At 36.5% G+C, this 238,213-nt stretch overlaps 2 protein-coding genes and 2 long non-coding RNA genes across 18 annotated transcripts; 1 reads left to right on the forward strand and 3 right to left on the reverse strand.

Annotated features, from left to right (window-relative positions):
• Positions 1-5,589: 5,589 nt before the first annotated feature.
• Positions 5,590-26,827, reverse strand: LOC112661034 (uncharacterized). Its single transcript, XM_049099600.1, has 6 exons — positions 26,392-26,827; positions 25,302-25,400; positions 15,585-15,608; positions 14,148-14,257; positions 6,514-6,914; positions 5,590-5,791 (listed from the first exon to the last, which is right to left on the reverse strand). Exons 1-5 carry the CDS (start codon positions 26,825-26,827, stop codon positions 6,687-6,689), a joined length of 897 nt encoding a protein of 298 aa, XP_048955557.1. The 3' UTR covers positions 5,590-5,791; positions 6,514-6,686.
• On the forward strand, positions 26,659-216,054 carry ANKRD28 (ankyrin repeat domain 28). 14 transcript variants are annotated; one of them, XM_049099578.1, is made up of 31 exons: positions 26,659-26,852; positions 32,196-32,249; positions 32,633-32,759; positions 82,053-82,125; positions 109,093-109,176; positions 137,799-137,877; positions 150,650-150,720; positions 156,883-157,083; positions 158,416-158,503; positions 164,794-164,936; positions 167,657-167,869; positions 173,424-173,502; positions 174,424-174,538; positions 175,635-175,717; positions 177,551-177,614; positions 179,410-179,478; positions 181,402-181,542; positions 189,448-189,559; positions 190,490-190,516; positions 190,933-191,007; positions 193,809-194,010; positions 197,267-197,354; positions 197,598-197,715; positions 198,278-198,497; positions 203,611-203,698; positions 203,788-203,871; positions 204,521-204,666; positions 205,526-205,608; positions 206,073-206,155; positions 207,196-207,287; positions 212,775-216,054. In XM_049099578.1, the coding sequence occupies exons 3-31, from the start codon at positions 32,713-32,715 to the stop codon at positions 213,059-213,061; spliced, it is 3,255 nt and encodes a 1,084-aa protein (XP_048955535.1). In that variant the 5' UTR covers positions 26,659-26,852; positions 32,196-32,249; positions 32,633-32,712; the 3' UTR covers positions 213,062-216,054. The 14 variants fall into 14 exon arrangements, with proteins under 14 accessions (XP_048955535.1, XP_048955536.1, XP_025304890.1 ...); XM_049099579.1 differs by having other exon boundaries at positions 32,656-32,759; XM_025449105.3 differs by lacking the exons at positions 32,196-32,249; positions 32,633-32,759 and adding an exon at positions 37,507-37,614.
• Positions 87,372-111,693, reverse strand: LOC112661190 (uncharacterized). 2 transcript variants are annotated; one of them, XR_003137491.3, is made up of 3 exons: positions 111,486-111,693; positions 89,900-89,995; positions 87,372-88,654 (listed from the first exon to the last, which is right to left on the reverse strand). It is a non-coding gene; the product is annotated as an uncharacterized LOC112661190 (long non-coding RNA). The 2 variants fall into 2 exon arrangements; XR_003137490.3 differs by lacking the exon at positions 111,486-111,693 and adding an exon at positions 92,861-93,118.
• Positions 117,773-140,044, reverse strand: LOC112661192 (uncharacterized). Its single transcript, XR_003137492.3, has 6 exons — positions 139,864-140,044; positions 135,639-135,731; positions 135,378-135,543; positions 130,277-130,372; positions 127,677-127,715; positions 117,773-120,678 (listed from the first exon to the last, which is right to left on the reverse strand). It is a non-coding gene; the product is annotated as an uncharacterized LOC112661192 (long non-coding RNA).
• Positions 216,055-238,213: the final 22,159 nt, after the last annotated feature.

A 238,213-nucleotide genomic window follows, 5' to 3' on the forward strand; every position in this document is an offset into this window, starting at 1 on the left:
GTAAATGTTAGGGAAAAAAATAGTAAATGTTAGGGAATAAAACAAAAACATGTTGTTCATCAAGCATTATCATAAACACACACACACACACACACACACACACACACACAAAGCATAAGAATCACCAGAGAAACAAAGGAACTTGAGAACTGAAGATCATTTCAGAGACGGACAAATCAGGAATGGCAAACATTTAGCATGGATGCCTCAACTTTCCCAGCTGGTGCCCGTAGCAGACATCATCAATCCATCACTACATTCTTCTGCTGAGTCTGAATAGAGCTTCAGAGTTCTCGGTTCTCTAGAAACTACTACTGTTTTAGATAAGGCTCTTTAGTTACAAGTAATAGAAACCAGTTTGAGCCACCTTGAGCAAATAAGGAAATTCATAGAAGCATACAAGTGTGCCCTAAAGGAGGCACAAGAATCAGCTAGGCCTCAGGAACCAGAAAGCAAGCAAGACTCTGTCCCTTATCTTGGTGTGTTTCTGCCTGTTTGTTTCAGTTTTGCTCTCTGCTGTCAGGCTTTCTTTGTATCTCTAATCTGCTTGAGGTCACGTGGCCACTCAGAGCACCCATGTTTACTTATTCCAATTACAGCCTCCTACAGTGAGGGTATCTGAATCTTGGCATCAAATTCCTAAGGAAGAAATTCTGACTGACTGTGCTTGTGTCAGGGTCCGATCAGCCCTAATCTAAAAGGAAGTGACAGCGCTCAAAATGGCTATGGACCTAGTGTCCACTCCTGAGGAAGGGGGAGCAGTTCTCAGAGAGCACAGGAATGGCTCACAGCCCGAGCAGAAACTCAGATATGTGTTCCATTGCTATTATCAATCAACAGGCAGTGGCATAAGAGATGAAACATACTTTCTCCTTAGGGTCTAGATCAGAGTAGACCAATAGAACTTCTGTTGATAATGGACATGTTCTATATCTGCACTCTCAGATGTGATAGCCACTCACCACATGTGTGCTGTCAAGTACTTGAAATGCATCTGAGGGACTAAATTTTTAATCTTATTTATTTTTTTATTTAAATATATATATATGTATATATATATATACATATATATATATATACCAAGTGGCTATCCTACAAGGCAGTGTAGTTTAAAAATAAGGAATCTGAGCTCCCAGACCACATAGCTAGTTCATAACATAACTGGGAACTGAAAGCTTGCTTTCTTCTATCTTTTAAAATTTTCCATTCTCGGGGATCCCTGGGTGGCTCAGCGGTTTAGCGCCTGCCTTTGGCCCAGGGTGCGATCCTGGAGTCCCGGGATTGAAACCCGCGTTGGGCTCCTGGCATGGAGCCTGCTTCTCCCTCCTCCTGTGTCTCTGCCTTTCTCTTTCTCTCTCTCTCTCTGTGTCTATCATAAATAAATAAATCTTAAACATTTTTTTTCCATTCTCTTTTCATTGGAATTGAGGAATCTGCATAAAGATTTTCCCAGATAATTCAAGTTTGCCATTTTAAATGTCTATACTTAACCATTCTTTGATGTAAAGCTTTCTGAGACATATTGCACACTTCTCTGCCTTGTAAAAAAGCCATGTGGCCATAATTGTAGACTTTTCTTAATAACACAAAGTGTGAACCTCAGTTGTCATCTTGGGTAACAATAAGGAGGCCCTCAATAAGAAGCCTGAAGTGAAGCTTACAGGGCTGTCTTCTCCACACTTAACGGCTCTACAGCTGGAAGTGATTTGGCTGTTTCCTCTCTCCTTGTCGCATCTTGATGGGGTAGCTTCTGACAGCATCCCACATCCCTTCACTAGCTCAGCAATGAACCAAGTACAGGAACTCGATCCATTAGTTAGCTTAATTTCACCCACGGTTCTAAACCATTAGGCCTAAGGAAGTTTCACAACTGAATCACATACACAGGGTTTCGTATAAAATCTTCAACAATACACAGTTTTTCTCTTACAGGTCTATAATGATGTGAATCTCATGAAAGCTGATTGCAGGATAAATGGTATGATGTTTTATTTTACCTTAATTGTGCCACCCTGAATGTGTCAGTATGGCCATGTGTATGGTACCAAGGCAGGATAGAATTGTGCACAAAATATTTCAAGACATGAGACTGAAACTAGGTGTGGATTATTTTAGATTACTTTCCTGGGATCTTTTTCCACAGTGTATTTTCAGGTCATGGAATAGCAACAGTTTTATAAATCTTTTTGAAAATGTTCAAAAGCCAAAGTGAATTCTAAGAATACTAAGAGAAATAATAATAAATTCATTTCCATATTCTCTACTTATAGAGGGGCCAGACTTGCAGTAATTGTATCTATTCAAAACATATCTGAGAGCATGGGAGCCAGAAAGGGCTCAAAGCAAAGGGAATAGTTGTCACAAAGCCCATGCACTAGAGCCCCTGACCTGTAGCCAGGAGAAACAAAACACTCTGATGGCCTTAAGCCTAGGTCTCATGCTCTACTCCTGGTGCCCAGACTGAGGGTGTGTGAGAAGGGTGGTTCAGAAGAAAATCTGAGGGGCGCCTTGATGGCTCAGTCGGTTAAGTGTCGGGCTCAGGTCATGATCTCAGGGTCCTGGGATCGAGCCCTGCATCAGACTCTGTGCTCAGCGGGCAGTCTGCTTGAGGATTCTCTCTGTCCTTTCCTGTGCCCCTCCCCCTGTTCCATTTCTCTCAAATAAATTAATAAATAAATCTTTAGAAGGAAATCTGGGCTCTGCTTCCTGGACCACCAAAAGCCGACATGGCTGTGCACTCTGTTCACCATCTCTGGAGAGAATATGAACCATTTTAGAAAGATTTCCCTTACACAATTAAAATGTTGGCTTTTTTGGCATCTGTAAGGGTAGCATTCAGTTATCTGAAAAAGTTGTTTATGTAGAGGCACCACCACCAGACAGGTGCTCTGCATTTTTCACTTGGTCTTCTGAAACAGCTTGAGGATTTGCTCAAGGGAAGCACTCATTTTGCCTATATGCTGCTTTACAAAATAACTTCACTAACGCTTTCTTCGTTTCATTAGTTATTTATAGTCAAGTTTTGATTATCCACTAGGCAGGTTCCTGGCACCGTTTTCAGCCCTCTGTTTGCCTTTCTCACCTCCCACTGACACACACTTCTGCAGCTTGTAGCAACTTAGAATTTCCCCTGAGTCACAGCTCCTCTACTGCCATTGCCAGCTCAGCCACCCCTCCCCCAGCGAGTCTACGAACCCAAACAGCTACCTGCCTCTCCTTAACCTTTCCCAAGAACCGGATGAGGTCACCAGAGAAGACTCTGGGCTCCCTGAGCAGCATACAGAGAGCCTCAGAGCTTAGGCAAAGGCTGGAGAAGGGTCACTAACCGGGGTGGGGCGGGGCCATCCAATAGCTTCTCATCTCACTTCACAGCGTGGCATCATTTTGTTTGAAGTGTTATGTATTCCAAAGACATGTGACACACCCTCCCCTCCTCAAATTCCACATGAGTACAAAAACAAATTCCTAAGTTGCATCAGAATATTATTTCTTTTCTATCTGCACGTTGGGCCTCAGTGCAAGTGGCATTGGCTGGGGGATAGCTTCTGGGTCTCCTGGCTGCTGAGCCAGAGCTGTTTCCAATGCTACCTTAGAGCAGTGGTTCTCAATCTTGTAATTCTGATGCCTAGGCCTCAGCTCCAGAGCTTCTGATTTTATCTGGTCTGAGGTTAGGCCTGAGCATTGGGCTTTCAAACATCTCCCAAGTGATTCTAATGTGCAACCAAGGCTGAGAACCACTGGCTTAGAGCCTCCCTTGGTTCGTAGTGATTATGGATGCACCTCTTCAGTTGCACAACTGTGGCTCCACTTGTTTCGAATAAATGTTTGACTAAGAAGGGGAGAAGATGTACACACACATAGAACGATTCAGGAGTTAGTGTACACTGCCAGAGTCAAAATTTAATTCACTCATTCAGTCAAAAAATATTTTTTGGAAGCTGCTAGTAGAATGGGTAGATGCAAAAATGCAGGATAAAGTCACTAACCCCTGGGATATAACAGCTCCCTAGAAGAAGCTTTTGGACATGTTCTCTGGACTCCCAGAATCCCCTACAGGGACAGTCAATTCTAGCCCTCCCTCCTTCCTGGTTTATGCCCAGTTACTGACTCATAATTCCCCTGCATTTGCACCTGATTTGACTGAACATCTATAATCCTGGTGCCTATAGTCTCTTGTTGCCCTGCAGAGTGCAGTTGCTTGAATTATGACAGTTATCTCTGCTAATAAAGTTCACTTTTTTACTGCAGAGTTATAAATACATATGCAGCTTGCATATTCGAGGAGGCATGTGGGAGGAAACGCTGAGCTGTGGGGCCCTTCTAGAACAGAAGCCACTCCCTGGCACCTGCACATACATAACTTTCCTGATACACCCCCCCCCCCAACACCTCACAAAGGCTTTCTTCAGGGCTTTCTTTTAAAAAGGATTTACTGTAAGCAACCCTGGTGAGAAGATCAGAAATTAGCATCCTTGACATTTGCATTCCTTTCTCGGCCCCCAAATGGATTCACACCCATCAGCTTCCCTCTTCCCAGGGGGAAATTGGTCCCACAGTCTCTGAGGAACTGGAATGGCGTTAACTGGGTTGTAAAGTGACAGCCAAATGGGAATTAGGAAGAAGGGCAGCAGGAAGGGGGGGATGGCCGATCTTGTATATTTGAATTGTGCAAATAAGTTCACTAAATCTAGGATATGCTCAGGGTGCTCATGAGGAATATAAAGAAGCAGTGGACAAATAAATCTGGCCTGTTATCTGAAGGAGAAGAGCTAATGGAGGAATTTTCTAAAAGGAGCTTTAACTTTTTCCTGAATGCAGTAACACTATACATTATCAATCAGCTGACTATAATTTTACAATTTAGCCTAGAATTTGAACTGTTTGCAGGAGATTGTACCTGTGGGTAATAATAGGTATGTATGGTGAATGTTATATAGCATATTTCTTTAAAATTTGCAGTGAGCTACTTTGGTAATATTTGCAAAGTAAATTACGATTATGTTGGGACACAGCATGGAGCAGTCACTGCTGGTTGTCTAACCAACAGTTTTCCCTTACTTTCCTTGCTAGTCAAGTATTGGTTTGCAAGGGAGGCAGCTGGGTTTCAATCCTCCCCCACGTGACAGGTTGAGAGTGACATTACCCTAGCCCCAGGATCAAAGGAAAGAGGATTGGCCTCAGCCAATCTCAGTGTCCCATTCCCCTTGCGGGAGCTACTTTAAGGGTGGGTATGCTGGATTGTCCGCTGCCAGCATGGACCCCTATTTTCCTTTAAGTCTATGACCCATGCTGTCCAGAATCTGTGCATTCCAGGACATTGTGCACAAGAGGACCTCAGGTCAGGATTTGCAAAGAGGGTGGTGTTATTCTTCTAGAGATGGTTGTAGCTGTATATGTGGGCAGATGAGAGAGTCCCAGCAGCTTCGTAGCACAAATTTGAGGAACTACACACTTAGGTGTTTGAGGCTAAGGGTTGCTTAGGGTCAACTCCTCTGATCTAAATTTAAGAATAGAGTTTCTGGACTCTGCTCCCCTCATTCTCCCAGGAGTTATGTATGCCCCCAAGTTCTACGGTGAGCCCATTAGAGCCAGAATACATAGAGTGGCTTCTTTATTTTTCTGTCCCGAACCCTGACTGATACAGTGGCAGGGGTCCAGTTGCGGCCAACAGGGTGAGGGCTTTTCTTTCCTCCTGAGAAGTAGACTATAGAAGAGACAGCCCCTATCTGCCTCTGGATGACGTGGCATTTGGATGTGATGCCTGGTACAGCTGTCACCATCTGCTGCCAGCCTGAAATAGAGCCAATATGCAAGTAAAAGGAGAGCCAAGAGAAATGCCCAGCAAGACGGCTGAAGTCCTGACGCACCTGCAGCCAAAGGGCTTCTAATTGGTGCAGACTTCTTTAAGGAAGCAAATGTTAAGATAATTTGACAGCAGCTGCCATGTTTTCTGAGGATGAGGCATTATATGGTGATTTACACCTGTTCTCCATTCTTTTCTTATAGTCTTCCTACACACCAGGCAAATGAATACATAGGTGGTCTCTGTCTCAAATGCATCACTCACCTTTAAAATATCTATATGAATTATTGGTTTGCATTGGCAGATGTGTCTACAATATTACTGCACTTTTTATTTTTTTCAAACTCCAGTTATACTTTAAAATAGGCTTACATTGCCAAGGCATTAGTACAATCCTATCATTTTGAATTTCTTCTTGTTTTAGCCATATACAGGGAGTCCTCACTTTGCATGGTAGTGCAGGAGTATAAAAATGGCCATGCAACCTGAAACTGTACAAAGCCATTTTAATAATTAACAGGAAAAATTACACCTACAAAAAATCTTTTTTTCCAAAATATTAAAAACTTAGTTTCATTTACAAATATATGGAGATATTTTAAAAATAATAAGTTACATTTATTTAATAGTTACTTAAAATAATAGAAATATTAATTAAATGTTTTACTTCTTTGAAAAATTTTATCAAGAGTACTCTGAACAGTGCTTACCTTCAGAATGTCTTTTCTCTGCCTTGGCAAATTGTCATATCCGTTCTAAGTTTAGATCTGCTTCCAACATTTTATCCTTTACCCGTACAGTGAAATACCCTTGAGAGTTCCTTTAATGTGAAAATGTTGCCAGTACCACTTCCTCGGAGACATCCTCCTTTTTGTTGCACCACTCATTGATGATAGATTTGCCTTCTGGCTGCGTACCTAAGTTTCTTGAATAGCTGCAGGATCAACATTCTCACTATAGAAATATATGTTATTTGCAACTCAATCGTGATATAGGAACTATTATTACTATAATCGTTGTGAATTCCATATGGAAACTTCCTGGTGAGTTCTAAATCAGTTATAGTGGTAGAACTTGAAGAGAACTGTCTATAAACCTTGGGAGTTTGCCTCTGGAAAAGCAAAAAAAAAAAAAGTGTTATATGAATTCTCCCATCCTACTGACTTCCTAAAATGCTGTTGTTCTTTTCCCTCTTGTATCCACAAGGAATTGTTTGGGTAAGAACCTATCTACTCTTCTGGAAAAAAGAAAAGAAGGGTGTGAAGTCAAGTTTTTACCTGAGGAAAGCCAACTAGGCACAAAGGAAATTCATTTTGTAAAGTCATTATCCATACAGGCTAGCAATCATTAGAGTCTTCCGGGTTGAGTGGCAGGACCTGCCTGGATCAATGTGTTAAAAAGGACTTTGAGACTATGTCTAGGTTCAACAGAGAAGAGTATTGCAATTGATTACCAATGTCTGTCACAGTTAAGGAAGAAGACAGTTAAAGGCACATGCTCAGGCCATTCCTAATCTAGGGGCTCCCTCTTAGTAAGGTCAGATATTCAAGTTTTCCAGCATATAAAAATGTATTTGATACCTCAGGGATGGACCTGTGACAACCAAATCATTAAGAAAGTGATATACAAATCAGAAAGTTTATTGACTTGATTTAGAAAGAAAATTATGAACGTGCACCTATTATTAAATGGGAACTTGAATGGTATAATAAAGGAACTTGACCTTTGGAGTCAGGCAGACCTAGTTTTGCGCCAACGCTGCAACTCTCTCTCTCCACTTACATAGCTCCTTTATGGTATTCTGTTGATAAGGACATTGATGCTGTTTCTGGGGCAGTAGGGAAAAAATGTCCTGGTTAATTGACTATGTCTAAAACAGTCACAATGGGAAAGTGGGAATGGCTATTATTGATACATATTGTTATATATTCTAGTTTTTTTTTTAAGATTTTATTTATTTATTCATGAGAGACACAGAAAGAGAGGCAGAGACACAGGCAGAGGCAGAAGCAGGCTCCATGCAAGGATCAAGTTGTGAAACTTGATCCCAGACCCTCAGGATCACGCCCTAAGCCAAAGGCAGACGCTCAACCACTGAGCCACCCAGGCATCCCTAAATGTTTTTGACAATGAAATGCATGCTCTCCCAATAAGAAAGTCTATTTTCTAGAATTGAAAAACTGCTTTGTGAACAAGGATATAAAAGATGATTGCTGCATGATTTGTGTGGCTAGTATCACTGAACCATCTTCACAGTATAAACACAAATGACATAAACATAAGTAAGAAACGACTGGTTCGTTGTACTGGACACCCACTCTTCTGCTCAGAGCTGGAGAAAAAAATGGTCACATTTTGTATCTTATCCATCCTCCATTTTATATATACCTTATAGACCAGCGATGACTGATACAAATATAATGCAGGCCATTAATGTGAACCACATAGGTTATTTTACATTTTCTAATAGTCATATGAAAAAGGTGAAGAGAAATTAACACATTTTTACACAAACTCTGCCAGTTTTATTACCCATATACCTTATGCTGCATACCCTCACTTTCAGAGGGTAATTTTTATATTTAACTATTGTGGTTTCTCTGGCCAAGGAAGTATCTCAGAGGAGATGGTTGGGGGGCCGGTCCCTCCAAACCTTAGACCTCTCTAGTTTGCATGTACTGCTGCTTGGTAGACAGCAGCTGCCTAGCCTGGCACTTGTGGTTCTCTTTGTGGGACACTGGTCTCTCCAGAACCACGACTGTCAGGCCCTCAGCCAAGTTAAACTATTTTTCTACCTTGGATTCTTTTGAAATTTCTCCTATAATCATAATTTTTTTTTAACTTGGAGAAAGGAACAGGATTCTTTTACTTCTTTGAGCTGCATTTCTGGAACCCTTACTGCTTTTCTCTAAACCAGTAGTTCCCATGCTTGAGTGAGCATCAGCATCACCAGGAGGGTTTGTTAAATTATTGGCCCAGCTCAAGTTTCAGATTCAGTAGGTCTGAGGTGGGACTGAATCATTTGCATTGCTAAAAGTTCCCAGGGGTTGGCAATGCTGCTGGTCCAGGGACCACACTTTGAGAACCACTAACAAGTATCTTCCATGTCTGTGGAAGAAGGAGATGAAAAGCTTTGAGTTTTTGAAACTGAATTTTGGCAAGTGAAAAGCATTAGGTTACATCTTGCCTCCAAAATAAGTCAACTCCAATTCTGAAGCAGCATCTTAGCATGCTCTAACACCCTTTCTAATATTTTTTTCCCCCAATCTTCTGCTAGAGGCAAAGCAACCACACATCTGACTCTGAAAGACCTCTGTTACAGCCCTCTATTGTTCCCAGGTGTGGTAAGCATCTCGGCATGCATGTTGGCAGTCATGTGCAGCATGGCTGGAGACTTCTTTGGACTAGTAGAATCCTTTCCCTAACACTAGGACCCCTCATAAAAGTCTTTGGCCCAAAGAGTATTGAATGATTGAGTGAATAAATGATATATGTTTGGAAAACAATAAGGGGACTATTCACGTGCTAGTTAAAATTTTCCTAAGTATCAGAGACAACGATACAAAAAGTTGTTAAAAACCAAAACTAAGGGGATCCCTGGGTGGCACAGCGGTTTAGAGCCTGCCTTTGGCCCAGGGTGCGATCCTGGAGGCCCCGGGATCGAATCCCATGTCGGGCTCCCGGTGCATGGAGCCTGCTTCTCCCTCTGCCTGTGTCTCTGCCTCTCTCTCTGTGTGTGTGTGTGTGACTATCATAAATAAATAAAAATTAAAAATATATATATTAAAAAAAACAAAAACAAAACTAAGGATAGCCTGGTTGACTCAGCGGTTTAGTGCCGCCTTTGGCCTAGGGTGTGATCCTGGGGACCCGGGATCGAGTCCCACTTCGGGCTCCCTGCATGGAGCATGCTTCTCCCTCTGCCTGTGTCTCTGCTTCTCTCTCTTGTCTGTGTCTCTCATGAATAAATAAATAAAATCTTAAAAAAAAAAAAACTAAACTAAAACAACAGAAACATTTGTACCTCCTGAGAACTCATTATAACTTTCATATCACTTACATGATGTCAATTACATACAGTTCTAGATACCTATCATGGTGTTACAGACAAGGCTTCCATTTGACATAGATACTGTTACTTGGAGTGATGGACCTAATGTGTGTTATTATGAAGAAAATGGATTCAGTACCCTTAAACACTCAGTTTCAGAAGGCTTTTTTTTTAAACTTCTTATTTTGGGAAGTGTCAGATATATAACAATGGACCTTCATGAACCAATTGTCTAGACTCAATAAGGATCAACTCTTGGTCAATCTTGTTTAATCTGTAACTTCACCCACTTCAAAATACATGTAATTCTTTTGAAACAACTCCCAGTGTCATATTAGAGCATGAATGAAAAGTTTTAGTGTGTATCTCTAATTTATGAAGATTATTTTAAGAACTTAGTGACACTATCATTATCATATTTAAATAATAAATTCTTAACATCGCCAAGTATTTAACTAGTGTTCAAATTTTCCCATTGCCTCATTAATTTTTTTCAGTTTGTTTACTCAAACAACTTGTAGTCAAGTTGTATTGTTGTATTCAGAATACAAATAGGTTCATAAATTGTCATTGGCTGATGTGTACTTAAGTCACTCTTTTACATCACTAGGTTCTCATTCTTTCCCTTTTGGATTTAAAAATATTTTTGTTGTTGTTGAAGAAACTGGGTTGGTTGCTCTATAAATTTTCCTACAGTTTGGAGTTTGCAGATTATATTCCTATTGTACCTTATTCTCCCTTTATATGTAATAATTTCCCTTTATATGTAATAATTTCTTCCAAAAAGTTTATATTTTATCTTTTCATTAAAAAAATAGTTAAAAAGTGGCATACTTTACACACTTTTCTTCTGCCTTGCTATTTTTCATTCAACTTTATATGCTGGTGATCACTCCACTATACTTTACAGAGGAATCTCTCATTCCTTTTTTTTTTTTAATAGCTGTATATTACTCCACCATGTGGATGTTACATAACTTATTCAACCAGTCCCCTACTGGTAGACAATTGATGTGTGTGAAGTTTGTTGCTACTACAAATAGTGGGGCAACGAATAGCTAATACTTGTCTTTTTTTTTTTTTTTTTTTTTTTTGCCTGGGTATCTTTGGAATAGATTCCCAGACAGGAAACTGCTGAGACAAAGGATAACTATGATTATTTTTATATATAATTTTGTTAGAAATTGCAGAAGCTCTGCTTTTAAATGCAATGTGTTTCTAGAAGTTTTGCTATAAAATGAATCCTGAAACATCCTATTTTAGTTATCTATTTCTACATAACAGATAACCCCCACAAGTAGTGGCTTAAAACAACATCATTTATTATTTCTCATGATTGTGCAGTTTGGGTGAGACTCCATTTGCTTGGCTGGGACAGCTTGTCTGGCACTGGAGAATCCATGTGATTTTATTCACGTTTCATGCCTCAGCTGTAGGGGCTAGGACAGTGGGATACTGGCCGGGCTTCTTTCTTTCCAAGTGGTCTCACATTATCCAGAATTCCAAGCTTTATAAGCATGGTGTCTAAATCCCAAGACAGTAAAACTGGAAATTCCAAATTCTCCTAAGGTGTAGGTCCAGACTCATATGATATTATTTCTGCAATCTGCAGGCCAAAGCAAGCCTCATGGCTTTCCAGATTCAGAGAAGGGAAACAAACCCCATGGCCCATTGGGAGGAAAAATATTCATATATAACATTGAAAGCAATTATTAATGGCTATCTTTCAGGCAATCTACCACAGGTCCCAACTGCATATATGCATTATATAAACCAAAAACCCATACCCTATTCTTTTTTTTTTTTTTAAGATTCCATTCATTTATTCATGAGAGACACAGAGAGGCAGAGACATAGGCAGAGGGAGAAGCAAGCTCCATGTGAGGAGCCTGATGTGGGACTTGACCTCAGGACCCTGGGATCACAACCTGAGCCAAATGCAGACGCTCAACCACTGAGCCACCAGGACCCCCATACCCTATTCTTATCTACTTCAGCATCAGCAGAATCTGTGGAAAGAGTCCATAAAGGTGGTGAGAACTGAAACACCACTTTATGCTGCAGTGTTAAGTGTGGGTGATGGTAAAGCTCAAGGGAATCCAAAAGGGAGATAACATCTATCAAGGAAAAGGGAGATAGTTTTGCTTTGAGGTGCCTGATCATCCATCCAGCACATAAATCTGTCAGCAGCTATTGTATCCTTTTATTCTGTTAGTGTTTACTCAAGAACATTGTTCTAGGTTCAAAGAGTACAGTGGTGAACATAACACACAAGGTCCTAGCTCTTGTAGTACTTTTTTCTGGATAGGAAAATGCAGAACATGGCAAGGGAGAGAAAGATATATAAGAGAATATCATGCACTCAAAGAAGTCACAATGTATAGTAGTTTAAAGTGGGGATAAGTAATTATGACCTAGCTAGAACCAGAGATAATGGAAAGACAAATACAACATTGTATAAGTGGAGGGAAACAAACACAGAGTACCTGTTCTGCATAAATAGCTATAATATCAGCAGGACTGACTGCAGAGGTATAGGCAATACTGAGGAAAGGAGGGGTTCAGAGGAAATTAGAGGAAAGGAGGGATCATGGTGGCCTGGAGAGGTCAGGGAACACTATAAATGGAAGGGGGCATAGTGGGGACCAGAGCCCTCTTTTGTGTATCTGATGACAAACTGGGAAGTCCTAGGGGTTGTTGTGTGATTAAAAGTCCTCACCAAGATGGCTTTACTCCTCTCACTACTTGCTAAGAGAAAGACAAAATGGGGTTTTAAGACTGATTGATCTGGTAGATAATGCAGTTCTGTATAAAATATCATATTATTCAAAGGCCAAAACTGGAGTCCTATGAAAGATGTTTAAGGTGTAGTCCTTGGCTGTCATATCTTCATGTTCTCCCTTGGTGATCTCATTCAGCTACGTGGCTTTACATAGTATCTAAATGCCAATGACTCACAAAAGGATATCTTCAGCTCTGACATCTTGCCATACTCACATATCAACTGTTTAATCTACATACTCATTTGGAAGTCTGATAAGCTTCACATGGCCAAAATGGAATGCTTGATTTTTCCCTGGAAAAACTCTGCTACTCCCCTAATTTCCCTATAAGTTAGTGGTACCACCAGTACCAAGTAACTTAAGCCAAAACTTTGGAGTCTGTCTTGACTCCTCTTCCTTTCTAACACTCCACATCCAACTCATCAGCTTGTCCTGATTCTACCTTCAGAATGGATCTCAAATTCAACTACTCTATGCTTCTTCCCTGACACCAAGCCACCATCAAGCCTCATGTCCTAACCTATCTCTTGCCTCCTCTTATGCTCCCCTCATTCTATCAACACAGAGGCCGGAGTAAACTTTTAAAAAGTGAAGTCATATAATATCTCTGATTAAAACCCTCCAACGGCTTGCCACAGCAATTAAATTAAAATTTAAACCCCTAGCCTTGGCTTACAAGGCCCTATATTATTCTAGCCCTGACTTTTGCTTCAGCCTCATCTTCTGTTACACTGTCCCACCCTTCCAGCTCTCCAGCCACAATGGCCTTCTTTATGTTTCTCAAACATGCTGAGCTTTTAGCTTTCTTGGGAATTTTACACTGCTCTTTCCCTACTCTCTTCTTTGCATGGCTGAAAACTCTTCGCTTTTTTAGGTCCTAGCTCAGATGGCACCTCCTTCAAGATACCTCTCCTGACAATCCTATTTAAAGGAACCCACAGTTAAAATTCACTAATCAAGACACAGAGAGAATAATGATGAATAATGTAACAAAGTATTAGCTCTTCTGATACTTATATTCTAAATAGAGAGAATACAAAACATGGTAAGGGATAAATCATTATTCTCTATAGCATTGATCATACTTGAAAAATATCTTATTCATCTTCCTATTTATGTCCATACCTCATTACAATCAGTATATCTTAACAAAGGGAGGTAGGACAGAGCTATTAGCTGTCTTGTTCTCCACAGTATTTCCAGCTTTTATTATGGTGCTTAACATCTAGTGGATCTCAATGAATATTTGTTAACTATATAACTGAATGAACTTATATTAAAAATTATATAAGTAACAATATGGTTATAAAGGAAGAGCTTGTTATAGAGGAAAAACTGTTTATATCCCCTTTATTCAAATTATATCCTTCTAAATCTTGACTTCCAATCCCACCCTAACATTGTGCTGATGTCAAGGGTTATTGGACCCATTCATTACATTTGCCACCAGGGAAATGCATGTCAGTCTAATTACTCCAGTGTGACATACATTTCCTAGAGGGCAACATACCTCTTTGCTTCCTGTAAAACTGTGTTCTTTCAGGGCTGTGTTAAATGTTGGTGCTTCAGTTATGGTTTCTGATAGTCCTTTCTTTGTTCTTTGACATACGCAATCATGACCTAACCAGAATTAAATAGAGATAATGGAAAGACAAACACAACTTTGTGTAAGTGAAAGGAAACAAACACAGATTAGGGCATCTACTCTGTACCCTGTACGATCTAACACAAACAATGAACCTGACTTAACAGTCTGATGCTGGACAAATTATATAGTCTTTCATGGTTCAACTTCCTCTTTCTGTAACATCTGGATAATGGTACTTATTCTTCCTAACTTCCTTGTGAAATGTGTATTGTTTTATATCATAGAATTACAGAATGTTAGGCCCTCAGGTATCTTGGGAATCATCTAATCCATATCCAAATGTGGAAACTGAAGCCTGGTGAAGGCAAGTGATTTATCTAAGCTCGCGGCTAGCTATTGGAATGGCTGGAACTAGAACTCAGATCTTCTGACCCTTAGACCAGTGTTGTTTTGGTCTTACCATATTGCAATGTTTGCTGTTGCTTAGCTTTTCATGGGTGTCTGTATTGCCTTCAAGTTAGCTTATGTAATTCTTGAGGATCATGCTAATTTGTTTCTCTCACAGTGCTTATTTGATCATATATAAATATCTATTAAAAAAGCAATAGTCTGTACGTAGCACTTGCCACCCTTCCTGTCATAATCATCTGTAACTGTCTAGTTGCTTCCCCTCATTCATTGAAAATTTTAGCACCCAACTCACTTGTTCTTTCCATGTGACCGTTATTCTTGGTGATTTCAGCAAGCTCACAAATGAACCATATGACACTTGACCACTTAGTTTACTGAACTCCTCACCTCCAATGAGATTTTTCTCTACCTCATGTCAGCTATCCATTCTTATGCTCATATATTGTAATGTAAATCTTGATTTTTAAGCAGTCCATTGTTTGACTACTGTCCCTCATCTTCTAGTTCGCTTATCATAATATCCCAACTCCAACCATTCTTCAACCAAATTAGGAACTCTGATCCTTTGGCCCTATCTGTGTTTCACTGTTTTTTCCTCTCCTCACTCTTTCTTCTTCATCCAGTCTAGAATCCCTGGTCCATCATTGTAATCAGTCCTTTATGTACATCCACAACTCCATTGCCACTTTCTTTCTCCATCACTTGCCTGGAAAAACTCCAGTCCTTGTTAAAGCCAACTGTCTACCTATCTTGTCCCCATACCCAAGCAGTGGAACAAACCTGATTAAAACAGTCATAACTTGTGCTATTTAAATTTAGGATTATAAATTAGAGGAGGGCCCTCAGCAGTGCCCAGTAATTCTTCATTTCCTTAGTTAACCCTCTCTCATTCTCCTAGACTTTGTTTATTTAAATCACACATTCTTAATACCCAATCTTCACTCTTACCTGATATTGTCACCCACTGATATACTGCGGAAAAAAATAAAATTAAGTGAAAGAGAGCAACTGGCTCTTTTCCAATCTTATCTTCCCCCATTTCCCCAACCTCCACACTGTAAATGAATGAACTGTCCATGCTATTAAGACTAAACTCTCTGTTGAGAGATAGTTCTCCATGTGTCTCTTATATCTGTTTCGATTCAGACTATCTCATCAAGGATATTTGTAGAGTGAATAGCCTTGGAAGATAGAGATAGTGTCTTCCTTTGGAACAAATAGTAGGAGTATAGTGAAGCTTACTGTCCATTATAATAAAAATAATGTCTTTCTCTGGAGCAAAGGACAGGCATATTTACTGCCCAATGTAAAAGATTCAGGTTCACTAAGCTCAGATTTCCTTACTTGTAATGCAACCCACTGCACATGCAGGCATTACCTGGCCCTCTTCCTACATTGCTCCGTGGGAATGGAGGTTCAGGAAATTTTTTTTTTTTTTTTTTTTTTTAAATTTTTATTTATTTATGATAGTCACAGAGAGAGAGAGAGGCAGAGACACAGGCAGAGGGAGAAGCAGGCTCCATGCACCGGGAGCCTGACGTGGGATTCGATCCCGGGTCTCCAGGATCGCGCCCTGGGCCAAAGGCAGGCGCCAAACCGCTGCGCCACCCAGGGATCCCGAGGTTCAGGAAATTGATGCAATAAAATTCTGATCTCTGGCTACTGCTATTGCTGTGAGAAATGAAATCCTTGGTCTCTGACCCAGGCATCTCATGTTTTCTGCCAGCATCCATGAAATTATGACAGGCTAACTTAGCATACATGTTAGATAAAATCTCAGACATTTCAGAGTTCTTGACACTTTCTACTTCTGAATTGCATCTCATTTCCTCTTGCCTTTTCAAGGACTTTGCTCCTACAGGTATCTGTTCTCTCTTTTGCATTGTCAATTTTTCCCTTTCAACTCTATCACTCCCCAGCCTATACAGGTGATGTAATATCTACCACCTTAAAAGACAAAAACAGCTCCCCTTAGGCTTCTCATTTCTCTTCATCTACTGTTCTATTTCTCTCCTGCCTTTTAAAATAAGACACCTTGAAAAAGTCGTCTTTATTCATTTTCTCCACCTCTTCACTTTTCATTCTCTTCTAACTCATTCCAATCAGATTTATTTTTTTTAAGATTGTCTTTACTTAAGAGGGGGAGCACAAGCAGGGGGAGCAGCAGAGGGAGAGGGAGAATCGGGCTCCCTGCTCAGCAGGGACCTGGGATCATGACCTGAGCTGAAGGCAGACATTTAACCGGCTGAACCACCCAGGCACCCCTCCAATCAGATTTTTAGTTATGCCATTTTTCTGAAACCCTTCCGAAAGTTGTCATCAACCTCCATATGGTGTAATCCAATGATCCTAAAAAATCCAATTTCTCTTTCTATTGGACCTAGCAGAAATCAACCAGTTGACCACTCTCTTTCTTGAAATACATTCTCGAGGGGCACCTGGGTGGCTCAGTCAGTTAAGTGTCTGCTCTCTGTTCGGGTCATGATCCCAGGGTCCTGGGATTGAGCTCTGCATCAGGCTCTCTGCTTCTCCCTCTCCTTCTGCCTGCACTCAGCCTACTTGTGGTCTCTTTCTCTGCCAAATTAGAAAAAGAAAAAAAAAAAAAGGAAGAAAAAGATAAATACATTCTTGGTTTTGATTTTTCTTATCCCACTCAATATCCTTTGCTGGTTCTTCCTACTCTACAGAGAAGATTATGTGGGTTTTGTCCTTCATTCCATTAATATAATACATTAATTGATCTTCAGATGTTAAACTAACTCTGTATTCCTGAAATAAATCCAACTTGGGAATGATATATTCTTCTTTTTTAAAGTTGCTTAATTCAATTTGGTAATATTTTGTTAAGGATTTTTATATCTTTGTTCATAAGGGATATTGTTCTGCAGGCTTTTCCTGTGATGTCTTTGTCTGTCTTTGGAATCAGGGTAGTACTGGCCTCCTAAAATAAGTTGGGAAGTGTTCTTTTTCTCAAAGAATTTGTGAAGGATTGGTCTTATTTTTTCTTTAAATATTTGATAGAATTCACTAGGGACACCATCTGGGCCTGGCTTTTGTTTGTGAGATTTTAAATTACTAGTTCAGTATCTTTTCTTGTCAAAGGTTTATGCAGATATTTTGTTTCTTGAGTCAGTTTTGGTTGTGTACCTCTAGGAATCATTCCATTTTATCTAAGTTGGTTGATTTATTGGCATTCAGTTGTTGGTAATATTCCCTTATAATTCTTTTAATTTCTACAGAGTTGGTAGTGATATCCATTCCTTCATGATTTTAGTAATTAGTGTCTTTTATTTTCTTGGTTAGTCTAGGCAAGGGTTTGGTCAATTTTATCGATGTTTTCAAAGAATCAACTTTTTAAAAAGTTTTCTCTATTGTTTTTCTGCTATAATATTTATTATTTCATTCCTTCTGTTTGCTTTGTGTTTAGCTTGCTTTTTGCTTTCTAGTTTCTTAATGTGGAATCCTAGGTATTTGATTTTTCAAAATTTTATATAGGCATCTAGAGTTATATATTTCTCTCTCAGCATTGCTTTTTACTTTTTTTAGAGACAGAAGCAAGAGGGTATGTATGTGCAAGTGACAGGAGTGGCAGAGGGAGAGAATCTTCATGTAGACTCTTTGCTGAGTGTGGAGCCCCACTCAGGGCTTGATTCCACAACCCATGAGATCACAACCCCAGCAGAAACCAAGAGTCAGTCATGCAACTGATTAAGCCACTCAGGTGCCCATAAGCACTACTTTAGATGCATGCCATGAATTCTGATTAATTTCCCTTGTGATTTCTTCTTTGACTCATCAGTTATTTAGAAATGTATTGCTTAATTTCCAACTATTTGGTGTTTTCTCAGTTATCTTTCTGTTATAGATCTTTAATTCCATTGTCACAGGACATATTTTATGTAATTTCAATTTTTAATCTTCTGTATTTTATTGGAACTTATGTTGAGCTATAGTATATGGTATATCCTGGAGAACATTCCATATGCACTTAAAAAGAAACGTGTATGCTGCAGTTTTGGTGTGGTATGTTTTATTAATATTAATTAAGACAAGTTGTTCGACAGTGTTCTTAAAGTCTTCTTTAATTGTTCTATCAACTGTTGAAAGTGGGATGTTGAAATCTCTATTATTGTCTAGTTCTCTTCATTTTTGCATCATACATTTTGGGAGTTGGTTCTTTGATGTATAGATAACTATTATATCTTCTAGATGCATCGACCACTTATCAAAAATGTTTCCAGTAATATTTGTCTTAAAGTTTGTCTGATATTAATATAGCTATTCTAGGCCTCTTATTATTATGTTTGCATGCTATGCTTTTTCCATTCTTTATTTTTAATCTACTTTATTTTTGAATTCAGGTGTGTCTCTTGTAGGCCTATGACACAGAGTTGGATTTTGCTGTTTTATTCTGTCTGACAGTATTTGCCTTTTGAATAGCATGTTTGGTCCAATTATACTTAATGTACTTAATGATATAATCTGAATTTCTTTTGCTATTTTGATAGTTATTTTCTTTTTTTTTTTTTTTTTTTTTTTTTTTTTTTTTTTAAAAAGATTTTTAATTTATTTATTCATGAGAGAGAGAGAGAGAGAGAGAGAGGCAGAGACACAGGCAGAGGGAGAAGCAGGCTCCATGCACCGGGAGCCTGACGTGGGATTCGATCCCGGGTCTCCAGGATCGCGCCCTGGGCCAAAGGCAGGCGCTAAACCGCTGCGCCACCCAGGGATCCCTGATAGTTATTTTCTATGTGTCTCATATCTTTTTTATTTTTAAAGATTTATTCATGAGAGACACAGAGAGAAGCAGAGACAGAGGGAGAGGGAGAAGCAGGCTCCACGCAGGGAGCCCAATGTGGGACTCAATCCTGGGACTCCAGGATCACACCCTGAGCTGAAGGCAGACACTCAACCGTTGAGCCATCCAGGCGTCCCGATGTGTCTCATATCTTTTTTTTTCTTTTTTCTTTTTTTTTTTTTAGAGAGAGAGAGACTTCAAACATGCATGAGTGGGGGAAGGAGGGGGAAAGAAAGAATCTTAAACAGGTTCCACACCCAGTACAGAGCCCAACTCGGGGATTGATCTCATGACCCTGAGTCATGACCTGAGCTGAAGCCAAGAGTTGGTTGCTGAACTGACTGAGCCACCCAGATGCCCCAATGTGTCTCATATCCTTTTTATTCAGTGAACTCATGAAATCATGAAGTACTAATATATTTGGAAACAACTCAAACAATTTCTCACTGAACAAAATATGCAGAGTATAGAAAAATAGAAGAAACAACTCATACTTTTGTCATTCAAACACAACTTTAATAGTTATATTTTTCCAGTCTTTAAAAATTTTTTCTATTCAGATTTTTGCTTGTTTACATAGTTTATATATTATTCAATTACATATCTTTAGCTTATGCAGTCTATTACATTCATTTCCTATGTATTTCAGCCACAGAGCAGCCATCACCAACAGAGAGATATTCAAAGCAGTTAAGCAGAAACCACTTTGGAAGAGCTTTTGACCAAATGAAATGGTTCTGAATGGCCTTGTTGAAATAACTACACTTGTCAAAAACTGGATATATAAGAGGGTTGGTTTGGAAGACAAGATATCTGAGAGGCACCTGGTGCATCAAGAGTCTTGGTTATACACTTGGTTTTTAACTTTCTACTTTGTGAAACAAAACAAAGGCAAGGCATCTTCTCTTGTACATTTGGTAAAATTCACTTGTAAATGGCTGGACTAAGTTTCTTGGAGGAATAGTATAGACTATTTTTTTACTATTGATTATGGGTTTTATGTGTGTATACATATATATAATCTCATGTGATATTAAGCTTATTGATTCCTTGGCATTCTAACCTTTCATCTACTTGTCTGTTAGTTTTTGATGATGCATTTATCAATTTCTCTATGTAGTTCTATCAAACTTCACTCTGTGGTTGAGTGCACTTAAGTTTATGATTGTATCATGACTGTAGGTTGTCTTGGTGGATAGTTACTTTATCAATCCTTGTTTTAAATTGTTATGTTGGATATTAATGTTATTAGATGACAATTTTTTGGTTAGTATTTTCTTGGTAGTTTAAAAAATTGCCTTCCTCCAAATGTTTTGGTGATATATTCTAACCATATACTTGCAAATAGCACGTGACTGGGTTTATTTCTTTATTTTTAAAAAGTTTTTTATTTATTCATGAGAGACACAGAGAGAGGGAGGCAGAGGGAGAAGCAGGCTCCATGCAGGGAGCCTGACGTGGGACTTGATCTCGGGTCTCCAGGATCATGCCATGGGCTGAAGGTGGCACTAAACCGCTGAGTCACCTGGGCTGCCCTGGGTTTCTTTAAAAATCCATCCTAAATGTGTTTTCTGTGTCGTTGTTTTTTAATAATGTAAACCATTTATATTTATTGTGATTAATAACACTTGGACTTCTCTCTAGAATCTTGTTTTCTATTTATACTTTTAATTTCCTTTTTTTCCTTCTTTTTTTGCCTGCTAATCCAGTGACTAAGTTTTCTCTAGGTTATTTTTTCCCCCTCTATCAATCTGAAGTTAGGCATTCTAGTTCCCTAATTTTGGTGAATACCACCCTTCAATGTTTAATATGTATACCAGTAGCAGACTCTGTCATTTCAAGGCTGCCATAATCTTTTAAATAGCCTTTTTATATTTAGGATAATTCCTGGTTATACATCTCACCTTCCGGTATAAAATTCAGAACTCAGATTTCCTGCCTCCATTACAACCAGGATGCAAGCCTATGACATAAGCTCTGCTAACCAGAAGCACCTGTGGAAACGTGAGGACTGAGTATACAAGCTCTGCACACAGCTTTTATTTTGCTGGTGCAGGGGTAAAGATAGAGGTATCTAGTCTGTAAAGGTGGGAGTGGTTGCAAGATCAAAGTTCTGACACAGAATTGGCCTTGATGCTGATAGCAGGAACAGATGAAGAAAAACTGAGCTCATGGCATTTGGTGCTTGTTGGGAATAACAGCAGTTTATCATGTCAGTTCTGTTGTATGGTTTAAGGCAATTTTTCTAGCACCTTAACCCAAGCTGGTTTGTTTGTTTGTTTAGCTTACCCAATAACCCTGGAGCTGCTGAATGTCAATTTAAGAAATTCTTGCTTGGAATCTCTTGTTTGCAACAAAGAATTTTAACCAATATAATAACCTGTCAAAGTCTATAATTAAAGTGTATATCACTTCTTCTGAGTAAATCAAGCCTTTAATTCAGAACTCCCTTCTGCCATCATCTACCATATTTTTAAGGGCTAATTATTTTATGTTTGAGAGAGAGAAAGAGAGAGAGGAGGGGCAGACGGAGAGAGAGACTCTTAAGCAGGCTCCATGCCCAACAATAGAGCCTGACTCAGTGCTCAATATCACCACCCTGATCATGACCTGAGCCAAAATCAAGAGCCAGATGTTCGGCAATGAGAGTCATCCAAGCACCCCATTAAGGGCTCATATTTTAATTTCATCTGGTTTTAAACTTCCAAAATACTGGTACATAAAAAAATATTACTGACTTAGACTAGCTGAGATTTTGCTAACTTATTTGTTAATTCTTCCTTCTCCCATCTTATTCCTTTTGGGTTTGACTTTTTTCTTATTGGAGCAAATTCCTTAGTATGTCTTTTAATGAAAACCTGTGAGGGGATCCCTGGGTGGTGCAGCGGTTTGGCGCCTCCCTTTGGCCCAGGGCGCGATCCTGGAGACCCGGGATCGAATCCCACATCAGGCTCCCGGTGCATGGAGCCTGCTTCTCCCTCTGCCTATGTCTCTGCGCCTCTCTCTCTCTCTGTGACTATCATAAATAAAAAAAATTAAAAAAAAAAAAAACCTGTGAGTATTAAGTTCAAAAATGTGTTTATTTTTTTCTTCCTCCTGAAAGATAGTTTAGCTAGGTATAGAATTCTAGTTTCTCTGTTATAGACTCTCCATATTTGAAGATAGTTTCCATTGTCTTCTGTCATTTATTGTTGCTTATAAATCCGACAGGTGGGCAGCCCTGGTGGTGCAGTGGTTTACGCCACCTGCAGCCCAGGGTGTGATCCTGGAGACCCGGGATCGAGTCCCACGTCGGGCGTCTTGCGTGGATCTTCTTCTCCCTCTGCCTGTGTCTCTGCCTCTCTCTCTCTGAATGAATAAATGAATAAATCTTAAAAAAAAAAAATCCAACAGGTCATTCCTGTCAAAATGACTGTCATTCCTTTTAGGATAATTTGACTTTTCTCAGTGGTAACTTTTAACATTTTCCTACTGCATTTGGTATTCTGTAATTTCACTCCTGTGTACAGGTCTCAGTTTTAGAAATTTATTCTGCTTGAGCCTCAGCATTTTCCTTTGATTTGATAACTCACATTTTTCTTCAGGTCTGAAGAATTCTCACACATTATCTCCTTGAATATTGTCTCTCCTTCATACTCTATTTTTTCTCCACTAGAAACTCTTTTTTTTTTTTTTTTTAGAAACTCTTTTAGATGTACATTGGGTCTTCTATTTCTATCCTCTAGGTTTCTGAACTTATCTTGCTGCTTTAGCAGCTTATTATATGCATTTCTGTGTATTTCAGTCTCTTCATAAAAATCATTTTTATAATATAAGGATTATCTGGCTCAAAAGTCGCCAGTAGTGTTATTTCTTACCATATTAGTTACTTGCCTGGCTTTCAAGGCTCTCATGCATCCATGCTCTGACATTAGGTAGGTAACTATGGGCAAACCACTTCTCTGGGCCCCGGTTTCCCAACACAAAAAGATTAATAAAGTTATTGAAAAACTTGAATGAGGTGAAGCACTTAAGATGCTGACAAGTGCCCAACACATAGCAATATCCTATATACAATTTAGTGTGGTTGCCCCTCTCAACACAATTTCCCCAGTGGTCACATCTGTATGACATCTTTCGTCCTACCATTTTATACATGAATTCTGAATGGAAGCTGTTAAAAGTTCTAAGATCTTGCTTCTTTCATTGTAATGATTGGCTGAAGCATGGTCAGATGAGTTTAACTCAACTGATTAGTCATTCCCTGAGACTTAAAATTTGAAGTTCCTTTATGACAGCAGAATACTCAAATTGTGAGTAGAGTTGCTAGCTGTAGTCAGAGGGAATGAAAATGACATTGAGAAAAGGCAGAGAGAGGGGAATGAGTGGGGGGAGAGAGATTACTGACACGACTCAAGTTCGTGGTCTCATTAGCATTGATGTATGGAACTTTTTGATACTATGGATTCCTTTAATATTTGAATATTTTATAACAGGGAAAAATAACTTTATAATAAAGATTGTGAAAGAGTTCATCAGAATTTGAACATGAATCTTACTTCATTTTATTGCTCAATTATATAGATTTTTTATTTCTACTTTCCAGAATGATTGTTTTCCCATCTCCAGCTATGGAAAAGTAGCTGTAACATTGTATTTGAATGGTCCCACAGAGTTCCCACAGCCTTTCATATCATTATCTTATTTGGTGTGAGATGAGTAGGCCAGGTAATGTTCTGCTTAGTTTTTACAAATCATGAAATTAGGATTCAAGTTACCTATTATTGTTCAGGATGGAGAAGGGTGAGAATTGAGCTAGGTATTGAGCGTTCTCTATCAGGAGAACTCAGAGCTTACTATTTGCAAGGGTGTCAGAGACAGTGTATTGTAAAATATTTTCATCAATTACTGTTAATTAGGATTTCAGAAGGGCTCTGAAAAGTTTCATTAGCTCAATCATAAAACCTATTAAAATGCACTCAATCCACAATTTAAATTCATACTCTCAAATGTACTTGAGGTTTCCCAAAAGTTAATCTTTGCCATGTTCTGAATCAAGTTCCTGTTGTGCTTTTAAACTCTAGAACATTAACCTTGAGAAGATATTATTGGGGGCGGAGTAGAGGAGAACGGGGTATATTAATTCCTGCCTAGACATCCATAGTGCTTAACAGGTTCATGTACAAATGAGGGTAAATTCCTGCAACCCTTGACTAAGATAAAACTCTGTGTTGGATATGGAACATGGGTAATTATTTACAAAGGTGACTTGTAATCACAAAGTACTCTAGCAATATTATCACAACACCTTTGTTTTGGGGAACTCAAATGCTTTTACAACTTCATGCATTCACCCTCACTGAACTGACAAGGAGAGGCTGGATGACAAATATCTGCTGAAGTTGTTGGAAGTAAAGAGGAGTGAGGTACTGAAGATAATGCAAATCAAGAACAGTGTAGCTTCCTCTTTAGCCTCAGCGTGGTTACCTGTTACGAGAACCTTTCCTTTTCAAGTGGCAAACATAATTTATGAGGATTGTTAATTTCAGGTAAGATTGTTAATTTTAGGTAAATTTTGCTTTTATGGAATCAAGACATTGGTACGTTAAAGACTATTGGAAGGATCATACTATTAGTTAACCAGCAGTGTTTTTCATTTTGCACACTGACATTGGCATTTTTTATGGGGCTAAAAGATAAGCTTTTTGTTTTAAGCACAGCATCGTAATAAACTGACCGTCCTGGCATAGGTCCCCTTTTCTCCTGCCATTAAACTCAAATCGATCCTCTAAATAAAGTCTGTCCCGAGAGACACAATTGATGTAGGGAAAAGGGGACGTTTTTAAACCGAGCCTGACGTCACACGTTTGTGCTTTAACCATCTGTACCTTTTATTAACCAGGGGCTGGAGCCGCCCAGGCGGACAGACACAGGCGCACAACAGCCTTCTCCCACACAAGCCTGGAATGGTAACAGTGTGCGGCTGCCTTAGAAAGAAAAGCCGTTTCAGAACTGTGGGGTGGCATGGGTGTGTGTGTGTGTGTGTGTGTGTGTGTGTGTGTGGCAGGGTGAGGGAATCATTTCTTCTCCATCCGAGGATGCTATTTATTGGAAATCCAGCACATCTTTTGTTTTTTAAATTGATTTCTCTCGAGTGGGAGGTAAAACCCTTCAGATGCGAAAGAAGAAAGGAGGGGAAAAAAACAAAAAAAGCAAGTCGGGCAGGAGGATTTTGGAGAACTGCAGCCTTGCCTCGGATTGGGACTACAGGCAAGAGAAAGACTCCGGCGTCCACAACCTGTTTGGCTGCAAAGATGCCGCCGTTCCGCCCGGAGTGCAGCATCGCTCCCCCCTCCGCCCCCCCCCCCCCCGGCCCGGTGGCTGCCCCCGGGAGCGCAGCGGCCCCCCGCGTCACCTCTCACACCCTGCGGCGACGAGTCCAAGCGGGTCCGGAGGGGCGTGCGCTGGGGAGGACGCGCGCGGCCGGGGCAGTCCGCGCCCCCCCGCGGCCCCCGCCTCGCCCCTCCTCCCCCGGCCCACGGGCGCAGTCTCACTCTCCTTGCACGTGCGCGCCCGGTTCGCCCCGGTCCCCTCGCCGCTCCCGGGAAGGCGGCGGCCCCCAGGTGCCCACCTCTCACGCCCCTCCCGGCCCCTCACCCGGCTCTTCCATCCTCCTCGCGCTGAGGAGAGTCCGCGCCGCACCTCCACGTGCGAACCCGGGGCCGTTACCCCGCGTCCCGACGCCCCCCCGCCCCCGCCCCCGCCCGGGCTCCGCCCACCGCGCCCCGGGCGCGCGCCCCGGACTACCTGGCCGCCCCTCCCCCTGCCGGGCTCGGCTCCCCGCCCGCCTCCCCCGCCCGGCGCGCGCCAGCTCGCAGCCCACCCCTCGCCGCTTCCTTCTCTCCGCCCCCTCCCTCTCCAGGAGGGTGGGGGGGCGCGGACGGGCGCGGCGGCGTGGCCAATGGGCGCTCGGCTTACTCTGGCCTCTCCCCCGCGCGGCCGCCAATCGCGGCGGGCGGTGGTGGTAATATTGTGGAGTGGAGTTTGGATGCCGCCGCTGCCGCGGGCTGGAACGGCGCGGCCGCGGGGGCTGCCGGCGTATTTCGGGAAGGGGGCGTGAGGAGGCGGCGGCGGCGGCGGCGGCGGGCGGAGGCAGCTGAGAGAGAAAGAGAAAGAAAGGGAAGGAGAGGGCGGGGGAGTACCCGGGGGAGGCGGGACCGACCGGGCTCCTCACCTCTCGGCGGCGGCGGCGGCGGCGGGCGGCCGGGGAGGCGGCACCGCCCCCTGCCCGCGGACTCCTCGGCGCAGCCGGCCGCCGACCCGCTCGCTGCCCCCCCCCCCCCGCCCCGGGGCAGCGGCCGAAGCTACGGGGGCGGAAGCGGCGGGCCGGGGCGGCGGTGGAGGCGACCGCCATGGCGTTCCTCAAACTCCGTGACCAGGTAGGTGAGGGGCGGCGGGCGGCGGGGCGGGATCGCGCCGCCCGGGGAGGGAGGAAGGAAGGGAGGGAGGGAGGGCGGGCCGGCGCTGTGGGCCGCCTGGGCGCCCGCTCGGCGGGGTGCTGCCCCGGGCACGGGCGCGCGGAGGCCGGGCGGGGGCCGCGAGCGACCGGCCTGTCAGCGGAGCCGCCGCCGGCTGAAGCCCACGTGCGGCCGGGGGGCTCGCGGGCGTCTCCGGTCGCCGCCGCGTGAGGGGCGGGTCCCGCGCTGGCCGCCTGGGCGCCCGCGGCCGGCGCCCTGCCGGGTCGGCGCCTCCTCTCTCCTGCCAGGTGAGGCTCGGGCCTAACAGGTGGCTTCCCGCTGCTGGGCGGGAGCGGTGCTGGCGGCCGTGACCTCAGGTCACGACCTTGCAGCCGGGTGGATTGAGGCGCTCTCTCCCCGGGTTAAAGGCGGTTGCTTCTGCTTCGGGACGAGTTAATTCAACCTGCAAGTTCCCAGACTTGTTTTCTGTTGCTTTCTCGCGCCCCATTTTGGTTACTTTTCTTGACTTTGGAAGAGCTGGTCAGAGAATACTTGAAGTGCCGAAAAGAGTGCCAGTTGTCTCTTTTGGACTGAAAACAATTGTGTCTAGGAACGAAACCGCAGCTGTATCAGAATGATTTGTACGTGGAAAGATGGATAACAAGGCTTTCGGGCGATGCAGAGGCTTTCAGAAATTTGAATCCCTTCTTTAAGGAAAGGGAAATCAACGTGTGGAATTTACCGAGTGGCGGTGTTACAGTGCTGAGAATTTATTTTTGCCATTTTTTTAAACAGATTTAAAATCTGTTTTAAAAAATCGGGCAGATTTGAGGGGAAAGTAATTGGCATATATTGGGGAAACTATTCTTAAAGCGAATACCCCTTTTGCAAAAACTGGGGAAAAACTTGAGATGTCTTTTTCTTTTTTTTTTTTTAAACATCGTCTATTAGTGAATATGGTGCTTTAAATTCTGAATCTTGGTATCATCAATTCTCTCATTTCATGAGTGAATTTTATGTTTGATGTTTAGGCCATTGGCTTGACTTGTTTATCATTAGTTATCAAGAAAGTTTTAGCTGTTAACATCCTCAGGAATGAATTGAAAAACCCTGCTGTTCACTGAAGTTTATACATTGTATTTCAAATGATAGAACCGCATTGTTCAGTATGATAGCCACTAGCTTACATGTGGCAACTTAAATTTTAACAATTAAAATTAAATAAAAAGTTCACTTAGTCTTTTTTTTTTTTTTTTAATTGAGTCTTGTAGCCACATTTCAAGTGCTTGGTAGCCACGTGTTATTGACTATGGTATTAGCACAAATACAGAACATTTATATCAGAAAGTTCTGTGGGACAGGACTGTTAAAAGACAAGTAGAACATAGCTAATTCTTGCTAATTCCTGTATAGTCAACTCACTTTATACTCTTAAAGGTGTAAAACTCAAGATCAAGTCTTTAATCTTTACCAAACTAATGGCACTTTGCGTTTCCAGAAGTCACAGTTGAGGTAATGATTGATTTTTGTTTTGTTTCTAGTCCTGCACATTTGAAAAAGTAATTTTTGCAATTTGGATCATAGTGTGCATTAGGAATTTGGTGAACTTTCTGGAGACTATCCCATTTTATTCACCACCAGGTTTAAACCGAAACAAGATTATGTTTTTCTTGGACATAAAATCCAATTGCACCTTTGCATTTGTGTATTTAGGAATTGCAATTATAAAGCAATTGGGATGCTACTCCAGTTTTATGTAGTACCTATTAATACTCCGGTGGTGATGATCTATAAAATGTCACCTGTAAACTTAAGGATACTTGGGCAAGTTAAGTGGCAGTGGCTCAGAGGGGGAAGAACATTGAAGCTTACCTCTAAACTACTAATTGACTCGTCTGGTTTCTCTTTTGGAAGACTTTGAGAAATGAATTTGGTTTGCCTATTTCAGAGGGATTAGCTGGTTTAGAAGTTGTCTTGTATGTTGATATTTTATTGGCTATTTGAAATGATAGTAAAAATGAAATGGAATACAAATACTATTTTAATCTTTCCTATCTACGGAAAAAGGACTTCAGCAAGGTGATTTTATTTGGAGGAAAGGAGGAGAAGGATAAAGATGCAGAATTTTAAAGCTAGAAGGTCCTTGATGTAGTATTTAATTCAATCTTCATTTTACAATTGGGATAAGAAATAGTTCAAGCTACTTTTTTTCTGTTATTGCTATATTCAGATTGTATTTTGTTTTCTTTTAGCTCTGTAAATATAGCCTAATACGTAGAACCTACTAATGGGTAGGAGTCGTTCTTTGTGCACATAAGCATCAGGTGGGTTCTAAGTTGTTTAAACATAAAATCAGTGAATAAATAAAGCAATTTGTTTTCATATCCAGTAATCTGGGAAGGCAGCTTTCCCCCTTTTTGTGGCAACACCTTAATAAGGGGGTAAGGACAGGATTGAGTTTTCAATTGGAAATAAATCTAATTGCACCTTTGCATTCATGAATTGCAGTTAGGAGTGTAATCGTGATGCTGCTCTGATTTGATATAATATCAGTACTCAGTGTAGTGGTAATAATGTGAAATGTCATCTGTAAACTTGAGGACACTTAGGCAAGGACTCGGACTAGGGCACTACTTTTTGTTAGTAGATGAAAATAATTTTTAATTGTAAATGAAGTGAAAATAATTTGTTTTCTATTTGTAGGACTAGAAACATGAACTTTTCCCTCAAATTTTCCCCCACAATAAAGTGTCTAGACAGCATGGATCTCTGACAAGTGTAGGTTTTATTCAGTAGGTATCACTGTGCAGACTTTTGTCCTTGCATTTAGTGAAAATGTCATATGTGATTACATTTAAATTTTAAAAATTTTATTTATTTTCTAGTTTTATTGAGATATTGACATAGAACATATGTAAGGATAAGGTGTAAGTATAATGATGATTTGATTCATGTATATAATGCAAAATGATAATCACACTAAGGTTAATTGACACTACCAGGGGCACCTGGGTAACTTACTTGTTTGTGTCCGACTCTTGATTTTGGCTCAGGTCTTGATCTCAGGTTTGTGGGATTGAGCCCTGCATTGGGCTCTGTGCTTAGTGCAGAGTCTGCTTGTCCTTCTCCTTCAGCTCCTCCCTCTGCTTACCTGCATGCAGGCACTCTCTGTTTCTAAAATAAATAACTTAAAAAAAAGAAGTTGACACTACCATCTCTCACACAATTACTTTGTGTGTGTGTGTGTAGATAACATTTAAAATCTACTTTTTTTTAACAACTTTGAAGTGTGTGTGTGTGTGTGTATATATATATATATATAAAATTCAGTATTACTAATTATAGTTAGCATGCTGTACATTAGATCCCTGGAACTTATTCGTAGCTGGAAATTTGTAACTTTTGGCCAGTTGCATAATTACATTTTAATTTATCAGCAGTGATTCATAGTATGCTCTAATAAGAAAGAGAAGACTGTTTAGAAAGAGTGTTTAGGATGTGTAAGTAACGAACTCACAACTGGGAAGTGGAATGGCAACTGACAATTGGCTTTAGTATCTAGAAGACAGTAGCGAGTAATGGAGATTGTGGCAGATAGGAGCAGATTTGTTAGTTGCTGCTTAGCTCCAGGATATTGTTGCTGTGCAGGTGTGCCTAGTATTTTTAGAATTCCAGGTTTTTTTTTAGGAAGCTAGAGATCCAGATAGTTATGAGAAATCTCTCTATAAATTGAGAGATTTGGCAAGTTGGGAGTTAAACCATTGATAAAAACTTAAAGCTATAATTTTACAAATGGTTTGGTAGGGGACCAGTTTGTAATCACAAGTATAGCTCAGCTTCAGAAAACAAACTGCAAAATAAGATTTCTATTTTGTCTTTTTTTTTTTTTTAAGATATTTATTTGAGAGAGAGAGATAGAGAATGCTCATGTCTGAGTTAGGGGGATGCACAGAGGGAGAGTCTCAAGCAGACTCCCCACTGAGCTCTACAAAGGGTTCAATCTCAGGACCCTGAGCCGAAATCAAGAGTCAGAGAGGCCTACCTGACTGAGCCACCCAGACATTCCAAAATTCCTATCTTAAAAGAACACTTTTCTTTCAGATAGTCAAATGGCCATAAACTTTAAAAAATTGAGATATAAAAAAATTAAGATATAATTTACATACCATAAAAGTAATCTTTTTAAAGTGTACAATTCAAGCCAAAGCAAACTTGAGAAAGAAGAGCAAAGCTAGAGGTATCACAATCCCAGATTTCAAATTATACTACAGAGCTATAATATACTACAGAGCTATAATAATCAAAACAGTATGGTACTGGCACAACAGTAGACATATAGATCAATGGAACAGAATAGAGAGGCCAGTAATAAACACATGTTTATTTGGTCAATTAATGACAAAGGAGGCAAGAATATACAATGGGGAAAAGACCATCTGTTCAGTAAATGGTACTGGAAAAACTAGATTAAGTATATGCAAAAGAGTGAAACTTGACCACTCTCTAACATCATATGCAAAAATAAACTCAATAGATTAAAGACGTAAATGTGAGACCTGAAACTGTAAAACTAGAAGACAACATAGGCATAGTATATTTTTCTAGATATGTCTCCTTAAGCAAAGGAAACAAAAACAAAAGTAAAATATTGGGATTACCCCAAAATAGAAAGCTTTTGCACAGTGAAGGAAGCCATCAACAAAAAAGACAGTCTACTGAGTAAGAGAAAATATTTTCAAATGATCTGATAAGGGGTTAGTACCTAAAATATGTGAAGAATTTACACAACTCAGCACTCGGGGGGCTGGGGTTAATAATCTGATTAAAAGATAGGCAGAAGACATTTTCCAAATAAGGCATACAGATGGCTAACAGACACATGAAAAGATGCTCGGTATCACTCATCATCAGGGAAATGCAATAAGAAACAGTGAGATATCACCTAACACCTGTCAGAATGGCTAGAATCAAAAAGAAAAGAAATAAGTGTTGGTGAGGATGTGGAGAAAAAGGAACCCTGGTGTACTGTTGGTGGGAATATAAATTGGTGCAGCCATTGTGAGAAACAGTATATAGGTTCTTCAAAAAATTAAAAATAGGAAAACCATACAATCCAGTAATGCTACTGAATGTTTACCCAAAGAAAATGAAAATGCTAATTCAAAAGGGAATATGCACCATTTATTTCAGCAGTATTTACAATAGCTGAGATATTGAAGCAACTATCAGGTGAATAAAGATGTGTGTCTCTCTCTCTCTCTCTCTCTCTCTCTCTCTCTCTCATTCTCTCGTGCGCGCACACACACGCACTGGAATATTCATCAGCCATGAAAAGGACAAGATCTTGCCACTTTTGACAACATGGACGTACCTTAGAAGGTATTATGCTAAATAAGTCAACAGAAGACAGATACCGTATGATTTCACTTGCATGTGGAATCTAAAGCAACCAACCCCAAAAAGCTGAAACAGTCCCATAAATAACTGTTGGTTGCCTGAAGGGAGGGGAGTGGAGGATGGGCAAGGGGATGAAGGAAGGAAGAGGAACAAACTTCCACTTATGGAATGAATAAATCACAGGGATTTTGTTTCAGCATGAGGTATATAGTCAGGAGTATTGTAATAACAGTGTATGATGACAGGTGGTAGCTACACTTGTAATTGTAGCATAATGGATAGAGTTGTTGAATTGCTGTATTGTACACCTGAAATCAGTGTAACATAGTCAGCTATACTTCGTTTTTTTTTTTTTTTTTTTAAAGATTTATTTATTTGTTTATGATAGAGAGAGAGGGGCAGAGACACAGGCAGAGGGAGAAGCAGGCTCCTTGCTGGGAGCCTGATGTGGAACTTGATCCCGGGACTCCAGGATCTCGCCCTGGACCAAAGGTAGGTGCTAAACCGCTGAGCCACGCAGGGATCCCCTATACTTCGGTCTTAAAAAAATTCAATAAATAACACCTCCAGAAATGTGTAGTTCAGTAGTTAGTATATTCACAAACTTGTGCAACCATTATAACTATGTAATATAACTATGTAATTCCAAAACATTTCTATCCTTTCAAAAAGCAATTAGCAGTCACTCCCCATTTTCCCTCTCCCCACCCAGCCCCTGGAAAGTACTAATCTATTCTCTGTCTCTATGAAATTGCCTATTCTGGATATTCACATAAATAGAATTATTCAATATGTGACTTTTTACATCTGACTTCTTTCACTTAGTGTAATATTGTTAAGGTTCATATATTCCTGTAGCATGAATTAATCAGTTGGTCATAAACTTTATATCATGTTTAAGAGTTTCTTTTAAAGAAATTTCTATACTTTTATGCTGTTTCATTGCTTTTTGCAGTGTGCAAATGTATAATCTATTTCTGCCTCTATTTTCTGAGTTTTTTTATTTGTTTATTTTTAAAGATTTTATTTACTCATGAGAGAGAGAGAGAGAGAGAGAGAGAGAGAGAGGGGCAGAGACACAGGCAGAGGGAGAAGCAGGCTCCATGCAGGGAGTCCAATGTGGGACTTGATCCAGGGACTCTGGGATCACGGCCTGGGCCAAAGGCAGATGCTCAACCGCTGAGCCACCCAAGTGTCCCTCTGAGTTTGTTTTAAAACTGAAGTTTTAGACTTTGCATTAGTACTAGAGGATAGTTTTTACATTTGGGTCATTTTTGTATAGGAGCTGCCTTTGTGTTCTCTTCTGGGGTCATTGGGTAAGGATTCTTGATATGTTGAATAATATATTTTTTTTTTGAACAGGGTTAGCGTATATCAACAAGTAGCTATTGAATAGGTGACAATAATTTGACTATTTTGGATAGTTAGTAAGCTCTCACTTGATTAAGTGTCCAGTAAGGATAGAGTGTTATTTGACTTTTCAGGAGAAAAATAGATGATCCTTGAAAAACCTTAAAATTAGGGACACAGAATATGTGAAATATATATATGAAATGCCTGAAAAACACTTATGCTCAGATATTCAGTTACTGTATATTGAGTCCCCTTGCTTTGTGCTGTAGACTGTGGGCACACCTCATTGGTGTGTGTAGTTGGAAAGGTTGGGAGATTAGCAAAATTAACAGTGACTACATTTTGAAGTACTTTAAATATAAGGCTTAGAAGTTTGGACTTGATTGGAAGGTGCTGGGAAGTTGTCATAGGTGGGCTTTCTTAATCTAGGGTCTGTGAAGGGCTTTCTGAAGGAAAGTGCATACATGTGTACTTAAGAGGCCTCATAATTTCTACTAGGTCCTCTGACAAGTCCATGATACTTAAAAGTTAAATAACCACTACATTATAGTTTTAGAAGAGTGAATTACAGAGGACAAACAGGAACACCTGAGACCAGTTAGGTGGCTACTGCTATAATTCAGAACATATGTAAAACATTTTAGTGCAAGCCAAGTACATTAAGTACTAAGAAGTTTGAATGGGAATGAGTACATCTCTAAAGGATCCACAAAGCTATATTAATGGCTCACTTAAGTGTAAAACTAAGAGTGTCATATCTACTGACAGTTGACAGTTTTTTTTTTTTGTTGCATAGTCCCAGTAGGGTAAATTATTATTATTATTTTTTAAGATTTTATTTATTTATTCATGAGAGACACAAAGGGAGAGAGAGGCAGAGACACAGGCAGAGGGAGAAGCAGGCTCCATGCAGGGAGCCTGACGCGGGACTTGATCTTGGGACTCCAGGATCAGCCCTGGGCTGGAGGCAGGCTCTAAACTGCTGAGCCACCCAGGGATCCCCGCAGTAGGGTAAATTAAATATGAGAATACAATTAAACATTGATAATTCAAGTAGTTAGATTTGATTTATATTAGGTTTTCCAGCATTTTATCTTATTTCCTTTTTATTTTTCATTCTAATGTAAAATTTATATTCAGTGAATGCACCTCCTGTGGGTTGAAGTGAGATACTCCTGGAGAAAGTTTTGTGCCTGGAGAGAATAGTTTAGGGTTAAGTCTTTTTGTTCTGGACAATGTATTCTGTGGATAATTTACATTAAACATACACAGTGATAATCATAGAATTATACAGTACTTCTCATTCAAAGCAAAAATTAATGAAATATTCAGTTACTAAACCAGTAATGTTTTAAAGTGTAACAGTACATTGTACATAATGATTAAAGTTCTCAAGGACTTCAAGTTTAATTTCTACTCCTACTCTCCAGTCCCAGTTCTTAGTTAAGTGATTCATCCACCTTCTTTATGTGATACTGATTTTTTAAAAAAGGATTCTTCTGTGTGTATACTGATTGGCATGCAAAACTAAGTCTGAATAGAATTACTCCCACAACTTTAGTGGAAAGTTCACTTTTGCCTAGTAAATTTAAATTCAAATTCTTAATTGGTGATGGTTTTCTTATTTATTATAGACTTAAAGGTATGTCTTTTCTACTCTTAAGGATTGAAGGCCACAGATAATATTAAAACATACAGCATGGGACAGTTAAAATACTTAAGGAAAATCAGGAAGCAGTTGCTTATGAAACATATACTTGTTCCAGAGCCTAGAGTGAGAGTTATTATGATGCAGTACTACATTTAACTTTATTTCTTGTTACCTAAGGTACCAACCCCCCACCCCCCAACTTTGTATCTTGTAATAGGAAGTATAAATTAGTCTGGAGAGGCAACCTTTTCTCTTGTATAAGTTTCTGGATTAAAAAGTTTGATAGCTGTTTCTTTTTTAAAGAGCTTTGCTGTGATCTAATTAACAGACCAATTTAAGTTATACAGTTCAATGGTTTTTAGTATATTCATAGAGATGTATGAGTGTCACCTCAATCAATTTTAGATCATTTATCATGGTGAAAAGAAACCTCTTACCCCTAAACCCTCATCATTCCTAGCCCTAAACAACTACTAATTTATTTTGTTTCTATTTATTTGCCTGTTTTATGCAGTATGTTTGCAAGGCTCATTTGTACTATAGTGTGTATCAATATTTTTATTGCTGAATAATATTACATTGTATCATACCACATTTTATCTGTTCATTCAACAGTTTATAGGCATTTGGATTATTTTGACTTTTTGGCTACTCTGAATAATGCTGCTATGAACATTTGTGTAAAAGTTTTTGTGTGGACATAAGTTTTCATTTCTCTTGGGTACTTAGGAGTAGACTAGTTGGGTTATATGGAAACTCTTTATTTAGCCTTATAAGGAACTGCCAGTCAGTTTTCCAGAGTGGCTCTATTATTTCCAGAGTGGCTCTATTATTTTACTTCCCCACTGGCGGTACATGAAGGTTCCAGTTTCTCCACATCCTCAGTAACACTCTCTTTTTTTTCATTGTTGTCATCCTGGTGTGTGTAAAGTGGTATCTCCTTGTGCTTTTGATTTGCATTTCCCTAATGACTAATAGTGTTCAGCCTCTTTTTATCAGATCCTTTGCCTATTTTTTAAATTGGGCTCTTTGTCTTTTCATTATTGGGTTGTAGTGCTTTATATATTTTAAATGCCAGTCTCTTAGAAGATACATGATTTGCAAAAAATGTATTCCATTCTGTAGGTTGTCTTTCTACCTTTTTTTTTTTTTTTTAAGATTTTATTTATTCATGAGGAGGGGTGTGGGGGGAGAAGCAGGCTCCATGCAGGAAGCCCAATGTGGGACTCTATCCCGGGATTCCAGGATCACGCGCTGGGCCGAAGGCAGGCGCTAAGGCAGGCCCTAAACCGGCTGAGGCACTCAGGGATCCCCCCTACCTTCTTGTTAGTATTCTTTGAAGGACAAAACTTTTAATTATGGAGTCCAATTTGTCAGTGATTCATAGGATTTTGACTAGGGGGGCTAGGTGGATAGGACATGCAAGAAGAGGAGTTGACTTGAGAATGAGATGAATTCAGTTTTGGAAATATTGAGGTCCCAGTGGGACAGTTAATTGGAAAAATTATTACAGGAGGCAGTTAAATGAGAGGCGGGGCTTAGAGAAATGTGTTTTTCATGGTAATTGAGGTGAATGAGGTCATTTAATGAGATAAGTTCTTGGCCAAGGAGAATATAATGGAGAATATGGAATGGGTGGAGGAAAGGAAGCATGAGAAACTACCAGAGTTAAGAAAAAAGCATGGGGAGACTACTATCACAGGCCAGTAGACTGAAGAATTTCCCAAGTTCTACCTATACTGTGCTCTTCTAGACACAAAGGCTCAAGTTTTTCAGCACCTTTTAGCTTTCTTTTTATCCAGCACACTGTTAAAAACTTTCTGTGGAAATGTTTTTCCTTGCCCCAATTTCTTTATTTTCTAAGCCAATAATTCCTAAGTTGGGCATACATTGAAATCAGTTGGCCAGCTTTAATACAGGATTTTGGGGTCCTATTAGATATGCTGAATGAGGATTACCTGGGGTAGTGTCCCAGAATCTGTATTTGAAAACCTCGTAAGGTAAAGAGTGGTTTGCTCTTTACCAAGCTTGTTTACTTTTTTTCTTGGATCCCAACTAACTTATTTTCCAGCCCCTCTTGCATTTGGGGATGGCCCATATGATTGAGATCTGGCTATAGGAAATTAAGCAGAAGTGTTGAGTGTTTCTTCAGCCCTGGCAAATACAAACCTTCCTTGAACAATCCTTTCTTCTCTCTTCTCCTCTCTCCTGCTGGCTGGGTGTTGTCTGCCAAAGCAACTTTGGAAATGATGGGTCCAAGAGAGCTGAACTTCTGTCAGCCTGGGTCATCTCCAGCCTCTTCATGCCCACAGCTGATCATTAACATGGATTTTTGGACTTCATGTAAGCATGAAATAAAAATAAACTATTATGTCACACTTTGGGATATATCTATTATAACATCCATTGTTACTTTAATCCACATAGCTCCTTAGTTTATTGTCCAAATTCTGTTTTGGGATCATCCATTGCCTGTGGTTTCTACTATTTTATATTTTAAAACTCATTTATATGGTAAGTTAGTCTTCAGCTGTTAACCTCCAGACCTTATACCTAAATAATGTGTTTTCTTTGTAAAAATTTTCATGGAAATGATTATAATTAACATCCTGATTATTTTATTATATAACACTTATGTGCCTGCTACCTGCTGGTCCTCAATACTAGGGGTATACCTGTGTATAAAACATGATCACTGTCTTCTAGTGTGGGATAAGATGGAATTAGATAAGGGCAGTTATCTTATGTGTGCTTTGAGAGCATCAAGGGAGAAATGGCTGATTGAACCCAATGGTGGAATTGGGGGGGGGGGTCCTTGAAATTTTTTTTATTTTATTTTTTTTTGAAGTTTATTTTAATGGGATTTTATTTACCCATGTTCCTTTTATAATTTTGTTTTCTTTCCTCCTCGATGTATAAGAGCCATATATAGTCTCTATAAAATATTTTTAGAGGAGCAAAAAGTACAAGTGCATTTCTTGTAGATTTGTGTACATGTGGGTATTTTGTTTGAGTGTATATTTTTTCTTAATCTCTACTACCAAGAAAGAATAGAATGCTTTATTTAGAAGAATTTGCAGATCTTAGTCCTAATGCAGATTATATTGTTAAACATTTACTTTCATTAAAGTCTTTTGTTGTTTGTTTTGTTTTTAAATAAGTATTACATGTTCTCTTTTTTTCCTTTCGAGGGAATTTTCTGATTAGAAATGGTGAAAGGCAGAATGGACCTGCCTACTATTAGTATTGTATTCTTACTAGTGTAAATTAGGAAAAAGTCAGATAATTCAAACAGGACTTTGAAAGACTGTGTGTGTGTGTGTGTGTGTGTGTGTGTATGTGTTAATAGGTAAACAATAGTCTTCTATATTGACTAGTTCTCTGAATGGTGAGAGGCTTCCTCCACTTTTTTTTTTTTTTCCTCCTCCACTTTTTAAAAGCTTACAGGCTGGTCAGTGTGTAGTTCCAGAGTGTCACATTGGGTCTTGCCAAGAGTGAGGAGAGTGTCCCTAGGAGAACTAAAGACAGCTAGGCAAGCGATAACCACATCCTGAAGGAAAGGAGTTGAATTTGATGGTTGAAAACAGCTGACTTTCAAGGGATGTAAAAGCAAACTGCAGCATCAGGAGTGAGCAGTGGAGTTGAAACCAGGTGAATAGGTCAGATTAGCAAGTGTAGTGTTTGTCAGGTAGATCCAGTAAGTAGCCTAATCCAGGATATAGGCAGGTGGTTAGAAACTAGCGTGTCTTTGAGGGCTTGAATGATTTGTATAGAGAACATATCTGGAATCAAGAGACTTTAGGGATGCCTGGGTGGGTCAGCTGTTGAGCATCTGCCTTCAGCTCAGGGTGTGATCCCAGTCTGGGGATCCAGGGGATCGAGTCCAGCATCGGGCTCCCTGCGAGGAGCCTGCTTCTTCCTCTGTCTATGTCTCTGCCTCTCTCTGTGTCTCTTATGAATAAATAAATAAAATCTTAAAAGAAGAGAGAGACTTGAATAGATGAGGTCAAGGGGCTGTAACCTTTCAGACCTTCTCATTTGACACCATAGCAGGGACAGTGAGAAGGAACCTGGTTGGAATATTTCCCATTTTATAAACTAGTTAAGAAGTGTAAATGAAATACAGTATAGATGTACTATAGAAAGGTTTTGGAAGATTTTGTATATGTTAATCCAACTCATTTAACAATGAACAACTTCTCTATTTTAATGAAAGACAATAAATTGTTTTAAATATAGTCTATTAGTAAAACAAGTTATTCTTCTTTTACTATAAAGCTGAATTTCTACATAACACCTTCACTTAAGTTTAGATAACTGCTTAACTATTATAGATGGTCAGTAACACGGATTATTTTGGATGTCTTGGTGCAATATTGGTTTTAGAAGCTCTTATGTTTTGGCTATGGAATTAATGCTTTTGAAATGTCACTAATTGCCTTGTTTGTATTTTCTTTTCCTTATATAGCAATTTCTAGCTTCTAAGACTTCTCTTGGACTATAAGATTCTATTATGAAATCACATGAACTTTTACCTACTCACCTTGTAGTTTCTTCAGCATCTTGGAGCTACAGTTTATTTTTTATTTTTAAAGATTTTATTGATTTATTTATGAGAGAGAGAGAGAGAGAGGCAGAGACAGGCAGAGGGAGAAGCAGGCTCCATGCAGGGAGCCTGACGTGGGACTTGATCTTGGGTCTCCAGGATCACCCCCTGGGTCGAAGGTGGCACTAAACCGCTGAGCCACCCGGGCTGCCCGGAGCTACAGTTTTGAACATGAAATTTTTCTCTGACCACAGCTTCTTTCATTGCTAGTTCTCCCGCTTTCTCACCCACAGTGAACCTGAGCTTTGCTGTATTGGAACCAACTTTACGTAGTCTGCTAGGTCCAATTTGGCCACAAACTGGCCTCTTGAGAAGCCTTGACCTTCCGATTTGAGCATTACTGGTTAGGGTGGTATTTTGTGAAGCACGGGACAACTTTTACTACTGGTGTTTTTCTTGAGATATTTTTTGTGGGTGACCTATCACTAGATGTTGACTGATACTTCCTTGCCTCCAGTCCAGATCCTGAGTAGAACTCGGTATTTAAGCTTTCATTTCTGCTTTTCCACCTAGCTATCTGCTTTCTTTTAGTGCTTTGATCCAACCTCTTGAGCCTCTGCTCCTGTCTTACACAATCTCTTCCCCTTCTTCTCAATCTTCTGCCTTTTGCTACTTGTCCATTTTCCCACTCTCACACGCTTCTCAGACTGGACCCTTTTTCTCCTCAGCAAGCCTGGTTTTTTTAGTGGGAACTTTCCCCTGCAAGTCCTTCCCTTAGCGCTCTCATGTCAGTCTTATATCCTTTCCTCTCTGCTCTCTACTCTTATCTTTAGCCCTGACACTACCCTTTAAGCTTATAGCTCCAGACTTTTCTGCAGTTTTGTCAGGCAAAGAAGCAAATGACTCAAAGAAAAATCTTAAGTAAATAAGAGTGGATATCACCATATATGAATATGGCAAACAGTTACGATAATCTTAATTGAATGTCTGAAATGGTAGAGCATGTGTTTATATTTTATTTATGTATTCATGGGAGACACAGAGAAGCAGAGACATAGGCAGAGGGAGAAGCAGGCTCCCTGTGGGGAGCCTGATGTGGAACTTGATCCCTTGGACCCAGGGATCATGCCCTGAGCCAAAGGCAGAAGCTCAACCACTGAGCCACCCAGGCCTCCCAAGTATGTGCTTGTAATTGTGGCTCATTGATTGATCACCTTTGTGACTTTGGGCCAGTTACTTCACTTAAGTTTGAGTTTTCTCATAAAGGGAAATAATAGTGTCTATCTCACAGATTTGATGAATTAAATGAGTGTATAAAACCTCTGATACATAGTTAGCCCTAGTTAAATGATAGCTATTATTGTACTGAAAATGACTGGCTTGAGAGATCTCGGCAGCTACTAAATCTACCACTGTTTTACTGTGTGATCTTGGACAAAGAAACTAAATCTGAGCCTGAGGTTGGTTGGTTGGTTTTAACATCTTTTTAAAGATATAATTAACATAGCACAAAATATACCCATTTAAAATAAACAAAGGAGTTTCTTTTTTTAAAGTAAATTCAGAGTTACGCAGCCATCACTACAGTCTAATTTTTTTTTTTAACATTTTTGTCACTGAGAAAGAAGTCCCATATCCAACAGTCACCTCATTCCTCCTAAATCCAACTCCCCCAGCCTGCCTTTCCCTTAGCCTTAGGCAACCACTAATCTGCATTTGCTTATTGTGGACACTTCATATAAATGGAATCATAAAATATGTAATCTCTTATGACTGGCTTCTTTGACTTACAGGGCTTCTTCAGAGGTTCATTTATTCTGTAGTAGGTATCAGAACTTCATTTCTTTTTATTGCTATATTGGGTTATTTCCACTTTCTGAATAAAATAAAATGGGCATAGAGCTATCTTCATTGAATTGTGAGAATGTTGATAAAGTGCCTATTATGTAGTAGCTGTTCAATAAATGATCACTCACTCAAACAGTTTAAACTCCTATATTCCCTTGACTTTCTCAGTCAACCTATAGATTACTTCTACAATATTTATTCTCCTGTTTCAGCTCTGGGACCACTGGAAATTGGTGAAGGAAGTAATGAAACCAAGTTGAATATACTTCAGTTTTTTGATGTCTAACTTCACTTGCACCCTCAAGGCTACTTAATCCTTATCATTCCTCTTCTGTATCTATTAATCTTTAATTTCTGCCTTCTCTATTTTAACAGGTAGTTGTATCTCCTAATTGACTGAAAAAGAGAAGTCTACCTACCCATTAAGCTTTCTTATTGATCTCCTTCCTTATTGCAGATAATTTATTTCTATACTTTGCTTTTTTCCTTGATCTTATTTTATTTTGATTGAGAGAAATGAAGATATATATTCATATATATATGAATATATATATAAAATATATATATGTATATTTTTAAAGATTTTATTTATTTACTCATGAGAGACAGATACAGGCAGAGGGAGAAACAGGCTCCATGCAGGGAGCCCGACGCGGACTTGATCCCAGGTCTCCAGGATCACGCCCTGGGCTGAAGGCAGCACTAAACCGCTGAGCCACCGGGGCTGCCCGAGAAAGAATATATATTTTCTTAGAGCATTTTCTGCTGTAATCCTAATCATAGTTTCATCTGAGATTTAGATGTATTTCTTATTTTTATTTTCTCATATTTTTGCTTTTCTATTCCTGCTCTCACACATTGTTATATATTGGTGTCTGGATGGACACTACTTATTAATCAAGATTCTAATACTCAGAGTGGGCAAAACCAGGTAAGCAACACCCCCTGTAGGACTCAACCTTAACAAGGCTGATTTCGGTTTGGGTATGCATGTATTACAATATAACTTTTAAAATATTGCTTACTTTAGTGTAAAGTAGTAAATCAAGTTCATTTGAGTTGAAATTTTTTCATTAGAATAGAAAAAACATTTTCTTTTTTGTTGTGTTATGTTAAGGCTAAGCATATGTAATATTAAAAAAAAGTATCCTTTTATTATTATTCCTGGAGACAGAAATCTGATTCACCCTTCAGGTAGTCTTCTCTCTGAACTAAATTGATTCTAAAATATGCTAAATATTCTAAAATATATATTTTTTAATTCCTGCAAATGTTTTTATTTTAAACTCTTAGATGAAATTAGCCACGCTATGCTACTCCACAGAAAGTAAACCTATGCATCTACACTCATAGAAAGAGTCTCTTCCTGGGGCGGGGGGTGGGGGGGTGGCAGGCGGGTGGGAGACGGGAGACTGTCTACAAAGGACAGTGTACAGTGAGTGACAGGAGGGGGCGCCAGACAAAGTGTCCTGCCCTTGTGTTTGTAAACATGATTAGATTCTCATAAATCACTGCACATGCAGAAACATTTGTCAGAAATGAGTATACGTCTACATGTTTTTACAGCATGACCCTGATGACCCAAGTGTGAGCAAGTTCCACTCTCACTATGTGCCTGACCACTGGTGTTTAACAGCACATAACCCTTCTGGGAGCAGGAGGTCAGAAAACTAAAGTCAGTTGGTGATGCTACCTTAGAGGAGCCGACAGGAGAGGCCCACATCACTGTACGTGAACGAGCAGCACAAAAAGCTTACATTCCTGTGTCCATCCTGTCAGAAGATCTTTCTTTTTATCCAGTTCAGTTCTCTCCAGCTATAATTCAGTCATTTTTTTTTAAACATTTTATTTATTTATTTATAGAGACACACAGAGAGAGAGAGAGGCAGAGACACAGGCAGAGGGAGAAGCAGGCTCCATGCAGGGAGCCCGACGTGGGACTCGATCCCAGATCTCTGGGATCACGCCCTGGGCTGGAGGCGGCGCTAAGCCCGCTGAGCCACCAGGGCTGCCCTATAATTCAGTCACTTTCCATTGCTTTGTCTACAGTAAGGATCCTGTATAGTTGATCAACCTTTCAACTTGGATTCAGGGAGCTAGTACTTGATTAGAGCAGTGGTGCCTTCTTTTCTTTAATGGTTTATTAAGGTATAATTTACATACCATAAAATTTATCTGTTTTAAGAGCACACTTCAATTATTTTAGTAAATTTAAAGGGTTTGGCTCCCAGCAGCACCACCCTCCGGTTTTAGAAGATTTGTCACCTAAAAAGATACCTATTTTGGAAAACCTCAGTTCTCCTCCTATGTGTTGCTCTCTTATTGTCACATTACTACCATACTCATCACACTTCTACACCAGATGGGTATCCTACAATTCAATTCAATTATGACATGTTGACCATAGGTTAAGGGCTTAGTCCTATGAGAATGCCCCCTCCCCCCCTTCTCTGTAGATGCTAGTTGCAAGTCCAGGTGCTTCTGACTGGCTGTAAATCAGAAGTTCCCAAATAATTTGCTAGAATGGCTCACAGAACTCAAACATTTTATTAACTATATTACTAGTTTAGTACAAAAGGATGTAACTAGGGAACAGCCAGATGGACGAGATGCATAGGGCAGGGTATGGAGCCTTCATGTCTCAGGGTGTGCCACTTTCCCCAAATCTTCCTGTCTTTACCAACATAGAAGCTTTCTGAACCCCATTCTTTTGGGTTTCTGTGGAGGTTTCATTACATGGGCACAACTGATTAAATCATTGGTCATTGGTGGTTGAACTCAATTTCCAGACCCTGAAGTCAAGAGTAGGGGTGGGGATGGGGGTGGGACTGAACGTTACAACTGTCTAATCACCTTGGATGGTTAACTTTGGGTGGGGGGTGGGGTCCCAAAAGTTAGCTCATTAACTTAACAAAAGACACTTAATGGCTCAGTTCCTAAGAAGTTCTAAGGATTTTAGGAGCTCTGTGCCAGAAAAGGAGAATGAAGATGAAATATATATATATATATATATATTTTAAATGTTTTTTTTATTTATTCATGAAAGACACACAGAGAGAGAGAGAGAGAGAGGCAGAGACATAGTCAGAGGGAGAAGCAGGCTCCATGCAGGGAGCCCCTTGCCGGTCTCGGTGCTGAGACTCTGGGATCATGCCCCGAGCTGAAGGCAGACACTCAACCATGAGTCACCCAGGTGTCCCCAAATATATATTTCTTATTAAAAATCACAATATCTCAATACCTCATGCCCATTTTGCAGTCACTTCTCATTTGCTCCAGGTGATAATAGTCTGTTTCCATGATGTGGCTTTTAGACCTTTTATGTAAACAGAATTGTATGATCATTTTGTCTGGCATCTTTCATTTTGAGGTTCATCCATGTTGTAGCATGTATATTCTTTATTGCTCAGTAGTAATTCATTGTATGGCTATACTACAATATTTTGTTTATCCAATTACCAGTTAGAAATTTGAATTGTTTTCAATTTCTGGCTATTATGAATAAAGTTGCAATGAATATTCATATGTAAATCTTTGTATAGACATATGTTTCCATTTTTGGGGAAGATTTATAGAAGTGGAATTGTGGGTCATATTGTAAAGTTTATGTTTAATGTTTTAAGAAGAGTCAAACTGTATAATCCCTATTGCATATTGCTGGATTTGGCTTGCTAATATTTTGTTGAGAGTTTTTATATCTTTATTCGTTGATAATGAGGATAATGTTGGCTTCATAAAATGAATTAAGAAGTGTTCTCTATTTTTTAGAAGAGTGTGAAGGATTAGTATTGTTTCTTCTTTAAATATTTGATAGAATTGAGCTGTGAAGCTATGTAGGCAAGGACTTTTCTTTGTGGTAAGCTTTTAAATTGCTAATTCAGTGTTTTCACTTGTTATAGGTCTATTCAAATTTTTAATTTTCTTTTGAGTTTTAGTAATTGTGTCTTTTAAGGAATTTGTTCATTTAATCTGATTTGTTGGCATAAAGATGTTCACAGTATTCCTTTATAAAACTTTTAATTTCTCTGAGGTTGATAGTGATGTACCCCTTTTCATTTCCAATTTTGGAAATTTGTCTTCATTCTTTTTTTCCCTCAAAGACCATTTTGTTGGTCTTTTCAAAGAACCAAGTTTTAGTTTTGATTTTTCCCTATTTTTCTTTTTTTAATGGTATTGATTCCCCTCTAATATTTATAACTTATTTCCTTCTGCTTGCTTTGGGTTTAGTGTTCCTTTTTTTAACTTCTTAAGATAGAAGCTTACTCAAGGTCTTTCTTATATTGCTGCATGCAACCATAAATTTCCCTTTAAGCACTGTGTTAGCTATCCTCTAAGTTTTGATGTATTTTATTTTTGTTTTCATTCAGTTTAGAATATATTCTAAGTTCTCTTGATACTTTGTCTTTGACCTATAGGTTATTTAGAAGTGTCTTTAATAACCAGACATTTGTGGATTTCCCAATTTTTAAAAAATTTAATTCCATTGTTATTGAGGAACATTTCTTGTATTCTTTGTATCATATCTGTCATTTCATTTTTCTTTTTTTCTCCACATTAAAAACATTTTTTTTTAATGCATTTGAGAGAAAGAGAACCTGCGAGAGCAGAGCAGGGGGAAGTCAGAAAGAGAGGGAGAAGCAGACTCCCGGTTGAGCAGGGTACCTGATACAGAGCTCCATCCTGGGACTCCAGGATCGTGACCTGAGCCCAAGGCAGATGCTTAACAACTGAGCCACCCAGGAGCATTTTTTAAAAAAGATTCTACTTATTCATATGAGAGAGAGAAAGAGAGAGAGAACATGAGCAGGAGGAAGGGCAGAGGGAGAGGGAGAGGCAAACTCCCTGTTGGGCATAGAGCCTGATATGGGATCCCAGGTCCAGTGATCATAACCTGAGCCAAAGTCAGGTGCTTAACTGACTGAGCTACCCATGCACCCCTTCCCTGCATTTTTATAACAATTTAGCTTAAGAAATTCAGCATTGTTTTTTGAATTATTATCCGTACCAGAATGAGTAAGATATATACTTTTATTTAAAAAAATTTTATTATTGAAGCATAGTTGACATATAGTGTTTTATTAGTTTCAGATACACAGCATTGTGACTTAAGAGTTCTATACATAACTCCAGGCTTACCATGTGCGGTGTGGCCACCCATCTGTCACCATACAACATTATTCCAGTGTTACTGACTATATTCCCTGTACTGTATTTTTCTCATCTTTGTGACTTCTTTTATAACTAGAAGTTGGTAGCTCTTAATCCTCTTTGCCAATTTTGCCCATCCCCCCCATTCCCTTCACCTTTGGCATCCACCAGTTCTCTATATTCATGAATATTTCTGTTTTTTTGTTTGAGATTCCACATACAATGAAATTATAGCTTTCTCTGATTTATTTGACTTAGTTAACACACTCTAGGTCTGGTCTGTGTTGTTGGAAATGACAAGATCTCATTCCTTTACGGCTGAGTAATATTCCATTTTATGTATACATTATATCTTTATCCATTCTTCTATCAGTAGACACTTAGGTTACTTCCATATCTTGGCTATTATAAAGCAGCAGTAAACACAGGGGTGCATATTTCTTTTCAGATTAATATTTCATTTTTGGAGTAATGGAATCCTATGGTATTTCTATTTTAATTTTTGAGGAATCTCCATCCTCTTTTCCACAGTGGCTGTACCAATTTACATTTCTACTGGTAGTGCATGAGGGTTCACTTTTTTCCCACATCCTTGACAATACTTGCTGTTTCTTGTCTTTTTGATACTAGCCATTCTGACTGTTATGAGATGATATCTCATTGTGGTTTTAATTTTCATTTCAGTTCTTTTAAGATTTGTTTTATGGCCTAGCATATGTTGTATTGTAGAGAATATTCCATGCATATTTGAGAAAATGTGAATTTTGCTGTTGCTGGGTAGAATCTTCTACATGTGTCAGTGAGATCAAGTTGGGTAATGTTTAAATTCAGTATTGTGACTGATTTCCTGTTTACTTTGTTCTATCCATTATTGAGGGTGGCATGTTGAAGTTTCTTATTAATATATAATTGCCTGTTTTTCCCTTCATTTCTTTCATTTATTGCTTCCCTTATTTTGGGTGGTTTTGTTAGGTATGTTTTTATTCATTATATCTTCCTGTTGAATTGATGTTTTTAATACCCTCTTTGTCTTGAGTAATTTTTTTTTTTTACTTAAAGTCTATTTTGTCAGATATTTATAAAACTACTTCAGTTCTCTGATGTTATTGTTTACATGTTATATCTTTTTCCATCGTTTCAACCAGTTTGTGCCTTTGAATTTAAAGTGTCTCTTGTAGATAGCACATAGTTGGGTATGCTTTTTTATCCAGTCCAACAAATAGGTCTCTTTGATGGACTCTTTAATCTTTTCCTGTTTGATACTATTTTTGAAATGGTTAAGTTTGCATCTCCCATTTGCTTTTTGGTTTTTGTACATCTCATGTCTTTTTTTGTTCCTCTGTTCTTTTTTTACCTTTTGTATTTTCTTTTTACCATTTAAAATCTTCAACTTTTTAAAATTATGCTTTGTGTTTGCTCTAGGGATTACATTATCCATCAGAATTTATCATGGTCTAGTCCAGATTAATACTAATAATGCTCCAGTAGAGCTCCATTTCTTTCTCTCTCCTTTGTGCTATTATTTTTATGTATATTCATTTATGTAATAAACCCAACAGTATAGTATTTTAATTATTGCTTTAAACAAACCGCTTTACATTGCTTAAGCAATGCGTGTCTTTTTATTTTTATTTTTATTTTTTTTGAGAGAGGGAGAGGTGCAAGTGTGAGGTGAGGGTTGAGGAGGGAGGGGCCGAGGCAGGGGGAAAGGGAGAGAGAGAATGTTATGCAGGCTCCATGCCCAGCAAGGAGCCAACATTGAGTTCAGTCCCACAACCCTGAGATCATGACCTGAGCTGAAATCAAGAGTTGGATGCTTAACTGACTGAGCCACCCAGGCACCCCAACAATGTATGTCTTTTAAAGAAAAGAAGAAAGGAGAAAACAGTCTTTTGTATAAACCCAATGTGTTTATCATTTCCAATCCCTGATTCTTCTTGTGGATTTGAGTTACCTTCTGGTGTCATCATTTCCTTCCTCCAGTGTAATTTCATTCCCTCTTTCCTTTTTTGTGCTATTATTGTCGTTTATATTATGTCTTTTTGTTACAAGCCTAACAATACAATTTTATAAGTGTTTTATGCAATTACTTTTAAATCAAGAGAAGTGCAAAAAAAATCTCTTTATTGGCATTTTTCTGTTATAATTATCTTTGCCAGTATTATTTTTTCATATAAATTCCAGTTACTCTTATTGCTTCTTTTCATCCTGAATAACTTCCTTTAGTATTTGGCTTACACCTGTATCTTTCAAAGAATACATGTTAGGATTAGTGAGCCCTCTCCCATCTTTTCAATTGGGAATTCACATGCCTTATGATTCTTACACATTGTTATTAGTTGAGTGAGGATTGAGGGTTGGCAGGAAATAGGGCTGGGGTGGGTAGTTTGTCAGGGCCAATTCCTAGAGTATTTTGTGTTCTTAGCCATGGTATTTGAACTTTATAGCTGTGGGGAGCAACCACTGGAAGATTTTATAGAGTTCTGTTATCAAATTTGAGCCTTGAGGAAAGGACTTTGCAAAGACTGGACTCTGAATGCTTGTTAGAGATAGCACTGACATACTCCAGGCTCTAAGAGGAAGGTAAATCTGCCTTTTCCTCTGGCATTCCTTCTTCGTTCTTTTGAGCAATTAAACACTGTTTATATTCGAATAGTTACTTCCTTGCAGGCATAAAATATTTATGGATTTGTGACAGAGTGATATATAGTTTGTAGAGTGGAAACCATGCCAGTGGCCTATGAAGTTTGTGAAACAGTTTGAGAACCACTGTTGCAGGATGAACAGATTGCTTACCACTTGTGTATATGGAATGGAGTGTATATTGAAACATACAAACATCTGGCCCCATGTAACCTTTTTTTTTTTTTTTTTTCCTCTTTTTATTCTTAAAGGCTGGGTGTACGTAGGCCAACTTCTTACTAGTTTTCATATGACAGAGAAGTGTTTGATCTTTTTCTTATTTGGAACTTTTTTTTAACATAGGAAGGATACACACACACAACCTCAATATATATGGTTTTATTTTATACTTGTTAGGAAAAACTAAAGAGCAGAAAACTTATTTATTCTAGGTTTTTGCTACCAGCTCTTTCCAGAAGTATGAAATAAAAGGAAAAATATGTCCATCTCCAGTCTTGTCAGATTCTATTGTAAACTGTCCTTGTCATTGTCAACTTGTCAGTGTTTTTACCTTTGAGTAATTTCTGTGGTAAATGACCTTGTTCCTCGACTACTCTCAGTAAGTGCCTGCAGTTGGTTTTATGAATGCAGGAACTCATCTTTTTCCTTATTCATAAAACCATTAAACTCTTCAATTTTCAAGGGTTTAACATAGTGTTTTCACTTAACTGATGGAAGTTAGAATTGAAGCTGTGAGGAAACTTGTCTTGAGCTTAAAATTTCCCAAAGAGTAAGGGCCACAGCAATGCCCGGCACCAATCACATAACAAGGAATTTAGGCATATTATGTTAAGCTTTCTAAATACTAGCATGGAAAAACAACCATGTTTACCTAGCACATTCAGTACTTTGGTAATATCTCTACTAATACTGGTGAGAATACAGGAAATTGGTCCCGTTATACAGTTTGATTTCCCTATAGCACTTTCTGAAGTAATTCTATTTGTCTACATTTATGGTCTGTCTCTCTCTACTGGAATATGAGCTCAAAGAAGGGTAAGAATCATGTCTCATTTACTGTGGTATCCCCATCACCTGTAATCATGCTTACATGTGGTGGGCGTTCAGATAATTGCTGGATTCTAATTAGGTGTATTGGAAATGGGATGCTGGTACCTGTATTTTGAAAGAGAACGTCCCAAAGTTGAGAAATACTAGCATGTCTTCCTTCTCTGGGTGCAGTCATGTGTGTAAGGTACATATGTATCTTGACTGAAAGATCATTGTTAGAGGCTTCCTTCACTCTTAAAATCAGAAACCTGTGGTTGAGTTCCCCTAGAAGGAAGAATTTAGTTCAGTATTATTTTCCAAGTATTGTTTGTAGGTAAGACTCAGAATGGACAGTTGCTTTCCATCATCAAGTAATTTAGGAGAGGTGAGAAGATAGTACAAAAATGGAGGGGAAAGGCAAGGACTGGTTTCCTAGGTGATTTTTCTCTAAAACAGTGATTCTCAGTGGCAGGGTGGGGATATTACAATGATTGGAGACATTTTTGGTTGTTATAATAGGGGAGAGGAAAGGATACTCATGGCATCTACTGGATAGAGGCCAGAGTACTGCCAAGTGTCCTACAATGAACAGGACATCTACCTCCCAACAAAGAATCATCTATTCTGAAATGTCAGTATTGCAGAGTTTGAGAAGCCATTCACTTAACAGGCTCTTTGGAGAAAGCATTGGTAGTTAACTTGGAGTTTGGCAGTTAGGGATCCATGGAGCCTGCATGTGTATACACCCACATGTGCATACCAGGTTTTGGCTCTGGACAAAACTGAAAGTCTTGTGTAGAGAAATTTATAGGTGTGGAATTGGCTTCTATATACTTAGGAGTTTGATTGTAACTAACCTAGTTTGAGAGGTCCCTAAGACCACTCTTAGATTCTGTAATTTTCTAGAAAGACTCATAGAGGGCAGCCCCGGTGGCGCAGCGGTTTGGCACCGCCTGCAGCCCGGGGCATGATCCTGGAGACCTGGGATCGAATCCCACGTCGGGCTCCCTGCATGGAGCCTGCTTCTCCCTCTGCCTGTGTCTCTGCCTCTCTCTCTGTGTTGCTCATGAATAAATAAATAAAATATTTTTTAAAAAAGAAAGACTCATAGAACTCAGCAGAGCCTCTTATATTCATGGTAATGGTTTATTACAGTGAAAGGATACAGGTTAAAACCAGGAATGGGAAGAGGTCTGTAGAGCAGAATCCAGAAGAGTTCCAGATAAAAACTTGCGGTTGTTCTCTCCCAGGGAAGTTAAGCGGACAGTGTTTATTTTTCCCAGAAGAGTGTATGACAACCTGTGTGGAGTATTGCCAATTAGGAGTACTGCCATCCCATCTGAGCCTTGTGGCCCAGGGCTTTTATTGGGGGTCAGTCACATAGTCTCCAGTCCTTTAAGAGGACAAGCTGATACTGCATGGCCTAAAGCCTTCACAATAAATCACATTATTAATCTATGTGGCCGAAGGTCCCCAGGTAAATAGAGACATTTTTGCCAAGCAGAACATTTCAAAGACTTAAAGGTTACCTTCTAGAAGTTGGAGAAAGGCCAAATCTTTCTTTGCAAGGTTAAGCCTTGACTGTACATATTGGGCCTGCTGTTTTTTTCTTTCTTGGAAACCATTATCTGAGTGATTCTTATAGGCTAGTTTAGGATGTTCTGTTATTGATCAATAGTTTATACCCAAATCTTGTATCTTAGAGACCTTTTGGTACAAATAAATCAGTGGTTCTCCAAGTGTGCTTTGTGAGCCCTTGAGAGTCTGTGAGATCAAAGCTATTCTCAAAATAACAGTAAAATATTATATGCCCCTTTATTTTGTTAATATTTGCACTAATGGTACAAAAGTAATGAGTAAAAAAAAAAAAGTAATGAGTAAAACTGATACCTTTTTAGGAATCTCAGCAGTGGCAGCGGACTGGCTAGCAGTCTGTATCCTTAACTGGGTTGCACATGCAGTAAAAAAAAAAAAAATTCCCATTTCCCTTAAGAATGTTTTTAAGTATAAATTTTATTATGAATTTGAATCATGAGCATTTGTATGATAAAGTGAGTATGTACTGCACAGGAAAAGCATTTCGTGAGGAAGTTGCCAGCTGAACTAGGCTTTTTATTTTTATTTTTTTTCAATGAAAGACTTTTTACTTGAAAGAGCAACTGATAAACTATGGTTTTTCAGACTTGGATATTTGGCAAATATTTTCTTGAAAAGGAACAAAATAACTTGTCATTTTGAGGAAAGCAGCTGTCAATATTTGTTACTAATTATAAAAATTGAAATATCCAGAAGGAAATCAGAATTTGAGAAAATCTGTGTTGTTTACCTTGAGTTTAGCAGCATCACAGTGCTTACAAGACTTGTGACAATATTGGTAGTGATATTAGTTAAGTGTGGACTTTTTTGATATTGTATATGTTGAAATGTGTTGGAAGACCTGAATAACTACACGAACCAGTATTTTCTTAAGGACTGATTCACAGTGTTATAAAAACACTCATGGATAAGTGATACATTCAAAGTGCATAGATTTCTGTGTGAAAAAGTATGAAAAGTTTATTGATAGTTTTGTATTCCACATTGCAACTAGTCTTTGAGAGATACCACTTGACAAGTTTTGATGTAGTATTGAAGGAAGATATCCACAATTATCTGAAAAGGCTTTTAAAATATGCTACTATTTTCTGTTTATGAGAAACATAGTTATGCGTGCAGATTTTTTCATATGCGTGGATCAGTATAATTTATCATAGCAGATTGAATGCAGAAGCAGCTATGAGACTCCAGCTATTTTCTATTAAGTTAGTCATTAAAGTGATTTGTAAAAATGTAAAACAGTGCCACTCCTCCCACTGATTTTTAAAACTTGTTTTCAGGGCAGCCCGTGTGGCTCAGCGGTTTAGCACCGCCTTCAGCCTAGGGTGTGATCCTGGAGTCCCGGGATCAAGTCCCACGTCGGGCTCCCTTTGTGGAGCCTGCTTCTCTCTCTGCCTGTGTCTCTGCCTCTCTCTCTCTCTCTCTCTCTCTTTCTCTCTCTCTGTGTGTCTCTCATGAATAAATAAATAAATCTTAGAAAAAAAAACTTTTTCATAAAGCTTTTTATATTGATATGTAATATATTAAGTGAATTAAAATAAGATGTAAACAATTTCTCAGTTTTAATTTTGAGTATAGTAGACATCAACATAAATAACCATCACGAACAAAACTCTTCCGGGTCCTCAACAATTTAAAAGTGTAAAGGGGTCCAGAGACCAAAATTTTTTGAAAACATGGCTTCCTGAGATTCATCCCACAGATATCGTTGAACCTAAATTTGTGTCTCTTGTAGGATTAGGCGACCAGAGGCTAGAAGATTTAAATTCCTTGGGCTCAGTGGAAAGTTCTGGCTTTTTATTTTGATCTGAGTATATTTTTTAATGTATAAAATACATAGTATTTATAGTGGTTAAATTTTGACTACTTATGGCTAAAGTATTATTTCTAGATTGAACGTGTAGAGAATTATATCTGGAAGAATGACAAGAATTGCAGGCAATGGTAAATAAATTATTTTCTAGAAGTTTCTGGGCAAATGAAAAAGCATTATTGTATGAGAGTCTTAGAGAATCAGATATGTTTAGCAAACGCTTTACATACCCATAAAAAGGGGTTATGATAGGATAATTTTAATTATTGACATGTACTGTAGCTTTATCTAACCCTAAAGAAAAAAATAGGATTTCTGTTTTTTATAAACACTAAAAATAGCTCTGGGTTGAGTGAATTGTTGGTAGTTACGTTGGATGTAATTTCAGGCAACATTTAGGAGAACTTTAACTAAAAGTGATTTAGAGGGAAAGAGACTTTCCACAGATATTTTTTAACCTATACAACATTAATCAGGATTACCTTGATTTAGATTCCTGGCCTTAATTAAACCTTTGTAGAGAGCATTTTGCTTGTCTTTAGGTAAGGCTTTGAGAAATATCTGCAAAGTTATGTACACAGTGAGGTGTGCAAAGCTGTAGAAGATTCAGAAGAAATTAGGAAAATTTGTCAGGAGTCAAGTTAAAAACATAAAGGCAATGAATTCTTCCCCCTAGATAGAAATATTTTTGTTAAGCTGATTTTATAAATATAATTTTTTATATATAGCTTTCATCTATGGTGGATTTATGACCCCTAATCACTTCATAGAGGGGATTAAGAACTAGAATATTAGGAAAAGACCATAATTTTTTTTTCTCAAGTCCTAGTACAAATAATACTTAGCATTGATATTTGTATACTTGGATGTTTTTCACTAAGTGTGAGGAAGTTCTGTCTTTAGAAAATCTTGCCTTTAGAAAAGATTTTTTTTCTAATCACCAGTGTACTTTTTGGGAAACAGTAGATACAGTTATCTTTTTAAATTCCATGTTAACATTTTATACTCTACTGTTCTCATTTTAAATCAAATGACTTATACTTACATTTCCTATTCTATCTAAATAGAGACATGAGATATTTAGGGCCACAGATCTTCATAAATTTTGTGTGTGTGTGTGTGTGTGTGTGTGTGTGTGTGTGATAGAACCCATCAGAATACTGTTTTACCTCAGGTGTTAAAAAAATTATCACTCTAGGAGATCCCTGGGTGGTTTAGCGGTTTAGTGCCACCTTCAGCTCCAGGGTGTGACCCTGGAGTCCTGGGATTGAGTCCCCCATCGGGCTCCCTGCATGGAGCCTGCTTCTCCCTCTGCCTGTGTCTCTGCCTCTCTCTCTCTCTGTCTCTCATGAATAAATAAAATCTTTAAAAAAAAAATTATCACTCTAAAAGTAAAAAAGTATATATATTATCCTGGGATGCCTGGGTGGCTCAGTCAGTTGGGTATCTGACTCTTGATTTTGGCTTAGGTCATGGTCTCAGGGTCATGTGATCACCCAGGCTCCAGGCTCTGTGCTGGGGGTGGAGCCTGCTTGGGATTCTCTCTCTCTCCCTCTGCCTCCCACCCCCCGCTCTTGTGCCCCTTCTCTCTCTTCTAAATGAAAAAAAAATATATGTACACACATATATAAATATGTAATTCTAAATCTAGATTATTTATATAAAAACAAAAAATTATTTTTATTAGTTTTTATTGTGGTAAAATGTACATACATAAAAATTATCATTTTAACCATTTTTAAGGTGTACAATCCATTGACATCAAATACTTTCACATTGTTGTGCAGCCATCATCACCATCTATTTCCACTTTTTAAAATCTTTACAAAATGAAACTACATACACATTGAATGTTAACTTTTCATTCCCTTCATCCCCCAACCCCTGACAAATAGAAGTTTGTCAAAAAATTCTCTATTCTTTTCTGATTGACCTATTTAGTATCATATCTTCAAGGCCCATCCATGTTGTAGAATGTGTTGAAATATCTTTATTTTTTAAGGCTGAACAATATTTTAGTGTATATATGTGCCACATTGCTTATCAATTAATCCATCTGGACACCTTGGTTGCTTCCCAAGTGTTCTTTTGGCTCTTGTAAATAATACTGGTATGAACTTGTGCATATAAAGATGTTTCATTTCCTGCCTTCAGTTCTTTTTGGGTATATCCACAGAACTGTAATTGCTATACTATATGGAAATTCTCTTAATATTTGAGGAAACACCATAATCTATGTATTAATGGCTGTGCCATTTAACATTCTTACCAGCAATGCCCAAGAGTTTATTTTTCTCTGCATCCTTGTCAGCATCTAATATATTCTGGATATTAACTCCTTATCAGATACATAATTTGGAAATACATTCTTCCATTCAGTAGATTGCTTTTTCACTCCATTAATAGTGTCTTTTCATGTACAAAAGTTTGATTGAATTTATTTTTTCTTTTGTTATGTGTACTTTTGTCATTGCCAAATCCAACATCATGAAGTTTTTCCCTTGTTTTCTTCTAAGAGGTGTTTTTTTTTTTTTTTTTTTTAAATTAAAAAAAAAATTAGCTCCTGTGTTTAGGTCTTTGATCTATTTTGAATTAATTTTTGTGTATGGTGTGAGGTATGGGTCCAACTTCATTCTTTAACTTGTGGTTATGCAGTTTTCCCAACATCATTTGTTGAAAAAAGACTATTCTTTTCTCTATTGAATGCTCTTGGCATTGGCACCCTTGTTTAAATCATTTGATCACATATGTATGGAAGGGTTTATTTCTGGGCTCCGTTCTGTTCTATTGGTCTGTGTGTCTGTCTTTATGGCCAGTTCCATACAGTTTTGATTACCGTGGCTTTGTAAGTTTTGAAATCGGGAAATGTGAAACCTCCAAATTTGTTCTTTTTTTCAAGATTATTTTGGCTATTCAGAGAACCTCGTGATTCCGTATGAATTTTAGAATGGATGTTTTTAATTTATAAAAAACAGTGTTGGGATTTTGATAGGTATTATATTGAATCTATAGATTGCTCTATGCAGGTAAGGGCATTTTAACAGTATTAAGTATTCCAGTCCATGAACACAGAATATCATTCTATTTATTTGTGTTGTCTTTAATTTTTTTCAGCAGTGTTAGTTTTCAGTGTACAGATCTTTTGCCTCTTTAGTTTATTCCCAAGTGTTTCTTTTTTTTTTTTTTAAAGATTTTATTTATTTATTCAGAGAGAGAGAGAGAGAGAGACACACACACAGGCAGGCTCCCATGCAGGGAGCCTGACGTGGGACTCGATCCTGGGTCTCTGGAATCATGTCCTGGACTGAAGGCGCACTAAACCGCTGAGCCACACGGGCTGCCCTATTCCCAAGTATTTCATTCTTTTGATGTTGCTGTAAATGGAATTGTTCTTTTCATTTCCTTTTTGGATTGTTTGTTGTTAGTGTGTAAAAAAATAACTAATTTTTGCATTTTGATTTTGCATCCTGCAACTTTGCTGAATTCATTTATCAGTTCTAATAATTGTGTTTGTGTGTGTGTGTGTGTGTGTGTGTGTGTAATCTTTGGGTTTTTCTACCTGTAGGGTCATGTTGTGTGTGAACAGAGCTAATTTTACTTCCTTTCCAATTGGGATGCTTTTTCTTGTCTATTTTAACTGATGGAGAAATTAAGTGAGAAATGGTATTAGTTGATTTAGAAGTTTATTTATCCAAAGACTTACTATGGAAAATGTACCTTGAAACTTTTACATGTTGTTCCATGGAAAGGTGTGGGGCTTTTATTTACAAAGTGATAAAGACCATCTATATTGCAAAGAAAATTAACTCTGTAGATATAAAATGGGGTTTATTTTGGTTTGGTTTTGCTTTGTTTTGCTGTCTCAAAGAAAGCCTAATCACAGATTGTTTTCTTCTAGCTCTTGACCTTGCACACATCTTTTGTGTTTTTTGCTTGCTTTTAAAGATAACTAATTATCATCTAATTATTCTTTGGATTTTTTTGTGTTGTTAAAGATATTTGTGTAAGAGATGCCTGTAACTGACATTATAGATATATATAAAATGTGAAGTTATTAAAAACACATAGTACACTGGAAATAAACTTTAATCATCTAGGTAAAATCTTAGATAAAAGAACTGAGGCCTGGAGATGATGTTAACTTGCACAAGTTTGTACAGTTATATAGTGCTAGGACTAAAACCTTTTTGGTGATTTTTCTCTCATTCTGTCTACCAGAACCTTTGATTACTGCAACAGCCTTTAACTGTCTTTCTGGACTTTAGACTCTTCCTTTAATTTATTTTGGCTACTGGATCCAGAGCATGTTTCTAAAATATAAATATTTGATTAGTCATGTTAGTGTGTATTTTTCACTTACTAGCCATTATCTTCAGGATAATATTAGCATTAAATACAGCTATTACATGTGTTAGTCTATTATATGTGTTGTCTGATTTAATTCTTTAAATAGTCCTTTGCTATTAATTATTCTAGTTTTATAGATGAAGAAGCTGAGACCAGGACCTAAATGCAGGACTGTCTGATTTCAAAGTTTATGTTCCTAGGCACTATATTCTGCTACTTAAGTAGGATGTTCAAGGTACTTTGTATTGTGATTCTTAACCACTTTTCTAGTGTTTGGTTGTCATTTTTTTTTAAAGATTTATTTATTTATTTATTCAAGAGAGACACAGAGAGAGGCAGAGACATAGGCAGAGGGAGAAGCGGGCTTCCTGTGGGGAGCCCGATTTGGAATTCGATCCCAGGGCGTCAGGATCACAACCTGAGCCAAAGGCAGACACTCAATCGCTGAGCCACCCAGGCACCTCATGGTTGACATTTTTTTTTAAGTATTTTTTTAAAATTTTTATTTATTTATGATAGCCTCAGAGAGAGAGAGAGAGAGGCAAAGACACAGGCAGAGGGAGAAGCAGGCTCCATGCACCTGGAGCCCGACGTGGGATTCGATCCCGGGTCTCCAGGATCGTGCCCTGGGCCAAAGGCAGGCGCCAAACCGCTGCGCCACCCAGGGATCCCCATGGTTGACATTTTTAACTGTAAGTTTCTTGAGGGCAGAGATCATGTCCCAGACCAAGCAGTTGCATAATACATAGTAGGTAATTGGTAAATGTTGAATAGATTTTAAGCAATGAGTGAACAGCACAGGAGAGTGAAAATAGCCCAATGTAGGAAGACAGAAATATTACCTTGGAAGGAAAAGATTCCTCTGATTGACCATGTGCATCAAAGGTCATTCTGGGATTAAAGTGAAATTGTGAGAGGTAACAGAATGAGGGAATTGAAATCCAGGGAGATGATTAAAAGTAGCAAGTATTTGGGCACCTGGATGGCTCAGTCAGTTAAGCATCTGCCTTCAGTTCAGGTCATGATCCCAGGGTTCTTGGATCTAGCCCCATGTCAGGCTCCCTAGCTCATTGGGGAGTTTGCTGATCCCTCCTACCCCCTCCCCATGCTCATGTGTACTCACTCTGGTGCTCTCTCTCAAATAAATGAATAAAATCTTAAAATAGCAAATATTTGTTCTTGACTTACATGAATTGTATCATTGGGTTTTAAAAATTTGAAAATTATCTGACTTAATGTTTTCAGGTCTTATGGAGTTAGGACAGAAGTGCCTAAAGACGAGAGACAAGGAAAGGTTACTCCCATTTTTCGCTAAGCAGAAGAAAGAAGATTATAGAACTTGATGTGGCTTTCAAGTGAGATTCTAGAATAAATTATTTAAAGAGTTACTTGTTTTCAGGGAAGGTGAAGCACTAATTATTAAAAATTAGCCTAAATTCATTGAGTCTAACTCTTTCTAGTTGTATATGAAACTTGCTGTCTGAAATGGATTACAAGAGATTTAAAGCATACTCATCAAATTTGCTGATAGATACGGGAGGGATAGTGCATTAGCAGGGATGGACTAGATTTTGCTGTAGTAATGCCCAAATCTCAGTAGCTTAAAAATAAGAGATTTATTTATTGCTTATAGTACATGTCCATTCTCATGTCAGCAGGGTACTCTGCTTTGTGTTGTCCTCATTCAGGAACCCAGGCTGGAGTTTTAAACTTCCGGAACATTACTTATATTTGTGGTAGGAGAAAGGGAACCTGATGAATTACTTATCAGCCCTCAAAGCCTTCTGTTGTATCACTTAAACTCATATTTAATTGATCCAAACAAGTTATATGACTATATCTAATTTGGATATTGGGTCAGTAGGGAAATGTAATTCTAACATCAGTTGGAAGGAGGAGACCCAGAAATAATGGCTGAACGTCAGTATTGACTAAGGTGAATGAAGATTTTCAATGACAGATTAAGGAGCTAAAAGGGTTGATTGTGATAGGCTAATGTGAATAGGTAAATCAAAGGGAAATTGAATAGGGAGAAATGTAAGATCCTGTCTGTCTATCCAAAAAACTAATTCCAATAACATATTTTTGATGGAGGGTGGGATGTGGTGGGTACATGTTGCTGGCTTATCAGCACACGTGACGGAAAAGTATAGTGGTTGGTGCAAGGAAAATGACACGGAGGCCTCAATTCTGACTATTCTGCACGTGAATTATCACATTTATGGCAATAGGTGCATGTTCAGAGGGGAAATGCACTGAATTTGAATACACTGAAAATTGAATATATGAATAAGGCAAATAGGAGTGTATAACTGGGAAAACTATCCTATCCTAGATGGGGAAATGGGGGACATCATGACTGCCTCAAATATTTGGAGGTATGCAGGAGAACTTTTATCATATGTCAGACTAAGAACTAGTGGGTGAAAGCTACTGGAAGAGATTTCAGCTCAGTGTAAAGAAGAATTTTCCTAGTTTAAAGATAGCATAGGATACTCCTTCCTAGAGATAAGCATCAGATTCTCCTGAATTTCTATGATGCTTAATGACGGAAGAATGCCTGTTATATGCCAAGAACTTTCATAAACATTATTAAATCAATGAGTAGGTAAATGTTTAGGTAATTATTTGTAACTTTGCTGGTGAAAAAAAGTAAAATTTAATGAATTAGCTAATAAACCATTTCTACCTTTATGCCTTATTACATATTGGAACTATACTAGGAACTTTATGAATTTTTTTCTAAGCCTTCAGTCTCATTTTATAGATGAGGAAATGAATTCAGAGATTATAACTTGCCCACGTTTATTGCTGGCTACTTGATGAAGTAAGAATTTTAACCAAGATCTCCTTGATTTCCAGAACTGCTTTTTCACTATCCCACTGCAGTAGTTACCTTGTTGTCCATATCTACCATGTTTATGTCTAGGGGGGCCAGTGCTCCCTTACTTTTGAATTCTATTACTCCATCTTTCTGTACTTCTCCACATGGTTCTAATGGGACTTCCTAGAGGTCTCCACTACTTGGTCACCCCCTACCTCCCTTCACATAGGCCAGTCAGCATTCCCTGGGAATTTTTAACTGAAACCAGAGAAGAGAATCATCCTTGTGTGGTGATAGATGTAGAAAGATCTAGTACTTGAGTGCTTCCCACGTCTGTGGTTGCCACTGTTTAAAGGAAGCTGGACTGCACTGAGAGAATGAGGTCTACTGCCTGACAAGCTAGTGTGGCTGTGTGTGTGGTTCCAGTTGTTCCCAATGGCCATCTGCGTTCCTTTCCTTGCCGTGATTTAGTTATTCCACCCTTCTCAACTACGTGAGAAATCCCTAGTAGCTTTAAACAATTCCTCTTTTGCAGGAGTAGAAAGGATTGAGTAGGACCTTGAACAGTACTGGTTACTTTTGACAGATGAGATGTGGCTCTGGGGGTGGCTATGTGCTGGGGAAACCTTCTGACAGGGAAGGAATTAACCATTGAAGAAGACAGTCACATGAGTGGCTCTTGAAGATGCAGTTTTTGTATATTATGTAGATGTTGAGGAAACGTGGGATTGTTAACAATGGTGATTTTTTTCAGAATTAATTTGTTAAAAGCCATTTAACCAAATGTAGCCTGTGGTATACTGAAATCTTACAACAAAAAGCTCTCCTAGTTGAGTAGTATTTGGAGTCCTGGCCCCTTCCTCTTTTCTGTCCCCTTTATGGCTACTCATATCTCAACTTCGATATGATCCAGAAAGATTTTTTTTTTACCTCCCAAAGTCTACTTTTCCATATTGGTTCTGAAAGACGAGGGACACAGCAGCTACTGTAGGGATTGGTGAAGGAAGTAAAGGAAGATGGGGAAGGGATTTATTTTTGTTTATTAAGTACTTAAAGTGTAGTGAGTACTTTATATGAATTTGGGGCAAGTGATATTATTCCTATTACGGTTAAGGGCATTCAGGCCCAAAGAGGTTGCATGACTGTACCAAGGTCATAGGGCTAATCCTAGATCTATTCTAACTCTAAAACTTGACCATTTCATGTAACTGTTAGAGAGTGAGTAGTTGTGCAGTCGTTCATGTATGTAAGTCAAAGATCAGAGTTAGTTGCATCTGACTTCATCTAATAAAAGATGAAGGCAGGGCAAAGTTAGGAGCAGGAACAAAAGAGGAAAAATTGTTCTATAAAGGACTAACGAGAAGAAACACAAAAATTGATGATAGGCAATATTGATAACTAACTGAGGAAAAATGGTTCTATAAAGGACTAATGAGAAGAAACACAAAAATTGATGATAGACAATATTGATAACTAACTGGATTATGTTCAGTGATACCCAGAAAAGGTATATATAGCTCCATTCTACCACTGAACAAAGTGCTCTATCAAAGTCATAATACCTACACCTTTGCCTTTAAAAATGAATGATTTTCAAAAAGTGCGAATTTTTCTCCACTTCAGAGTTAACAGGAACAAACTGTCTTTCCTTTTCCCAAGTGGATTTAAAAGACGTGTGGAGTTTCTGAAGGGGGATGACCTTGGCATTACAAACTGAAAAGGAACTCTATAAGCATTCAGTAGAGCTGAGGGTAAAGAAAGTACATTGTTTTCTCCCTTCTTCCTTCCTTTTTTTTTTTTGGTTTTTTGGAGTAAGTCTCTCTTAGGTAGTTGATGCTGATAAGCAGACAATCCTGAGAGAAACTAGTGTTCAGCTCTAAAACTTTCATTACCTTACTATTTAAACAAACAAAAAACCCCTATACATATAAATGGCTGCTGGGGCTTAGCATGTTTTTGGCAATTTCATATGGTGTTTGTTCGGAGTTCTAGGGTCTTGCTGCAGTGCTTTGTGATTGGAATTGGAGTGGTGACCTGGTGGACCTCTAGGGCTGCATTCTCTTATCCAGAGCTGGGTCTGTTTGACTTGTCGTCATTCTATACATTCTCATGAATGTGTGTGAAGGCATAGGCATACACATGTGTATTAGATGAAATCATCTGAAATCTTAATTTCGGTGAAAGGATACTCTCAGATTCAAGTTATGTATATCATAACATTGCTGTTATAGTAAACTTAACTCATTATCTTGTATTCTTACATGTCTTTTTGGAATTTACAATATTTTTGCCTATAATTTTGTTTGGATCCAACGTTAATGACTATTGAAGCCTGTGTCTGGAATTATTTTCAGTTAACGATTAGAGATGATGAATTTTAGACTTTGTTTATAAGCTCCTAGCTTTGTGTGATACACAGACAGTAAAAATGACAAGTTTGGTGCAGGTTGACAGGGATGTCTTTGGTACATTGTGTTAGTAATACAGACATAGTAATAATACTGTGAATCAGATTTAATAATAGAAATGCAGAGCTTCTGAATAGAGGTTCCTTATGCTTTGATTTTTACTAAATAATTTTATAGAAAGGCAACATAAGTTCCTAACTACAAGGTGATGTAATTGAACTTGAATTTATAAGACAGTCTAAAAATCAAGCTCCTATCAGGGGCTTCTTTTATTTTCTGCCTTTGGTTTAGTGTAGTATAGGAGATCCAGGGAAATGACTTAAAGGCATACCAGTCTTTCATAACTGTGTGAAGAGCTCTCTGGTCCTAATTCATATGCATACATAGATTTCTTTCCTTCCATGTTCATGGTTTTAGCTCATGCTTCTGTCCTATCTTATTTGGATTGATATAGTATAGTAGTTCTCTGACCAGTGTACCCTTTTCCAGTCTTATCCCTTTTCAGTTCAGTTTTTTCTTTGTTTTGTTTCTTAAGTTCCACATGAGTGGAAGAAATCCTGAGGTATTTGTCTTTCTCTGAATGTTGTACTTCACTTAGCGTTATACTCTCTGATCCATCCATGTTGTTGCAAATGACATTTTATTCCTTTTTATGGCTGAATAGTATTCCATTATGTACATATATCACATCTTTATTCATTTATCTATCAGTGGGCTGCTTCCATAGTTTGACTGTTGTAAATAATGCTGCAGTAAACATAGGGGTGCATGTGCATCCTTTTGAATTAGTGTTTTTTATTTGGGGGTTAAATACCCAGTAGTGCAATCACTGGAACATAGGTAGTTCTATTTTTAATTTTTTGAGGACCTTCCGTACTGTTTTCCACAGTGGGTACACCAGTTTGCATTCCCATCAACAAACTACGAGGGTTCCTTTTTCTCTACATCCTCACCAACACTTGTTTCTTGTGTTTTTGATTTTAGCCATTCTGACAGGTGTGAAGTGATATCTCATTGTAGCTTTGGTTTCCATTACCCTGGTGATGAGTGATGTTGAGCATCTATTCATATGTCTTCTGTCCATCTGGATGTTTTCTTTGGAGAAATGAATGTTTATGTTTTCTGCTGAGGTTTTAATTGGATTATTTGAGGTTTTTTGGTGTGTGGTTACATAAGTTCTTCGTATATTTTGGATGCTAAACCTTTATTAGATATGTCATTTGCAAATATCTTCTCCTATTCAGTAGGTTACCTTTTAGTTTAATTGATTCTTTGCTGTGCAGAAAGAAGCTGCTGCTGCCTTTTTTTTTTTTTTTTAATTTTTTTTATGTAGTCCCAGTAGTCTATTTGTGCTTTTGTTTTCCTTGCTTCAGGAGACATCCCTAAAAAAATGTTGCTATGGCCAATGTCAGAGAGATTATTGCTTGTGCTCTCTTCTAGGATTTTTATGGTTTCAGGTCTCACATTTAGGGCCTCTTAATCCTTTTGAGTTTATTTTTATGTAGTTGGAAAGTGGTCCAGTTTCATTCTTTTACATGTAGCTGTCCAGTTTTCTCAACACCATTTTTTTGAAGAGACCGTCTTTCTCCCACTTTGTATTCTTGTCTCCTTTGTTGAGGATGAATTGACCTTTATAATCATGGGTTTATTTCTGGGCATTCTGTTTTGTTCTATTGATCTGTTTTTGTGCCAGTACCATCCATGCATACTGTTTTGATTACTACAGGTTTGTAGTATGTCTTGAAGTCTGGGATTGTGACACCTCTATTGTTTTGTTCTTTTCAAGACTGCTTTGGCTATTTGGGGTCTTTGGTGGTTCCATACAAATTTTAGGATTATTTGTTCTAGTTCTGTGAAAAATGCTGTTGGTATTTTGATAGGGATTGCTTTAAATCTGTAGATTGCTTTGGGTAGTATGGACATGAGCATGAAGTATCTTTCCATTTGTTTGTGTTGCCTTGATTTTCTTTTAGCATTGTTTTATAGTTTTCAGAGTATAGATCTTTCACCTCTTTGGATAAGTATATTCCTAGGTATTTTATTATTTTGGTACAAATGTAAATGAGTTTGTTTTCTCAATTTCTCTTTCTGCTACTTCATTGTTAGTGTATAGAATGCAATGGATTTCTGTATACTGATTTTGTATCCTCCAACTTTACCAAATTCATTGATCAGTTATAGTGTTTTGGTGGAGTTTAGGTTTTTTACCTATAGTGTCATGTCATTTGCAAATAGTGAAAGTTTTACTTCTTCCTTACCAATTTGGTGCCTTTTATTTCTTTTAGTTGTCTGATTACTGTGGTTACAACTTCCAGTACTATGTTGAATAAAGGTGGTGAGACTGGACATCCTTGTCTTATTCTTGATCTTAGGGGAGAAGCTCTCAGTTTTTCATCATTGAGGATAATGTTAGCTGTGGGGTTTTCCATATATGGCCTTTCTTTTTTTTTTTTTTTTTTTTTTTTTTTTTTATATATGGCCTTTCTTATGTTGAGATATGTCTCCTCTAAATCTACTTTTCAGAGTTTCTGTCACAAATGGATGTTGTACTTTGTCAAATGCTTTTTCTGCATCTGTTGAAATGATCATATGGTTTTATCCTTTCTCTTGTTGATATGATGTATCACATTGATTTGTGAATATTGAACCACCCTTGCATCCCAGTAATAAATCCTACTTAATCATGGTGAATGATTTTTTTAATGTATCGTGGGATTCAGTATGGTTATATTTTATTGATGCCTTTGCATCTGTGTTCATCAGAGATACTGGCCTACAGATTTATTTTGTGGTGTCTCTCTGGTTTTGGTATCAGAGTAATGCTGGCCTCACAGAATGAGTTTGGAAACTTTTATTTTTGGAAAAGTTTGAGAAGAATAAGTAATGAGTCTTTCTTAAATGTTTGGTAGAATTCACCTGTGAAGCCACCTGGTCCTAGACTTCTGTTTATTGGGAATTTTTTGATTATTCAATTTCATTGCTGGTAATTTTTAAATTTTCTGTTTATTTTTCAGTTTTGGGAGGTTATATGCTTCTAGAAATTTATCCATTTTTTCTAGATTGTACAGTTTGTTGGATATAATTTTTCATAATATTCTTATAATCCTTTATATTTCTGTGGTGTCAGTTGTTTCATTTCTGACTTTGATTTCCTCCCCCCCCCTTCTGATGTGTCTGGCTAATGATTTATCAGTTTTGTTGGTCTTTTCAGTAAATTAGCTCCTGGTTTCATTGATTTGTGAGAATGATCTTTCTTTTTTTTCTTTTTTCTTTTTTTATTTATTTATGATAGTCCCACAGAGAGAGAGAGAGAGAGAGAGAGAGAGAGGCAGAGACATAGGCAGAGGGAGAAGCAGGCTCCATGCACCGGGAGCCCAATGTGGGATTCGATCCCAGGTCTCCAGGATCGTGCCCTGGGCCAAAGGCAGGCGCCAAACCGCTGCGCCACCCAGGGATCCCGAGAATGATCTTTCTTAATAATTTTTTAATTAGATTTTAGAATTAGACAATATTTTTAATTTGAATGTAATTTTCAGACACAGTATAAAATAAAATTCAATAGAAATTTAAATACCTACCACAAGGAATAAACAGATATTAATACTTTACCGTATTTCCTATATGTCTCTTTAAGGCTGATTTGTAAGTATATATATAGCAGGAGCCGCATTCCCATTTTTCCTTGGATATTTGCCTTGAAAGTTTAACATTTATACTGTGTTTACATATCCATAAACTATATGCTATCATTTTTGTGTTTTCTAAACTTTGAAATGGTATATGTGTCCTTTGCAACACTCTTTAAAAACTTTATGTGTTGATACTTTTGTTATAATCACTGTATTCCTCATACAAATAAATAGTCTATTTCCTTAATTCTGCCATTAGGTAGTTTCCAGTTTTGAGCAAAAAAATAGTGCTACACTAGATGTTCTGGTATGTCTCCTTACTGTGTACATATCAAAGTTTCTCTGAGATTGATGTGGGGAAGTAGACTTACTGGACCATAGCATATATACATGTTCACCTTTACTGTGTGATTTTTATTTTCTCCCAAGTGGTTATACCAATTATATTGTCTCTTTACTCTCAAACCTTTTTAAAAAGTTTCTACTTATTTGAGAGAGAGAGAGAGAGAGAAAGAGACAGTGTGCAAGAGAGTGAGCATGAGTGGAGTGCAGGGGCAGAGGGAGAGGGAGAAGCAGGATGCTGGGATCATGACCTGAGACGAAGGCAGACACTTAACTGACTGAGCCACCTAGGCACCCCTCAAATTTTTAATAGTTGTTTCAGTTTTGTTTTTACAGCTTGATGGGTGTGAAGTAATATTTTGTTTTAATTTATATTTCTCAAGTTCATAGTAAGATTGAATACATGTTCACATTTTTGACCAATTGGAATTTTTTGCATGAGTTGCCCATTTTGTTTTTCTTTTTTTCACAGTGCAGGTCGTGTGTGTGTGTATGTTCACTATGAATTTTATTGGTTTTACTCTATAAACATCCAGATAATATTGCTAGTCTTTTCACTTTGTTTACGAGGTCTTATTCAGAGCTTCTAAATTGCAGTATAATCCTACTTACCAATATTTTATGTTCGTTTTCTCCTTTCTTGTATAAGAAACTCATCAAGGTCCTAAAAGTATTTAGTTTCTTATTAAAATTTGCAGTTTCTGGGGTAGCCCTGGTGGCTCAGCAGTTTAGCGCCGCATTTGCCTGGGGAGTGATCCTGGAGTCCCGGGATCGAGTCCCACGTCAGGCTCCCTGCGTGGAGCCTGCTTCTCCCTCTGCCTGTGTTTCTGCCTCTCTCTCTGTCTATCATGAATAAATAAAATCTTAAAAAAAAAGTTTGCAGTTTCTTTACCCACTTAGTTTTCTGACCCACCTGGAATATTACTTTTGTGTATAAGATTCCATTTTTTTTCCAAAATAGACTTTTCCTTACCCTTTGGTTTTCTATATATATTTTAAAAAATTTCAAGACCCCATGAAAGTTGAGTTTAATCTATATTCCATTGAAATTATGGATTTAATTTGGAAAATTGACATTGTACAATACTGAGTCTGGAAAAAGTAGATGATTCTCATGTAGCAGCTACTCAGACTTATGCCTGTTGTCTGCCCAAGCATATTTTCACAGTTGCCATCAAACAATAATAGCTCTTCCTTCTCTGCACTAAACCTTGCATGAGTGTTCCTCATAGGCAGATGCTATCCTTAAATAATTTGGGGGAAAGGGATTCTGGGAAATGTAGTTCCAGATTTATGTCCTGTGATGCATAGGAGACTATAGAAGGGGGTATTGATGATGCAGATTTTACAATACACAAGCCAAGCAAGCATAAATAAATGTGTTCTTATTTCTCTCCTCTTCTTGACATACAAGGGGGTTTTGATTGTTTTATACTGCCCCCCTGCCCCCGCAACTGACTTGTTTTGGAGATCTATTTCAATGGGATGTACATTTATAATTTTGCTAGCTATTGTCCTGCTGAGGTTGTATGAATTTCTATTTCTACCCATAGTCTGTCACTTTCTATTTTGTATCCTGCTCTCCTATTAAAAATATTGTTTTACCTTCATTTGGTAAACTCCTTATTGTTTAAACACTGTGAAGTTGGGGGATCCCTGGGTGGCTCAGCGGTTTAGTGCCTGCCTTCAGCTCAGGGCCTGATCCTGGAGTTCTGGGATCGAGTCCCACATCAGGCCCCCTGCATGGAGCCTGCTTCTCCCTCTGCCTGTGTCACTGCCTGTCTCTGTGTGTGTCTCTCATGAATAAATAAATAAAATCTTTAAAAAAAAAAAAAACACTGTGAAGTCTTCCTGGCAGAAGTGATAATCTGATGGTATGCATGTACGTGTACATACTCAGTTCATCTTACTCTATTATACTAGGATATTTGTGCTTTCTCTGTGATAAATGTGATATTTCATTTTTTATAAAAATTTTCTCTGTGCCCATTTGTAGACATAGCCTTTTTTTAGTTATAATTGTATATCCTTTTATCATAAACATGTTGGGTATGTGTTTGTCTCCTTTACTAAACTATAGCCCTTTAGAACAATGCTGTGTTACTTCTTTGTTGGCAGCATCTAGCATATAGTAACAATTCAGTAACTACTGGAATGAATAATACATAATTCTAAACAGGGTATATGCAGCTTAATGACCTTTTTGTATTTAGCACAGTATATTATACTAGATGCTTTACATACATGAACATGACTCATTAAAACCATTGTTTAATCTTTTTGCTATTGAGTTGTATGAATATTTTATATATTCTGGGTACTAGACTCTTATACATAATTTGCAAATAGTTTTTCATTCTTTGGGGACATTTTCTCAATTCTTAAAATAGTGTCCTTTGATGCACAAAAGTTTTAATTTTGGTAAAGTCCAATTTGTCAATTTTTCATTGTTGCCTAGCTCTTGGTGTCATATCTAAGAAATCCTTGCCAAATCCAAGGTGATGTAATTTACTTGAAAATTTTGCCTAAATGCACATGGAACATTCTCCAGAATAGATCACATACTGGGTCACAAATCAGTCCTCAAAAAGTACAAAAAGATTGAGATCAGACCATGCATATTTTCAGACCACAGTGCTATGAAACTTGAAGTCAACCACAAAAATTTTGGAGAGACTACAAATACATGAAGGTTTAAGAACATTCTACAGGGGATCCCTGGGTGGCGCAGCGGTTTGGCGCCTGCCTTTGGCCCAGGGCGCGATCCTGGAGACCCGGGATCGACTCCCACGTCGGGCTCCCGGTGCATGGAGCCTGCTTCTCCCTCTGCCTGTGTCTCTGCCTCTCTCTCTCTCTCTCTCTCTCTCTCTGTGTGTGTGACTATCATAAAAATAAATAAATAAATAAAAAATAAATTAATTATTGTATTTCATTAAACCACAAACCAGTGACAAATAATAAAGTCCCAGGAAAATTTCCTATTTAAATAAAAAAAAAAAAAGAACATTCTACAGAAGAATGAATGGGTTAATTGGGAAATTAAAGAAGAAATTAGAAAACCTACATGGAAGCAAATGAAAATGAAAATATGAAGTCCAAAACCTCTGGGCTGCAGTAAAGGCAGACCTAGGATGGAAGTATATTGCAATACAGGTTCAATATTCACAAATTAATAATGTAATACACCACAGTAACAAAAGAAAGGCTAAGAGCCATAGGATCCTCTCTATAAATGCAGAGAATGCATTTGACAAAATAAAGCATCCGTTCTTGACAAAAACCCTCAGCAAATAGGGATAGCTAGAACATACCTCAACATCGTAAAGACCATATGGGGAAAAACTGGGAGCTTTTCTGCTATAGTCAAGGACAAGACAAGGATGTCCACTCTTACCATTACTATTTAACATAATACTAGAAGTCTTAGCCTCAGCAATCAAACAGAAAAAGAAATAAATGGTGTCTAGATTGGCAAGGAAGAAGTCAAACTGTCACTATTTGCAGATGACATGATATTCTGTAGAAAACTTGAAAGATTCCATCAAGAAATTACTAGCACTAATACGTGAATTCAGCAGAGTTGCAGGATATAAAATCAGTCAGTGTACAGGAATCTTTTGCACTTCTATACACCAATAACAAAGCAACAGAAAAAGAAATCAAGGAATCAGTCCCATTTGCAGTGGTACCCAAAACCATAAGATAGCTAGTAATAAACGTAACCAAAGAAGTAAAAAGATCTGTACTCCAAAGTATAGAACACTTATGAAAGAAATTGAAGAGGACCCCTCAAAAATGGAAAAGCATTCCATGCTCATAGAGTGGAAGAACAAACGTGGTTAAAATGTCTCTACTGCCCAAAGCAATCTACACATTTAACGCAATCCCTATCCAAATACCATCAGCATTTCACAGAACAAACGATCCTAAAATTTGTATAGAACCACAAAAGACCCCAAATAGGGATCCCTGGGTGGCGCAGCGGTTTGGCGCTTGCCTTTGGCCCAGGGCGCGATCCTGGAGACCCGGGATCGAGTCCCGCGTCGGGCTCCCGGTGCATGGAGCCTGCTTCTCCCTCTGCCTGTGTCTCTGCCTCTCTCTCTCTCACTGCGTGCCTATCATAAAAAAAAAAAAAAAACCCAAATAGCCAGAGCAATCCTGAAAAAGAAAAACACAACTGGAGGCATCACAATTCTGGATTTCAAGCTATATTACAGAGCGGTAGTCATCAAGACAGTATGGTGCTGGCACAGAAATAGTCACATAGATCAGTAGAACAGAATGGGAAATCCAGAAATTGACCCACAATAGTCAACTAATCTTTGATGGAGCAGGAAGGAATATCTAATGGGAAAAAGACAGTCTCCTTAACAAATGGTGTTGGGCAAACTGGACACCAACGTGCAGAAGAATGAAACTGGACCACTTTCTTATACCATACACAAAAATAAATTCAAAGTGGATGAAAGACCTAAATATGAAACAGGAAGCCATCAAAATCCTAGAGGAGAATAAGGTAACAACCCCTTTGACCTCAGTGGCAGCCTCTTACTAGACACATCACTAAAGGCAAGGGGAGCAAAAGTAAAAATGAACTTTTGGAACTTCATCAAGATAAAAGCTTCTGCACAGCAAAGGAAACAGTCAACAAAACTAAAAAGCAGCATATGGAATAGGAGAAGATATTGCACACAACATATCTGATAGAATTTGTGTCCAAAATCTATGAAGAACTTATCAAGCTCAACACCCCAAAAATAAATAATCCACTTAAGAAATGGGCAGAATACCTGAATAGACACTTTTCCAGAGAAGACATCCAGATGGCTAACAGACACATGAAAAGATGCTCATCATCACTCATCATCAGGGAAGTTCAAAACCATAGTAAGATGGTTACCTATGGTAACCACCTCACCTATGTCAGAATGGCTAAAATTAACAACACAAGAAACGACAGGCGTTGGTGAGCATGCAGAGAAAGGGGAACCCTCTTGCACTGTTGATGAGAATGCAAACTGATACAGCCACTCTGTAGAACTGTTTAGGGGCTCCTCAAAAATTAAAAATAGAACTCTCCTACTATCCAGCAATTGTACTACTTAGGTATTTACCCAAAGGATAAAGAAATAGATTCAAAGGGCTATGTGCACCCTGATATGTATAGCAGCATTATCAACAATAGCCAAACTATGAAGAGAGCCCGAATGTCCACTGACTGATGAATGAGTAAAGAAGTGGTATATAAGTAAATAAATATGTATACAAACAGTGGAATATTAGTCATCAAAAAGAATGAAATCTTGCTATTTGCAATGATGTGGATGGAGCTAGTGTTTTAGATTAAGTGAAATAAGTCAGCTAGAGAAAGATAAATACCGTATGATCTCACTCATGTGGAATTTAAGAAACAAAATAGATAAACATATGGTAAGAAGGGAAGAAGATTAAAAGAGAGAGAGGGAAACAAACCATAATAGAGACCTCTAACGATGGAGAACAAACAGGGTTGATGGAGGGAAGTGGGTGGAGGATGAGCTAGATGGGTGATCAGTATTCAGAAGGGCACTTATGAGCACTGAGTGTTGTATGTAAATTATGAGTTCCTAAATTCTCCTAAAACCAATATTGCACTCTATGTTAACTAACTAGAATTTAAATAAAATTTTTAAAAAATAAAATTTTCTCTAGGAGTTTTATAGTATTAGCTCTTACATTTAGGTCTTTAATCTTTTTTGAATGTCATGAGGTAAGGGTCCAATTTCATTCCTCTGCATGTGGATCCAGTTGTCTCAACACTGAGTTTTGAAGAAACTATTCTTTTCCATTGAATAGGCTTAGCATACCTTATCCAAATTACCGGACCACAGATATGTGGGTTTGTTTCACACTCTCAATTAAATTCTACTGACCTATGTATTTGTCCTTATGTTAGTACCATACGGTTTTGATTACTGTAGTTTTGTAATAAGATTTGAAACTGTGAACTGTGAATTTTTTGTGGTCTTGTGCACAAAGAATGTTTTGACTATTCTGGTCCCTTGTATTTCTATGTGAACTTTATAATCAGCTTTTCTATTTCTGCAAAAAGAAAAAAAGCTGTTGTGAGTTTGATAGTAACGGCATTGAGTCTGTAGATCACTTAAGGTATTAAGTCTTCCAGTCCATTAATACGGAAGTATTCCCATTTATTTAAGATTTCTTTAATTTTTTTCAACACTGTTTTGCATACACTTTAAATTTATTTTAAAGTATTTTGTTTTTGATGCTATTGTAAATGAAATTATGTTTTAAATTTTGGATTGTTCATTGCTAGTGTATGGAAAGAACTGATTTTTTTGTGAGTTCATCTTATATTCTCTGACTTTGCTGAAATTGTTCATAATTTTGACAGGTGTTGGTTTCTTTCTTTTTTTGAGATTCTTTAGGATTTTGTGTATATAAGATCATACCCTCTACAAATAAGAGATAGTTTTACTTCTTTTCAATTTGTATGCTTTTTATTACTTTTTCTGTTGAGTTAATCTGGCTAGAACTTCCAGTGTAGGGTTAAATATAGGTGGCAAAAGTGGGTGTCCCTCTCTTGTTCCTGATCTTAGGAGAAAAGCATTGAGTCTTTCAGCATTAACTATGATGCTAGTAGTGGCTTTTTCATAAGCACTCTTTATCATGTCAGGGAACTTCCAGTTTGCAGTTTGTTGAGTAATTTTATCATGAAAGCATGTTGGGATTTTGTCAAATACTTTTTCTCTGGGTAAGTTGAGATTATTGTGTGGCTTTTTCCCTTCATCTGTTAATTTGGTATATTCATAGATTTTTTTTTTTTCTTTTTGATGTTTACCATGCTTACAATCTTGGGATAGATTACATTTGGTCTTGGTTTAGAGTCCTTTTATTTTCTTTCTCCTTTCTCCTTTCTCCTTTTTTTTTTTTTTTTTTTTTTTTTTTTTTTTTTTGGTTTAGAGTCCTTTTAATATGCTCCTGGATTTGGTTTGCTAGTATTTTGCTGAAGATTTTTGTATCTATATTCATAAGAAATAATTGGCTTATAGTTTGTTTTTCCTTGTTATGTCTTTTTCTAGTTTTGGTGTCATGGTAATGCCTCAATGAATGTGGATTCCCAGTTGTCTGTGTGTTGAAGAAAGTATGCATGTGTTCCCTACCTTTCTATTTGAGAAGGATCCATGTTAATTCTTTAAATGTTTGGTAAGCTTAATCAGGGAAGCCTTGTAGTCCTGGGCTTTTCTTTGTTGGAGGGTTTTTGGTTACTGATACAATCTCTGTGTGTTTAGTAAGTCTGTTTAGAGTTTGTTTCTTCCCCCAATTCCCTTACTGTAGCTGTATTCCTTTATTATAGGTCAGTGTTATTTTCTTCCTTACTCCTGTAGATTTTATGATTATATAACCAAGAATCTCTCTTACTCCCCACATGTATACAATAGTATACTAGAAAAACTGTTGTGTATCATAATTATTCCATCTCCAGTATAGAGTTCATTTCCCATAAGTACTTAGAGTTTTTTCATTACTCTGGTTGTCCTAGTATTTTACTGTCCAATACCGAGTTCCCTGTTGACATCTAGGTCATTTCTCATCTTTTGCTAATGCAAACAATGCTACAGTGAATTAACCACCTACTACAGTGCAATTCTGTAGACTTCACAGGTTCACTTGGTCCTCCAAAAGACTCTTGACTTCACAGACACTACTTAAAACTCTAGGTTTCCCAGGCTACCCATGGCTTCTAACTAACTGGCTATAAATTTGGGGCTTCCCACCACCCCCTCCGGTTTAATAATTTGCTAGAACGATTCTCAGAATGCAGGAGAATGCTGTACTTATAATTATAGTCTTCTTATAGAGATCTGAACCTGAAAAAGGGAGAGACGTGTAAGATGAGGCCTGAGAGGGTCCCAAACTCAAAAGTTTCTATATCCTCAGGACATGTCACCCTCCTAGCATGTTGATGCTTAACCAAGTTTCAATGTCAAGATTTTTTATTGAGGATTCAGTTGATAGGTATGATAGGTTGAATCATTTTTAATATGATTAAACTCAATTTTTAGCCCTGTTCCTCTACCTAGAGGTCAGGTGGTCCGGTTAATATGACTTGGCTAATAGCCTCAACCCTCTTAGCACACGATTGTTCTTTTCAGCCTGGCCAACCTCAGTCAAACAATTGAGGGGTCTACCATGAGTTACCTTATTAGCATAAACCCAGATACGGTCTGAAGGGCTTACTGGTAATAACAAGGACACTTATATCACCCAGGAAATTGATAGGTTTTATAAGCTCTCTGGTACCCAGGACAAAAGACAAGACAAATTTTTTATTATTTAGCAGTTTACGTATATCTCTGTTCATGTGCAAATGTATCAACTAAAAGGGAAATTTTTCTTCCTCTTCCCCCTCTTCTCCCCGACTTTCACATGATTTAATAATCAAAACCAAATAAAGTTATTCTTGAGAGGTTTTTCTCCCACTTTGAGTCCCATGAATAAAACTTGTGCAACCCACTCCCAACAAATAACCATGCTTTTCTCCGTATCCTTCATATTTCTCTGTGCAAATGTCTTTTTCCTTATATATAGCCTACATATAGAGACTCCAATGTAACTTGCTTTTTTTCACTTAAAAATAAGGAAATACATATCCAAAATATATCAGTAGAATGAATATGCATTCACAGTTTGGCTAGATATTGACAGATTGCTCTCCCACAGATTGTATTAATACATTATCTCAGTCTAGAACCTGATAGTTTCAGACTTCTTGATCTTTGCCAGTTTGAGAGATGAACAGTGGTTTATACATGTAGCTTTAATATGAATTTCTGTTACAAAGTTGAGCATCTGTATATGTTTTCACATTTGTGCTCCTTTTCTATGAATTGTTTCTATTCTTTGCCAATTTATTAGTGGAATTTTTTTCCTTTTTCTTATGTTTGTCATTTGTTTTACTTTGTGGCTACATTTTTTTCAGTACAGAAATTTAATGGTTTTAAATGGTTAGATTTATGAATTTTTATGGCTTTCTAAATTTTTGTGTCTTCCCTTTTAGATGATTTTAATAAAAGTATTGTTTTTTTGTTTTTTGTTTTTGTTTTTTGTTTTTGTTTTTTTTTTAGTACTTTTATACTTTTTCTCTATTTTTACTAAGATGTAATTTAGCAGTGTGCCTGGGTGGCTCAGTTGGTTAACCGTCTGCCTTTGGCTTAGGTCATGATCCCAGGGTCCTGGGATTAAGCTCCCTGTTCAGTGGGGAGTCTGCTTGTCCTTCTCCCTCTGCACCTGCACCCTGTTCAGGCTCTGTCTCTCTTAAATAAATAAAATCTTTTTTAAAATGTATAATTTAGCTGTGGTAAAATTTATCCTTTTTTGTGATATCTTAACAAATGCATTTAATGACTACCACAATCGAGATTTAAAACACTTCCATCATCCCTAAAAATTCATTTGTGCTCTTTTGTATTCATCTCCTCCTGAGGTACCCAGCTCCTGACTACTTACCTCTTCTCTGTCCTTAAGATTTTGCATTTGCAGAATGTCATAAGAAATTGAATCATTCAGTATGTAGCCTTTCACTTGGCATAATGCATTTAAGATTTACCCATGCTGTTGGTGTATTCAAGTCATCAGTTGGTTCCTTTTTTATTACTGAATCATTTTCTAGTATATGAATTTACCACAGCTTATTTATCCATTCTCTAGTTGAGGAATGTTTGGCTTATTTCCAAGTTTTAGAGGTTATGAATAAAGCCAATATAACTGTTCATATACAAGACTTTTTGTGAGCATAAATTTTTATTTTATTGGGTTCATACCTAGGAATAGAATTGCTGAATTACATGTTAATTATATATATGACTATAAGCAACTGGCAAATAATTTTCCAAAATGGCTGTACCATTTTGCATTCCCACCAGTAATGTATGAGAATTACTCTGCATCTTCTCCAGCATTCAGTATTGTCAGTTTTTTTTTAAAGAAAAAAAAGTCGTTTTACTAGGTGTGTTATAGTACCTCATTGTGCTTTAATTTGCATTTTCCTAGTGAGTAATGTCTGTATATTGGCTTTCTTGAACTGTCAAACTGTTTACGTCTTTTGCCCATTTAAAAAATTGGGCTTTTCTATTACTTATTATAGGAGTTCTTTATTTTGGATAGAAGCCTTTGTTATAGATCTGATTTGTAAGTATTTTCTCAGAATGTGGTTTATATTTTCATTCTTTTAATGATCTTTTTCAAAGAGTAGAAATCCTTTATTTTGATGAATTTTAATCCATATTTTATCTCTGGATTGTACTTTTGATATTGTCTCTAAGACATCTTTGCATCTTTTGTCCTGTGTTTTCTTCTAGAAATTCTGTAGGTTCAGATTGTATGTTTAGATCTGTGATCTATTTTTCAGTCATTTATTGTGTTTGATATTAGCTAGAAGTGTAAGTTTGTTGTTTTTTTTCCTTGTCAGTGGATTTTCAGGTTGTTCCAGATCATTTATTGGGAAGATTATTTTTTCTCTGTTGACTTGCTTTTGCACCTTTGTCAAAGATCACTTGATCATGTCATCTATTTCTGGACTCTTCTATTCCATTTCATCAGATCTGTATGTCTCTCTTGCACTGTCTTGATTACTGTAGCTTTCTAGTAGTGTGAATCCTCCAACTTTAAATATTGTTTTGGTTCTTCTTTATAAATTTTACTCTTCCATATAAATTTTTAGATCAGTGTATTCTTTTCTGCAAATGCCAAAGGTACTTTGATTGGGATTGCATTGAGTCTGTGAATTAAATATGGAAAAATTGACATCTTAACAATATTGAGCCTTTGAATGCATGAACGTGATACCTCCATTTAGGGCTTTTATTTCCTTCAGCAATATTCTATAGTTTTTAGCATGGATACTCTGCATATATTTTGTTAAGTTTATATCAGTATGTCAGTTTCTGGGGTGCTGCTACAAATGCTATACTTCTAAAGTTTTTATTTACAGTTCACTGATAGTATGTACAAATATAATTGTATTTCACAACTTTGCTAAAATTACTAAATACGAAAACGTTTTCAGAGATTCTGTGGCATTTTCCACATAGATAATCATGTTGTGTGCTAATACAGGCAGTTTTCTTTCTTTCTGAGGTGTATGCCTTATTATTTCTTCTCATAGCCCTATTGCAGTGGCTAGGACTTCCAATATGATATTGAGTAGAATTGGTGAGAGCAAACATACCTGCCTTGGTTCCCCTTAGAGAAATCAGTCAGTAGTTTCCTAGTACTTTTATAGTTCTTTTAACACAAACATTTCAATATAGTGATGGCATAGCAAAGGAATCCTATTACTTTTTTTCAGATGGCTTCCAGTTTTCCTGATATCATTCATTAACTAAATGTACCATATGTATGTATGTCTGTGCCTCAACACATGAACTTTAATCAGGGCACTTACTGCATTGCTTTGCTGTTTACTTTTTACTTCTTTTTCTCTCTCAATAGAAGATGAACATTTTGGGGGAATAAAAAATGGTGCCTACCCTCAAGGAACTTATCTTGTGAATAATTGGTATTATATTGGACCATTTGAAATTGCCAATATTATTATTTTTTAAAGATTTTACTTAGAAAAAAAAAGATTTTACTTAGAGTGTGCATGTGAGAGCGCACAAGTAGGGGGAGAGGGCAGAGGCAGAGGGAGAAGCAGGCTTCCTGCTGATCAGGGTTAGGGTTAGGGTTAGGGAGCTCAACAGGGGGCTCCATCCCAGGACCCTGGCAGCATGACCTGAGGTGAAAGCTAGACGCTTAACCAACTGATCCACCCAGTGGATCCTGCCAGTATTAATTTCTAGCCTGTAAAATCTTATATCAACTTGGGACCAATACAGAAAAACAAGAAAAGAAAATGAAAACTGTGTTCTGCTTTCAAGGCCTAATTATCAGTGTGAGAAATGTTCGTGCATGAGAAGTTGTTCATCACTGTTGTGTGCGTATAAGTGAAGCCATGGAACTGGATATACTGATGTAAATGGGATACAACCACTGCCCTTGAAGGAGATTCTCTCTGGAAGACAGGATCTTTACAACATTTAGATATGTTTAATTCTGTGATGGATCTGTCAATATATGCACAAATTTAATCTCAGTTGGAATCTACTTGTAATCTTAGCTCCATATGTCTCAGTATCTTGGACTACAAAAGACTTTGGTAGTGATTTGTGTAAGTTACTGAGAAGGCTAACACACTTTTGTATGTGATGATTTTATGTGAAAAAATACTCTGTACATTGTTCAGTTTAATGTGACATTACTTCAATCACCTGGTATCTTGTAGATTTCCTTTTGAAATAACTTGATGTTTTAAAAGAAGAAAGATGGGATCCCTGGGTGGCGCAGTGGTTTAGCGCCTGCCTTTGGCCCAGGGCGCGATCCTGGAGACCCAGGATCGAATCCCACGTCGGGCTCCCAGTGCATGGAGCCTGCTTCTCCCTCTGCCTGTGTCTCTGCCTCTCTCTCTCTCTGTGTGTGTGTGTGTGTGTGTGTGACTATCATAAATTAAAAAAAAAAAATAAAAAAAAGAAGAAAGACATTAAAGAAATCATAATATAAAAAATAAAACTATTGAATTTCCCTACTCCAATTTTTTGTGTTTGGGTACATTATATGTGGAGGGGAACTATAATATTTTTGTATTATATATACAAAAATATTGTATTGACTCTTAAGCTGGTCTTTCACTACTTTGTATTCCAAGTCTGGAAAAAGGAATATATAAGAGACTGTATGTAAGCTTCATGAAGTCAGAAACTGTTTTCTCTTGTTCACTGTTGTATTCTTTGCAGTTAGCACATAAGTAGTTATTAACAAATGATTATTGTTATTCCTGGTGGGGAGGAGGCCAAGCTAGTTGGATTTGATTACAGTAAGAAAATGTAATTTTTACATGAAATATGTTGATTTTAGTACAGATGAAAGTTATTATAATCACATGGTGCTTGATAAGCATCGGGAGAGTTGTAGTTGTTTAGGCAATTAAATTGTATTGGTAAATATATAGTAACAGAGACTTTTAATCATTCAGGAATTTGCTTATGGTATCATTTTGTGCTTTGACTATTAACAAGATTAAAATATACCATTAAAACCTATAAAGTACCATGTATTCATTTGAAACTCTTGTTTAAAATACATGATTCAGAAAAGATTATCTTTGTGTTAGTAATAATCAATGGATAGAAGTACCCAGGAAATTTACTTTTTTGTATTTACTGCCACCAAATGGCAAATTAATAATACTACTATATCTATTAAATTAATACTGTAAGAAGACATTCTAAAGGTAATGTCCCTTTAGTATTGTTCTGACAAGGTTAATTCGTTCATAAAGAATTTTGACAAGAGAAAAAAAACAAATTTTAATATGTTTAGAACTGTACCTGACCTTCTACCAGAGTAGATAGGCTGGTTTCTATCTTCTTTAACATACAGGAAAGACATAGTGCAAATCACTATGACAAAGATGATAAAAACTGATAACTCAGCCTTAATAAGAAAAGTATTTGAGAAAATACTTTTATACAGGAATTTCTGACATTTATTTTGTCTAGGTTATTGTACCTGAGATTGATGGCTCCAGATTATTTTAGGTCTAATTTTATTTATTTGAAGATAAGCCATTTTATTAAAATTACTGGGATATTATCCTGGAAAAATTATTATGAGAGTAGAAAAACAAAACAAAACAGAAACAAATGTTCAGTTTTTAGGAAGTTGGTTAAATACAATAAGATATTACTTTTGGGGATCCCTGGGTGGTGCAGTGGTTTGGCGCCTGCCTTTGGCCCAGGGTGCAATCCTGGAGACCCGGGATCGAATCCCACATCAGGCTCCCGGTGCATGGAGCCTGCTTTTCCCTCTGCCTATGTCTCTGCCTCTCTCTCTCTCTTTCTCTCTCTGTGACTATCATAATTTAAAAAAAAAAATTAAAAAAAATAAGATATTACTTTTTAATGTTATATAGTTACTGAAAGTGTAATAGAGGAATACTTAAGGATATGGATAAAAGTCCACATTAGTAAATGGAGGGAGATGAGGAGAAGCAAATTACAAAACATTATAGTATCACAGTTAATTAAAAAGTACATTTATAGAAAATAATTGTTTTTATGGGAGGTATTGTGATTTCTTAAATATATGTATTTCTAAAATGAACATGTCTTAAATGTTCAGAAATTATGTAGATTGAATATTTTATACTTTGTAGACACATCCCCATGGCAGCATTTTATTATAGGAAATATATTCAAGCAGTTTTTTGGTTTTGTTTTGTTTTGTTTTTGAATAATGAAAATGTCTTATTGCAAGCAATTCTGACTCAGGCTTCACTTTTTGAGTCTCTTCTGATTGGTTCATATTTAAAAAAACCTTTACAAAAACTCTTTGTTACACAGATTAATAATTTTCTCTTTAGCAGAAGGATGAAACTTCTGAATCAGTAAGATTTTGAATATTATCTAATTATTTAGTGCTTTGTTAAGGTACTAGTTATATTTATAACCTAGCCCTTCATTTTTAGGGTCAGCATATTCTTGCTTTTGATATCTGTTTTCTGCCACAGGCCTGAGATTGGAATTGAAGCAATACAACTACTGCTTCCACCAGAGGAAAATAGTATGGGAATTCCTATTATGGTAGGTTATTTTCCAGTAGTCTCTCTGCAATAATATAGGCAGCTCTTGTAATTCATCAGTTTGTTGGTATTTATGCCTTCTCATAAATTAAGCATAGCTTTTCTATATAACTATATGTGAATCCTTTGTGTCAGTCAAAATCCTGTCTTGTAGACATTTTGTTTATGTGTGGTGGTCCCTGTATTTCTGGAAAACTTAATTATAACAATTTAATTCAAATAGATTTTTAGGGAAGGAACTTAAAAATCTGATTTAAGATTTCTGTGATTTTTCTGTTGTAGTTTGGAGAAGAGAGTATGAAACAGCTGAAAATTATGGTACTGCAATTAGTTTTTTTTAACTAGTAAATTACTAGATGTTTTCATTCTTAAATTGTATATATCACCTTGCTCATAGCTCATTCTCTTACATGTTGTATGTTTGTGGTACATTCTGTGAACATTATCAGCCATTCACTAATCATTGGGGAACCTCAATAACATGAGTGACTCCTATGTTTCTAGAAAGTAGTTAAAAAATCTCATAAAATCTAGGGCTATTAGACTGAAGATGTTTGTGAAGACAATATAATCTAGTTTGATACCATTGGCATTGTTTGCTAGGCGTCTTATTTGAAATTCAAATATATTGAAAGGTTCTGAAGAAAAGAAAAACCTATGGCTTTATAACTGGCTTCTTTACCATTATCAAGTTTCCACTTGCTGTACTTTCTGTTAAATATTTTTGATCCTAAATGGTAATACCATTTGATACTAAGTAGACTTGAGCAAAGTTGTTTTGCAACAAAACAAATCACCCTTATTGGGTTTTGTTGTAATTTGTTCTTAGTTAAACTTTTCCTGTTTTTTTTAAAGAAGAGAAGATGATTAGAACGCTACTATTATGTTGAAAACTAAAAGATTTTGTCCATCTGTATTCTAGTAGGAGGGGAGCAGATTATTGGGAAACATTTATTATGTTGTGTTCTTCCAGTTGGAATAATTTTGGTGACATTGAAGATTTATATTCTCTTGAGAAATTTTGAATTCTGTGTGAATTAACCAGTTGTGACTCTTTACCTGACCTTTCAGTTTTGTCTATTAAATTACCACTTTAAAAAAAAGCCCACACAGGATGCTTCTCGTTGTTACCTGGATTTCTTTTACTGAACAGAACCCCACTGGAAGCTCATTTCCTCATATACCTTATTTCTGTTCTTTGTAAGTCATTTTCTAGGGACACCTGGGTGACTCAATTGGTTAAGTGTCTGACGTTAACTTCAGGCCATGATTTCAGGGTCCTGGGAGTCTGCTTTTCCATCTGTACCCCAAGCCCCCTTCATGTGCTCTCACTCACTCCCAAATAAAAATAAAATCTTAAAAAAAAATTAAAATAAAATGATATAAACAAATCATTGTCTAGCTCTTGACCCAGTAAAAACTTTGGATGAGTCTTGAAATATTCCTAATTCAGTCAAGGATTTGAATAATGGATAGGCAAGACGGAAAATGAAAAAAATGCAAACTTAAAAAAGTAAGGATACGATTTGTTGGGGAAAACGGCAATAAACAGCAGACACCATCAGTGTTATCTGGCTCACTTATTTTTTATTTCCTGGTAATGTAGAGTCACAAATTTAACTACTTTTGCTACATGATCACTGTATAAATTGTAATTTTCATCTTTTACCACTGGATGGTGCTTTTGCATTGGTTTCTGCAGTCTAAATTTGCATAAGGAACATTTAAAAATTCATCGTAAAGAACAATGAAATTAAAATTTGATAGTGATATAGTTGGTCACATAAACATTAAAATATAATACATACTGTAGTTTTAAAAAGATAAACCCTTGTGCATGAAATGGTTAAGGGTTAAGAGCTATATACCTGACCGTATTTTCTAATACAGTCTTCTTCACTCTACCACCTTAGAAATATTTTAGGTGTTTTGATTTTGTAGGTGATACTATAATTTAAATGGTACTTAAATAAAACAGTTTGATTTGTAATGTTAAAATATATATGCAGATAGCTCAGGCTTTTAAAATTGTTGTTTGTTTTTTAAAGATCTTATTTATTCATGAGAGACACAGAGAGAGGGAGGAGAAGCAGGCTCCCCACAGGGACCCCTATGATCAGGCGTCCCTATAAATGTTTTTGATAATCACCTTGTTTCTATCTGGAAGCCATCAATTGAAGCCTTTTCTTTCACAAATCCTATATTCAAATTATCTTTTGTTAGTTGCCAAGGGACTTTTTGATAGTTATCCTGCTTGGGCAATTTGAGTTTATTTAGGATTGTAACAAACAAAGCATGAGTTTATTGGGATCGTAACAAAGTTGTGGAGATTGTAATTCAAGGAAATAATTTCAAGTAAGAAAGCATTCACTTATGTTCTTTAACAAGAAAAACAGAAACTCTAGAACATCAGTGTCTACACAGCTTTCTCTGAGACCTTCTTTCTCCAGTTCAGTCTTTTGTTTCTTTTTCTGTTCTTTAGAGGATTATTTATATAAAAACAAGCATCTGAAATTACCCCTTCTTGTATTCTGCTCTTCACTAGCTATTTGATAGCTTTTGAGGTATGAATGAGGAGACAGTTATAGCTCAGCAAGTTTTAAGTCTTAGTCGCTTTGCTCTATGATCAGTGCCTAACTATTTCGTCCCTTGGGCTGAGTATGGAGCTGCTAAATGGCTTTGGCCTGACAGATTTGCTTCTTAACAGTGAATCTTCACCTAGCAGTGTTCACATTTTGGTCCTAAATTTTATTATTTACTGGAATGTGAACTTTTGTCATTTAACCCTTGTAGAGGTTATTTTTCTTGCCTCTAAAGTGGTGATTGAGTTTAGCAAATAAGAATCATGATTAAGGGATCCCTGGGTGGCGCAGCGGTTTAGCGCCTGTCTTTGGCCCAGGGCGCGATCCTGGAGACCCGGGATCGAGTCCCACATTGGGCTCCCGGTGCATGGAGCCTGCTTCTCCCTCTGCCTGTGTCTCTGCCCCTCTCTCTCTCTCTCTCTGTGTGACTATCATAAATAAATAAAAATTAAAAAAAAAAAAGAATCCTGATTAAGAAGTAGTGTTACTCAGAAAAAAATATGTGCACATAGGAAGGAAAGAACAAAGGACCTGTAATCCTGCTACTGAGTTAACTAATCTGTTGTTGCTTTAAAAATAAAAATCCGTTGTTGCTTTTAAAAAAAACCCTTCTGATTATTATTTAACAAGATTTTGTTAAAATTATGTTAATATTTAGTTAATTAATGTTAATATTTAACATAATTAGAATCTTATTTTATATATTGTTTTGTTCCATATTGTTTGTCCTGTGTTTTTAGAAAATTGTTTAAAAATTTTGTTTCTAAATATTCAGTTTGGGTGCCTGGGTGGTTCCATTGGCTAAGGGGCTGCCTTCAGCTCTGTTCAGACCCACTCAGGTCATAAGTCCTGGGGTCCTAGAGGGTTCCTGGGATGGAGCCCCAGTTTGACTCCCTACCCAGCAGAGTCTACTGCTCCTTCTCCCTCTGCCCCCTCCCCTGCTTTTGCACTCCTGCTCTCTCAAATGAATAAATAATCTTTAAATGTCATTCAATTTTATTGTATGATATATGCTATATGTTAAATTGTTTTATTGTTCAACATTTAGGTTGTTTTTAATGTTTTGTTATAAATGATGCTTCAGTTAAATCATGATATGCAAAGTTTTGTAGGCCTCACTTTTCCTTCTATCTACATTCTTGTAAGAAATGCTAGTTTAAAAGCTTTGAAAGACTTATCAGTGAATGCTATTGACAGCAGTTGGCAAACTTTTTCCCCAGAAAAATCGCAGTTTACTTCTTTTATCATCCCTCTGGCTTGGACAGTTGCATGCAGTAGCCTGCTGTTTTCCGTGTTTAGTATCACCTCATTTTTAGGCCATCTTTTACACTGCATCCACCGTGAGACTTCTAAGATACAAATCTGATCATCTCATTCTTTGACTTTAAATTTTTTGGTGGTTTCCCCATTATTCTGCAGGTTAAAATGTATATATTTAATGTGGCATTCAAGACCCTTCATAATTTAGCCCCTGTCTGATTTTCCAGCCTTATTTTAGTGCAACCCTACTATATGTTTTGTTGATAGGCAAGTAGGAAGGGAATATTGTAGACAGGGAAAACCTATTCAGAGGCACAGCTGCAGGAAACAATATGGTACATTTAAATTGCAACAAGTACATTTATATATGTGAAACTTAAAGTAGTGGTAGTCTTTAGTGTACTTTAATAAGACAGTTGACTAGGGGATCCCTGGATGGCTCAGTGGTTGGGCATCTGCTTTTGGCCCAGGGTGTGGTCCTGGAGTCCTGGATTGAGTCCCACGTTGGGCTCCCTGCATGGAGCCTGCTTCTTTCTCTGTGTCTCTGCCTCTTTCTCTCTGTCTGTCTCATGAATAAATAAAATCTTTAAAATAAAAAATAAAAGTTGACTAAATCAAAGGAGGCAAATAGCATTTTATCTATGATTTAGAAAGTAAGCAGTGATACAGAGAATTATGAATCAAGACTCTTCGTTACAGGGACAGAAATCCCAACTCAAAATGATTTAAATTCAAAAGGAAATGTATTGGCCAGGCAGTAGCTGAATGGTCAAGCGGAGCAAGATAATAGGACTTGGTGACAATAGATTCCCCATCACTTCTCACCCTTTTTAAATTTTGTCCTTTTTTTTCCCTCTTCTGCAGGCAGTTTAGCTTACATTGTCTTATCTGTAATCCTAAAAGAAAAGAAAGTATCTTTCCTGATAGCCTTGGCAAGAAAACAAAGTCCTAGGGAAGAGACTGCCTGATTTTGATCATTTGTTCATCCCTGAATTAGACATGTAACTACGAGTAGGTGGTACTCTGGCCAGTCCTGTGTCTCTCCTATATCTTTGTACCAGGTGAACTGAAAGGAAGGGATTCTTTTGAAAGAATATGTTTACTGCAAAGATGGATAGAACTGGTGAAAGGAGAACCAAGAATTGAGAGACCAATTAAGAAGTGGTTTTGATAACTCAGGGGAGGGCTGAAGTGGGTTCTGAAATAGATCGCTCTGAGGAAAGAAAGTTCAGGAAGATTTAAGGTAAAATACCTAGAAGTGGGTGACTAATGAGAAATGGGAGATAAAGTAATATTAGGCTTCTAGGAAATTCTTTGTGTTCTGGGCTACTGTGTATATGGTGATGCCATTACTATTAATCAGCCTGGGAGGTTTAGAAAAAGAACACTTTGGGGGAATGGACTTAGAGATGATAAGTTGATTTTTCACTTGCTGAGTCTGAGATAATTTGGAATATGCAGATAAAATGACTGTGCATTTGGAAGTTGTGTCTGGAGGTTAGGACTTGAAAGAATCACATGTGATGGCTGGTATTACAAATGAAATTGTCCAGGAAGAGGTAGAAAAGTAGGCTGAAAGAAAAGCCAGTATTTAAGTATGGGTGGTGCAAGAAAATCCAAGTGGGAGGGGCCAAAAAAGAAGGTTTAGAAATATAGGTGAAATAGTTATGGAAGAGAGTTTTAATAAAGAGCATTGGTGGGACGCCTGGGTGGTTCAGTGGTTGAGTGTCTGCTTTCAGCTCAGGTCGTGATCCCGGAGTCCTGGGATTGGAGTCCTGCATTGGGCTCCTACTTCTCCCACTGCTTAAAAGTCTCTGCCTTTGGGTGTCTCTCATGAATAAAAAAAATAATCTTTAAAAGTTTAAAAAAAATCATTGGTATCTATAATTGTAGTTTGAGAAAAATGAAGATTTTGCAATATATTACTGTTGGTGATCTTAGACCAATTTCAATTAAATGGTGAGTATAGAAGTCAGATTACAGCAGGGGGAAACAAGTAGAAAATGGAAAGTTAGCTCATGAAGGAAGCAGAGGAGTTTTGTGTAGGTCAAGAGGAAGCAATAGAGACAGTAATAAGGGATAAATCAAAGTGATAAAGGAATCAGAATTGACAAAATTTATAAAAAGATGGAAATATTTTTGAATAAAATTATTGTTTCTTCTGTGCTTTTAAGCTCCTTCCCATTGATTGCAAAGTCACTGTTATGGGTACCTGTCTTGCAAGAAGTGTTTAAATAAATGACTACTGAATGAATGAAAGATCAGAGAGGGAACTTGAAGATACAGTATGATTGAAGGTAAACCAGAAGGGAGTTGAAGGAATTCATCCCTGTTCTCTTTCTCTGTGAGGTAGAATGCCAAGAAAGTGTCTCCCCAGCTTGCTTACCTCAAAGCAAGAATAGATGTGAGAGTATTCTTAAACTAAGAGGTACTGACACAAATGGAGTAATACTTTTCATTTCTGGCATCTTAATTTTGAAATCAGGACTTCAAGTCAGATGCTGTTTGTTTCTCACCAACTCAGGAATCCCATTTGCTTCCTTAACTGTTAATTTAACTTCTCTTGGATGTGTGATTTGTAAGAAGAGCTAGGCTTTGGAGACAGATGGTCCTGGGTTAGGGTCTGTTTTTCTCCACTTGTCAGCCATATGATTTCCAGTGTTTAACTTTTCCAGTTCAGATTTTTATCTGTGAAATTGGAAGTAGAAACTACTTTGTAAGCATGTTAAAAATGAGTACACATAAAGTGCCTAGTATCATCATGTATTCATATTACCTGGGATGTTCATCCCAGCCCCATATGAGCAGCCAACCTTGTTCTATCTTCACATAAAATAATGCTAGATAAAAGTACCATCTTATATTTAACCAGATTTTATCTTGCTGCTTGTTATTATTCATTGATCTAGTTCTTATCTCTAGACTTATGCAATTTGATGTCTTTTTATAATGACCTTCACTTTAAATATTTTAAAGCTGTCATATTCTCCCTGACTCCTTTTCAGACAAAATCCCTGTAGCTTCATTGACATGACATGGTTTTTAGATCCACATTGTGCTGGCTTTGGGTATGTTCTAGTCTCATTACTTTAGATGTGGTTTGACCTATGTCTAGGAAATAGCATACTTTTACTAAAGGAGAAAGGTAAGATTAATAGGAAATATTTTTTGAGGGATGCCTTTGGCTCAGGGTGTGATCCGGGGTCTGAGGATTGAGTCCCGCATCGGGCTCCCTGCGAGGAGTCTGCTTCTCCCTCTGTCTATGTCTCTACCTCTCTGTGTGTGTCTCTCATGAATAAATAAAATCTTTTTTTTAAAAAACCATATTTTTGAGATAAAATTTTCATTTTAATTGGTCAAAAATAAAGTGTAATTTTACTATTTCATATTCTAAAGTGTACTCTTGTCAATGGCATTTATAAAGTGATTGCCTTTATTCTGTTTTAAGATAAGTTACTGATGACTGATTTTTTTCCCCCCTTTTAAAAATCCCTAGAGGACAGCCCTGATGGTGCAGCGGTTTAGCGCCACCTGCAGCCCGGGGTGTGATCCTGGAGACCCAGGATTGAGTTCTGCGTTGGCTCCCTGCATGGAGCCTGCTTCTCCTTCTGCTTGTGTCTCTGCCCCCCCCCCCGCCCTCTGTCTCAATAAATAAATTATTTAAATAAAAATAAAAATCCCTAGAGCCTTCAATATCATCTAGTACCTAGTGTGTTGTGATTCATTAATGAAGGTGGGAAAAGTACACTATTGAAATAAGATGCAAGATTCAAAATTTTACTGTTGTACATAGCATGCTTTTGGTTGTTTGCTCATCAGTCATTACCCACTTCCTTCCTTGCAGGCCCCCAGTTTTGTTTGGTTGCTCACTCCTCACCTACATGACTTGAAGTCTTTAATAGTGTAAGCTAATCATGGTAATCTTATTCTTACCTAGTAGTGATTTCTTTAGGAAGGAACATAAGAGGCCAGGATTGGTCACATGTCTGGAAAAGTCAGCTTAGGTAGCTTCTAGGAAAGTTTTCATACCTATAAAGGGAAAGACAGCAGGAAACTTACCTTTCTGCTGGACAGTATGTGTCTGATATGATGCTTTGAAGTATGGCAGGTATCCATGACTATGAAGGGAATTATCCTAAGGTCCATACTGAGACAGAAGACTTAGCTGGAGCCTGGTGTCAGTTAAGTACCTTAAAGCCACCTTAATTTCACTTCTTGTTATTTATGCTAAGTCTCTTTATTGTTTAAGCCAGTTGAGTGTAATATGCTATTTTTAGTTTAGTTTAGGATAGCCCTAATGTAGGGAACAAATGTTTTTGAAAGTCTGCTGGACTGTTCCAGTAGAACAGTAGACACTTTGTGGGAGGTCCATTAAGATGTAATGATGAGTCTCCTAATTTTAAGATCACATTAGAAGCCTATTCAGGTGAAAACCTTCAGGGGTATTCTAGCATACTAAATGTTCTGCTGTTGAACGAAACAGACAAAAACATTTCTGTACTGCAGTAACTACTGATACAGATTTAACTACCCAGATAGTCAAGAATGAGCTATTTATCAATTCTGACAAGCGCCCCTTTCCATTTAAGAAGTTCAAAATTGACCACATGTAAAGGAATTGACTTTATTTTACTCTGAAGTAACATTAAGTTATAAGCATGGCTTTTTACAGGTTTATCAACGGTATCAAATCTATTTATGCAAAAAAATTCCATGCCTGGTACACATTAGAAACACCCTTTCCTTTGTTTTTTTTTTTTTTTTTTAACAATAGAAGCTGTTCTATAACATTTTAGATAGCACTCTTTAATAAAAGGAGCTGAAGAATATGAAAAATGTTCTAATTATCTGAGTCATCACTTGGACTTTAAAATAGTTACAAGTTTCAGTATTTTTGTCTCCACCCTTCTACAGTTTAGAAAGAAGTGAATCATTTTCTTTAGTATTTCCCAAATGATACTTTGAAAGGGAAGTGGTATATGTGGTCCCAATTTGTGTGTGAAATAACTAGTGTATACTTCGGTTCCTGATTTTAACTGCACTTTGTGGGATTCCCTTGGATGTCTCCTGTAATTATTGCTTATAAAGGTAAACATTGGGTAACCATAGCAACTTTTTTTTTTTTTTAAGATTTTATTTATTTGAGAGAAAGAAAGAGAGAGAGAGAGAGGCAGAGACACAGGCAGAGAGAGAAAGAAGTAGGCTCCATGCAGGGAGCCCGACATGGGACTTGATCCCGGGACTCCAGGATCACTCCCTGGGCTGAAGGCGGTGCTAAACCGCTGAGCCACCCAGGCTGCCCACCTTTTAAATATCTTATTTATAAATTTATTTGGCAGGGAAAATGGAGTTACTTTGAATTACATGGTATTTTGAATACATGAATCAGTATAACTTTGTATCAGTTGAGGCCCTGGATAGGCAGTTCACTTTTCATACATCCAATTTCCATACATTCAGGATCACGCCCTGGGATGAAGGCGGCACTAAACCACTGAGCCACCGGGGTTGCTCGCAACTTATTTTTAAGTTGAAAAATTGCCCCAATTTTTAAAGTGCAATAATTTGATATTACATTATATCCAGTGTCACCACATTGTACAAACCATAATGAATTGCAGATAATCTCACCTCAGTTTTTTTTTTTTTTAAAAGCAAAGCAGAAGTTCAGCCTGTTTAAAAGTTTTACACTCTAATTTGTAATATTGGACTTAAGTTGTCTTTGATGCAGTTACTGAGAGATCATAATTACATTAATAATAATGTAAGATTATATTTCAGAGAATGTACTTATCCTGGGCCTGGAAAGACAGAAGGTCAAATGCCAGAGATTTTGCTAATTAGCATAAGTCCCAGCCAAAAACTCTACTAATAAGAGACATATCACATAGAGTATTTCAAAGTAATACAGCTTAAATAACTACTTCAGTCTGGCCTTCAATTCAGTCTAAATGATAAATACTTTTGCTTAATTTCAAACTACTTCTTGAGATAATCAAAACTATGAAGAAAATAATCCAACTTTTAAAAATATTGCTTAAATGCAATGCTATATACTTGACAACAGAATGTTTTCCTCCCCTTTCTCCCTTAGTTTTGGCATATTGGGTGTATTCTGGAAAACTACCTATGTTGTTATATTTGACTTGTTAATTTTTTTTGCTTGCATACTTTTTGAAGGAAATAACTAATTCTTTTGAGACTCCAGTCTAAAAACAATCGTTTAAATGTTGAGTTAGGTCTTAAGTTCTCATAAATAAATCTTTAATCTACACTCTTTCCAGGAAGCCTATTCCATTTCCTGTCTGAACTGAAACTCTGTTTTCATAAGTGTATGCTTCTCTAGAGGTCTCAAGTATTGTTCCTTTGCTCATAGCCAGTATATCTTAGGAATGGCTTTGTGTGTGTATGTGTGCATACTCTGTTGGAGGGAGGGAGAGGAGTAGAGTTAGCATTCTTCTAGTCATCCACTATAGCTATTAAAATGTTACTAGCCTGCCTAACCATAAGAAAAAAAAATCTTCCTTCTTTTGAGGCACATACCATCTGGCTAAATGACTCTTCTGTTTTTTTGTTGCTATTGTCTGTTGAATCTCACTCCTAGTTCTACATCTGGATCAGAGTTGTATCAGTCATCTATATGATTTCATTTCTTTGTAGATGACATTTTATATATCATACTTCACAGCTTAATAGCTTCTACATCAGTAATCTTCTCCACTTGGCTCTTACCACATACTCCAATAACCACATCCCACAATTTCTTTCTTGTACTACCTTCACTTCTGTATTTTTGTTGTTAACCATCCTAGACCCTATGACCTATTACTTTCAACTGCCAGCTAAATGCTCACACTTACTCCTTTTCAACTTCATACTTTCTCTTCCACTTACCTTACCCACATCAACCTTCCTTCCTGTGTCAAAAGACAGAGATCTCTTCATAACTCAAGGTGACTTTCCACTTCCATATAGAACTCCCTTTTTTCTGTTTCTGTGAAATCTACCTTCCTCAATTACTTTTTTTTGTTATTCCCCCTTTTTAATCTTTTTAAAAGATTTTTTAGCATTAAATTTTACTTATTATTAAAATTTAAATTAACATATAATGTATTATTAGTTTCAGAGCTAGAGTTCAGTGATTCATCAGTCTTCTATAATACCCAGTGTTCATTACATCACAAGCTGTTCTTAAGTTCCATCACCCAGTGACCCCTTTTTGACAATACCAAGTCTTCTAATTCATGAACACAGGATATGTTTCCATTTATTTGTCACTTTAATTTCTTTCATCTATGTTTTGCAATTTTTTAATGTACAAGTCTTTTACCTCCTTAATTAAGTTTATTAGTATTGTTTATGATGCTTGGTATATGAGGTTATTTTCTTAATTTCCTTTTCAGATAGTTTATTCTTAGTGTATAGAAAGGCAAGTGATTTGGTTGATTTTTTTTTTTTTTTGTATCTTGTACCTTTACTGAACTAATTAATTCTAAGATTTTTTTTTTTTGTGGAGTCTTAAGGGTTTTGTACATAATAAGATCATGTCTTCTGCACACAGAGCTATTTTTACTTTCTGATTTGAATATCATTTATTTTTTTCTTGCCTAATCAGTTTAGGAAATCCAGTACTTTATTAAATAGAAGGAAAGCTTTCACTTTTTTTTTTTTTTTTTTTAAATCACTGCATGTGTAGGCTTTTCATATAAGGTCTGTATAATTTCCTTCTTTTCCTAGTTTGTTGTAAGTTTTTATCATGAAAGGGTGTTGAATTTTTTCAAATGTTTTCTTCTGTATCTATTGAGATGATCATATATACACATTATTTTACCCTTTATTGTGTTAATGTCATGGGTTATATTAATTTTTTGTATGATTAACCATGGTTGCATGTCAGACATAAGTCCTATTTTGCCATGGTGTATGATCCACTTATTTATTTATTTATTTTTTTAATATTTGAGAGTGTGGGTTGGGGTACAGAGGGAGAAGCAAGTTCCCTGCTGAGCAGCGAGTCTGTCCTGGGGCTCCATCTTAGGACCCTGGGATCTTGACCTGAGCTGGAGGTAGATGCTTAGCCAACTGAGCCACCCAGGCATCCCTCAAATGATCCTTTTAATGTACTATTGAATTTGGTTTGCTAGTATTTTGTTGACAGTTTTATCAATGTTCGTCAGGAATTTTATATTCATCTTTAATTTTGTTTTTTGTATAGTGTCTTTGTCTGGTTTTGGTATCAGGATAATGCTGGCCCATACAATCAGTTCATAAGTGTTCCTTCCTCTTCAGTTGTTTTTGTTGTTGTTGTTTGTTTGTTTGTTTGGGTTTTGGTTTTTGGGTTTTTTTTGGAAGAGTTTGAGAAAGATTGGCATTGATTTTTTTTAAATGTCTGGTAGAATTTACCAGTAAAGCCATCTGGTCCTGGGCTTTAGTTTATTGGAGATTCTTGATTACTGCTTCAATCTTTCTGTATTCATGATGTAGTCTTTGGTAGGTTGTGTGTTTCTAGGAACTTACCCATTTATTTTAGGTTACTTGGTTGCTTGGCATTATAATTGTTCACAGTAGTCTAGTCTCTTATCCTCCCTCCTTCCCCCTTCCCATGACATCAGTTTTAGTGTCTCCTCTTAAATTTCTGATTTCATTTGAGTTCTCTATTTTTCTTGGTCTAGCTAAAGTTTTGTCAATTTAATATTTTTAAATAACCAACTCAGTTTTGTTGATTTTCTTTTTCCTTATTGTTTTCTTTAGTTCTGGTTTTATATTATTTTCCTCCTTCTGCTAACTTGGGGCTTAGTTTGTTCTTTTTCTAACTACTTCAGGTGTAAAGTTAGATTATTTGAGATCTTTCTTTTTTAACATAGTGTTTGTTACAGTAAACTTGCCGCTTAGTACTGCTTTTGCTATATCCCATAAATTTTGGGAAATTGTGTTTCGTTTTTCTCTCAAGATACTGAATATTTCTAACTTCCCTTTTGATTCCTTCTTTGATCCATTGGTTATTCAAGAGTGTTAGTTTCCATATATTTATTACTTTTCCAATATTGCTTTTGTTGTGGATTACTAGTTTCATTCTGTTTTGGTCAGAAAAGAGATTTGGTGTGACTTCAGTCTTAAATGTGTTAAAATTTGTTTTGTGACCGAAGATGTCATCTATCCTGGAGAATGTTTTGTGTGTGATTAAGGACAGTGTGTATATGCTGCTCCTGTTGGGTGGAATGTTCTTTATGTTTCTGTTAGGTCCATTTGGCCTATAGTGTTCAAGTCTACTGTTTACTTGTTGACTACTTGTTTGGATGTTCTATCCATTACTGAAAGTAGGATATTGAAGTCTGCTACTATTATTATATTGCTGTCAAATTTTTCCTTCAGTCTGTCAATGTTTGCATCATATATTTAGATGTTCTGATGTTGGGTGTGTATAATTGTTAAATCTCTCTAGTTTTGTCCTTATGTCTTTCTTTGACTCATGTGACACTTTTTGACTTAAGGTTTAATTTGTCTGATACAAGTTTAGCCACCTTACTCTATTTTTGGTAACATTTGCATAGAATATATTTTCCATCCCTTTGCTTCCAGCCTATATGTGCCCTTAAAATTAAAATGAGTCTCTTGTAGACAATGTATAGTTGGAACTTAAGTTTTCTTTTTTTTTTTTTTAATCCATCCAGTCATTCTGTGTCTTTTGATTGGTTAGTTCTTTTTTGAAATCAAGTTCTTTAGCCTTCAACATGTTTATCTTGATCATTGCCTTCTCTACCATAACTCTTTATGGGGGTTAATACTACTCAATTTATTATTTTCTCAGAGTCAAATTTATTGAAAAAATTTAATCTATGATTGCTACCACTCCTTTTGGTACCTTTCATTATTTTTCTCTGAAAAGGGACATAAAGTCATAAAATGCTAGAACTGAAACAGCTGTAAAAATCATTTAATCAGATTCATTTGCTTCAACAGTAAAATGAAGGTGCTAAGAGAAATGAAGTAATGTGCTGACAGCTAGTCAATTTTTGTTAACTTCATCTTACAAATTTTATATGGAACCCTATGTATGTGAAGAGGCCTTTGATTACTGAAGAAAATGTCACCTATGAAGTTCATATGCTTTGTTTCAAAGAAAATAATGTTGCCTTCAAACCAGGCTTAATATTGTGATAAAATTAGAGAGATGTGTATATGTTATCTGGGAAAAAACAAAAGGTAAAAGAACTAGTGAGCTGTTCAAGTTATGACAGATATCTAGGAAAAGTCAACTAAGGCTGCTAGCTCCTATTGTGGCTAGCAATAATCCAGCAATGTATATTCATATTATTGACTGATCTATCATAAAAATCTAAACTATGTTCTTTTCCTTAAGACAGTAATGTAGGTAGCATATTTATTAGATTTCTGTGTAATAGAACAGTTAAACTTGTAAAAAGTTAGTCTTTATAGGTCTAAACCAGTGTTGTATAATGATCATCACTAGCCAGATATGGCTGGTTAAAGTAACTAAGGAACTAAATTCTTGATTTAGTTTAATGTAAATTTTAAAAATACTTGATTTAGTTGTTAGAACGTTAAAATATGTTTGCAACGACTCAAACACCTTTATTTGCATCCTCAACTATAAATGGTTTGAGATCTAAATACAAACCCGTTACTTCTTTTTTATTACTTAAATTCATTTTGCTGGGATGCTTGGTTGGCTCAGTCAGTTAAGCATTTGCCTTTGGCTTGGGTCATGATCCCAGGTCCTGGGATGGAGCTCCATGTCAGCCTCCCTGCTCAGCTTCATGTCTGCTTCTCCCTCCCCCTTCTCACCACTCATGCCCCCTCTCTGAGATGAATAGATAAAATCTATAAAAAATAATTCATTTTGCCAACATATAGTATAACACCCAGTGCTCATCACATCACATGCCCATCAGCCAGTTACCCCATCTCCCTGCCCCAAATCCATAATTTCTAGGAAAATTTAATGTTCACATTGATATATGCTTTAAGTATAAAATACACAACAAATTTTGAAGAAAATAAAAAGAATGTAACATATCCACTATGTTATATTTATTATAAGCTGAAATACTAATATTAAATTTTACAGATTCTCACTCTCTTCCCTGTTCATGCTCATGCTACTCTCTCTCTCTCAAAATAAATAAAATCTTTTTAAAAATTAAATGTGTTCACTAGAAGAATTTAAATTATGTGGCTCGTTTTTCATTTCTGTTGTATGGCACTTGTCTACACTTTGGGTGACTAAACTCTGGCACTGTAAATAGTTTTATATTTATTGATTGATTGTAAATACTTTTAATGTTAAACCTAAAAAAATAAATAAAATGTTTTTAACCATTTTCTCAGAAATGTGATCAAGAGGAAGTTTTGATACTGGATGTTCTAGTTAGTTGACCATTGGTTTGAGAAGGCACCCTTTCAATAAATCAGAGGAAAAACAGCAACAGTGAAGTTTATGAATAGCTTTATAAAAGCCATCATTTTTTAAGAGAATGGACAATTAGAAGATATCTTTATATACTAATTACAATTAATAAATTCATATGCTGTACTCCTGCCAGTGGCTTAATTTAATTAAAGTGGCAGATTTGTCTTGTACCTTTTATTTAGGTCTTCTGTATTTACTGCACTTTACTATCATTTGTATTCTTATCTTGTACTGGATAGTTTTTTCATGTACCTCATTTAGGCTGCACAAGGTCTTTCTCCCCGTTTACTGAGGTATAATTGACAAAAATTTTATTACTTAAAGTGTACAATGTGATGATTTGAAGTACGTATCCTTTGTGAAAAGGTTACCACTCAAGCTAAAAAGTGTGTTAACACATCACCCACCTCTCATAGTTATCTTTTTTTTCTTTTGCAGTAAGAACACAATATCTACTCTCAGCAAGTTTCAAGTATGTAGTTCAGTATTATGAACTGTAGCCATCATGCTGTGTGTATAGATCCCCAAAAGTTACTGTTCTTAAAAAATCAAAGTTTGTACCTTCTGACCAAAGTTTCCCCTTTCCCCTACGCCCCATGCCCCTGGCAACCCCCATTCTACTCTCTGCTTCTATGAGTTCAGTTTTTTAGATTCCATGTGTAAGTGAAATATAGTATTTGTCTTTTTGTGTCTGGCTTATTTATGCTTATTTTATTTTTTAAAAGATTTTATTTATTCATGAGAGGGAGGGAGGGAGGGGCAGAGACACAGGCAGAGGGAGAAGCAGGCTCCATGTAGGGAGCCTGAAGCGGGACTCTATCTTGGGTCTCCAGGATCACACTCTGGACCGAAGGTGGCGCTAAACCGCTGAGCTACCAGAACTGCCCCCATGCTTATTTTATTAACTTAAATGCCCTCCAGTTTCATCTGTGTTGCTGGAAATGGCGGGCAGGATCCTTCATTTTTACGGCTGAATAATACTCCTGTGTGTGTGTATATGCACTTAAAAAAAAATCCATTTGTCGTTGACACTTGTTTCTATATCTTGTCTTTGTTAATACTGTTGAAGTGAACTTGGCAATGTAGATGGCTCTTTGAGATAATGATTTCATTTTCTTTGGATATATACCCAGAAGTGAGATTGCAATATCCTATAGTAGTTTTATATTTAACTTTTTGAGGAACCTTCATACTGTTTTCCATGGTGGCTGTACCAATTTATAATCAGTGTTCCCTTTTCTCCATATCTTTGCTAACATGTTATCTCTTGTCTTTTTGATACTAGATGTCATACCAGGTGTGAGGTGAAAACTCATTGTGATTTTTTTTTTTTTTTTTGCTTTGTATTTCCCTAATGATTAAGTGAGTACCTTTTCATTTACCTGTGGCCATTAGTATGTCTTTTTTAGAAAAATATTTATTTAGATCCTTTGCCTACTTTTATTTTTATTTAATAGGGTTTAAAAAAAAAGATTTTATTTATGAGTGAGAGAGAGAGAGAGGCAGAGACACAGAGAGAGGGAGAAGCAGCTCCCCGTTGAGCAGGGAGTGTGATGCAGGGCTCCATTCCAGAACCCTGGTATCATGACCTGAGGTGAAGGCAGATGCTTAACTGACTGAGATACTCACATGCCCCAATCCTTACCTATTTTTAAAAATCAGGTTTTTTTGTGTTTTTGGTTTTTTGCTATTGGGTCATATGAGTTCCTTATATATTTTGGATATTAATTTGTTATTGGATATATATGGGTTATAGTTATTTTCTCCTATCTCATTGGTTGTCTCTTCATTTTGTTGATACTTTTTTTTTTGCTGTGCAAAAGCTTTTTAGTTTGATGTAGTCCCACATGTTTATGTTTGCCTTTGTTGCCTGTGCTTCTGGTGTAATAGCAAAAAATCCTTAGATTGCATCAGGTCTTTGAAGGTGGAGATGATATATGACATTTTATAATGTCCTATGTGTATAGTAGAGTGGAAATGATAATATGGAATATTTGTTGAATCATTTGCTATTGTAATTTTTTTTTATAAATTTATTTTTTATTGGTGTTCAATTTGCCAACATACTAGAATAACACCCAGTGCTCATCCTGTCAAGTGCCCACCTCAGTGCCCGTCACCCAGTCACCCTCACCCCCTGCCCACCTCCCCTTCCACCACCCCTAGTTCGTTTCCCAGAGTTAGGAGTCTCTCATGTTCTGTCTCCCTTTCTGATATTTCCCACTCATTTTTTCTCCTTTCCCCTTTATTCCCTTCCACTATTTTTTATATTCCCCAAATGAATGAGACCATATAATGTTTGTCCTTCTCCGATTGACTTATTTCACTCAGCATAATACCTTCCAGTTCCATCCACGTTGAAGCAATTGGTGGGTATTTGTCATTTCTAATGGCTGAGTAATATTCCATTGTATACATATATCACATCTTCTTTATCCATTCATCTTTCGATGGACACTGAGGCTCCTTCCACAGTTTGGCTATTGTGGACATTGCTGCTATTGTAATTTTGAATGTTTTAAAAATATTCTTGCCAAAAGGTTTTTAGATTGTTTCAGTGTTATGAATTTTGAGTAGGATGGAACCAAATCTCACTGTCCTTTAGGAACTTTTTTATACTCATCTTAGAATTAGACAAGTTCAGAATTGCTAACACTTCATTTTCAAATCATAAGAGTAGATGTTCAAGATACAGATTTTAAATTAAGATTTGGAACTGACTTAGAGAGTCCAGGGTCCTTGGATATGATGTGACAAGTCCTATTACTCATTTTAATAAATTTGGAAATGGAAGAAGGCCTAGATTGCTTTAGCTCTTGTAAGCACTAGATGCTTATGTAAAAAACCTAGGAATTGTGATTACCACCTTCTCCCTCATGGCTATGGCCATCTACTGGCAGGTACTATAAATCCTATTTCTAAAATATATCTCCGTCTCTGCATTTACATGCTTAACATCCTTGTTAAAAGTACCTACTCTTTGGATTATCGCAACAGTCTCTTAACTAGTCCTTTGGCTCCATTCTTCTCAAATTTGTTCTCTACACGGAAGCCACATAATCTTTTTAAAGCAAAGTATGACTGCCTTGTTTTAAAATTTCTCATGACTTCTCAATCAGAAAATACAAACTTTATAATTTGCCTTACAAAGCCCTATATAGTCTGAGTTTACCTATTTCTCCCAACTCCCATCTGTTACTGTTCCTCATGATTGCTCTAGCCACACTGACCTTCCTCTAGTTTTCTACCTTTCAAGAAATTTTTCCTTCTACAGTTTATTGTAGTTTTCAATTATATAGTATTTATTTGTATGTAAGCTCCATTAGATTAAGGATTTGACTGTTTATTCATAATTTTGTTTCTTTAGCATAACAGAAAGCCTGGCACATAGTAGATGATGAATAAATATAGATAAATGGATGAGTCATTGACTGAATGGATGTTACTGAACCTTCACTTCCCGTATATAACTTGAATAGTAGTATCCACAAGATGTGATGAGGATTCAATGAGAATACATTTTCTAAAGATTTTATTTATTTACTTATTGAGAGAGAGCAGGAGGAGGGACAGAAGGAGAGGGAGAGAGAATCGCAAGCATACTCCCTGCCAGAGCATGGAGCCTGACTCTGTTCCCAGTCCCACAACCCTGAGATCATGACCTGAGCTGAAATCAAGAGTTGGATGTTTGACTGAGCCACCAAGGCACACCACAGTGAGAATAATTGTGATAAATATTTGTTTCCTTCTCCCTCCAACCTCCACTGAGTTTTTTTTTTCTTAGTATAAATAATATAGTGGATTAATTCTTTGGTTAGTTTTCTGGTTAGTTATTGTTTCTACTGCAGTTTGTTGCAGCTAATGTTTATAATCCATTTTATTTATTGAAAAATTTAAGTATACTGTTCTAAAATGTGGATCACTTACTAAAGGAAGGGTAAGGTTATCACTTAGTGATACTGATAGCTTCAGCTCCCAGTAAAAGAGACTCAAAATCACATTGACTTAAGGTAGAATTTCTATTTCTTTGTAACATAAGAGTTGGGAAGTGGGTATTCTAGGGCTTTTTTGGCAGTTCTGTTCCACAAAGTCTTCAAGGGACCCAGATTCCCTTTAGCCTACTCTTCACCACCTTAGACTCTGGTCCTTGTTTGGTTTAAGATGGTGGCATGTCAGCCATGTTCCAAGAAGTAGGGTGGATATACCATTTGTCCTTGTTAGGAATAGGAGATTTTCTGGCAACCACTTAACACTTGTACTTAAAATATTGGTCGGAACTTTGTCTTGTGGTTCCCAGCTACAGGGGAGGCTGAGAAGTATAGACTTTGTTTTGTGAGACTCTGTACTACCTAAAAATTGAATGTTCTAGTTGAATAAGATGGGAAGAATGGATGCAGAATATAGAGGTCTTTGTAAAAAACACACCAGATTAATAATAGGTAATATTAATATATGTTACCATGCGGAGTATAATAATATTAATAACGGGGACACCTGAGTGGCTCAGCAGTTGAGTGTCTGCCTTAGGCTCAGGGCGTGATCCCAGGATCCAAGCCCACATTGGGCTGCTTGCATGGAGCCTGCTTCTACCTCTGTGTCTTTACCCCCCCCCCCCTTTCTCTTTCTCTCTCTCTCTCTCTCTCTCTCTCTTTCTCTGTCTCTCTCATGAATAAATAAATAAATCATAAAAAATAATAATATTAATAATGGAAGAGTTAACAATTCATTATTACTATAATACCAGTGGGATCAAACCACTTGAGATTATTGGATATCAGTGGTTGTCAGCCATTTTGGAAGTGTGGATGGGTAAACATTTAAAAAATAGCTTAGTTTGTAAATATATTATGTGCATATTTAATTTGCATATGTTATAAGGATTTTGAATCCATCATTTTTAAAATATGTGAGGTCATTTTTATACCGGTTGTACAAAGAACAGGGAAAGCTGATAACCTAAAGAACAGCTATTTAACAACTTTTTTCCCTTCCCTCTCCTTCCTGCCACATTTTCTTTTAAATCTGTTTATAAGGCTTTTTCTTAACTATATGGGCAGATGAGGTCTAGCTCAAGAAGATTGTTCAGGATTCTTGAACTATGAGAAATGTTTCTTAAACATGGTTTAAACTCACTTCCTTACCATCTTTCACCACAAGCTTTTTATTTTTTAATACTCAGACTAGCTTGGCACAGAGTAGCCACTATATATACCCTGAGTAAAATTACTTTTCTATGATAATATGGAGGTCACAGATTTGCAAGGGATAAGATGAGCTTTGGATTCAGTCTCTGTACATAAAGAAAAAAATCATTTGTGTCAGAAGAAGAAAGGTAGTGTAACAAAATTAGGAATGTGGGATGCCTGAGTGGCTCAGTGGTTGAGCGTCTGCCTTCCGCTCAGGGCGTGATCCCAGGATCCAGGATCGAGTCCCATATCGGGCTCCTTGTGGGAGGCCTGCTTCACCCTCTGTGTCTCTGCCTCTCTCTCTCTGTGTGTCTCTCTCATGAATGAATAAATAAAATCTTAAAAAAAATTGGAAAGATTATGAAGTTGTCAGACTTGAAATCTGTTGGCTTATTAAAATTTAATCTAACTTGGCCTAAAAAGTAAGTGCCTCAAGAAAAAAAAATCACATCCCCTTGCCATTGTTCAAATGACAAAAGAAGTTGTTGAACCTAAGTTTGCACAGTCTTTGTTAATTTTTCATCATTAATATTTCATACACTCCTATTTTCTTAGTTATGGACCTGTCTCCTTTTCCTTTAAGTTATGAATTCTTTGAGAATAGGGGCCTGTCTTACTCAGTACAAGATATAAAATAGTGCCAGATGATGCTGTTAGCTTAAATAATAAAAAAATAGTGAATTATTTATCTGTGTATAGTATAGTATATTATGGGCCAGTAATTTTTACCCTCTTTCCTTAGATGTAAAATACAGTGAATGTGGAAGAATGGTAAAACCCGTAGTCCTACTTCTTGCTTAAGTTTACTACTTCCTCTTCTCAGTAACTGCTCAGTTTGGTTTACTGGAGTGTATGACAAACTTCTTACCGTCTCCTAAAATGCCTGAAGAGGGTGGGGAGGCTGTACTTAGCAACTGAATTGCGATCTCCGGACACCAGTCTGAATCCACCTCACCAGTAGGGGGAGAAAACGGCAGTAGTCCTCTCTTTACTACTGCCTTAACAACTGGATATTCTTCTACTACCCTAAATATCCATAATAATAAGACTGTCTTCATTTCATTTTAAACCAGATTCTGTTAATGTCCTTTAATAGATGTTGAAATGAAACAGAGGGGTTAAGTAATTTGCTCAAGGTCATGGTTAGGTTTGTTGGTAGGAAGCTGGATTAGAATACATACAGTTTGGCTGCAAAGCCTTCATTCTCAGTCAGTCATGGTGCTATTACTGTATTTTTCCTAGATAAGAATCTCTGGAGATTATTTTTCTTAGGTTATAAGTGTAAAGAAATTTAGGCTCCAGGAATTTAAGTAGCTTGTCCAAGAACACAGCTAATAAGTAACAGAATCAGAATTTGAATTCCAAGTAGGCTGGACTTCTTGAGGCCTTAATTTTTGTCATCCTCTATCATTATTTTATATCCTGTCAATTTCTGCATTTTAACTTGCTTCCCTACTAGAGGTACAAAACTCATTTTACTGCACTTTAATGCCGCTTGTGTTTCCTGATTAAAGTGTGTGTGTATATATAATATGTTCTCTTTCTAAAAATTTTTAGTTTATTTATTTTAGAGAGAGCATGAGCGGGAGGGGCAGAGGGAGAGGGATAGAGACTCTCAAGTAGCTCTGGGCTGAGTGTGAGCCATCGAGTGGGGCTCAATCTCCCGATCCTGAGATCATGACCTGAGCCGACCTGAGCCGAAATCAAGAGTCAGAAGCTTGACTGTACCTCCCAGGTGCCCCTGTATATATACTTTTAATGTATACATACATATTTGTATATACATATGAATTCCCTGTTGTCTTTTATAATTTTAATTCTCAATGCCAGAGTCTTGTGACATGAGATTCTTTTCATTGATATTGTTTATAAGTGGAAGAAAGTGGAAGGAAAGTGTGTGCACGCACATCATGTATATAATAAAAACATAATCCGTGCCTTCAAGGAGCTTGTGTTCTGGCTGGGAAAGACCTAAGTATGGAAGTTTACTTAGAACAAGAACGAGGATGTACCTGTTTAAGTCTTAAGTAGGTGAATTTATACACTGGATACTTTGGAACAAGTTAAAATTGCCTATATTAAAAAGAGGGATTTGTTTGGGGTGGGAAAAAAAAAACCCTGAAGATAGAATATAGGATACTGTTACCATAGTGGTTTCATTTTCACTTGTTTCGAATATCAAGATGGTATTTTTTATGTATCCATGTGGAGATAGTTAACATAATTTTGTATGTCAAAATATTTGCATATCTTTAATTTGGCTTAAAACTAGTTTATATTTTATGTTTTAAAATACAACTATGTGAATTAATAGCATATTTTAGTATCTTGGTACAGTTAGGATTACAGGCTTTTTCATATATTGATGTCCAGTGTTTTTTGTTCTTAAATTCTGGCATTCTTATATTATCTGTATCTTGCTGAGTTTTTGTTTTTCTTTTTCTTTTTATGTTTTGGTAAATAGGCTTAAACACATGTAATAACACTAGCCCTGAAATACCTATTTAAAAATAACTTGTTTAGGAATAATATGGCAATAAATAGTATATTCTTTTGTTACCTAAACTCTTCACAACCATTATAAGTTACCTATCTTTTAAGATTACTTTTACAGTCTAGTATTATATAGGTTGCAAAGATCTTGAGAGAATGGAAGGGTGAGGGATACCATTCATAAGTGCATGTACTCAGTGGAAGCAGAGTAGATTTGAAAGAGCATGTGTTTAGAATTAGGCACAACTTTACTAATTTATATGCCTTTGGATAAAATACTTAGTTTTTGTGTCTTTTTTCCCTCTATCGTATGGGAACATACCAAGGTTATTCTATTAAATGAGAATGTACAACACTTAGCACATTATGAATGTTCAAAAATAGCTGTTATGTTTATGAATAAAAATGCTAGATGATAGGAGAACAAAGATTGAAGGGAAACCACGATATTTTCTTTATTTTTTTCCGTTGGAAACTATCTGACTTATTTAGTAAATAGAGAAAGAAGGGGAAACCCTAACTATAAATTGACACTTCTTTGACACTTCTTTGTAGCTTTGAGGAAATTAATTTTCCCTAAAATCTTACTTTCTTTATGTTACCCTATGTCTTTTTGACTTACAGAATATTAATCTAAGAATTTTAAACAATAGTTTTATGCAGCTATTTAACAGATTTTAAGGCTTTATTCCATTTCCAGATGGGAAGGTAGAATTATTTAATTTCTTCAGTAAAATTGAAATGATCCATAGACATTTTGAGCCAGGATTTTTACATTGTGAAATTTTTGTCTTTTCTCTTTAAAAAATATGACCTGATTGATTAAATTCAACAACCTACAAATTGTTAGTAAATCTTAAATTTCTTTGTTTGAACTTCTTTGCATTTTTGAAACTAAATACACTTGGTTTATTAAAAATTATCTTCGTAAAAAAAAGAATAAAATCTTAGATTTGTGTTTTTATATTCTCATAAAATATTTCTCCATCTCTTTTTATGGGTTCACTGCAGACACTCTTACTGCAGCTGTCATTATAGGGTTAAACATTTGCTATATTGTAACATACGAAAGCAGTTAAGCTGTTTGGAATTGTTTACTTGCTAAAACCAGTGTTAGTCAGCAGAGGCAGTACACCAGATTTCCTTGTGGCTTTTAGTGGAAAATGTTAAAAGCGCACTCATTTTTCAGTTATAGAATTTTTCAGTTTGATCTGGATTAGTCACAGAACTGGCATGAACCTTCTAATTGTGAAGGCTGTCCAAATACACTATTTTTTTCTCCTGCTAGAGGAAGTTACATCCCGAGCAGTAGCTCAGATCTCTGGTAAGTGTAACATGTGAGCATTACTAGGCATTTCATCCTGCGGTTCTGCAGTCTTTGCTATTCAGACTGTTGCTCAGTTGGAATGCTTCTGTGGGGCTGATCCTGATGTTCGGTAGATATTTTTTAAGGACCTACTCATTTGGAGGTATCCGTGGCGATTTGCAAGATCATCTGAGAAACAGGAAAGCATCTGAAATCTACTGAAAAGGATAACTGTAGCGGTTTTCACAGTGGAAGGAAACTATATTGGCACAGAGCAGATGATTGAATAAAGTAGTTGGCTCAAAGAAGATGCACAGTCTGCTGTTTTTTCCTGTGAATGAAGACTATTTAATGGAAGCTGTATTCATGTGGAGATCAAAGGAAACACTGGAATGATAAACTACTGGGCTTTTTTCCTTTCTTTTTTTAAATGAAAAGCCTGAAGCAGTAATTTGAGCTCAAATGCCTTCTAATTTCTTCGCAGCCTGCCTGTACCATTAGGATCCACTGCTAACACTATTTCTGCCTGGTGCTGTGCCCTTTTGCTGGAGCAGCCACAGACAACTGCCTGATGGAGAAAGAATGAACGCTCTCCCTTGCTTATGCTATCGATGGGAATAAAGCTATCTGTGTTTCTTCTATTATATGGGATATCTGGATTAATCAAGCTGTATTCTAGTACCAAGAGTCCTATTGTCTCTTGTGGTCTGACTCATCGCATGTAAATGTACTGCAGCTTTGCTATTAATGCAGTGTTGTTGTTGTTTTTTTTTTTTTTTCTTTACCAAACACAGAAAGAATTGTCAACCTCTGAGCCTTATTTTAAGAATTTGTGCTGAGCTCTAGATATTTTTTTTCTGGATAGTATCTGCATTAAATCAGAAGCTGAAGAAATGAAGACAAATTAGAAGTGGAAACAGAATAGTGAGATTTTTTTTTTTTTCTCAATTATAAGCAAGTCAGCTACTGGTAACTGTATGACCTTGCAGGCAAGAGTGGGTATAGCTGTAATCATCTCTGTCACAGTAATTGTTTCTCATTTCATTTTGCATTGTGTGGTGTTGTCACTCCAAACAATGATCTTTTTATGCAAGTAAATTTCTGTGAGACAGAGAGCAATATGACTATTTTGTTAGGAGAAAAATATTTTTAAATGAGCTTATATTGGACTCTGTTTTAGTTATGGACATGTTGATATGAAATATCTTTTAAGTATTGCAGTAACCCAACAGAAAATAGTAGAATTTTGTTGATTTTAGGAAGTTATGTTACATAGTCATAATTTTAAACTTCAGTTTTTCTGATAGTACTTATTAACTTTAAAAAACCAGCTGCGCTGTTCAGAGAATGATCGTAACTGTTGTACAGAAGAGGAGGAAAAACTACTTGTGCTCTTCCAACTGTGACTTTTATCACATAGCTTAGAATTTAGTATTTTAAAAGAGCGAATGAGTCGTGTGTGTATTGTTGTTTTGGAGGAGGTAGAAGATGAATCTCCTGCATTCATTTCTAAATTGCCACAGGAAAATAAATCCCTACATTCATCATCTTCTGGAAGTGTATTGGTAAGATATTAGAGTTTATGTTTACTATCTTCTACTGAACTAGCAGGGTAAATTTTATCTGTTAAGAATAAACATAAGTTGGTTTCCGCTAGTTTCATTAAAAACCCAAATTAAAGCAATATAGATGTATAAATATGATAGAGTATCACTTGTGTATAAAATGCACACATTTCTGATTTTTACTTCTTCAGATGTTTAGATAACATTTCAGACTTTACTTACTATCTCTTACTCTCTTAAAAAGACTTTTTAAAAATAATTTGAGAATTGTAGTTCTGGCAACCACGTTTCTATTTTCATTTTGTGGTTTTAAAAACTGCTGTAACAAGAATGAGGAACTGTATGTTTTAGGAAAGGTTGACTGCTGCTAGCAATACTGAGGCACAACCTTTTCTGTAATGAATTTTATGTATTTACAGGTAGCACTTTTATTTAAAAAAGAATCATCCTTAACCTTACTTTTAATGTTGTTGTCAATTGGTTTCTTATTTGTCTAGTATAATATGATACCTTATCAGAGAGGCTGTGGTGTTAAGAAATTGTTATATTTAGCCATGCACGTGTTTGCCTTTTCATGTTATTCAGGTGTATGATATTTTTTGATCTTTGAATAGTAGTGATTTTCATCAATCATCAGATTTTCTTTCTTTGGATTTATATCTGTATAACATATAATGCTAACCCATGCAAGTTATTTAACACCCCAAACAGAACTTTTCAAAAAGGCCCACCTTCCTGGGCCTCAGTGTGGCCTAGGAATGACTTGTCTGACAAGTTATGTCTCACAAGCAGATGTTGAGATACCACACTTGTATTTGGAAGAAAATTTGTTTTTCATATATATGTATATATACACAAAAGGCTTCTACTCGCAAAAAATGAAGTTTTATTGTGTTTATTATCTATGTAATTTTGGTCATACTGAGTTGATTTTTTTTTTTTTAAATTAGGCCTTTTTTATTCAGGTGGGAATCCTATACTTTCCTATGATTTAACTTCATGAAACTTTTGGTTAATGTCAAAAACCAAATTGATTATCGTTGGTAAAGGGAAGAAAAAATTTAGGTTTAAAAGTTATGTGGGAATATCTTTAGAATCATCCATGCAGTGTGATTAATATTTTTTATTACTCTCTTGTATTTTAGCCATCACTGGTGCAAGCTATATTTAATGGAGATCCTGATGAAGTTCGAGCACTAATATTTAAGAAAGAAGATGTTAACTTTCAGGTAAAACAGTTAATTCACTGATACTGGCCTTTAAATCTACTTGTAAAAACTCTAGGAATTAAGATTTTGTTAAAAAGATATAACACATGTCTGTAACAGGTGTTTTAAATGAAGGCAAAAGGGTCTTGAATTAATTACCTCAAAAGAAAAAACTAGACTAGTCAGTGTAAAAACTATAACCCAAATAAATGAGGATCCAGTGAGGGTCGTTTCCCCAGCTTTTTACTTGGAAATTTTTCACAGAAAAGTTTGAATAAATATTCTGGCTACCCATATACCCTCTACAAAGATCCTGCAGTGATGTGATAACATTTTGCCACATTTACTTTCCCTCTTCAATTTACACATATAACATATATATATATATATATATATATATATATATGCACACACACACACACGTATGGTTTTCCATTGTCTTTTGATGAATCTCATTGAAAGTAAGTTGTAGACGTCATGACACTTCACTGTTAAATACTTGTATGCATTTTAGGTGAGCATTCTTTTTTGTGAACGAACTTTAAATAAAAGACATTTCTATTAAGTTTATAATATAACTAATTTTATACAATATATATAGTTTGAGATCAAATTTGTTTTCTGTAAATAAGCATTGTAAGCATTATATACAGACTCATCTGTTTGAGTCTGTCAGTAAAGAAAGACATATTTGAGAAGTCTCTAATCTGAAAGATACAGTGATTTAACATTCAGGACTGACATGACAGTTTTATAAAGATTGGGTATATGGATAATTTCCTCTGTGTTTCTCTAGTGGCCAGTAGTTAATTTACTAAATTGAGGCTAAAAATACATAATTTACTATAAAAAGATCAGACACATAAATGTGTGTTACTGTTACTGGAAACACACAACATTTTCCATACGTAATTCAGTCCTCTGAATTATTGGGGTTGAGGGGGTCTTGAGTCATAAAGTTGCTATAGCAACACCAAGACAGATGACCTGAAATGATAGGTGTAATTCTACAAGTCTGCAAGGTCATCTCAAACTCTCCTCTTTCCTTCATTCTTTCATAAAATACTACTGTGATAATATTAAGTAGATATTAAAAAAAAGTATTTATCTTTTAAAAGTTGGAGTATCCAGGGGATCCCTGGGTGGCTCAGCAGTTTAGCACCTGCCTTTGGCTCAGGGTGTGATCCTGGAGTCCCGGGATCGAGTCCTGCGTTGGGCTCCCAGCATGGAGCCTGCTTCTCCCTCCTCCTGTGTCTCTGCCTCTCTCTCTCTCTCTCTCTCCATCTATCATGAATGAATGAATGAATAAATCTTAAAAAAAATAAAAATAAAAGTTGGATTATCCAAATAAATTTGATCTTTAGCTAAAGTGGTTCATTCTCACATTAGGTAGTAATCAAAGTGCTATCATTACATTTTTTAAAAACCTTCCTAAGGGGATCCCTGGGTGGCGCAGCGGTTTGGCGCCTGCCTTTGGCCCAGGGCGCGATCCTGGAGACCCAGGATCGAATCCCACATCGGGCTCCCGGTGCATGGAGCCTGCTTCTCCCTCTGCCTGTGTCTCTGCCTCTCTCTCTCTCTCTGTAACTATCATAAATAAATAAAAATTTAAAAAAATAAAAAATAAAAAAAATAAAAACCTTCCTAAGTGAATTGCCTTTAAGTTTATATTTATTGGATACATGTACCTAATTCAGGATGTACTTATTTATGTATATTTTTTAAAAAGATAACTTATAGATTTATTTGAGAGAGAGAGCAGAGTTAGCAAGAACACAAGTCGGAGTGGCTCAGAGGGAGAGGGAGAAGCAGGCTCCCCAGTGAGCAGGGATTTCCCCATGCCTCAGCCGAAGGCAGATGTTTAACTGACTGAGCCACTCAGGCGCCCCAGCATATTTTAAATGGAGTGCCTGGTTACTTTACCTAATTGAGGTGTTCTGAAGAGTCTACTTTTCTTAGGACAGAAAATAGTGATGGTGTATAGACTTATGAAAAGGATGAAAATGGCTTTCTGTTCTGTTTAACTCTAGTTTTTTGGGTTTGTTTGTTTGCTTGTTTTCTTAATAGTACTAACAAATCTTATCTTGGTGAGAAAGTTTGCACTGTAATGCTATTTACCATGATTAATTTCCATTACTACAAAGTCTCATTATAGCCAATTCTGCTTTCTGCTATAGTAATCAAATTATTTTAAATTTAAAAAAATTAATCTTTTTGTGCATCAGTTTATTCTGGTGTGATATCCTTGGGAACTATTGCATATGTGTAACTAGTGTGTGACTCCCTCCCTTCCCCCAAAAAAACATTTATGAATTTTAGCCTCTACTTACAGTTTCCTTTCTTTACTTTTAAGCATCATTTCTTAACATCTCCTAACTTGTGCCCTTACTCTGAAACTAAAAGCGAGGTTAGTATTTCAAATCTGTAGGTCCTTCTTGAGAGTGGATGACTCTTCTGTTATCTTTTGTGATTCATGGGGTTTTGACAAGTTTTTTTTACAGCTGCTTTTTGGTCTTTTCTCATGTGACTTCATAGTTAAGAGTGTTGTCATAATTTACAATGTGTTAAATCTGTGGCCATTTTTCTAATTCAAGATAGTAAGTTTTTTCTTTTAAGAGGCAATGTATACATTTGTGTAGTAAAACAATGTTTTGTGTCATATAGAATGACTCTTGATAGGTATATGTTTAAGCTTCATGTCTGTAACAATGGTGTTTTTAAAAAATAAAGTAATTGAGAATAACGTCTTTTTGAAACTTAAGGTTTTTGAAGTTCTTGTTTATAAATTTTTAGAACAGATATGCAAATTTAGATTTGTTTCTGTACTATTAAATATTGTACTATTTTGGATTTATTATTTTTACTTTTTTCAGTAATGTCCTGAAGTTTTGGTTACTATGGACCACCAAATGGCATCATTTTATTAACACATCTAATTAATTTTTAACAAAACTTTAAATTTACAATGCTTTTATATTATTTGGTCTGAGAAAGAAGTCCTCTATTGTAGAAAGTAGGTAAGATGATTTCACTAGAAAGTACTAGCATTTCATATTTGGAAGCTTTAGACCACAAGTAATTGAGTGCCTAATTAAATAAAGATTTATTGCTTATATAATTAATCCAGAGCAAGGTGATTTTAGGGTTGGTTAAGACAATAGTGTCAAGCTCTGGATGAGCTTCTCTGTGAGAGTCTGTTTTCTTACAGTATTTATGACTGCTGCCTTATGTGCTTATGAGAAACAACCAAATAAAGTGGAAAGGGGCCACTCACTACAAGTTTTCTTTTTTCTTTTTTTTTTTTTATTAAAAATTGTTTAAAAGTTTATTTATTCATGAGAGACACAGAGAGGCAGAGATACAGGCAGAGGAAAAGTAGACTCCCTGCGGAGAGCCCAATGTGGGACTTTATTCCAGGACACCAGGATCATGACCTGCGCCAAAGGCAGCCGCTCAGCCACTGAGCCACCTAGGTGTCCCTGTTTCTTTTTTTAGTCAAGCAAAAGCACCTTTTCCAAAATCTCCTCAAAACTCCCCAGAACCTGGTTCTGTTGGATACTGGCTTATTCTAAACAAGCCCACCACCAAAGGTAGAATGGGATTAATTTTTTGCTTAGGTCAGTCATTGTTTATTACCTGATTCATCCCCTGGAGCAAGAATAGAGGCTTACCATCTGGTTATATTGCCATTCCATATATGGAGAAAATCAGCATTTCTTTAGGAAGTCATAAAGGGGGAAATAGTTGTTTGGATAGGTGACCTAAAAGTCACTTGGACCTGGAAGAAGCACTGTTAATCGAAAAAGTGAAACACAGTCAAAAATTTATAAAGGCAGAGTGGTATGTATATATAGTGTAAAGAATGATTGGAATATAAGTTATTAGACCTAAGTACTCATATTTTCTTACCTTATTTATATACATAACTTGAACAAATCGATTTAAGTTCTTTGGGACTCACTTTCTTTTATTGTAAAATGTGTGGGTTTACAATAATGGCCTTCAGTCCTTTTTCCACTCCAAATTTCAGATGCTCTAAAAATTTAGAATGATCCTGAATGACCTGCTTTTCCCCAAAGGGTTTCATTTGTATTTCTAAATATATTTAGCCAATATCATAATTATTACTTTCTTTCCCTAGGATTTACTAGAAACCTTAAAGACATGTTGTGGAGCCCAAATAATGAAGTCTGAAATATTAATAACACATTTCAAAGGAAAAGCCTAACTTTGTAAGAAAATTATTTTCTACACAAAGAAGTTGTTTTCTTCCATCCAAAGTGATAGAAATTGGTGTTAATTATAGAATTTTATTTCAGAGACAGTGATAGGTGTAAGCCTATGTTACATGATTCAGTTCATACAACAATCTCATAAAGTTGGTAGAATAACATTTCCATTCCACCAGTAGTTAACAAAACTTAAAACTCAGAAAGGTTAAACATTTCCAGTATCAGTAAATATAGCAAAACAGGGATTTGAATCCATGTCAGACTTGATAGTAACTGGGTAAATAAAGTAAATTGGAGAAAGAGAAGTCTTTCTCTTTTATCAAATAGTGCCATAAAGTGTAATGTTTCAAATATGGATTTCTCCCCCTAAAAGTTATGTCCATGTTCTATGGATTCCTACCTTTTAAACTGTAACACAACTACGATCCTAATTTTCATGGTACTATTAAATGTTATTCAGTGTTATTAAGTGCTATGAAGTGTTAGCATTGCAAATGAATGAATACATAAGCCTCTCTGGTATCTAATTTTTTGGCTGGATAAAAATGTCATTCAAAGTAATATCAAACTAGGGGAAATTATAATCTAGCCAATGCTGTTTTTAGTGTTTAAAACAGAGGAAGACTTGGATTATGAGTGACGCCTTTTAAACACAAAAGAGTTGATTTAAGAACTAGTCAATAAGTAGATCTTCCCTATATCTTATCACATAGCTTAATATTTTTGAAAATGCTTTCTTATATATTTTATTAGATTGTGAATTTAGCTTTGTCGTTCAAAATATTTGGGGATTGGTTTGCCAAATTGCCTTTGAAATTATTAACATGTTTTAAGCTTTCAAAAATACCTTCTGGGATCATTAAAATGATGTTGAGTTTACTTTGATGATGAAGTAGTCAGCAAGTATATACATATCACACAGATTATTAGTTTTCATGATTATTGTAATAATATTGTTGGCAGTTAACCCAAAGTAGTAAACTCTTAAGTTTGTACAGGTTGCCTGAATTCCTCCCACCCCCATTCTTCACCATGCTTTTTAGTCTTTTCTGGAAATATGGAAGAAATGCTCTAATCTTCAACCAGTCTTTTTTATGATCACATGTCATTTGTGCTGGTGTCAGTATTCCAAGCTGTTGATGTTTCTATACTCTTAACACTTCTCTGAGTTATTTGAGGTCATATGTACTCTCCATCATAAAACAGTGCACATGTACACACTGTACGCACGTGTATGGTCATCCGTAGGTACTCACAGTTACTAGTGTTGAACCCATAACTCTCAGCCCCATCTCAAGTATACCCACCCAACTTCCAGCTGGCTTCCATGCAACTTGGAATAGAAATAGGGGAATGGGGATCCCTGGGTGGCGCAGCGGTTTGGTGCCTGCCTTTGGCCCAGGGCGCGATCCTGGAGACCCGGGATCGAATCCCACATCGGGCTCCCGGTGCATGGAGCCTGCTTCTCCCTCTGCCTGTGTCTCTGCCTCTCTCTCTCTCTCTGTGACTATCATAAATAAATAAAAATTAAAAAAAAAAAAAAAGAAATAGGGGAATGAAGAAGAGAGAAAAACCAACTCAGTAAACACTCAGGAGAGAATTCCTCTATAGTTTCTCCATGCCTAGAAATGGCACCTCTCTTTTGTTCTTGGCAGTGCTTTTAGATTTCAGCCTCAGATTTTTAAGTTTGCTTCACCATTATTCAGTTTTCCTTGAAGATCTATAAACGAATGTATGTACTAAATGTCATTGTGACTTAAATGGCTTTTGGGTGTTCTGAAACAAAGAAGATACTGTCTAAATGAAACCAGCTATTTGTGCAGCTAGAAACTGGTGGTGACTTATTTTTTATGTTCCAGTCATGTATTGTTTTTTATTTAGCATATATATATATTTTTCACATCTTTCATTTTTTAGCCCTAATACATTTGAGGAATATGTATTGGGAATGTAGTATATTAATCCATATTAGTAATGAAAGCTTTCTCATTTTTCTTGATAGTCACATAGTTTTGCATTGTTTATAATGTAATTTATTTTACCAGTTCCCCTTTTATATAACATTTGGATTATTTTTAATCTTGCTAATAGAAAATAAATTGAGATCCAAGAAAACAAAAATTCTGCTTTAGTGGACATGCAAAAATTTTAGAATATTTGTATTTGTAATGAATTATTAAACAAATTATTGTCTTTCCAGATAGACTAAATGTCTTCTAAGTTCTTTGAAGGAATTTTAGTGGACATGTATATATAAGTAGGTGTTGGGTAAACAATGATATTTTTAATAGAGATGAAGTATCTTGTATACTCAGAAATAAAGCTGATTTTTTTATACTTATAATCACATATAAATAAATGATTGAAGTTATATAGTATAGCAAAATGTTGTAAATGCTGTCCTAAATTTCAGACGGAGCTGAAGTTCTTAATTGGTCTCTTAGGTCTTAGCTAGCATGTTAGCCTTTTTTCCCCCTAAGTTTGAATGAGATACATAATTGACATACAATAAATTACATATACTTGAATTGTACTATGTCTTAAGTTTTGGCATATGTATATACCTATAAAACCATCACCATAATCAAGGTAGCCAACATTTCCATCACTCTCAAAAGATTTCATTTGCCCCTAACCTCTGGTCTGTTTTGTGTCACTATCGGTTAATTTTTATTTTTTAGAGCTTTATATAAATGAAATCATACAATATGTCCTCCTTTTGTATAGCTTTTCTTTTCACTCAACATAATTATTTTGAAGTTCATCCACGCTCTGGCATATATTAACAGTTTATTCTTTTCTCTTGCTGAGTGTAGTATTACATTGTATCTATAAAAACAATTTGTTTATCCACTCAACTATTGATAGACACTTGAGTTTCCTTTTTTTATCCATTAAAAATAAATCGGCTATGAACCTTTCTATACAAGGCTTTATATGAAAATAGGCTTTCTGTTCTCGGGTAAATATCTAGTGGTAAGGTCAAGCCATCTGGTTAACTTCTAAAAAAAAATTGCCAAATGTTTCCAAATTTGTTGTATCATTATATATTCTCACCAAGATATGAAAATCTGTTTTCCACCAAAATTTGGTATGATCAGTCTTTTCTAATGTTAAAAATTCTGATAGAATGGATACACGGTTATCCATCCCACAGTGTATCTCATTGTAGTTTTAATTTGCATTTCTGTGGTGACTAATGATATTGAATATCTTTTCATATGCCTCTTGGCAATCTGTATATTCTCTTTGGTGAAATGTCTTTTCAAATGTTTTTGCTAGGTTTTTTTTTTTTAATTGTTTTTCTTGCTCTTGAGTTTTGAGAGTTCTTTTTATGTTCTGGATACAAGTATTCAATCTGTGTTTGTGTTTTCATTCTCTTAAGAGTTTATCTGAAGAGCAGAAGTTTTAAATTTTGTTGTGTTGAATTTATCAATTTATTCTTTTATGAATCTTGGTTTTGGTGTTGTATCTAAAAAGATATCTACTGAGGTGTTCTTGTATCTTCCTAGAGGTTTTATAGTTTTAAATTTCACATTTAGATCTATAATCTGTTTTGAGTTAATATTTACATACTATGCATGATATATACCACAGATATTCAGTTAAAATATTTTTTGAAAAAACTGCTTCTTCACTGAATTGTCTTTGTATCTTTATGAAAAATCCGTTGATAATGCCTGTACCATAACTGTTGTGATGCTATAGCTTTATAATTCTTGATCACCAACTTTTTAAAAGTTGTTTTGAGTAGGACCTTTTGTTTTTATATAAATTTTAGATTCAGCTTTTAATTTCTAGGGGAAAAACTGGATTATGTTGATCTGTAGGTCACCTAGGCAAAAATTAACCTCTTAACAATATTGAGTCTTCTGACCCATGAACAAGTTATAGCTCTTTTATTTAGGACATTTTTTTCTCAGCAAATTTCATAATTTCACTGTGGATGGCCTTTTATATATTTTGTCAGATTTACCTATATTTTATAAATTTGTTTCTGCTATAAATATTTAATTTCAAAATATGCTAAATATTCTGTACTGAGGGTTTTTTGTTGTTGTTGTTGTTGTTGTTGTTGTTGTTGTTTTGAGTACTCTGTCTAATGCTCTAGGAAATAGGAGGTTTTCACCCTAGCTGGTAGGAACAGGACACTTCCTTGTTTGCAACCCAAGCACTGTTCCTTCACAATCCATATATTTTCACTGGGGGTGATATTACCTACAGCTTGGCAAAATTTATATTTTGGTTGTGAGCATATGTGTGTGTGTGTGTGTGTGAGAGAGAGAGAGAGAGAGAGAGGGAGAGATCGATCAGTCACATTATTACAATGATTTATGTATGGCCCCCCAAAGGGCCAAACTGGAGAGATTAGGTACACAGTGGTATTAAAATTTCATGAGGGTAGTTGGGGGGGGGGGTCTCTAAAACCTCCTGGGTCAGGGTGATAAGAAAAAGGTTGAAAATTATTACTTTAATTACTTTGGATGCTTCTTTTCACTAGACTCAGTATTTTTATACACGTGCTGCTTAGTACTTAGCTGAGTACACAAGGGGATAATCTGCAGATCTATGGGATTTCCTAGCTGTACCACCCTCTCTCTGTTGCTGTCTTGAGAATTCTAACCCTTGTATTCCCAGACAGTCAGCTCTGTCTCCTTAACACAGGCATATATGCCTATTAAAATATACATAGCTCTGTAAAAGCCATTGAAAATAACTTTATTGATTGAAACAACTGACTGACATTCCACTGGATTTTTCACATTTACACCTTACTTATGTATTTGTGAAATAGAGTTTTCTGTTCTAGTCTAGCAGTATTTTTGAAATAGAAATTCTGTGTATTAGTTTTCTAAACAGTATTATATTGGATAATTAAATTGCCCAATCATAGATTGCATTACCTTACCTTCTCTTATTCTAAAAGGACCTGGTATTGATACTTACTTTTGGGGGTACCTGGCAGGCTCAGTCAGTAGAGCATATGACTCTTGATCTCCGAGTTATGAGTTCAAGCCCCACATTGGAAATGGAGCCTACTTGGGATCCCTGGGTGGCGCAGCGGTTTGGCGCCTGCCTTTGGCCCAGGGCGCGATCCTGGAGACCCGGGATCGAATCCCACGTCGGGCTCCCGGTGCATGGAGCCTGCTGCTTCTCCCTCTGCCTGTGTCTCTCTCTCTCTCTCTCTCTCTCTCTCTCTCTCTCTGTGTGTGTGTGACTATCATAAATAAATAAATAAATAAATAAATAAATAAATAAATAAATAAATAAATAAAAAATTAAAAAAAAGGAAATGGAGCCTACTTAAAAAAAAAAAAAGATATGTGATTTTGGGGTTTAATTTTTTTACTGTGAAAAGCAAGTGTCTGATTACTGCTAAATTTGTAGAAGAGAGCAAATTCAGTGTTTAAAATAGGATTTTGTGTGAATTTGTCTTTTTAATATTACTACTGATTATGACATGAATTAATACTGGATTCTAAACTTCCTAGGGCACCTGGGTGGCTCAGTGGTTGAGCATCTGTCTTTGGCTCGGGTCGTGATCCGGGTCCTGGGATTGAGTCCCATATCAGTCTCCCCACAGGGAGCCTGCTTCTCCCTCTGCCTATGTCTCTGCCTCTCTCTGTGTGTCTCTCATGAATAAATAAATATTTAAAAAAATAAACTTCCTAAATAGAATTTGCCTCAGAGCAAGAACCAGTGCCTTCCATTTTGTAGTACAGTTAGTATTGGAAAGGGATGTTAGAAATCAAGTAGTTAAATCATCTCTGTTAAAGATGAAGCAAAGCCAAAGCCCTTGGAGTTTGATTTGGTCACTTATATTTAGAAGAGATACGGGCCCAGTTTTCTTAATGTCCAGTTTTCTCTGTTAATGTTGTCTCCTCTGGTTTATCACCCTTCAGTTCTGCCTTTTGGCTTAGTATTACAAGAAATTTCTTGGCTTTTCTCATAGCTATAAGTACATAAGCTCTTAGTAAGTACTTGCTAGCTTGATTTGGTATAACTTGGTATGTTAGTTCATTCCCTTGACAAATTAGTCCCAGTTATTATGCTGGGTACTGGGAAGACTGGTACTGGGTACCAGTTATTATGCTGGTATGTTCAGTGAGACATACTATTTTCCTCTACTTTTCCATGCTCTTTCCTGACTCAGGATATCAGTTGTGCCCTCACGGTCTCCACCTCCCTTGCCTCATCTTCAGTTTCTGTTCATTCTTTAGGTTGCCCCTAATGGTAGGCAGAATTCCTAAGATGGTCTACAGGAATCTCACCTTCCCCCCACACCATGTGCATTTCTGTATGATCTTCTGTACTATAAATATGGTAAGATAGCACTCCTGTGATTAGTTTATGACATCTGGCACAGTTGACTAGGAAAGTGAGATTATCTGGGTGGGCCTGACCTAATTACATGAACTCTTTAATTGTGTATTTAGAGTCAGAAACAAAGGCATTAAGGGTTTTGATGTGAGACAGAGTGTCTCTTGCTGACTTTGAAGGGGGAGCACAGGTAAGGATTGGGCAGTCTTTAGGTACAGAGAAGGCTGGCTGTCAAGAAGGAAAACTGAAAACTCAATCTCACAACCACAAGTAACTCAATTTTACCTAAATGAACCTAAAAGTAGATTCTTCCTTAGGTCTTTTGATGAGAACAGAACTCCCTGACACTCTGTTTTTAGCTTTAGAAGAGATCCTGAGCAGCCACACCACGCCTGGACTTCTGCCCTACAGAACTGTGAATTAATAAGTGACTGCTGTCTTAAGCTACTAAGTCTGTGGTAATTTGTTATGCAGCAGTAGAGAACCAGTATAAGTCTGAAATATCTCTTTTTTCTGGAACACCTTTCTTGGTCCTCCAGGTAACATTATAGATGTCCATAGCTCTCTAGATGTTTGTAGCACTCATATTAATTAACCTGTGTCTTGTTTAGTACCTTTAGCTCTCTGGATATAGGGACCTGGTTTGGATTATTCCCTGTATTTATACCCAGCCTATCGTAAATAATAAGCATTTAAAAAGTGTTAGAAGTGAATAAATAAAAATAAGATACACTCCCTGACTTAAACAAGTTTGTATCTAAAGGTGTTTGGCTATGTTGTGTTTGGGTATTCTTGTTTTTGTGTATGGGATGTGTTTGGGTTTTGGTGGGTGGCAGCAGTCTGCTATCAGTTGCCCAAGTACAAATGAAGTTTTAAACTGGCTTCTTCTTTCCATGGTCATTTTGTCTTGCATCCCCTTTAGTACTTGTTTAGACCTATTTAAATCATTTGACATAGGAAGGGTAAGCTCCTTGAGAAAAAGAAAAAGAGAAAAAAGCATGTTAACTTAAAATGCATGTGGACAAAGGCACTCTTAAGAAATAACTTTATCATTTGCAGGATTCTGTTGATGATCTGTCAAGAGCATTGACTTTAACAGGACAATGGGGTGGGAGACAGACCTATTCTACACAATTCTTTGCCAAGGGGACTAAATTCCATCTTGCCTGCAATGCTCAGGAATAGAAGTTGGTTCTAGGGAAGGCATTTAATAAATGAGTTTCCCTGACAAACTACAAAGCAGCTCTACTATTATTATATTAACATCTAAATCATTATCAGTAAATAAAAGTAAAGTTTGCAGGATTGCTGAACACATAGCACAAAGCAACACAGGAAAAAATGGAAACTTCACAGGTGAAGAGGGGATGCTGGGAGCTGTCACTCATTGGTAAGAACTGCCTAATAAGCGAAGTGTATAGTTTTTGATGACCTGGGGTTCACTTTTCATGCTGCCAGAACAGTGGAACATATATACTATAAACAAGTCTGAATAGCTGATATATTGGTAATTGTGTGTAATCCAAAGTACCCGTAATAGCCAGAGTCAGATTTGGGAAAGGAAACTTCTTGTTCCATCCCACCCCAAATCATGTATTTACAAGAGAATATCTTTTATTTGAATTACATAATTATAAATCATCTACTATTAAAGGGAATGATTTAATTAATAGATTAATTAGTAAATATTTTCCATAAAATTACAGTGACAAAACCTTGAGATACATTTTTCCAATCTTAGAATTACTTATTGAGTAAAACATGTAAATTACATAAATATTTTAAACTAATGTACCATTGTTTTCTTTGGTAGTTTTTATACACAATTAAGGATTTGAATATTACTTACCAAAGTGATTTAAAAAGTGTTCTCTTGTACAAGCTCAATAAATTGATAATAAATAAGTTAATCATTTTAAGATACATGTATTTTTGTATCTGAGAAAAATATGATTTACAAAGTGCTTTATGTCAAGTTTTTATCATTAGTTTGGAAGATGAATGTGTACAGTATTTTGGTTTCTGTTTACATAGAAACTAGATTACATTAATTGTTTAGTTTTTTTAAGATTGTCTTACACAAATTTCTGTAACATAATTTCTCTTTTTATTAATTCCTTTATAAAACCAAATTGGTGGTTGGGGAAGGGCATAGGTGCAGGGGGTGAGTAGCTTCCTTTTTCAATTTTCAGGTGAGTTGTTCAGTTTCATTTTGAACGTTAATTCGGGAGAACAAACGTGGCCAAACCAAGAAAGGAAGCTACTGTTCTTATTCTTAAGCTGGAATATCATGTCAGAGCCTGTGTCTTCTGCCAATTTTTTTATATGCTTTTCTTTTTAGTTCAGTTGTATTTTAATTCATATTTTGTTTTATTTTAAAGATTTTATTTAGTTATTAGAGAGAGAGAGAATGCCCAGAAGCAGGGACAGGGAAAAGCTGACTCCCCTCTGAGCAGGGAGCCCAACATGGGGCTTGATCCCAGGACCCTGGAATCATGACCTCAGCCTGAGGCAGACAGTAACCCACTGAGCCACCCAGGTGCCCCTTAATTGATATTTTAGAAGAACGATTGTCCAGTGTTTTTCTCCTTCTTTCTTTTAATCATTTAAAAAACTGTTACGTATAACACACTCAAAATACATAAAACAAATGTAAACTATTATGAGTTATTTAAATGTAATCACTACCCAGATTGAGAAACACTGGTTTTGCCACAAAGTGCCCTTGGTGCCCAGCTTATGATCAGAACTGTTTATTCCCACCCTGCTGTGTAGCCGTTTATCTGACTTTTATAATAGTCTCTCTCTGTTTTCTTTTATAATTTTGCAACTTAATTATTCTTCTCTAACCAGTACAATTTAATTTTGCATGTTTTTAAATAAATGAATCTTACAACATGTATTCTTTTGGTCCTGGATTCTTTTGCATGACACCATCTTATTTCAAAAATTTACCTGTGTTGTGTGTTATTTGTAATCCCACCAAATGCATACACCTTATCCATATTCTGCTATTGATGGGTGGTTGGGTTTCCAGTTTTGCCTGTTAAGAACAATGCAGCTACTCATAAACATGCCTCTGTTGCACATGAGCATTTCTCTAGGGTATAGACTTAGGCATAGGATTTCTGGTGTATAGTGTATGCATATATTCAGCTTACAGAGAATGCCATATTATTAAACAATTTATACTCCCATGAGAACCCTATGAGATTTCTTGTTGCTCCAAAGTTTCGGACACATTCTTGGTTTTTGGTGTTTGTCGGACTTCTTTATTTAGCCATTCTGTTATGTGTTTGTTATCTCATTATTTGTAAAGTTTGAGTTTTTTTGATGACAGTGTCAAGTACCTTTTGAGATGTTTGTTAGACATTTATATAGTCTTTTTATAAAGTGCCTATTAAATCTCTTGTCCATTTTTCTTTTGAGTTTTCTCATTAATTTACCATTCTTTATACATCCTAGAAATAAACCTTTTGTGAGTTGTGTATGTTGCAGATGTCTTCTCCCATTTCAAACTGACTTTGCGCTCTTTCTTGGGTCATTGAACCCCGGTCTTAATGTAGTCAAATTTTTCAGTATTTTCCTTCATGGTTAAAGCTTTGAACTTTTGATATCTTACAAGGTCTTGCTCTAACCTGAGTATTAAAGATAATATCCTTCATTTGTTTCTGAGAACTTTATCATTTTGCTCTTTACATTTAGCTTTATGATATAGTTGCAATTAAATTAGGCATATCATAATGAGAGGTAGTGTTTTTGTTTTTTGTTTTTTTTTCCTTTTCCAAATGGGTACCAAGTTGTCCCAAGACAATGTAATTACTCATATTTTGTTGAGCTGTTCCTCATTTTTTGAGTTTTGAGAGTTCTTAGTATATGAATGCAAGTTCTCTGTCAGGTATATGATTTGCAGATGTTTTCTTCTAGAGTATGCCTTGTATTTTTATCTTAACATGTTTTCCTCAGAGCAAAGGTTTTTCACTTTGATGAAGTTTGACTTCAACTTTGTGGATTGTCCTTTTGGTGTTCTGTGCAAGAACTCTTTGCCCAACCTACCCATTTTCTCATATCTTTTCCTCTAGACATTTAAAAATCTTAGATTTGACAGATCTACAATTCTTTTTGAGTTAATTTTTCTATTTAGTGTTAAGTATAGATTGGCGTCCATTTTTTGGCATGTAGATATCCAGGACCATTTGCTGGAAAGGTTATATCTCCATTTAATTGCCTTTGTACATTTGTTTAAAATCAATTGATTAAATTTGCATGGGTTTATTTCTGGACTCTTTATTCTAGGTATGTCTTTTTTTCCTCATATTACACTGCCTTGATTACTGCAGCTTTATAGTAGTTATTGAAATCACAGTCTGAGATCCCCAACTAAGTTCTATTCACTCAGAATTGCTCTGGCTATTCTAATATATTTGCCTTTCCATGTAAATTTTAGGTCCTTAATATATATAAGGAATCCTGCTGGGATTTTTATTAGAATACCATGAATCTATAGATAAAATTGATGTTTTAGCAATAATGAGTCTTAAAATTCATGAACGTGTTGTTTCTGTTCATATAGGTTTTAAGTCTTTCATGAATGTTAGTTTTCAGTGTACAAATGCTGCATTTTAGGTTTATAATCAAGCATTCTTCTGTTGTGTGTTTTTTTTTTTTCACTTTCATTCTCTGATTCTTTCATTTTGTAAATGCACAGTCTTTAAAATTTTTTTTCAGGGGTGCTTGGGACACTCAGTTGGTTAAGTGTCTGCCTTGTGCTCAGGTCATGATCCCAGGGTCTGTCATTATGCCAAGGTCTGGGATCAAGCCCCATGTCAGGCTCTCTGCTCAGCAGGAAACCTGCTTCTCCCTCTGCCTACCACTCCCCCTGCTTGTGTGTGCATGCGCTCGCTCGCTCTCTTTCTCTGTCAAATAAATATAGTCTTTAGAAAAATTTTATTTCCAGTTAATTGTTATTACATGGAAGTATACTTGCTTTTTGTATATTGACCTTGCATTCAGCAACTTTTCTAAACTCATTCTTGGATTTTTTTTAATACATTTTCTCCGTAAACAACATGCCATCTATGAGTAGAGACAAATTTTAGGTTTTCTTTCCCAATCTATATGCCTTTTCTTTTTACTGACTAGGACTACCAGTCTGAGAATGAGTAGGAGTGATTTATTTCACTCTTTCACCATTAAATAGGATATTGTTTGTAACTTTTATAAATAACCTTGAACAGATTAGTTACCTTCTATTCCTAATCTGATAAGAGGGTTTTTTTCCCCCTTCAATCATGAAAAGGTGTCATTTTGTTAAATGTACTGATGTGGGTTTTTTATTTAGTCTGTTAATATGTTAAATTACATTGGTTGAGTCTAGAGTTATGATCTCAGAATAAACCCCACTTGGTTATGATACATTATTCTTTTCGTGTATTACTGGATTCGCTTTGCTTATATTTAGTTAAGAATATTTATGTCTATGGTGATGAATGATACTGTCTATAGTTTTCTTGTAATATCTTTGTCTAGTTTGGGTATTAAAATTAATAACATGTTGGTTTCATAAAGTGGGATGTAGTCCCTCTTCTGCTTTCCAGATGTGCAGACTGGTATTATTTCTTAAATGTCTAATAGAATTTATCATTGAAACTATCTGGGTTTGGAATTTTCTTTCTCCAAATGTTTTTACCTGTGAGTTTAATTTAATAGCTGTAGGACTACTTTTTTGTTTTTCCATAAGTAACATATGTATCTTTGAAGGACTTAGTCTTTTCATCCAAATTGTAGAATTTTTAATGTTGTTCATAATATCCCCTTAGTCTTTTTAATGGCTTTGAGGAATCCCCCCTTTCATTCCTGATACTGATTCTGTCTTTTTTTCTTTTGTGGTTCTGGTTATCAATTTCATTGATCAATTAAAAATTTTTTTGACATACTGTATTTTAATTTTCATTTAGTTAGAATATTTTCTGATGTCCAGGGAAATTTCCTCTTTACATGAGTTATTTAGAATTAGTTTTCTTTTTTTCTCTACTATTAGAGTATCATCTTTGATTTCCAAATACTTAGGATATTCCAAGCATCTTTCTGTTACTGCTTTCTAGTTTAATTATGTTATGGCCAGAAGTATATGCTTGTATGTTTTCAGTTTATTTTAATATCTTAAGGTGTGGTTTGGAACTCAGAATATGATCTGTTTTGATGAGTGTTTCAAATGCAGTTGAAAATGTATTTTATTGTTAGGTAGAGTGTTCTATAAATATCAGTTGGGTTTAGTTGGTAGTGTTGTTCAGGTCAACTCTACCTTTGCTGATTTTATCTGTTGTATGTTCTGTTGGTTATTGGGAGAGACATGATGAGGTTTATTATCATTGTGGATTACCTATCTCTCCCATTATTTTTATTAGTTTTTGCTTTTGTATACTATAAAGCTCTAATAACATAATGATGGATACATATTATAATACATTTGTCCAAATCTATAGCCTTTACATCACCAGGAGTGAAACCCAAGGTAAACTTTGGACTTTGGATGATCAATGAAGTGTCTGTATGGGTTCATCACTTAAAACAAATGTTGGGGGCTATTGATAATGGTGAAGGCTATGCTCGTGTGGAAGTAGGGAGTACAGTGCAAATCTCTGCTTTGCCCTCAGTTTTACTGTGAACGCAAAACTGCTCTAAAACAATTGTCTTAAAATTTTTTTTTGTAAATATTAAAAATGAGGGGAAGAGGTGGCTTTTTTCCTTGCTGCTGGCTGTTGTTTGGGGTGAACTAGCTTGAGATGAACCTATACCCACTGTGGTTATGTAGTACCCACTGTGGTTATGTAGTTGTGGTTGGCAGAGTAGAAAGGTAGAATTTTTGAGAGACCCCTAGATGGTGTCTTTGAGTTGCTAAATCAACCAGCTTTGTCCCTGTCCTAGGTAAGCGTAAATCTTTTATTTTTTTTAAGTCCTTTTTAATTGGTATTCTTCCATACTTGAAACCTACAAAGGATACAATTAAAGAACTAACTATAAACATTAATTTTGTGTCCTGAAAGATAGTGCTGCTTTACAAATCTCACTAATAATATATTGAATTAAGAGAATAACTTTCTCTCTCTTCCTGCCTCCCTTTCCCCCTTCCCTAGCTTCCGTAGAATATATTCATTATTGTATTTTTTTAAAAGATGATTAAGGGGCATGAAAAATCTCCTTGTCTACTTTCATCCAAAATGATTGTTACTCGCAAAAACTTAACATTTCTAGTTACTTTGCATTTGGAATTGTGCTTCTATTTGACTTTAATTTTTATCTATCTTATGAATTTTGTCCATGAGTTTGGTCAATTTAAGCCAGCAGATTATTGAGCATCCATTGTATTGCTCTGGACTTCTGAAAGTTTGGATTGCATTTGTAGTGGAGTGATTAGGTTTTTATAAAGCATCCCTTGTCATGTGTAAGATACATTATTTGAATTGAAATGTTTTTTGTTTTTTAGTTTAACAAGCAGAATTAACTAATAATATTGTTTAAAATATAACTGATTGTAAGTTATGTATTCATTGGTGAGTTGTGTGGTAGAATATTCTTGCTACATGTTTTCAGAAGCTTAGGAGTTTAGACATACGTACCTATGCAATGTCTCTAGCTAGTATTTAAATATATGCAATCCTGGATCTCTAGTTATTGCAGGAATGCAGGTTTTCTTTTTTTTTTTTTTTTAAGATTTTATTTATTTATTTGTGAGAGACATAGAGAGGCAGAGACACAGGCAGAGGGAGAAGCAGGTTCCATGCAGGGAGCCTGACATACTCCATCTCCGGTCTCCATGATCACTCCTGAGGCGGAAGGCGGCGCTAAACCACTGAGCACCACCCCCCCCCACCCCCCCCCACCCCCCCCCCCCCCCCCCCCCGGCCTGCCCTCTAGTTAATGCAGGTTTTCTAAAGGGATGGGAAGAAAGATAGCGTGCTTTATTACCTAATTATTCCTTAGCCATTCCTTTTTCGTTCTGTCCGACTATAGAAAGAAAATAGAGAAATGCATCATTTATGGGCTATAGTGATAGTTCTGTTCTATTTGTAGAATAAACTAGATTTCAGCCTCCCAAGGTGTGCAGAAACAAAGCCTCCAACCCAAATTGCTGAGCAGTTTACTTCCAGCAGTTCTGCTGCTCTCAAGATTCTCAAGAGAAGCCACTAACTGGCCTAGCTTTGAATAAATAGGGATTGAACTGATTGCTTACATTTAATTGTAGTTGTCAGTAGAGCATTTTGATGAAGAGCATGAGTTTGGAGGCAGTTTCCGCATCTTTAGAAATAATATGTTAAACTCTACAATAATTCTGCAAAATAAAACCGCTATTGCAAGTGCTTTATGCATTGTCTACCACAAAATAAAGATCTGTAGGGTTGCCCTCATTTTCTGAGATACTCTTCCCATTCCACACTGCTACTGTGATACAATATGTTGATACAGTATTTGTACATAAAATATAACTTTTTTTTTAACCTATTCTTACCTGGTTAGTACCTGAGAATCTAAGCAAAATTGAGTCCATCAGAGCACTATTTTAGGGTTTTGGAATGAAAAGACTTCTCTTCAGACTGCTGAAGTTCTAAGAGTAAATCTAAGGATCTATGATGGATGACTTTGTTTCCTACTATGCAGGAAAGTGTTGTTGGTGAAGATTAAAAAAAAGAAGAAAGCTGATGCATGGAAAAACAGATAAAAGATGGTCCTGAATGTTTCAAGGGTTTGATTCTTAGTTGTTCCTGTGGCCTAGCCATCCCCTTCCTTATCTAAATTTTGGTTGTTTGGTACTCAGTCCCAGGAGGTATTTTACTACTTTTAATAAGTATATTTTTCCTGAACTGGTTTGATTTAGACATCTGTCACTTATACCCAGTAATGATATCTAATATATGTATTTAATAAATAGTAACTATTAAGAGAAGTAGACTAATGTACTTAGTTAAAACACTTTTTACTTCAAGCTACTTTGCTCTGTTAAATGCTGATGATTTTTCATCTTATAATCTAAAACCTCCATAGAAGTTTTCAAAGTATTTCTTGGGAAAGAATCATAGCATACATCTTAGAACTGGTTTTTGATTCCTTTAAGGAGAGTTGTCTGTACCTAGGAATTTGGATAGCCTGTGTGTTAGAGGCAATTCTAGAATCTTTGTTCTAGGACCTGAACGTCAATTATAGAAGTCTTCTAAACCTACACATTAGAATATGATGATTAATGGCAGGTTTTCTTCATTAATATTTTATTTTGTCTAAACTTCTTTTTTTTTTTTTTTGTCTAAACTTCTATAGTGCCTATGAGATACATTTGAGCCAGGTGCTATATGGACATGAAATTAGTTTATTTTCTCTAGATGTTTATTACTCAATTATGAAGCTGTGACATAAACCCAAAATTGAGTAATTACCAAAATGCCAGTTGTATGCTACAGATGATAATGTCAAGGTAGAGAGATATGAGTGTACTAACATTGGCCTGAAGACTTGGTGAAGGAACTAGAACTTGAACTGGGCCATGAAGAGTAGAAGGGATTTGAGCAGGGGAAAGACATTCTGGGCAAACGGATCAAAGGTGAAAGATGAAAGTGTGCAATTACTTATTCTTTTAGTAGAGATTAGCTGTTGTGGTTCCAGCTACAAGTTAGTGGCTTTTGAATATCAATTTATGGGGGTGGAATGGAGATGATTGGTGGTGATGACCCACTAAAGGCAATTGAGCAGGGAAGCTAATGGTTTAATGAATGTGAAATTGCCTTCCAAATTTGATCTGCTAGCATATAAACCAGTTGGATCTCTAATATGCTTTGAGGATGAGAGGATAAGGTTGGAGGGCTGTTAGTGAATTTAAAAATGAAGTTACCTAAAAAGACAATCTAAGGATTTTTCCAAATAGTTGTAAGTATACAAAGCATTACGTCTATACCAAAGTAACTAGAATTCTCTTACTTGAAGCAGCTATAGACATCCACCAGTACCCTACAGAACCGTTATCCCCAAAGCTGAGATTCACCCTGGAGCTTCCTTGAGTGCAGTTTTGAGAACAGTCAGGCATCATAACTTATTTATGAAAGGGTAAGACAGGATTGGATCTGGTAAAACCTAGGTTAAGTACAGCTGAGCTCTGTGGACCTGAAACTGAGCTCCCTGAATATTACGTATGAAGGTTTCAGTCTGATAGCAGTACAAATAAAAGAGAAAGGGAAAAATTATTAAGAAAATTATGATAAAAAGTTCATAAGAAAAATGAAGTCAGGCCACAGAATTTTTTGAAGAATGATTACTTGTTTTTGTTTTTAAAGATTTTATTTATTCATGAGAGACACATAGAGGCAGACACAGGCAGAGGGAGAAGCAGGCTCCCTGTGGGGAGCCTGATGCGAGACTCTATCCTAGGACGCTAGGATTATGACCTGAGTGGAAGGCAGACGCTCAACCACTGAGCCACCCAGGTGCCCCGGAGAATGACTAGTTTTAAGCAGACCATGGTTAAATGGATAATGGAGCATTACAAATAGAGGCTGTATGATAAGTTAACAAATAGCACATACCTTGGAGCCCAAGTGCCTGTACTTGAATACTGATTCTGCCACTGCCATATGATCTTAAGTAAGTTCCTTAAATCTTTCTGTGCCTTATTTCTTTATCTGTTAAATAAGGAAACACATTTAGTTCTTAAGCCCTGCAGAGTAAATAAAGTGCTTAGAGCAGTGCTAGCATGAAGTAAGTCCTAGGTAAGTGTTAATTGTTGTGACTGCTAGGATTACTGTTCTTAAATTACAGCTCATATAAGTGAATAGTTTCAGTACCTGGACAGGGGCAGAATTACAGAATTGAGTACTTGCTATGAAGGTCATAGTTGAATGCGTATATGTGAATGAATTCTCACAGTCTCTATTTATCCCTATATAAACGTTCTATTTCACTTTATCATTTCTAACTTTTCTCTTTTCCTCCCTTATAAAGTTCCTTTCCTCTTATTCCAGCCTGATCCTAAAATCTGTTTTACATTAAAAGTTTTACACAAAATATTGAGAATGTACAGGTGCAGTTTTTTGTTCCCAGATTTTACTTAAGTTACATCTAACCCTTTTCCTGGCCTGTGCTTGGGATCCACCATGGATTCCCTTTTTTCTCACAGCCTCATACCCTAGGTTGTGCAACCTTGTTTGCCTGTGTTTTGTAAACTGCTTCTGGAGCTCACTTGTAACACAACATACAAACCAAAATATAATTCAAGATTTTTTGTAATACTTTTTTAAAAAACTTTAGCTTGAAGAAATTGTAGACCAGAAATTGCAGCAATTGTACAGAGAGATCTTTCCTTTCCATCAACCAGATTCTTCAAATGATGACATCATACTACAGTATGATTATCAAAACTAGGAAACTGATAATGGCACAATTCAACTAATTTAAAGTAGAGACTTCTCTTGGATTTCACCAGGTTTTTGGCATTCACTCATTTGGAGGAGGAGATGATGTGGTAGTGGTATAAGAAAGATGTTAGGGTTCAAAAGCTGACAGCCAAGAAAAAATTCTTGAGATGTCTTTGGTTTTATTAAAGCATGGGGACAGGACTTGTGAACAGAAAGAGCTGCACTGGGATCATGAGGAATAGCCCATTATATACTTTAAAGTTGGGAGGGGGTTAGGGTTAGCATTAAGTCTCTCAGGAATTTTGGAAGCAAGATTTCCAGGACCTTGAGGGGGCTAGCTATTGTTAAGAAAAGGTCATTTATTACTCCTGCGTCATGAGACCCCTTGGATATATATATATCGATGGGTTACATGCTTGGGGGATGATTGCCAACCTGTATCTTGGGGGTGGACGGGGTAGAAATGAAGGAAGTTTCCAAAGGAATTTTTATTTGTTAAAGTAGGCTTACAGGATCCTGGGGGTTGAGCTAAGGTTTCCTTTTGCTTTTAGCAAGGTATTAACATCTAGGCAATTGAGTCACTAGAGGAATGTCACCCTCCCCGTTTCAAGGACTTGTCAATCAATGGCAGGAAGGAAATTTAATAATTTTTCTTCTATTTCCCACATCAGTAGTAATGGCAACATCCTTGTGAATAACTTTATGACATTTTGTCACATGTGTAGGTTTGTATAACCACCACCATGTTTAAGGTATGGAACTGTTGCATCACCATAAAGAGCTCCTTCATGTTCCATTCACTTGTGTAGCTCTTCTGTAAATTACCAGCCGGCGTATGCCTGTGGCCCAACCCCAAGTGGTTAGCAATCACTGATCTTAACCCATCTACTGTATATTATCTTTTTTCAGGATAATTGCTTATAAAAATTATAGCTAAAAAAATAAAAAATAAAAAAATAAAAATTATAGCTGTTTTTTGTTTTTTATTTGGGGAGAGTGAGGAGTTAGTTTTTTGTTGTCCTAATCATATGCAAAAAATGTCTTTTCTGAGTACTTATATAAGAACTATAAGAAAAGTGTACTTTAAAGTATATGATCAAAAACTGATCAACTTAACATTTGTTGAGTCTGGTGTGTATTTATAATTTTAGTTGAGATTATTTTAGGAATACTACATTGAGATGCAACAGTTTCTTAAAAAACTGAATATCTAAAAAACATTCTTTTTGTAATGAGTACCTAGTATTTATGAAATACCTGGTATAGTAAATTATTTTTAGAATTTTTAGTAAATAGCTTTACAGTTGGTTTAATGTTATTTTTAGGGTTTTTTGTTTTACTTTTTGAAACATGTACATAGTAATAACTCCAAACAATACCAAAGGCCACAATAGTGAAAAATAACTCTTTCTCACACTTTAAACCCTAGTCTGCCAGTTTACTCAGAGATAATCACTGTATTAGTTTCTTGAGTATCCTTTCAAAGTTATTTTATGCATATTCAGGCCTATCATACAATTGTTTTGAAGCCTGCATTTTTTCATTTAACACTGTGATTTAGAGACTTTTCTATTGACAAGGAACATTGAGGTCTGCTTGTTATTTTAAATTGGAAGCATAGTGTGATATTGTGATTTATAATATAAAGTATATATTTGGTCTTCATTCTTGCTTCTGGCACTGAGTTCCTAAAAACCCTTGGAATTTCCTGAGAGAGAGAGCAATGAGGGATGTCTTTTTTATGTTAATGAAGTGACTTTGGGAAAGCTTAGAATGGGTGCTTAGATGCCTTTGGATCCAGCTTTGTGATTTGAGGATGAGGACTTTCTGTTCCCTTTTGCCCTAGTACCACCACCTCTGGGGAGTAGAGGAGCTGGAGATTAAGCTCAGTTTCCAGTGGATGGTGTTTTAATCAGTCGTGCCTATGTAATGAAATTTCTATAAAAACCCCAAAGGAAAGAGTTTGGAGAGCTTCTGGGTTGGGTAACCAGAAACACACTTTTTACTACTGTGCTGGCCTCCAAATGTTACCAGGTTGTAAGTTCTTTGTTAAGCATCTCAGTGTTTCTCTAACATCTGGCTGTTGATTTGTATCTTGTAATATCCTGGTAATAAACTGGTAATCTACTGAGAAAACTGTTTTCCTGAACCCTGTGAACACTGTAGCTAGGTGGGAGCCGGGGAAACCTGATTAATAGCTGATTGAAGTACAGGTAAACATCCTGGACTTGCTATGGGCATTTGAAGCAGGGTGAGGTGGGATGGGGGGTGGTTATAGGACTGAACCTATATCCTGTGGGATCTATATCATAGTTGATAGTGTCAGAATTGAGTTGAATGGTAAGACCAGCTGGTATTATGTAAAGCTGGTATTGGAGCACTGCCTGGATCTGTGGAGGGAAAAAACCCACACAGTGGGATTGGATGTAGAACCCATACATAGTATTTCATTTTACGGATGTACAGCTGAAGTCCTTTCATCTAATAGCTTTCATAACTGGTAGTTAGTAAGCTAATCAGAGTCTGACAGAGGGAGCCATAAAGAGTGATCTTTAAGCATTTTACTGTAACAATGTATATTTGCCAGCCATTTTTTTTTTTTTAACTGAGCTGAGACTTTTTTTTTGTTGGCAGCGTGGAGTCCATTGTTCATTGTTATCTTCCTTGTATGAACCCTACCCTCAGTACATTTTCTGTAACCCATTTTGGGTTTCTTTAGGTGATAGGAGAATTTAGCCACTTAAGAATCAAATATCTCTGTTTACTGTTTGCCTTAGTGATTGAATTCTCAGCCACACCTAATTCAATAGTACTTTTTTTAGTAGCTTGCCATTATTGAGTCTTTATGTGGTGTTCAACCTACTGATCATAGAAACAATTTTTTTTCATTCCATTCTATCAGTTTAAATAATATTTAAATAAATCATATAATTAGGATAGCAGGTATAATTTGCACAAACAATTGTGGTAACAAACATATTTTACCCTTGATAAATAGACGCCCAGTGGTAGGAATGAAAGTATAAGGGCTTATGAGTGGTAGCCTAATAGTCAAAATACATGGTGTGCCAAAGTCACCATTAGTTTTACTCAGGAAACAGAGAATATTGATTAATCATGTGAGTCAGTTAAATGAAGGTTGGTTAAGAACTTCTTGTGTTTCATTTTAGATAACCATTCCGCTTGGTGGGCATTTAAGTTATTTCCAGCATTTTCCTTCTTACAATAATCAATTAGTACACTTAATCATTTTGTTTGCATATATATAAGAATATTTTTATCTAAAACAAATTCTTTGAAATAAAATTAATATGTACAAGGGGATAGTCTTTTTATGTTAATAAAATTATTGAAGGAGATCTTAAATATTTTATGTAATTTTCAGTATTTAATTATAGTAAAATAAAATGTGATTGGTAGATTTATTTTTGTAAAATTAACCAAAGTGTTCCTTTTTTCCTTCAATATGATTTGTAGAGAGGAAAACTATGCTCATGAGTCATAGAATACATGAATAGTATTCAAGGTATTGAGTCATAGAATTCCAGACATCTCTCACACATAAATGACTCAATTTGTGCATGCACTGTGTATGTGTGGTTTATCCTTTGTAGTAGACATGTTTCTCAATTTGAGAAGGTCTGATCATATTTAAACACTCTAGGGAATTTGATATCTTAATGATTAACACTGAAAAGCCTTAAACCAAGGATCCTTTTATTAAAATGACTAAGACTGAATATAGTCTGAGATTTCGGGTGGTTCTTTGTTAGCTTTTTCAACAACTATTCAGTGAGTTTTGTGCAAAGCATTCTGTTTGCTGAGGTATATATTGGAATTAAAAAAACACGGTCTTGTGGAAATTAATTGAGGTTGGAGAGACAAGAGCTCTTAGCTTAGTAAACAACACTAATAGCCCCTATACCAGCTTCTTTTTACTGAAGCACCTGTTATGACTATAAGGACGAAAACAGTATCACAATATATTGAAATTATATAAAGAAGCCAGTGAAGAGCCAGTGATAATTGTATGTTCCACACATCTTTATAATACCTATTTATATGCTACTATTAAACCTTTTTTGGATTGCCTATTAATATTTTTAACCCCTCTTTTGACTAGCATAATTTATTCTCAGTTGTCTATTCGTTCTTAGAGTAATTGGGGTATTACCAAACGAGAAAATTATTACAGTGTGAAATCTCATTTTCTTAAATCTTGAAAGCTATAAATATTCTAATATGGTAAAAGACCCCAAAATACAATACTTACTTAAATGAGAACTTTATTTCTCTTAGTAGTATATGAGTTAGTGGTCCAGATTAATGGAGCAACTTTGTTCTCTAAGATTATTCAAGATTATGATGGTCTTCTAGGATATTGGTCTACCTCTGCAGGGTCAGAGCTGGCTCAGTTTCATTCACATCTGCCTTACAGCCTGTAGGAAATGGGAAAGCAGTAATCCATATGTAAGGTAATTGTCTTTTAAGTTGAAGATGACCTGAAAGTTGTGTCTACTTCCAACTCACATACCACACTGGTCCACAATAAGTAACAAAACTTCCAGGCAGATTTAGGAATATATTCTCTCACTGTGTGGGTAAAGTATCAGCTACAACTTTATTCCTGTGGACAAAGGGGAAGATAGATAATGGAAAACAACAGCGTATCACAAAACCTCTATCCAAAAAATTTCACAATAAATCTAAATAAATAGCTTTCACAGAAACAACACTCTTGTAACTTTAGATAAGGTGTAAATAGGAATTAAAAATCCATGAATGTGACTCTACCTCAAGATATTCAAGTTTCTTAAATTGGAGATCATTGGTATTTGGTGGGGGGAGGAGATACATGAAGCCTTGCATTAGATATAGCGTCTTTTCTTGAAGGAAGATTTGGAAGAGTATATATATTTTTTTCAGTTGAAGTATAATTAAATACATTACTATTTTATTAATTTCATGTATACAATGTAGTGATTGAACAGCAACAGTTTTATACATTTCTCATTGCTTCTGAAGATAAATGTATTCTAAATCCCCTTTATCTATTTTACCCATCTCCCAACCCACCTCCCCTCTGGCAACTACCAGTTCTCTGTATTTTAGAGTGTTTGTCCCTTTTTTCCTTTGTTCATTTGTTTTGTTTCATAAATCACACATAAATTTGTATTTATCTTTCTTTCACTGACTTATTTCACTTAATGTTAAACCTTTTAGATCTATCCATGTTGTTGCAAATGGCAAGATTTTATTCTTTTTTATGGCTAAGTAATAGTCCAGTGTGTATGTATGATACATCTTCTTTATCCGGTTATCTATGGCTTTCTCCAGTTATCTATGGATGGACACTTCATAGCTTAGCTATTGTAAATAATGCAAGAATAAACATAGGGGTGGATATTTTTTTTTGAATTAGTGTTTTTGTTTTCTTTGGGTAAATAATGGAATTACTGGATCATATGGTAATTCTATTTTTAAGTTTTTGAGGAACCTTCATACTATTTTCCAGAGTGGCTGCACCAATTTGCATTCCCACCAACAATGCAGACGGGTTCCTTTTTCTCCATATCCTTGCCAACACTGATTATTTCTTGTCCTTTTGATTTTAGTCATTCTGACATGTATAAAATAATATCTTATTGTGGTTTTAATTTGCATTTCTCTGATGATTAGTGATGTTGAGCATCTTTTCATATGTCTCTAAGCTTCTTTGGCTATCTGTAAGTCTTTGGAAAAATGGCTATTCAGGTCCTCTGTTCATTTTTTAATTGGAGTATTTGGGGTTTTTTGGTCATATAGATTGAGTCCTATAGATTTTTTTTTTTAAATTTTTATTTATTTATGATAGTCACAGAGAGAGAGAGAGAGAGAGAGGCGCAGAGACACAGGCAGAGGGAGAAGCAGGCTCCATGCACCGGGAGCCCGACGTGGGATTCGATCCCGGGTCGCGCCCTGGGCCAAAGGCAGGTGCCAAACCGCTGCGCCACCCAGGGATCCCTAGATTCTTGATATATTTTGGATATTAACCCATTATGGGGGATATTTGCAAGTATCTCCTTCCATTCAGTAGGTTGCCTTTTTGTTTTGTTGATGGTTTCTTTCACTGTTCAAAATGGAAGAGTATTTATTTTATATATTTACAAAGATAGGAAATATTTTAGAGCCACAAACAAAATTGACAGGAATTTTAAGAAAAACCTTAATATTGTTTTAAGGGATAAGTTTAAATCCCCAGAAAAATATTTTGGGGTACATGTGGAAACATTTTGATAGGCAAACCATTTGGTTTGTTAAGGTTTGTTTTATTTAGGTCAACAATTCCAAACTGTGTAAAACTGTGGAAGTATATTGGAAAATAGGATGAAATAAAAGAAATTTGCCTGTATATATCAGCAGCATAGGCATCTTTATTCAAGAAAGCCTAAAAAACTATCTCTCTGTCACTTTAGATTTTATTTTTGCTGTGCTTTAAAAAACCATTCCTTTAAGGCCAAAATATTTTTTTCAGGCTTTTTTTCCTCCTAGCAAGGTAATATTCTGTTACTGGGACTTACTGACTTAGACTAGGGTTATAGAATTAGTAAGTTGGTAGTTAATGATTTTTCTTCATTTAAAGTATACTGGAAAAAAAATGGACTGAAATTAATTTTATGTTAAAACTTATGTTCCACCTTTCCTCTTCTTACAGGACAATGAAAAGAGAACTCCACTGCATGCTGCTGCCTATCTTGGAGATGCAGAAATCATTGAACTGCTTATTTTATCTGGTATGGTAAAGTTCTAATTAATCAGAGCACATCATGCATATTTTGTCATAATTAATATTTATCAAACCTAGTTGACTTTATATTTGTTTCATAAGCTGAAATTTGTTTGTTCATTCTATAGCTAATCTCGTATCACGTCCCAGATACTGTTCTAGTACTTAGAGTATGTTGGAGAGCAAAGCAAAGATTATTGCCTTTGGGGGGGTATATACTCCAATAAGGAAAAACAGGCTGTAAATACAAGTAAATGTCATAGCATGTTAGGAGATGATAATTGCCATAGAAAAATGAAAAAGTATATCAGAATAACAGGGTGAGATGAACAATATATAGGCTCAGGCATTATATAGAATATTCATAGTAGGCCTGATTGACCACAGAGTAAGTATGAGAAAATTGTGGGTCTTCAAGGGGGAGGTGATGTGGCACAGACCAAGTGCAGTAGTGGAGGTAGTGAGAAATGATATGATTGTGATATATTTTATGACTGTTGCCAACAAGGTGTCTGTCTTTAAGTAGCTTTTATCGAACTCTTTTTGAGGGCCCATAAAATACATTTTAGAAACTTGTACTTTTATCTTTCAGTTTCTCCTAAACTGTTTAAGACTTTACTATGAAGTAATGGTAGAACTCTTTCTTATAGAATAACTCCTATTGTGATCAGACTGCCTATAGTCAAACAGAGCTTAGAAATATTTTTGTTGTAGCCAAATTATTAGAAATTTTATTTATTAGAAAATTCAAATGTGCTTAAATTTTGCTTCTGTTGCTAGATTGTAGATATACACATAATGCAATTGAAGAAATAGTATCATTCATTTAATATTTGGGAATAGGAGCACTTAGGGAATTTTTGAATGAAGATCTCATTCAGTAACCTAAATAGAGGGGTGCCTGGGTAGCTCAGTCAGTTAAGTGTCTGACACCTGATTTAGGCTCAGGTCATGATCTCTGGTCATGAGATCAAGCCCTACGTCCGTCTCCATGCCAGGCATGGATTGTACTTGAGATATTCTCTCTCCCTCTCCCTCTGCTTGTGCTCGCTTTCTCTCTCAGTCTTAAAAAAAAAAAAAGTCTAAATAGAATTTTACCATTTTTACATTTACGAAAATTCTAAAATCTGGATTTTATTACAAATTGCATGATCATATACATTTTTAAATATTGATCAGCTAATATTCTTTTTTTACTGAAGTATTATTATTAGTTTTAGGTATACAACATAAACATTACTCAGTGCTCATGTCAGCCCCAGCTGATTGATATTCTTATACTAGTTTCTTCATGAGTAACTTCATCACAGATGTACTTTCTTGAAGATATCTGTTCCTCTGTGGATGCTGCTGGCTCACTAGTTTCCAGCTTAAATTTATTAGAGATAAGAACTGAGGAGATGCAAGAGAAAAATCATATTTCTTCTTAATTGAGGCTTCTACTATAGTAACATGAATTGATGGGATATAGGTTATATATGGAATTTTCTTTACAAATATTGCCTAAGAAACAGTTTCTTTTTTCTTTAAGACATGACTATGCTAACAACAGTACAATTCCAGTTAAATTAATGTCTAGGACTTTGGATAAGAACTCTACTGCTACATTTTTTTTATTTTAACACAGTTCTGTTTTTTTACTTCCATTTTAACTTAAAGATTTTATGACTTAAAATGGAGGATTCTTTTTCTCATTTTTAATTTTTAACCTAGGAAAAACTTTTCAGATGCTCCATTTGACTTACTACATGGCTTTTAAAGTGAATGTTTGCATCAGGATTTATAGAAAGTTGACTTCCTGGTCTTTGTAAGTATGATAGTCAGATGAGCCTTATGAATTCACATGTGATAATATCATATCAGCTTTGATATGAACATTTGAGAGAATGCTTAATTTCTTTTAAATAACTCAAAGAGAAATAATATATAAAATTAGCTACCATACATGTATAAAAAAGCTATTTCAACTTTAAAAAATAATTTTAGTGGGCACCTGGGTGGCTCATTGGTTGAGCTCAGGTCGTGGTCCCGGGGTCCTAGGATTGGAGTCCCATGGGTGGCCTGCTTCTCCCCTCTGCCTATGTCTCTGTCTCTCTCTCTCTTGTTTCCTATGAATAAATAAATAAAATCTTTAAAAAGAAGAGGATACTTTTTGTATTATACTGTTTTATCAGTCTCAAGTAGCTGTTTTTAGGTGGAGTAATAAAATCACAAATTAATTTATAGTTTTCAGAATAAAATTGAGTTTTTACATTGGTCTCAAACTGTATTATTTCCTTGCTCCAAATTTCTTTTGACTTTAATTTCTATTACTCTCACATTTGTACACTCTGCTCTAATGCCACTGGCTACTGTCTCTGAGTCTTTGACCAGCTGCTTCTTTAGCCTCAAACTCTTTTTTCAGATAGCCACATGACTTGTTCCCTTACCTTTTTTCATGTCCTTGCTCAAATGTTAACCTCCTGGGTGAGGTCCCTGATCATTGCCACCGCTGCCACCATCTTTTCCCTCTACTGTGTTATTTTTCCTACTACTTCATGTTATCTGATAGCCTTTTAAAATTTTACTTAGTCATTTCCTATCATTCTCTCTTTACTAGAATGTAAACTTCCAAGACAAGGGAGGAGGGACAGAGGAAGGGAGAGAGTCTAATCAGGCTGACATGACAGCATGGAGCCTGATGTGGATGGGTGGGTGGGCGGCCTCCATCTCATGACCTCGAGATCATGACCTAAGCCAAAATCAAGAGTTAGATGCTTAACTGCCTGAGCCACCCAGGTGCTCCAGCAATATAAGTTTAGGCTTTGTTTACATTTTGGTTTCAGTTTCCCACGTCTTCAGTGGAAGTGAGAGTGGGAGAGGTGGGAATGCAGTAGGAATGTGGGGTTGTTAGGGGTTCAGGTAAGTGAAAAAGGGAAAAAAACAAATGATTTGTTTTCCTATGGAAGCAGCTCAGGCTCTTCTGTATACTTTGTTTCTCTTCAGACTACCACCTAGGCTCTAAGAAAAATTAAATAAATAAAAACTTACTTGGATCTGGAATAAAATGAGCTGGAATGAAATCAAAGGCTAAAAAAAAAAAAAAAAGGCTAAGCTTATGTGGAAGATTCTCCAGGATCATGTTAGGTCACAAAACAACTTTTCATAATTAAGATTGAAATCCCATTCCGCATCTTTTCAACCACAGTGATATGATACTACACATCTACAGTATTTCTCTAAAGTAAAAAATGAAGAAGATAAAAAGGTTGACATCAGTCTGTAGAGTCCTGTCCTTCCATGTTAATGTTTCAGGTTTTGATTATTCTCTAACTTCCTATGATGAGAAATTAGGAAACTGTGTTCTCTAGTTTGTTTCAGTCTTGTCTTTTCATTGTTAAGAATTATGACTTTACATTCTATTTTGTAATCAGAATTCCCACTGTTTTCACACACCCCAGTCTTTATTCATAACTTCTCTAGCCCTAGGTTTTTTATTTGTATGTATCTCTTGGTTGAATAGACATCATCATCAAGTTGTTGGAGGGTTGGCTTTTTTGAGGGGAGGGAGTTTTGTTTTTAATTTTCAGTAAGAGCTCATGGATGTCATATTCTTATTTGGGACTGTTGCCTTTTTTTCTTTAATTGAAGAGTAGATTGGCTAGTTCTAAAATTCTTGATTCATGATGCTCTTTCCTCTCAGTTTTATAGATGCTGCTCCAGTGTCTTCTAGCACTGAGTGGAAATCTTGGATCAGGCTTTTCTCTGCTTGCCATTTCCATTCCCCCATAGCACCCTCCACCACCATAGTCACTTCTCTTCTGCCTGGATGCCTGTAGGATTCAATTCCTTATCCCTAAAATTCATTACTAACTTAGGCTAAATCTGTTGATTATTTTTGCTGAGACATAATGTGAGTGTGCATTTTTAGTTCTAAAATTTAGATTTTTATTTCATGTATATTTTCCATTAAATCTTTGAATATTTTATTTCCATGTTTTCTGTCAGTAAATTTTTCTACCATGTTTTTTTTTGGGGGGGTGGGTTCTCTAATTGTAATTTTGTCTCTTCCATTTAGTTTTGGGTTATTGCCTTATACCTGTTACTCATTCATTCATCAAATACTTAATGAGCATGTCTGTGTATCAGGTACTATTCTAGGTGCTGTGGGTAGAACAATGAATTAAATGGATGGAAGTCCCAGCCTTCATGGAGTTTGTTTTGGTGGGGGAGATAATAACAAGTTAATATGCATAGCTTGTCTTGTAGTGATAATTTGTATGGGAAGATTAAAGAAATATATGTTGGATGGGGATCAGTTGCTGTTTTATGTTAGGTTATCAGGAAGGGATTCAGGATATATGACATTTGAGCAGATAACTGAAGGATATGAGGAAGCAAGCCTTGCACACCAGGCAGATACTTTGAGAAAACTGAGAGAACAAGAACAAACACCATGATGTGGTAGCATGTTTGGAGGCAAGTGAAAAGAACAGTAGGAGATGAAGTAGCAGAGGTGGCCAGGTTCTAGATCATGTGGGCCTTGTAGGCTTTGGCAAGGACTTGATTTGGCCCTTAAAGTGACGAGGAAAACCAAAGGGGAGTTTTGAGTGAAGTGACATGGTCTTACTTAGGTTTTTAAGGTTCACTCTTGCTGTGGTTCAGATTCTTAGCTGTGTTTTAAATCGTGTTTATTCTGCTTTTTGTTATTTCTAAGTTTTTATCTGTAATTGTTTTTTCCTTTTGTCCTTCTTGATCTCTGCCAGCTCTCAGACTCTTGTATTGTCTTGCATCTATCTTGGAACTCTTTGAGGTCTCTCTTCAGAGCTTATTTTCTCTGAAGTTGTGCAGAGAGTAGTTTGCAAATTCATCCTTTCCTCCCCTGGGATAATTTCTTTCAGATGAGCCTATTAACTATATTTTACTCAGTCTCTCTTCTCCCATATATTTTTCCTCTTGTCCTGTGCTGGATACTTACACATCTTTGAAGAATTTGCTTCTCTCCAGAGCATTTACTTACTAATGAGTAGAGTGTGGGGCGGGAGGGCAGGGGGGATGGCAAAAAGTGAGCATTAGTTAGGTTTGTCATGTTCCACTAGCTCTCAAACTAAATGGATTTTCTCTCAGTTTAGGAGAGTAGTTTCCTTTAGCTCTTGGTGTACTATATGTAGTTGGTGTCACTTGGCAGCTCCTAAGATCACAGATTTTTAGGTAATGATCTACTGGTGTTTGGCCCTTGTCCTCCATCTTCAGCTGGGTGAAAAATAGTAAAGATTCCTGGTTGGTTCCTCTTGCAGCACTACTCCACTTTGTTCTTCTATGTTATGAAGTTAGGGTACTGTGAATTACCCACTCAGCTCTAGATCATCTAAAAGATTGTGAGAAAGGGATTCTGGGACACAGGAAAAGGGGCAGTTATATGCACAAACAGACTCTTTTAGAAGACTCAGTAGCCTTCCCAGAATCGGAAGAAGCTTTACTTGATTTTATATCCTTCCTCATTTTGGTATAGAATTCACTATATTTCGTAGAAATTTTCATAGTTTGGTTTGCAGTTACAGCTGTTTTCTTGCACTTAGGGTGGTATTTCTTCACATTGTTTTTTGTTGAGGTTTTTTTTTGTTTTGTTTTTAAGAGTAAAGCTACTCACTTTCTTTAACCTGCAGTCCAGAACTAAATTCATTGAAAATCATGTTTACACATGATGAAGCTCCAAGAATTTTGGATGAGAGGTATCATTTATGACATGTTGTGTCTGATTGAACAAGTGAATACTTCCATAGAATCAATAGTAACACTAAAGTCTAGTGTAATTTCATGATTGTTATTTATTGGAGTAAAATAATAAAAGGAAATCATGCTTACGAAGATCTCAAGTACTATGCTAAATTTACTTTTTCACTCTTATGTGAAGGTATTATGGATAGGGAAACTAAGTCATTTAGAGATTTAATAACTGGCCAAAACTTACTCTATTTTAATCTCTTGCTCCCCTCTATTCACACACCCCTACCTCTCTCCCCCATAGCAAAATTTGTATAGATAATTACTTTTATAGAAGAACTTCTGTTTTGAGGGCTAAATTTTCTGGCTACATAAGTATAGATACTTTTATGGGAGCTATTCATTTAATGTTTATATTTAAAACCATAGGTTTAGCAGTACTTCAGACTGTTTCCAGTGTATGATTGAATGGTTAAATGACTGTTGTATAAGGCATTAGTCAAAGCTTCAATTGATCAGTCTGTTTTAGAAAATATAGCCCTTAATAAGGAAATATTAATATTATATATTAGGAATTAGACCTAAAGGATATGATCCTTGAAAACTGACAGTCCTGGTATATATTAGTTTGTTAGGGCTTCCATAACAAAGTACTACAAGTTGAGTAACTTAAACAAATCAACGGAAATTTCTTTTTTCCACAATTCTAGTGGTTAGAAGTCTGAGATCAAAATGTTGGCAGCATCAACTCCTTTTGAGGGCTGTGAGGGAAGGATCTGTTCTAGGCCTCTCTCCTTGGCTTATAGATGACCACCTTCTTTTTGTGTCTTCCATCTGTACATGTCGGTGTGTCCATATTTCTTCTGCTTGTAAGGATATCAGTCATACTAGATTAGGGCCCATTCTAATCACCTATTTTAACTTAGTTACCTCTGTAAAGACCCTGTTTCCAAATAAGATCACATTCTGAGGTGTTGGGGGTTAGGACTGCAGCATATGAATTTGGGAAGGGTGAGGGGGATCTGGCGTCCATAACACCATCTTAAATGATACAGTGCAGCAGCTGGTTCTTTTTCAGCATTGCAGGTGGAAAGTGGAAATGTATTTGCTCTTTGCTTATTCCACTCCCAACCTGAAAACAGAATCTGAAGCTTTTGACATTGCTTTTGGTAGGCTGCCAAAGGAAAGCATTATTTCCAGTTTGAGAAGCATAATGAAAGTGTTTGGCTCCTGGCCCAGCTCACTGGACATGGACTGTCTCCTCTGAGGCTCAGGAGCAGAGAAGAGAACTATTCTCTGCAAGAAGTTTAGAAAATTATTAGTGGACTACTGATAATTATTATAAACACCTGTGGAAATGGAAATAACTTTAGTAATATCTACTATTAAATACTTAGCCTAAATCAGAGGTTAAAAGACTTTATGTGAAGGGCCAGACAGATAACTGATGGTAACTACTTGATTCTACTCTTACAGTGTGAGAGCTACATAGTTAAGTGAATAGGTGTAGCTGGTATTGCAGTAAAACTTTATTTACAAAATAGGTGGGCTGTAATCAAAGACACCCTGATATAGATGATAAAGATGCTGCCTTATCTACTTAATGTTAAAGTAGGGCAAGGTATTTCCTAAGTATGTAATAATTTATTCCCAGTACCTATTTCAAAGTAGGATAGAATATTATAATGGGAAATGGATCACACAGCTCACTTAGCACAACCCTTATTTTCCTGATAAGTTAGTTTCAAAACTTAAGGAATTGGCAAATCTTGTTGATTGATTAGATTAAGGAGAGAACAGATGAGTTGAGACCTAGAGTTAAATGGGGTGCTCCTGATTTGAGTTCCTGACTCGTGGCATCCACTTTGCAGAAACAGGAGCTCCCTATGTTGTTTCAGCATAGGGCCCATCCTCCCTCGCCCTCTGCCCCCACTCCCCCATATACACACACAAGGTATAGGAGGGCAGAGATTATGATGAACAACATAAAGGTCTAGGCTGTGGGGAAGAGCCCCAGGTCACACAATGTGCTGTTACAGAGGCATTATTAGATCATAGGTCCTGCTTCTGGGCTCCTTCCACTAATGCCCGTCTCCTTATAAGTCAAGACTCCTCTTCAGCTGCATTGTTGTCTAGAGCCCAGAATAGACAGATGTAAGTAAACTGGATTGATTATTTATTTATTAGAGAGAGAGAGAGAGAGAGAGAGAGAGAACTAGCGCTCAAGCAGGGATGAGGGGTAGAGGGAGAGAGTCTTAAGCAGACTCTGCACTGAGCATGGAGCCAGATGCAGCACTAAGTCTCACAACCCTGAGATCGCAACCTGAGCTGAAACTAAGAGTCGGATGCTTAACCAACTGTACCACCCAGGCGCCCCAGATTTTTAATTTTTTTAAATTATTTTCTTGTTTATCTTCAAATAAGCTAGACATTGGCCTGATTCTGGAAATCTTACCTTAATTTTTTTCTTTCAGAAACTGTTAGAGTAAATTTTTATATGTATGAATTATTAAATGAAAAGACTGGGTGAGAGGAAGCTGGTTATCTGAATTTTTCTCTATAATCTAATGGTGGTATCAAATGTATACAGCCTGTTTGAGTTACCCTGCAGTTGTTCTTTGCTTGCCTTTTTTTTTTTTTTTTTGCTTTTTGCTTTTAGCATTTCAGAAATCTAATCACATCTACTCTGGAAGATGAATCTATTCAGATATTTGATGTGGCATATGTGCTGGCTGCTTATTTATCATCTTAAGGGAAAGCTCATGGATCTCTCCTACATGTGGATTTGTGGGGGAAAGAGAGCCTAGTCAAGAAAGCATTTGATACATGGTGGGGCATAACTATTTTAGATTTAATGAGATGTGCTCCTAGCCCTTGAGAGGTTTTCTATAAATGTGGGTTTGCAGTAGTTATCAGTGATATCCCTAAATTGCTATCTCAATTGTCTTAAATTTCTTAGCAATGCTTCCTCTTACCCAAGAGTCTCCTAGTAACCTAACTTCAACAATTGGGATGGGGCTGCTATTTTATATTCTCTTCTGTTTTAATGACTAGGAGAGAGGAAAGAAATTAATATTTTCTTGGTGACTTAAGGTCATCCTTATAAGCCACAAATATTATACTCAGCTACGTACAGAGTATGTGATGTTTCCACCAGAACTGTTAGCATTTCATTTTCTCTCTTCGAAGACTCTTTTATATTTTAAGTCTGTATGATTCCCCCCCCCCCCCCTTTTTTCATCTTCATTTTTAGTCTTTGTGCCTGGTTTTCAGCTGCTAGACTGGTAAACTTTACTCTGGAAATATCTTTTGCATTACTGGAATGACTTTGTAGCTTATGTTTATGAATATACAACTAATTTTGGAGCTGTCTGTGTAGAACAAAAGTTTGGTTACCTTCAGAATTCCTATGAGTGAGCTCTAGGAGCCTGGACAACTGAAGTGCGCTGTCCTGTTTGTTGCTCATATGCCATTTTTCTTTTTATACTCAGCTGCCACTTTTGTAATGTACATTGCTATGCCATATTTGTTTGTTAATATGTAAAGTGTTACTAATTAATAGATGTGGGCAGGGGAGATATTCTGTTGGTGTCCTTAGAAATAGTTCAACCAAAAAAAAAAGAAAAAAGAAATAGTTCAACCATTTGTCATATACTTGACCTTTCATTTCAAAGGAATTCAAACATTTGATTAGTGTTATTAGAAGAAACACATGATTTAACAAAAGATAAGATGAGCATCTTCTGAAAAAGATTATGATCAGATATCTAGTATCCAGTGGTGTTGATCTTCCTGGAGATAACTATCTTTAGAATCTAAAAAGAACAGGCCTAATTTTTTTTTATCACATAGTCTGTTACATTAGTACCAACTAGTAGTATTATGTATACTCAGTAAACCATAAGTGGATTCTTTGTGGTAGGTCACTCATGGTTTTTTGGAAATTAACTTTAAATTTGTTACTAAAATTTGTTATTAAAAGTGAAGAGAAAGACTAATTAATTAATTATCATAACTTAGAGTGAAGAATGAAACCAGCAAGGTCTTTTATTTGAGGCTGCCAAATGGCTATCAAAATTAGATTTCCTTTCTTTAACTGTGTGCCTGATAACCCATGGTTAAAAGAAAGAACAAAACTATCTTTACTTTCTACCTAGTTACTTTCCAGTTTTTTTCATTGCACGACCACTCCTTTTATTCCTCCTTAAATACCTACCTACCTACTCTTTCTTCTTTCTTTCTCTTTCTTTTTCTCCTTCCTTCCTTCCTTCCTTCCTTCCTTCCTTCCTTCCTTCCTTCCTTCCTTCCTTCCTTCCTTCCCCTTTTTTTTCTTTTTCTTTCTTTCCTTTTCTTTTCTTTTCTTTTCTTTTTTCTCTTTTCTTTTCTTTCTGAATAACTGATATTTCAATTTTATTTTAAAAATTTGGAGTATATATATGTAAAGGTATGTGATAGTGAGGCTGCCTTTCTACTCCAGTCCCCTATCACCCAGCTTTCACTGTACCTTACCACCTACAGAAATGCAGTATCTTAGTGTTCTTCCAGGGATTTCTTTATGCATAGAAAGCAAATATGAATATAGATATTTATACTTAACCCTTCCATTTTCTGCATAAAATTAAAGAATATTACTCATCGAGTTCTCACTGCTTTTTTCACTTATTTCTCACATTTTTTTTTAAGATTTTATTTATTTATTCATGAGAGACACACAGAGAGGCAGAGACGCAGGCAGAGGAAGCAGCAGGCTCCATGCAGTGAGCCTGGAACTCAATCCCGGGTCTCCAGGATCACGCCCTGGACTGAAGGCGGCACTGTAAACCACTGAGCCACTGGGGCTGCCCATATTTCTGACATCTTTATGAGTACATAGAGGCTTTTTTTGTTTTGGTTTTGTGTTTTTGGTTTTTTTTTTGGGGGGGGGGGTTGTTTGATTTTGTTGTTTTTGTGACAACCACATTCTATTTCCTTAGTTAACACCTGGAATCATAGTTATATTGAACTTTCCCCATTTGCTGAAGACCTATTATCAGGCCTTATTCTTTTCTACTTCTGTCTATCCAGAGTACTTGTCTTTCAGGCTATAATGCCAGGATTTGCCCTTCTACTATGCACATAAGTAGAAAGTTGTAGAGAGAGGTACAAGTACTATGGAGAACCCTTGATGTTCTAAGCAGATAAATGGGCAAATGAAAGAGCCTAGCTTCTATATTGTCCCTTCACTGTTTCTAAGGTCTCCAACCTTCTGACCTATAAGCATTTCAAATATTTGCACTCTCTACATTCTGCCTGTTACCCAGAACAGATGCTGACTCAAATGTGGTTAGGCAGTCTATGTTTTAAAATATCTTGGTCTCCCAAGAGCCTAGCAGATAGTTGTTCGCAGGTATAGTTGAATATATCACTCTCTCTAGCTATTTCTTTATTTTTGCTGAGTCCCTTTGTTTTTCCCAAAGCCTAATTGAGCAATCATGAGAACTGTCATATTGATTCTTAATTCTTCAAGTGTCAAGTGTCCTCGTGTCCTCACTGTCATTGAATAGGAGTTCAGTTGCTCTCAGAATTCCAGCTACTTCATTTGTGAATGATTTTATATACCTGCATTTCATTTCATTTTTCTCTCATGTTTAGGACTTTTAAATCTACTTTTAACCTATCCATCCGTGCTGTATGTTTATTATTTAACTTTTGTAATGAGGCATTGGGAGATCTCTATAAATGAAGAAACTTAAGGTCAGAGGGATCACACAACTAGCTAGGAACCCATACCTAGTAGTTATTAGAGGTATAACTTAGTCAGTGTACTTGATTATTCCCTGGAACCTCACACTCAAAAACATGGAATGCAAACATTAGGACATCTGAATTCTAGCCTTGGTTCTACTATACTGGACTTAGAAGTTAAGCTATTCTCTGTACCTGTGTTTCATCATCTAGAAAATAAGGTTAGACTAGCTATCTAAAGTCCCTTTTTACTAGCTAATTATGATCCTAGATATAAATCTAGAGTTGCTTATAGTGTAGAACCTGTCGCCTGTTTCTCTATACTTTTAAAAGCCTGACTGTTTCTCTCTATTTCAATATATACTAATCCTACAATTTGGTTGCTGCTTCTCTTGGGAATTTAGGTACCAAATCAGTGGATTTTATGTAGGCAGTAGACACACACACACACACACACACACACACACCAATTACATAGTATACTTTTTTTGGTCTTACTAAATGTATTTATATTCTGTTAAGGACAATTTTTGTCCATTGACTCAGTGATTTTTAAATAACTGTATACAGTTGGGTGTGTTTTTAAATTCTTTAAACCTTTATTTATTTTTTTAAAAGATTGTATTTATTTATTCATGAGACAGAGAGAGAGAGAGAGAGAGAGAGAGAGGCAGAGACACAGGCAGAGGGAGAAGCAGGCTCCACGCAGGGTGCCTGACATGGAACTTGATCCCTGGTCTCCAGGACCATACCCTGGGCTGAAGGCGGCGCTAAACCACTGAGCCACCGGGCTGCCCAAATTCTTTAAACCTTTAGATATAACCCAAAAAGACATGTGGTTTGTTCATTTCTTTTTTTCTCAAATTTTTTCCTAAGTCTATAGCCACTATCTGTTTTACACAATAACTTCATAGTACTAATGCATTTTAAATCCTCATTGGAGAAATATTTTTATATTTTGTTGCTTTATAACATGATACATTCATTAATAAAGAAAAGTAATGAAGACTTTGTAATGGTGTTCATTTTACATAGGATTATTCTTATTTAAGTATTTGTTTTTTAAGACACATTCTTAAATGGGGTCTTATTTTTACTCTATGCTCTGTATAAAGGTGCTTTTCTAATCTATATATAAAATAATGTTTTTAATAAAAAGCTAATTATACCTTATTGGATAGTTTTGCTTTGTAATGTAATGGTAATTTATTAGCAGGAAGTATAAAAAATAAAGTACTACTTTTTCAGTTGTTACTTATCCAATTTGGACTATATATAATTAATATTTCAGGAGATTTATTTAAAATATTTTATGCAAATTATTTCAATTTATTTTTTTCTTCTTGTTGCAGGAGCTAGAGTTAATGCCAAAGACAGCAAATGGTTGACACCTTTACACAGAGCAGTTGCATCTTGTAGTGAGGTATGAAATTTCTCTTAGTAAATATACTGTATATGAAAACATTAAGTAGGTTTGCCTATGAGCCCATATTCAAATTCTGTTTGCAAAAGAAGGAAAAAGCAAATGAAAGTACCTAGACTGGTTATTTTACTTTAAAATTTGTATAAACCAAGTTAAGTGTTCCCATTTCTCTTTCGTGACTGAGTAAGGTCTCTTGGAGAATCTGAAGTGCAGAGAATAGAAAACCTTCCTTGTCTATGTCCTACAAGACAGACTATTTTGTCTTATAAAATCCTCCTCAGTCTTTTCTCTCCTGGACATGCTGCAAAAGGTTCTGCTGACCATGATCAAGAAACAATGTCAGCAGTATGTAACAATTCATTGAAATACTGTTTAGGTAAACACTGAAATTAGCTACAAAAATCTGATGTGATCTCACATTTTGCCAGTTCTAAATATACAACTTAAAAATGTTAGGTGTTTTATGGGGAAGAACAATTTCTTATTTCTAACCCTGTATACTATTTGTTCTTCAAGATAACTGACATTTTTGGAGAACATTCATTTTTATGTTTGTCATATCTTCCAGGCCTCATGAGATCCTTGCAGGATAGATACTTTGAGGGATTTGTAGTTAATGATTTGCCAGAAACCACTCAATTTTTGAGTAGTAGAGATGGAATCAAAACCTAGACCTTTTTTTTTTTTCTGTCATCTTACTCTTTTTGTAAAATATATTAAGTACATTTTTTAAAAGCATTGTGGGGATCCCTGGGTGGCGCAGCGGTTTAGCGCCTGCCTTTGGCCCAGGGCATGATCCTGGAGACCCGGGGTCGAATCCCACATCGGGCTCCCGGTGCATGGAGCCTGCTTCTCCCTCTGCCTATGTCTCTGCCTCTCTCTCTCTCTCTCTCTCTGTGTGACTATCATAAAAACAACAACAACAACAAAAAAAAAAAAAACAACAACTTAAAAAGCATTGTGCCCAAAGAACTCTTCTATTCATTCTTCTTTGTATTCCTCATTATGAACTACATCTCAAACCCAGAACAAGCGAAGAGATGTAGGGGCAGAGTGGCTGGGAAGGATTTCAAACCCTATGATGTGACAGAGGCAGTGTAGTGTTAGCTGTAGCATCCTAGCTAGGAGAAGAGAGGAAACAGTGGGTGGTACACTGGAGCACACTTCCTACCTTGGATCTGAGTTTGTGGTGTGCTATAGCTATTGAAATGTGGAGCTTGGATCTGGAGAAACTGGCTATGTGATTTGAGGCAGATCTGGGGATTATTATGAAAACTAAGACGTTAACCTAAATAGTTTGAAATTCCATGGTAATGTTAAGTTTGTGATTAGCCCCCTTGTAAAGAATTTCCGTAAACAGGGCAGTTAAGGAAGATAAACATTAGTATCTTTGGAACCTATTAACAAATTAGTCAGACCTATCCACTTTTTAGTATAACTCCTGGGATTACAATTTTTAAGACTGGTGGAGTTTTGCCAAATTAAGTCCTTTTTTTTTCCCCCAAATTAAGTCCTAAGAAGGAACACTTTGCATATTTGTAAAGATTGCAAAACAGACCAAAAATTCTTAAAGAAAATAGTTAATGTTAGAGCAAGATTTCAGGTTCCTCCCAAAGACTTGACAGCTGAAATTTTTAAAACTGTGTACATAGCCTGAACTTGAGGGCAAGCTATAGGTTAGAAAGCCGTGATCTTAATAAGTTTCTTAAGTCTGCTTTCTACCTAAAAATTGCTGGGCTATGTAGTACTCTTTTGCAGGAAACATACTCAAGATTATCAGTTTTATGACTTTTTAAAATTTTTCCTATTACATCCTGAGAGCAAAAGAAAGTTGTACTTCATTTCATGTAATAAAAAAAATATAGTCACAGAGAGGAATGGAAAAGACAAAATTTTAGGCAGCTTTCGTTTATGCTTTTGAGATACCATGAGAGAATCAAACCCTATACAGGGTGATCATAGTGACTGTTTGTTCTCTTAATCCTCTAAGGCTCTGCACCATTGTAGAGCATTGTGGAGAAATTAATTCACACAGAGGATGCCTTAGGGCTAATTCCCCTTACTATACCTAGATTGAGAAAGGCTGCTTCCAGTTACATGTCTTAAGCTCCTTCACTCTCACTCTGTGACATGGCTTCCACACACCTCATCATATCAGCTGGCCAACTTGTTTCATCTCTACCAGTGATTTGTGAATTCCATTCTTCTAGTGGAGTGGACAATTCAGCTCTCTGTAAATGCCGAGTATTCTTCTGAATGAATTGATTTCTGAGTATTAGGGCTTTGTGTGTATATGAGTGTGTGTGTGTGTGTTTTGGTTTTCTTTTCTTGTTTTTTAAAGAAGCCATATTACATGGCACATCTACATTTACTTTTTTAACTCAACTTTAGGAATTACATTTCAGTTCTGTCAAGACACTGAGCTTTATATTATTACATGAGATATTAACAGCCCTTCCAAGTATTAAGTTTATTTGCAAATGTGTTAGCCCTTCTTTTTCCTGTGCCTGACTTCAAATCAGTTGTAAGAATTACTAAAAAGGCAGAGACACAGCTAGTGCTATATACTTTTCCAGATTGACCCTGAGTGTTTCATAATCTTACTAAAATCAGTGTCATAGGATATTAGCTGTTTTTTCAAAGTCAGGGCACACCTGCAGCATTTCTTATTGGAAATAATGGAAAAATTGGGATTGCAGTTACTATGGTGATTATTTACTATTAGTAAAACTGTGTGTACCCTTTATTATCCCTATGTCATTCTTCAGTGCGTATAATGTGCTAGTAATATCTAGAATTTTATTAGGTTAGGATATCAGGCTCATTGATTTGTAATTTCCAGAAATTTGCCTGTTTAGGGACACCTGGGATAGCTCAGGCTGTTAGGTGTCTGACTCTTGCTTTTGGCTCAGGTCATGATCTCAGGGTAGTGAGGTAGAGCTGTGGGTCAGGCTCTGCATTGGATGTGGAGGCTGCTTAAGATTCTATTTCCCTCTCCACCCTTCTACTCTCCCCCTCTCTCATGCTTTCAGAGAGAGAGAGAGAGGAAAGAAAGAAAAATTGATTAATTTACCTGTTTGATTTGGTTTATCTGTAGAGATTTTTTTTCTTTTTTTTTTCTTTTTTTTGAATTTTCAAATATCACTGCTATTGTGATCTGACATACTGTTCTGAGTAGTAACTGATGGACATATTAGTCAGCTTGGGTTGCCATAACAAAATAATATAGACTGGCTGGCTTAAAGAACAGAAATTTATTTTCTCATAGTCTGGAGGCTAGAAGGCCTAGATCAAGTCCTGGCAGCATCCATTTCTGATGAGGGCTCTCTCTTCTGGGCTTGCTACTTCTGTGTTTTCACGTGGTAAAGAGAAAGCAGTGTCTTTCTCTTCCTCTTCTTTAAAAGCTACCAGTCTTACCAGATTAGGTTGCCTCCCTTACATCTCATTTAACTTAAATTACCTTCTAAAGACTGTATCTCCAAATACAGGTATGCTGGGAGGTTGGGCTTCAAGATAAAAATGGCAGGAGAGCACAATTCGGTCCATAGCAGTGAACCCATGGTTCTCACTTTGGTCTTTGTTAATTCTAGGGTCTTAATAACTGTGTGTATAGCCTTTCTTAGGTGCCATCTTACCTTCCCTTACCTACCGTTAACTGGAATTATTTTTGCTTTTCAGTGAAACAAAAGAATAGTTTTGATTTTTCTTTTTCTTACTAATGAAAAATAAGTATTCTCCAGATTTCTCATAAGATTTAATGTCTGCATTGTGAATTCCAGAATGGGAATGAATAAGGCAGGCCTAAGGCCTAGCATCTATAGTATGCAATGTCTGCCTAATTTATCCAATTATAAATTCTTCATTTTGTTTTTAATTATTTTCTAGTTCGTCTATCAACATACCGGCTAACATTTCCCAGTGTAATGTTAGTTTTATCTCCCAAGTCACAATATATACTTCTTGAGTTGAAGAAGGCTGATGGTGTGTTTGTGCCACTTTCTCTCTGTATTCTTTTCTCCATATTCCTTTTTTTAATTGAAGTATAATTTACAGTAAATGCAAAAATGTTGTGTGTAGTCTTGAGTTTTAAAATCTGTATCCACCCATGTAACTTTTTTCCCAATCAAGATATGGAAGATTTGCATCATTCCAACAAGTTACGTCCTGTCCCTTTCCAGTCAGCCTTCCTCAGAGGCAGCCACCATTCTGATTTCTTCCACTGTAGAATAATTTTTGCTTAATGGAATCATACAGTGTGTACTCTTGTGTCTTGAATTCTTTTTTTCAACTCAATACTTTTGAGATTCTTCCATACTGTGTGCACCTAATTGTTCATTCCTTTCACTGCTGAGGAATATTTCATTGTATAGATATACAGTAGCTTGCACTTGTAGTTTTTGGCTTTTATGAATAAAAGACTGTGGACATTCTTGGATGGGTGGGTCTTTTTTAAATTTCTCCTGGGCAGATAAGTAGAGTAGAATTGTGGGGTCTAGAGTAGCCTCCATATATTTATCTTTCTTTGGTGCCTGACTTCCTTAGCAGATTGGTAGATTACTGGGCATCTCTCCAATATTTTGTCTGTCCTGTTAAATACTTATGCTACTTCCCATATTTCAGTTACGATCATTTTTATTCGAACTGCTTAAAAAACTATGTGTGAATCACAAATAATAGTATTTTGTTTAATCTTCCTTGCTACTTTACATGTTGATAGTTGCTTCTTGCTTTGAACACTTTTAAAAAAAAAAAAAGATTTTATTTATTCATGAGAGAGAGAGAGGCAGAGACATAGGCAGAGGGAGAAGCAGGCTCCATGCAGGGAGCTTGATGTGGGACTAGATCCTGGTACTCCAGGATCACATTCTGAGCCGAAAGCAGACCCTCAACCTCAACCGCTGAGCCATCCAGGCGTCCCTGCTTTGAACACTTTTCATGTGCTTTTTTTTTTTTTTTTCTTTTTTTTTCTTTTTTAAAGAAAACCAAGGGTCACTGGGGCACCTGGGTGGTTGAGAGTCCCAACTCTTGGTTTTGGCTCAGGTCTTGATCTCAGGGTCCTGGGAGGAGCCCCACATTGGTCTCCAGGGAGTCTACCAGAGGATTCTCTCTCCATCTCCCTTTGCCCTTCCCCCTGCACATGCTCTCTCTGTCTCTTAAAATAAATAAATAAAAATATTTTTTTTAAATAAAAAAGGAAAGAAAACCAAAGGTCAGTATTATTACTAGGCTTTAGTTCATTTATCTGCCAAAGATAGGATTATCACTGCAAGGAGAAATTTTTTGCCAGGTTTAGTTTTGATTATATTGCTTAATGTAGATAGCATACTGGATTTCTTAGTCTATCTAGCCATGAGTCCAGTTCATAGATGTGTTGTGAAGATTTCCTTGTGCTTACAGGAAAACAAATCCCTTTGGATACTAGGCTTTTAAATTGCCTTGTTAATACCAACTTTCTCACCAGTTCACATGATAGTATCTATTTCTCTTTCTCTCTCTCTAATAAATTAGATGCTAGTGACTTTTCCATTTGTAAAATAAAATGGATACTAATTTGGGAAATAGTATGTTTTAAATTTTTATATATTGCAAAGTACTTAAGCTATTCCTTAAAACTATTAAATATAAATTAATGTTATCTAGAAAAACAAGAGAGCAATGTTTTCTGTGTGTGTGTGTGTGTGTGTGTGTGTGTGTGTGTGTGTTTAAAGAGAGAGTGGTGGAGTGGGGTGGGAGTAGAGAGAGTCCTCAGCTCCCTGTGAGCTCAGAACCTGACTCGAGACTCATCTGGATCTCACAACCCTGAAATCATGACTTGAGTCAAAATCAAGAGTAGGATGCTTAACTGACTGACCCACCCAGACGCCCCTTTAAAGAATGTTTTTAAAGAATTTTTGTCACTATTTCTTGGACATTTTGATATTCTTATGCCTTTAATTGGAGAACAAAAAGGAATATTTTGTCTCAATATATCTTATAATGGCTCTGAGTAGTACTGCCTTTAGTTCAAAATATTTTGTTTTCTTGAGTAAATTCCCACTTGATTATAGCAAGTTCTACCAGACTTCTTATTTCCTCAGGGAATGTTAGTTTTTTAATATATACACAGTTTCTAAAACTGTTAACTCATTCGTCTTTTGTAACTTTTATTTTCATATCTTTCAGGAAGCAGTGCAGGTACTTTTGAAGCATTCTGCAGATGTTAACGCTCGAGACAAAAATTGGCAAACCCCTTTACACATAGCTGCTGCTAATAAAGCTGTAAAGTGTGCTGAAGCTTTAGTACCTCTCCTAAGTAATGTAAACGTGTCTGATAGAGCGGGGAGGACTGCATTACATCATGCAGCTTTTAGTGGACATGGTGAGGTAGGTGGTGTCCAATAAGACAATGATTCTCTCTCCCTTCATCCTGTCACTCCCCACCCCAATTATTAATGAATTTAACCCTTTTTAGCTATTCAGTCCGTGGTAATAGCAAAACAAACCAAAACAAAAACCCGTCTTGTTTATTTTTGCCTGATTTTGCCGTTAGCAAACCCTCACATTTCTTTTCATGATAAAATTCATGATATAAATTTCTCAAATTTAAAAGGTTACTTATCAGATATAGCCTATGCACTTGAATTTCATGATCAACCTGGAAAGACCAAGAACACTGCCAACTATACACAACGTGAAAAGTATGTTCTGTTGTTGTAGAAAAAATAATCCAGAAAGATAGAGCAGTTTCATAGTGCTCCCAGAAAGATAGTAACAAAGGAAAGCAGAGTTTAGAAAAGATTTCCTACAGTTTATTATCAACATTTAGTCAAAAATTCTTTGGTAACAGACCATCAAAAGAAAAAAATGTAAGAAAATTAATATTTAATTATACAACAAGCATTACCTAATGTTAGGTGGTTTCACAGCAAAGAGTTGGGTTAATGTGTACGTAGAAGGCTTAGGAAAGAAGAAAACACAGAGTTATAAGAATTTTTGAGACAGCTTGTCCATTCCTTCATTTTTGTTGCAGACACAGAAACTCAGAGATAAAAGAGACATTCCCAGGATTGCATGGTTGAGAGCTAGTGGCTGCAGTGTTTTTACTGTTTCTCTGGGGTTTTTTGCAACATAAAGAATCCTTGCCTTCACTACAATTAAGGTCACAGATGTGTTCTTTTTTGAAACCTAGAATGCCCTTTCCTATGGGGAAGCTATTGTAAATATGATTAGAACGAAATAGAAATACTGTTCTTGATGTATTATGAGGTAAGCAGACTGTGTAGTGACCTTCAGATCTAACTATATTATAGATAGTACATTTGTGTTTGAATTAAATTTAAGACATTTCTGGGATAAGAATGCACTTTGCATTTTAAAAACACCTTAGGCTATTAAAAGAAATAAAAAAAATAAATATCTTTAGACTTTCCAGATTTGTACTTCATTGTTCATAAAAAAGGACACAAAGTAGCATCTTTAAAAGATACTGATACCTGACTTCAAAAGCACGCATTGTGAATCTTTTTTTTTTCATTATTTTGTCCTATTATTTATTAAATTATGTTAAAGGGTCTTCAAGGTTTAATCTAGCTCCTTCTTTTCTACAAATGCAGAAATTCAGTTCCAGAAAGATTGAGATGAGTTGTCATCATAAAAGATATATACATGAATAGTTCTACTTCTAAATTTTGATGAAGCTGTTTATTTTTATTACAGATGGTCAAACTACTCTTGTCTAGAGGTGCCAATATTAATGCTTTTGACAAGAAAGATAGACGGGCTATTCATTGGGCAGCATATATGGGTATGTATGTTTTAAATTTAATTTTCTGACCCGATAATATTCAGGAAAATTAGTACATTTTAGTTCTTGCATATGGTATAACATCTGTTTTTTAGGATAGTGGGAAGTTACACCATATCTAAATTTGCTGCCTAAGTGGAACCAGCCTGGTATGGGAGAGGTTTTCCAGAACCAGGAGTGTGTTGGGTCTGCTTCTAAAGGCTATTTGAAAATAATTCTGTTTATCTTTAAAGGGAGAGACACCCTAGACACAAGTCTGGGAAACATAATTTAAGTTGTTTACTAAAAGCCCATCCTTGTTTTTTTTGTTTTTTGTTTTTGTTTGTTTTTTTAAGATTTTATTTATTTATTCATGAGAGACACAGAGAGGCAGAGACACAGGCAGAGGGAGAAGCAGTCTCCATGCAGGGAGACGGATGTGGGACTCGATCCCGGGATTGTGGGATCCGACCTCAGCCGAAGGCAGATGCTCAACCGCTGAGCCACCCAGGTGTCCCTCCATCCTTGTTTTTATGGGAATATTAAGGTTGAAGTTAACGAAGGTGCTTTAGGAAGCCTGTTATTTTGGGCCACCACTGGGTTGAGTTGAATAGGCATCATCGTGCTTGATTTCTTCAACAGTAATCTCACAGAAAGAAATTAAGGCTTAGAGTATAGGTTTCTCTGCTGTAACATGATACATACATTCTTGAAAAGTCTTAAGATTTGTAAAATTGCACTTTAAAACTAACAGAGGGATCCCTGGGTGGCCCAGCGGTTTGGTGCCTGCCTTTGGCCCAGGGCGCAATCCTGGAGACCCAGGATCGAATCCCACATCGGGCTCCCGGTGCATGGAGCCTGCTTCTCCCTCTGCCTATGTCTCTGCCTCTCTCTCTCTTTCTCTCTCTGTGACTATCATTAAATAAATAGATAGATAGATAGATAGATAGATAGATCGATCGATCGATCGATCGATCTAACAGAGCTCATGGGAAAACAGTCTTGGGGTATTCCACCCCAAGGTTTTAGTCCATCCAAAACCATGCAACTTTGTGACCAGACCACTAACAAAAACATTAATTGGTTCTTGAGGTAACTTGGAAAGCCAGAGAGCAGGCAGATCTTGAGCATTCCTCAAGATATTTTTAAGAGCACGCAAAGAGCCGAGTAGAATATTGGCTTGTGGATGCTAAGACCATGCATGTAGAAATAAATCTCTAAGTGTAGAGGAAGTGCAGCCTGCCATGAACCTTGCAATTCCTACAAAGCCAGGGTTGTACCTTTGGGAGAAAGACATGGATACAGACATTCATTCTCAAGTTTTTCAAAATAAAACTGAAAGACCAACTCCTCCCTTTAAAGCCATGGAGCCTCAGAGTTTTTCTCTTCCTTGCTAAAGATTATAATTCTGCTTCTGCTATTTTGGCTCCTCTGGCTTAAGAAAAATCACATATGGACCGATCTCTTTTGATAATACTGCAGTCCTTCCCTGATTTACCAATCATACTACCTGATTAGAAAGACCTCTCACTAGCCTTCTTATAGGCATAACTTATCCTGAGTACTCCCTGCTCTTGGTTTTATCTTTTCCTGTCTCTCACATAAAAATAAAAGATTAAAGGAAGATATGATGGAAAATTATTAATTTTTAAAACTATAAAATTATAAAATATAGTGGAAGAAAATAAATGAACTCAAACCAGTTACATGGATAACTCCAAGGTCCAGGAAATTTTTTTTGCCTGTAATAGAAAAACCAAAAGCATTAGAATCCATATTGAATTACATGTCTGACCTTTAGCATGATTGTAAAGGAATATAAAAATGAAAATTCCTGAAAGTTAATATCCTATTCAGATATCCTGTTTTGAAACCCAAAAGCTGAGCATTTTGAGCTTCTGGTGTTCTCACACCAAAGATTTATGCCTCTAGTTATATCATAGGCAGTTTTCTTCTGTTACTTGGAGGTAAAACATCCAGAAGCAAGTCTCCTGTAGCATTCTCAGGTCCCCTCCTCTCAGTCTGTACATTTTTCATAGTTTAAGTCTTGGGGACTTTTCTGAATATCTAGTGTAGCTTATCCTTCCAAACACTTTAGGAGCAGCTAGTCTGCATAATTTTAAACTGTACATCTAACATTAAACGGTTTAAACACAAACCAGAATGCATCAGGTCTTTTACCTCCAAAATTAAGATTTAAGTAAGCAGCTGTTTTCATGAAGTTGAAGGCCAGAGGATTTTGTAGGTTGCCTCTAATTGGACTCCCAGAATAGCTGTGTGTGTATATATCAGGAGGCCTCCTCCAATGGTTTTGTTTTTCTTGATGCACAGTGTTGCTTTTCAGGCCAGTTGTGGATTAAAAAAGATATTTTGTGTTTCTTGGACCTTAATTAAATTCTGAACATAGACACTGAGGATTTATGATTCTTTCCCTGTCTCATTCAGCATGGAAAAAGAGGAGTATTGACACATAGCTTCTAAAACTGTTCCACAAAAAAAAAAAAAATAAATAAAATAAATAAATAAAAAAAATAAAACTGTTCCACAGGCATTCAGGATTAAACAGAGCTAAACATGTTAAAGTAGGGAGCAATTGACTGGTCTAATAGACTAGTCAGAAGTCCAGTCATTGTCCCCTCTATGTTGTACTGAGAAAATCTGTCAATATTAGTGTAAGAGATAGTAAAATTTCATGTAGTCTTATACTTTATTTCTCACAAACTTCCTTATTTGCCCTTGTCTCCTATCCCTTGGTTGAAGTTCCCCTTACTTTTCTGGTAGGCGTTACATTTATCCTTATGCTGTTAATGAATTATCTGTTAGTGTTTCACAGCAATGCCTCTATCCCCAAAGAGTTGATCATTTCCTCCTCCCTACCCCATGTTTGCTCTGACCATGAACCTCTATTAAGATCCCTTTTACACATTTATCTTTTTTTGTTGGTTTCAGTACTTTCAGCAATATTCAGCCAACTTCTACCTCAAAATCATCTTACCGTGTTGACTCTGACATAGAAGGTGCTGAATAAATATTACCTTGATTAGCAACTCATGTTATTTCTTTTTAAAGTAGAGCATAATTTTGAATAAATGTGAAATGGTATTTTTTTTCTCTCCTTTCCTTTTTTGTAAAAGCTTACAAATTGTGAACATAGCTCACTTTACTTTTTTTTTACGCATTCATGAGGAAAAATGTAGGGAATTTTCCAAGTAAAATTACATATAGCATGCACATCTAATGGATGCCATTTTCTAAAACTACACCTAGATGAATTAAATGAAATCTAGTCCTTTTGGTAGCATCAGTCTATAAATTGACAAGAAAGACATATACTTGTTCTGCCAAGGGTCCACCTACTAGAACAATATCATTTATTTCATTCTAGAACTCTCTTCCCTTTTCTCTTTTAAATAAGTCACCCCAAACTGGCTGTGGAGAAGTACCTTTTTCATTTTCAGTAGTCCAGTAAAGGAATTTATCCATATTTATGAAATGTGACTAAATAAATATTTGTCAATTTTAAGATTGTGAATTTGCCTACGCATAGCTGCTTTCCAAATAAAGTTTTATTGGTTTGGGGGCACCTGGGTGGCTTAGTCGGTGAAGTTTCTGCCTTTGGCTCAGGTCAGGATTCTGGGATCCAGCCCCGTGTTGGGCTCCCTGCTCAGCAGTCTTCTTCTCCCTCTGCGCCTCCCTCCTTCTCTGTTCTTTCTCGCTCTCTCTCAAATAAATAAATAAAATCTTTAAAGAAACAAGTTTTATTGGTATTAGGAAAAATTCATACTTCCTAGAATCTACTAGTTTATACACACAATTAATATGATCTGTGTATTTACTTAGAATGATGTATTGGTTTTGAACAGTTTTCCAGTATTATGAGCCTTCTAGTCTTTTTTTGTTTTTGTTTTTAAGATTTTATTTATTTATTCATGAGAAAGAGAAAAAAGCAGAGACATAGGCAGAGAGAGAAGCAGATTCCATGTAGGGAGCCTGACATGGGACTCGATCCTGGGACTCCGGGATCACGCCCTGAACCAAAGGCAGACACTCAAGTGCTGAGCCACCCAGGGGTCCCTGAGCCTTCTAGTCTTAAACATCAAGAAAGCTTTGTTTCTTTTGGCATATTAGTTAATAATACACATTGCCCAGTTGAAAAGCTATATTTATGGGTGAGCCTCTTGGGTACTAATTTTGACTGTATTACAGTAAATGCAAGTAGTTATCCTTTATAGAGTCATAATCAGTAATGTATATTGAGTGATCTTTTATACCAGTTAATAATCTTATCTGATAATTATGCTTGCCTGGGCACCTAGTATTTGATAGATATTCCTTTGATTTTTTCCTAAAAATATAGTAGATATTTCTTAATGAGATTGGGGGAAAAAATAACTGAAAGTATCCGTTTTAATTGGTAATTTACATATAAACGACGAAATCTGCTTGATTGAGCATCTTGTATCCTGCCTTTATTTTGTCAAGGAGTGAGTCCTGTGTTTGAAAGCCTCATTTTTATAGTTACTAACTGTATTTTTCTTTAAAGATTTTTTTTTTTTAATTTGCGAGAGGGAGAAGAGTGACAGAGAGCATGAGCAGGGGCGAGGGGTACAGGAAAAAGCCGACTCTCTGCCAAGCAGGGGGTCTGATGTGGAACTCAGTACCAGGACTCTGGGATCATGACCTGAGCTGAAGGCAGACACTTAACCAACTGAGCCACCCAGGCACCCAGTAATTAATTTTATATACTTGTTCCCTATGAAGGGATATTTAAAAAATGATGTCATGAGCAATTTATTTAATGTAACAATGTAATTTATTTATTGGGTACTTTTTTTTTTAAGAGTTTTTTTTTTTTTTTTTTTAATTTATTTATGATAGTCACACAGAGAGAGAGAGAGAGGCAGAGACATAGGCAGAGGGAGAAACAGGCTCCATGCACCAGGAGCCTGACGTGGGATTCGATCCCTGGTCTCCAGGATCGCGCCCTGGGCCAAAGGCAGGCGCCAAACCGCTGCGCCACCCAGGGATCCCGTATTGGGTACTTCTTTTGTATACAACACTGTTCTCAGCCCTGTGGAACATAAGAGCATACAGTATTTGCCTTTGAAGATAATATATTTGGGAAGTTACTACATAAAAGTAATTAGAGGCATTAAATAATGATTCCAAGTTTAAAAACCCATCAGAAGGTATTATATACTTATTAGTATTTTACAAATATGTGGTGCTTTTGGCTTAGATGGTTTCTAGAAAAGAGAGATGACTGGGTTTATTGGGGAAGATGGGAACTGATGTAGGCCTTGAAGGATTAGTAGCAATGCTTGGAAAGAAATATTCAAGCAAACCATTTCATGCAATGAAGGAATCCCATGAACAAAGGCACAGAGGTGGGAAGCATTGTGGAAGAAGGAGAAAGCACTGTATATAATCTAATCTTCTAATCTTCTAATCTTACAAAGACCAAAAAATATAAAAGGAGAATAGTGGTTCTCCCACCTTGGCATACATGTTTCCCTTCCTGGCCTATTTGTATGGTAGGGCCTGGTACTATTTTTGACTAGTGAATTGAAAGCAACATCACCTCTAGGCCAGAGCACTTAATTGCTGATTTGAGATTCTACAGTCTATTCCTCCTTTTGGCACAGTGACTGGCCATGTTCAAGATGGTGTCAATTGTATGAGCCTGTGTCCTTGAGTGACTGAACAGACCCCTCTTGCCAAGCTATTTTAGTGTTGATAAGAAGAAAACTCTAGTTAAGCCACTGAGATTGAGGAATTGATTAACCACAACATATATAACCCTATCCCAATAAAAATGGGTAGCAAACTAAGTTGGTTAAGGACATTGTAGAAATTATAATAGAGGAAAATAAGTTTTTAACTACATTTACTAAAGACCTAACATTTTTAAGAAACATCCCCAAGCCACTCCCAGATCTTCAAGTAGAAGATTCCACCAAGGAATGTTAAAGAGAAACATAAACTAATGTGTAACATTGGGCATAAGAAACTTCAGAACTTGAGAATGTATTTAAACAACCTTGAAAACAAGATCTAGACAAAAGGAGGATTATCTAGACAAAAGGTGGTCACTGGATAAAATAATCAAATATTATTTTCACTTAGTTACCTCTATCAACATTTATCAAAATTATCTGAGTTCTTTTTCTTCCATCCTTTCTCTGGTTATAACTTGATTTATTAGTGATCTCTGCATTATTTAATTTGCATTTTTACCTTTTAAAGAAGCTATTCAAGATTATATTTCATATTTTCCTATGCTCATTATTTTCTCATAAATACATTTTCAGGTCACATTGAAGTAGTGAAATTACTTGTGGCACATGGAGCTGAAGTGACATGCAAGGATAAGAAGTCTTATACACCTCTTCATGCAGCAGCCTCTAGTGGGATGATCAGCGTAGTCAAGTACCTTCTGGATCTTGGAGTTGATGTAGGTTTATAGATTGAGCAGTATAAATGAAGGGGGCATTTTATACGTTTGTGATTTCATTTTTGGCAGAAGTTATTTCAAATTTTACAGATAATTTTATACAATAATATTTTTGTCTTTTAATTAGATATTTGTAGTTCTTTATATAATATATAGTGCGCTAATATCTGATCATGTAATTGGTCAAAGTATATTAAAAGGTAAAGGACATTTCAAAGGTAAATGAACAATACAAATCTGTCTTTTTCATCACAATCCAAGCCCTGTAGCTCCATTTTAGCTGTGGAAACCAGCAGATCAGACAGTTGGGTTATTTTCCTAAGTAGCTAGGTTACTAGTAGTCTTATTTGCTCAGTTTAATACTCCCTTTAAATGACTCTAGCAGTGCACATTACAGGATATTGGCAAGAGCTTGGCAGGAAAACCAGAGGCTTCTTGCCAATCAACTCTAAGTGTTCCTTACTATATAAATTTGTTTGGTTAGGAGGGTTCTGACTTTTTGATTCCTGAATTGAGATAGCTAAGAATACCTGTCACTTTCACAGGCCATCCTTTAAGCACTTGTGCTTTTATACCCTTCTTAGTATATTTACTCTTATTTTAGGTACAGTTCTGACCAACTCATCTAGTTCTTCAAAACAGATTAAAAAGAGCAAATTAGAAAGAGAAGAGTTTTAGGCTCTGCTAGAGGGAGGGCTTTAGATCAGCTGCAAAACAAAAGAAAAAGGTAGGTGGTAGTCTGGTTGAATAAGGAATGTAAGGCAGAATTGGAGAGCTGAATTGGAGAGCTGAATATAAGACTCTTAATTTAAGGATTATATGAAGCACTTTGCCTAAAGCAAACAAGTAGTTACTGAAAATGTCAGTATTATGAGATACTGCAAAAAAATCAAGACATGTTGTTAGGTAGGGTCTTGTAGAGTACAAACAGATGTTTTATTTCTCAGCATTTTCTCTAGCTGTTCACCAGAGTTAGCATAATGCTTTACAGTACCCCTCATCTAGATAAATGAGGCATCCTTGTTAATGACTACTGTTTCACATTCATTCTGGTGCAGTTTTTAAAATTTGTTTATTAACAGTAAAATAACATTTGTAAACTGGTGACACAGCGTTCTTTGGAATACATGGTCAGACTTAGAGCTGTTTAGTGACATGGTGGCCTCCAATTGCATGATTTACTAGTTTCCCAAGGCTTCCATAACGAATTACCATAATGTGAGTGACTTAAATTTGAGTTCTCAAAGTTTTGGAGACTTTGAGGGAGAATCTAGTCTATGTCTCCTAGCTATTGATGATGAAATCTAGGTACTTTGAGTAAAGTTAAGTGTAATTTTTTCACTTTCTTGAATTTCTGTTACCAGGGATGTCAGAAAAGAAAATGTTAAATAGAGTTGTGATAAGTTGGGGCCAGCTTCAGAGTTAGAGGGCACAGTCTCCAAACAAGACCACCCTTACTTCTGAACAACTACAAGGTTGAGGCATGCCCCAAAACCACCTTCAGGTTTGATAAATCACTAGAAGGATTCAAAAACCTCACTGAAGGGCCCTCTGTAGTTCAGTCAGTTAAGTGTCTGACTCTTGATTTTGGCTCAGGTCTTGATCTCAGGGTTGTGAGTTCAAGCTCTTAATTGGCCCCATGCTGGACATGGAGCCTACTTTTAAAAATAGCTCACTGACCGATATTATACTCATGATTTATTATACAAAAAAAATGTACAATTTAAGATCAGCCAAAGGGAAAAACACTTAGGGCACAGTCCAGGAGTATTCTAAACAGAGAGCATTTATTGTTCTCTCCCCAATAGAGTTAGGACTTCTTAATCTTCCAGCATCAGTGTGTGACAATACACACATAGTAATGCCAACCAGGAAAGTTCATTTGAGCTTTGTTTCAGAGTTTTTATTGGAGCTCTTGAGAAAGGTGTGATTGATTGATCACTTGCCCACATGGTTGATTTCAGTTTCCAAGTGCACTATGATAACTGAGGGCTCCAAAGCCCGCACCCTAAATCACATCTTTGGTTTATGCAATATGGTCACATCCTACCCCCAGACTGTTGTCTGTGGCCAGTCCTACTCTAAGATCCAGTGTAGCTAGCTCCCACCTTAAACAAGGACACTCCTATCAAGTATGCCATAGATTACCTCCCAGAAGGCAAGGGTGAGAGCCAGACAGCGCATTGGGCATAGGTCAAATTCTTTACACAAAAGTTTTGTGTAAATTTTATTATGTGAGAAACAATGAGAAAGAAAATTCCTCCAGGATTACTTCGCAGTATTGAGCATATTCATTTAAGCACATTCATTCTGGTAAAATGTTAACATGTAAGGCTGGAAAATATCTACAGCCCGACTTTCTTGCAAAAATGAAATAGAAAAAGATGTCACTTATTTTTTTTAAAAACCTGATCTTCGTTACCAACTTTAATCTCTTCTCAATGTAAACATAAAGGCTGAAAATAAGCATGTTATTCAGTATACCTCGGAATTTTCAGTTTGTGTTCATTTGTCATGATTTCTTGAATGTACAAAATCTACTTGACCTAAAATGCTGTTATTAATGTTCATTATTTTAAAAGGACTTAAGAATTACAAACTTTATCTGTGTATTTAGTCTTTCTCATTTTAATAACTTGATTGCAATCACAACATCGCTAAAATGGGTCTCATTTTTGTAGCAAGACTATTTTAACATTGAGATTTTTTTCTTCTAATAGATGAATGAACCAAATGCCTATGGAAATACACCTCTTCATGTAGCCTGCTACAATGGACAAGATGTTGTAGTGAATGAACTTATAGACTGTGGTGCTAATGTAAATCAAAAGAATGAAAAAGGATTTACTCCTTTACACTTTGCTGCTGCATCAACACATGGAGCATTGTGTTTAGAGCTTCTAGTAGGCAATGGGGCTGATGTCAATATGAAGGTATGAAATAAAATCAGAATCCATACTGTAGTGTTTAGGAGTTTGCTGTTTAAAACAGTATCAGTAGCAAATACCATTCAGCAATAAAAAGGAACAAATTACTGATTGACACAGGTACACAGGTGAATCTTAAAAAAGCCTTATACAAGAATATAAATACTAGTCCCACTTATATAAGGTTCTAGAACAATTGAAACTCCATTTATATGGGATTCCAGATTCTACAGTTGGAAAAAAAAGAAAAAACAGTTGCCTCTGTGAGGAGGGATTGATGAAAACTTTCTGGGGTGATGGTAATATTCTGTGTTTTGATAGGCTTTGTGTTATATAAATGTTTGTCAAAACTTATGAAATGGCACACTTAAGATTTGTACACTTTGTTACATGTAGATTTTCCCTTAGGAGGTAACAAACCAAACTGATGTTGAGCCATAGTTAATGATAAGCATACTAAAGTGTTTAGAGATAATATGTAGTCATATCTGCAACTTTTAAAAACATCAGAAAAAAAATTAAAAAATAAAAAATAAAAATAAAAACATCAGATAATTGGGTGGATGGGTAGATGAAGAGATTGATATATGATGATATGCATATAGTAAAATCTTAGTGGTAGAATCCAGGTGGTATGTATATGGATGTTCACAGTAATCTTTGAACTTTTCTGTTTTGAAGTTTTTTCCAGTTTTATAAAAATTGAAAGACCATTTTCAATGTTATGTATAAGGAAAAAAAATGTTATGTATAAGGAATAGTTGTTTTTTTTGTTTTTTGTTTTTTTGGTTACAAACACTTTCAGGAATGAGCATTTAAATTTTAGAAATATGTGAAAATTCTGGAGCCAAAATAAATTTACTTTCACTATATAATTCTGTGCAAAACCACACGCATTCAGCCACAGTTTTGAACAACACTATTTTACAATGTGTAATCATCATCTTAGTTTTTCCAAGATGCTTCCCTGATTGTTTCTGTTTTAATTCATTTATTCATTCTTTAAGTATTTACCAGTCTATATCTTGTGTTATGAAGAAAAGAAAACCACAAATAAAATTGAACTGTTTAGGGTTAGTAAGAACATTTAAACTTAAAATGTTTTTTTCAGAGCTTTAATTACTTAAGATTTCAACTTCTTTTTTTGAGTATCATGAGCCAGTGTCTTTCACATTGTCATTCACATTTTCTTATATTTCTTAATTTTAGAGAAACCTTTAGTGATGCCACTGACCTCATCTGATAGCTGCAGTAGCAGCAGGTCCATCTATAATTAGGTCATTGATCTGAATTACCATCTCTCAGCTATAGGAAGAATTCATAGATATCACATCTAAGGAAGGAAAGGACCTGAGGTATCATAAAGAACTCCTATTATATGCTTACATTTAAAATGCCTCTTCTAAGAATATACATTTAAAGCTTCCAGTTCTTAGTCAAATCACCTACTAAAGTTTTAAGATTTTAAATAATTATGAAAAATTTATTGATACTAAATTTGAAGAATTCCAGCTGTTTGGATTATTGGGAACTAGAACAATATCTAAACTCTTATGAAGGAAAGAAGTTTGTTACTTGTTTCCTCAAATGCCTAGTAGTAATTTTTAATGAAGATTAGATCTTAACATTTCTCAAAAGATCACAACCAAATTTTTTAGTCTGTATGAGACCTGTTATGATCAAGTGACTATAGTTAAATCATCATTGTGTGTTAAATATTAAGTATCATGGCTTACCGATATCATTAACTGTAACCTCTGTTTTAGTTTCTATAGGGCTGTCTTTAAGGGGTAAAAATTAGGCTTATTTCTTTTATTCAGTGCCATTTAATCATGAATATTTAATATAATTTAATGATGATCATTTGATTCATATGTGAGTGCATACATACCTGACTCCAGTGGTTAAGTAGACTTAATGGCTACAAGACTAGGATGTTGGTTTAGAAATAGATTTCCTAAAAAGTTGCCTTAATCTTGCCTGGGTGTATGACATCCCATTTATATGCAATTGTCCAATAATCTTATAGCCAAGTGCCTTTAGAACACAGTTTCCATGTTAATGACCTCTAAGATACCTTCCAGCTCTGAAATTATATAAAAATTATTAATAGCCATGTGTTTTCAAACAGTAAGAATGTATATTCACTCAATATTTCTTCATTCCTGATTTTTTTTCAAAAAAAAATTATCTATATATATAAATATTTATCAAATCTATGCCTATAAAATCGTTGCTTCATTAAGGAGCTAATAAGGCTTTGACACTTGCCTTTTATTATAAAAAATTATACTTGTAACCCTCATGTTCTCTTTATCAAGTCATCTCTTTTTCCTTGCTTCATCTTTTCCTTCTACCTCGTTCTCCCTTTTGGTGTTTCTGTCCCTGATCAAGTTGTGGATGACTAGAAATTAGAATGTGAATTTAGGCTTGAAATAATTCAATTATTTATTAATAGGTTTTTAAATTGGCTATCTTACAAACTACTACATAGGGTTAAAATGAATGAAAAAGCATTATAGGTCTGGTTTTTATAATCTCGTTTATTAACATGAGCCCTACTGCTTTGGTTGTATCACTTAAATGCACATCTTTTCCCACTTTGCCTGAATAAGAATAAATTTTGGTAGGAGTGCAAGCTGGTGCAACCACTCTAGAAAACAGTATGGAGATTCCTCAAAAAGTTGAAAATAGAGCTACTCTTGACCCAGCAATTGCACTACTGGATATTTACTCCAAAGATACAAATGTAGTGGTCTGAAGGGGCACCTGTGCCCCAATGTTTATAATAGCCAAATTATGGAAAGAGCCCAGATGTCTATCAATATATATATACACACACTGGAATATTACTATTCGGGTGGAATAGTACTATTACTGGAATATATATGTGTGTATACACACACACACACACACACACACACACACACTGCAATATTAGCCTTCAAAAAATGACATCTTGTCATTTGCAACAACATGGATGGAACTAGAGGGTACTATGCTAAGCCAAATAAGTCAATCAGAGAAAGACCATTGTCATATGATGTCATTCATATGTGGAATTTAAGAAACAAAACAGAGGATCATGGGGAAGAGAGAAAAAAATAAAACAAGGAGAAATCAGGGAGGCAAACCATAAGAGACTCTTAACCATAGGAAACAGGGTTGCTAGAGGGGAGAGGGCACGGGGTAACTGGGTAATGGACATTAAGGAGGGCATGTGATGTAATGAGCACTAGCTATAAGACTGATGAATCACTGACCTCTACCTCTGAAACTGATAATATAGTATATGTTAATTAGTTGAATTTAATTTTTTAAAACAGAAGAAATTTTGGTGAGATAAAATAGCCCAAATAATTTGATTTAAAATTTAAATGTAAAAGGAATATGTTTGGCTTACTTGCTGCTGTTTATGGTCACCTGTGAAACCAACTCTTAGAGTTTTGATCTTTATTTTTTGTTTCAAACTCTTAATTTGGGCAGCCTGGGTGGCTCAGGGTTTAACGCCGCCTTCAGCCCAGGACATGATCCTGGAGAACCAGGATCAAGTCCCACATCGGGCTCCCTGCATGGAGCCTGTTTCTCTCTCTGCCTGTGTCTCTGCCTCTCTCTCTCTCTCTCTCATGAATAAATAAATAAAATCTTAAAAAAAAAAAAAAGGAAACTCTTAATTTGGTCTAAAATTAATTAAGGTGACTTGAAAAAAAAATCTACCCATTGTCTCCCCAGTTCAGAGAGAAATAAATGTACTCTCCTCCTTTCTAACATGTCTTAAAGTGGACTTTTCAGTTGGTAACCTGAATCTTTTGGGGGTTTTTGTTTGTTTTAGTATGTTAGAATATTTTTATATCAGTAAGCACGTAGAAAGTAAAAATACTAATCCAGTGCCACCTGTAGGACTCCACTTACTAGCTATGAGACCTAGATACATTTCTTAACCCCATGGCCTGTTAGGCTCAATACTACATATGTCATAAGGTTTTAAGAAGAAAATGACTAGTATGTATGAACTTACTAGTTTTAAAACTGCCTAGATAGTGCTTGCTATATGTATATAAATGTTAGCTGTAATTATATTTCAAATTTCATCATTTTGTGAACTCAAATTTATAGCACAGTTTAGTTTTTATTTTTTTATTTTTTTGTCTGTAGGTAAAAGACTAACATTAAAAAATCAAGATATGTTATATAGGGAACATTTTGAAAAGACATTACAACCTGGAATCCCTTTATTAAAACACTTTTGTGCTTTTTTTTTTCTGATTGGAAGAATAACTAGTACATAGATAAAAACTAGGTACATAGATAAAAACACCAAATATAGTATAGACTATATATGACAGATACTGGTATGTTATATGGGTGTTTTACAAAGATTAGTGTATTTATTCTGTACAATAGACCTATCAGGTACAGGTAATATCATATCCATTTTCAGTTGAGAAGTGAAGGCTCAAGAAGGTACATAGCTTCTCTTAAATCTTGCTGTGGTAACTGGCAGAAGTGGGATTCAGCTCAGGCCATTCTGACTCCAGGGCCTACCTTGTTTGTTCACTTAGGTTTGCTGGCTTTGGTTTATTTTGTTTTGTTTTCCCTCCTGTGCACACACTGCTTCCAAAGGTTTGAAAATTCTTTGAGATAAATTGCCAGTTGGATAGCTTGTTTGCCTGAAAAAATTAATACAAATTATGGAATCAAATGTTGATAGATATTACAAAGTTCATCTAGCACTCCACTATTATAATGACATGAGAATTTCTTAAAGAGATCTGCATTATACAGTTCTAGTGTAAACTTAGGACATTGGTCATATTTCAGTTTTAAGTATATATATATATATATACACACACACACAGAAGATATGCTGAATATTGCTGAAGGATTAGGAATTACAGAATAGATTCTTTCCTTCCTTTGTAATGGTCACATTATATGTTTTGATGAAGTCTTTTAGAATTTCAGAGTTTGTACATTAAATACACACATGCACAGCTAGTCTACTTATTTTAAGTAATATGAGAAAAAAGCTAACTATTTATTGCAGATTATTATAAAATTATGAAGCTTTTAAAGTAAATTGTAGTGGTTGAAGTTAATTCTTTCACTTTCCCTTGGTTGAAGGAGGGATTCAGCATTTCTTAGAATGAAAGAATCATAACAATGTGAGCAAGTTTTTAAAAGATGGGAAGTACATTCCAGCTGTACCACTACTGACTGTGACCGTGATTGAATTGTTAATATTCTTGTGCTTCAGTTTTCCCACCTATGTAATAGGAATAATACTAAGATTACACTGTACCTACCACGCAGAGCTTTTTGTAAAATGTAGGCATTGAGGGGTTTTGGTGTGGGTTTGTTATTGTTGTTTTGTATATTTGTGCTTTATAATATAATACAATATTTATAATTTTGAACAGCTGTTTTACCTCCATAGTTTTGAACTAAACATAATGTTTGAATAATAGTTTTACAAAATAAAGATGCAAGAAGATATTCAAAATAAAACTAAGGGTTACATGTGACAAATAACAATAATTTTAAATCTCTTTTACTTCAGAGCAAGGATGGGAAAACTCCACTGCACATGACTGCCCTCCACGGTAGATTCTCCAGATCACAAACCATTATCCAGAGTGGTAAAAAGTATTTCTGTTTGTTTTTTTTCTTAAATGTAGTAAAACATCCACAAAATGAATGGTATTGAGGAATTGTTGTAGCTGTCTATAAATTTTTAATATTTGAATTCAGGTCTTATGAAATTCAAATAATAAAAGTATAAAATGCCATGTATGTGTATCTTTCACAATTTATTTTTCATTTAGTTTTGTTTTGTTTTCACCTGAATTATAAATACAATTTCTTTAGCAGTTGTTGTGGGCTTTTTTTAAGCATTGCTAAATAGAAAACTTTGTCTTTACACCACAGTTTGTATTATACGTTAACAAAATTCTGTTGCATTTATCTTTTCCCTTTTTGAATATTTTGACCTATTTTTAGAACTTTCATTTATTTTCAGAACTTATATTTTTTTGCATTTAAATTAGTACGAGGCAAGCTAAACCTTTAAATAAAAACTCTTAGGTACATTATGTTAGTATTTCCCAAGCCATATTCCAAGGAATTGTTTGTTTGTTAGTAGTCGTTGAGATAATGGTTGTTTCGGTTTTGCAAGGAAGTAGTAGTAGTTTCGTGATCAAATGATTCCTAAAGCATTGCATGCAATCTTGATGACACATAGAGTGCATTAAAGCTCTGAAGTCTTGCTTTAAAGAAATATGTTTAATTTTATTTTAATACAGTGATTTCCAGACTTTAGACCCCAAAACCCTTTTGTCGTTTTAAAATCTGTTAAAAGCTTATGCTTAGTTCACAAAAGTGTTTTTAAGTGTAAAATCTATAACTCTAGTGCCTGGCTCAGTAAATGTTCTAAGAATGAAATCTAGTTAAATCACTATATCCGTTAGTTTATGCTCGAAGTGTTTTATGTTACTTCCATGTAATAGATTTGACTTGATCTTAATATAATCCAGCATCTGATAGTACATTATTTATCGTAGGAGCTGTAATTGACTGTGAGGATAAGAATGGAAACACCCCTTTGCACATAGCAGCAAGGTATGGCCATGAGCTGCTAATCAACACTCTTATTACAAGTGGTGCTGACACTGCAAAGTAAGTACTTACCATAGTGTTGATAGCTGTGATGACAGGGAAACAGATAAAAGTGAATTGCAGTTTTCCAGAGATTTCAAGTAGGAGTGTGGATTTTGTGCCCAATATAGTACTAATTGCTTGAACTTTTTCCTTTTTGTGATGTTGATGTGCTAGAATAGATATTTAATGTGATTTTGTCTGATAAGCCAGTATAGTATATTTTTATTTATATTTTTTTACCTCAGTGATTATGAATTATATGCAGTTTTGGTCAGAGCTTTTCATTGTTGTGATCCATTTATATAAAGATTTTGTTTGAAAGATGGATTCTCTTGCATGTTCCGCAGAAGTAAATACCCTACTTCAGTTGAAGTTTATCATTCCTATGTGTGTCCTTGTGTTTTTATTATATTTTATTACATTTATATATATTCATTAACTTGTTTTAAACCTTCTTTTAAATTTTCTGTAAATGGGATGCTACCAAACACTCTTGCAATTTCCTTGATTTAGCCATGTAGATAAAAATTTGGACTTTTTTTTCACATCTCAACAAATACCGGTAGTTTATTCATTTTATAAAGTTTAATTATTATATAGAGATTTCATAGTTTATTTATTCTACTTATTTGCAAACCTAAGTTGCTTCCAGTTTTACAAAAATTACTACAGTAAGTCTTTTTGAACATTTTGTATTGTGGTAATGATTCTCAGTGGTGAGGCAGGGAGAATGGATTTCACACCATAGGCAAATGTCCAGAGACCTTTTTCATTGTTATACTTTGGAGGAGAGTGTTACTGGCATCTGGTTTGGATAGAGCCAGGGGGCATTGCTGAACATCCTGCATGCACTGTGTAGCGCACCACCACCTTTCCCCCATACAAAGTCCATCATGACAGTAGTGCGAAGTTTGAAAAATTGTGCTCCTGGAGGAAAACTGCTGGATAATAAATAAGCTATAACTACCTTAACCCTTTTTCCAAATTGCTCTTCAAAATATTAAAGGTTTTGACTCCTCTAATTATCTTCTTACTTTAATAGTTTCTTTGTATTTTATTAAATTTTTGTTTATTCTTGTATTGTAATGAGGTGACTGTCTTACTTATGCTTTAGGCGTGGCATACATGGAATGTTCCCCCTCCATTTGGCAGCCTTAAGTGGTTTTTCAGATTGCTGCAGGAAACTTCTTTCTTCTGGTAAGTGGAACTGTTACAGATTGATTCTTCTTTTTTTTGTTTTCCCAAAGCCCCCCAAATTTTAATACAAAAATTATCTTTATCTTTATCTTGCTTTTCCAAAATTACTTGTAGATGATGTGTCCAAGTGTGAATCCTTTATTAAGCCCCGTTAGATGTTAGATCTTTTAATTTTAAGATTCAGTTTTCTCTTCAAATCTGGGAAAGGTTTTATTTTTCCAGGATTTCCTTTTGTCTGTTAGTTGGGGAATGAGATATGGAATGTTTCTAGAGCAGTTTCTATTCATTCAACGATAGTTTTCTTGGATCATCTCCCTGTGTCTAGAAATAGTATCTTCAGTTGCATGCTTCCTTTTTAGGAACTGATAGCCATTCTATAATATCTTCTAGGTTTGTGAAATTATTTATACCATATCTAATTACTGTGTTATACCATAATCATAGTCATTTTGAAGTAAAATGACTATAGCTTTCTATAAATACTACAAACTGTGGTCCTTATTAAATGCATAGAATTACTGAATATATATAATTTAATTGATTTTAAATGATAGTCTGTTTCTCAGAGTGTTAAAGTTAGACATATTTTGTATGTTAATATTCACAATTGGTCAAAGAATGATGGGTAAGTTTCAGTGAAAATTAACATATTGTGTGGGACGGACCCTTCTGTGTTTTTCTTAGGGACCCTTCTGTGTTTTTCTTAGTGATTTTTTTTTTTTTAGTTATTTCTTAAGTTTTTAAAAGCATATGTATGTCCACAAGTATTCATGACCCATTTATCTATGAAAGAGAAGTCTAAAATTTCTTGAGCGTTAGTAATAATCCACAGATAGCAAAGCACCTATGGCTTCTTTTTAAAAACAGCTTTATTTATTTGTTTTCTTAAGATTTTTATTTGAGAGAGGGAGAAAGTACAAGCAATGGGGAGGGGCAGAGGAGAAGCAGACTCTTCACTGAGCAGAGAGCCAACATGGGGATCCATCACAGAACCTCAAGATCATGACCTGAGCTTACACAGATGCTTAACCAACTAAGCCACCCAGGAACCCCTAAAAACAGCTTTAGTAAGAGATAATTCATGTAACATGCAATTCATCCATTTAAAGTATGTATAGTTCAGTGTGTGTTAGTATATTCAAAAGTATGGGACCATCATTACAGTTGGGGTTTTTTTTCAAGGATTTATTTATTTTGAGAGAGAAAGAGAGCAGTGGGAGGGGGAGGGGCAGAGGGAACAAGCAGACTCCTTGCTCAGTAGGGAGCCAGGCATGGAGCTCCATCCCAAGACCCTGAGATCATGACTTCAGTCGAAGTCGAGTACTTAACCCACTAAGCCACATCCCTTTAGTCAGTTTTAGAATATTCTCATCCTCCTGTTAGCAGTCAGTCCTCATTTCTTCCTTTCCCTCTCTAAGCAACCACTATTCTGCTTTCTGTCTCTTGATTTGCCTATTCTGGACAGTTCATAGAAATGGAATCACCCAAGATGTGGTCTTTTCTTTCACATAGCGAAATGTTCTCAAGGATCATCCATATTATAACATGTATCAGTATTTGGTTTCTTTTTTGTTGTTGAATAATATTCCATTGTATCCTATGGCTTTTAAACAAGTACTCCAGCACTTATCCTAAAACTAGCCCCACTCCTTTAGAGGCAGTTTTTTTGGTAATATTTTACATTATTAATCTATTTTCAATAATCTTGTGTCCTTTTGTAAATCAGTTTTGTTTGAGATTGGGGGGCATGTGATACTTGACATTTCTTGACATAGTACTTTATATGAAGTAACCTATCTGTGATGCTATATAAGATGTATTTCATTTTTCTAGGATTTGATATAGATACCCCAGATGATTTTGGCAGGACCTGTCTACATGCAGCTGCAGCTGGAGGGTATGTTGACAAAATTTTTACCTTTTTCAGAAAAAAGTAGCTGATCATGTCAGTTTTTCTCTTATCTTTGTTTCTCTTTATTAGTTCTGGGCTGCCTCAAAGTAGAAAACCATAATAGGAGTGGTTTGGGAGAAGATAGTCCAGAGTAGTAGTAGAAATTGCTTTTTCTAAATCTTCTTCCACCTAAGTCATATAAATTGTGAGTGAGAGAGATGGAACAAAACTGTAAAAGGAATTACTGCTTTCTGTAAGAGAAATTATTTCTGGATAAATGAAAAGAATATATGTCCTCAAATGAGAGCAACAAAACATTAAGGATGTTCTGAGTTATCCTAGTGTTCTTTGAGAGGGTATATAGGGCTTTTTAATCATAATTTTAGAAGGAAGAGTGTTGATGGTTTATTTATGTCTTGCCTCTACTCAGGACTAATATACAGGAAGAAATTTTTGAGTTTGAAGGATTTTGGACAAAGTTTTAAATACTGCTGCTAGGGGAAACTAGGTCCTTGGTTTGAATAAACATCAACTTTCAATTAAAACTCTTGGTCCCTGAAGCTTGCTGCTAATCTAATGTTTCTGATTAGTTAGATCCTAAATCTAAAATACACCATTTAATTCATGGTGACTTACCAAAAACATTATTTGCAAGAACTTTATTCCTGATAATTCCTTAAAAATTCCCAGTGTTTTCAGAGGACAAATGTACTGAACCAAGACTTCCACTAGGCCAGTCTCAGATGCAGAAATGGATTGTGAATGTATGCCTGGGTCCTTTTGTTCTTCCAAGGTCACCAAAAAACCTTCCTTAAAACCCAGCTTCCATATTGCCTCCAGAGAGAGAGACAAAAGACAACATGACTGTCTGGTTAGGTGGCAGTCACAGTTCCTAGTGTAACATAATAATGATGTTCAAGTTTTTGAAAACTAAAGTACAGAAATACTCACACATGTACTGTACTCTCCTATAATTTTAACTGAGGATACATCTAAGCAATTATAGGAGAATATAAGAGAAAGCAAATTGGAACATTATCTGGGTTTCCAGGTTTGATTTTTTTTAAACCCATTTTCATTTAATTTAGTATTAAAAACCATTTAAATTTAATGTTGTTTGGAGTTTATTTTAAAGGTCCCTAAAAACTCTCAGGAACTCTTTTTTTTTTTTTTTTTAGATTTTTTTTTAAAATTTATTTGAGATAGTGGCCTGGGTTGGGGGGTGGCCAAGGGAAAAGCAGACTCTCCGCTGAGCAGGGAGCCTAACAACATGGGTGGACTCCATCCGAGGACGCATGAGATCATGACCTGAGCTGAAGACAGCTGCTTAACCGACTCTCAGGAACTCTTTTTACAAATGTGAGCTTTCTTTTATGTGTATACATAACTTTTTAAAATTCTAAGTAATATGAAAAAAAATAAAATAAAATTCTAGGTAATATGAATTTTAATGTTTTATTTTTTATAAAATATAAATCACACCATTTTGTTCATTTTGCCTTCATTTGAAAACATGCTTTGATAACTTATTTAAACTACCAATTTTATTATGAAATTATTGACAATTAAGTCTTTTTTTTTTTAAAGATTTTATTTATTTATTCATGAGAGAGACAGAGAGAGAGAGAGAGAGAGGCAGAGACATAGGCAGAGGGAGAAGCAGGTTCTACGCAGGGAGCCTGACATAGGACTTGATCCTGGGTCTCCAGGATCACATCCTAGGCTGAAGGCGGCACTAAATCGCTGAGCCACCCGGGCTGCCCAACAATTAAAGTCTTTTAATTGTATTTTCCCTGAATAGGAATTTGGAGTGCCTAAACCTTCTGCTGAATACTGGTGCAGACTTCAACAAAAAGGACAAGTTTGGGAGGTAGGCTATGATACCATTCCTCTATAGAACCTAATTAATGTTATTTTACTTAGTGATTTGCATGATCTTCTAACTAGCTTCTGAGAATTAACAATTCAGCATCTTTTGCATTATGATCATGCAAAAGAGGCTTAAATAAGTCAGTAACTTCTAAATATTCATTTTTACCCACAGTCTTCTTCCACTTATGTCCCTGTCACGGCCCCAGGCTGCTAGCCACAGATACCTCTGTATCTCTTGATATCATTCTTCTTCTTCCTCCGATAATTATACTATGGAAATGTAAAACTCCATGGTGCCTATATAATAGGAAGGAAGTAGATCACAAATATATATGAAATTGTTGTTCTCCCCTCCTGAAAATCCTCACATAAACATATACACATAACAACACATCATTATACATCCCTTCATATGATTGATAGGAAAGCACCTGTGAAGTGACAGAGTCCCTTTGTAGTCTTTTAGCCAATCTTTGTTCTCACTGTGACTAGCATTTATGGTAGCAGTACTTAAAGCCACCAGTATCTATTATGTTAACTTAGAGTAGGAATTAACCCAGCATGTGCTAAAACCAACCATACAGGAAAGGATTGAAGGCAGTTTGAATCAGGTTAAAAAAAAAAAAATAGAGGTGGCAGTGTGAGCAAAATAATGGGTCAGGAGTTTGAGAATTACCTCAAAGTCTATGACAAGAAAGTGTGTGTGTATCAGAAGGAAATGTATGGGTGTATGTTCAGTGCATGTGATGGGATCAGTGCAGAAGTAAATAGAATTATGTATGGTAGGGAATCAGAAATGCATATAGGAAAAAAAAGCTATTTGACCCTATAACTAGTTAGAGGAATAGACTGCTCTCATAAGCCTACTAATAAGAGGAACTAATGACCTGCAAAATCAAAAATCAATTTATTTGGCTTTGCAGTGCAATATTTTTACAGTTAATTGGCTTTTACGATTGTAATTCAGTATATTAGTTAATTTGTAGTACTTGAAGCATTTTTTACTGTACATAGTAGAACGGGATTCTGAAGCATATTCTGAATTTAGAAGCTTGAAAGTAATTCAGGGTTAATTGTCTTTCTTAAAATGCTATTACTGTGTACTATACTGTTATCCAGTAAAGTAAAATAATGTTTTACTATCGTCTCACTAGGTAAATGTTTTAGAAAAAATTATAACATGACGATTCTGGACTGAATTTACCTTCACTTTTCTGTTTTCTTTTCCTTTTTTTGTTTTGTTTTTGCTTTTAATGAAAACTCGATTCATCATAGAGTTGCAATTCAAAGTTAGGGACTCCTAATTTTAGTAACATTCTGTTGCATTTCAGTAACTGGGAAGAAATCAGCTACAAATATTCACCCTTTAGAAATTAAGAACAATAAATACTCTAACTCTTCTGATTGGGGAACAATCTTCGAAACTGCAGTTTTTGCTTGAGAGACTTGGTATTACTATGCAGCTTTACTGCATAGTTGATAGAATAGGGCATTCTTTTTAAGGCTTCTATATTTCTCTTATCCTTTATTCCTCTGAGATATGACCAAAACTTCTACCTCTGTACAATGAAACATTTTTATTCGTATAAAGGAAGATTTGTTAAAATTTTCAAAAGTTTCTGAGCAGAATATGAAGGTATCTATAATTCACTCAAAAGACTAGAATTGTTACTGTGGGGTCCATGAGATAATTTTTAATTGTGTTTCTATCTTATTTTCTATTCTTAGAAGCTCTCTGCCACCTTACTTTCTCCTACTAGCTCTCTGTCTGGCCCTCTAAGGACATAGCATATGGTAGAATTCAATGTCAGGCTCACTAATACAGTATTTGTAACTAGATCAAGTAAGAGGCAGCTGTGCTCTTGTTTACTGGTGTATGTCCCTGGCTTTTATTTTTCTTATATTAACTTGGGCACAAAAGATCTCCGCTGCACTATGCTGCTGCCAACTGCAATTACCAGTGCCTGTTTGCTCTTGTGGGATCAGGAGCAAGTGTGAATGACCTTGATGAAAGAGGATGCACACCCCTGCACTATGCAGCCACATCAGACACAGATGGCAAGTAAGTATCATGTGGTGAGAATAAAGTATTATTTCTATAAACTAGAATCTTCCATGTGGATGGCTGTTTTTATTGAAAATTTATATTTTCTTTTTGTACTTTTTGTTGTCTTTTCCTGAGTCTCTAGTGTGGGAAATAAATTGGTTTCGTAATTATTCCTAAATTGTAATCCTCTTACTACCTATTTCTACTTAGCAACCTGCCTTATTGACTGATCTGGTAGAAGAAACAAAGACTTCTTCTTGTCCTCCCTGCCAAAAGTGCACCCTAGTATCTCCTCCATGTTTTCTCCCTCTGATTTCTCAGAGGCGGCAGTCTTGAGTTTGTCATAGGGAAGGGGTCCGAGAGGAGATGTGGATGATGCCAATAGAAGGTGGGCAGAGATTGGACACCAGTATCCATCAGAGGTAGAGATTTTATATTTCTAAGAGATCCTTATAAATTGGTTTCCAAAAAGGGAATAACCAAACTGACAGAATCTGGCACTTATTTGGTACCAAATATTGCTTAAATAAGTAAATGAGATAATGGAATAACTAAATATTGGCCAAGAATGCCTGAATAAGAACAAAAGAATAAGAGATGTGTAAATTATTCTTATAATTAATATTCACCTAAAGTTGATCAGAACCATTTATAGCTCCTTAATATATATTGCCTTGGAAGAAAATAAATTCATTGGAGACAGAGATCTTTAGTCTGTGGTATTTTCCATGTGTCTGGGTCAGTTAAGAGGAAAAATACCTTTAAAGAAAAACAAAGAGTGGTTTGTAGGGGAGAATTTTATAAAATATACTTCAAGAAGTTTTAATTAACATAGAACTATTTCTTTGGTTTTTAATATTTGCTTTTTACCCTCAAAATAAAATGCATAATTTGAGAGTATTATAAATTCTATAACTAATACCAAAGCCATTTCTATCAGTGGCATTTTGTTATGTTGGATTCATAGCTAAAACTCTAATCTTGAAAGCACTAGTAAAATGTACTTTTTGTTTACAAGAATCTATCACTTTGTAGAATTTTATATATACCCAGAATAGTTAGGTGCAGATAGATTTTGGGAGAAGTTAAATTATTTGAAATATGTTTTTAGATAGTAGTTCTTTAAAGAAAATCTGTGGTAAAGACTTTGTAAAAAATATATATGTATTTTGATAAATAGTTAAATAGATCATCTTCTGATATATAAATTTTATAGCTTCAGGATTTGATTTATAGATTTTCTTAAAATAGGTTATACCCAAAATGTGTATATCACCACAAATAATCCTTTACTACTATTCCCACACACTAATTATTAGCTGTAGCTCAGCCAGATCTACATAAATTCCACTGAGAGTGGGACACCTGAGTGGCTCAGTTGGTTAAGCATCTGCCTTGGGCTCAGGTCTTGATCCTAGGGTCCTGGAATTGTGCCCTACATCAGGCCACCTGCTCAGTGCGGGGCCTGCCTCACTTCCTCTGCCTACCATTCTGCCTATTTGTGTGCATGCAGTTGAACATGGTCTCTCTGTCAAATAAATACAACATTTAAAAATTCCACTGAAAGATCACACACATAATACATGCACATAGAGATTACCCGAGATCCCCTTGCCCTTAGACAATTATATTAAACCTGAATTTTTATGCAAAAATCAGAAGAATAACAGTGTTCAACCCATTCTGTTTGGGATTTGGTTTTATTTTAAACCAACCTACTATTTTTTGTAGAAGTATATTAGTACTAAAGAGATATAAATTATTAGTTTTCTCACCTAATTGTTTTGAGCAATAGGCTAGTGATATTTATTACTTAAACAGTTAATTCTCAGATCTACACAAAGCAACCCGATGTACTAAAAAAAACATGAGCTTTGGGATCCCAAAAGACCCAGTTTAAATCTTGGGGGTTTTATATTATACCTCTTTGAGCCTGAGCAGGTAATTGCCAAGTAAAATCTTCTTTATCTGTAAATTTGCAAAGAAACCTACTTAGAATTGTGGGAAAAACTGAAATTAGGTGTATAAAACAATCTAGCACTGCCTTTTTTTTTTTTAAGATTTTAGAGAGAGAGTGTGAGTGAGTGGGGTTAGAGGGAGAGAATCTTCAAGCAGACTCCCTGCTGAGCATGGACCCTGACACAGGGTTCAATCTCAGGATGAGATCATGACCTGAGCTGAAACCAGGAGTTGGATACTTAACCTTAACCCACCCAGGTGTCTCTCTAGCACTGTTTCTTAGAGCCTATTTCTTTAAAGAATCAGAATCCCAGAGGTCCTGTCTAATGCCATCACTTTTTAACTCAATGATATGTTCCCTGAGAACTTTCTGGAAGCTATAAGCTACAGTAACCATTTTAGGATACCAGAGGCTTCTTTTCAATAAATGATTGTTTTGGTGGCTTAAATAGTAGCATTAAAATGTTGATAAAACATTGGGCCACTCGGGTGGCTCAGTTGCTTACGCATCTATCTGACTCTTGATTTCGACTCAGCTCATGATCTCAGGGCTGTGAGATTAAGCCCCGTTTGGGGCTTCATGCTAGGTGCAGAGCCTGCTTAAGATTCTCCCCCGTCAATCCCTGGGCGGCTCAGCGGTTTGGTCTCTGCCTTTGGCCCAGGGCATGATCCTGGAGACACGCGGGATCGAGTCCCACATCGGGCTCCCTGCATGGAGCCTGCTTCTCCCTCTGCCTGTGTCTCTGCCTCTCTCTCTCTCTCTCTCTGTGTCTCCCATGAATAAATAAATAAAATCTTTAAAAAAAAAAAAAAAAAAAAGATTCTCCCCCGTCCCTCTGCCCCTCTTCCCCCTACAAAAAATTTTAAGATGTCAATTTATTTTTCTAAGTTACACTGATTTAATTCCCAGGTAGAGGTTGGATCATAAAAGAATCTCACATGATTAACTCCTACTTCTGGCAAAACAAGTGTGAAATATTTTCTAAAAGAAAACACAAGATCCCCGTAGTATCAAATTACTATTATTCAATAACGTATATTTGTTGGTTTGTTTTTTTAATGATCATTTACTAATCCCATGTCAGCATCGCCAGGGAAAGTTGTTTATATGTTAATTTTTGACATTGCTTTTCTGCTATTCAAGAGTGACATAAGTAATTATAACTCTCCTCTGCCTTGTGTCCCTCAGTCTTCACTTTGAGTAATTGGAGAAATACATGAAATCTTTCCTAACTCATTCTCATTCTAGTCGTCCCCCCCCGCCCCCAATTATCCTAATGCCTTCATTCATTCATTCATTCATTCATTCATTTATATTTTAGAGAGAGACAGCAGGAGCCAGAGGGGCAGAGGGAGAGGGAGAGAGAATCTCAAGCAGACTCCATGCTGAGCCTGCCACCAGTCTCAGTCTCATAGCCATGGATCACAACCTGAGCCGAAACCAAGAGTCAGATGCTTAACAGATTGCTCTATTCAGACACCTCAGTGGCTGCATTCTTTATAGACAGTCATGACTCAAACAAATACATGGTCACAAGAAACCTGTTTAATGCGCTAAATATTAATAAATAAAATTCTCTTCACCAGTTCAAACGAAATAGGACTGGCTTTGAGCAAGATGGTTAAAGATCTTCCCAATACCAATGTGTGTGTATAGGAGAAGACGACTGAGATGGTTTTTTCTGATTATACATAAAGAAGAAATCCTTCTCATGCCTATTCTGTTAAGATATCCACTGTAAACAAGCTGTTTCTGTACGTGTATATAGATCATTTCATGTCTGTCATAGTCCAATCAAAGTTAAAGACTTGGTATATGCCAGTCACCTGGGTGGCTCAGTGGTTGAGCATCTACCTTCAGCTCAGGTCATGATCTCGGGGTCCGGGATCAACTCCCACGTGAGGCTCCCTCCATGGAGCCTGCTTCTCCTGTTGCCTATGTCTCTGCCTCTCTCTGTGTCTCAAATGAATTAAAGAATGAATGACTTGGTATATGCCTTTCCATAGCCTTTTCTATGTTCATGTAATTGAATACATAAATATATTTATGAGTATATAGATATATTTCACCTAGATCTACTTTTATGGTGATAGTTGGCATTTTTCACAAAAATGGGTTCATATTTTGACTTCAAATAGCACTGTGTATTTTTGTCAGTTTTGAACTTGATATAAATGGAATCATAACAGTTTTTTGTTTGGAGGTTTAAAATCCTTAGATTTATTCCTATGTGGTTAATATTTTATTGCCAAAATAAACCTATCTTTAAATTTCCTTTTGTTGTGATACAGAGAAATACATTGGACTTTTGTATATGACTATATTTTCAGCAGCCTTTTATGATTTGATTTGGATATGTCTATAATATAACATTGGGTTTAGTGGCTCTGCCCCTTGTTGTAGCACTTTGGGCATAGTTTACATCTCTGTGTTCATTTTGTCTGTGCAATGGGGAAAATAGTCTGACCTAACTCCTATAACCACATGAGTTATAGGATATCTGAATTGCTTAGAACAGTACCCATAATCTTAAGGATTAGCTGTATTTTTTTCTTTTTTTTCTTTTTTATTTGGTAAGAACAAACACTATTATAAACTAAAATGAGAGAGAGTAGAGGAAAGAAGGCCTCTGGTAACAATACCACATTCCCTACCCGGCCTGGGTGTTCCTTACCCAGAACTCTGATCAGCCATGGGACTCATGGGTGGTAGGGAAGAGTAGGTGAAATTGATTTTTTAAAAAATATTTTATTTATTCATGAGAGAGAGAGAGAGAGAGAGAGACTGACTCAGAGACACAGGCAGAAGGAGAAGCAGGCTCCATGCAGAGAGCCCAACGCGGGCCCGATCCCAGGTCTCCAGGATCACACCCTGGGCTGAAGGCGGCACTAAACTGCTGAGCCACCCGGGCTGCCCGGGTGAAATTTAAATAGTTTGAAATGCACTCTGATTTAAATTTATATGCTTAATTGGAATGATACTTAATTTGTCTAACACATTAAATATAACAGTAGTATAGCTTATTACTTAGCTATTTAGCCATGAATAATTCCTCCAGATTTTGCATACATTTTATTTTAGGGGAAAGGAGAGATTAAAGAGGATATCCATATCTTAATTTTCTGACTTTTATTAAAACAGTGTATGTTAACTTAGAATGAAAAAAAAAAAAAAAGAATTGAGTCTCCTCCACCTTATTTGCAAACTAAATGTGAGGTCCAGATATTCAAGATCAAGTAATTTTGTGGTTCAGTATTTTATAAGCACTCAGGTTAAAGTATCATTCTGCTATGTACCTATTACTACTTTAAAAAATCTACAGATTGTTAATGTGGATGAGAAGTAATCGGTGAATGTCAAAGGTATAAAACTGCAATCAGTCAATCAATAAAATAAAGTATCACTCTAACTCATTAATCCCTATCTTGAAGTTGTTTGGTAGCATGAAAAGAACACTGGATGACGAGAAGAGACCTAAGGTCTAGTCCTTGCTTTGCCATATGCTAGGCAAAAGATTTTGAGTAAGTGATTTGGTTTTCCTGAGAGTCCGTAATTTTTTTCCATTTGTTAAAGATAATGCTTTATCTTACAAAGTAGTTATAAAAGTTGATACTGCCTACCTAGCAAAATCTAAAAGGCAGGCCAATAAAATAAATTTTATCATTTCAAATCAACTCTTAGTCTTTGTTTTGTTGCAGGAGACCAATTATCTGAATAATGTGAATGTAAAAATATAAAATAATATGATTTGATAAGAACTGCATGTATAACAAATTATTTGAAATCATTTATTGCTGTACACTTGGACTAGTCACTATAAATAATGCATTGAGATGTGCTCTCCTACTTTAGAAAGTAAACATGAACTTACCTACTTGTTTTGCTTTCCTTAAATAAATCTTTTTTTCAGTACTCATGTATCAGCAAGTTATCTTAAAATAGTTTGTTCCACTGATAGAATCTGTCTTGTCCTCAGGTCTCAACTATTTCTGCTTCATCTCTCTCATCTAGAGAACTTGATTAAAGATAAAAAGATATGCCCTTGGGTGAAATGTTTGTGCCTACATAGCAATGAATCTATTTGTCCTCCAGGTCTTTTATGCATTCCAGTGAGCATTGACCTCTGAGTTAAACACCTAGGAAAGAAAACTGGACACAATTTATATACTGTCTGGAACACTTTGTACAGGGCCCTCAGAGCTAGTTAATGAACACTAAAAAACACCAGCTTTGTCACTTTTGAGTCTGATTTGGGTTTTTTTTTTCATCATAGTGATTGACCATGTATGACTAATAATTTTAACTGTATATAAATATCAAAGTCCTGCTTAAATGGATAGACATTTGCTGCCCTTGATGATATTATAATAAATATAGATTCTGCAAGTAATTCCTAAGAGATTGAAAGGATGTTAAGCAATTCAGCATTAAAGAAATGTGTTGGCCTGCGAGTGAATTCTAATGTATATTATGGACTTTGTTGATAATGTTGTGCTAATGTAGTTTTATTGATTGTAACAAATGTACAACTTTGATGTGTAATACTTATAGGGAAGTTGGGCCTGTGTTGGGACGGGGTATATGGGAATTCTCTGTACTTTCTAATCAATTTTGCTGTGATCTTATTACTCTAAAAATAAAGTTTATTAACTTTATAGGTTAAAAAAAGTGTTGGTATTGAAAAGAATGGCCCTTATAGGTAGATAGGTAGGTAGATATCTGATTGATTGATAGGTAATATACAGATACATAAATGATAGTTATATATATGATAAATTTTATATATATGTGTGATACAGTTCCTGAAAGATCAGTTACATTGCTTTAGAGTTCTTTTTTGTTTGTTTTGATATAACTTCAGTATGCTTTTGGAAACTTGAGAATTTCTTTACAGTCTTTATTTTTTTTTAATTCCAGTATAGTTAAACATAGTGTTAGAGTAGTTTCAGGTATACAGTATAGTGTTTCAACAATTCCATATATCTGTCACCCAATGTTCATCACAAGTGCACTCCTTAATAAGGAAACTTAAGTTTTTAACAAAGAGTATTTGATTATGAATTTTCTCCCTAGTAGCTGAATTAATATTTAGTTAGACATATTACAATATTAGACAAATTACCAACAAATAATTATGGACTTGGAATTTGAGCATGAATGGAGTTTAGCATACTTAGTTGGATTTCTATCTCCCACTCCATCTAGCAAATGAATAAACAGAGGCCATTTTACCGTAAAGTCAAAATGATTTGATTTGCTCAAAATCACTAGTATCAAACTGGTTCTACAGACTTTTAATTTCTAATTCATTGCTCTTTTTTTGCTGCAGTAGCAAAATGTTTTAAAATTATTTGTCTAACATTTTGATAGCACAGGAATGAAGTAAATCTATGGGAAGATCTTTCTTGTTACCTACATACCATTTTATATTATTTACACCCTTCTCAGTCCTCTGTTTCAAGATCATTGAATTCTGACCTTGTTATCTTGAGATTTTTTTTTTATATTCTTTCTTCAGCTTCCTCAAGAGATATTACACTCACTATGTGTTCCAGATACGTCAGCAGTAATATTGCCAACATTGGATGCTCACCACCACTAAATTTAATCCTGTCAAATATTGTTTGAGTGGAATAGGTGGTGCCATACATAGTGACTGTAAAAGACAGCCCTCAGGTATACCTAGCTTATTGACAGACTTTGGAGATACTCACTTTGAATGAAGAAAATTCTCTTATGAACATTTTGCTTGTATTCATATGATAGTTACAGTCAATGTCATTTAAATGATAAATTTGTATAGTGTAGATATGTTTGTGGTTTTTACATTACTCAAAAAAAAAAGAAAAATTGCAAGAAATTGTAATTGTAAGAAAAATTGTCAGTTTTTAGTTTCAGGCTGTCTGTGCCATTTGTTAAAATGCAAGATTTAGAATTTTGAATGTTATTACTATATATAGGTGCCTGGAATACTTATTGAGAAATGATGCAAATCCAGGGATCCGTGACAAGCAAGGATACAATGCAGTTCATTATTCAGCTGCTTATGGTCACCGTCTATGTCTTCAGCTGGTAAGATTCCTGAATTGTGGAAAGACTAAGTGATTTTATATTCTAATAACATAATGAAAATGGAAATAAATGAATCAAGAAACAAACACTATTGCTTTTTAATATTTTTAGAACCTATATATATAAACCCCCTTTTAAATTCATACTTGCCTCAGTAAGATATCTCTCATTCTCTTTTCCCTTTCAAAAAGAAAGACAATTAGATCTCTGGAGAGGTCTACTTAATGTCCTTCCCTTATAATACCCCATGTTGATAATAGCATTTCTTTTCCTTTTCCTTTAAATAAATGTTTTCCAGAAATTTCTAAAGAACTATATCCATTTCTTATATGAGAAATGTCCCTGTGAGAGTTTTTTCCATATACTTAGAGATTTCTGAAAGGCCCATTCTTTTTACAGTCCCTCATAGAGGAGGCAGTACTTCTGCAAGGGAACTTTTCATTTCAACTCTGATCTCATTCTTGAATATACATGCCATTCACCCCACTTTGCCAAACCAAAGAGAAAGCAAGGGACAAGTTAAAAGATTCTCACGTCTGTAACAGATGATTCAAGTTAAAGTTTTTTTTTATTTAGACTTACCTTACAAATTATATTAAACTTTGCTTCCTTTCAAAGGAGAGTATTAAAAATAGAAAAAGCAGATTGACGTATTTAATATGGAACTTAAAACTCTGCTATCAAAAATAATATTTTTTTAGGTTATTGTAATATGTTGTATACTAAAATCTTAGACCCATGAGTATAGATTTGTGGTCTATTGTATTGTACACTTGTTTATTTAAAAGACTTAACCTTTGGAGTCAGAGCACAAATTAAAAATAAAATGTAACAGAGCCTTATATAAATAGAGACCTGTAGTTAATATTTATCTCTAATATATGTGAATACTTTCTAAGCTAAATATTCTTATTTTAAATTTTATTTCAGATTGCAAGTGAAACTCCTTTAGATGTTGTAAGTAATAATCAATTTTCTCCCCTACTATTCAGAGTATTTTAATTATTTATTTGCTCTCACTAGAGCTGAAACCTGTTATATGCATTCCTGGGAACAAAGACAGTGACAGAAACCATATATTTAGGGGATGAGGTTGGTGGTTTTTACTTGGGGGTGAGTAAATAGCATTTCCCTCAAGCTAGTTTATAGCCAGCCATGCCTCAGAGCTGTTATTCTGTGGTCCTCACCACCCTATCATGATGATCTGTTGTATAAGCTAGCTGAGTGCAGTTTGGTCTGAGATTTAAAAATTCATATTCAAGTATCAGTTTTCATTCTAAAATGGATTTAAACTTGGAAGAAGGGGACAGGAATAACTGCTATAATATATCTGAAGTACCATTTCTGACATTTCAAATACTTTTCTTTCCCAGTTAATGGAAACCTCTGGGACAGACATGCTGAATGATTCAGACAATAGAGCAACAATAAGCCCTTTACATTTGGCCGTGAGTACTGCCTTCACAGCCAACTTGATGGCTGCTTTACTGAAAATATCTCCATGGTTGTTTGACTCAAACAGTACCCAGAACTTTTAGGCCGGGTGTGATCATGAAATTAAACTTCATAACAACTTTTTTTCATTCAGAGACTTCCTGAATGCACTTGTTATGTTTTATTTCATTTAAAACACAAATAGTGGTCTTTGGGTTTCCGCCAAAGACTACTCTAAGGAAGAGAATATACCTGTGATGTGAATTTTAAAATGCACTGCTCTAATGAAGTAGCCTTAACTTGCTGAGCAGAACTATATTTTCTGCGGTATTTCTACAACTTTTTATCTTGGAGCACTATGTGTTTACTGGTCCCTCAGTTGCTCATGCCGTGGAATTTGGCTCTGTGATCTGTAATGTCCCTTCTACTTAAGATGCCTCTAAATATTTCCTCGTAATGTCAGTCACTAAGAGGAGAAGGTTAGTGAAGTATAACAGTTCTTTAAATCAGTTGTGTGAAAGAATTGCTTTAGGAAATTTCAAGCAGGGCCCAATCTTGTTCTTTTTGTGCTGAAAGAAGAATCTGTTTTTGGAACAGAGCATGTTAACAGTTGTTAAGGCTGAGAGGAAGACTGAGAATCAGGAGACTCAGATAGTCACTAGCTATTTGGGAGATTTCTCTCCCAAATAAGTAAATGCTTATAGGGGTATATACTTTAAGTTAATGAGAGGATCACTACAAGTTCATTGATCCCTTTGTTTCTTCTCACGTATGCTATTATTTTTTATAATATCCTGCATATCTTCTAACACTGATGCATCTGCATTGAATTTTCTGCCGCTTTCTCCCCACTAATACTTCCTACCATTTTCTGAATAACTAAGGAAGTATGCTGCGGCTTCCTGCTTCCTTGCCCTTTGGGTCTTTGGAAATGCTATCTACTCTCCCACACTTGCATAGGAAATAAGTCATCTGAAAGGGCAAAATCAGCATGGAGAAAACAGCCATTTTACTGTTGGTGGTAAGAAATTAAATCATCTGAGCAGATGACTAGACAGTTTTTCTTATATCATCACCATCGTTCTTATACTGTCACTGCCATTTCCTGAGCACTTACTAGGTGCCAGGCTAAACACTTTCCCTAGTTCTTGAACATGTTATCTCAGAAACTAACTTTTTTTTTTTTTTTTTTTTACTAGTTTTTTACTCTATGGCCATTTTGAATAGTAGTGCTCTATATGAACTTGGCTGTGCTGAATGTTTTTAAGCTGAAGTGGAAACAATTTTGTAACTTGGTAATTAGGCTCAGTGAACTGATTATACCACTACTTTTTACATTTTGTATCTCTTCCTAGGAGGTTTCCAGAAATTAACTTGAGGTGATTATTTTTTTTCCTTCCAAACTCTCCCAATATAGGACACCTTGATGCTGTGAAAACACAGTAGTTTGAGGTCTTGGTTCTTGTCTTTGCACATAGTACCTGTACAAATTCCTTGTCTTGGTCCTACACAAGGATATCATGAGGGCCAGACCTCTCTAGCAAACCATTACAGCTTCTTGTCATCCTTACTTTGTGTCTTCTTGTTATAAACTATCCTCTGCATATACTGTTTTTCTCAAAGTTTTTTCTATTAGTAGCATGATTTCATTGACCCAGTGTTGAGGAACAAGATTAAATATAATCCTAGGACAGTAGAGTTCCATAATCTCAAGTTACTTTAATATTTAAGGTAGTCGAAAATCTCTGTAGGTAGTCAGAAACATCAGAGATCATCAGTAAGGCCCAGAGCAACTTTATGTCTTCCTGGTACTTTCTGACATTTTCTACAAGAAATAACTTTACAGCCCTTTGCTGTAATGTGGGGCCTTCTTCTAGCTATATATCTTTTTTCAGTTTTACCTCAAGTATGGTAGAATTTTACATTTTTCAGTTCCCAGTGAAAAGTTTACATGTAATAACAAACTGCTAAGCTGTAGGTCTGAATGGTATCAGAAATGACGTATGAAAGTCCTTTTAGCGACAAAATGGTAATTTGAACTAGAGAGGACATTCCTTGTGTGCCACAAGTGGGTCTTGTTGATTGCTTTATTATGTCTTGCTCACATCTAGTCCAACAACAGTAATAGATGTTCAGTTGACATGTTGGTTTTTGAAATGAATTATGTTTGGAAAGCCTTTTTATCAGAAACTGTGGTAAAGAAGGGAACTTCAGTCTGACAGACATTTAAATTTTCGTCCTCTGTTGTATAGCTAGTACCTAGCACATAGCAGTTACTTAAGCTGGGCTCAGTCTTAAGTATTTTTGTGCTGAAAGATGTTTATTTTTTAGGTACAGCATGTTACGGAATGAAGATAGTCATTTCAGTTTGAAAAATCAGAAGACTCAAATACTAACTTCAGTTGCTGGCTAGCTCTATAATTTAAGTATAGTAAAATTTTATCAGGGAGTTAAGTGGAGCACTGAACTGTGATTAATAGCACAGGCTTTACCATCATAGACTTAGAATGGCAGGTTTAACTGAATCTATGTTACACATTCATTAAATGCCAGGAACCAGACCATTGTATGTTAGTGATAAAGTCACCTGTCATTTGAACATTTATTCTTTGCAGAATACACATTCTCTAACACCATAACCTACATTTGTTTATTAGAAAAATTTATACTTTTCTGAACCCTTCATAGGTAAGTTTTTTATTATTTCAAATGTAATAATAGTGTGAAGACAAGTTTGCTTCCTTTATGTTTTATAAGGCATGAGAAGTAAATCTAAATATGTATTTTTTTAATTTATATTTTTATTTATTCCTAGGCCTATCATGGTCACCATCAAGCACTGGAAGTGTTGGTACAGTCTTTGTTAGATCTTGATGTGAGAAATAGTAGTGGAAGAACACCCTTAGATCTTGCAGCATTTAAGGGCCATGTTGAATGTGTGGATGTACTCATTAATCAGGGAGCCTCAATTTTAGTAAAAGACTACATTTTGAAAAGAACACCTATACATGCAGCAGGTATGTCAAATATTATGCGTGAATTTAGTTACCACTTTCCATCTAATATTCTAGCCTTTTTCAGTTTTTTTGTGTATTATACCCTGGTAATTATTTTAATTTTTTTAATTTTGTTTTAAAGATTTATTTATGTATTCATGAGAGACACAGACTAAGGAGGGGTGGGGCAGAGACCTAGGCAGAGGGAGAAGCAGGCTCCTCGCAGGGAGTCTGATGCAGGACTCGATCCCATGACCTGAGCCAAAGGCAGGCGCCCAGCCGCTAAGCCACCCAGGCATCCTGTGGTAATTATTTTTATAATGTTGACTTTATAAGGTCAATTAAGGGGTGCCTGGATAGCTCAGTTGGTTAAGTGCCTGACTCTTGATTTAGGCTTGGGTCATGATCTCAGGGTCCTGGGATTGAGCCTTGTGTTGGGCTCTGCACTTAGCACGAAGTCTACTTGTCTCTCTGCCTCTGCTCCTCCCTTCTTTTGTGTTCTCTCTCTCTCTCTTTTTCTCTCAAATGAATGAATGAATAATGAAATCTTAAAAAATTAAAGAGATCAAATGATTCTTCTTTCAAAGAAAAGCCAACAGCAAGATTATGATTGCTTTTAAAAAATCATGATCTACCTTAGAAATTTATATATAGTAAATTTATATAGTTGTGTGACTTCTGTAATACTTTATCAACACAATGCAAATTTTTTTACTTACTTCTTTTTGATGGAAGTTATTTTGGATTGGTACATGCTTTCATTGAACAGTTGGTGAACATGCTGGCTTATTGCACCAGAGTGCTATGTTTTTTTTTGTTTGTTTTTTGTTTTTTAATTTTTTTTATTTATTTATGATAGTCACACAGAGAGAGAGGCAGAGACATAGGCAGAGGGAGAAGCAGGCTCCATGCACCGGGAGCCCGACGTGGGATTCGATCCCGGGTCTCCAGGATCGCGCCCTGGGCCAAAGGCAGGCGCTAAACCGCTGCGCCACCCAGGGATCCCCACCAGAGTGCTATGTTAAACATGTAGTCAGACAGGAGTTACAGAGCACCTACTTTATGCAAGATCTATTCTACCATATGATTTTGTGATGTTGTAAATATGTGAAAATGCAAAATTATGTAACCATGTCATTATATGACTTGGTACTGCTGTATTTCAGTTTCACAACTCTATACGAGAATTAGCAAATCAGTATTTATCTTAAATATCTAAGACTGTGGTATACTGGAAGAAATCCTAGCTAAGTATTTTTTTTCACACCCAGTAGGCCTCTTTTATATGATTACATTCATTTCACTTGGTCTGTTTTAATAGAGTGATTTTTAAGGACATATTTTAATATGGGTCTTGGACTTCTATTCCTTTAGGAAACTTGCATTTTCCTAAAGGTAACACCAGCTGTTGCTCCAAAGTAGCCTTTCAGAAACTATTAGATATTCAAGCAGGACTCAAAACCAAAAAATTTTTAAATGGATTAAAATTCCTAGTAAATGTGTATATATAAACTGCTATATGTTGGGACACATAGGTGGCTCAGTGGTTGAGCCTCTGCCTTTGGCTCAGGTTAGGATCCTGGGATCAAGTCCTGCATCGGGCTCCCTGTAGGGAGCCTGCTTCTCCCTCTGCCTATGTCTCTGCCTCTCTCTGTGTCTCTTATGAATAAATAAATAAAATCTTTCAAAAAGCAAAACAACCAAAAAACTACTATATGTTCAGAATTATGTCAAAATGCAATCATTTTCTATTATCTTATTCTGAAAAAAATGAAGTTTATATATCATTCTGCAACTTGAAAAATTATGTTGTAACCACAGATCATTTGCAGAGGTGATTTATAAAGCTTTCATGGAGTGGTGCACACTTAATTGGTCAGTATTGAATCAAGACGCTAGCCAGTCCCTCAGTGGCTGACCAATGTCAGATAGTCTGTACATCTCATCTGCTGGAAAAGCTAGCTGCTACAGGTTATTATTGATGCCCACCTATATAATAAATGCAAACCTGGTTTTATAGATACCTTTTAAATTTGGAGATTGTTATGGAGCACTTTATTCATAAGTCATGAAGAGGACATTGCGATTTTTTTTTTCCAAAAGGGAAAAAAAGTTTTCTCCTATATTGGCATTAGACATGATGTTTTAGGTATTGAGTTTAGAAAACACAAAACTCCTCAGGAGCTACTATGTACTGAGTACACATGGGTCCATTAAGAAGTGCCGGGACAAACAGTTTCCTTCATGCATCCCCAAGTGAGATGCTTCAGTGACAGCTGTTACTGATCACTATGAGAGCTGCTGGCAAAGTTTAGCATATATATAGGAGTGATTTTGTTTTAATTAATAACTATTAGAATTAAATATAGCTGTTAGAAGGTACTGTGGCATATTAGGGCACCTAGCTTGCTTTCATTATTTTGTCTTCTTTTAATTAGGAAGAACAGTGATAGATATTCCTTTCTTCATCATTATGTGACTTACTACTTTAAACTTCAAATTTTATTGTATTATGGGAAGGATCTGAATTTTGCAGGGGATTAACTTACCTTAAAAGCTTACTGTTTTCTTTAGGCTACTTCTGTTTTATACCTTTGCCCATTTTTTATGTGTTTGGACATATAAATGCCATCTTTAGGTAGATCATTTCTTCTTATTATACATGTTATCAGTTGAGATTCTTTCATAGTACCCAACTAAAAGGTAGCTTAAATGACAAGTGTTTACCCTCTCACATAAGATGTTCAGAGGTAGAGTCAGCTCCACGATTGATTGATTAAGCAATGGTGTCAGAACACTCTGTTCTTTTGCCTTTTCAGTCATGGCACAGAATGAGAAGGATTGGTCATTATCGGGGATAAACATATTTCCCACAAGCCCTCAAACTTCTTAGCATCTCAGTGGCCAGAACTGGACCAGCACTCATCTTAAAACCAGTCACTGGCAAAGAACAGAATTGTGATGGACTTATCTAATCACAGTTTCATCCCTTGGCTGAAGGCAGGCCACCTTCCCTTGATCACTCTGCCACCCCCAGAAAGCCAAATAAAATGAGCATTCTATTAGCAGGGCAGATGGCCGTAATTTACCATGAGGAATTTATATCTATTCAGTTTCACCAACAAAGGCAATAGAAACCTTTGTATGTATGTATTTTTTCTTTGACTATTAAATTCAATGAAACTATCCCACAGTTATATCTAGAAAATGTGCCCTAAGATGGAAATTTTCTATTTTACCATTGTAATTTCTGAAATATTAAAATATCACTTTTCAGCAACAAATGGTCATTCAGAGTGCTTGAGGCTACTTATAGGAAATGCAGAACCACAGAATGCAGTAGACATTCAAGATGGAAACGGACAGTAAGTTTTAATAATTTTTAAATTAATTTTAAGATGTGTGTTAATCTTCATACTTTTGCCTCTATTCTAGTAAGTCTCTTATGGTATGTAACTGAATAATAGCAAGTTTAGTTTTCCCATTTAAGTATACTTTAAAGTTGCATTACAAAAAGGCATGTTTAGAAAACGGGCCAGCACAACTGTTTGTTTTTCATAAAGTGGAGTCTTAGGTAGTAACACTGAACCTATTCTGTTGTTGCTCAGGACTCCTTTGATGCTCTCTGTTCTCAATGGGCACACAGACTGTGTTTACTCATTGCTGAACAAAGGAGCAAATGTAGATGCCAAAGATAAATGGGGAAGGACAGCATTGCATAGAGGGGTAAGTAAAAATATTCTCATTGCCTTTCAAAAATTTCTTAGGATCTCATTTTGCCTAAAACTGAACTAGGCTATGTTTATGTTTCTTCATCAGATTTTTACCAAATAGTTTTTGAATAATAATTTTAAACTACTGAAACACAACTTAATCCAGGAAACAGTACTGTTGGAACAAAATTTGAAAACCCTAAGTAAGACCTTGAGTAGAATTAATGTCAGTTTTACTTTTTCTCAGTATCACAACTGTTTTCTTTTTTTTTGTTTTTTGTTTTCTTATACATTTTTGCCTTTCACCTTTGAAACCTTTCACCTTTTTCTTTTTTATTTTCACAGATTTATAAGTTCTTTATTCCTGTTTTTCATAATACTTGTATTTTGACAAAGTTACTGCTCATGGGTTTTTAAGCCAATTCCAATAAAAATACTGAATTATTCAAAAAATGATAAATACTTCGACGGACAAATATGAGGAATACAGGCTTAATTTTTTTTTAATTAGCTAAAATTGGCAGATAGTACCCAAGATAATATATTCAACTACTTGCAAATGCTTTTTCTTTCAGGCAGTTACAGGCCATGAAGAATGTGTAGATGCATTACTTCAACATGGTGCTAAGTGCTTATTTCGAGATAGCAGGGGCCGGACACCTATACACTTGTCAGCTGCCTGCGGACATATTGGTGTTCTTGGAGCCCTTTTGCAGTCAGCAGCATCTGTGGATGCAAATCCAGCCATAGCAGACAATCATGGATATACAGCACTTCACTGGGCTTGCTACAACGGTTGAGTATACAGATACAAATCTACATTAGATGCTGTTAATGTACCAAGTAGAGACAACAAACTATAACACATTCTGATATTTGTGAATATTTATTAGATAACTGCAAGATCAGTAGGAAGCTAAAAAATACTGTACTACATAATTTTAGCTTACTCCTATCACTTATCATTGTAAAGCCAAGGTACTAGTTTGACAAAGATCTTTTGAGGTAGGGTTTCATTAAATTTGAGATTTTTGCATTTTTAACATACTTTTGTAATGTTTACAATGTCTTTTATATAGTATGCTTGTAGTTTGATTATGTTCTTTTACTTTCTAAGTGTATTTGTATTGGGAAAAAAGACAGGTAGCAGAAAATAAAAACGCATCGCATTCTAAACTGAAATCTATTTTCTGAGCACAATTGTAAGGTAGATCCTTATATCAACTGTAACATGTATGCTTAGCATTTTAAGGGAATAAAATCTTAGGAGATCACAGAACTAGAAATTTGAGAAACTTAGAAACTTTTATGGTTAACTTTGCTACATGATTAGAACATACTGACCATTGGCTTCCAAGAAGATTACAGCTGGTCAATCCATCTATAGGTAGGCTCCCTAACGGTCACTCAGAAATATAAAGCTATGTTTAAGATATAAATGTTCAAAATGAAGTTCAGCTTATGACATGTCACTAATTAAAATAATTTAAGTAATGAGGCATGTTGAGAGATAATGATTTTTTCCTTGTGTAAGACCACAGATTTTATCATGTTAGAAAATGTTAAGGTGGAACGCCTGGGTGGTTCAGCAGTTGAGCGTCTGCGTTTGGCTCAGGATGTATCCCAGGTCCATGGATGGAGTCTTGCATCAGGACTGCTTTTTTCCCAGGCCTGAGCCTGAGGAGCCTGCTTTTCTCTCAGCCTTTGTCTGCACCTGTGTGTGTCTCTCATGAATAAATGAATGAATAATCTTTTTAAAAAAGAAAAATGCTAAGGTACATTATATACATTGTAAACAGCTTTGTCAATATTTAGGTTTAGAATCTTAGGAATATGAGGTTTTTAATTTGATTTGAATTTCATTGAAGCATTTAGATTACTGTTAGTTGTGAGAGCATACCTGGAAAACTAGTTCACAATTCTGACAACTTTCCCTCAAAATATTAAGAAAATTTAAATTGCCTCTTGATATAAATATTGACTTGCTTAAAAAATATAGTATCTGTTCTAAAATCCAGCTGACTGCCTTACCAGAGAGTTGAGGTTTCTTTCTATAATGTGCTGCTTCGTAGTTCTTTGACTAGAGCCATTTTGACAAATACTGTTGAGTTACTGTGAAAGGGAAGAAACCTGAATCTTGCAAAATTATACTTTTATTAAATGTTTTCATAAGTATTTTCGAGATGCAGAATTTTGATTTTCATATTAATCCTTGTGTCAGAATTGAGTTTTCTAACCTTTTGCTATAAGGAAGTTTTGGTTTCTTCTTGAGAATTGTTCTGTGATTGGGCATCCATCATTTCTGAGTACTGATTGTACTATCAAAACTTGAACAGTAAAATGTATTGCTAATTCATAAGCTTAGTTTAGTCTGTTTCATTTTTACTACCTGAGATCCTGAGCCAGAACAGTTTTGAAGATTAAAAACCTTTGGATTTCAACTTCTCTTTTCTCCTTTTCTACTCAATAGAGTTGGTATTTAATGAATATAGTGAAGTGGCCAAAGAGTAGTCCTGAATTTAAAAAGATACTGTATTTTACCATTAGAATTTGATTTGTTTTTATAATGTAACTTGACATTTTACAAGTATGAGGAAAACCAAAACCGTCTAATATTGTAGGGAAACACCTACAGATGTGAATTTTATTTAAGAAATGAAACTGGGTTTTTTGGTTTATTGGTTTGTTTTGTTTTTGTCTTTTTGTTTTTGTTTTTAGAGGAGAGGGAGAGAGGAGCACAGGGAGAAGGAGAGAGAATCTTAAGCAGGTTCCACACCCATTCTCATGACCCTGAGATCATAACCTGAGCCAATATCAAGAATTGGATGCTGCCTGAGCGCCACCTAGCCACTCCAAGAAATGAAACCATTTTGAAGCTGACTTTTATTGCTTGATTCTTTTTTTTTTAAATATGTCAGTAAGAGTTAACCATTAGAAAAATCACACACTAAGCTATCTTTCTTCAAGCAGAGCATTTAGTTGTAAATACACTACTGTTGTACATGCCCTTTGGAGAGTTGCTATCTATTACAACATTTATCAGGTCTTAATGGAAAACAGTGTTTCTCTAAAATGAGTTCCTACTCGGTTATTGCTAAATTTAGATTCTCTAAGCACAATATGTATAAGAGACAAAACAGACAAAATTTTGCATGAACTACGTGCCTGGTTCCCATTTAAAGATCATAACAGATATGTCTAACTTCCAGAATATAGCAAATTTGTGATGATTCTGAATTGAGCTGAAAAGAATTTGATGTGTGTTGGCTATATGCAATAAGAGATTATACAGGCAGTCTAATACCATATTTATAGTCAAAACTATTTTATAATTTGGCATTCTGAGAATAGAAGATGTAAAATGGTTTTGCTTCCACTACTAATTAGTGTATGGCCAAAAACAAAATTGGAAGCACTCTTTAACCAGCCAGAAAAAACAACCTTTCTCTCAAAATTAAGATGAAATGATGAAAAAGTTTTAGAAAAGAATTGGTTATAATACTAAATTTTAAAGTTCACATTTTCAGTTTATGTAATCCTTCAGTCACAGAACTTAAGAGTACTTACATTATCCCTGTTTCTTTTAAAAACTGATAAATTTTTATGAAGCTATAAGTGTCCTCAAAATATCCCTCTGAAACATGAAGGAGACCAGTTCTATCATCTTTTCATAAACTAGGATGCAAAATGATAAGTTTTCAGCTTGATACAATTGTTGGTGGTAATCAGTAGCCCAGACCTCTCTCTTTGGAGTATGCAGTCTACTCGGATAGTAATTCTCAAACCTTTCAGTTTCAAGATCTGGGATTTAGAGCTGTCAATATTTACGGTACTAGAAATGAGAACTGAGAAATTTAAGGATATTTATTACTTTACCTTAAAATAATCATTAAATATTAATATAAATAATTTTTTTTTTTTTTACTGAAAAATAACTTACTTTCAAAAAGAACAATTTTAGTGAGAAGGATGGCAAATTTCTTTACTGGCTACTTTAGGAGAAGACTAGTTTGCAATGGCATCCCAAGGTTCCCCAGACCCACACCTTGAGAACTACTATCCTAGGCAAATAGGAAACTCTTAAATCTGTACTGGACAACTTTCCCTGGGTACTTCTTGTTAATGAGTTGACATTTAGAGAGAATTAAAGCAAGGCTTCTCAACCTCAGGACTGTTGACATTTTGGCAAAAATTCTATGTTGTAAGGCACTGCTATGTGGGTTGAAGGTGTTTAGCAGTATCCCTAATCTCTACTTGCTAAATGACAGCATTTTCTTACCCCATGGCTAGTTGTGATGAGCAAAAATGTCTCCAGATATGGCTGAATGTCTACTGAAAGGCAAAATTGCTCTAGTTAGGAACCACTGGATTAAAGAAAAGAGCTAACAGAAGATGGAACAATTAAAGGTTTTCCTAAAACTTACCTTCTTTTCCTAGTAAGGAATAAGGATTAAGTTGAGCTAGTATTTGAAAATGTTAGAGTAATTAAAAAGAAAAGAAATATAGCATCATTTTGTTAGCCAAATATTAAGCCATGGAAATAAATGCAGACCTTGTAATAAGAATCTAATTTTTTCCTAAAGCAGGTCCCAAATGACTAATGAAATAAAAGATGCAACATTTCATTTGCAGAAATTAGTATGGCAGTTGAGGCATTTTAACTAACACCCTGGCTTTGAAAATTAGGTAAAGAAAATCTTAGGTTTAGGCTTTTCCCTGTCTTCAAAAACTCGTGGGTGGCTTATTCGGTTGAGCGTCCAAGTCTTGATTTCAACACAGGTTACAGTCTTGGGGTTGTGGTATTGGGCCCCACATTGGGCTTTGCACTGAGCCTCAGTCTGCTTGAGATTTTCTCTCCCTCCTCCTCTGACTCCTGTGAGTGCACACATGCATACTCTCAAATAAATACATAAAATCTTAATAAATAAATACAAACTGTGCACCCCATACCTGTCAGTAATCTATACACTTGTCCTTCAACCTAGCAATCTCATTTCTAGGAAATTGACTTAGAAAAACAAAAACTTTTTAAAGTACTGGAATATTTCATTACAGCATATTGGTAATATAAGAAACAAATTAGCAATCACCTTGAAATACATAATTAGAAATTAAATTATTTATGATACACTTTAATGCTGTGAAGTTTTTCTAAACATTCAAGAATAAGATTTGTATATATGCTATAATGGAAGGATGTATACAGTTTATTAAATGAAAAACAAGTTGTAGCATTTAAAATTTGCATAAAAATTTTAAAAGGAAGTATATGTTTGTGCATGCAGTTATATATGCTTACAAATTTCCTGGAACTATTAAGTTAATAGTGGTTACAGTCTAAAAAGTAGGGCTGGAGATGGTGGTGGGGACAGGGATGTGTACTTTTTCCCTCGACACTACTGTAGTATTTGAGATTTTATCATTACCTCATTACTAAAATTAGAAAATATTTACATTTTGAAGTTAATTATGCTATATAAATATACTTTATAGTATGCTATATAAATATGACTTTTCAAAAAATGGTATTTCTAACTGATCATCATGAAAACGGAGACTAAATTTTTTCCCCACAAAACAAATATTTATTGTGTCAATAATAAATTGCTATAAAAATAAATAAACAAACAAATAATAAAATTCCTAGAAATGTGATGTTTAATACATTCAGTGAATAACATTCTATTTTTATTTTTTTATTTATTTTTTTAAAGATTTATTTATTTGTGATAGACATAGAGAGGCAGGTGCTAAACTGCTGAGCCACCCAGGGATTCCCCCATTCTAGTTATTTTTAATCCACGTAAAGTTTTTTCTTATTTGTGTTAGGGATATGTGGATGTAATTGGGCATTTCAGTATTCTTTTTTTTTTTGGATTTTAATATCTGATCTCATTTACTTATTTAGGCCATGAGACATGTGTAGAACTTCTTTTAGAACAGGAAGTTTTCCAGAAAACGGAAGGAAATGCATTCAGTCCTTTGCATTGTGCTGTGTAAGTAAAGGCAGATGAATCAGATTTGGTTTGACTATTTAAGAAATACACCATTGCTGTAAGAGTGATCACTTTGTTACCTTACACAGGATAAATGACAACGAAGGTGCTGCTGAAATGTTAATTGATACTTTAGGTGCCAGCATTGTGAACGCCACAGATTCAAAAGGAAGGTAGGAATTCAACTATGTAGGAAATAGCTTAACTTGCAATAGGAAAAAGTTTTAACTACTGGCTAGTGTGGAAGAATTAACAGAGAACCCATTATTAATTAATAGTTGATTTTTATATTTGCAAGTATAAATTGTTATAAAATTTTATGTTCTCGTTATAAAAAGCTTTATTATTATGATATTTAGTCAGTCTTCCTCTTTAAAACTTGTAAAATGTAAAGGTCCCTCTGCCCCCTTTTAAAAGGTATGTTTGTTACCCAAAGATTATTGTTAAAAGTTTTCTAAATACTAGTAAAGGCTGGAGAGGGGAGTCTGCCATTTTGTAATAGGTGGCAATATTGGGTCAGGATTTATTTCTTCTAAAATTTCTTTAATGATGTAATTTGTTTTTAGCAATTTTATGTTATATTAGTTTAATTAAGGACCTTTTATTAGAAATACAAATTACTCTGGCAGAAATAAGTAAATCATTAAACCTATTTGTATCCAGGCAATGATTTTATAGCCTAATATGTACACCTTTGAAAATTGCTTGTCATAAATTTAGGAATATTTGTTTTTTTTTTGTTTTTGTTTTTTTAGGAATAATTTTTTCTAGAGTATACAATGTACAAATATAGTGAAGTCTTCCCATTTCTTTGTATTACAGAACCCCTCTCCATGCAGCCGCCTTCACAGACCACGTAGAGTGTTTACAGCTGCTGCTCAGCCATAATGCTCAAGTCAATTCTATAGACTCTTCTGGGAAAACACCTCTCATGATGGCTGCAGAAAATGGACAGACAAATACAGTTGGTAAAGACACTGGTTAAGGCTTGTATTATTCTAATACTGTAATGCTATATTGCTTATATATGTTTAACTTATGGAAAACTTAAACCCCAAACTTCTGACTCTTTAAAATTTGCCAGTTATCTCCCTAGTCCTAAGATTTAAAACCCTTAGTCTGCTTTCAACCCATATTTTTATCTAGGACCACACAATGTTTTCATTTGCTCTTACTGATTGGACAGTCTTACTATAGCGAGGCAGTATAGGATAGCGATTAAGACACTGGCTCTGGGGGGCCCCGGGTGGCTCAGCAGTTTAGCGCGGCCTTTAGCCCAGGGCGTGATCCTGGAGACTGGGGATCGAGTCCTACATCGGGCTCTCTGCGTGGAGCCTGCTTCTCCCTCTGCCTGTGCCTCTGCCTTTCTCTCTCTCTCTCTCTCTCTCTCTCTCTCTCATGAATAAAAAAATCTTTAAAAAAAAAAAAAAAAAAGGACACTGGCTCTGGAGTTAGATGGACTGCATATGAGTCCTAGATCTACCGATTAAGTGACCTTATATCTTAATTTTTTTCACTTTTAAAATTGAGAAAAGTAACCATGCCTACTTTGTTAAGGTTATTATGAGAGTATGAATCCAGAGCACTTAACACAGTATTTGGAGTTTAGTAAGCTCTTACAGCATAAATGTTAGTTGCCATTGTGTCTGTGACTTACAGGATAATATGATGATATAGTGTATATACCTTTTAGGTTACAGTATTTTTCTTGTACTTAAACTATCACTTGAGGGATCTTGTTGCTTTAGATCTTTATTTCTCTACAGTGAGTTTATTAGTAATCGGAGTGTTCATAAATATAAAACCTGATGTAATTTTTCCTCCCAGAGATGCTGGTTAGCAGTGCTAGTGCAGATCTGACTTTACAAGATAACAGTAAAAACACCGCCCTCCATTTGGCTTGTAGCAAGGTAGGTACACGTTTTAAGGGTATGTTTTCATTGTTTATATCAACAATGGCATTTTCCCCAAACTTAATGAAGTTTTTCTACTTTACTAAAATGAACATAGCTAGAGATAGAACCTCTCTAATGATCACTGGCATCAGATTTCTTGAGGGGAAAAAAAAACACTGACATGTTAGGCACCATGATGTATGAAAATCTCCAGTAGGCTAAGTAAGTTTTGGAGTGTAAGCCTAAATTTAATTTTTGTCTTCCTTTAATCTCTCCAGTCTTAAATATTCCTTCCCTCTCCCCTGACCCTACTCTACCAACACATTTGAACAAATATTCAAGGTATTATTAGCTAAGAAAATTCATGGCATATATATGGTAATGTACATATTGTATGAATAAGAGTTGAGGTTTATTGAGTTTATATATTTATCTATAATGATATGTAAGTTTTTAAGAGTTATTTGCCATAATTTTAGGGTCATGAAACTAGTGCCTTGTTAATACTGGAAAAGATAACAGATAGAAACCTCATCAATGCAACCAATGCAGCCTTGCAAACGTGAGTATTTTCATGACTGGTGTAAATCTTGTGACCTATAATTATAAATATGATTCATAGTTATTTTTCTAACATGAGACCATTGGAATCAGTCTCAGCCACAGAAGCAGTTAAAAAGTAAAGAACTGTTTTTATAATTGACAAAACTCATCACAATTAAAAGGCTTATTATTTAAAAAGGTTTTGTACTGAAACTTTATAATGAAAATACTATGTTTTTTCCTTGATCTAATTACATAATTTTTTGTAAGAAGATAGTACTATTCTGTGTGTTTTTGGAAATCAACTGGAATAATATGTTATTTGACTCTAGCAATAAATGAAAAGCTTAATATGTGTCTGTAAACTAGAGAGAGTTCAGAAAGAATCAAGTTCTTAGTGTGACAGCCATCTTTCAAGTGACCTCTTCAATCTTAGATCAAAGTCTCCCATTTTTCTCTCCCAATTTCTGTTTGCTATTCTACTTTGAGTCTTGGCTTAAAAAAAAACCAATTTTATAACAGTTCCCATTCATGTATCAATCAGATTTCTTGAGGGTCCCAAAACTAGTCACCTGTAAATTATTTTCAAAGTTTATTGAAATTTGTGCTATTGCAATTAAAGGTTTTTATTATATATATACTTGCCAAACTCATTTCTTAAAATAAGAATGCAGTTTAGTTATTAAAATCTTTTAAAAAAAATAAAATAAAAAAAATAAAATAAAATCTTTTTAAACATTGAATCTTAGGAGTAAACAAAAGGTATTGGTGAAGGTGAATTGCTTGGGCGGGGGCAATGCTATGGTCACGCACCTTGGAAGGTTTGATAGTATACTCTGCACATTGATTTTGTTGTCCCTCATGTCCATCTTCATTGCTCTTAAGACTGAATGCCTCAATTTTGTATTTTTGGGTCATCACAAGTTAGCAAAAAAGCTCTTTAACCAGAATTGAGAAAGAGTGTGTGTGTGTGTGTGTGTGTGTGTGTGTGTACACATTTATATACTCAGAGCCACATACCTGTGTGCATGTACATTTATAATATTTTCCCCCCCTCAGACCTCTGCATGTTGCTGCCCGAAATGGGCTGACAATGGTGGTTCAGGAACTTTTGGGGAAAGGAGCAAGTGTGCTTGCAGTAGACGAAAATGGTAAGTAGTTCTGTATTTTCTTTCATTAACCTGGATTTTACTAGAGGATTTTATCTTTTGATCCATATTTGAAGTGAAGTAAATGTGGGTATTTTATATTGGTCAAAGAGGAGAACTGAAATAAACATTGAATCATACTTCGGCAAAGTGGATAAGGGTAAAAAAAAAATAAGAAAAATCTATGTAACAAATAAACTTCTGATTTCACTAACTTTGGTTTAGTGTTATCACCTTCATTCATCTTAGTATTCAAAGAATTTGTTCTGTCAGCAAATACTTACCAAGGCCCTTAAGAACCAGGTTCTTATCTAAGTTAATCTTCCCACTATTTGGATCCTCTTCCCTTTTGCCTACTTGAGACTGTCACTTTACAATTCTTCATTGTTTCCTGTAATAAGGACTTTTTGTAGGAACCTTCCTAGATTATTCCCATGCATATATAAATATCATTTCCCTCATCTTAAAATCTTCAATTAATCTAACTACTTCTGCAACTACTGCCATATTTCTTGATCTTCCCCTTTGTAGCATAATTACTCAAGTGTTGGCTCTCCTACTGTCCCCAGTTCTTCCCCCGCTTCATTCTCTCCTGAGGCCCCTCTGGTCAGACTTTTGCCCCCACCACACAGCTATACTGTCCTTAAGATCACCAGTGATCTTCATGATATTGAATCAGTTCTTAGTTCTCATTGTACCTGATGTATCAGAATTTGGCACAACTGATTATTCCTATTTCTTTTCTTTTTTTAAGTAGGAGTAAGGGTTTTAATAAAGAATTTAAAATATATAGGAATAAGGGATTAAGTGGGGATGTGAACGTTGCAGTGTGGCATAGCAAGTGTCCAATATTTCCCCAAACAATCTCTATATTTTCCTTTATGCTACATACTGTTACATAGATAAATAGGTATAGATCACTTTAGGTCGGGGTAAGAGAGGAGTCTTAAGAGTTTGATTACAGTACCCTTCTATGGGTGAATCCAATCTGCCTTCATTCACAAATACTTGGTTCCTTCAACTAATAACTGGAGGAGGGTCCGTAGGGTGCTATTTTAATGGTTGGATTAAGTAATAACCAAATTCACTGGAATTGAAATATGTTTTTTATTTTATTTTTTTTAATTGAGGCATAATTGACATACAACATTAGATAAGTTTCAGGTATATACTTTTTTCTTTGTTAAACTTTGTTTACTTGACTTTTAGGACTTTACACTTTCTTGGTTTTCACCCTATATTACTAGTTACTCCTTCCCAGTTTCTTCTGCGAAGTTTCTCCCTCTTCTCCCCATATCCTTAATATTAGAGAGCTGTAGGACTCCATCTTTGGTTCTTTTTGCTTTCCCTATCTATATGTAGCCCTTTAGTTCTTTGATACTACCTATATGCTGAGAATTTCTGGATTTATATCTCCAGCCCAGACCTCTCAGAGTCTATATAGAGATGTGATCCATTTACAGATCCAGCTGCCTAATTGACAGTATTGTATGAATGTCTAATAAAAGCTCAAACCTAACCTATCCAGAATTGAACGGACTCTGTCTCTTTCCCTGCTAAGCCTGTTCTCCCCACAGCCTCCTGATCTTAAGTTGATGACAATTCCGATCCTTATAATTACTCAGGACAAAAACCTGGGTTGTCCTTGACTCGTCTTTCTCACATCCAGTGTATAATCCTTCATATACAACCGATGCACCTCCAAAGTATATCCAAAATAGGCCCACTTTTTCTATTCTTACCACCCTGGCCTGGATCCTTTTAAAATATGAGAAGATACTAATTTAAATCTCCCTTCACTTACAGTGATCTTCAAGGCCCTACATAATTAATCTGTTGCCCTATTACCTCTCTAACCTCATCTTCTACTCTTCCTTCTCTCCATTCTACCATGCCAGCCCATGCTCACTAGGAATGTATATATGCATTGTGATTCTTTGTTCTGGCTTCTTTTCTCTGCCTGGAACACTCTGTCCCCAAGCAAGTCTTTGACTAAATCCTTTAACTGTTTCAAATCTTTACTCAGGTTTTATCTTCTCAAGCCTATTATATATACTACAACCTGCTACTGACCCCCTACTATGGCATTTTCAGTCCTTGTTACCTGCTCTTTTCTTTCTTTCTTCTTTTCCATAAAGCTTATCTTCTGTATATAATTGAATTTTTTATTATGATTGCGTATGTCCCCCAGTAAATGAATATAAGCTCCATGGAGACAGGGACTTTCTATCAGTTGCTTTCACTATTATATGCTAAGTACTTAGGAAAGTACCTGGACATAATGAGTGGTTATTTGTTGAGTGACTGTGCCAAGCACTATGCTCAATTCTGAAGATAGGATGTGACTAAGACCATCTACTTCCTTAAATGGAGAGGAGTATAAACAGGCTACTACAACACACTGAAAGTGGTTCATTTGGAGAAAACTTAAAATGCTGTAAGAACACATAAGAGAGTTCAAACTCTTTCTTACAGGATCAGGGAAGGCATCCCAAAAATGTGGCTTATAAGCCAAAATCCAAAGGACAAATAAAAAAGTGGGGAGAGAGCTTTCTAAGCAGAGAGTGGCATATTTAGAGAGAAAACACAGGATATTGTAAATATTGGAGTTGTGCCAGAGTCTCTTAAATCAAATGGCAAGGGATCTGTGCAGTAGGAAGCTAGCAGTTTGAGGGGAGCAAGATTAGAATGGGAAAACAAAGTAACATTTACAGGTGAGAGAAGGTGGTAACTAGAATTATGGTAGAAGCACTGAAGATGAAAAGATACATGTTTCTAGAGATCTTATGAAGGAACTCAGTGAGACTTTGTATGGGAATAAATCTCACACCATCTGGCTTGGAGTGCTTGTGTGGATGATGGAAATGCTTTTAAAATTGGAATGTAGGAGGAAGAGCTAGATTCATTTGGGGACATGAGAAAATTTCAGTGGAAACCCCAAGTGGATAATGGGACATATGGACCTAGAGACCAAAAGCAAGATCTAGGTTGGATATAAAGATTTGGGAACCATAAGAATGTGTAAGTCATGAAATCCAAAGAAGTAAATGATAGCATCTATAAGTTCAGACTCATATAGCTTTAAAATAAATTTTCATTATCAGCAAATTACATTTCTAGAGATACAGTTATTACATATAGATTAAAATGAACAGCCTAAAATGCTAACCTTAGATATTTGGCCACATTATGAGACTCTGAATCATAAGCTAATACTCAAATTTTGTTGATCATTTTCAATATTTTATATAGATTTTTCCTTATAAATAAACAGAAGGGATAATATAATAAGATAAGGAAGGTCATCTGTGACCACCTGGGTATCTTCTAACACACTTTGCAATGTGAGATAGTAATCAGGGTCCAAAATTGACAAGTCAGAGCCATATATTTCCATGGATTTTTCTGGAGGAAGCAAAATATTTTATACTTGCATGAGTTAGATTAGACCCTTGTCTTCAGGCAATTTGCTTCTCTTTTATCTTTAGCTGACCATATCAACTCCATGCAGAAGAGAGGAGCCTGCTTTCTGTCATATTCCAACTATATAACACACCTGCGATGCTCTTCTCCCCCTACCTTACTCTCATTCAGGCATCATGACCTGTCTAAGGGGTTGTTCTGCCTACAGAGTACAACAGGCATCCTCAGGCTTTCAGAAGATCTCTTGAAGTGTGGGCATTGAAGCACTCTCCTCATTTTGAGTAAACAGGTTTAATTTTTAAAAATGCACACCCTTCAGTCACTCCTGCCAAATTTTCAGGGGCATCAGCTGTTCCCTTTGACTCTTTAAAAGGGGAGATTTAAGAAGGGAAAAAAACATTTCTTCTTTCTCAAGGATAACATGGCATGGATAAAAATATATAGGAGAACTGGAAACAGTTAAAGGTCTAGTAGTTAGAATGGGTAATCAAACCATGGTATAATCACAGTAATGGAATGTACAACAATAAAAATGAATTGACTACAGTTATATACAACAACATGGATAAATCTTGCAAGAATAATGTTAAGCAGAAGAAGCCAGATATAAAATAATACATACTATATGATTCCGTTTACATTTGGTTCAAAAAAACACTGAACCGTAGCATTTATGAATATAACTAGAAAGGAACTCATAGCCATGATTACCACGTAAATCAGGATAGTGGTTACTTTTGTGGAAGAGAACAGGGATAGTGATTAGTAAGGTATGCTGGTAATATTCTTTCTTAATCTGAGTAGTGATTACGTGAAGTTTTGTTTTTTGATAAATCATTTAGCTATGTAAAAAAAAAAAGTGACATTATAAAATACATAGTTTTCCCTTGAACAACACAGGTTTGAACTACATGGGTCATTTAATACATGGATTTTTTTTTATGGTACTATAAATGTATTTTTTCTTATGACTTTTCTCTAGTTTTATTATAAGAATGCAGCTTATAATACATACAACATGCAAAATATATATTGTTTTATGTTATTGGTAAGGCTTCCAGTCAACAGTAGGCTATTAGTAGTTAAGTTTTGGGGAGTCAAAAGTTATACACACATTTTCGACTATGCAGGGTTTCATTCCTTTAGGCACCCTCCCTGTCCCCCCACCCCTACATTATTCAAGAGTCACATATATGAGCGTAAAAGCTAAAGCATTTATATATATAGCAATAGGGAAAACTGTATCTAGATATGCAATGGAGAAATGAAGCTGTAAATTAAAACTTCTAAGACATTTGCTGCTAGAATTCCAGTTGGGGGTGATCTAAACTTGGCATCATATGGTATGCTCTCACCATCTTCTATTTCACTTCATCCTCAAGACAGGGTCTTGTACCAGCCAAGGTAACAAATGTTTACTTACTCAGTTTGTTTATACTTTGTGGTACCTTAATGGTAAGATCAGGCTTCTAAAGAAAGGAAGAGTTGAAAAGGAAACATTGGGTTTTGACTTAGGAAATAAACAGGTAAACTTTAAAAACTCCTGTTTTTCGTCAGTGTTCTGTGTCCCTTAGAGAAAAGTTGATCAACAGCCAGATGCCTGCCATTCATTCAGTGAACATCTTTGATCACTTCTGTGCCTCATTCATGAAACTGTACTCATTTAGATTTCTCAGCATGTAAGCACTTAGTATAACTACAAGTTAACAGATTCTTCCACCACTCTGAAGGTAGCTTGATCAGTCTGAGGGTTTTTGTTTGCTTGTGTTTTTTCCATTCTAGCTCAATATCTTCTGTGAATTCAGGTGTATATGGATAAGTTTTGAAATCTTGGAGAAATCATCCATCTCTGGGCCTCAGTTTCCTCTTCTATAATACAGTGTGTGTGTATATATATATTCTCCCACCCTAGAACTTTTTTCTACTATTGGGAAATTTCTGAATCATTCTAATTAAGCCAATTTATTATAAGCCAAGTAATTTAAACTGTGTCTAAAATTGAAGACCATTAGACTTATTTCCTTATCTCGGGATGTTTAATTATTTAAATTTTATTTTTAATTCTAGGCTATACCCCAGCTTTGGCCTGTGCTCCCAATAAGGATGTGGCTGATTGCCTAGCTCTCATTTTGGCCACCATGATGCCTGTCTCATCGAGTAGCCCTTTGTCATCCCTGACATTCAATGCCATTAACCGTTACACCAACACCTCAAAAACAGTCAGCTTTGAAGCCTTGCCCATCATGAGGAATGAACCTAGCTCCTATTGCAGTTTCAACAACATTGGCGGGGAACAGGAGTACATATACACTGATGTGGACGAGCTCAATGACTCTGATTCTGAGACCTACTAAGAGGCTGAGCCAGAGATCTAAATGAGGAGTTCTGACACTAATGCTTCAGATTGTGCTTTTTCAGGAAAAAAGGCACTTTCTTATTCACATACAAATTCAACCTGAGAAGAAAGAAAGATCGCAGAGTGAGCAAATATGAGAAATGTGATGACATTAGGAAGAAGAGTTTTAAAGGCAAGTTTTGCAAAAGGAACTTCTAGAATCTTGAAATAGACTTGACCAGAGGAAAACACTTTGATGTCACATTACTTTGTGGAATTGTTTAATTTGGTTTTGCAGTGCCAGGAATAATTTGGGACACTGCACCCTAATCTGCTTATACAAGCAACACTATTGTAAAAGAAGAGATGAGGACACTAGATTTAAATTTTACCAATAAAACTACAACTAAATTTAAGGGCAATAAAAGTTTGGTACAGTAGGCATTATGTGCACAGCAAATTGCCAAAGGACCAAGTAACTTAAAAGTTTTTTAATAGAATGCCATTTTGTGGAAACAAGAATAGGTGAAATGAGACATTATCTAAACCAAACTTTAATATTTCTGAAAATGAAGCTGAGATTTGGTTTTAAATGTTGATTTTTTTTTTTTTAAAGAAAACATCTGAAAGCCTTCGAATACTGTATTAAACCATGAGAGAAAGCAGATGTATTTTTACATTTTTTCTTTTACATAAAAATTTAAAAATTCCAACTTTTATAATATTAGAATTAAAAACCAGCTGGCTGAGTGCAGTCAGGGTGAAAATACTTGTGATGTAGACATGAGCTAGATTGGGGTCGGGTGGATGTTGACCAGTTTTGAATGGTTTAGGTTTAAAATTGAACTATTTTTGTTTGAAAATGTAAAGAATTTCCTAGAAGAAAATTTCATGAAATCAGAAAGTAGATTATTTTCACCCTATTGCAGCTAAATGGTCCTGGGGAATGGAATTTTCGACCTCACTACTTTGGATGGTACACCTTCATCACTTATGTTACTTTTGTGCCTCCACAATGGATTGGGGGATTTTGTTTTCACTGTTTAGTGAATAATCAAAAGGAAAAAAATCCCTTATTATTGGTAAGTTAGCATCATCAGGCCTCTCGGAAGGCATTTCTGTACTGGGTCCTATTCAAGATTTAAATATGCTACTACTTGAGGAAAAAAACAATTGCCTGCCGAATTGGAAGACTGCCTTTCAAATAAGAGAGAGAGAGAGAGAGAGAAAGGCTGATCTTTAGGCTTTTAAATAACAATTTATATGGTTCTGCTTTTACTGTAACTGTCACTTTCCCAGTAAGAATGATTTCACATATGTAGGGGGTCTTACAGATCTGGGTCAAGTTCCATAAATTTTCACAAAATGATACCCAATTTCATTTTATCTTTTTGTATTGTGAAACTGGAAACTTTATGACATTGTAAATTTCAGCTGGTTTTTCTGAATATAAAGTGTGAAAACACAGAACAGTATTTTGATCTATTTGATAATTTTGTGGGGTTTTTGAAGAATTAATGAGCATGTACATAGAAATAGTGACTGCTTGAATACTGTATTTACTTGCACTCTTTCAGTACATCAAGATTCCTGTATATTTTAGAGTATAATAAAACACAGATGTGAGTTGTATTTAATGAATAATGTATTTGTATCTGTGCATATTACCTAAAAATCTATAAAGTTTCTAGGGCATTGACTACTAGATTTTAAGCATTTTTTTCTAAAATATTTACAGAAATTATAAATGTAATCCTTCATCTTTTCTTTATAATATAAAGAAGTCATAATGGACCCTTCCTAATTATTAATGGTAGGAAGGTGAATTTGCATTTTAAAGACAGTGGACTACATTTTCTATTGTACCTTTTGAAAAAAAAAAAAAAAAAAACTCAAGAGGATTCTAAAAGTATACATATGTGTGCTTTCTCTTTCCTTTTAGGAATTCTCTTCTGAATTCCCTGAGGGAATTTTCTAGAATCTCAGAATTGAAAGAGACCTGAGGTTCATCCAGTCTAACCTCTTAACAAATACAGGAGTCCCTTCTACAAGGGTGATCTTTCCACCTTGAACACTTCCAGTGACTCTACCTCACCAAGCAGTCCATTCAATTGTTGAGCAGCTCTAACTGTTAGAAAGGTCTTCCTTAGATGGAGTTGAAGCCTCCCTCCCGGTAACTTCTGTCCTTGGGCCCGGGTCTGTCCTCCAAGAGAACATGAACGTTGGAAGGATGAATCTCACGCCCTCTGCCATGTCTTCTCTTTTACAGGCTGTTTGACTTATCTGCTGAAGTGATTTCCAGAAGGACTCATTAAACACAGATTACCCATCTAATGAAATCCAAGGTGTAGCTATAAAGTAACAAGCTGTTTTTAACTTATCCTCACACATGCCAGAACTTAGATCTTGTATCACTCTATATAAATGAGGCTATTACTGAAAATATTTGTGAGATGGTCCTTTCAATTGCTTGCCCACTAGGAAATCTGTTTCATTGCTTTGTGATCGCATTTTGTGACAGTCTGTCCCCAGCTTGATCAGCCACTTCATTTGGTCTGCACCTAATGAGGGGAAATCCCAAACTGCTGGTCCAAATAGTATTTGAGCAGCCCTAGTATTGTTGGGAGTATGTACATGGACAACTTCAATGAATGAACACAGCAGCACAGTAAGTTCCTTTATAGTTACACCTTGTATGTCAAAAGCATTCAGGCCCTGCTCTGTAGTGGTTTTTATCCTCATACAGAATAGAAAAGCCTGTTTGCTTTTTTAACTTCTGCATGAAAGATGACATCTGAAATATCTGATGTGTATTATAGTAATACCAGCTTCTGCTCTAGAACTACTTTGGGGGAAATGGTCGTAATAGCAAATGACTTCCTTTAACAAGACACTCAACTCAAACAGTGCCATTTAGTTCAGGAGATCTCTAAGTGTAGCTGTCAATTTGGGGTTTAATTTGGCTTCTATTGGACCTTTTAAATGAAATAAAGGTTTTTTTAATGCAATAAATCAAGTGTCTTTCTTTTTTACATATAAACTTCTTTATCTTTTAATGTCTAATTAGTATTCTAACTCATTTTTACCTTTCTTAAAAACTTAATGACTTCTTGACAAAGCTGTTTTAGAATTTAGATGAAACCTAAGTGGGCTTCTCAAATGTATTAGTTCAACAAATATTTATTGCTTGCCTGCCATATACTTGAGGGTGGGAATGGGCAGAAAGTGAGCCTAGAAGCTGTGTCCTCTAGGAGTTATAGTCTCATCATGAAAATGCATATACCTGAAAATAGAAAGTATAAAATTATAATTGAGGTACAGATGAACTGCTAAGGAAGGTCAGAGAACAAAAGATGACTTTGGAAAGAACAGGCTTTCTGGGAGAGATGACATTTAGGTTGGACATTAAGGAACAACTATGCTTTGAGCAGGTGAAGAAGGGGCAGATGCTATCCTAGGTGAAAGGAACAAAATCAGTGGTTTGTAAAATGGCTGGTGGAAGAGAGTGGAATAGGTGTCAGCATTTAGCACTCCAGAGCACAAAAAGACCATGCGAACCTACAAAAGAGCTAATTATACATTTGTACAGAGATGAGATAACAAAAGTGAGAACAAAAAGATATAAATAGGTGAACTGGAGGAGCAAGCAAAGAGGATTTTCATAACCTTGCTCAAAATCCTCTTATGCTGGTAATAATAAAATGCCTATAAGTATTTGTCATGTATTGGGTAGGGTTGTAAGTGATTGAACTACATCTCAACCTATACAACTATCCTGTGAGGTAGGTACTATTAATAGTACCATTTAACAGATGAGGAGTGAGGCAAAAAAGGTGAAGTAACTTGCCCAAGATCGGCTGCCTAGTAATTCACAAAGCCTGGATTTAAATACAGGCAGTTATTTCTATAGTCAGTGCTCTTAACCACCTAACGACCTCTAATATGCTTTCTGATCCTTGTTGAAATTGGTGATTTTGAAGTTCAACCACATGCTTGACAACTGAACTATGTAAGTTCCTTTCAATTTTATTCTAAGTCACTAATTTTAGAAGAAACATAAATATGACTGCAACATGTTTATTGAACATCTGCTAATTACCAGAAACTGCTACGTCCTGAGCATGTAGCAGTGAAGGAAAACCAAGATTTACCCTTACAATGAGTCTAAGAAAAGGGCATACTTATGTTTCAGTTGCTGTTGTTGCACCAAATCTCTTCAACTTTAAATAATTTAATAATTCTCACTCATGCTTTTGCAGGTTGGCTGACAGGCTTGGCTGGGTGACTGCTTCACACTTGGAAATCTGGCTGGGCTTAACTATTTGCCATGAGTTGGGCTTGGGTCTGCGCCATCTCTATTCCTCTTCGGACTTGGACTAGACTGCTGAAGTTGTCTGGAAATTCTCTGTGATGATGACAAAAGCACAAGAAGGCAAGCCCACTCACACAAACACAGTTTATGCTTCTGCATGCATCACATCTGCTAATACACCCCTGGCTAGAGCAAATCATATGACCAGGCCCAACCTCAATGGGATGGGGCCATTTTGGCTCTGCCTATGGGGAAGAATAGTTTTGAGTTCAGTTTCCACAATTCACTTAGCACTGAAATGATGAACCAACCAGTCATTGTTTTCAGTTTGTTCATACTTTCTTAGTAGTCTTTGCTTTGCCTATTCATTCCTTTCTTGTATCCCTTCTGGTGTAGGTGGTTCAGATGTAAAACAGTAGCAAAAATATATCTTGAATTGTAAAGTTCTTTGACAGTGTAGAACTGATTGGATAGGTGTTGGATTTGCTCTTTTCCAAAGGTAAAGAACCCTTTCCTTTGCCTACTAAAACTCCACAAGAATGTAACAGGAGGGCAGCCCAGGTGGCTCAGCGGTTTAGCGCCGCCTTCAGCCCAGGGCCTGATCCTGGAGGCCTGGGATCGAGTTCGGCGTCGGGCTGCCTGCATGGAGCCTGCTTCTCCCTCTGCCTGTGTCTCTGCCTGTCTGTCTCTCATGAATGAATAAATAAAATCTTTTTTTCTCTTAATAAATAAAATCTTAAAAAAAATAATAATAATGTAACAGGAATCCCCTCTGGTGTCTGTCTTACTATGACCATCCCTTTTAAACCAGAGCTCAGTCTAATAGAAGATGGAAAATAAAGCTTGGCTAGTGACTACTTTTAAAACAAAAAGACACTGATGCATAAAGCACCCCACTCTATCAAGATCATTTCTCCATCTCCCCCTCTCTAACACTCTTTTTAAATTTATCCTTAAGTAATCTCTCTACATCCAATGTGGGACTTGAACCCACAACCAGAAGATCAAAAATCACACATTCTACTGACTGAGCCAGCCAGGCGTCCCCTCCCATATTTGTAGAAGTCTCCATTTCTCCACTTAATTCCTCTTTTTTGTGCTCTCATTTCTTTGTGGTTATTTTACTCCTCTTCTTAAGATATTTATTGGTCTTATCTGAAATTAGGACTGAAATACAGGCTGAAGTAGTATTTCCTTAATTAGAAAAGTCCATAATTTAATCTTAAAATATATTTTCCTCTTTGTCTTTCTCTAAACTTCAAGAAAAATTGCATTTTTACTTTTAAGACCTATTTAGCCCTTGAGCAAACACTTACTGAGTACATATCCTGTGACAAGCACTGTGTAAATACTGGAACTTCACCAGAGTTATAGCAATGAACCTGGCGAGGTTCCTGCCATAAGGAAGCTATGTTTTAGTTGGGGAGACAGGAAAGAAGACAGTGGTGATTATTCTGTAAAGAAAGATTTGTGAGAATAACTTGATAGCTATTTGAGATTTTGGTATTTGGGAGAAGTCCTTGAAGATAAAGATACCTTGTCTGTGCACTAGGGGGATTACACCAAAACTCTGATGGGAGACACATATTTTGCTGAGAATGTGGAAGAATGTTGAAGTAACAAACTAATAAAGGCAGGAAAGAATAGATTGAGAGGGTGAACTAATCCACAAAAGCAAACCTGAAGATTTTTGCTGAGGTTACCCTAACCCAAAACCATGTCATGTGTCATCCAGGGATCAGTTGTCATTTGATCTAGGTTGATGGAAAGTGTTTCTTAGAGGCCTGCTGGGTCAGCCATCCCCATTCCATGACATGTAACTTGCTTCATCTTTAGCTAGAAATGGAGATGGTACAATGCTTAGGATTGGACAGGTAAGCACTAAGCTCTAATATTTGAGCTTCATGCTAATGTAATAGTTGGATACCCCCCCCATGGGAAGTTGGTTTATTTCTGATACCCAAAATAACAGCAGGTGCTGTAAGTAACACTGTTTGAAACCTAGTAGAAATAATTGAAATGTATTTTTTATGTTGATAGTAAATTTTTTACTTGATAGCCTGCTTCTTGTGCAACCTGCTTTTGAGCCTTTATGTATGTACACCACAAAGGTGGCAGGACCTGGCATGTATGAGAGAAAAGTTGCTTGTGGTTCTGATATTCATAGGAAGAAATGGCAAAATCCAAGAAAATGTGAATGAAGACAATTTAAGGTATAGGGACATCTAGAAAAGAGTTTTGTCTTTATCCACATGTAGGTAACAATATGTATAGGGGAATGGGAGAAAAGGCCACCAATTGCCTGCAGTTAGGCCACAAATAGGAATAGATACTGTAAGTGATCCAATAGCTTTTACCAACTGATCTCAGTGAAAATGGCAGAGAAAGAACCTCTGAATCTCAGTAAGAACACTGATCTTTGTGGCATTTTAACTTGCTTTAGTGGCATTCCTCATTTCAGCTCTGCACTAGTGTTGGCAGCTAACAGTCCACAATCCTGGTACAGCCTAGTAGTCACAAGAGAGAACAAAACAAAGCTAGAGCTCTTTTAAAGCCTCGTTTCCAAACAGTTGCCATTATTTGGCCTAATGGTTCCCTGGAATGCTTCACAAAACTATCTGTAGTTGGGCTAACTCAGAGTGGACCCAGTATGAAAAATATTCTCCCTGGACAGGTGTTTGTTGAAAACAATTATAGGCAAGAGTTTTAATGTTGCACTTGCTTTAGGTGATTAATAAGAGCTGAAGCAAGCAATAGACTAACCAAAGAGTTTAACAGGAAAAGCTGAGGGAATCCACATCCATAGGAGCTTTGAAAAGATCTGGCAATATGTAAATGTATTTTTGTAACTCTTTTTTACTCTTATCTGATTTAAAAGACAGCTGCATAAAGCTGTAATTATAAATCTATGTTGGTAGGGACACTGCATAAAAATATAATTTGTGAAACAGTGCAAAAGTACAGGAAATAGAGTTACTTAGAAAATGTGTAGTACTTTTGTTTTATTAATCTGAATTAAATTGTTACAAATTAAAATCTTAGTTGTAAGTCCCCAGAATAAAAAATAAGAAAATAACTGTAAAATACACAAAATACCAGAGAATTAAATGGCACCTTAGAAAATATCTAACAGAATAAGGCAGGAATGGTGGACTAGAGAAACAGAAAAGACACAAGACAGACAGAAAACTAAGAGCACAATGGCTACCTTATCAGTAATTACATTAAATGCAAACAGGTTAAACTCTAATTACAAGATAGAGATTAATCAAATGGATGTAAAACATCCAATTGTATGCTGTCTGCAAGAGACATGCTTTACATTCAAGAACAGAAGTTGAAAGTAGCAAGATGATAAATACCATGTAAGCAGCAACCAAAAGAGACCTGTGGCGGCTGCACTTCTAAGTAACCAATGGATCAAGGAATAAATTAGAAAAATATTTCAAGATAAATGAAAACAAAATTAGAACATTCCAAAACTTAACGAGATGAGGTGAAAGCAATGCTTGGAGGGAAATCTAGCTGTAAACAGTAAAAAGGAAGAAAGATCTCAAGTCTATAATGTGATCCTTGACCTTGAAAAACTAGATTGAAGGAGTACAGACTAAACCTAAAGCAAGCAAAAGAAAGAAAATAATAAATATTGGAGCAGAAATAAATGAAGTAGAGATTCAAAAACAGAGGGAAAAAAGTTCCTTTGAAAAGATTGACACGGTTGATAAATCTGTAGAGCAAATAATCAAGAAAAACGAGAACACTCAAATTACTGAAATCAATGAAAAGGGGAGGGGACATTCTACTGACTTCATACAAATAAAAAGAATCAGAATAATATGTATTATTATATACCAATACACTTGCTAATCTAGACGAAAGGGACAAATTATTAGGCAAACTATGATAACTATTTCAAGAAGATACAGAAAATCTGGGGCATCTGGGTGTTTCAATCAAAGATCTGCCTTCGTCTCCGGTCATGATCTCCGGGTCCTCGGATCAAGTCCTGCATCAGGCTCCTTGCTCGGTGGGGAGTCCGCTTTTCTCCCTCTGCCCCCCACCCCTTGCTGGTGTGTGCACATGTATGCTCTCTCTCAAATATTTTAAAAAGAGAAGAGTCCAAGATGGTGGAGTAGGAGACCTTAGTTTCATCTAGATTCCAGGATTTCAGCTAGTATAGCTATCAAATTCTGAACAGCTGCGAACTCAACTGTAGATCTAAGGATTGCTGCAAGTCTACAAATAGAAAAGTGACCACTTTCTGCAAGGTAGGAGGTGCGGAAAACTAAATCTGAGGCAATATATGGGAAGATAGACCTTGAGAAGGGAGGGAGTCTCCCAGCAATCTGCACCAGGAAGTGATAGAGCAGCAGAGCACAATAAGGAACTTTTAGAAATCTGCCTGAAAGGTACTCAGGTGGTGAAGTGGGGGCAGAATTGTGTTCAATGGGACAGTGTGTTCTCAGGATCCCCAGGAAGACCAGGGATGCCTGAGTGCAACAGAGTTCCCAGGCATTGGAGCGGGGAAGCCAGTTGCAATCAACAAGCGCAGGAGTGGGCTCTCAGCTCCCGGTTGCCATAAACTGAACCAGAGCACAGTCAGCATGACTGCTTTCGGAGCTGGGGCCCAGCAAGCAGCAGAACCCTGATGAAACTCCCACCTAACTGGAGGAGGAGTGGCACAGGGGCAAGCCACAGGAGTCTACAGGATTTAGAGGCTCAAAGCAGGGTTGTGTGCCTGAGATAGAATCTCTCAGTCACAGACTAGGGGAGCACAGAGTGCAGTCGGAGACCAGGGAGACAGGAGTGATAGACTGCTTTTCCCTGAGAGCACACTGAGGAGTGGGGCCCTGAGCTTTCATCTTCGGAACCAGAGATCATGAGGCTGCCATCTTTACTCTCCTTCTCTAAAGCTGCTCAGAAGGCCTGCAGGGAATAAAAGCCACATAGAACAATCTGGAGCTCGTTTAGCCTGGCCCCTGGGGAAAGGACACTACAGTTCAGCCCAGAGCAAAGACACCTGAGAATCAGTACAATAGGCACCCCCCCCCCAGATGATCAGCAAGAACATCAGCTAAGACCCAAGTTTACCGATCACTGAGAAATGCAAAACTCCAGCACCAGGGAGTATATCATACAGAATTCATGGTTTTTATTCCCACAATACGGATCTAGTTTTCTAACCAAAATACACACAGGATCCAGTGTATTGCTCTGTTCTGTTCACCTGTCTGATTTTATATATATATATATATTTTTTTTTTTTTTGGAGTCTTTTCTGATTTGTTTAGTGTATATTTCTCTGGGGTCGTTGCTATTTTAGTATTTTGTTCTCTCATTCTTCTCTGGACAGGATGACAAGACAAAACTCACCTCAAAAAGAACAAGAGGCAGTACTGATTGTCAGGGACCTAATCAGTATGGACATAAGTAAGATGTTGGAACTAGAGTTCAGAATAACAAAGATACTAGCGGAACTTGAGAAAAAGCATAGAAGGCACTAGAAAATCCCTTTTTGGAGAAACAAAAATCTAATCAGCTTGAAATTTGAAAAGGCTATTAATGAGATGCAATTAAAAAAATGGAGGCTCTAACTGCTAGGATAAATGAGGCAGAAGTAAGAATTAGAGATAGTGAAAACAGAATGATGGAGAATAAAGAAGCTGAGGAAAAGATAAACTACTGGATCACCAGGGGAGAATTCAAGAGATAAATGATACCACAAAGCGGAATAATGTTAAAATAGTTGGGACCCCAGAAGAAGAGGGAAGAGAGGGACAGAAGGTATATTGGAGCAAATTACAGTGGGGAACTTCCCCAATCTGAGGAAGGAAATAGGCATCCAACTCCAGGAAACAGAAGCCCCTTGAAATCAACAAAAATAGGTCAACACCCCAACATATAATAATGAAATTTGCAAATCTCAGAGAAAAAAAACTGAAAGCAGCTGGGAACAAGAGTTCTATAACCTAGAAGAGTAGAAACCATAGGCTGGCAGCAAACCTATCCACAGAGAATTGGCAGGCCAGAAAGGACTGGCATGACATATTCCGGGTGCTAAATGAGAAAAATATCCAGCCAAGAATACTTTATCCAGCTAGGATGTCATTCAAAATAGAGATAAAAAGCTTCCAGGACAAACAAAAACCAAAAGAATTTGTGATCACTAAACCAGCCCTGTGAGAAATTAAAAGAGATCCTTTAAACAGAGAATTCAAAAGTAACATAGACCAGAAAGGAACACAGACAGTATTCAGAAACGACTTTATAGGTAATATAATGGCACTAAATTCATATCTTTCAATAATTACTCTGAATAAATGGGCTAAATGCCCCAATGAAAAAACACAGGGCATCAGATTGGAGAAAAAAAGTAAGATCTAATATGCTGTCTGCAAGTAGACACAAAAATTTAGATTTTAAGTGGAGCATGGAAAACCAGTTATCATGCTAATGGACATCAAAAGAAAGCTGGGGTGACAATCCTTATATCAGACACATTAGATTTTAAACCAAAGATTGTAGTAAGAGATGAGGAAGGATACTATGTCATAATTAAAGGGTCCTATCCAACAAGATGTAACAATCCTTAAGTATTTATGCCCCTAACATGGGGACAGCCAATTATTTAAACTAGTTAATAAGAAATTTAAATTAAATTAACTAAAATTAAATATAGTGATAATAATACAGTAGTACCAGGGGACTTTAACATTCCACTCACTGCATTGAACAAATCATCTAAACAGAAGATCAGCAAGGAAAGGGCTTTGGATGACACATTGGATCAGACAGACTTCACAGATATATTCAGAGCATTCCATCCTAAAGCAACAATATACATTCTTCTTGAGTGCACATGGAGCATTCTCCAGAATGGATCATATACTAGGTCTCAATTAGTACCAAAAGATTGGGATCATTCCCTGCATATTTTCAGACCACAATGATTTGAAACTGGAACTCAATCACAAGAGGAAATTTAGAACACAAATTAGGTGGAAGCTAAAGAGCATCCTACTAAAGACTGGGTTAACTAGGAAATTAAAGAAGATTTTTTTTTTTTAAATCATGGAAACAACTAAAAATGAAAACTGAGTTTTCATTGTTCAAAACCTTTGGGATGGGCAGCCCTGGTGGCTCAGCGGTTTAGCTCCGCCTTCAGCCCAGGGTGTGATCCTGGAGACCGGGGATCCAGTCCCATATCGGGCTCCCTGCATGGAGCCTGCTTTTTCTTCTGCCTGTGTCTCTGCCCTCTCTCTCTCTCTCTCTCTCTCTCTCATAAATAAATAAAATCTTAAAAAACAAAACAAAAAAAAAATCTTTGGGATGCAATGAAGTCGATCCTAAGAGGTAAGTATTTTAGTGACAGAAGTCTCTTTCAAGAAACAAGGATCTCAAATACACAACCTAATCTTACACCAAGAGAGCTGGACAAAGAACAGCAAATAAAGCCTAAGCCCAGCAGAAGAAGAGAAATAATAGAGAATAGAGCAGAAATCAATGAAATAGAAACCAGAAGAACAGTAGAACAGATTAGTGAAACTAAGAGCTGGTTCTTTGAAAGAATTACTAAGATGAATAAACTGGCCAGATTTATCAAAAAAAGAAAAGACCCAAACAAAATCAGGACATGAAAGAGGAGAGATCACAACCAACACTGAAGAAATACAATTATAAGAACATATTGTGAGTGACTATATGTCAATAAATTAAGCAATCTGGAAGAAACGAATGCCCTCTTGGGGATGCATAAACTACCAAAACTAAACAGGAAGAAATAGAAAACCTGAACAGACACATAACTTGGAAGAAAGGAAGGAAATTGAAGCAGTAATCCAAAATCTCCCAACAAAGACTCTAGGGCTGGATGGCTTCCCAGGGGAATTCTACCAAACATTTAAAGAAAAATTAATACCTATTCTTCTGAAGCTGTTTCAAAAAATAGAAATGGAAGGGAAGCTTCCAAACTTCTTCTATGAGGCCAGCACTACCTTGATCCCAAAGACCCTACCAAAGAGGAGAATTACAGACCAATGTCCCTGATGAACATGGATGCAAAATTCTCACCAAGATACTAGCCAATAGGATCCAACAGTAAAAAGGATTATTCATGCCCAAGTGGAATTTATTCCTGGGCTGCAATAATAATTCCTGGGTGGTTCAACATCTGCAAATCAATGTGACACACTATATTAATAAAAGAAAGGACAAGAACCCTATGAGCCTCTCAATAGATGTAGAAAAAGCATTCAACAAAGTATAGCATTTTGGTTTGAAAACCCTTCACAGTGTAGGGATAGAAGGAACATACTTCAGTGTCATAAAACCCATATATGAAAAGCCCACAGTGAATATCATTCTCAGTGGGGAAAACCTGAGAGCTTTTCCCCTAAGGTCAGAAATATGGTAGGAATGCCCACTCACCACTGTTGTTTGACACAGTACTAGAAATCCTAGCCTCAGCAATCAGACAACAAAAAGAAATAAAAGGCATCAAAACTGGCAAAAAAGTCAACCTCTCACTCTTCACAGATGACATGAAACTATGTGGAAAACCCAAAAAAAAAAAAAAAAAAAAAACTCCACCACAAAATTGCTAGAACTCCTACAGGAATTCAGCAAAATGGCAGGATATAAAATCAATACACAGAAGTTGGTAGCATTTCTATACACTAACAATGAGACTGAAGAAAGAGAAATTAAGGAGTCTATCCCATTTACAATTGCACCAAAAATCATAAGATAACTAGGAATACACCTAACAAAGAGGTCAAGGATCTGTACTCTGAGAAATTGAGGAAGATGCAAAGAAATGGAAAAAGGTTCCATTCTCATAGGAGAATATTGTTAAAATATCTATGCTACCTAAAGCAACTTATACATTAAATGCAATCCCTATCAAAATATCAACTTTTTTCAAGGACTAGAAAAAATAATCCTAAAATTCGTATGGAACTAGAAAAGACCCTGAATAGCCAAAGGAATGTTGAAAGAAACCTCAAAACTGATGGCATCACAATCCCAGACTTCAAACTCTGTTACAAAGCTGTAATCCTCAAGACAGTATGGTATGACACAAAAACAGGCACACAGATCAGTGGAACAGGATAGAGAACCCAGAAATGGATCCTCAATTTTATGGTCAACTAATCTTTGACAAAGTAGGGAAAAATATCCAATGGAAAAAAGACCATCTCTTCAACAAATGGTATTGGGGAAAATTGGACAGCCACATGCAGAAGAATGAAACTCAACCATTTTCTAACACCATACACAAAAATAGACTCAAAATGGATGAAAGACCTAAATGTGAGACAAGAATCCATCAAAATCCTAGAGAACATAAGCAGCAACCTCTATGACCTTGGCTGCAGTAACTTCTTGCTGGACATGTCTACAAAGGCAAAAATGAATCATTGGGACTTCATCAAGATAAAAAGCTTTTACACAGGGGCACCTGGGTGGCTCAGTGGTTAAGCATCTGCCTTTGGCTCAGGTCATGATCCTACGGTCCTGAGAGCCAATCCTGCATTGGGCTCCCCATAGGAAGCCTGCTTCTCCCTCTGCCTGTGTCTCTGTCTCTCTCTGTATCTCTCATGAATAAAATATTTTTTTAAATCTTTCACATAGCAAAGGAAACAGTCAACAAAACCAAAAGACAACCTACAAAATGGGAGAAGATATTTACAGATGCCTTATCAGATAAAGAGCTAGTATCTCAAATCTATAAACAACTTATCAAACTCAACACCCAAAGAACAGAGAATCCAATCAAGAAATGGGCAGAAGACTTGAACAGACATTTCTCCAAAAGATGTAGAAATGGCCTATAGACACATGAAAAAATGCTCACCATCACTCAGCATCAGGGAAATACAAATCAAAACCACATTGAGATACCATCTCATACCAGTCAGAATGGCTAAAATAAAAAGTCAGGAAATGACAGATGTTGGTAAGGATTCAGAGAAAGGGGAACACTCTTATGCTACTGGTGGGATTGAAAGCTGGTGCAGCCACTCTGGAAAACAGTATGGAGGTTCCTCAAAAAGTTGAAAATAGAGCTACCCTATGACCCAACAATTGCACTACTCGGGGTTTGTCCTAAAGATAAAAATATAGTGATCTGAAGGGGCACCTGCACCCTAATGTGTATAGCAGCAATATCCACAATAGCCAAACTATGGAAAGAGTCCAGATTTCATCAACAGATGAATGGATAAAGAAGATGTGATAAACGTACAAAATGAAATACTACTCAGCCATCCAAAAAAATCTTGCCATTTGCAACAAATGGATGTAACTAGAGGGTATTATAACAAGTGAAATAAGTCAATCAGAGAAAGACAGTTGTCATATGATCTTACTCATATGTAAGTGGGATTTAAGAAACAAAACAGGATCATAGGGGAAAATAGGAAAAAATAAAGACAGAGGGAGAGACAAACCATAAGAGACTCTTAATTATAGGAAACAAACAAGGTTGCTGGAGGCAGGTGGGGTGGCGGGAGTAATGGGTTAATTGGGTGATGGACATTTAAGAGGGAACGTGATGTAATGAGCACTGGGTTTTTTTTTTAATAATAAATATATTTTTTATTGGTGTTCAATTTGCCAACATACAGAATAACACCCAGTGCTCATCCCGTCAAGTGTCCCCCTCAATGCCCATCACCCATTCACCCCCACCTCCCGCCCTCCTCCCCTTCCACCACCCCTAGTTCATTTCCCAGAGTTAGGAGTCTTTATGTTCTGTCTCCCTTTCTGATATTTCCTACCCATTTCTTATATAAGACTGATGGGTCACTGACCTCTACCTCTGAAACTAATAATACACTATATGTTAAATGAATTTAAAGAAAGAAAGGAAAGACTACCACATACTGAATTTTATGTAGTTGAAAAAGAAAATATGCTAAAGCTAATAAAATATTCTTCCCTTTTCCAACCAAAACAAAACAAAACCAAAAAAAATGCCAGGTCTAGTTTCACAAACATTTTTTTTTTTAAGAATTGGAAGGAACACTTTTACAACTCACTCTTGCATCGTTGGTATTAAAACTAAACAAAACTATCACAAGAAAAGAATACACCGGACCAACATCTCTTCTGATTATAGTCATAAAAATCTTTAACAATTCTATCAAACCAAATCCATCAGTATCTAGAAAGTATTGTACACCGTACATCTCCCTTATGAGTACAGATGTGAAGATCGTCAAAACATACTACCAGATAGAATCCCATCAGCCCATTAAATCATTGCACACCATGACCAATTGGGATTTATCCAAGGAATGCAAGATAAAACATCTCAACACAAAACTAAATCAATGTAAAACACAATACAGGATCAATACAATAAAGAGGAAGAGACACTAGATTTTCTCTTGATGGAGAAAACACACTTGACAAAAATCTCATACTTATGATAAAAACAACAGAAATAAGGCCAACTTTCTCAACCTGATACAGAGCATCTATGAAAAACCCACAGCCGCATGCCTGGGTGGCTCAGTGGTTGAGCGTCTGCCTTTGGCTCTGGGCATGATCCCTGAGTCCCGGGATCGAGTCCCACATCGGACTTCCTGTATGGATCCTGCTTCTCTCTCCTGCCTATGTCTCTGCCTCTCTGTGTGTCTCTCATGAATAAATAAATAAAATCTTTTTTAAAAAATTAAAAAAGAAAAACCCACAGCCAACATAGTCCTTATTGGTGAACAACTGAAAACTTACCATCTAAGATCAGAAACAAGTTAAAGATGTCCATTCTCATCACATGTATTGAACATTGTACTAGAGGTTCAGGCCACAACAATTCAACAGAGGAAAAAAAAAAAAAGACATCCATATTGAAAAGGAAGAAGTTAGGGATCCCTGGCTCAGTGGGGGATCCATGGCTCAGCGGTTTAGCGCCTGCCTTCAGCCCAGGGCGTGATCCTGGAGTCCCAGTATAGAGTCCCACATCAGGCTCCCTGCATGGAGCCTGCTTCTCCCTCTGCCTGTGTCTCTGCCTCTCTCACTCGCTCTTTCTGTGTCTCTCATGAATAAATAAATAAATAAAATCTTTAAATAAAAAAAAGAAAGAAGTTAAGCTATTTGTAAATGACATGATTTTGTATGTAGAAAATACTAAGGAATCCACCAAAAAAGCACTAGTGCTAAGTTCAGCGAGGTTCCTAGATAGAAAAATCAATTATATTTTTTTACACTTGCAATGAACATTCCGAAAATGAGGTTAAAACTATTTAATTTTTTTTTTTTTTTTTTTTTTTTTTTTTTTTTTTTTTTTTTTATGATAGTCACAGAGAGAGAGAGAGAGGCAGAGACACAGGCAGAGGGAGAAGCAGGCTCCATGCACCGGGAGCCCGACGTGGGATTCGATCCCGGGTCTCCAGAATCGCGCCCTGGGCCAAAGGCAGGCGCCAAACCGCTGCGCCACCCAGGGATCCCCTAAAACTATTTAATTTATGATAACATCCAGAAAAATAAAAAAAACCACTTGAGAATAGATTCAACAAAAATGTATAAAACTTGTACTATGAAAACTATAAAAAACATCATTGAAAAAGTAAATAATATCTAAATAAATGGGAAGACATACTGTGTTCATGAATTGGAAGACTTAGTTGTAAAAATGGTAGATCAACTTAGGAAATATTGATATTTTAATAATATTTTAAATGCAGTCCCTATGAAAATTCCATTGCCTTTTTGACAGATATTGACAAGTTGACCCCAAAATTCATATGAGACTGCAAAGGACTCACAATACCAAAACAGTTTTAATAAACTAGAGCAAAGAGGACTCCCTTCCTACTTTCTAAACCTACTACAAAGCTACAGTTATCAGGACAATGTGGTACTTGCTTAAGGATAGACAGATAAAGATGGAATAGAATTTAGTCTAGAAATAAATCCATTCATCTATGGCTAAAAGATTTCAATAAGAGTACCAATATACACTGTGGGGAAAGAAAGATTACTGTAGGAGTTGGCTTTTAGCAACCCCTTTCTCACCCCCAGACACCATCCGGACCCATAGACACCCCCCACCCCAGCAAAAAGGCAACTGGGACCATCCACACCAGAGAAGGGGTGTTTACCTGAAATATAGAAAGTCCACACTCCTGCATAGTGCTTGCAATATACTTTATACTTCTGTTAAAATTACATGAAGTTGTGGTAAGAAATAGCCTAGTTAATTCATTAATCTACCATGCATACCTGGCTCACATTGCAAACCTGGCTCACATACAGCTGAGTGGCCTTAGCCAGTGGTTTAACCTCTTTGTCCCAGTTTCCTCACCTATGATATTTGGATGACAGATTTCTATTTCATGGAGTTTCGGGAAGGATTAAATAAGTCACTATGCCCAACAATACTCAATAAACTAAAATATCAACATACCTCTTTTGAGGTAGATTTAGAATAGCCACAGATTCTTGTATGCTGTTCCCGCCAATGGGGGGTGTCCAACTTTAGCAATAGGATTTGGTAGAAGAGCTGCTGCCCCAGCCTTCAGAAAGTGACAACTCCTCCTTCCTGTCTCTTCTAACAGATGTCCTGTGAAAAGTCCGACTACCCTAAGACCACCACACTGGAGGAAGACATGGAGAGACCCAGCAGAGCCTGCCGGCTGCCCCCATTGCTGTACTAGACACGTGAGTGGAAGGACTGTCTTGGAAGTGGGGTCTCTAGCCCCACCCACTCTAGCTCTAGAGAGACAAGTTGCTGTACACCTAAGTCCTTTCCAAATTCCTGACACACAAAACTATGAGCAAATTAAAATGGTTATATCAAGTTATTACATTTCAGAGTAGTTCCATTACTTAGCAATAGTTAATAGCAACACTGATGACGAAAAGCTAAACACTAAACAAATGAATGGGTTGGGAAGAAGCTTGGGGGAAAGATGATTCATACTACAAATTGAGTCTTCATTTTTGTTTGTTTTACAAAGTATCCTATAAGAGCTTCCCTGTCATATGTGGATGCTGTTTATTTCCTTATTTACTACTTGAAAGAGTTTCCAGGTGGGTTTGAGCTGAAATCATCTAGTTTAACCTCCTTTTGAGGACAGGACCTTAGATCTGAAGAGGGAGAGGAGGTACCCCAGGTCTTGCAGCAAGTTAGCGGGCCTAATTCTGCACTTGTAAGCCAGAACTCTAAAAATTTTATTTCTTGGCTTATTTGCATTTTTGTTGTGCTGCCTTGCAAAAGCAAATCTGTTTTGTGACACACAGCCATTTTACATTCAGCATACATTGCCTGTGTCCTAGGAAAGGTCTGAAACAGAATTTTATCAGGGCCTGTGTAATATAGGAGCCAAATGTGGTATATTAATTGCAAAACAGTGGAATTCTTTACCCTTTCAAATTCATTTGTAGTGCCAAAAGAGTGGCTTTTATTATATCTTTTTGTGTCTATATTCCATCAACCCAGTAATTATCCTTATATATTTCACACTCCCTGTATGATTCACTCCCCAGTATTTAGCATGTTACGATTCAGAGGACATATCCTTTGTTTTTCTGATGGTTGCTGAAAAATTTGGACCACAACCATTCTTCAAAGATGTGTATTTTACTAAAAGCAAATGCCTTTCTGTTATCTGCAAATGTAAGGATCCTCTTTCCCGCTTTGTTTTGACATATACAATAGTCTTCTAAAAACTGATGGAGGATTATATTAGAAAATCTCCAAATGGATAATCCCAAAGAATTACTTTTCCCCTTACATTGCTATTTGTTTTATTATAAATTTTAAATGTAACTTTTCCATTAAATTGCCATTTATCATAATTCCTTGATGAGTCCTCGTGGCTGGTTGTGAGATGTGACTGGCTCAGGAAGGAGTCATTTAATTGGCCATGCCATTCTCCTGCTTAATACCTCCTAACTGCTTCCCAAATAAACCCAAACTCCTGCCACAGTCTGCAGGCCTGTACATTCTAAAGTTTGGCAAACTTCTATGGTTGATTTAAATCATTCTATCATAAATAACAAACCACCTCAAAATATAATGGCTACTCACTTATTTTACTTGTGAATCTGCAGCTTTGTCAGTGCAGGGTGGAGGAGGCTTGTCTCTGCTCGGCTCACTGGGGCTGTTATCTGAGGGCTACTGGATCTAAGGACTCTGTCAGATGGTTGAGAAACTGGCTCTACTGTCAGCTGGGAGCTCAACAGGGGCTGTAAGGGTTAGGGACCTTAATTTCTCTTCACATAAATCTTCCCATGTGGCTTGTGTTTCTTAGAGTGTAGTTGGGTTCCAAGAGTGAAATCCCCAAGACAGAGAAGCAGACAGGAGCCATATCTTCATTTATGACCTAGCTTTGGAAGTCATGCAGTGTCACATCTGCCAGGATGCCATCATGGAAGCAGTCACAAAGTCCTCAGGGTCAAGGGAAGGAGCACAGACCCCACTTCTCTGATGGGGACTGGCAAAGTTTTGGGAAAAAAAGTGGGACTGGAAATGTAGTTGCAGCCAATTTTGAAAAATAAATTGCCACAATATCTTTCGCGGATTTGTTTTAGGGTATGTGTATAAATCCTATGTTAAAATGAGCCCTAGATGGTAAGCTCTCTCCAAAAGTAATAGTGTTTTCTTATGTAACTACAAACTGTATGATTTCTAGCACAGTGTTTTATGTGGAGCTAACACTTAAATTTCACACCTAATGTTCTGACAGCTGCAAAATATGCATAGATGAATCAATAATTTTTGAAGAATTAGAACCCCCAAATATATCTTATCTTAAAATCACATTGTACATAATTTTATCTTTATTGATTATTCTGGGATCATTTTAGAACCCTACATGTCTTCCAGATTGATGGTATGATTTCAACTGTTACATTCCAATACTCAGAGAAAATGTAAAATGCTGACCATATACATGTTCTGTAGGAATATTTAGAGTGTGGAAATGAGAAAGGTGGTGTTTTTACTTTCAATATAGTATCTTTAGTTATCACATCAGGACCCTATGGCAATAAACTCAGCATTCATAAGATAAACTACAAAACAAGCCTCCAAGTTAAAGGGCACAGTATCAAAAATTTTGTTCTGCCAAATTAGGTGATAATATTTCAGAAAATTTATACACTGAAAGTATTGTTGATAAAACCAATCATCTGACTTGTATGGAAGGTTCAGTACAGACATGTCCACTAAGCATAACAAGCAATAACTTTATGTATTTTATTCAAAATGTTGAAGCGCTGGGCAGCCCTGGTGGTTCAGTGGTTTAGTGCTGCCTTCAGCCCAGGGCGTGATCCTGGAGTCCCGGGATCGAGTCCCACGTCAGGCTCCCTGCATGGAGCTTGCTTCTCTCTCTGCCTATGTCTCTACTTCTCTCTCTCTCTCTCTGTGTCTCTCATGAATAAATAAATAAAATATATTTTTTTAATTGAAGCACCAGATTAAAAGATTTTAAAAGCATCCCTTGCCAATTTTTTTCCCATTGGAACCAAATAAAGGGATTATACTCAAAATACCTGCAGATACTACAGGGTATTTACCCCAGATACAGATGCAGTGAAAAGCCAGGACACCTGCACCCCAATGTTCATAGCAGCGATGTCCACAATAGCCAAACTGTGGAAGGAGCCTCAATGTCCCTCGACAGATGAATGGATAAAGAAGATGTGGTCTTTATATACAATGGAATATTCCTCAGCCATTAGAAACGACAAATACCCACCATTTGCTTCAACGTGGATGGAACTGGAAGGTATTATGCTGAGTGAAGTAAGTCAGTTGGAGAAGGACAATCATCATATGGTTACCCTCATACAGGGAATATAAGAAATAGTGGAAGGGATTGTAAGGGAAAGGAGGGGAACTGAGTGGGAAAAGTTAGGGAGACAAACCATGAGAGACTCCTAACTCTGGGAAATGAACAAAAGGTTGAGGAAGGGGAGATGGGTGGAGGGTTGAGGTAACCGAGTGACTGGCACTGAGGAGGGCATTTGATGGGATGAGCACTGGGTGTTATACAATATGTTGGCAAATCGAACTTACATTAAAAAATGAAAAAAAATACCTGCCGATAAATAGTTTCAACAAGATTTTTGCATTCCCTTGAAGCCTTTTGTGAAATTTCAAAATTACACAGAACCAGTTAAAAAATAATTACTTAACTATAGGTCATCTTCTCCCATTGATTTATCTTTGGTCAAATAAAAGTAATGTATTTGAGTGACAAAGAGTCCCAGAAAAAGAGTAATAATGGGTTGAAAACTAGCATGAGAATAGGAGGAGAGCCAGTGATATGGAAACTTATTATGGCTTGGTCCTGGGGTGGGGATTCCAGGCTCTAGCTGTGATGTTAGGGTGTTATTGAGTCTTGGGTAGGGCATTTCCCATCCGAGCCTCAATTCCCTCTTCTACAAAATCGGCACACTTGCCTGTTTCAGAGGATTGATGTGGGGAGCTGATGACTAAGGCTGGCACACATGCTTTGAAAAATGCACATTTTTAGAGTGGTGGTCACACATTTTATCAGGATCACCTGAAGGCTTTCTAAACACAGGTTGAAAGGTCCTGTCCCCAGAGTTTCTGATCCAGAAGATCTGAATCCCAAGAACTTGTGTTCCCAGAAAGTTTCCAAGTAATGCCAGTTGTTGGATTGAGACTACCCTTGAAAATCATTACCTTTATCATGCCAGGCTGAGGTGGGTTAGGTAAATTCTAGAGACAGGAGATTTTCCTGGCCACTCTCAGAATGCCTCCTCTAGAACTTCCAATTTCAAAGCAACCAAGGTCTATTCAGTGTGTACCCTTCTGTGTGGCTTTCTTCCTCCATATGAGAATATTGCCTGGGTGTACCTCACTCTTCAAAAATGTGAGAAAGAGAAGATTACTTCTGAGCTCGTGTAGTCCAACAAGTAATTGCTAGTAGTACTTGTATCATGTATCATGGGAGAGACCTATAAAGGGGCAGTCAGGACAGTTAGAAGACTGAGCATCAGATGGATTTGAATTTTGGCAGGGGATTGAGGTGCTGTCAGGAAGATTACTGCATTAGTTATCTAGTGCTATATAATGAATTACCCCAAACTTGGAAGCTTAAAAAACAACAAACATTTATCATCATACAGTTTCTGAGGGTTAGGGATTTGAGAATGGTATAGCTGGGTTGTTCTGCCTCAAGGTCTCTCATGAGATTGCTGTAGGACATCGGCCAGGGTGGCAGTCATCTAAAGACTGGATTGGGGCTGGAGGGTCCACTTCCAACATGGCTCATTTTATGGGGCTGGTGGCAGGAGGTTTCAGTTTCTTACTAAATGGACCATTCCATAGGGCTTTGTAGGACAGGGCAGCTGGCTTTCCCCTGAGCAAGTAATCCAAGATAGAAAGTAGGAAACCAAGACAGAAGCCACAGGATCTTTTATATCCTAATCTCAGAGACAACCCACCATTGCATCAAGCCTTCTTTAAGGCTCAGGGAGAAGGTTAAGGGAGCTATTTATGTGCCACATCCAGCACAGAGCTGTCACTCACCGTGGAGCAGCCACTCTTGGTGCAGCTCATGTTCTGGCAGAGAGGAGGACCTGGATAAGTATTATGGCCCAATGAGGAAGGGCTCTGGGAACAGGAAAAGTCAGTTCAGTGGGAGATGATTCACAAAGTGCTTCTGATGGAGTGGACTTTAAGAGTGTTTGCTCCTCAAAAGAGGCCATTTCAAGCAGAGACAACAGGGCTGAGTCCAGATTATGCTCAGCACATTGTGGAGTTGAGGGAATTTGGCTATGGCTGGACCAAGGAGCTAGATTCACAGTGAGGGGTCAGCATGGGGCTCAGCACAGGCAGGGGGCAGGCTGGGCAGGCCTATAAACTTCAGGAAGGTACAAAGCAGAAGTGGGATTTGGATGAAGGGGAGTGGTAACCAGCTCCAAGATGGTGCCCAGTGATCTTCACCTCCTGGCCTGTGTGCTGTGTCCCCTCCCTCAGTGAGCAAGGCTGATCTGTGTAACCCAACAGCAAACATAGGATGGAAATGATAAAGTGTGACTTCTGAGGGTGGGTCGTAATAGACATTGTGGCTTCCACCTTGCCCTCCCTTGGACCACTTGCTCCAGGGGAAGCCAGCTGTCAAGTTGGACAGCCAAATAGCCCTACAGAAAGGACCCTGTGTTGAAGAACAGAGCCTCCTGCCAATAACCAGCACCAACCTGATGGGTAGTTAGTTGTTTCCCAGGGTTGCCTTTATTTTTTTTTTTTTTAAGATTTTACTTATTTATTCATGAGAGACACAGAGAGAAAGAGAGGCAGAGACACAGGCAGAGGGAGAAGCAGGCTCCATGCAGGCAGCCCCATGTGGGTCTCGATCTCTGGTCTCCAGGATCACACCCTGGGCTGAAGGCGGCGCTAAACCGCTGGGCCACCCGGGCTGCCCCAGGGTTGCCTTTAAAAAGTATCACCAATTGGGCCTAAAAACAGAGATTGACTGGAGTCAATTCTGGGGCCTCAATAGTTCTGGAGGCTCAACATCTAATATCAGGGTGTTAACAGGGCCATGCTCCTCCTGAGACCTGTAAGGGAGAAGCCTTCCTTGACTCTTCTAGCTTCTGGTGTTTGCCAGCAGTCCTTGGTGTTCCTTGGCTCATGGATGCATTCCTCTGATCTTCACTTCTGTTGTCACATGGCCATCCTCTCCCTGTGTGTCTGTACCTTCTCTCCTTACAAGTACACCAGTCACATTGGATTAAGGGGCCAGCCTACTCTGCTATGACCTCATCTTAATCATATCCACAAGGACCCTATTTCCAAATAAGGTTACATTCCAAGTTCCTGGGGATTAAGACTTCAACATATCTTTTTGGGGAACACAATTATCAATAACATCCTCCAACACCAGTGCAGCCTTCAGCTGACTAGAGCCCCAGTTCACATCTTGACTGCAGCCTCACAGGACCCTGAGCCAGAACAACCCAGCCAAGCCACTCCCAGATTCCTGACCCACAGAAACTGTGAGCTAAAAATGTTCGTGACTGTGTTAAGCCACTAAATTTTGGGGTGATTTGCTGTGAGGGAATAGGCAACTAACACAGGGAGACATGGCAGTAAGACCAAAGGCCTCCACAGCAGTCCTGCTCACAGATCTTCATGTCACATCAGCATTTGTTTTAAATCTGAGCCTTTTTATACATTTCGTATTAAAGCTTTTTTTTTTTTTTTTTTTTAAGTTTTGCCATATGTATATCCACTTTGTTGAGAAACCATTTGTTCCAGTGGGTAATTGGTATTTGAGCAGTTCCGAGTTTCACTGAGAATCCAAGCAGCTGACTGAGCTCGTCCCTCTCTGGACAGAGTCTCTGGTACCAGGGCACCTGGCAGGTCACCAGGCAGCCCTCTGACTGGCTGGGCTGGAGTCAGGTGCCTCCTCCTGGCCCGTTGTGCAATGGCCAAGGGATGGGGCCACAGGGTACTGAGCAGGGCCACCTGTGAGTGCGGGGTGGTCTGGGTGGGTGTCCCTCAGCAGGGCTGCAGGCAGGCTCTCCCCCAGGGGGGAGCAGTGGGTGCTGGGACTGTGAGCAGGGCGTGGTTTCGCCTTCTCTAGGAACAGGCCTTTTTAAGTCCACTGTAAACACAGCTCATTGTGCCTCTCACTTCCTCTGTGAGGAAAACCACAAACAGGCACCAGCTGTACCTGCATGAGAAACCACACAGACCAACTGACTTCCCCCAAGTCTGATTTGACCAAAAATACATTTGATTTCCTGCCTTGACATTATGGTCAAGATTGCCATTCACTTCCTGAATTTCAGGATTAGTTGACAAAAGCACATCACAACCATTAATCATAGGTGTATGTTTTTCCTGAAAATTATTTATTTTACTCATTT

The sequence above is a fragment of the Canis lupus genome, chromosome 23 (assembly GCF_003254725.2).
Source record: "Canis lupus dingo isolate Sandy chromosome 23, ASM325472v2, whole genome shotgun sequence".
NCBI lineage: Eukaryota > Metazoa > Chordata > Mammalia > Carnivora > Canidae > Canis > Canis lupus.

Bases quoted from the DNA above. Each gene is read 5' to 3' on its own strand.
- LOC112661034 (XM_049099600.1), bottom strand. From the start codon at position 26,827: ATGGCGGTCGCCTCCACCGCCGCCCCGGCCCGCCGCTTCCGCCCCCGT. The intron at 25,401-26,391 runs GTAAGCCGAGCG...TTTCTTTCTAAG, and splicing joins CGCGCGGGGGAGAGGCCAGA to GCAGCCGCACACTGTTACCA. The intron at 14,258-15,584 runs GTAAGAGTGAAG...AATTCTGGTTAG, and splicing joins TCAGTGGGTGACAATATCAG to GTCATGATTGCGTATGTCAA.
- ANKRD28 (XM_049099578.1), top strand. From the start codon at position 32,713: ATGTGGAACTTGATCCCGGGACTCCAGGATCTCGCCCTGGACCAAAG. The intron at 32,760-82,052 runs GTAGGTGCTAAA...TTTCTGCCACAG, and splicing joins GATCTCGCCCTGGACCAAAG to GCCTGAGATTGGAATTGAAG. The intron at 207,288-212,774 runs GTAAGTAGTTCT...TTTTAATTCTAG, and splicing joins GCTTGCAGTAGACGAAAATG to GCTATACCCCAGCTTTGGCC.